Raw genomic sequence first — 259,302 nt, forward strand, 5'->3', positions numbered from 1 at the left:
ATCTATGCTACGCAGGGTAATGTTATGTCTCCCAGCGCAAATCTTGTGGAAGACAATAAGAAGGTAATTTGTGAAAGAAATATCATTTTTCAAAAATTATATTGAGTGGTTTGTCTAAACTTGACTCATATGGTAATGTGTATCCAAAGGGCGAAAAGTTCAAGGGGTGTTGATTGGAGGGTTAAAAAGGTTCAAAGGGTGAGAGATGGGAGTGGGAAGGAGTGACATGTAAAAGTAATTTGAAAGGACCTAGCCCTAAATTAGTGTCCAAACCATAGTTTTCGGGGTGGCTGAGATCATGGGTGTCATTTCAAACTTTGATTGAGGGGGCAAGAGCACCACCAACGTAAGACTATCACGTTTCGTACTAGTATATTATTAGACAATTGATTAAAATGTATGTATTTCTCGAACCGTTGGGGGCAATTGCCCCTCCTGCACACCCTAAATGACGCTTCTGGCTGAGGTTGATACTCCTGATAATACTAAAGCCTATCTCACACGGTTCTTAACTAAGGCCTCAACCCAGGTTACAACTTGACAGTGTTGCTTAACTCAAACTTCCATGCAATTTCTTTTATCCTGACGTGATGTAGGGGTCTCAGACTATCTTTAAAACGAGGAAGATTTTACCAGCAGAGCCTTTCGTGGTCGCTGTATTAAACAGACGAAAAACACTTGAGGAATGTGTTACGCACAGGGCAGTCAACTGTCGTAATTGTAAATATTATTGTTTTTCTATTTTACAATACGAGTTCATCCAAAGAGGATGAAATAGCCGTATCAGCGATATCTGCTCTGTTGTCGACACAAAAATCCGCCCTCCCTTCGCCCCCAAAAGAAAACGAGAGAATAAGTAAAGAGGAGCTGCTGGACCAGGGAGTGAATTCTTCGCCGCAATAATGCACAGGAAAGCACCGTCTTTTCAGCGGTGAATAATTAACTACTTGCAGAAGTTCCTCGTTCGTACAAAAAAAGAAATTCTTCAGAATGGACTATTCATAATTCCATATGCTATTGAAATTAGTAACTCCGAAAATTCGACAGCGAGATACGAACATGAGGGAGTCTGTATCAGGTGAAAAAATGTCTGTAGATCCTTGGATCCACCAGATTCTAGAACTGAAAATCAAATGACTTGTCCAAATATGTAAATGAGGGCAGTTATCAAATGCGGAAAGCTAAAATAAAGAAGAAAGCAATTTTCTAGTATAGGCACTGAGTGTATTCGCTCAGCCCACTACCCACAACAAATGCCCACATATCCCATTAAAAAATTTATACCGCACCGGGAGCTCCTCTTATGCACTACATCCGGTCTTTCGGTATTGTGCCAGCATTGTAAAACTGTTCCCTAAAATTGTACGAAGGCTACACAATACTGATGACAATTAACTCTCATTGTTTCTGTTTCTGTGCTGGTTTACTCCAGTGGCGTATTTAAGGGGGTGGCTTCCGGGCTTAAGCCCCCCGAAATGTTACTTAGTATAGTAAAGTAAATGAAATATCTTGCAGAATTTTCACATTTCCAGGCAAAGACCCCCCGAAAGTTAGCAAAGCCCCTCCCGAAACAAAATCGTAAAAACGCCACTGGGCGCACCACATCTGAATTTTATCCTTATAAGTGTAGGATTACTAGTGTAAAATTATTACAAGTGCTTTACGTCGGATAAAATAAGTAAATTCATATGAAAGATGCCTGTATAGAAATTATTTTTACCGGTGGTGAATTTCTGCACAAGTGTACAGAAGTTGTATTTTGTTTACAAGTGGAACGCTACTAGTATGAAACCACAACAAATGCTATTGAAACTCATATCATTGCTAAAACCCATTCGTTTTCACTACCCTCGCTTATGCGGATACCCACCTTCACTGACGCACCCCCACTCAGGCCCTCCAGCTTCGTTTAGATACCGATAGCATTCATGCTTTTTAGTAGCGACCTAGCGCAGGATATTTTGTGTTTTTTGGGCTGTAGTTTTTATGCATGCATCCGGACGCTGTATTTATACGCAAATAGTAAAACAATTATAATTTTTCAACTATTGCTTATGATACCCCCTTGAATTTTAATTATGCCATGTGAATATTTTCATGTCGCTCAGCACAAATCCTTTAGAAAACAATAAGGATGAAATTAGTAAAGGAATTCTAATTTTTGAACAATTATTTCGATTCTTGGGCCAAAAGTAAACCTGTACACTTTTTTAAAAACGTGTTACATTTTTTTTGTATACAAATTGCACAATACACTTAATTCATCTATTTTTATTCTTTTAAAAGATATAATAACATTTGTTCACACCTGTAATGTTCGGGCGGACACTACGTACTTCACTGCATACCTTCTCTAAGGTTTTTATTCTTGCAGTTTTATTTTTTAATAATATAAATCGAGCTTCACGTTATAAAAAAAATCATAGGGCATAAGCAGAGTTATTTTGATGTTTCATTAACGTCGGACTAAAAGTTTGACTAGTGCAGGAAACATATGTTAGTCGAACCCTTTAGTATATCTCTAATCACGCGTCAGAACGTCTATGCATAAGGCCACATATTTTTCATATGACTCTTAATATAAGTAATGCTTCTCTTATCCATGCAGCATTGTTTTGAAATTACGGCGAGAAGTAAAGTTGAATGTCGTCAGGCGCTACTCTTTTCTGATTGGTAGTCGTATGGAAGTCCAGAAGAAAATAGAAACTGCTTCTATTTTTCCAACTAAGGATCCAAATAAAGACAGCAGAAAATATCAACCTGAACAAAGGGCAAGTTACTTCTCACACGATCGTTAAATAAGGTCGTGAGTTTTACATCGTGAATCGCAGCCTTACTTCAGTCCCGTCTGAGACAGGCTTTAAGCTAACTTCATTCTCCATGTAATTGGGTTATCATTACAGCTACATTTTATTGTGACTCCTAAGATGGGAAATGATTTCAATCACTTTCCGTAAAATTATTCTCTCCATTTGAGATATTTAATTAATAAGAGCGAATTAAGTATTTAATAACAAATTAAATATTTAAAGGCCCTTATGCAGAGTCGTTTAGACGTATTATTAGCATCATACTAAAGGTTTCACTACTGCAGGAAACATATGTTAGTCGAACTCTTTAGTATGGCTCTAATAACGCGTCAAAACGACTCTGCATAAGGCCCTTAATTACTTGTTGGTGTAATTTAGCTTTCTATCGCTTGAGATTCTGGTGGAAAATTAACGGTGAACAATTTTAGTGATGTTCTGGCAACACAGAGCGAAATCGAAAAAACCGTTATGGCGGTATGTTTGTTGTGATTGTGATAGTGTACTTTTCTTATCGTCATTATCTGTAAGTAACGTGACACATTAATTCCAGGAAAAAAAGCTAATACAATTAGTTCTTTTACTTTTCAGGAGTCTTATGTTCTATTAGAAACATGTGCTAGTTTGTGCAAATGAAAATAATGTATTTTGCCATTTGCAGTCCTGAGGTAGAACGCAACTTCACTCAGCAACGGTCCATTGTAGGCATTTTTGGCTTTCACGTCTATCGTAGTTTTCATTGTCATTTGCAATAATGTTTTAGTAAATATGTGATTGCTTGCAATTGAAATACGTGATTAAGTGCCGGAGAGTAAAGGTGCAAACATACCTAAAATTGACAGTAAAGAGATGATGGATCGTTTTTCTTTTGTGTGTATGTATGAAACTCGTACAAACATGTTTAATGTGTTATTTTGGTACCTTAAAAACTGCGTCCTGGTAGTATTCTTAGTAGTTGGAGCATGCTGATGTCAGACATTATAGTGAAACAATTAGGTACTCTTTTCAATACATGAGAGTTTCATGTGACATTTCGATTTTTAGTTTTATAACGTGTGCTTTTCAACGAACAGGAGTTCGTATGTTTTGTTTAGAGAGACGGATTACTGAAATTGAGCACGAAGTGTGGGAAGTGTAGGAAGACAATAAAAATTTAAAATATGGAGGAACAGTTACACATTTTCAAATTTGAACATCGTTTAGATGGGGTACAAAAAAAAAAAAATAAAAGTGGAAGATTACTTATCATAGGTCCTCAGCAACAAACAGGTCAGTTGTCTATATTTTCTTGAAGGCAGGGTCGGAATTGTACAAACCATAAAGGTAAGGAATCGCAATGAATGTGTTAAGAAAGGAATTAACTTAACGGAATGTAATATTTTTAGCGACATCCTCGTTCACGCGCACACGCATCATCGGTAACGCGCCTGGTTCCTGCGGACGGACCGCCTCGCTCCCGTTTTGGACCCCTGTTGAATTCCTGCCCTGACTTAAATAATATTTGTGCTTTTTAGTGGCTGCCTAACTCATGTTTTTATAAATATATTCCCGGACTCAGTGTTTACACGTTATATGGTGAACTCGTCCTAAAGTGGATGCATCCGTGGATTCTTGGGAAACACTTTCTAAGGCTGTCGCAGTAAATTTCCTGATGGATAACTGTACGAACCAAGCAAAGGTATTTTGCCATGCACATATATTAAAATTAGAAGGTTCTATAACTGAATATATATTATTTATTAATAACTGGATCAAACAATTAATTAACTGTAGGAACACATTAAATTCAAACTATGGAAGCAGTATTGTCCACTAAAACACTGTAGGCACGACGACGACCACACGTTCACATCATAGGGACGCACACACACAAAAGCAACTGGTCTAACGGCTCTTTTTAAAAACACACTTGTCCGCCCAAAAGAAAGAAATTCCGAGGGTTGTCAAAAGTGAACCCCGGAGCCCTCTGCAGGAGGGAAAAATTACTACTTAAGGACCAGATCTTTAAGGAAGGGCGATCGGCCCAAACATAGCCCCCATCTTGAAATGCTCGCGTTTCAAGAACATGAATATTATAATGAGAAATGTAATGCAGCAAAATAGAAAACAACACCAATATGTACCGTATATACAAAATAAACAAGTAAAGAAAATCGAGACACTAAATATGAGAGAAATAATATAAGCACAACATGAAAAAAAAAGAAAATGAAAATCAAAACACACAATCAAAATGAAATATGAATAAGAGTATCATGAACACAATATGAAAAGTTGATGTTTGAATGCACGAGTTTATCTATCTATTTGCATCAAACTGTAAACGAGAGAGCTTCACAATGGGGCGCCTCAAATCCCCTACAGCTGTTCTTACGGTGACAGTTCGCACAAGTCCATCACTACCACTATGGATGTCCTTGATACGACCTAGCCTCCACTGTAGAGGGGGGAGGTGAGGTTCCTTTAATAGCACCAAGTCTCCTTCTTTGAGGTTATCACGGCGGGTCCACCACTTTGGCTTCTGCTGTAGACGGGATAAATACTCTTGAGACCAGCGCTGCCAAAAGTGTTGTACCATTTGCTGCACTAATTGCCATCTCTTCAGGTGGGACATTTTTGACAACGTGAAATCTTGTGTCGGAACAGCAAGCATCGGTTCTCCTATAAGGAAATGTGCCCGTGTTAGCGCAGATAGGTCATTAGGTTCTTCAGATAAGGGGATAAGCGGACGTGAATTCAAAATTGCTTCAATCTGGGTCAAGATGGTGTTCATCTCCTCATAACTCAGAGTTTCATTACCCACAATTCTTTTAAGATGGTGTTTCACACTACGCACACCAGCCTCCCACAAACCACCAAAATGAGGGGAAGAGGGGGGATTGAAATGCCATCTTATGCCCTGTTCGCTCAAGTAGGACGAAGTCAGCTGGTTTCCCTTCGTATGCACACTGTGTTGGATCAGGTCTCTGAGTTCCTTGTTGGCTCCTACGAAATTCTTGCCGCAATCACTATACATATCACTAGGGAGCCCTCTCCGAGATACAAAGCGCTTTAACGCCGCTAAAAATGACGCACCGCTTGCGTCAGACACCAGCTCGAGATGTATTGCTTTAGTAGCAAAACATACGAAAAGAGCGATGTATGCTTTGTATTTTATTCGGCTTCGCCCATGACTGTTTTTCAATAGCAACGGTCCCGCATAGTCTACACCTGTGTGAGAAAAGCATCTACTCGGGTTTACACGAGCCGGGGGCAACGGTCCCATGATTTGAGTTTCTGTTCTGGTCTCCAACCGATGACACCTTACACATTTTCGGATAATGTTTCTTACTAAATTTCTCGCACCAACAACCCAGAATCTTTCGCGAAGAAGTGACAAAACTAGTTGAGGACCCCCGTGGAGCGTATTGAGGTGCTCCCTCTGAATCAAAAGCTCTGTGAGTTTGTGCTGTTTTGGTAATAAAACCGGATGTCTTTTGTCTATAGTGATTTTTGCATTTTGCAGTCTTCCTCCAACACGCAAAAGCCCATCACTATCAATGAAAGGAGTTAGACACAAAACACGACTTTTAGGTGGGAGGGGTTGGCCATTTTTCAAACATTCCAGTTCCTCAGGAAATGCTTGCTTTTGAACTTCTTTCACTAAACACCATAAAGAACCTTCCAGCTCTTCTGCTGTTAATGGGCCTTGAAGCTTTTGAAGGGGGTTTCTGCAGTTCTAGACAAAGCGACGACACCAGGCTACAACGCGTTTCACTTTCAGCAGAGATGAATAACGGCTAGTGATATCATCCACTGTAGTTACATACATAGCACTGACACACTTTTTTCTTTCTTCCGTCACCTTGTCAGATATGAGGGGTGGTCCTGCAGCCATTGGCAACACTGCATCATACAACCAGTTGGGACCGTTCCACCACAATGAATGACACAATAATTCACTAGGGTTCACACCCCTGGAGGCACAATCAGCAGGGTTTTGCAAGCCGTCTACAAAACACCATTCCGCTGCACGAGCTGTTTCTTGGATTTCCGCGACACGATTCGCCACAAATGTTTTCCATTTGTCAGGGGAAGAAGTAATCCATGCTAACACAACCTGTGAATCGGTAAATGCTTTTACCTCTTGCACCTCAAACACAAGAGCGTTTGAGATTGCGTTGAGCAACTTCGCCAGCAATAATGCAGCGCACAAATCCATTCGAGGAAGAGAAACAGTTTTAATTGGAGCCACTTTAGTTTTTGCAGCAATTAGCTCCACACTGACCGTTCCGTTTGAAAGCTCGGCCCGCAAATACGCCACTGTAGCATAAGCCCGCTCGCTCGCATCTGAAAAGCCAATTACTTGACATTTTTTAGCGTTGGGAGGTATGATGCACCGCTCAACCTTTGCTTCCTCTAATAGGGACAGTTCCTTGCAATATTCTTTCCACTCCGCGCACATTGAACTAGGGAGGTTTTCATCCCATCCCAAGTTTTCCTTCCACAACGACTGCAGAAGCACCTTTGCCTTGATGGTTACCGGTGAAAGGAAACCAAGTGGATCGAAGATTTTGGCGATCTCAGATAGTATCATGCGCTTGGTCCACACGTGGCGCTGCAAGGGGGGAGAAACACTGAATCCAAACTCGTCACTGACTGGTGACCACTGCACTCCGAGAGTCTTGATAGTGTTGTCATTGTTGAAGTTGAAAGGCACAGACACTTCGCGCATATGAGACGGTACGGCTTCTAGCGCTTCCGGTTCACTGGATGCCCATTTTCGCAACTCGAAGCCTGCTTTTCTCAGCAACTGAATTAGCTGTTGTTGGAGTTCGATCGCTTCGCGCACAGTTTCACAGCCACCCAGAAAATCATCCATAAAGAAGTCCCTCACTAGTACACTTGCTGCCAAGGGATAGTTTTCACCTTCGTCTGCTACTATCTGTTGGAGGCACCTAGTAGCTATAAAACTAGCAGAGGCAGTTCCGTATGTCACCGTTAATAATCGGTAGTCTTCTACAGCAGAGTTCGCGGAATTGCGCCACACAATTCTTTGAAAGTCAACATCTTTTCTGTTTACTATCACTGCCCGATACATTTTGACAATGTCAGCGCATAAGGCCACTTGATGTCCACGAAATCGCACCAAAAGTGGGAAAATGTCGTCTTGTAGCTTCGGGCCCACCATTAGCCGTTCATTTAGAGAAACCCCGGATGTTTGTCTTCGCACTGCCGTCAAAGACCACTCGTAATTTTGTTGTTGAACTCGTGGGTTTTAGAACTGCGTGGTGGGGGATGTAACAGCTTTTCTCAGGTGCCACGTTCTTCTCTTCTGGGGGAACAAGCTCCATGTGCCCCAACATCAGATATTCTTCCATGAACGCACGATATTGTTCCTGAAGTTGAGGTTGTTTTGCTAACTTGCGTTCACAATGTAACAATCTTCTGACTGCAATGTCACGTGATTTTCCCAAGGGCGATGCATTCTCCTTGAATGGTAATCTCACTACATAACGGCCATATTTGTCACGGTAGTGAGTATCTGCAAAATGCTTTTCACAGTTCTTCTCTTCTTCAGACAAGTATTTTTTGGGAGTAACTTCTTCTAGCTCCCAAAACTTACGAAGGGTTGTGTCCACTTCACATGATGCACGATATGCCGCCACTGTTACGGCTCCACTTGTGGTACCTACGCTACCAGAAAGCACCCAATCAAGAACAGTCTCTAGAGCTACGGGTGTACCCGGTGGTCCAACACGCTTTCCACTGAGCATTAATAATGGAAACACATCCGCTCCAAGAAGCACGTCAATGGGGCCCACTATATTGTAAGTGGGGTCCGCTAGCTTTAACCCTTTCAAATGTGGCCAATGTGAAGCACTGGCACAGGGTCGGGACAGGACGTTTGGGCGCCGGATGTTTGGGCGCAAAGCCGTTTAGGCGCCAGACGTTTGGGCGCGAGGTACATAGTAAAAATCACAATTTACGACATATAAAGTATGCTAGGCACTGAAAACTAAGCGCTAATCAATGTATATACATTTCCTACATTTCTATCTTTATCTCACCTCATTTATCTTAAATATTTTATTTATTCATCTAAATTAAATAGTTTAATGCGTTTGTGGCATTTGTTGCCTAACCTCTTCATGGATTGATTTTTCGCTTGTTCACGATTCTTGTACTTCTGATATAATGTTGATCTAATTTTTGTATTATATAAGAAAGCTAGGAAATGAAAAAATCAGACGAAGTGTTAATAATTTTCTTAATGTTAATTAAAACATATTGATTTAATTTTTGTATTTTTTAAAAAAGTTGATAATTACATACTTATGAATATTAAAATTTGTTTTCTTTCGTATTACGTTTGCCAAACTCTTCTTTTCGTTAAGTTCAATAAAGAACTACCAATAAAAGATTTCCGCGCACTCGAATTAAGGGAAGTGGCTCCGCGTAGCGTAGTTGCTAACGCTCTCGCCTTCGGTGCGAGCGGTCCCGGATTCGATTCCCGGTGGGGGCACTCGGTCGAAAAAGTGTAACACGCTCTTTCAGGCTAGCCACCCTGAATGAGGTTTTCCTGGGTTTTCCTCATTCACACCAGGCAAATGTCGGGGTGGTACCTAATTTATAGGTCCAGGCCGCTTCCTTCCTTCCCTTTCCCCGGATAATGTGCTCCCTCAAACGTAACGGGTTAAATGGCCTTAGATGCCGAGAGCCCACAAATCTAAAAATCCTAAATCCTAATCGAGCTGAGGGAAAGATATTTCGCATACAGGGTGTCTAAGACATTGAGTTTAGGAACTGCAGTATGTCGTACTTCTGGTATCACTTTTTTTTTTTTTTTTTATTAACATTCTAATATAAAAATCAAAACTTAACACTTTTTTTCACTCCATTGTAAGCATTTAATCTCCATTAAAGAAAGTGACGAAAGGAAAAAAAAGAACGATTTCAAAGTGAAAAATAATAGTTAAGTATACATATATTGGTCATTTAGCCACTAGAAATGTGTTTGATATTCATACTTATTGCATAACTACAGTAGAAGGCCTGCTTTAAGTTTTTTAATGGAATAGACTCACTATGTAATGCAGTCAATCATATCTAGTCTGGTCTACTTACCTTTGGCTTGAAAAGTTATCAAATAAAAAGCACATTTAACTTTGGTTGAAATTTAAATTTACAAAATTTAATTGTTAATTCAGTTTTTAGAATTTTGAAATTACAGTATTTCTAGTATGTAAAACAAAATCCAGTATAATTCAAGGACTTCCACTACAGTAGACACCTTGTGATATCTTGATTCGAACTTAGTACTAAGCGCCTAACATAATGACTTTTTAATTTAACTCGCGCCAAAACGTCTGGCGCCCAAACGGCTTCGCGCCCAAACGGCGGGGCCCAAAGGTCCGCGCCCAAACGGCGGCGCCCAAACGTCACGTACCGCACAGGGTTGCTTTGGGAGATCAGATGTTACCTTCGTCACTACAATCGCTCTTGTTTCGAACGTTTCGTTCATCTGACCTAACGGCTGAAACTGCAAGTTCACCATCGCTTTTGCAGATCCTACCCCTGCTCCCGTTATGCCCGAGATCACCACGCTGGATTTTATTTTTTGTAGTCCGAGCTTTTGCACGCACTTTTCGGTTACAAAACTAGTCTCTGACGCACAGTCTAGGAGAGCTCTGAAGGGATATGACACACTGTTTTTTCCCTTTATTTTTACAATCGCTGTACACAACAGAACATGCGGCACACTTGCTTCGGAAGCAAAATGTGACATGACACTAGAATCATGCTCTGGTAACGCATCATCTCGTTCGAAATGTAACATTGTATTGTGCTTTTTGTCACACTTGCGGCAATTTCCGGATGAACAACTGTCCTTCCGACAAGACTTGCGCATACAATTAAAACACAAGTTCTTTTCTTTCACGAGCGCGATACGCTCCGCCACTGAACGTTTGACGAACTCGGAACACCTGTATAGTGGATGGTTTGAATTACATAGTTCACACAAACTTTGAGTCCGTTGTGCAGTTGTCACATGAGAAGATGCAAGCCTCTTTTCTCGGTTTTTCACTGTATCACTGCTTGCGGAGTGTCGAGTCTTCCCATTGGTCGAAACAGCCAGAGCGCGAGCTCTGTTGTCCAGAAATGCCGCCAGCTTGTCGAAAGATGGCTGTTCACTGGAATTTAACGAAAGTTCCCACTGTCTTCGAGTCTCACTGTCTAGTGTGATAAACTAAAACCGCGTCCCAATGCTCCACTGGTTGCTCAAGCACTTTCAGCGATCGAGTACACTCCATCGTTGTGTCAATTAATTTACGCAACGCCGTTGCCGATTCTTGTTGGATGGATGGTTGCGTAATTAAGCGTTTGAGAATTGAGTTCACAATTTCACGTTTATTGTGATACCGCGCGTTCAGAATGTCCCATGCTTCTTTGTAATTACTGTTCGTAATTTGCATCGCCTGAAGGAGTTGGGCTGGCTCGCCCTTCAGGGATGTTTTTAGATATTGCAGTTTTTGAGCACCAGATAATTTATCGTTGCTGTGTACTGAGGCTACGAACAAATCGTGGAAGGAAAGCCACTCGAACAAATTACCTGTAAATGTGGGTAACTGTATTTTGGGCAATTTCACCTCACTACTTTGCTTTGTTTCTGAAGAAGAAACCGAACTGTTTTCCACAACTTGTAAATCCCTTAGCACCACACACATCTTCAGTAATCGATTGTCCATTTCCGCTAGCTCTTCTTCTTCTTTTTGAAACTGCTCATCATTTGAAATGGTTGCAATCTTATCCAGAAGCTTCGAACAATCCTGTTGAAGGTCACTGACTCTTCCCTGGTGAACCACTATGAAGCTGGTTTCTGTTGCCGATAAAGCAGCGATCGCTTTCTCCTCCCGCGTAATTTTCGCTTTCAGAGTCCGTTTTTTGATTGCTAGAGCTTCCATAGTTATTTGTTCACACGACACAAAATGTTTTAATTGAAATCACTCACACTCTGTCTGTAATGACTGTGTCCTACACTGGTCCACGCCCGGAGGACCATTAAATATGTACGAACCAAGCAAAGGTATTTTGCTATGCACATATATTAAAATTAGAAGGTTCTATAACTGAATATATATTATTTATTAATAACTGGATCAAACAATTAATTAACTGTAGGAACACATTAAATTCAAACTATGGAAGCGGTATTGTCCACTAAAACACTGTAGGCACGACGACGACCACACGTTCACATCATAGGGACGCACACACACAAAAGCAACTGGTCTAACGGCTCTTTTTAAAAACACACTTGTCCGCCCAAAAGAAAGAAATTCCGAGGGTTGTCAAAAGTGAACCCCGGAGCCCTCTGCAGGAGGGAAAAATTACTATTTAAGGACCAGATCTTCAAGGAGGGGCGATCGGCCCAAACAATAACAATATATTAACGCTTTTAAGCCTGAAAATACTGGACCTACTCTCCGGTACAAAGGCCAAAGATGGTTCTGTTCTGTTCAATACACTTTATATACACACAATAATATATGTACACAATTTTCCATTTGCATCACGAGTTAATTTCTGTTTGCAGAGAAAATGGATATAATGTTAGCTGCTTTTCAGAAATTATATGTGGTTGTCATGACTTAGCACATCTATGTGCACTGCTATTATGCTTATCTTTGAAGTGCAATGTAGTATTCGAAATATGTACTTATATGTAGGATTCCGATTTACTTTTTGGATACGTATATTTTTAAAATTACAGAATATACAGTTATTTTAATAGAGCATTATGTAAGTAATACAAACAAGTGGGTGTCTTGCCTGAAAGTTGCGTATGTATGTAAAAATAAATTACTGAAAGGGGAAGATAAGTGTGGATTCCTTCATAAGAGAACCATTAAGCTCTTTGCGAAGTGAGGACAGGGTGTTAACTAATGATGGGCAACGATGAAAATTTTAGGGATGTAAATAAGCGTACACTGCTTATATTGTATAGATGTTGCACTAGTCAGGAATTGTTGTATTTACAGAAATCATAGAGAAGTATCAGAACAAAACTAAACACAAGTTAGATCCACCAGAAATATGGAAAGGAAAAACTTTAGAATTTGATGAGATAGCAACACTTTAATTTATCTTATTTTTAGGTTATAACAGAAAATATATTAAGTGCGCGTTACTTACATACGATGTGAAGTGTAAAGATTGTGACGAAAAACCTAACCTGTCTCCTATTTCCTTTCGTTTACGTGTATTGTGTACAAGTGAATATATAAAGTATGATCAAGGACTCCTTGGGCGTTTGCCCCGCTACCAATTTGCTTCGCATGCTCTATCAGAATAACTTTATCATACATGTCTTTCATACGCCGGAACACTTCAACTGGTTGACAACCTTCGGCACTCAGAAACTGGGTGACGGCACGCTGGTCCTGTTTGGACGGATTGGGGATCTTAAACGCCATCTTCACTCGTTATACCTGCAAAACGGAAACTCGTATCAACAACATTCGTACACCCAACACACAGGAACATTAGCCATTACACACTATTAAATAAACAATATCCTCCTACACACTATACCAATAATGCATGGAACGAACGGGTTTCAGTTGATCCCCCTTCTATATATATATATATATATATATATATATATATATATATATATATATATATAGTCACAAAGTTTCCTTTCTATGAGCAAATATTATCTGGTCTGAAGTCATTCTGACTGTAATTCCTTGTTTGGGAATTGCTGAAACTCAAGTGTTTCCAGTAATAGTGAAAAATTGGTAAAAGTGGAATTTGTGGTGTGATTTTACTTGCGAGTGACGAATGGAGAGAATAAATTAAAGTATAGTGATCGTGGAAAAATTAAATTAAAGATTTCAACAGATTTACACGTTTCCCATGCATACCGAAAAAATCGATTTTTCGATCTGTCCATCTGGTTTGTCCTGAAGTACATTCGCCTAGGGGCTGTAAATACCGTTCAACATACTTTCAATATCGAGACCCAATTTTAAACTTAAAGCTTTTATGCAATTCTCTAGGAGAGATTTTCGAATTTTCTTCCTACCCCTAAAAGTAACGTTGGGGTGAGTGGACAGAACATCGAGGGGACTGTGGGAAAAAAAAAGAACAAAACTCACATTCTTTTATTTAGTATCAAACCAAGTTATAACTGTCCTTGGACGTTAGTCTTATTAAGTAAATTTTCAAAAATCTTGCCCCCGTACTATTTAACTTCCCCTGGAAGTTTTCTAATTGGGAAGAGCATACATTTGAGTGATATTTTCCTTACACGACAAAGGAAGTCGTCTGTCTTATCTGTGACGTATTTTTAACATTAACCCTATTTGTAAAGTGATTTTGATTTTGTGTTGTTTATTTTTGAATTTTTGTTTTTTCATGAATTATCTGTAAATATCAATATTGTGAGACAATACATTAGACGTATTCGAGTCACAATTAAGGTTCTCTGGTTTTGACATTTATCCACTGTTAGCATCAGGGTGGGTTGATTTAAATCAGTCTGATTTAAATCACGATATAAATCAAGATTTAAATCACTTGGTTTTTTTAATAAAAATCGTTGATTTAAATCTAATTCTGAAATAAATTAATTTAAAGTGAAAATAAGTAAAATCCCGTTTATGTTCTGTTATTTCGATTATGGAAGTCAATAATCATAATACAATGAGACTGAAATGTACAGTATAGATGAAAACAAGTGTCATGCAGGGGATCATTAGGGAAAATCCCGTTTTGAACAGGTAACGGAGCAATCCTACTTTATTCTTTTCGTAACATTGGGTTTGGGTTTTAAAATCGTTAACTATTTCAATGGGGAAATCACCATCGACATTTAAGATAAAAATTCCTTTTTGTGCGTGTCTGTTTGTTCCTAGATAATAGGGCGTTTTTAGAAGGGTCCTATCCCCTACATTTTTTTGTTAATTTTGTAGCTTTAGGCGAAATTTGTGTATTTCATGCGGCAAGCTAGTTCTGAGTTTTTAAAAATAGGCCCTTGCCAAATATCAGTAACTTTTGTGATAAAAGGTGTCATTTTGATAAACGTTGTTGTACTTTTTCCTTAATGCTTAATCTTTTAAATTATATCACCTATTCTTAGATGATAGGGTAGAATCTTCATTATTCGATTAAAAAAGTACCAATAAGGCTTTTTGCTAAGTTTTCTTCAAGACTGGAGGCATTTTAGGACACGTTACATATGTTTTCACGCCTTTCTGCGTTGAGGCATAGTATGTGAAGATGTCATAAATTTAAAAAGATATTTTTTGTTATGCGTATTATAGCTTTTTGGCGGCTTACATTTTGCATTCAGAAGACTGAAATTTTGCATACGCGTTCAGCGCACCCCTTAATAATTTGCAGATGTTTTCACATCTCTGTGTGGAAACAGCGGGTTTCAGAGGGGCAAAAATGTTTTTTAAAAAAGGATTTTTTTTTTAAAAAAATAGCTTTTTTCGTGATTTTCCCGTCTCAGATGGAGACATATGAATGGTACCGTTTGAAAGGCTGTTCTATTCTGAAGAAAATTATATATGTACTATGCTTCTAGAATAAATAGGGATATCTCAGGAAACTGTTACCTGAGATCCTGTTTTATACGGGAATCTGGGGTATTTGGGGAATACTATTTTTCGCGGGCTTACTTTTGCACCTACAAGATTGAAATTTTGCACATTTACTCAGTGCACTCCTCAGTATTTTTCAGATTTGTTTCAGATCTCTGCCTTAAAACAGGGGGAGGGGTCCACAGAGGTAAGAATTTTTCTAAAAAAATATTTTTAACAGAAAATTCCTTTTTTCGTGATTTACCCGCCCCAGATACACGATGGAGACATTCGAAGGGTACCGTTTGAAAATTTGTTTCATTCTGAAGAGAACAATGTACAAATCATCATCCTAGGATAAATAGGGATGTCTGAGGAAATTTTTATATTACATCCGGGTCATCTGGGGCATTGTTGGGATGTTCTTAGCTCATTGTTAAATAGTTTCTTTACCCTTACTACTCAAGATAGAAGCATGAAATTTTGTACACACATTTAGTACACCCCTTAGTATTTCCCAGTTGATTTTGAGATCTGTGCGTTAACACAGGGAAATCCAGAGGGGATCAAAAATTTAAAAAAAAAAAAAGTTTAAAAAAATGCCGATTACTCTCAAAATTTTCCGCTTCAGGGACATGATAGGGAAATGTGAATGTTACCGTTTCAAAAGCTGTTCTATTTTAAGGAGAGTAATGTAAGTACCATGATCCTAGGATGAATAGGGATGATGCTATAGCTGCTTGACTGAAAGTCTATAATTTACCTTTGAAAAGAGCTATAATTTAAAAGGGTTAAGAAACATTCTTTGGGATTGATATAGGTTAACCATTGGGGATAATTCAAAATTCAACCCCAATACTTTCACTTAAATGGCATAATTAGCATTTAATACTAACTCCTAATGCTTTTTCTTCAGTTCGCGACTTGTATTATACGAGAAGAAAGATTTGATTTAAATCAAAAAAATCGATTTAAATCAAAAAAATCAACGAAAATGATTTTTTTTAAAAAAATCATGATTTTTTTCCACCCTGGTTAGCATTAAGAGTTAGGGTTCGCAACTAAAGCAGCCAGTTTCTGTATTACTCCAAGTTCCGCTGTATAATTGATAGTGTGAGCGCCACTCCAGGATAAACTTGTGTGTGCAGCAATTTTAAGCTTTGATGTATTGATAAGTTGATAACTTGTGGTACTTTACCTATTTTCGTATACTACTGCGGAAATTGTGTCACTATATTATCATCTCCAATTGTTTTCGAACTTTGGGACAAATGATAGTGATAGGGAGCTGAGAAGGTTTAGCTATATTTTGTTAATAGTCAATTAGATTTGAACTTTCTGACACTCAGTATGTGGTCTCAGATCAGTGAGAACGGGGGCGCGGTGACAGTGGTAGAGCGTTCACCTTCGGTGATTGGGGTCCCTGGTTCGATCCCAGCTCGCGCCGTGTGGACTTTGTGGTGGACAAACACCGTGCTCGTGGATTTTCTCGGGGTTCTCCCGTTTCCTCCCACTTTCTTCATTCCACCATTTCACTCATCTCTCATCACCGTCTCCTTTAGCCTAACCGGCATAACCATGGGACGTAAAACTCAAAGATTTCATTTCATTTCAGATCAATGAGTTCATTGAGTATTTTGCGTGATGCATATTTCTCGTAAAAGTGTATGTAAAAGCATATCGTATCTAAATCAATATTGTGAAACATGCTATTTAGATAGAATTTGCAGGAGGTCCCATAATTTTCTATAACTCTGAAAGAAGGTGTTTTCCAACCTGTGTTTTAATAGAACTTTTTCTCCTTTTCACTTGATGTAAAAACTCCCCACGATATACATAAAGGAGTAAATCCACTAATTCATTTATGACAGGATCTCCGAAACCGTTAGACGTAGCCAATCATAGTTACTGCATCTTAGAAAATATCATTTAAAGAGTAAATTACTTTCGTGTTTATTTCAGGAATTTGTCTTGGCAGCAATAATCATGGCGTCACCGTCGCCAAGTAGTATTCTAGAGCAGCTTTTGGCTACGGATGCTCCTTCAGTTACATCTGTGACGGACTGTTTACGACAGTCACCGTCGCCAGTACCTGCACCGCCGACGCAGCCTATGGGAATGGATGTACACCATCAAGTTTATCTTGAACATATGATTAGGTCATTCGCTCAACAACAGGGAGCGAGCGTTCAAGCACAGGAAGTTGTGAACCAGTATCAGGTAATGTTTCGAATTTTTTCTACATTGATTAAATGGAGTGAAATTTTAAAACTAAGTTTATTGATTCTATTACTAATTTCGAAGCAAATGAATCTAAATATGGGCACATAAGAATAAGGTACTTCATGATTTATATAATGTACTGATTGTTCTAATACGAGGGTTAAGTCATAAGTCATTTCAACTTTTTTTTTCTTTCTTTCGAATGGGGCATAACATGACAGATTGAAGATACACGTTGGAGAGCTAACGGCATTGGGCCGTCGAATGGCCTTATCAGAGGAAGGCCGGATGAAAGAAACCTTCTAGGGGAACAAGCTAATCACAGTCAACCGGACAACGTTGGTTTATAATCGTATGAGTAACGGTTACACAAAACTACTTACAGAGACCTTAGAATCATGAATGCTATGTAGTATAGATCTCGCAAGTTATCCTGCACGTTTAGCAATCTTCAGAGTAGCCTCCAAGTTTATCGACGGCCCATTACCAACTATGAGGAAGGCGTTGAATACCATCTGTTTATGTGAAGCGCTAACGTGAGCCACTTCTCGTCGTAATGGAGTCACAATCTCTGGTTCGTTAGCAAAACTTTTCCCACGCAATGGCTGTTTCACTTTGGGGATCAGATCAGAATCACATGAACTAAGATCAAGAGAATATGGCGAGTGTGAAAGAACCTCTGTAAAAGAGACTTGATACTACGATTATCTGCTGTGTGCGCTGTTGGCGTTATCGTGTAGGATAATGGTATTGTTCAAAAGTTACTGCCGTTTATTACGTACTGCACGACGCAACTGTGATACTAAAAAATACCTGTAGTAATGCGCATTTACAGTGTTCCCGTCACGCACTGGGTGACACAAGAACACCTTGACAATTATACGCCAGAATGACTGTGACTTTTGTTCGTGAAGGATTTTGTCGAACCTTATGTTTTCGCGGTGACCCAAGAGAATGCCATTCATTGGACTGTCGCTTCAGTTCTGGTTCATACATACGAGCCCATGATTCATTAACTGAAATTATGCATTTCAACATGGCATTCCCTTCTTCCTGAAATCTTTCCAGATTTATGCGATATATTTCGTAGCGACGGCATGTTCAGGTCGTCTTGTAAAATGCGTCGCACTGTCTTTGCCAGAATCCTTGTTTGCGCTTTTAATTCCGCAAGTGTCCAGCGCCTATAATCGTGTAAGAACTCTTCTAACACCATTACCCAGACATAGCGGCAGATTGGCAGTAAACACTTTACTCCATTTGAATGCTGCTGTCCACCTCGTCACTGTTGGCTAGGGTGGAGCACGCGCACTTAGTGGTTCCCGCAACTCTGTGTAGCATTCCTGCCACGGAGAACTGCTACTTTTAGACGCATATTTTTACTTCCGTTACAGATGGCGCTAGTTATCAGTAAGGTGTAAGATGGAAAATATAGTTCGTATCGTGATCGTCTGTGCTTTTGAAGAATTACAATGCCTGGCAAATTCACAATTTAATGAATCTTATGTATGGCGGTGATTGCTTATCCTGTAACACTGTCGTGAGTTGGAATAGGAGTTTCCAAACAGGTCACATATCCCTAATGAATGAGCCAAGACTTGGTTGTCGCCACAGTGACTAAAATCAGAGCTGATACTACAGAATGATTTTTTTTTTTTTTTTTTCAACCGACAACTATGGACGAATGTTGTTGAATCTATCTGTATGATCCTGAGACAAAAGAAATGAGCAAAAAGTGGAAGAAGAATTCCCCCAATAAAGGCAAAGGTGCAGAAGTCTGACGGTAGGATCATGCTCTCGGTTTTATGGGATCATTTATAGGCTACCTAAAGAAGAGTGGTGCTATCATTATCTCATAATACTGCTCACTTCTAAGTAAGTTACAAGATGCTGTTAAACAAAATGTCGCATTATGCTCATTTCCCTGCAGATAATGTGCTTTCTCATATATCCGTTTCCCTGCAGATAATGTACTTTCTCACGTATCCCAAGCAACATTAGTGGAAGCTGCTAGATGTAGCTTTGAAATATTGCCTTACCCTCCAATACCTTACGGATGAGCAATATTGGAGTTCGGTTCGCCTGTTTGACAATACAAATGACGTCAGTATATAGTTGGAACAGTGGTTTTTCATGCAGTCTGCAGAGTTCTGCAATAACGGCCTTCGACAGGTCAATAAACGGTGGGAAAAATGCATAACTATGTAGAGAATTCGTAAGAAAAGACATAAAACTCTATTTGTTCATGGTGGTGGTAACCAAACTTTCCGATACCTCCTCGTATGTGTAATTTATGCTGAATGAGATCATTTTCTGTATATACGCGTAAGTATTTAATTTGTAGTTGCAGGAATTTTTAGTTGTTTTAACCACGTTCCAAAAGAATTACCCACTCATTATATTTCTGTAGCGAGTGAAGTCCTAACTCTGCTTTAAATAGTTATTACCAAGGTTGGTTGGTTTAAACCAAGGTAGTTTTATAAAATAATAATAATAATAATAAATAAAAATAAAAAGAATGAAAAATGCGAATCATGTGAACTTCATGGTGACGTTTCCACATATCGAACCATCTGCATTACTTTTATTTCCTTTCCACCTTATAATCAAGGTGTCCTATGTTCAATTCTCGATCGAACCACAACCCTTCTTTCAAGTGGAAATGAAGTAGCGATTCATTATACATATCACTTTAAGCGAAAGTCTTTTCCTTGATAACCTCAGTATTACATAAGGATGTTAAGCCTAAACATACGAAACGAAACCAAATAGTATATTTCTGCTAGCTTGAATGCCTGTTGTTTTACAAAGAAGCCAAGGTTGCTTAAATATATTGATAGAAATTGGCAAAATTTATCGACTGCATATGTATCTTCCAATATTAGCTTGGACTGGACAATTTTAATTTTATTGAATGATATCTACATACTAAATTTGTACTTTAATACCTCAGTTTTAGCGTACTGATTATACGTTAACCTGAAAATTTTACATGCAAAGTAATAACAGGATTTTCCCGATGGCTAAAGCGGAAGTTTCCCGATTTAAGAAAATTACTGACCAGACTTCTTTAAGCTTATGTGACCCTTCCAGCATAACCTCGTTGTTGCTTAATAACACGAAAGCGAAACAAACTTATTTCTGTCCATATGGGATATAAATACATTGAGCAAATTATTTAAACCAAATAATTACTGGTTTAAACCCAAAAAATCTGGTTTAAACAAAAAAAAAAAGTTTTTTTTCCCAAAACCCATGTTTTTTGACAATCCTGGTTCTTATTCTGAGAAAGGACAAGTACATTGCATTTGTTCTTCCATATTTCCTAACATATTGGATGAGAGGAAGGATAAACAGAAAACCATCTCCCTTCCTTTCTTTCTAACCTCAACTAGACAGATAATTCTTCCTTTCTGTAATATTTTTGTTTTCATTTCAGAAAAAGGGTGTGTTGATACTAAAGGATAAAATAATTTTTCTTTTTTATGTAGAGGAACTGATCCATAAATGCCAATCTTAATTTGTTATTTGTCCGTGTTCTCAACATTTACTTGTCAAGCTCCAATGAGTTCAGGGTTTGCAAAAACCACGTTTTTTTTTTTTTTTTTTAAATAAAATTCTGGTTTTTTTTTTTTTTTTTTTTGCTTTAAACTTTTTTTGTTTAAACCTCTTGTTTGTTTAGACCAGGTTTTTTGGTTTAAATCATTTGCTCTATGTATTTATATTACATATGGACAGAAATAAGTTTGTTTCGCTTTGGTGTTATTATGCAACAACGGGATTATGCTGGGCGGGGTCACATAAGCTTAAAGCGGAATCCAAACCACTTCTCGGCTTACATCCTCCATTTGGATTTGGAACAGAGAATAGAAGTTCCACCCACTTCACTTCAACACTAATAGTATATTCGCTTATTCGGAAATCGGGAGTATCCCGTTTCATTATAAAGTTGGGTCCGGTCAGTAAATTTATTAAAATCTGGAAACTCCTACCTTAGCCGCCGGGAAAATCCTGATATTGCTTTACATGTAATATTTTATGGCCAACGTATCATAATGAGTACGCTAAAACTGAGGTATTAAATTACAAATTTAGTATGTAGATATCATTCAATAAAATTAAAACTGAAAGTCCAATCCAAGCTAATGTTGGAAGCTACGTAGGCATTCGATAAATTTTGCCAATTTCTATCAATATATTTAAGCAACCTTGGCTTCTTTATAAAATAAGAGGCATTCAGGCAAGCAGAAATATACAATTTGATTTCGTTTTGTATTTTTTAAGGCTTTGATTTCGTTTTGTATTTTTTTTAGGCTTAACATTCTTATGTAATATCGAGGTTATCATGGAGTACACTTTCGCTTAAAATGACATCCGAACCTTTACTTGGTTTACACTTAAAAGAAGGGTTGTATTCGACCGATACTTGAACATGGGACGCCTTGATGAAAAGGTGAAAAAGAGATAGAAGTAATGCAGATGATTTGATATGTGGAAACGTCACCATGAAGTTCACACGATTTGAGACATTTTTTATTATTATTATTGTTATTATTATTTTATTTTATTTATTTATTTATTTTTATTTATTTATTTATTATTATTATTTTATTTTATTTTATTTTTTTTTTTTTTTTGTGGTTTAAACCATTTTTTTAAGCCAACCAACCCTGAATGAGTTATTCAAATTTGCGCATCTGAATGGAGTAGAATGTTTATAACTGTAGTCCCTTCCTGTATTATTGAATTTTTGTAAATAATGAGATCGAAGCATATGGTAAACATTATTTCTGCCGTCCTAAGCGAAAAGACCTTAACTCCACATTTTTCGAAAATCGAGATAATGATATGGGAATGTTCGTACAATTCTGCATATATCTAAAGTGAAATTGACGTGGTTTGACCAATAGGTAGGGGGGTAATGACGTTATGAGTGTTTATCTTATGTTCAAAACTGTAACTAAAACTAAGCAAAAAGACGTTAAGTGGCAATTCATAAGCAAAAATTTTTAACTGTATTACCACATAAATTCTAGATCGTGAAAATATATTTAATAAAGTTTTACTGAAATACAACAAATTTGAACATACAGCCTAAGCCAAAACGCATTTTGCTTATTTTCTCGAAAGTATGTGAAATGGAGATAAGGCCTTTTCGCTTAGCAGGGCAGATTTAACTGTGAAAGTATTTCATGTTATCTTCTTGGGATGCCATTCCTTCCAGGAAACCGAGCAGAAGTGCAACTAGATTAATGATGTTTATTAATTCGTTATTGTAGTTTACTGTCTCGGGGTATAATATTTATTGGGATTTGTGAAATATTTTGTACACTGACCAAGGGAAAAAGAGTGTAGATTTTAGAGACTTTTCGCTCTTAACCTATTGTGTGGCTTCCGTACGAAGGTGCATGCGTAATGTAAATTATCTCAAAGTATTATCTGACCATAAGCTTTATCAATAGGAGCTTTTACTCTGCCCTAAAAATTGCATTCAGTCGAAATTATGTGATATTTTTTTGCCGTGCGAAAGTCAACCAAAGCTAATTTAGGCTCGAGTGTAACGTCAAAATCGTTAGCAAGTCTCTCTCCTTATGGGAATTCAGTTACTAGACTACGGCCGACGCGTTTCATATACGCTTCTACAGCCTCAATCTGACTTGCCAAACAAGTTGAGAACCTGGATCCACCTGCCAAATACCATTCAGACTCGTTTGATGGTTCCAGCCTTTCGTTTAATAATTCGTGCATCAAGAAAGTATTACGAACTGTCATTCTCTAGAGAACTTGGTTGGATTCTCATTCGTACCTGCACTGGACTTAGCTCCTGCTATTGCTCAAACTAGCTAATTTGTGTTCTCAGTTGTGTAAGTCAAAAAATACAGATACAGAAGTAGCTTCTGCCAGTTAGCTATGTTATAAGTGCACAATACTAAAATTTGTCAGGATCGTGCACAGGGCTCTTTCGCAGATAATCCTTCTTCAGTATTGAAGTAGGATACAGTACCCTGCCTTATTTCGAAATTGTCAGTCGACTACTCTACGTGCCTTTCTTTTACATGTGGTACTTCAGCGCCTACTATAATGAAGTTTGTATTTCATATTACAGAATCTCACGTTTTAATGTGTGTTTAAACACCTAACCATTTATTTCTTACCTACCATGCATTCTCAAGTCTACCTGTAAAATCTGTTGGTGTCGTTTGTAATCCTTTGCTCACTTCAAGCTTCCGCTAGTCTGAATAACTCAATTTAAATATTTTAATCGTGACTTGTTTATTGGGCTTGGTCGTCCAGCTGGTTTTCATTCTCGCCTATTTTATAATTTTAAAATTCGTAGAAGAATTTGGCATCATTTAAATCTCTCTTAGGCTGTGGTTGCTGATTGCTCTAACCGAGGAAACAGTTTTTTTTTTTTTTTTTTTTTTTTTGGGTCCACCATCTCAACGATTGTCCAGATGACTACGCTCTATCAGAGGAAAAGAAAAATCATACTATCAAAATGAAGATTTGATCCTCGCTCCAAGGACAGAGGAAGCCTTCCGGCAGCTGAGTCTGTCTTCGGCTCCTTCCTGGAGACCATAGGAGGTGAATCTCATTTCTTTTGCTATCAACAGTGACTTAAATCGTCCGTTAGACAACCACGAGGCTTCTGCTTAGGACTTCAGAGGAACTACTACCGACGCTACAGTGGAAATATTATCGTAACATTATTTTCTCCAAGAGCAGCGAAGTTACTAAAGCTCTTATTGTGGACTCCATTTTGCCAGGTTTGTTTTCTCCATTTCTACTTATTGTGGATAAAACTGTCACATAGACAAGTATATTATTAGCTTTACCAGTGATTTGTATGATAGACAGTACTTCCCGGTATATTTTTGATAATATGAGTTGAGATTCCCATTGCGTACTCGACTCATAAATCGGTAGCAGTTGGTAAAATACAAACTAGCCACTGCTCACAGGTAAGTTGATGGTACGTGATGCAAATAACTCACTGCCATACACAAAACGCTGCCAAGTTAGTATATATGGTACGCTAACACTAGATAATTGGTGCCAAAGCGTGGAATTGAAACTGTACTGCAGCACATAATCTGGTGACATCAGTTAAGACAATTACTAACAGTAATGTGAAGAGGTGACAATCTTTCAGATTAACCTCTTTCGATTCTTAAAAGTTATGCTGTACAAAAGGTAGAATAAGACATCCTGACACGCACAATCTGACAGCTGTTGAGATTTCAGCTCACCGTCAGTGACTAGTATTTTTATTAGTAGTAGTTAGAGTAAGGTTACGTGCTAATGCCTCTCATTTAGATTGATAACGCCTGAGAACGAATTAATATCATAAAATTAGAATATTTGGTGAATACTGCAAAGGAAGGTCACTATAGCCTTACAGTAGTGTCATGTTCTAGCCCTGACATCCGTACACCTAGCACATTACAGATATTTCTCTTGTTTCATCAGTACGATGTTTTCACGAGAAGGCAGCTACAACTGTTGAGGATGCAAATGAAGGCTTCCAGGATGCTTGCAAGGAATCAGCCACTCCCTCGATGCTTGTTACAAGTTTTGCAACGGAAAGAGATGGATCCAATGCAGTACGTAGGTTGGTGGTGTATCTTAATTTTTCGTTTTTTGTTTCTTTATTTATTTGTTTTTGTGTGTGTGTGTGTTTTGCTCCGATTAAACTTAAATCCTAAATTGATTTTAACCGTCTGAAAGGAGTGAAGCAGAGGAAAACCAATAATAAATAGATATTAATTAAATTCTTACCTGTACTGCTTAATTTTATTTATGTTGACGTGCACTTATAAAATTGAAAGTGCTATGTTTGTGACTCCTAATCTCTTGAACCACCCGACCGATCTCGATCAAATTTTTACCATAGATGAGGTTCGGACCTGATTTTTTTTTCTCACCATGTCACTTTTGTGGTGCAACTTTCGGGAGGGGAAGAAGGAGATATATAAAAATGATCGAAAATGATCAATATCTGTCGAATCCATGGTTTTCGGGGTCGCTGAGGTGAACAGTGACACTTTCGATGCCGTGTCCTGCAGTATGGGGAGAGGAAGATATATATATATATAAAATAAATGACCTATATTACTGTCGAATCCATAGTTGAGGGCGCGGTGGCTCAGTGGTACAGCGTTCGCCTCCGGTGCTTGTGGTCCCTGGTTCGATCCCAGATCGCGCCGCGTGGACTTTTTGGTGGACAAGCACCATGTTTGTGGGTATTCTCGGGGTTCTCCCGTTTCCTCCTACTTTCTTCATTCCACCATTTCATTCATTGCTCATCTTCATCGTCTCCTTTAGCCTAATCGGCATAACCGTGGGACGTAAAACTCAAAGTTTTCATTTCATTTCAAAGAATCCATAGTTTTCGGGGTTGCTGAGGTGAACAGTGACACTTCTGATGCCGTTTAAATCCTAATTCAGCCTCGGAACTTGGGGGAAGGGGAGAGAGATAGAAATAATCGAAATTACCAATATCAGTGTCGGATACATAGTTTTCGGGGTCGCTGAGATGAACAGTGATGCTTGCAATGGCGTGCCTCACAACATGGGAGAGGGGATGGAGGAGATATGTAAAAATTATCGAAAATGACCGATATTAGTGGGAATCCATAGTTTTCGGGATCGCTGTGAAGAACAGTGACACTTCCGATGCCGTTTACATCTAAATTCAGCCACGCCGCATGGGAAGGAGAGGAGAAAAATCTAAATATCACCGATATCAGAAAAATCACTGAAAATGACCGGTATCAGAGAGCACTTTAGTAATCCGTAGTAAAAAGTTACTGACTAAGGGAACATTACTATTTTTTTCTTAATTTAACCCAGCGAAGCGGGTAATTGTTGCTAATATATATACGAGGGGGCAGGCACGTAGCCAAGGGGGGAACCAAAAGAAATCGGATTGAAAGAGCGTCGCCGTTCCTAAGCGTAGTAGACAATTCTCTAAGTGGGTCTAGGAGAGATTTTCCCAAATCAGTTGGTCAAGCGGCATCTGTGTTGGAGGTTAACATTTGATCGTATTATTCTTTTTCTCAACTGTTCTCCTTTGTCTCCTGCGAAACCATTATGGCAGATTCAAAGGAATAAAGACTGTGTTTGAAATTTTGCATCCTACTTGGAAAACCGGAAACGAAAGCTTACCAAATGCTTCAACAGGCTTTCAAGAAAGATACTATGAACTGCACACGATTTCTTGAGTGGTTTGGACGCTGTAAGTGTGGTGAGTTGAGTGTTGAAGATCATGCTCGTTCTAGGTGCTCTTCGTCATTTCGAAACGACGAAAATATATTTTAAAAAATGTGCCAAAAAATCAACGAGGATCGTCGTTTCATGATCGATGATATTTCAAAACAGGCAAGAGTGAGTTGGAGCTCGTGCCAGCGTGAGGTTTTGCAAATGAGACATGTTGCCGCTAAGTTTGTTTTGTCGCCTGGTCACACAGGATCGAATCATTCGTCTGAATTTGAGCCAGGACTTGAAAAATCAGATTGAAAGTGATCCAAACTTTTTGACCAACGTGATGACAGTTTCCGAGAATTAAACAAAATTTAAAAGGAAGGTGTTTTAATGATATAGAGGCTGTAAAAAGAACTTTGCAGGGCACACTGGACGATATATAAGTTGAAGAGTTCCAGAGGTGCTTCAAACAGTAGGATAGAAGACTGAAGAAATGAATCGCATTTAATGGAGAGGAAACTGAAAGAATTTTGTAAAAACTTAATAATTTTTTTTAGAACAAAAGTCCAGTTTCTTTTGGGTCCCCCCCGTATATATATTTTTTTTTAAATTTAACTGATGGAATATTGGAGCATACTGAACAATTCACTAATATTGAGAGCACCTGAAAGTAATATATTTTCATGAAAAAATGAGCTTTAAAAGTCCATAGCTCCAGAACTATCGAACCTACCCTGGCCGAATCAAGACTTTATTTAGGAACTAATATGTGCGCTACCCAATAATACATGTTTCAGAATCTTGTGGTACGCACGCAACAATTTTTGGAGGGAGTTTAGCTACAGGCGTATAATTTGAAGTATTCACCAACTACCTCTATAAAAATTGTTCCGGAAGTACCGCAGGATTCTGAAACATCCCATTTTGGATAGAGCACATATTACTTCCTAAGTAAAGATTTGCTCCGACTACGGTAAGTTTTGGAGCTATGGACCTTTAAAGTTCATTTTTTTTCCTGTTTTCGGCAGCCTATAGCTCTGAAAGGAATCATTTGTGCACCCAGGTTGGTCTAGACTTTTTGTCTTAGTTTGGTGTCAGGAATCACCTCCCAAACGTTGTCGGTGTTGTCTTGAAACATCCTGTGTATATATATGAAGGGTTTCAAGCTTTCAATTGCAGCTTGTTTTCAACTTCACCACAAAGGAAACAAACTATACTAATACATTTGCCTCATTAAGTATGCATTTTGGGTGCATAATTTTGATATTTAAGGATTTTGCTTTACCCTGCCCGTGCGTCTCCGTTCGTCTGGGAGGAAAAAGATCTCAAGAACTACTTGTTGATTAACCACCAAATATCGTGAGGATGTAGAGGAACTAGAACTAGGAATAAAGTTCCTTGATCAAGTCTATATTCAAAGCGGAAGTGGTAGAAATGAACCATTTCCGGTTTTCATGTTTATCATCATGGAGCGAAACGATTTTCTGCAATGAATGAAATAACTATTCCAAGAATAATTAATGTCGATCTTTAATTCTTTACTAAAACCAGATGTGATAAAGATCCATAACTTTGGGTTTCAATGTTGATTCATAATGCAAAACTAAAAGACAGCGATCAGTGTTTTCCTTTGGAATAGATTTAGCCTTCTAAGAAGAGATATCGTCTTAACGCCGTATTAAAATCGGAAGTGGCACAAATCAACCACTTTAACGTTGCTCGTTATAGAATAAAAACGGTAATAGATAGCGAGAGAGAACGTCCGAAGAATATATATGTATATACATAGACATATAGATACAGATAGATAGATAGATATTACCTAGGTATAAAATTGAAAGTGACTATGTTTGTGACACTTAATCTCATGAACCGCCTGATCGGTCTTGATCAAATTTTCAATACGGATGAAGTTCGGACCTGTATTTTTTTTTTTTTTTCCATTTAATTTTGACAGTAGATCTTAGGGCAGGGGAGGAGGGGGAATATATGAAAATGAATAAAACTTAATAACTCTTGAACCACCCTACCGATCTCGATCAAACTTTCAACATAGATAAGGTTCGGGCCTGGGATGTTTTCTCTTCATTTCACTTTTACAGTGCAATGAAGGGGAGCAGGAGGGAGGAGATATATGTTAAAAAAATAAAAATAAAACATTGTCTTTGTGACTTCATCACGCTTTACCCATAAGACCGATCTTAATCAAACTTTTAATATGGATGAAGTTCGGATCTGGAGTGGATTTTATCATATCACTTTGACGATAGATCTTATAGGAGGAGGTAGGAGGGGGATATATATACAGTGAAACCTGTCAACTTGGCCACCTCTCTAAGTTGGCCATCTGCTTATCTTGGCCTGGTTAGTCTTGAATCTGCATTTTCCCATAAGACATTCGTTACTTACTACTCTATAAGTTGGCCACACTGAAGCAATGTTCACCCTATGATGATAATGATAAATTTACCTGCGTATCTTGGCCACGAAAAATATAGTTTTGTTATTTTTCTTAACTCTTTCGAATTCCCATATGAGAAGCAGATGTTCTGTATTTGTGACTGGACATAAAGAAGCATAGATTCGCAAGATTTGTTCTTGGAGGTCAATAGCCAGAACACTACCCTCATAAAAGGGTGGTGAAGGAAGGTGTGAATAAGAAAAAGCATGTACAGGAATTCAGGAAATGGTTGTACGTATTTGTTTATCCTTTCTGTTTTGGTAAAACCATTAGCTATATCGGCTCCTTTCATCAGTGGGAAGCTTTAGTAATTCCGGAAAATCAAGGTTGAAGCTCAATGGTCATTTATTGGCACCTGACTGCATGTCAAAAGGTAGCGGAGGTTTTGAGACATGAATTTCCTCAAGATTTTCTCAAAACATTTTTTGCTCCGAGGGAAACACTTCTAGCTCATTAACAGGAGGTAGTTAACTACAATATTAGAATGTGCATATCTGCCAAAAAGAATAAAGCAAATACGTCTAGAATGAACCACCATTCAGTAACAACTGGAGAGAAGTCATGTAAATTGCATATGAATTCCTCAATTTATAAGTTAGCTTTTCTTGTTTTCAATCTGAATAACTCAGTGTGCTATAATATCAATTTCAATAAACTGCGTACATACACTTCTATTTCATGGTTGTTTGTGTTATTGTGTTTTCAATCCGAATAATCCAATGTACCAAACTAGTTTTCAGGAAGAGGAAAGTATGCATATATATTAAACATACTATCAAGAGCGCCGATCCTGGGGGGGACCGAGGGGGCCTGGGCCCCCAAAGCTCATGTGGCCCCTATTTTATTTATGAGAATACAATATTTGGTATAATTTGAGTGCAATTTGTCTTAAAATCTTCATATATATACCTTTTGCATCTGAATGCTCCCCCCCCCCCAAATTTACAGAGAAATCGGCGCTCTTGCATACTATAGCAATATTTTCTAGTACTGTATATTTTTATGATTACTCTATATACATTATTTATAAGTAGCTGTCGTGCCACTGCTTATTAAAATTTTTCAATCGAGTAATACTAGAAATCCTATTCTAAAAATACACAAATCACACTTATCTTCTGTAAGTTGGTCACTTTTCGATGGAACCGATGGTGGCCAACATAGACAGGTTTCACTGTATATATATATAACTTAATAACTCTTGAACCACCGGACCGATCTCGCTCAAATTTCCAACCTAGATTAAGTTCGAACATGAGATAATTTTTGTCATATCACTTTGACGATGTAACTTAAAGGAGAGGAAAGCCATTTACAAATGATCGAAAATGACCGATATTAGTGTCGAATCTATGGTTTTTGAGTTCGCTGAGATGAACAGTGACACTTCTGATGCCATTTAAATCCAAATTCAGCCCCACAAAAATTGTGGAAGGCGAGGGATATATAATGTTTATATATATAATCAAAATGACCAATATCAAGGGGAGCGCTTTAGTAATAGTATTAATAAAAAGTAACTGACTAACGAAACATGTTACTATTTTTTCTTAATTTAACCCAGCGAAGCGGGTAATTGATGTTAGTATATATATATATATATATATATATATATATATATATATATATATATATATATATATATATACAGATGGTGATCAGAAAAATGGAAACACCTGTAGTTGGCAACACGTCAGATGTATGGGTCGGCAGTAGTGTCGTGGCGCCCGCAGCGCCGGACCGCTGGTGGTGGTGTGTTAGGTCGGTCTACATACTACGTCAGCCGCAGTGGAACAGCAGTGTCCAGTGGCTGCAGCAGACGGAGGTAGTGTAAAATGGGAGACCTCTCAGATTTTCAAAGAGGGCAAATTGTTGGTGCGCGGTTATGTGGAGTGAGTGTGACGGCAGTGGCTACTGTGTTAGGTGTGTCGCGTGGGACAGTGTCGAAGGTGATGACGGCCTACACAACACCCGGGAAAACCACATCGGGGAAGCAGAACAGTGGGCGGAAGAAAATCATAAGTGACAGGTCACGCCGGGTATTAAAGCGCATTGTCACGCAGAACCGTCGTGCCACTGGGGAGCAAGTGACGGAGGAACTCAATCAGCACCTCCCCCACCCTGTTTCGACAATCACAGTCCGCCGTGAATTACAGGACATGAACTTACGGGGTCGTGTTGCACGGGCCAAACCGCTCATCAGGGACCATAACGCCTTCGCACGCCACAAATGGTGTCGCGACCATGCAACTTGGACTGTTGAGGACTGGAAACGTGTGATATGGTCGGATGAGTCATCCTTCACCCTATTCCCAACCACGGGCCGTGTTTATGTGTGGAGAACGCGCAAAGAAGCTTATGATCTGCAGTGTCTCCGCCCAACTGTGAAACATGGCGGCGGCTCGGTAATGCTGTGGGCCGCCATATCATGGTTTCCATTGGGTTCTGTGGTCACACTTAGCGGACTAATCACTGTCAATGATTATGTCGCAATTTTAGGAGACCACTTGCATCCTATGGTTCGGATGTTGTTCCCGGACAATGACGCCATCTTCCAGGATGATAATGCACCCATTCACACAGCTGGCGTTGTTGCAGCGTGGTTTGAGGAACATCGGTATGAAGTTCAACACCTCCTCTGGCCCACCCAATCCCCAGATCTCAACATAATTGAACATCTGTGGTCCGTCTTGGAAACACGACTCCGGCGACGATTTCCACCTCTATCCTCTCTCACAGAAGTGGCCGATGATCTGCACGAGGAATGGTGTAAAATTCCATTTGCTACTATTCACGACCTCTATGCCTCCATCCCACGTCGCATCAAGGCTGTTCTGAAGGCGAAAGGTGGCCCGACACCATATTAATCTGGTAAGTTGCAATTTCGTTCAGGTGTTTCCATTTTTCTGATCACCATCTATATATATATATATATATATATATATATAGGATGAAAAATCAATAGTGTGCTCAGAGTTTTGACAATCACACCATCAGAATTTTACAAATGAAAGACATCTTGTCCATACAAAACCACGTTTATTGGACTCGTTTTTGAAAATAAACGTTCATTTAAGGACACGAAAATTCATGGTCTTTTGATATCAAGACAAATTTATTGAAGAAGGCTGCTTGGCAATAAACAGACAACTGACGTCACGCATCGTTTCAATGACACCTAATGGTGTGTGTATGAACCCTTGTCAGTAGCTGTCTCTTCACTTTAACAAACAGTTGTGTATGCGCTATTCAATCGTGTCATAATGTGTGGAAAATTGGGTGCAAATCTGTGACATTCGAATTTACTGTTTAAATTCGCAGTAGAATACTGGGGGAAAAAGAATCCAAATACTATAAAATGTGTAAACGGAACTGTTAACTAAGAGTTGAAGCACGTGTTCAAGTTTTTATTTTGAGAGAAGAGAGTCATTCTTCGCGACAAATCGCTCTGCCATCGGGCGAAACAATACGTTGGACTCCTGAAATATAATCACAAAGCAGTGTATATATTACACAAACGCACTGATCGTCCAAAAATGATAACTCTTTTAAAGACAAGATCACTCGAAAAACAAGCAAACGGAATAGACGTTTACTGCTTCGGAAGAACTAATAGAGCTAGAGAAGAGCCATTTCTATTTGGTATCAAATAGGATAGTGGCTCAGCGCCTTCAAATCTAGGGTCCTGGGAAAGGATTTCTGTAAAGAAACCATTGTTTCTAGCAGGAAACATTACGGAAACATACTGCTGGGCCAAATAAATAAATAAATAGAATAAAATAAAATAACGATTGGAACGATGAACAATAGAAGAGGGTATTCTGGACTGATGAATCTAAATTTCAACTTTTCGCCTTAGAATGCTTGAAGCTGGTGCATCGTTGTCCTAAAAAGCGCTTTCATCCCGACTGTTTAATACCTACAGCAAGGCACGGAGAGGGTAACGTCACTGTTTGGGGATGTTTTACAGACTGCCAATTTGATAATTTAGTTCGAATTAATGAACAAACATGTTTCACAACGTTTAAGTGAGGCACGGAATTCTATCAGGAACCCGGATTTGGGGTAGTAACTTTCTCCCAAGCTATGCAGCAATTATCTAGAGTGCAAAGAAGACATTACATCACCAGTATTTCGGAGTCATCACAGTCATAGGATTTGTTACCTATCGAGCTCTTGTGAGATGAACTTGGCAGGACTGATATTGTTTTGTATAAGGCTTTTCAGAGCTACTGGAGTCACGTAGCTTCGCAAAAGTTGGATAAATTAATCAAACAAATGCCTGGAATTTCTCAAGCTCTTATCAAAGCTAAGGGTCGGTATTTCATTGAATTCCTTTAAGATCACTGGACTGATTGTGATAATTTTTGGACCATGAGCTCCTTCGTGGCTAAGCGGTTATCGTACGTGTCTTTGGCGTGGGAGACCCGACTTTGATTCGCGGCGGGAGCTCATTTAATTCGGATTTAATTTTTAATCAGTAGGTCCCGTCTCATATAGCCTTGCTGCTAAAAGAAACGTTAAAATCAAATCAAATCAATTCAACGATTGGACCATAGCCTAGGTTGGGCTACGTTTGTTAAAATGCGTATCCTAAAGAAGGAGCGGGGGTTTAACATTAGTGTGAGAAATTAAGTATCTCAGAATTGTCTCAACTTGAATAAAACTTGATACATAAAGTCTTTATTTTAAATAATAGGATCCGTGACCCAACGTTTTTGAAAATTCTCGTTTTAGGGGGGTGCATCTTCTATGTAGGGTATTTAAAATCAATGTAACTATGTTTGTCCGCGATCTCGTCCTAGCTACACAGATTTTGATTATTTTTGGTATATGAGTGTACCTTGGTCTACCTTATGTTTTTAAGACATTTTCGGCAAGGGGAGGAGGAGGGGTGAAAGTGTAACATGTAGAAATAATCGAAAGTGGCGGATTAAAATAATAGAATACGTTCGACATTATTATCCATTCCATGAGATAAATAGTGACACTGCCGATCCCGTTTAAGCCTAAATTCATCGTCCATGCGTATCCTGAGGGGAGGACGGGGTTCAAATATTTGATATAAACCCATCCTCATCGTACGAAGAGTGGGCATTTTATATCCTCGTCATATTTTCTTGGTCTTGTTTTTCCATGAACATGGAAAGGTCTGTGTGGCTAGTTAAATATCAGGGGAAAATTTCAAAAATGTTCTCAAACCAGTTTTTTCGTGACTTCTGTAGCCTTCCTACAATGCATGTCTTTGTCAAGAGTAACCGTTTTGTTGTGCTGAGGATTTCGAATGTTGGTTAATATGGACCTTTCCTCATAATTGCTTTTAATAGTCTGTTGACAATCGTCAAATCCATTCTATTAAAATCACGTTTAACTACTTGGCTAAGTTGTAGTTCAGTTGTAGATCTTGGATTTGTTTTTACGAAAGGGGTGTTCCAGAGGGCATGGATAAAAAGTATTTTTAAATATTCGTTAAAAATAGGGGTATTTTTAGATAACACTTATTATGTCAAGAACAAATATGTCAGCTTAATAATAAGAATACGTCCTTCCAAAAAGGAAAATCAATTATGGTTAGCTTGTCAAAAAGTTATACACACCTGTGTTAAGATTCTTTGTTTTAGCTGGTAAGGTTTATTCAATAAGAACTTCGCCAATGACCTGAAAACATTTCATATATATTAAAGCTGGTCGAGGATGCGTTTTAATGGAGATTCTTTTTTTACTCAGTTTTGCATTAAAAGTTATCGAAAATTCCTCTCTCAGTTTAATGATAATAAGAATTTATTTATTTATTTTTTTTTCTACCCGATACGTTAGCATGTCACTACTTGATGTAAGATTTATATCCTAACAGGAGTTCCCTTGTGATTAAGCGGTTAGCGTACGCGCTTTTGGCATGCGAGACGCAGGTATAATTCCTGGTGGAAGCTCATGTGGATTGGGATCCCACGTTAAGCTGTAGGTCTACGTCTGATATAACCTGCTGAAAGGAACTCTAAAATCAGTTCTGACAATCAAGTGCATAGAATTTCATCAGTTAAAAGTGTAGACCACAATTCTAATTCAAGAGAATTGAAATAATATTTTGTTTCAAATTTAATCTTGTCATATATAGCCAGTTGCTTTCATCAATATATATATTTGAGAATATTGTAGACAAATTGATTATTGTACTTTTACACATTGTAGAACAACATCAAGAGTGTAAGGGACAATTATACATTTTTGTACTAATATAAATTATAATATTTTGGTTATACAAAATTACTGCTATAGTCAACAAATACAATGATATAAAGTCAGGAAGATGAAAAAGTGTTTTGTAAATTTTGTGTCCTTTTAGGTAAACGACTATAACATAAGATTTAATACCTTTAGCTGATTAAAAAAAAAAAAAAAAAAAAAAAAAAAAAAAAAATTATTATACTTTAGCAAGACATATGTTGAAAGTTTCTAACATAAAATGCTTCATGTAAGAGAAAGTGTGTTTTATTTCCGAAGGTGCGTCGTCAGGATTGATGCAGCGTCCGATGAGACCTCCAGGTTCTCCATGGGGACAGCCATTTACTCAGTCTCCCACGATGGCACAGTTCACGTCTCTCATGGGACCCCCTCCCAACTCTGAACAGCAGGCTCCACCAGGACGTATACCTCAGCAGACTCCTCCAATGCCAGCAGTGACGTCGGTTGTTTCCAGCTTTCCGCAGCATCAGCCACCTGCATCAACATCTGCACCAATTCCTCAGAGTGTCCCTCTCCAGGCTCCGACACCAGCTACACAGCCACAGCAAGGTTCTCAACGAGCTCTGCCACTTGTGGTAACTCAGTTTGATCCAGAAAGTTTTCCGTCTCAACAGCAGACACAGAACGAGGTAACGCATTGTGCAAAGCCTACAGGTGTGGATCCACTGATCATACTTCAAGAACGAGAAAACAGGTAGAATATTCATTGTAAAATAACTTGTTTATGCTCTTGGTTAAAATTATTTCTACGTTGAATTGTTACTGTGCCTTTGTCAGTCGCATGGCACGAATAGGGTATAGTACTTTGTAACTAAACTTTGATATAGTTTACCTTTTGTTCCACTTTTCGGATTAGACTGTACAATGTCTGACATGGTTAGAGTTCAAATGAAATAAGTAGATAATGAATAATAGTAACTATTTTGGCTGTTATTGAATTCAATAGCAGCCTTCAGTCCCATTTTGGCGATGTTCCGTAGGACTCGTCGTCGTTGTTAGAGTTGTTGCACTGTCCGCCCATTCACCGCAGTCCTATAGTTTTCTTCCGGTTTCACTCGTAAAGCATGGGCGACCCTGTTGGACAGTAAATGTTTTAAATATATGACCCAGCCTAAAGATAAAAATATGCTAGAAAAGAAGAAAGTTATATCGTTGCAAGATTGTACAGAGTGACCCAAAAGTAGGTATATACCCGTGCATTTAACAAGTATAACGTTCTCGCATATGGGTTTATTTGTTTCGTCTGTTCCGGTTTTAAGGTATAAGTAAAGAGACATTGGGTGATATCAATAAAACGGAGAAGTTACTCATTACGCCCAATTTTGAGGTAGTTACTCGCATTGGTATCAATAAAAAGAGAACTGAGCACTAGTCGTCTCGGCTGACCTCGAAGAAGCCCCGCCCTTTTGAAGTAACCACACCTCTATTCTCGAGCCGAGTAACTACTGCGCGTTTGATATCAATAAAAATCAAAGACTCTTCTGTGATGCTAGTAACTTCTCCAAATTTGTGGAGCAAGCTAAATAGGTGACTCCGTGCGAAATATGGCAGAGTATATGATTGTTTTACTACGTAGAAAAACTTATAAACTGCATAGAAATGTTGGAAATGGAGATTACAAAAAGCATTATAAGTTTATGAAAGAAAATGTAGAGTGGTTAGCACAACATTGTTTAAGGAGAATCAACCGAAATTCCGGGTGGTGGACTACGTAATGATGAAAAGATGCGGGTTTTCTTCAAGGGCGCCGATCCTGTGGGGGCCCGGGCCCCCCAAAGCTCATATGGGCCCCCTATTGTATTTATGAATATACAATATTTGGCATAATTAGAGTGCAATTTGTCTTAAAATCCTGATATATATACCTTCTGCATCTGAATGCCCCCCCCCCCAATTTACAGAGAAATCGGTGCCCTTGGTTTTCTTGCGTTACGTGAGTGATCCGGGATTCCAGGTCGGAATGTCAGGGGATTCTGGTGTGGCTCAAAGTACTGTCTATGACTACCTGAAAATGGATTGTTTCCGGAAGTGTGCGTAATATGCAAACAGCAAAGGCAGAGTGGCAAGAACAATATATATTTCCGGGTGCTATCGGAGCACTTGACTACACACAAGTGGCATTAAAGAAACCTAGTATGAGTAATACGTTAATAGGAAGAGCTATTTCGTGGCTAAGCGGTTAGCGTACATGCCTTTGGCATAGGAGACCCGCGTTCGATTCCCGGCAGGAGCTCATGTGGTTCGGATTCCACGTTAATCAGTGGGTTCTGTCTCATATAGGCACACTACTGAAAAGGACGTTAAACTAATAATCAACTCAACTGAACGTTGATAGAAAGGGTGTATATATGAGAATGTATTTTGTTTATGTCAAGGCGAAAGGGGACACGTATGGTGTGGCAAATGCAATCAGATGGACGTGATTTATGACGTGGGTGGCTGGACTTTTTTAAAAAGAAAACAAAGGAGCCAAGTGTCTGATTTCGTTCTTAAAGCCAAACAATCTACAAAGACCTTGGACAACACGTGATATGCGCTTGTCGCGTTAATCTTGATATTGCTGGATTCCAATCAACATCCATCAGCTCAAATAGGTTCATTCCCATCTTTTCAGTATTACTTTCTTCTTTCCCGTTTTTTTTTTATTTTTTCTCCTTTTTATTTTTGTTTTATTCTCGTTCAAATATTAAAGATTCTCTTTTGAATTTGTGTCTCAGTCGTAGATGTATTTGATATTTCGTTGCATTTCACTGTAATTACTTTCAAAGTTTCGGCTTTCCTTCGTTTACTTTCTGGTAGCTGTGACTTTGAAAGTACCACTGGAAACTCTTTTACAATATCCATAAATGCACTTTGATTGAAGCTGTCGTTGCTACTTGCCAGTTTCATGGCTTTTAAGATACTACGCCATAGGTTAAAAACAACGAAATGACTGCGCGATGAATGGGATAAAAGAGTAATCACTTCTTTTATTGATACGACTCAGTGCTACGTGCAGAGGAAGCGCGAGTAAGCGTTCATAAATCTGGAGCAGACTAGACCTGAGTAGTGGCTTGTTTTATTGATACGAAATTGAGGGAGGAGATTACTCCAGCTGTAGTTACTCCGATTCTCGAGCAGGACTTCTCAGAAGTAGTTACTTAGTTTTATTGATATCACCCATTAAGAACAAATGATAAAGAAGCTAGGTCTACCTGTTTGATAACGATAAGAAATGATATGAAATACAGTGAGCAGATCAGTACTGGACTGTATACCTAGTTTTGGGCCATCCTGTATAGCAGTTCTCGTGTAAAATGTTAGTGTTTATTAAATTAAAATAGACTTGAATGCATGAGATTTGTAATATTTTTTTGACCAATTCACAACTTGGTAATTTATACATGAGAAGAAATAGCGCTTGTGGTGTCTATGAATGAAATGATTGCCCCATGTGCAGCCCCCACGCTATTTCGGGATCTATGTTTGACCTTAACTATAGGCTGATGACCTTTCTTCTTTTCTTTTCTCCTTGAAACTAAAGATAGGCCACAACATGAATATCTAACTTAGCTTTTTTGGAACCTCTTATTGCTAAGATCATCTTATTTACTTAATCAAAAAGTTAGTCAATTCTGACATCTATTGTACCATTTTTCATGACTTTGAAAAGCAAAGTTGAAGATTTTGAATCTTACTTTTCTTACTCTCGTTGACTTGATCGAGTGAAATACTCTAATTGAAATTTCTGTATGACCTCCGTTCATATGCTGTTTTGTTTTCAATTCATTTATCAATATCGCAGACTTCTGAATATCTTTAAAAATTATACAGTGCATGCAATTTAAAACCGGACCCAAGGTCTTTTACATTTCCTCCACCTTTTCCGTTCCCTCTTCCCTCATACTCGTTCGTTACATACAACACTGGCACAACATTAAAAGCACTGTCTTATAGAAGATAAGTTTGAGAGTTTACAAGGGTTTTCTTGTTTCAGGATCTCCTCCAGGATAGCAGATAGGATCGGAAAACTAAATAACTTGGCAAAGGTTACACCTAAAGAAAAAATGCAAGCACGGATAGAACTAAAAGCTCTCCGACTGCTTCACTTACAAAGAAAGTTGCGAACACAGGTAAGGGAAAGAACTGTCTCTTTGACTTAATTCTGTACTCAAAGAACGTACAGAGTGATACTCTACCGAAACTCTTGATTGTATAGATTTACTGTATTCAAGCTGTTGTAATTAAGCTTTTTAAATGTTAATGGAAGCCACTTTTTAACAGTTGTTTTCTAAATAAACCAAAAAGGTATTTCATTTGCCCGTCTTTATTTTACTACTTAAAAACTGCCGAAAACGTCGAGAGAGGTTTGAAACGTAACTATACACAAATGAAGGGTAAGGGGGAAAAACCAGCAATGTCCATGTGTGTGCTTTATCGGGAGCTTTGTCCTATCTGTTGGTGACTCTTGGTACTATTTGACTGTATATGCCGTGCATACGTAGATGAAAAATGTCCGTGTAAAAAGAGGCAAAATATGCAACCCTATTCTTCTTACGCGGTTTTCAATATTAAATCGCAGTTTTGTGACATTCCTTCTTTTTTTCCCTTGCCCTTCAAATGAAATACGCATACTCGTATAAATCGTCCATGACATGGTTTTTAATTTTTTCTGCAAGATTGACATTTAATTCCTATTTAAACGGTATTTATTCTGTTTTTATTATGTCCAATGAATTGGTTTATAAATTCTATTGTGCGTAACTCGGAAACCTGAAGTCTTCATAACATATTTCACATGCTATAAAGGTAACCAGGAAAGTTCTATCGCTTTTTCACCCACCACTTTCGAACATCGATATGTAACCTAAGACGTACCTGGAAGATTAAAAATAGTCCCCGTCAGCATCGACGGTCTTCTGCCAGCGTTCTGGAATGCCATGAATTCCATCGCGGTACAACTTGGTGGGCCGTGAAGCGAAGAAGGTATCAAGTGCATTTTGCACCTCGATTAGGGTTTTGAACTGGCGTCCTGTAAGATAGTGGTTCACAACTTAATTCCTATCACGGCCCCCATTTTATCACATCCTCTTGCCAGCGACTCCATTATAATTTCTGGTTTGTAATAAGCTTGTGTGGGAATTTTAATGTACACTCATGTCCACAATGATTGTTGCATATCTATAACTGTATTCTTGTAAGAATATAATATGATAATGATTTCGGAGGTTACTTTTAATGTTGACACTGTGTGTATAATCGTGAAATGTATATTTGTGGTAGATTTCACAGGAAAAGAATTATAAATACGAAAATTAGAATGAGTTAAACAAAATGTTGCTAAATGGACAAGAAAGTTTTATTTTCGTTTTATTGTTCTTATTTACTGCTGTTTTGACACGAAATTTGGCACATACATGTCTTTGCCGATTATACACATACTGACATTACCCGGCGAATTCGTTATTAAATTATATTCATACAACAACATATTTATAGACATGCGACAATAATTTTGGACATGAGTATACCTATTTCGGAGATCTCACGACATTCATCTATTTCTATAATAGAATCCATTTCTTGTATATATCTATATCTATCTATCTATCTATCTCTTATCATTTGAAAATGATTTGACAATGTGCGTCACTAAGATGAACCGGGCATTGCCGCGCACTACTGAAATCACACCGTGCTCTAGTACCTCATTAGCTTTCAATTTTAGTTGTATTTCAATATGATAAAACAGACCTAGGTGGCATCTTCTATCCCGATGAGTTCGGCAGAACTCGTACGACATACAGTGTGTCTGATTTTTCAGGGTGAAATCAAACGAAGGATGAAAAGAATAGGAAAATGTTATGAATAGCGGATAAGAAAAGAACAATATTATTGGAGATTAAGACATTGAGGAACGTGATAGAAGTAAAGTTAGGGAGGGCCGAAAAATTACGGTTGCTAGATCAAGACGAGGAGGCTAGAACTGAAGGGCTGGTAAATTTCTCTGTTTGTTCAGCTATGGCAGAATACGATTTATTTATTACTGAATATGACATACTGTATAACGGCGTAATCATAAACCTTCTGCTATACTTTCATATCTTTATCGCAGTCAGAAAGCTCAGAAATATTTAATGAGTAATACTGCGCTTCACTGATATTTTGCGGAATCATTTTGTCATGACTATAATCATATCAGTATCGTCAGGAGAACCAGTAATATCAAAACTTTGAAGACAACTTTTTACTTACCATTGTTTGAGAAAATGTATTCACAACGACGATTCATTCATTCTCAGTGCGTCGCAAACGATTAATTTTTTCTAATTCGTGTGATCACGATTTTGAAAATATTTATTATTATTATTATTATTATTATTATTATTATTGATGATGAATAATCTGTAAAATGGGTAAATAATCTCATGAAGTAATCCTTTGAGAATTAACCGATTATAAAAGTTCTATGGATGGACACGGTGGTAGAGCGCTTACCTCTGGCTCAGTTCCCGGCCAAGTTAGTTCGTGGTGAACATCATCGTGTCCGTGGATTTTCTCGGGGTATTCTTGTTTCCTCCCACACTCTCATTCTATCGATTCTTCCATTATTAGTCTTCCTTAGCATAAAGCTCATAATCGTGGAGACGTTAAACTGAAAGATTTCAAAGATTTATTTTCCTTTCTTCGGTTGATGTTATAAATCCCTGCAGAAATAATTTCTTATGTCCTGAAAATTTTGCGTTAAAAAAAAAAAGAGCTCATTACGTTTAGCATAAGCAGATTCACCGAGATATTTACCAAAAGCCTAATAGCACGCCCAACATAAAATACGCTAAACCTTCCGAGGGTGTAATAATGTAATATAGTTGTAACAGACACACCAATACAGGGGACTTGGTCATAAAATTGCATGGTACAACATTGTTTAGGATGACTCGCTTGCAAGATGTTCCCGTAACTTAGTTATCTCGAAAGGATATCCTCTATGAAGAATCAGGCCCTATGACACCATAGAAAGATTTGTTTATGCAAAGTGTATTGCCATATGCAGTGACTACCTGTGTTACGAAGATAATAATTACACAGTTATTGCAGATGTGATATCTAATCCTACTGCTTATCCCTCTACTCCAGCTGTTGATTTTCAGTTTGTCGTATCTATTTCTGACCCGCAGGGGAAAGCAACTGGCTGTCTACCCCTGCTGTGCTGGGTTAGTGTCCCACTTTATATTCTAGATAGAACAACTATTATTTCTTTCCGGCAGAACACTCATAGACATGACAAGGAATCACTGTATAAAGTTTGACGATGCAATTACTTTACATGCCGTATAGTAACGCTGGTTTATGTTACTGTCTCTTCAGAATTTAGGTTTCCTTTATGTAACTAATTCGTGCTGTCTTCATGTGTGTCAGACATAAATGTTTCATCTTTCTTGCGGAATGAGATGTAAATAACAACATCGATGCTTTTATCGCACAAGTATAATTGCTTTTAAATCAATTTTTGTGCATATAAACTGATGAATATTGATATTTGTAGGTTATAGCTTGTAGCAGATCTGATTCCGCCTTAAAAACAGCATGCGATCTACGAGCCTATAGAAGGACAAAGCGCCAAGGCCTCCAAGAAATACGTACAATCGATGAATTAGAAAAAAAACAACGAAAGTTAGAGGCAGAGCTGAAAGAAAGACAGAAACATCAAGTGAGTCGCAACATTTTTACCTGTTAACAAGAATGTGTTTTACTCCCTATGCTCTTCTATTTTGGGTCGTATTTTACTATAAATTGTTAACCCTTTCTGTAAATTTTGCATGCATGCTTATATCTCACTGTAAAACAATATTCCAGCACATATAACCCAGACTTCGAATGTTTCAAAAATTAGTTTTAAGAACTGAGCCCGTATGTTTTAAGTGCATAATCTTTTTACTTAGAGCTGCCTATTTTTAAATAAGAAATCGGGACATTTCTGTATACGTGAGGAAAAGAAAATAACAAAACCCTTAGCACACACAAATGCGATTACAGTATAAAATGCTTTTTTGTACATTACTATCCTTTAGATTTATGAATCTTTCACTTTTCGTTTGTAGTGGTTGTTTGTGGTTTCACAAAAATCTTAGAAATTTTTCACAGGTCATTTAAAAGTTCATTTTTATAATCAGTTCATGTTTCACTGAAGTCACGCTGGCTGCTGTGATAATTTCTTCATTTTTTTATGATCTCAATCTTAACATTACTCACTGGAATCAACCGTACAAATGCCATAATTTTAAGCATTGAGTGCTTCACGAGATTTAAAAAAAAAAAAAAAAAAAAAAAAAAGTCGACACAACTTTTCGTGTGTGTGTGTATGTGTGTGTTTTTCTCCTTTTGATGACATTGGAAATCATATTGTTTGGTGTCATCTATTCATTACATAGATTGACTCAGTTAATATTCACCCGAATTCAATGTGTAACTATACCGCATATGCGTAGTTTATCATCATGAAATTACCAGGCGGCAGGCAACACTATCTCGTTAGTCAATCAGTCGTAACCTGTATTTTCCATTAGAACCGGATTTTTTTAGTTTTCCTTTGCTTCATTTCCGACAACTTACTTTTCATTTATTTTCCTATTTTTAAATTTCGATCGACGATAGAGAAAAAAATGTAATCTAGATGAATTCATGGTATCAGTGAATTAATATGTTTTATATATACATGAGGAGTACTGTGGCTCAGTAGTAGAGCGCTTGCCTGTGGTGCTGGGGGTTCTTAGTTCGATCCCAGGCCATGCGAGTTGGTGGTGGGCAGCATCGTGTCCGCGAATTTTCTTGGGGTTCTACAGTGTCATTCCACATTTCCATTCTACCAATTTTTTCATAATCATTCATTTACAATTATCATTCGTCTCTTTCAGTCTAAAGGCCACAGTTGTTTCTTGCATATTGTAAAACTATTAGATGACTTTGAATGTGAAGTTTCAGGTGATGTGTACACTTAACATTGTATATTTGGTAATTATAATTCTGTTTTGAAATAAAACAATTTTATATACACAATTAATGAGTATTTAATTTTCCTCCTTATTTCAGGGCTTTGGAAATCAACAAGATGGCCAGCAGATTTTTACACCAACTCAGCTGGAACATTTAAGAATACAAATCATGGCTTACAGGTTGCTTGCAAGGAACGAGCCGCTCCCTGAACACTTGTTGCTAGCCATCCAAGGGAAACAAATGAATTCAACACAGACTCCAGCATTCGAAAGAACTAAAGTGCAAGAAGACACAGGTTAGTGACATTCCTTAATTTTTCAGTAGTATTGTTTCTTGTGGGTGTTATACATTTTTCTGTACAGGAAGACAACTCACCGAAGTACATCCTCAAAAAACTGTTATATAGTAAACGTTTTGAGCTTATCAATGGAACTCCTTTTCAATCTTTCTAAATAAGGAAACGCTACACCAATACATGCGTATGACATTAATCGGTAACCCCAAACACATGAAAATTATGGCAACTTAACCAAATTGATTGAATACAGTATAATTCGTGACTTCCTTCGTGGCTAAGCGGTTAGCGTACGCGCCTTTGAAGTGGGAGACACGGGTTCAATTCTCGGCGGAAGCTGATGTGGTTCAGATTCCACGTTAATCAGTAGGTCCCGTTTCATATAGCCTCGCTGCTGAAAGCGATGTTAACTCAAAATCAATTCGTACTGAATATATTAGGTTGGTATGAATGAAATGTTCATTTCCAAATGCCAAACACATGAAAAGTATGATCCCTGCTTAATGAAAGTACTCTCGTCTGCAACTACATACTTTGCCATCGTGGATTACGTGGCGAAACAATCTGGAGTCTGTGATGCAGAGACATTGTGAACCGTATGTTACACCGCTCGATCACCGGGGAAGATCTTTCCTTCCAAGAAATGATCGAGATGACGGAAGAGGTAGTAGTTAGTGGGAGGTATATTGGGGGAATACGGTGGGTAAGGAAGGGTTTCATCTGCAACTTTGGAGAACCTGCACCTTCCTTTGACCAATGTTTGGAAGGGCAACATAAGTAAATAATCTTTTTTTTTTTTTACCATTATTGCTTGCTTGTTCTCCATTCATGATTTCACCTCGTCGTATATGCAACATCCACAAAGTGTTGCGCCGATTTCAACGAAATTTTGCAGGTAGATTCTAGACATAAAATAAAGTAACCTGTATTTTTTCGTTTCTGCGGAAAAACGATTTGAAGGGGTGTAAGCTTCTTCGAAAGTATTTTCAAAAAAGCTCGAAATCTCCCAAAGGACACAAACAATTGCAGAAAAGGCGTATACACATACTAGATATACAAGTAAGACGTACGCATTTCTTATTTGCTACGGAGAAACGGTTGCAGGGGAGTCACATTCCCACTAAATGACTCGAAATAGTTTAGAAACGCCACAATCGACAAAAGGTCACAAACAGTTCGGATGAAAGGATGAATGCACATGTTAGACTGACATAAAGAAATACATATTGCAAGTATTATTCATGACTTTATAACAAAGACTGACAGTTTCATAAACATAGTATCTTACGCAACAAATGTTTCACAAAGAAATGTTTAAACAAGGTAATCTCTTACCAACCACAACGAATTACAGCAACCTGTCCACATATGTCACATGTCAGGATGCGATTCGTGGCAAAGGAGAACTCCGTTGGAGTCTGAAATTATGCCAGCTTGCCTGTTGTATAGCCAATGTGATACTACGCGTATTTGATGGCATCTTTATATCTTGGAGAGGAGAACTGATTATGTGTCAAGGATTATAGTTTATTTTGTCCCATAGATGCAAATGAATATCAGACTGTCGTAAGATAACAGTGTCCGAAAAGCGGCGCACAAATGTCTTCCAGAAGCGAAAAAAAGTACACATGTAGTGGTTGCAGCTTCCAAGTTAAACCTTGAAGTATTGTAAGTAGCACAGTATGTTTCTCTTCTGGTTCAATGGCGCGTAGGGTATTTTCACAATGTCTACTCAAAGCGTCCAACAGAACTTTTAACGCTGTGTTGTAGGAAAATACACGTGATCTAGCTAACACCTGAAACGTCCCTTTGTGAGTTTGCCTGATTTTGAGGCGGCAAGATGTACGTTACGGAGGAGAAAGAGTGTCGTGCACGCGTGGGCCAGCAAGGAACCATCAGCGGAGATGATCGGTTGTATTGTATAACTGTGTGTTGTCGCCCACACTACGAACCAGTATAATTACCTTATCAATTATCGGTCATATGTTTTGCACACATAGACAAAGTTACTATCGCTCGAATTTATCATATGCAGCGATAAGCAAGACCTGTCGTGGAATTGCTATTGCAAGATAACATTATACACATTTCATAATATAGTTTGATATTTTCTGCTGCCGGCCACGCGGCAATTTACAATTATATACACTCAACCTTTGGTACGTTTCTTCAGAGCACACATCTCTTGCATTGTTTGTTCAGTAAATGACACTTTAACAGCTTCCTCTCTGTCAGGCGGGAGATACAGAGAAACCTCTACTAACGGACACCTCTATAAAGCGGACACCTTCCATAACGGACATATTTTGTAATCCCCAAACACTGTAATAGGAAAAAAACATATTGACAAACCTCTCTAAAACGGACACTCTCTAATACGGACACGGACAGTCTTTCTTGTCTTTTATAGGTGTTATTTACCTCCGTATTACGGACACTTTCTCTAGAAACAAGTTGGAAACTGCAGTAAAAATACACTTTTAGTAATTCGTACGTATGTCACCAAGGAAGAACATGTGGGTGTGACATTTTGCCTCCTCAACTGTCTGTTCAGCAACCCAGAGGAAGGGTCTCTGTTTCACAACATCCTTATATCCTTTGCTTGCATTCCACTCTCACTCAACCTGCTTCAGAAACAAAAGTGATTGACAGTTGCCCACTGTTTGGAATAACATATCATTCTACTGTTTCGCTGGAATCTCTAACCAAACAGAAGACAAGTTTGGTATTTTTGACCCCGGGTACGCATATTGTCTTTTTAAAAAAGTCATTGCTGGACTGCAATTAACTCACAGATTAAATCAACACACCGAAAACGTAGTAAGTAACAATAAGTATAAAGTGCAGAGACTTATAACATCTTATTCCCATGTTGTGCCTCGAATTGGATGGCGCAAGATAATGCAGGTACAGTAACATTTTGGTAATATTCATAAATACGTGATTCATGCAAAAATATTTTTTTTTTCTAATTGCATATTACCTTGTTTCTTAATTTACGTAAGAAAATATTGAACCTCTCTAAGGCGGACACCTCTCTATAGCGGACAATTTTTGATTCTCCACGACTGTCCGCTTTAGAGAGGTTTCACTGTACTAGTATGTCGTTTCAAAGGTTACCTTTTTTACCTGTAGTTTCTTTATGAGTGGGACATATACATTGCCCCGTAATCCGCCGATAAACTCGTCCCCAAAAATTTATGTCGGGTACTCCAAGCCCATTTGGGGTGCATATTATCATGGGATTAAGGTAATAAATACCTATAACGCAGTGCTATCCAACCGGGTGGTAAGCGTACCCCTGTGGGTACGCGAAGATGTTTCTGGGAGTACCTAATCCTAAAATAAGCATATTTGCAATATTTATTGAATTATCATAGTTCGAGATTTTTTTTTAATTATTATTTTCAATGGTTTCTCTACGTTAACATCAATAAAAATGAAGCACACAAATTGCTTGAATCCAGAATCAGCTGTGATTCTCGCACGTTTGAAGATTCGACCAAGAATCGAGGAGTTCGCGTCCCGGAAACAAGCTCACTCATTTCATTAACAGGCTACCTCTAAAGTTACTGTTTTATTTATTTATTTATTTATTTATAATTTTTAACATTGTTCTCAGTGTGCGATTTATCAAAGAGGATAAGGGGAAAATCCCCCTCAGTATGAATGGATGTTTTCCATATGTTTTAAAATTTCACATGTTAATTTTTTTCGGGTGTGCATTTTATCCCCCTGTAAATAGTCTTTTGACTGGCACACTGATTGTCCTTTTGTTGGGTCACTGTTTGTCCTTTTTAATCAGAACATGTGTATTAAGTTTAATAAATTCATTTTGATTTATTTATTTAAAAAAAAAAAAAAAACAGCTTCAGGGGTACACACTTGGCGGCGCACTGTGTCTAGGGGTACGTGAGAAAAAAGGTTGAATAGCACTGCAACGTACATATATATATATATGCATATATACCCTTACATTTATTTGGAAAAGACATTGGAAGTTTGCAAGTGTTCAGAACTATAGGGACGTTCTTCCATGCATACTCCCTCTTTGCTAAAATTCTCAAATATTTCACACATTTTTGTTAGGGCTGTAGGCCCTTTCCACATGCTTTTCCGCAAACAAGAAGGCATACGTCCTTCACAAGTTTACGACTAGTACGTGCATACACAGTTTCATCTGCACCGCATGTGTTCCTCTGTGGATTGGAGAACTTTATGGAATATATATCGAACATTTCTATTGGGAGCCATTGTCCCCCCTGTGACTATTTTCCCAAAGGAAAGGTGCAAAAATTTCTTTTCGTCTATCTCTAGGTACGTCTTTTTCTGCAAATTGTTTGCGTCATTTTGGAGATTTTGAGCTTTTCTGAAAATACCTCGAAAAGGGCTTAGACCCCTTTAAACCATTTTTTCCGCAGAAAGAAAAACAATTCGTATTTCTTACTTTTACGTCTAGTATGTGAGAATAATAATCCAATAATAATCTCACTCTTAATAATCCAATTTGGGGCCACCATGGACCATAGCGAATGAATCAGGGATGCTTTGGCCCGGAATTGCGTCACCTATTGAAATCTTGCTTATGCTTATTCAGGGGCCATGCACGCTGGTGTGAATGAATCAGAGGTACCTTGGCCCTGCTATGACGTCATTGAATTGGGAGTTTTGGATTAGAGGTCGATGATGATTCTTTAAAATTACTAAAAATATGGTCTTGATTCATTACGTTATGAAATAGTACAGGTTTACGAATGCTTTTTATTTTTTTCGTTCCCTTTTATGGCATAAAATTTGGAGAATGTTATATCTTTGAGATGGACTAACACGGGTGCAAATGAAATCTTTAGTTTTACGTCCCACGATTATGCCGGTTAGGCTAAAGGAGACGGTGACGATGAGAATTAAATAAATTGGTGGGAGAAAATTGGAGTATCCTGAGCATAGTGTTGCCCACCACAAAACTACTTTCGCGGGGTTTAAACCAGGGACCACATACAGCAGAGGTGAACGCTCTACCACTGAGCCACCGCACCCCTACTGGTATAAATGAATTAGAGGTATTTGGTTCGAGCTAATATGTTCGATTGACGTCACTGAACTGGGATTTTTAGCTTGGACCTTATGATGGCTTGTTTCGTTCCCTTTTATGGGTATAAAATTACCAAAACAAGGTTTGATCTCTTTCTTGATGACCTATTACATTATGAATTAGTAGACCCCAGTAATAGTATAAATTAGTATTAGTATTAATATGAAACTCGAAAACTTTGGAGTTCCTTTGTGGCTAACCGGTTAGCGTATGCGCCTTTAACGTGGGAGACCAGAGTTCAATTCCCGGAAAGACCTCATGCGGTTCGGATTTCACGTTAATTAGTAGGTTCTATTTTCGCTGCTGAACTTTGGGAGGAATACTTGATTTTTGGTTGTTATCCCTTTGATGAGATGGACTAACACTGGTGCAAATGAAATCTTTTGTTTTACGTCCCACGATTATGCCGGTTAGGCTAAAGGAGACGGTGACGATGAGAATTGAATAAATTGGTGGGAAAAAATTGGAGTATCCCGAGCATTAATGTTGCCCACCACAAAACTACTTTCGCGGGATTTGAACGAGGGACCCCCATACAGCAAAGGTGAACACTTTACCACTGAGCTACCGCGTCCCATACTGGTATGAATGAATTAGAGGTATTTGGTTCGAGCTAATGTGTTCGTTTGACGTCACTGAACTGGGATTTTTAGCTTGGAAGTTATGATGGCTTTTTTCGTTCCCTTTTATGGGTATAAAATTACTAAAACAAGGTTTGATCTCTTTCTTGATGACCTATTACATTATGAATTAGTAGACCCCAGTAACAGTATAAATTAGTATTAGTATTAATATGAAACTCGAAAACTTTGGAGTTCTTCCGTGGCTAACCGGTTAGCGTATGCCCCTTTTAATGCCGGAGACCAGGGTTCGATTCCTGGAGGGAGCTCATGCGGTTTGGATTTCACGTTAATTAGTAGGTTTTATCCTCGCTGCTGAACGGGACATTAAACTCAAAATCAACTTAACTCGAAAACTTTGGGAGGAATACTTGATTTTTGGTTAAGGTATAGTTTTCATTCACGGGACTTATGGGACTCGAACCACGATATTCAATTGTCAAAAAGTGTGTCCAGGAAAGCATACATTTATTTGAGACGCATAAAAGAGGGGGGAGGAACGATTCCAAACCTGGTTAACAACAATAATTTATATCGTATTCGTTTGTGGGTTAAATAAAACTGTTGGAAAGATTTTAAAAGTTTCTTCGTGTATTGACTTATAATCATATGTTGAAAAGGAAACGTCAGCTATATCGTGTTACCTATGCTTACGTATTCGTTGTCACAGTATTGTTGGCATTGTTTGTTCGAACAAATACGGTGTTTAATTGTCAAATAGTGTGTAATGGTTTACTTTGAAAGGATATATTTATTCTTTGAGAAGGATAAAAAGGGATGGGATGATGTGATTTTGGACCTCGTTAGTACCTCTAGTTTAACTAACTAACTAACTCTATGGCCTATGGAACACGGAGCTTCAGTGCCGCGTTCACAAAAGCTCTCCACTGACTTCTATCCTTAGCTAATTGCATCCAGTTTCTACTTTGTATTCCTATCTCTGCGAGATCCATCTTAATATTGTCCTCCCATCTTAATATTGTCCTTCCATCTGCGCCTAGGTCTTCCTAATGGTCGTTTTCCTATGGGTCTACCAGTCAAGACTTTAAAAGCGTTTCTACTTTCTTCCATTCTAGCTACATGACCTGCCCACCTAAGCCTCCTAGACTTGACGACCCTAACAATGTTGGGTAAACCGTATAAACTATGTAGTTCCTCGTTATGAAGCTTCCGCCATTCCCCATTCTCGTTCCTCTTGGGTCCGAATATTCTTCTCAGGATCCTGTTCTCAAATACTTTCAGTCTATGTTCTTCCCTCAGAGTAAGCGACCATGTTTCACAACCATACAGAACAACAGGCATGTTTATCGTTTTATATATTTTAAGCTTCAAATTCCTCGACAGAATTCGCGACGACAAGAGATTTTGAACCGAATAGTAACACGAATTCCCTGCTTTTAGTCGACATTTAATTTCTTCGTGAATATGATTTTCGTCTGTTAATATTGATCCTAAATATTTGAAAGTATCTACTTTATCAAAAGCATTATTTAATATTTTAACGCCTCCACAATTTGCCGTATTACGGTCCCGACGCACTTCCATGTATTTAGTTTTCTCTGCATTTACTTCTAAACCCATGTCCCTGCAAGCGTTTAATAAGATCTCTGCATTTATTTCTACTGTTCTCCTATCATCCCCTATTAAATTTACATCATCAGCATATGCCATAACCTGGTGAATGCCGTTCAACTCTAGGCCCTGGTTGCTATCTTTGATTTTCCTTATGGCGTATTCCAGCACAAAGTTAAATAATAATGGCGACAACGCATCTCCTTGTTTCAGACCATTTTCGACGTGGAAGCTCGTGGACAAAAATTTTCCTACCCGGACTTTACTTTGGGATTCACTTAAACATATCTTAATTAATCTAATTAGCTTTCCCGGTATTCCAAGTTCTGTAAGAACGTTGTATAATGTTTCTCTCCTAACCGAGTCGTAAGCCTTTCTAAAATCAATAAATAGTTGATGTACCGGGGTATTGTATTCCCATTTCTTTTCGAGTATTTGGCGAATGGTAAATATTTGGTCGATAGTTGATCGATTTCGTCTAAATCCGCACTGATAATCTCCAATAATTTCATCTGCGTATGGGGTCAATCTTGCTAACAGAATATTTGAAAGAATTTTATAGGATGTTGACAGAAGAGAAATGCCTCGATAATTATTACAGTCAGTTTTGTCGCCTTTCTTGTGAATTGGAACAATGATTGATTCTTTCCACTCTTGTGGCAATTCTTCCTTGTTCCAGATAAGGAGAATGAGTTTGTGTATCTTGTTCCACAATTTTTCGCCTCCAGCTAAAATTAACTCAGCCGGAATTTCATCTACACCCGGAGATTTGTGTTTCTTCAATTTCTTTATAGCGGCTTCCACTTCTATTCGATTGGGTTCTGGAATATACGGTTCTGCGGTGTGTATCTCCTTTTCTCCACGCACATTAGTTTTTGGCTGCGTGTTCAGCAAATCGTCAAAGAAATCTTTCCATCTATTTAAGAGGCTATCCGTATCGGTGAGAACTGTTCCGTCAGATTTCTTTAATATATAAGCCCGAGGTTGATAGCCTTTCTTAAATTCGCTGATCCCCTTATATATGTCCCGAATATTTTTATTTTTACTATTATCTTCAAGTTCCTTAATTTTAGCTTTCAAAAAATCCCGTTTCTTTGTTCTAAAAGTTATGGAAGTTTCCCGCCTGATATCTGCGAAATTTTGTGTAGTTGTTTCATTCGGATTTTGTAGCCACCGTAATTTTGCCTGTTTTCTCTTCTCTGCTAGTTTAATGCATTCTTGGTCGAACCATGGTTTGTTCCTACGTATTTCCGCGTGTCCCAATTTTTCTATTGCTGAACTTTTAATACTATCTCTAATTTCAATCCAAGTATCCTCAACACTAGTGCACTCCGAGTCTTCTAAAACCGCGAACCTATTCGAAACTTCAATCTGGTATTCCTCTCTTACCTGGCTCTCTTCTAATTTCTTTAAATTAAATCTCTCCGTTTTCGGACATTGAATATTACCTTTATTCAACGATAATCTCTCCCGTATTATCGCTACTACCAGGTAGTGATCAGTGTCACAATCAGCCCCTCTAAACGACCGGACGTCAATTATGCTAGACTGTCTTCTTCTATGTACTAAAACGTGATCAATTTGATTATGTGTTTTTCCGTCTGGTGATGTCCAAGTGTATTTATGAACGTCGCGATGTGGGAATTTTGTACTCTTCACGATTAGGTTTTTGGATGTTGCAAAGTTCACGAGTCTAACACCGTTGTCATTACTTTCCTTATGCAAACTTTCGTTCCCTATAATCGGTTTGAAAATATCCTCTCGTCCTACCTTCGCATTGAAATCCCCTAATAGAATCTTCATATGGTATCGCGGGAGTTGGTCAAATATCCGTTCCACTTCTTCGTAAAAACTATCTTTTATATCGTCACCCTTATCTTCAGTTGGAGCATGTACATTTAAAACAATAATATCACACCACCGTCTCTTAAGAGTAATAAAAGAAAGTCTGTCAGTAACAAATTCAATCCGTTTAATTGCTGGTAATATTCGTTTGTGAACGAAAAACACTGTTCCTAACTGGTGATTTTTTTTTCCTTCCCACCTAACTTCCTGAACTCCTACTAAGTCCATCCTGTATTTCTCTAACTCACTCGTTACAGATTTTAACGCGCCTGCCCTATAAAGACTTCTAATATGTACCTCTAGTTTTCGTTTGTGAATTAAAATAAATGACGTCACATTTACTTGTCGCTTAAATCTGATTGGTTCATTGTAATAACGATTAATCTACTTATGTAACGAGATAACATTGAGGAGTTATTTCTTATGACAAAACAAGAACATATATGTGTAATGGTTTACTTTGAAAGAATATATTCATTCTAGAGAAGGTAAAAGAAGGAAGTGATGAGCTGACTTCGAACCTAGTTACTACCTTTCGTTTTCGTTCGTGGATAAATAATAATGACGTTACATTTACTCTTTGTTTAAATCTGATTAGTTCATTGTAATAACTCTTACAAAACATTGTTATTGGTTTGAACGATTTAAACGTTCAGCGTTTGTGTTTAGTTTAATTAGTAAGGGCTTAGCTGATGGAAAACTGTTCCGACAGTACTTGTTATATGCTTGTTATATGTTGTTTAGGTTCATGATTAAAATGTTCTCAATATTGTGTAATATTTCTAAGCTTGATTGGTTCTTTATTACAGTGTATGGATGCGTATAGGCTTTTATAGAACAAGGGTACATGGACGAACGTGATTGGTACCAAATTTTTGTGGGTTAATTTGGCAGAACCAAAGTCATGGTCCCCAGAACTAATGTTAGTGTTTGAACACCTAAAATTGCTAAAGATATAATTTGGGAAGGTTTCTAGCCTCATGTATTCTCTTTATTACATTATAGCCATGCACGGTCTATATTTAGTCTCCGAAGGTCATGAGTTTGATTCTCGATGAGAGTTTATATGACTTTGATATTAACTTAAATTCTTGTGTTGTTTAGGATTTATTCTCTACATAGACGTTGTCTGAGCTCTTCAAAGTAGAGTTTGCTGTTACTTTATTTACATATAATGAGGATATGCGTACCGAAATGCACTCCTCTTAAGCTTTTTGATGAGAAAACCACGATACTTTAAGGTCACCTTCTTGGTCCTGGTGTTTGTTCGTGTAATTTATATCTTAAATAAAATTGACTGTTTAGTTTAAATAATCATTTCAAAAAATATTTTAGTATGTGCGAAAAATTTTCAGTAAATGCAAAGAGGGAATCGTTTCACGGTTAACCCCAAACGTTATCCGGTTTTTAACTATTCGACTAAAATTATCGGTTTTTAACTATTCGATTAACAAATAAACGGTTTTTAACTATTCGATTAAATTTTGAGTCCACTAATTTCCAGTTATTACAAAAGTTCAAGTGAAAATTTTAAACTAAATTTTTTCGAACTCAAATTTTCAAATCAAAAATATTCAAACTGAAATTTTCGAATTAAAAACATCAAACTAAACTTTTCGAACAAAAAAGTTGAAATAAATATTTTCGAATTCAAATTTTTCAAACAAAAGAAATCAAACTGAAATTTTCGAATTATAAACATCGAACCAAAACTTTCGAACAAAAGAAATTGAAATAAAACTTTTCGAATTCAACTTTTCAAACCAATTTTTAGAACTAGAAAGTTGAAACTAAAATTTTCGAACAAAATGAAATAAAACTTTTCGAATTCAATTTTTTTTCAAACCACACAATTTCACACTGAAATTTTTGAACTAGAAATTTTAAATTAAAATTTTCGAAAAATGAAATCAAAATTTTCGAACCAAAACATTTCAGTCCAAATTTTTGAACTAGAAAGTTGAAACTAAAATTTTCGAATTCAAATTTTTGAAACCAAACAGTTTCTCACTGAAAAATTTTTGAACCAGAAATTTTAAGCTAAACTTTTTCGAAAATGGAATCAAAATTTTCGAACCAAAACATTTCAATCCAAATTTTAGAACTAGAAAGTGGAAACTAAAATTTTCGAATTAAAAATTTTTATAACGAAATTTTCAAATCAATTTTTTTGGACCTAAAATTTCAAACCAAAATTGTCGAACTGAAAGTTAAAGTTTCGAACATAAGAAATAATTCGAAATTTTCAAACAAACTTCTTGAAAATAATATTTAACCATAGCCGTTTACTGATTTTAAAATTTAAATTATCGTGAAGAAATATTTGGGACTAAGGTTTTAAGACGATGAACCGTTTGGTAAGCCATAGCCGGACCGAGACATTGATATTGCTTGAAATGAAGTTTAATCAAGCTTTATTTCATCAGACAGTCCTAACTTACGATCCGTTTTTAGTGAACTATAATCTTTATTTGTTTAAGATCATCGTCGACGTGATGGCCAGCCATAACCGGACATTTTTTTTTTCGTATCATCATGAAAGCACGCAAAGTTTCTTCTGGTCATAGCCGCTACGCTACGACAAACCCGAATCCCTACCACAGAACAAACATAAACGCATATTTTCAAGGCCTTGAGTCGAACCTGGGACCATTTTAAGAGGAGGTTACTTACCACGACGATTCCCATCTGATGAGATCAAGAAACCTTAAAATGAATCACGCTTGGTACCCCACCGCTCGCTCTCTCCCTCTCTCCCTCTCCTGTAATAACAAAGTACAACTCAAAATAGGTTGAATGCTTTGATTTCGTAATGAAAACAAATGCGATTTCCTGTGGCAAGGTCGGTTAAAATGATTTCTGCAAGAGTCAGCATCAGCTGTACTTCCTTGAGAACGACAACGTTTCATGGAAAGACTGACGAATGAAGTTTATGCACTGTTGTGAAACAGCGATCCTTAATAGTAGACAATTATCGCGAACGGCACAACACTGGTATCGTATCTGAGGGAAGAAATCAAACTAACATCACAAACTCGTTTTCAAGAAATCCTATTGCAGAACACGAAGCAAACTACCAAGATGACTGAGCTAACAAAAATGCAGATGCTGCATTCTTTACCTATGACGAAACAGTGATTTCAAGTGCAAAATCAAGATTTCTTTGAATTGAAAGTCGATCAGTTTACAGTATAATATTGTTTCAAGAGAATGGCTGGGTCGATTGATCTCATCAGATGGGAATCGTCGTGGTAAGTAACCTTCTCTTAAAATGGTCCCAGGTTTGACTCAAGGCCTTGAAAATATGCGTTTATGTTTGTTCTGTGGTAGGGATTCGGGTTTGTCGTAGCGTAGCGGCTATGACCAGAAGAAACTTTGCGTGCTTTCATGATGATACGAAAAAAAAAAATGTCCGGTTATGGCTGGCCATCACGTCGACGATGATCTTAAACAAATAAAGATTATAGTTCACTAAAAACGGATCGTAAGTTAGGACTGTCTGATGAAATAAAGCTTGATTAAACTTCATTTCAAGCAATATCAATGTCTCGGTCTGGCCATGGCTTACCAAACGGTTCATCGTCTTAAAACCTTAGTCCCAAATATTTCTTCACGATAATTTAAATTTTAAAATCAGTAAACGGCTATGGTTAAATATTTTCAAGAAGTTTGTTTGAAAATTTCGAATTATTTCTTTTGTTCGAAACTTTAACTTTCAGTTCGACAATTTTGGTTTGAAATTTTAGGTCCAAAAAATTTGATTTGAAAATTTCGTTATAAAAATTTTCAATTCGAAAATTTTAGTTTCCACTTTCTAGTTCTAAAATTTGGATTGAAATATTTTGGTTCGAAAATTTTGATTCCATTTTCGAAAAAGTTTAGCTTAAAATTTCTGGTTCAAAAATTTTTCAGTGTGAAACGTTTCAAAAATTTGAATTCGAAAATTTTAGTTTCAACATTCTAGTTCAAAAATTTGGACTGAAATGCTTTGGTTCGAAACAGCATTCGTAAACCTGTACTATTTCATAACGTAATGAATCAATACCATATTTTTAGTAATTTTAAAGAATCATCATGACCTCTAATCCAAAACTCCCAATTCAATGACGTTATACCAGGGCCAAGGTTCATTCACACCAGCGTGCATGGCCCCTGAATAAACATAAGCAAAATTTCAATAGGTGACGCAATCCCATGCCAAAGCATCCCTGATTCATTCGCTATGGTCCATGGTAGCCCCAAATTGGATTATTAAGAGTGCGGTCAGGTCACGCAATTACTACTTTGGGCTTTGTCATATTATTTGGAGATATGTGAATGGGGGTCATTGGCTTCCCCTGCAACCGCTTTCTTACACAAAAGAGAAAAAAAAAACGTATCCTTTAATTTTCTATCTAGTATGTGTATACGCCTTTTTCTGCAAATTATTTGTGTCCTTTTGGACATTTCGAGCTTTTTTGAAAATACTTCGGAATTGGCCTAGGCCCCTTTAAACCGTTTTTCCGCAGAAATTAAAAAATACGGGTCACTTTGTCTAGTATTTACCTACAAAATTTCGTTGAAATCGGCGTGCAACACTTTGCGGATGTTCCATGTTAGAAAGACATGATGGATCACTGCTGCCGTAGAACACCATACCAGCAAAATATCTTGTGAGGGTGGGGAGGTAGTTTAGGAAACCCTCCTGGACGTTAATCACAATCCAAATTGTCATACCAGATCCAGTTGTCATTTCCAGTAAAAATCCGATACAAGAGACTTTCCCGGTTATCCCTTACCCTCAGAGAACTGCACCTCCAGATAGCAGTTCGTGTTGGCAAAGTGAGTTCATGTTTCACCCATGAGTCCAATCCTGTTACCTTACTGATAGAACTGAGTGACTGAATACTTGTGATATAATGTATGCCTAACTCGTCTCCAGTGCCACGAACACTTTTCCAAGGGTTTGATCCCTCGGTGTACTGAAAAGCTCGTGTGTACATAATGTTGGTCTGTGCCCAGCGGCCTCATTTTGCAGTGCTGTGTCACCGGAAAAAATTTGAAAAACTAACTTCGAATGGTGAGCTCATTTGCTCAGTTGCACTGTGTATTTTTCTGCAGCTTGCTGTGCAGAATGTCCCAGTTTGGAATTGTAAAGAAAATTCAGTCAGAGTTGTTTGTTCTTCATGGTACACTTTCACATATGCGATCCCGTTCAACCTTGCACTTAATCTTGACTGACTGGGTACCCCAACTTGTTTGTGGGATGTGTGTTGAGATTTTGACTTTAGTCCATTCCTGTGTTGTGTTGCTGAGGTAAGTTTCCACTAGACCCCGCACGGACTTTCATTTACACCAACTTAATAGGCCGCTAATTTGTACCAATCTGATAACCCGTCTCAAGTTGCATAGGAGGTCTTTAAACAAATGCAACACAATGAAGATATTCCAACTTCCAAAATGGACCAGAAATAGTCATTCTAGACCGGAAGTCGAAATGAAAAGTCGTAACTTTTGAATCCAAATCCAGAATACAGCAAGGAAAGTAAGTGACTCTTGTCTCCTATTTCTTTCTAAATAATTTCTTTGCACTCAAAATGACATTGAAGATGGATTACAGAAGTCGGCTTAATAGAACGTTACTCTTTTTAGCTATTCTTAGTCGAGAAATGTTATTCTTAATAACAAGTAACGCACAGCAATTTATGTAGAAGGTTCAATTAATTAGATTAGAATTTAATATCCTTCCAGCACCAAGGCTACGAGGAGTTTCTGAGAAGTCTTAACTTTCCAAGGAGAAACAAGTCAGTCAAAGTTTTATGATGGATTTATTCAACATACTTGCCCTTCAATTCGATACATTTTTTGATTCGGTTTTGCATTTCGTTTAATCCCTTAAAAAAAAATCGGTTGAATGTCAAACCATGCATTTGCAGCTGCAGTCACTTCAAAAATGTTGCTCAATTTTATCCCTTCAGGTTTATTATTTTAATTTATTTATTTAAATTTGGGAATAGATGATAGTCAGATGGGGTATATCAGGTGAATAGGGTGGGTAATTCGAAGTTTCAAACCCGAGTGTACCCAATTTGTCCATTGTAACATTGCTCTTGTGAGGGGATGCATTGTCATGAAGGTAGACAACTAGATCCATCAGTGGCTACTCTAGACAGCGAAGTTCCCGAAGTCACATTGGCAAAGGCGGTCAAACTGGCTTTATACCCTCCCTTTTCCCCCTCGCAAAATTATCTCCCAGCTTTGGATTTTCCAGTGATGGTTTATTTTGGAGACATTTTTTAAAAACTCTTAATTTGATACAAATATTAGAGGAAAAATTTGCAGTTGTCCTATATCCAGTGTCTTATATACATAATTATTTAACACCTCATACTTTACGCAGCACAAAGAATTCAAGCTTTTCAAAGAGTGAAGAAGGATCGATGTTGCTAACCCTTCTCAATCTTCTTTCAATGGAATTTTCTCAACTAATTAAGTAAATGAAATGATATTTCTAGTTTAAAGTCTGATGATAATGCCCTTTAAGCTAAATTAGACAGATGAATTAATGAAAGTGAATTATGAAATAATTAGTGAAAACGGGAGAACCTTGAGATATACATATAAATTAACTGTTGACGTTATAATTCAAGATAAAAATTGTGAACCATCTCTCTTTAAACCAGGGTTGGCAAAAACCATGGTTTTATTTTAAAAAAAACAAAAAAACGTTTTTTTTTTGTTTAAACCAGGTTTTTTTGGTTTAAATCAGGTTTTATGGTTTAAATAATTTGCTCTATATATTCATATCATATATGGACAGAAATAAGTTTGTTTCGCTTTGATGTTATTATGCAACAACCGGGTTATGCTGGAAGGTGTCACATAAGCTTAAAGCGGAATAAAAACCGTTTCTCGAGTTACATCCGAGAGAAACTGTCCTCCATTTGAACTCGGAACCAGGACTAATTGGCCACAAATGCGATACGTCTGCCGACTCACTCACTGATCTTTACATGCTTCTTAATATAACTGTCAAGAGTCAATTCAGAAGGACAAAAAGATAAACAGTTGCACAAGTTTACCATTACACGGAATTACATATGAACAATTTCAAAGTACTACGGAGTACAGAAGAACTAATTCAGTTCAAGTTAGTTAACAACGACTTTTATTGGTCCAAATTAAAGAAATACACCGACTTAACCTGCATATCAATAAGAAAAGTGAATAAAGATACGAATTATTTGAGTCCACTTTGGCTCAGACTCATTTATACATAAATAGATACCAAAGATACTTATTTCACTAAATGCCTCTCGTGGGGTCTGTATGACCCCCCCCCCCCACACACACACACACAAAGTACGGCAGTTACTATTGATGTATTTTATCAATAGTAAACATTGAAACGAAACAATATTTAGAATTTTTCTTCGATTGCAATCACATAACAATAATAACAACTACTAAAAAATCACAAAATAAACATTTATAAACTTATAAAAAAAGTTACTTTTGTGGTATAATCTTTTTGAGTAATGAACGGGGAATTTAGGTCTAAATATAATACGAATAATATAGGGAGTGAAACGTGATAACCCACAAATGTGTGTTCATCAAGATTTTACAAACACTTACACTTTTACGAACATTTTTTTGTTTTTTGGTTTAAACCAGCCAACCCTGCTTTAAACTCATACACGTGACACTAAAATAATAATTAATATTGACTACCGAAATTTTTAGTATCGTGGACTAAAACAAACTGTCAAAATTTAATGACCGACGTTAAAAAAGAGCTCACTGCGGTACAGAAATTAGATATATATTGAGATACATAAGGAAACATTTGTCAAATTTAGATATAGAATCTGTAACAATAATTTTAGGAATGATCCAAAAAATACATCAAAATATTGCGATCTTGGCCAATAATTAGTTTTTGAATCAGGGGAATCACAAAATTTTCGAACGGCCCTTAAATCGAGTTTTCATATTTTGTACGGAATATGCACATGATACTGAGTTAAGTGATAGTTTGGGTTTGGCTATACTGTATGTAGTTCTCTAGATATAAGGCGTACAAGAAATTTTTTGATTGAAATATCTTGGATCAGGGGCCATAAAACGTTTGAACGACCACTAAATCGCGTTTTCGTATTTTTTATGGAATAAGCACATCATAGTGAGTTAACTGTTAGTTTGGATTCAGCTACACTATGTGTAGTTCTCCAGATATAAGCCATACAGAAAATTTTGGATTCAATGAAATATATTGGATCTTTTAGATTAGGGCCCACAAAATTTTTGAATGCCCTCTAGATCGAGTGTTCGTATTTTTTACGGAATATGCACATCATACTGAGTTAAGTGTATAATCGCCTAGGTATCGGGTCGATGTTCGGGCTGCCATTTATTTGTAACCGTCAAGTGTATCGAGTCACTGTTCTGGTACCATTTATTTGTAATCGCCTGATCGTAGTCTGTCCTTCGTTGTCCTCCGTGGTGCTGCCAATAAGTATTCTCCTGAGACCCGGATTTACCTGGGTAGGACGTTGAAGGACCTCTCCAAGAAGGGATTACAAAATTTTTCCCGAATTGCTCGTCGGTCTCAATGATAAGATGAGCATTAAGCACCGAGAGGTTCGAATGGCTCGTCTCGAAAACCTCACGGAAGATCAGACGATCATCCAAACCATAACGCACACAAACATCACTCACACACACAACGAAAACACACTGGGTTAAATTACACTATACTTATTTATTAGAATACTATTAAAAAGAAAAATAACGAAGAGAAACGATCACAACACTTAACACTGAATATAAATAATTATTTCTTTTATAAAAATCACACTTTACTTTTCACTACACTGTAGCCCTTTATTACTTTGATTTATATATAGAAGATTATAATTGAGATTTTACTATAAATGCTTTTCTCTCACCATTGATGCACTTGGGGGATTAGCACTGGGGGGAAATGTCGCCGCTTTAATCCCTCGTAGTACTCTAGTTGCTACTCCAAGCAGTCCTGAAGAGTCTACACGAGTCTTCAGCAAAATTAGATAGTCGTCAAAGTGGAATGCTAATGTTGGAGGGCGCGTTTATAATTTTACGCACTAGGTATATGAACCTGGGACTTACTGATTGGGGCTAGCCGTAAGAAAACGCCCTTCACCGGCTAATAGGTTATGCCCCTTAGCACAATATTATAATGCTCGACGCGACGTGCGTGGTTGCTGCCTCGCAACATAGAGTAACACTCCCCGAACCAAGAGGTTCGATATACGAACTGCGTTGGTGCATTCGTCAATATTGGCAGTTCATTCTTAAAAGCACTCAGGTTAAACCACCTGTATGTACATGCAAATAGAACGTAAAAAAGAGTTGACGTTAATATTAGTCCACTGGCCACGACGCACGAGACATTGCGATAACTCCGGCGTATGAAAGAACAGATAGCGAACTGGAAAAGCGATGTTGCTGGCGTCGTTCTGGTGTACGAACATCTGGTCTAACCTGATCTGCTTTACTCTACTGTAGTATTTTCATAAACGATTAAAGAAAGCACTTAATTCAGTTCCAAATGACTGTAGAATATTTATGGTGCATATTAATAAGTCAGGGAGAAACACTGAGAAGCTTCGTCGCTTACTGAAATGTTCTCACCACAAAGCAATGTTTTAATTATATATATGAAAAAACGATGAAAGACTTCTTTGTTCGATTGTGTGGGAAGAAAAACAGTTCCCATCAAAGAAAGAGCTTGATTGCGTCGCAGAATAATGTATAAATCGAAAAAATAATCACTGTCTTTACGAAATATACAGAGCGTCCACAAAAAATACTTCTATAACCTGGTGGTGGTTATAAGTGATAATTTGGGTTTGGCTACAATGTATGTAGGTTCTTTAGATATCAGGCATACAAGAAAATTTTTGCCTGAAATATATTGAATTTTTTGATTCAAAAGGAAACAAAACTTCTGGGGCATATGTACCCTGTTAAAATTTGAGAGGAGTGCTGCGGAAATTACAGTAAAGAAACTAAAATTTGAACATATTCAGTATTATAGAAAGAAAGTGTTAGAATTCCAGAGAAGTACAACCGAAGTTGGAGGTAACTAAATTTTAACAAATATTTACAGACAAAGAAAACAAATACTGCTAAAATGGGCCATATGTGATGTGCAAACGAAATCAGAATGAGACAAGCAAAATTTGAACATATAAAACAATATAGACAACATAATTTCCAAAATTAAATAATACCTCTGTTAGACCGCCTATAGAGTTGATCCCTATCAAATTTCAATACAAAATATTTCTACATGTATTCCTGCCAAGTTTTAAGATGGTATGTGGGCCAATTGCCAAATTTAGGGTTACTTGAGGTCATTTTATCTGAGATGACCCAGCTATTAGCGTCAAAACCCCCAGCAGTGTGTAGGTAGAGGTTAAATGTCTGCGCGAACATAAAATGTTGCATCCGCATCCGCAGTATCATTCTTCGCATTACAGTACTTTGTTTCAAATTTAGTCTTGTCGTATATTGAATTGAATTGCTTTCGCCAAAACATATTTGAAAATAACGTAGAGAAATTGATCTTTTTTATTTTTACGCATTATAGTACAACATATTATCAAGAGTGTAAGAGACAGTTATACATTTTTGCACTATCCGTATAAATTCAAAAATTTGGTTATACAAAATTACTGCTATAGTCAACAAATACAATGATATAAAGTCAGGAAGATGAAAAAGTGTTTTGTAAGTTTTGTGTCCTTTTAGGTAAACGACTATAGCAAGATTTAATACCCTTAGCTGATTTAAAAAAAAAAAAAAAAAAAAAAAGTTATTTTGTTATACTTTAGCAAGACATATGTTGAAAGTTTCTAACATAAAATGCTTCATGTAAGAGATAGTGTGTTTTATTTCTGAAGGTGCGTCGCCAGGATTGATGCAGCATCCGATGAGACCTCCAGGTCCTCCATGGGGACAGCCATCTACTCAGTCTTCCGTGATGGCACAGTTGACGGGACCCCCTCCCAACTCTCAACAGCAGGGTCCACCAACACCCGTACCTGAGCAGACTCCTCCAAAGCCAGCAGTGACGTTGGTACTTCCCAGCTTTTCACAACAGGCACCAGCTGCGCAGCCACAGCAAGGTTCTCAGCCTGTGATGACGCAGCTTGATGCACTACCTTTTCCGTCTCAGCAGCAGAAGCAGAACAGGGTAACGCCTGGTGCAGGGCCTTCAGGCCTGGATCCATTGATTATGCTTCAAGAGCGAGAAAACAGGTAGAATATTCATTGTAAAATAGCGTGTTTATGCTCTTGGTTAAAATTACTTCTTCGCTGAATTGTTACTGTGCCTTTGTCAGTCACATGCTATGGATAGAATTTGGTTCTTTTTAGCTAAAGTTTAATGTAGTTAAATTTCCTGTGCTGCTTATCGGAGTGTATATTTGTGAAGTTTCTCAATAGGTGAGTTAAATCAGTAGATAACGAACAAAATACCTATCTAATTCACCTATGTAACTTAAGCACACAAAAGGCAATTAGAGACAAGAAGTAAACGAGTTTTCTTTCACCTCTGATATTTTATAATCCCAAATATGCACTTCGTCCATATTTTTCGAGGACACACCCGTACTCATTATGAAGACCAGGTAAAGATATAAAAATCCTAAACGTTAGAACACTAAAGGATTCGACTGGGACACACACAAACTAAAGTTAAATAGATTGATAAATGTAATGAAATTTCTGTAAGTGGAGTTACATATGTTCTGTCACATTTATGAGTAGCGCCGCGGTGACTCAGTGGTAGAGCGTTCACCTCTGGTACATGGGGTTCTGGTTCGATCCCAGCTCGCGCCAAGTGAACTTTGTGGTGGACAAACACCGTGTGCGTGGGTTTTCTCGGGGTCTCCCGTTTCTTCCCACTTTCTTCATTCCACCATTTCACTCATCTCTCATCATCACCGTCTCCGTCGTCTAGCCGGCATAACTGTGGGACATAAAACTTAAAGATTTCATTTCACACGTATCAGTGGATTTTATAGTAATGCATTCCTGTTAAGTTCCTTTCAACTCTTTACTATGTCGTGATGAGAACTACAAGTGTGCAGTGTGAATGAAAAGCGTCATATTTTCGTTTTCATATTCCGTTCTTTTCTTCATAAGTTGATTTGATTTTTATTTCTTATATGTATTAAAAGCAGGTTTTACTTCGTGTACAAACACCTTTTTATACTATTACTATAATTGATTGTTGGAAATTTCGAACAAGCCTTTAATCTTATCTATCTGAACTATTTTATTGTTATCGAGTGAAGTAGTATTTGAAGATGAACTTAACAATTGATAAAGGCTTTTTTGTTTTAGGCTCTCCGCTAGGATAGCTCATAGGATCCAAGAACTAAGTAATTTGCCAACTGTAATGGCAGAAGATTTAAGAATGAAAGCACAGATAGAATTAAGAGGTCTTCGACTTCTTAACTTCCAAAGGCAGCTGCGGACAGAGGTAAGATAAGGAGCTCTTTCTGTAACTAAGCTTTGTTACGAAATGAATTTATCGAGTGATCATCTAATTATAGAGCTCCATCACTTACTAATCCAAACCAAGCAACTAAGAATCGCCTGCCACACTGCTTGTATCTGAGTTCACCTAACATCGACACTGTCTGCTGGAGGCCTGTGACGAACAAGGTATCGACCAGCCATATCTTTCAAAATGGTGCTCCACACTTTTAGACAATGAAACATCTTCGCACTGGTCATGCAACCATCAGTGTAGGACAGACAAAATGAAGTGGGACTCGTCCAAAAGCACGCCAGCAATGGCATTCGCGCGCGAATTTTGACAGGAAGCGTTTGTGGTCAATGTAAGGCGACGGCTAGGCATGTGTATCGCTAGTCTGGGATTCACCAAAGGCTGTCGTACACTCCACATCAGTTACCGTGCTCTGGCGTCGAGCTAACATGGTGCATGGCGCTGTACGGTCGTCACGACAATACGCGAAAAGTGTCTGTCATCCCGTGGTGTGATCGCATTTTCCGCGGTTCACTACTCTGTCGTCACACCTTACGGATCTCTTCCGTCCGTTGGTTCCACACACGCATTATTTTCGTGGTTGTCTGTCCTATATCCGCAGGCCATTCCATCGCAATTGTCTTGTTTGTGACGTCGACACAATGTAGTGACGCTCACACTCCACTACCTGCATACTGCGGGCACTTATCAGGCCGAGGATGATGATAAGCCTGCGCACACGCTATTCCGCTGAAATTGTAATAGTTTCTATATCATACCCTGTTACTGGAAGTAGTAGTGTTATTCCTTCTTGGTGTTGCACTTTTAGCAAAGTTCAGAAGACTTGCCTTACTGTAAATAGAAAAAATACCAGTTCATTCAAAATATGTTCAGAATCCTCAAAATATTGGTAAGAAAAAGGAGTATAGTGGGGATAGGTAATTAGTGTAATTAGTTCCATCCATCCTATTCTTGGTAAATCCTTTCTTTTTTCTATCTTCTCAATGCTGACAGTGAGCGAAAACTCGGCAATTGGATTATTTGAATGAATGCGTAAGAAAATACTGAAAAACAAAGTAAGTACTGTTTGCGTGTTACATCAAAACACAGTAAAATCTTGAATTAATAGTCGTAAAAGCTAGAGGGTACTTTTTTTTTTCTTTCTACGAAAATTTAGAAGGTAGGCAACTTTGGTGTAAACGAATAATCCAATAGGTGATAAATGGCATAAAACTATTGCATCTGTGGAATTTGTTGTCAAAATGTTTAGGCAAATTGATTGTTTACTATAAGCTTCCAAATTCCGTCTATCTTTTATATAAAAATGAAATAACTTTCAAATTTAGAGTGACAACTGTAACGCAGAAATCGAACTAGCCTCCGGATTACTTTGCAGGTTCCTAAACCATTACGGTACCCAGTCCCTCCGTAGACTAACTACACACTTTCACTCGTATAGATGATGATCAGTAATTTTCATTACTTAAAACTCTCTACATTTGACATCCTTTGTGCTAAGACATTAAGTATCTATAGAGTGAACATCTGAATTAGAGTAATGATGAGGATTTGATGAGCACTTGATAAGGATTCAGAGGAACTCACCTTCTGCTTGTCCAAATTTTTATAGATGGTTCAAATAATAGTATTTAGGGATCCCTACTTAAATACACTTTCTTACTTTGTTCTTGAAAATGCAGTTGTCAGCGAAAATTTTCCACTCATTATTATTGCTCCAATGATCTGTCAGAATTTAGAGAAGCGAAAGTAAGTACCTTTGAGTTTATTAAAAATCTTAATTATTTCACTAATTGAATTAGGTATTATTTTAGATATTTTACTGTTTTTAAACACGTATTGAGTGAAATTACCTTCAAATTCAGAGAGTAATGATGTGTAGGGAGATCGACTTTATCCGAGTCCATCGTCTCCAGTCGTAGAATAACTGTCCGTTCTTAATTGCTTGTATAGCATGCATTCATACTAAGTTCTTTCCTAAGAAACTCTATGGATATTGTCCCATAGTAGCTTATTTTTTAGCAGTTTTTGTTACAAAATTCATCCTGTTGAATGGGTGGTTTCTTCCGCCAGTACTTTCGGGATCGCTGTTTCTAGGTGGATGTTTGTTATATATAGAACTTAATTTTGTTAAGCTTTGTATTTACTGATCTGTCAAAATTATGAGAGTGTGAGTTAAATTTTTGCCCAAATTTCGAAAACAAAAAGATTGTAAGAATTGATCAAAGGTATGAAAATGTGAATCATATACCATCCAATGCTTTCTTTACTAAGCAACCATACTGTTGCTTATGCATTGTTATCACCAGAAGTGACGAAATCACTTAATTCATCCATTGTCCATTATCCAATAAAAGTGAATTTTGTGAGTATTGAAATTAAGGGTTAAGAGTCATAAATACCTCGCATCGAGTATTGTATTATATGTGCAAGCGATCCAAATTTATTAGATTCGAAACCTGAGTGTAGAGAAGAATGAAGAATCGTAGTTGGACCAAACAGAAAAGCGGTAGGGAAGTGTTAGGAATAATGGGTGAGAAAAGAATTATATTAGAAATAATTATAAAAAGAGAAAACTAAATTGATTAGAACATTGAGAAACAACTGTATCCTGAGGAATGTAATACAGGGTACCATGAAAGGGAAAAAGAGGCTGCAATTATTATTAGATTGGGAGATTAGAGCTGAGAAGTGTAGTATATTGGAAGCTTTTCACTTTCAGATCGTAATCTCAAATGATGGCAGGATATTACACTTTTGTATTTATTATTGAATATTATATGCTATGTATTATCTTAATTATAAAGTTTAAAGTATCTTCAGCGTCGCTCGCATTGTCTTTTTTGCAGTCATATAGTTTAGAAATATTTGATGACCAATATTGCGGTTTGTGACGATTGATCTAAACCGGCGTTTGAGTAATATCATAATCAGGTCCTCATTTATTATTTGATACTTGTTTCAAAAGCAACCATAAACCAATCACTCACTCACTACATCACAAACAAGTAGTAAAGAAAAAAAAATAGATGAAATAGTATTAAATCCATACAGAAATCAAAGGATCACTTCCTACAATATGAAACGTTTCAGTTATTCACGAAAAAGTATCGTTATCTCTAGCACAAACAGGCAAATTCACCGAAGTATACGTGAAAGCGTAATAGTACGTCGAACTTAAAAAATTTTACTAAAAATCCTAAGGGCGTAATATGTCAACGCACTGACATAATGGATTCAGTCATAAAATTACACAATGAAGGAGTTACCCAACGTTTATATGACATTGTTTAGGAATAGTCTTTCTGGCAAAACGTTTCCCACATCTTAGCTACCTTCTGTGAAGGATCAGTCCTCGGCACCATAGAAAAATTACTTTATGCAAAGGAGTATTGCCATATGTGAGTGACTGTCTGTGTATTGAAGCAATAATTACACAGTTATTGCACATGTCATTTAATCCTAATTCCTATTCCTCTAGTCCAGCTCTTAATTTCTAGTTTGTCGTGTTTTTTTCTGACTCGCACGGGAAAGCAACTGACTATATACCCCTGCTCTGCTGAGTTAGTGTCCCATTTAGATAGGCTAGTACGTTGTTTGTGGCCGAACACTGATAGACATGATAAAAGAAATTACTGTAAAGTTTGTCAATGCAATTTCTTCACATCCTACATAATAACGCTGGGGTAGGTTTCTGTCTTTTAAGAATTAAGTTTTTTTTCTGTAACTTATTAATGTTTTTCTTTGTGTTAGATGTTGAATCTTCCTTTACTCGATGGATCAGGACTCAAAATAATACTCTTGGCCCTGATATAGAAGTGTAATTGTTCTTATGGAAATCTAGTTTTGTCCATATGAACTGATGAATATTGATATTTATAGGTTGTTGCTTGTATGAGGCCTGATACCAGCTTAGAAACAGCCTCTGGTCCAAATGCCAACATAAGAAGTAACTGTCATATTTTAAACGGAGAAACTAGTGAAAGTGAAAAAGAAGAAGGAGTCAAGTGAGTCGTAACTAGTTAGGATTTTTAGGTGATCACCTTATGCCAGAAAGGGTTCTATAAAGCATTTTTTGTACCAAATGTTCTCAGGATGGGAATAGAGATAATATTCCAGAATTTTTTTCTCGTTTTTGAATTCTCTATCCCTTTTTGACTCTTTTTTTCCCCTAATGTGCCGCTAACACCTTTTCAGAGCTACATTCTAAAATGTTAAGAAAGAAAGAAAGAAAAAATTCGCCTACGTCTGTTATGAAAGATGAAATTTACAAGAATGTAATACTGATTTGTGTATCTACTCAATAATCTACCTGCACTATTGCTTACTTCTCTGACGCTAATATATGTTGCTAGGTGCGCTGATTAATGATCAATAATCAAAATCAACAGAATGTTTTGTGTAACGAACTCCTTGAATAATTGATTAAGGCAGGTGAATAATGATGGAAGAAAATAAAAATGAAATGAAATCTGATAGTTTTACGTCCCACGATTATGCCGGCTAGGCTGAATGAGACAGTGATGAAGAGAAATAAGTAAAATGGAATGAAGATAGTGGGAAGAACCCCGAGAAAACCCACGCACACTTTTTTTTGTTTGTTTGTTTTGTTTTTTTCCCACCACAAAGGATGTGGTATGGATTATAATTATATGGGCGCATGAGAGGATGATTCAAATTAACAAAAGTTGGCTACTTACCAATGAATCCTCCCTTGGAAAGCCTAAATATTTCTCTGACGTTTCGGAAGTCACAGCTGGTTCCGACCGGTTGCTACTGAGGAAGGAATCAGCTGAGAGTTCTGAAACGACGGAGAAATATTTAGGCTTTCCAAGGGAGGATTCATTGGTAATTAGCCAATTTTTTGATAATTTTATATGGTACTAGCAGCGTTCACCCCGCTTCGCTGGGGTCACCCCGGAACGCAATAAACCTTGTTAATTAGATAATTTTTACTTTTTCGCTTTCAAGTGATATGATAAAAACCATAGTAGATTGCAGTAAATGTTAACATTATATCGCCTGTCATTTATGTTAACCCGCCGAGTGACACGCTCATGCGGGTTGCATATAAATATGTTTATTTTTACCTATGATGAACTAACAAAGGATTTGTACGTTATGGACACTTGAATGGTCAATTATCTCAAGACACTGGTAATTAAAAATTAAAGTGATATGATAAAAACCATCTAGGGTCCAAATCCTAATAACCCCCCAAAAATGAAAGAAATTGGTTCAGCCGTATTAGCGTGATGAGGGAACAAAGGATTTGTGCGTTCTCTTTTATATATAAGATGGAGTTTAGGGTCGTTGGTGGGCATATTAAAAGTAATAAATAAGTAAATAAATAAAGCACGATTTTAACTTCTAATTTATAGATAGCCGAAGGCTTGGAGGGAACAATTAGTTAGCTTTAAGAACCGAATCCAATCGTAGAATAATGTGTCAAGGCAGTGTTTTGCTTATTGCATGTAATAAGAAAAGGAGGGATAGGAAGAAGAACACAACTGATCGTTGATTTGGATATTAAAAGAGGCAGCTGAAGCTCGAGAAACGTGAAAGAAACATTCCCAGGCCCAAATCTAAAATTGAAAAAATAAATAAATAAAAATTAGTCCCAGGAGCTGGCAACAAACAAACATCGAAACAGTACAGTTAATAGTACATCAAATATTACGAGCATTAAATAAAGAGTACGTTCATAAATTACTATAAACATGCGTCAATTCATATACTTAAATAATTATATTAAGGACATAGTTCTTTCACGTAAAGCTATCAACATTTCATGTGAAAACTTGTTACCTTTCTACGTATGTAAGAAGAAAGAAAAATAATGACTGTTAAGGAAATCTCTTAAATCCACGACCGCTCTGAGTGTCTCCCTATCTAAAATCATACAAAATTTGATCATGAATATTTCAAGAATTATTACACCTGGGATGTTGCAATTTTAGTGTTGGATGTTGCAATATATCACAGCAGCCTCGCGATAATGATAGTTCAGTTTCGTAGATATCTCATTTTGTTTTCTTGTAACCACTGTCCGGATCTGCTCCCCTGCAGTCCCACCAACGAGTACTTTCAGAAGATCTCAACAATGAAAGGAGCATCAAGCACCGAGAGGTTCGGATGTCTCGTCTCGAAATCCTTACGGACATCCAGATGATCGCTCAGACCACAACACACAAAAACATCATTCAAACATGCAACGAAAACACATTAAATAGAATAATACTATGTTTATGTATTAAATGAACTATATGTAACAAAATATATATACAGGGTGTCTCAAAAGTCCCTTACCACCCCTATTAAAATTCAAATGGATGTACTTTCAGCGAATTTGATGTCGTAGGTGAACTTGAGGTTTAGGGGGACACTTTCTGGCGTAGGTTACGCGGACGGCCGCCATCTTGAATTTAACTTTTTTTATTACAAACGCTACGGGGGTCGTGTGATACATGACCATAGGCTAGAATTTCACCAGAAAACCGAATCTGATGTCAAAATGCATTTATCTTTATGTGGTAAACAGATATCCACAATTGAAGTTGTGAATTTGACTGCGTTTCTTTTGTGTTGCAGGTTGTGAATCATGCCGTTAACGAGGGACGAACGCATCCAGATCATCAAAATATGAAGCGGGAGGAGTGCCCACGCAGTGGCTGCCGATTTCAATGCGCGTCATCCATAACGAGTACCTCTATCGCATGTTGCAGTGGCACGGTTATTGACCAAATTCGAGGAAACTGGAACAGTTGTGGATAGACCCCGTAGTGGACGGGCAAGGACAGCTACGGACGAAGAAACAGCTACTGCCGTGCTGGCCTCCTCCTCAAAGTCGCCGCAGCGAAGCACACGTCGTTTAGCAATGCAGTGTGCCGTGAGTCACAGTTCAGTGCACAGGGTGCTCCAAAGGTATAAGTGGCATCCATATAAGATGCAATTGCAGCAACATTTGTCGGAGGACGATCCCGATCGTCGCGTCCAGTTTTGCGAGTGGGCTATTGAGCGATTGAGGGTAAATCCGCAGTTCGCTATGCAGATACTTTTTTCGGATGAAGCCCATTTCTACGTAAATGGTGAGGTCAATAGCAAAACATGAGCTATTGGTCCCGTGACAACCCTGCTTCGACAGATCCCTCGAAAATGACCGGTGCAGGGAAAATTATGGTATGGGCAGGCATACGGGGAACAAAGATCGTCGGTCCGTTTTTCACTCCAGGAACGTTAAATTCAGACCGATACCTCGCGTTGTTGCAGGAAAATATAATGCCGGCTCTGATGTCCGAGGATGGTACCTTCCCCAGGTTCTTCCAGCAAGATGGTGCACCTCCCCATTATGACATCCAGATGCGTCAGTTCCTGGATGAACAATTCCCTGGGACGTGGATTGGTCGACATGAACCAGTGGAATGGCCTGCCAGATCACCAGACTTAAGCCCCGTTGAATTCTACCTGTGGGGACATGTGAAGGCTATGGTGTATGCTGTGAAAATTCGTGATGTTCGCCGTCTGGAACAATGTATCATGGCTGCTTGTGAACAAATATCCCCAGAAACCTTAATACGTGTCTATAGCAATTGGGAGAAGCGTCTGAACACGTGCACGGACAACATGTTAAGCACATTATGTAATACGAAAGTCACACCTGCAATTGTGGATAACTGTTTACCACATAAAGATAAATGCATTTTGACTTTAGATTCGGCGTTTTGGTGAAATTCTAGCCTATGGCCATGTATCACACGACCCACGTAGCGTTTGTAATAAAAAAAGTTAAATTCAAGATGGCGGCCCTCCGCGTACCCTCCGCCAGAAAGTGTCCCCCTAATCCTCAAGTTCACCTAGCACATCAAATTCGCTGAAAGTACATTCATTTGGATTTTAATAGGGGTGGTAAGGGACTTTTGAGACACCCTTTATATTTATAGAAAAAAAACAATCACACCACTAAACACTGCTATGGGTATAGACACTTGACTATTTCCAGAACCAAAATTACAGATGGTGATCAGAAAAATGGAAGCACCTGTAGTTGGCAACACGTCAGATGTATGGGTTGGCAGTGGTGTCTTAGCGCCGGACCGCTGGTGGTGGTGTGTTAGGTCGGTCTACATACTACGTCAGCCGCAGTGGAACAGCAGTGTCCAGTGGCTGCAGCAGACGGAGGCAGTGTAAAATGGGAGACCTCTCAGATTTACAAAGAGGGCAAATTGTTGGTGCGTGGTTATGTGGAGTGAGTGTGACGGCAGTGGCTACTGTGTTAGGTGTGTCGCGTGGGACAGTGTCGAATGTGATGACGGCCTACACAACACACGGGAAAACCACATCGGGGAAGCGGAACAGTGGGCGGAAGAAAATTATGAGTGACAAGTCACGCCGGGTATTAAAGCGCATTGTCATGCAGAACCGTCGTGCCACTGCGGAGCAAGTGACGGAGGAACTCAACCAGCACCTCCCCCACCCTGTTTCGACAATCACAGCCCGCCGCGAATTGCATGACATGAATTTACAGGGTCGTGTTGGACGGGCCAAACCGCTCATCAGGGACCATAACCCTTTCGCACGCCGCAAATGGTGCCGCGACCATGCAACTTGCACCGTTGAGGACTGGAAACGTGTGATATGGTCAGATGAGTTATCCTTCACCTTATTCCCAACCACGGGCCATGTTTATGTTTGGAGAACGCCCAAAGAAGCTTATGATCTGCAGTGTCCCCGCCCAACTGTGAAACATGGCGGCGGCTCAGTGATGCTGTGGGCCGCCATATCATAGTTTTCATTGGGTCCTGTGGTCACACTTAGCGGACGAATCACTGCCAACGATTATGTAGCAATTTTAGGAGACCACTTTCATCTTATGGTCCGGATGTTGTTCCCGGACAATGACGCCATCTTCCAGGATGATAATGCACCCAGCTGGCGTTGTTGCAGCGTGGTTTGAGGAACATCGGGATGAAGTTCAACACATCCCCTTGCCCGCCCAATCCCCAGATCTCAACATAATTGAACATCTGTGGTCCGTTTTCAAAACACGACTCCGGCGACGATTTCCACCACCATCCTCTCTCACAGAACTGGCCGATGCCCTGCACGAGGAATGGTGTAAAATTCCACTTGCTACCATTCACGACCTCTATGCCTCCATCCCACGTCGCATCAAGGCTGTTCTGAAGGCGAAAGGTGGCCCGACACCATATTAATCTGGTAAGTTACAATTTCATTCAGGTGTTTCCATTTTTCTGATCATCATCTGTACACCTCACTTTATATTTTATAATGTGAAACAGATATACACAAAAACTATTCATAAGAATATCAACTTCAAAAATAAAACATTTCAATAGAAGTTAGTAAAAATTCTGTTTTCAGAATATACTTTTATATGTGTTTAGAACATTAAAACATAAATGAATATGCAGATAGAAACAAAAAATGTAAATCGTATTAAGATATAAAAATTATCGTCATAGTTTCAATATTACTGCTATATATTGGAAAAATTTTAAAAATATTGAAAAAGTAAAATGAATGAAAATAGAATCACATTTTCGATTGGCAAATACAAACAAAAATAAGGTTTCAACGTGTATGTCCCTTTTCTCTTTCTCGAATGAAGTTAGAGCTTTGTGTTGTTTAGAGAAAAAGAACGAAAAATCGTTGTTTCCATAAAAAAAAAAAAAATCAATAAAATAAACTTAAGTTTCAAAGCTGATATCCATGGTGATTCCAACAAACTAGCATGAATCTACATATCAAGAAATTGTGATCTCGCTAACATGTGTCAAGGAAATCGAATATGCCATAAGATGAAAGCAATGTCCGTCTGCCATGCGAAAGATCGAGACTTCATTGAATAATACTCGGGACAAACGTAATTTTATTCTGAAACACAGTTATTGTTGCTAACGTGAGGGTAGCAAATAATATATTTGTTATTTGCTTTTTGAAAACGTAAATATTGTAGGGTTACCAGAATGTGTGGATATTATTTGCAAAAAACTTATCAATGAAACTTCGAAAACTATACAACATGGATCCAAGTTTTCTAAGGTCAAAATCATGGAAGTGGACACATTTAGTGCAAATGTTCCTGAAAATTAGTGGTCGTTACGTCATGTGCTGACGAAAACCATAGGCAGAAAAATAAATGCACTACACATAAAATGCAATCGACTCCTGCGATGCAAAACGTAGAAACGTGAAAGTATGCCGTCAGCCATAGGTGCTTAGAAAATGATTCTATACATAAGTGAAATCTAATCATTTGAATATTGAGTAATATGCACATATGTGGCCTGGAACGTCAACAACATACCTACATTCGGTCTCCCACCTAGGAAAAAGATATGTAAACGCACAAGACACAAATGCTGTAGTAGCATCATGAAAATGTGTCTCTACCGGACAAAATACGTAAGACTTAGTAAAAAAAAAAAAAAAAAAAAAAAAAAAAAAGCATAGGATATAAACACTAAAGTATAGTCAACGACATTACAACCTTCTGGTTGTGCCTGAAATATCAAAACTAGATTTCCTACTAAACAGTTATGATAAACTTTCTTAGGCATCTTCGCTACAAAAGGCCTTCGAAATATTCTTACTAACTAACTAACTAACTCTATGGCCTATGGAACCCGGAGGTTCAATGCCGCGTTCACAAACACTCTCCATTGACTTCTATCCTTAGCTAATTGGATCCAGTTTCTACTTTGTATTCCTATCTCTGCGAGATCCATCTTAATATTATCCTCCCATCTGCGCCTAGGTCTTCCTAATGGTCGTTTTCCTATGGGTCTACCATTCAAGACTTTGAAAGCGTTTCTACTTTCTTCCATTCTAGCTACATGACCTGCCCACCTAAGCCTCCTAGACTTGACGACCCTAACAATGTTGGGTAAACCGTATAAACTATGTAGTTCCTCGTTATGAAGCTTCCGCCATTCCCCATTCTCGTTCCTCTTGGGTCCGAATATTCTTCTCAGGATCCTGTTCTCAAATACTTTCAGTCTATGTTCTTCCCTCAGAGTAAGCGACCATGTTTCGCAACCATACAAAACAACAGGCATGATTATCGTTTTATATATTTTAAGCTTCAAATTCCTCGACAGAATTCGCGACGACAAGAGATTTTGAACCGAATAGTAACACGAATTCCCTGCTTTTAGTCGACATTTAATTTCTTCGTGAATATGATTTTCGTCTGTTAATATTGATCCTAAATATTTGAAAGTATCCACTTTATCAAAAGTATTATTTAATATTTTAACGCCTCCACAATTTGCCGTATTACGGTCCCGACGCACTTCCATGTATTTAGTTTTCTCTGCATTTACTTCTAAACCCATGTCCCTGCAAGCGTTTAATAATATCTCTGCATTTATTTCTACTGTTCTCCTATCATCCCCTATTAAATTTACATCATCAGCATATGCCATAACCTGGTGAATGCCGTTCAACTCTAGGCCCTGGTTGCTATCTTTGATTTTCCTTATGGCGTATTCCAGCACAAAGTTAAATAATAATGGCGACAACGCATCTCCTTGTTTCAGGCCATTTTCGACGTGGAAGCTCGTGGACAAAAATTTTCCTACCCGCACTTTACTTTGGGATTCACTTAAACATATCTTAATTAATCTAATTAGCTTTCTCGGTATTCCAAGCTCTGTAAGAACGTTGTATAATGTTTCTCTCCTAACCGAGTCGTAAGCCTTTCTAAAATCAATAAATAGTTGATGTACCGGGGTATTGTATTCCCACTTCTTTTCGAGTATTTGGCGAATGGTAAATATTTGGTCGATAGTTGATCGATTTCGTCTAAATCCGCACTGATAATCTCCAATAATTTCATCTGCGTATGGGGTCAATCTTGCTAACAGAATATTTGAAAGGATTTTATAGGATTTTGACAGAAGAGAAATGCCTCGATAATTATTACAGTCAGTTCTAAAACATTCTTACTAAAACATTAAAATCCAAAGTCATGGAGCATGTGAGATAATTGAGAGAAAGGAATTTTCATAAAATGTTATGGCTTCATGCTGCTGGAAAGAAACAGAATAAGTTAATTTGTGCGGAATGTATCTCAGAATTCAAATAATTTTTGGAACACTCTACCGAAAAATATGACTTTCACTAATTAGTATGAAAATACATTAGTACATATTATAATAGAAATATACATGACATAATTACGAATTATAAACAGTAAAATATTAACTGGAATATTACTAGACAACAAAATATACTGGAAATATTTAACATAAAAATACACGTGCTTAGTTACCGATTACTGTGAAGGAAGAGAAAAAAAAAACTAATTTACGATTGATGGTAAAATATAGTTAGCTATGGAATATCCAATGGATCAGCCGAATCCATTTTGCAATAGAACAGCAATTTCATGAAATGTGGGCTCCCAGTAAAAATTATATGTTAATATTCCTGTAAATATTCTAGCCGGATAAGTTTCCCTACCGTCGCCAAGATGTCTGAAGAAGACGAAAAGAACGTTAATCGGAAATAATAAGAAAATATAGAAACTAAACATGTTTCCACATAGATATAAATATTGTAGAAAGACGACCGTTCACTATCATAATACCTGTTCATATAGTTCCTTCTAAGATAAAAGATTACTAGTTTAGTTCGAGCAATATGCTTTGCAAACGACAATCATTCACATACTCACATCCAACAAGGAAATACCTGTTATCACTCGTTAAACCTAAGTGTAAACTTTTTCCAAGCTTTTCCTCTTCGAAAAATATATGGTGTCATATCTTGTGTATTCAAGTTAAACATTAAATCAAAATCGGGTAACGACAAATGAGATTCAACAAATTTACAGTAAACACTTGAAAATGAAATCCAAAATCTAAGATTAACACTAAAATGAAGATTGAGATTAATTAGAATTTTAAAATTTCCTATTCTGCACATTGGGGTTAAATGTTAAATTTCAATCAGAAATATGCAAATGTATATATGATTAACAATATCTAAAATTTTTCTTATCCTGAACTTGCCGACATATCTGTGGAAAAGGTTCTGGAAAGAAAATTGAACACTAACAGCAAGTCATATATAATAAAATATTTAAGGATTTGGAAAGTGGGAGTGTGTTTGAAAAGAATTTTAAAATTTAAAACATTTTATGACAAGATATATTATAAAACCAAAATGTTCTCGCACCAGCTGGGGTGCGGATCCACGCCACGGGCTTCAAATCGCTTTTAGACAACACCATTTCCTTACGCATTTAGTGCATATTGTTATTTACTGAAAATCTTAAAATCTAACATCTGAAATAAAAAAAAATTAACGACATTGAGTTAAATAAAATATTATTAAGGTTTGCAACACTGGTACTCAGGTGGGTAAGTGATTAACGAAACTGAAAGAGGAAAAAGAATCAGTTATATTGTTTGCTCTTCGTACACGTAAACACAAATGGTCGGAAATCCAGTGTTGTCTTATCAAAACAAAAGAGAAACGTAGTACGTATTTATCAGCTAACAGTTAAAACCTGGAAGCAAAATGAAACACTAACAGAAATGCGTAGTTCTTTTTTATTGGTCTTCGTCATCAACAGCTGAAAATAAAATAAAATACATTTATCATCTATTTTATTACTGTTTGAACTTAATTTTGAAGTGAAATAATGTACGTTGCTTTCCTGAAACAACAATCTATACCAAGATCTCTTTGAGACGGCTGATACCTCACGAATAATTAGTGGGCCATGTCGAGTATAGAAGAAAATCCTCCGTCGCTTGTGGTACGGCTGAAACCTGAAGAATTATAGTCAAAATGTTCGTCCATGTCTATTTCTGAAGGAGATCCTCCATACCTTTTGTTATGGCTGAAACCTGAAAACACGTGCTAAGAGATCGTCGGCAATGTTGACTTCTAAAATTCCTCCATTCTCGTAGCAGTTTTGTTAATATTTTTCAATTAGTTATGTTTACATGTAAGTCTCAGTTACATTTTCTTCTATGGTTACTTTTCCTGTTTTGATAGTTACAGTTGTTTGTCTGAAATGATTATTACTACATACAGATCTGTTCTTAAGATTGTCCGCAACTTACGATTCCAGTATTGTTTCGTATAGCTCTGATTACGTGATCCTGATTTACGATTCCTTTTGTTTCTGCTATTGTCTTTTCGTGTACTGTCTTTGTTGTCATTTTTTAAGTTTCGTGTTGTTTACACCAGAGCCCTGCACGGGCCGGGCGCGCCCGGTTTGGCCCGGTGCCCGGCCCGGCCCGACCCGACCCGGCCCGACCCGTTTCAGGTAATATCAAACTGGACCGGGCCCTAACCGGGCCGAACCGGGCCGGGCACATTTCGGGCCAAATCGGGCCGAACCGGGCCGGGCACATTTCGGGCCGAACCGGGCCGGGCACATATCGGGCCGAGCCGGGCCGGCCCGGATACTCTGAATTACAGTTCGGAAACTAATGATGTGAGCCTATTTGTTTTTTTAATGTCCTTCACTACCTCTATTTTTGCCGTGTTTGTACGGTCTTACTGTCAGAATATGTTAATCGTAATGTGTTTGGGAAACTGACTCTTTATTCAAGACTGCAATGTACTGGTAATACTATTACTATTACTACTTCTACTACTACTATTACTACTTCTACTATTACTACTACGACCACTGCTAATACTACTACAAGTGCTACGACTTCGCGTCAGAGTTGACATGTGTGGTGGTACCGAATTTACCTTCTAAGTACAGAATAAAATGAAGAAATGCTAGTTATTATGGCCGGTCTGCGTAGAATGTGAACCGATGCTTGATCTACGAGGGACAACAGTGGCTCAGTAGAAAAAACACTCACATCTGGTGCTAGAGGTCGTTAGATCAATCCCTGCTCATGCTATGTGAGCTTTGTGGTGGACATACACCGTGTGCATGGGAGTTTCTGGGGTGGTCCCGCTTCCTCCCACTATTTTCTTTCCACCAATTCATCCCATCATTATCCGTACAGCCTGAGTCGTAGTTACCTAAAGAACGTATGATAAAGTCAAGTACTTGACCTAGTAAGTAGAATTTGGTACGCTACCATTAGACCACGGATGCCAAAACCATGAACTGGCGTGGTCATAAGATCAGTGCAATTTGTAGTAATGTTCAATTAGGAAGGCAAATATCGAATGGTGTTACATGTTCATGTATTGTTTACATATAATATGATGCTACAAATATAACAAAATATCATGATCAAATAAATCACCAAGTCACCAGAGTCGATTAGGTGTTCCTGGGACGGTGGCACAGTGGTTGAGCGTTCACCTCTGGTGTATGGGGTCCCTGGTTCGATCCGAGTTCTCGCCAAGTGACTTTGTGGTGTACAATCACCGTGTGGGGGGTTCGCGGCGTTCTCCTGTTTCCTTCCACTTTATTCATTCCACTATTTCATTTATTTCTCATCATCACCGTCTCCTTTAGGCTAGTCGGCATAACTATGAGACGTAAAGCTCAAAGATTTCATTTTCATTGTTTTGTTTTCGTATTACTAGTAATAGCAGTAGTGGTATTCGCTGTCGTATTAGTATAGTAACGAAAACAATAAAATCTTACAGTTTTACGTCCCATGCTTATGCCGGTTAGGCTAAAGGAGACGCTGATGATGAGAAATGAATGAAATGGTGGAATGAAAAAGTGGAAGGAAACGGTAGAACCCGAAGAAACCCACGGGCACGGTGTTTGTCCACCACAAAGTCCACACGGCGCGAGCTGGGATCGAACCAGGGACACCAGGCACCGAAGGTGAACGCTCTATCACTGAGCCACCGCGCCCCCAAAGTAGTGTAGTAATGAGGAGTAGCAGTAGTGGTAGTAGTAATTGTAGTAGCTTTGGCAACAATAGTGGAATTAGCACTAGCATTCGTACTCATAATAGTAATAGTAGTATTAGCAGTAATAGTTGTAGTATTAGTATCACATACGGTGTAGCAGTTTTACCTATACGATGCAGAGCCCTGCAAACCCAGGCCCGAAGACGGCCCGGCCCGGCCCGGCTGGATCTATATTCTGAGCCCGGCCCACCCGACCCGGTTCTCGAGCCGGGCGGAGTACGGGCCGGACCGGGCCGGGCACAAACGGGCCAAGCGTAACCCGGCCTGAGAACAACCAATTGTGATAAGTCAATCGTTCACTATTCAATGGAAAATGAGAAATGTGTCGTCATAACGTTGCACTGTATATTTGCCCTTCTCAAATGGAAAAATTGTGTAAAAGGTTACCCAAGGTTTGCTTTCTATATCCCTGTTCCGTCTGTCTATTTGTTATCTATGCTTGCTCTGTAAAGCCATGTTTATTATATAATACAGCTCATGGACGTAAAAGTCTTATACTACGCTCACTAATGCGTTACGAGTAACAGAGAAGATAGGTGAAACTGCTACACCGTATGTAGTACTAATATTACAACGACTACTGCTAATACTACTATTACTATTACTACTCATATTACTATAGATATACGATAGCAAATACTACTACTGCTTTACTAGTAATACGATAAGAGAACGACAACTAATAATAACACCACTACGTCTCCTATTAATATTACTACTACTACTATTACTGCTACGACTACTATCGCTACTCCTATTAACATTACTACTAATGACAGCAAAGCAATGGAGCACAGTGTTCTTGAGCATTGGGAGGCGGACAGATTTGAGGCTTATTCTGGGGGGCATCAATTTCATCTCACTTCCCATTGTGGCAATCGGACACATATCATCACATTTCTCCCCAAGAAACACATTGCAAATCGAATTATTGGGGAGGACAGTCCCCCCAGTTCAAAGAAGGGGATTTGTCCCCCTCATCCACCCAGGATTTGCGCCAGTGACCACTGGTATAACACTACTACTACTAATACTACCGCTGATACTATTTCTAGTATTACTCTAGTATTACTGCTACTAATTGTAAGGCGGATACTACTACTACTACTGCTGCTGCTAATACTACCACTACAACTACTGTTTCTGCTTACACTATTACTACTATTACTAATTTCGTATTTGAATTTAACAAATCTTCTACGTCGTGTTTTCAGTGTGTAACGTAAAGGAACTCTCTAATATGAGCGGAGTGGGCCGAAGCAGCGTATCGTGGTTGGCAGAACAAGGCCACTTCGAGTCTAGTTCCAGACGTCCAGTATCTGTCTTTCACATTGTGTTGTCTGTTGGCAATCAAGTCAACATGGACCGTCTGAAGGAAGTAAAAGAAAAGCTTGCAAATAAACAATTCAAGTTAACTGAAAAGCTACAAGGACGAAGTAAAGCATTTTGCTGGACAAAGTTTTTAGTTGTAGTTGACTCGGAAAGTGATAGTGAACAAGGGTTCGTGTCCTGTAAAGAGTGTGAAAAGATTTTAGTGTACAACAGTACAAAGTCAGGAACAACTCACCTAAATCGACATGCAAGAACGTACTGTTCATCATTAAGTGCATCATTGACTGAAAACGAAGATAATGAGAGGAAATCATCTGCGAATTCTTGTGCATCCAATACCAAATATTCAGGTTATAAGAAACTGAGCTGTGAAACTGTGAAAAGTGACTTGATAGATAAGTGTGTTGACTTTTATGCACGCGATTTGCGACCTTTCGAAACTGTAGCGGGGAAAGGTTTTACTTCCCTAGCACAAACACTGATAAACCTAGGTGCGACATACGGTAATGTCGATGCGACCGACGTGTTGCCGCATCCAACGACGATATCGCGAAAAACACAGGAACGAGCACGTGCATTTCGCGAAGCGTATATGCCAGAAGTACGTGATGCTCTGCAACGCGGTGAATTATCATTCCAAACGGACTTGTGGACCGATAATTATCGCAAACACTCATATATCGGACTGACAGTACAATATTTAAGAGTGGAACTTAAAAAGTCATGTGTTTTTCACTAGTGCATTTCCAACCACACGAAAGACTGCAGAGAATATTAAAAAAGAATTAGTTAAACAACTATCTAAGATTGGAATCTCACAACAAGATTGGAGAAATGCTCCGTTCGTTACTGACCAAGGAAGTAATATTGTGAAGGCTTTAGAAGATAATAAACGCTACAACTGTTCAAATCATCTACTAAATACAGTTTTGCGTAACGCTTTTCAATACAACTTCCTCCAAGATGAGCTGCCATCAGTAAAAAACCTTTTCGATTGCGTTAGTAAATTAGTTACATATCTCAAAAGGTCTGGGTTGGTAACCCGGCTTCCACACACTGTTAACCAAGACACTGAGGTAAGACGGAACACTAAACTCATCATGTTAAGATCTGTGGAATCGCAGGTCGTCGACATCCGGCGACTACTAGAAGAGCACAAAGAAGATCAGCGTTTAGATGGCCTAGATGAATCCTTAATGAAAGAAATTACTACATTTTTAGAAGATTTCTACGATGCCACCAAAGCATTGGAGGCAGAGAAAACAGTAACAATGCATTTGATACTGCCTTGGTTTGACAGACTAAAAATAACTTTGCAGAGTTAACAGTGAAGTGGATTCGAAAGATATGTCACAGATTAAGGTTCGAGTGGAAAAGTTTCTCAATGAGAAGGTCGACATTAGTATGGATCATAAAGTGGCGACCTTCTTGAGCCCCAATTACCGTCATCTGCGAGCAATGTCTGTAGATGAGAGATTATCTGTCTACACGGAAGTACGTCGCCTTATTTCGTCAGAGTCATCTACTGCAGTTGGCTTCTTTGATTCCCGTGCTATGGATAATAACGTAAGCAGACAAGATTTGGAACCACCTACCAAGAAGAATAAACTAATGGATTGGGAAGATAGACACCCAGTCCCTGGTGAATTTGATGATGAAGTAGGCATCTACCTCAACATGTCATCATGTGTAAGAGAACTAGATATACTGCAATGGTGGAAGCAACAAGAGCAAACATTACCAAAATTGTGTAAATTAGCGCGTCATTATCTCGTCATCCCTGCTTCTAGTGCGTCTACTGAAAGAGCTTTTAGTACTACAGGCTATATAGTTCAGGAACGGAGAAATGCTCTAAAGCCTGAGACTGTTGACTCTGTTTCCGTGCTATTCGATGCGTACAAGGACATAGAGTAAAGCGATGTTCATTTTGCACTATTGGTTTCTTAGGAAAACTTATATTTTCATTTTCTTAATATCAACTATCCCTTCTATTATATGTGATGTTAAGAGGGATTTTTGATAGCTGATATCAATACATTTTTCATTCAGGGGACTTTTGAGGTATTTTTCGTTCAACATTGATATGTGTGGATTTTGTTTTGATTTACTACCTCGCATTCCGTCATATAGCTCTGTTATTTTCTTGTTACGAACCGTTCCAGGAACACTTAATCGACCCTGGGGTCTGGGTAATTTATTTGATCATTGTTTTTTGTTATTATTATTGTAGCATCGAATTATAAAGAATACAGGAACAATTTGTAATTGTTGTGTTTTGTTTGTTTGGTGTATGTATGTATGTTATACTATGTTATACTTATGTACTAAATTTTTCTTATCTTACAGCAATAAAGATGCTCCAAGTAGAAGCAGAGACCCGAGATTAAATTTAGGACTCGGGTTAATAAGAAAGCCCCATTCCCAGTCATGGGTAATGAAAAAAACAAAAGAGAGAGAGAGAAAAAAGAAATAATAAGTAGAGAGATTAGAAAGAATTAGGGGCAGTTGCGACTGCCAATAAGTCCAAAGTAATTGGCAATGGCAGGGATAGTGGTGGATATGATAAAAAAAATACAGGAACACGTAACATGATTTGGAAACTGCCTTGCTAATTGAACATTACTACAAATTGCGCTAATCTTATAAACACACCAGTTCGTGGTTTCGGCCTCCGTGGTCTAATGGTAGCGGACCAAATTCTAATTAGTAGGTCAAGGACTTGACTTTCTCATATGTTCTTTAGGCAATTACGGCTCAAGACGTATGGATGATGATGGATGAATTGGTAGAATGAAGACAGTGGACGAAAACGGGCTAATCCGAAAACTCCCACGCTCACGTTTGTTTGTCCACCACAAAGCTCACATAACACGAGGAGGGATCGATCCGATGACCTCTAGCACCAGATGTGAGTGCTTTACCTACTGAGCCACCGTTGTCCCTCGTCAAGCATCGGTTCGCATTCTACGCAGACCGGCCATAATAACTAGTATTTATTCGATTTTTTCTGTACTTAGATTGTAAAGTATGTACCACTAGACATCAGGGGCGATCGTCCCCCAGAAGAGGATACTTTCTTATTTTATATATATAAATAAAACTCATCCCAAAGTTTGGAGCCCTTAAAAGTAGCAGTATGACAACCCACCGCCCCCTCCCCAGAAGTCGGTCCTGGATCCGCCCCGGCGGGTCAACTCTGACGCGAAGTCGTAGCAGTTGTAGTAGTAGAAGTAATAGTAGTAGTAACAATAGTAATAGCAGTAATAGTATTAGTAATAATAATAATAATAATAGCAGTAGCAGTAGTAGTAATAATAAGAGTAGTAGAAGTACAGTACTTTACAGTCTTGAATAAAGAGTTAATTTCCCAAACACATTACAATTAACACAGGCTGCCAATATTAGTTTGCGATCCATCTTTCACAGTGTTCGGGCCGAGCCGGGCCGGCTCGCCCCGAAATGTGCCCGGCCCGGCTCGGCCCGAAATGTGCCCAGCCCGGCTCGGCCCGGAATGTGTCCGGCCCGGTTAGAGCCCGGCCCGTCTGGCCGGGCCGGGTCCAGCCGGGCGCAGAATTCAGATCCATCCGGGTCGGGCCGGGCCGTCTTCGGGCCTGGGTTTGCAGGGCTCTGGTTTACACGTTGATCTTGCTATTTTTGCTTATTGATGTAACTATTGCCTCGTTTGTGTCTTTTCTATCTACAACTTGTGTTAGTAACTGTTCTATTGCGCTTTCGACTTCTGACGTATACAACCTTCAGTTCGAGATTTTTACTACTACTACTAGTAGTAGTAGTAGTGGTGTCAGTGGATTCTGAATAAGCAGAATCATTATCGCGTCTAAAACGAGGTTCGTTCAGAGTGCCTCTCTCTCTGATTGGGGTTCAGATACCTGTATTTCATTTTCAGTAGAATTGTCTGTCTCTAATTTGGTTCAAGTTCCTGTATTTCATTTACAGTAGGAATATGTGTCTGTAATAGGGGTTCAGATTCTGGTGTTTTGTTTTCAGCACTTTCTATTTGCTGGTTATCTTCACGAAACTCGTCCCGTATAGCGTCTAACTTCTGACCTAATTCCCTATCAAACTCAACAAGATTATCTTTATTTTCTTTTTCTAATGTACCAAATGCTCGTTAGTATAAGCACGATTCTCTAGAAAAAGTAAATCTATCTTGCTAACTAGATCTACTTCCTCATGTTCCATCTTGAACAAAATAGAATAAGTTATCATTGTAACATGTGAATAAATTAATCTGAAAGACAAAAACTTTTTTTCAAATTCTTGGTTCTAAGCTAAAAAAGAAATGATATATTAAGGAATTATTCCTATAAATATTCGAGCACCAACAGTCTTCATTTGAGTCGCTAGTTCTGGTATCATTAATTTCTGACAGCATATTACATATCTGTTCCAGCACCAATTGTCTCGATTTTAGTGGGCGCCATTTATTCTGTAACCGCTTTCCGGATCTGCCAACGAATACTTTCAGGAAATCTGGACTTACCTTGTTAAGACATCAAAGAACATTTTCTAAAAGGGATTAGAGAACTTTTCCTGGATAGCCTTCAGCTGTCAACAATGAGATGAGTATCAAGCACCGAGAGATTCGAATGTCTCGTCTCGAAATCCTCACGAATATACAGATGATCGCTCAGACCAGGGCACACAAAAATATCATATAACGAAAACATTAAATAGAATAATACTGTGCTTATTTATTAAATTCACTATATACATATATATATATATATATATATATATATATATATATATATAGATATAGATAGATAGATATATATATATATATATATATATATATATATATATATATATATATATATATATATATATATATATATAGATAGATATAGATATAGATAGATAAAAGAAAAAATCACAACATGAAATACTGATACGGGTATAGACGCTTGACTATTTCCATGAACAAAATTACACTTCACATTTCGCAAGATACTAGCCCTTTGCATCACGCATGTAGATGAATGTAAGATTATATTTGGGGTTCACAACATACACTTTTCTCTCACCACTAAGTAATGTACGTTGGGGTTAACATGTGGTAACACTAAAGAATGCCACGATGTAAATTTCTCGCTGCTGCAAGAAGAATCCGTTAAGTTGATATTAGTATCCATCAGAATGAACGCAGACAGTGGCATTGCATAATTAGGACATAGTAGGACCGTTAACTAATTATATGCTGATAGTCTGCGGACCCGGGACTTCACTTAAGGGGCGCTAGCCGCTATACCAGTCCTTGAGAGGTCACTAGACGTGCGCTCCTTTACTTAATTTTATCACGAATTCAACGAACGTGTTCGCTATGCTGACGCGTGGAGAAAACTCCTAGAGAGGAGGTGCACTAGATGTGAGCTGGGTTGACCGACTGGGCAATTTTGGCAGTTCATTTTAAAATGTAATCAGATTAAGCCACCTGTATGGATATCCAATTAAATGTTAAAACAATTTGCGTTAATTCACAGTTTATTGGCCACAATGTAGGAGGAGGTGTGAGTAGTTCGAACGTGAGAACGTGGAGATAAAAAGTGGCTGAACGATATGCAATGCGCCGGTGAGTTTTTCAAACACATTGTCTGCTCTGGTCTGCCATATATTTTTTTCATAAACAATTGAAGAAAGCTTTTAATTCAGTTCCAAATAACTATAGAACGTAGTTTTGGATATTAATTAGTAAAGAAGAAACATTGAGGATCCAAGTAGTAGAAATACGATTTTCATGTATATAATTCAGAAAATGAGTGTGGTCTTTGTTACTCACTAAAATCTTCTCACGGCAAAAGTTTCACATATATGTATGGGTTAACGATGGAAGACTCTTTTGTTCTAAATCGGGGGTTAAGAAATCAGTCAATTGCAGCTCCCATCGAATGATTTCGGTAGAGTCAATAATGGATCGAGTTTTATCCCCTTCAATTTATTATAAAAATTTGTTAAATACAAAACGTTTTTATTACAGAGAGTAAAATAGTGTATATGTTGTTATATTCAGATGAGAGGAAATAGGTGTTTGCACTGTGCCCCTTATCTCCGGGCAGTCTCCAAGGCACCTGCCGGTTCTGGTGAGTCTTCAAGAATAGCTTCCTCAGCTCAAGGCAGCTTCGCGAGGCTTGGTTGTAGTAAGAACCCCTAGTCCAGTGCGACCTCGGGTAAGGATAGGTGTCCCTGTAGTCCAGTGCGACCTCAGGCGGTGTAGGTGATTTGATCACTTGGACGACTGATGCTGGGTCCCTCGGTGGTCCGCCTTTTATCTGTCCTATTCGGGTCCTTCCGTGAGGTCCGTCTTCTTTCGGCGATTCTCGTTATCTTTCGTGCCGGGTTTTCTTTTGCTCTGCTGTTTACAATCGATAGCACGTGTTGTGTTGACATGTGCTCTTGTCCTGCTGTGGGGATCCTTACACCCCCACACTGGAAACAATCTGGAAGATTATTTTGAGAAAAAAAGCATAATTGTTATTAGTGAAAGAGAACTGCACCACAACACTGATACACTTGTAGATACTGTTTTAGACACTAAAAGACACTTACGAACACTATAAAATACTGAAAAATCACTATAAGAACACTTGTTGCAAAATATACATATAATGGTAACACCACTTTCAGTTCCGTCCCAGCTAAGCAAGATCAAACCAGTTTATCATTTCCCTCAAAATGGGCAGAAGTGTCATCACTGTGATGAAAAAAAATATATGCTAGTCGATGAATGGTCGGTGTCCGTCACATCCGGTATTGGTAGTCTATGTTGGTTAAGTCTCACTTTAGGAGTAGTAGACGCTGACAAGTTAAGTGTTGTTTTGTAACGGGACGTATGAAGGTGAGGCACGAATAGATTATTATTAGAACTAATGAAAGAGCAATAAGCGGTTTTGGAATTGGGAAACTTTTCTTTTAAAAAAGAAAAAATAGAGAATGTGAATTTTTGGTCACTGTATAATCTTATCAAAAGCCTGCTTTTATGAGCAACCTGTATAAGGAGAAAAATTGACGTAATAAACATTTATGTAGTTCGCATTGAAGAAGCGATGTTCTAAACAAGAAAGCATTGTATTTCAACCTTGCAAAGATTAATGACTTTTGAGACTAAAAAAGAAAGAGAAAAAAATGTTGATCTTGCATTTTGCGAGGAGAACGGAAATACTAATGTAGCGAAGTTAAATAACAGAATGAGATAGAGCTTATAATTGAAATAAAGAAGTGCAGATTTTTGTCAGTGCATCTTTTTTTTCGTTTCTTCTGTTGTTGGTTCCTCTTCTGTTCCCGGTGAGTACGTGGAATTTTGTTAAATTCTCGGATTTGTGCCTCTCTCTTAATTTTGTATTCCCTCTGTTTGGTCCGCATAGAATGACTTCAAACGGTCCACCGCAATTTCCTGAATTATGTGCTTGAATTTAGATAGTAATTCGACTTGATATAAATTTGAATTAAGTTTCTCCAAGATTCGTGCCGGGCCTTCATAGTAAACAGTAAAATGTTCAGGTAAACCAATCTTTCTTGTGAGATAATATACTAAAACAAGGTCCCGTGGATTATAAGTTGTCTGTCTATGGTGCTTATCGTAAAACTGCTTTTGTTTCTTATACGCCTGTTCCAGGTTACTTCGTACTTTCTTCCTGATGGTCGCTAGTTCATCTCTGTCAATTTGTATATGTTGCCTTGATTCGAGCGTAAATTCTGTCGGGATCCTAGGTTCGTAAGCAAATAAGAAGCTTGGTGAATATTTCGTCCCTCGTTGTACGTAAGTGTTGATGGCAAAAATAACATGCGGTAACCATCTTTCCCAGACCGTATGATGTTCTTGTACGAAACACTTAAGACAAATCTGTATGATTTTATTCGTGTGTTCTACTAGTCCTATGAAAGCATTACTATATGCGGGTGAGTACTTATATACGAAATCGTACTTCTGTGCTAAATTTTGTAAACGTGTCGCTCCATGTACTGGATGTAGGTTCCAATACAGTGTTGTAAATGCTCCAAATTTGAGGATATTATCATGTTCCAAAAATTTCTCTGTTTTCCGCGTTTATGGCGCCTACTGTGTTTGCGATCACATATAGTGTAGCTAGTTCCATGGCTACTAGTATGTGCTTATTTCTTCCTTCTCTACTTGGAAAGGGCCCTAGTTCGTCATATATCAATGTTGTTGCTATCTCTCCCACCGGGTGATGTAGTAGTTAGGTCTTTTTCTTTTGTGGTAGTTTCTTTAAACGTTGGCAATCCTCGCACGTGCGTATTTTGTGAGCAAGATAATTTTCGAGATACGGCATAAAAAATTTCTTGATGGCGGTTTTGTACGATTTTGAAAACCCAAAATGCGGGTTGTTCGCCTGGCGGTGGAAGGTTGTGAACCACAAATTGGCTAACGTCAGGGTGATTTTGTTTTCTATATAATATGCCGTTTTTGAGACAAAAAAAAATCTTGGTGATCTGACCGTGGAGATCTTGTCCGGTTCCTTCCCCTCTAAAACAGAAATGATGTCTTTGTAATTATCATCTTTACGCTGTTCTCATGCCATGTTTGGTAAAAGCTCGTTATCTCCTGCTACTACAAGATTAACTTGAAGACTATTTTATTTAAAAGCATGGTAGTCTTCGCCCTTTTCTTCGCCATTTTCTTCGTTTTCCTCGTCTTTCCTAATATCTTGGGTTTGTTCGAGGCTACTGATTATGTCTGCTGGATACTTGGACCCAGGTAGATACTGTATTTCAAAATCATAGCTAAGAATAGCTTATATCTTGTATATTTTCCGAGTTTGTCAGGCCATGTGTTCATCGTCGCTATACACTTTGCGTCTAGGTAGATTAAATTTTCTATTTATTAAAAAGTATCGAAATTTGCGCAATGTGTAAATGAGAGCGTACAACTCTTTTTGCCATATGTTACCTTTCTCTTCACTTTTCATTAGCCTCCTAGAACAATAGGCAACCACCTTCTCAGTATCAGTTTTTGGGTCATATTAATTAAGCGTGTACTCCTCCTACCTGAGTTTGACTACTATCGCTATAGACGCGGATTACAAGCGACTCGTCAAAATGAGCGAGTGATGGGGCGTTTAATATGTCTTAATTGTTCAAAGAGAGCATCATGCTTCTCTGTCAATTTAAATTTAGATTTAGATGTTACTAACTTCTGGAAAGGCTCAATTTTTATTGTAAAGTCTTTGATATGCGCCCTAAGGTATGAACATAGTCTGATAAAGCTTTTGAGAATCCGCTTAGTAGTCGTTCTCTTAAAATTTCGTATCTTCTTGGCTATCTTTGAAGATATTTTAATGGATTCCCCACTAACAAGGGGTCCTAATACGTTAAATTCCTGGTAGCCAATGTGTGTCTTCTTGGGTGATGCCCGAAAATTGTTTCCTAAGCTTCTGAAATGATAGTTTTAAATTGTGCAGGTGGTGTGGAAAATAATATGAACTGGTGACAGTCATCTGCAAAATTTGTAATTCTGTCTGGTAGTCCTTCCAAAATCGTCCTAGTGGCCACACTGAGACTTTTGAACTTGTTTTATGCCCCATTGTGCATCAAAAATTCGTATGATTTTCTGGTATGATTGAGCTCGAAAGTCATGTATTTGCGGCTCTTAGTATGCAACAAAATTGGAAGTGTGTATTCGAAAGATCGACAGTTGTTATGAAGGTTTTCTCCTCTATAGAGTTTAGAACGTCCTCTGTTGATTGAAATGGCACCGATAAGTACTTGGTATAACTGTTACATTTCTGTAGATTGAGAACTATCCGAAATTCTTGTGTGTTAGGCTTTTTGAGCACCAGAAGTGGAAAATAAAATTCGCTATTGTCTGTAGGCCTGATTATTTTTGCCTTGGTAACGTCTTGAATCTGTTTATTTACCTGGTTTCTGATGTGTAATGGAATGGGTGGGGAACGGTCCTGGAATACGGCAGACTTAGAAATCCTAATTTTATGAGCGTATTCCCTAAAATGTCCGATGTCGTCAGGAGCATACGTAAAAACGTCTCTATATTTAAATAATAAGTCATAAACTGCTTGTTTTTGCTTTTTGTCTAGGTCGGGGTTAACGTTAGAAAGCTCTTTATCAAATTGTATTTTAAGCGTTCTTTCGTTTCCTCTTTTGTCTTAAACTGATATGCTTTTTCTAAAAAAAAAAATCGGTTCTTCTAAGGCGTTGAAAGAGATTTCGTGCCCCTCCTCAAGAACCGCCACTGGTGTATTCCTTTTTAAAGTGACGCTATTGTTATTGGGATTTGAAATTAAAATTCTCATTTTGTTTGCTTCTATCTTCTGATCGAGGGCATTTAACCTGTTTCTCGTGTATTCCAGGAAGCAATGATACATGCAGGAATTCTTTGTCAGCTATTTTTATTTTTTCTTTCCTGCCACTTGTATGAATGTATGAGAACGTGGAGGTAAAGTTATTTGCTTAGTCACGTATAAACAGTTGTGGTCTGTCTGCGATACTGAGTCGTAAAAGCTGACAGCGTATTTTCTTTGCTCTCAAGTGGTAGCTGTAGTTTCCTTGGACATTTAGAGGAGATTGTATTCTTGTTTAAATCGATGGTGGAATGCGAACGTTCAAGAGAGTCAATTCCTATAATTATTGGCATTGTCTTTCCAATTACTCTAAAGTAATAAGTAAATGTTGTTTGGCCTATTTTAAATTTTATTAGTGCTATTTGGTTCAAACGAATATTATTTCCTGAAATTCCTTTTACTATTGTCTGAAATGGAATTAGACTTGTGCCAGGGGGTACGGCGTCGGCTGGCCAGAACGACACCGTACTCCCTGTATCAATTATCGCATTCTGAGGGCCTGATTGTTTTAATTGTTAAATGCGACCTGTTATTTTCGTCCTCTAATGCAATGTTTTCCCGTCTTTCTGCCAATTGTCCTGATTGTTCTTTTATTACAGGAATTTCGTAATTTTTGCCAGTTTCTCTTTGGTCTCCCTGTTCCGAGTGATGATGACTGTCGGCCCTCTTGTCAAGGGGCTGCCTTATACGTTTTTTTTTACGTTTGTAGCAAACAGATGCACCATCCTCCCGCTTCCGGCATATCGCGCACACCAAAATTTGATCTGTCGGTGTAGCCTGCTGTTTGTTCTGGGCTGGTTCCCGCTTTTTTCTTCCCGTTATTATTGTTATTCTTCTGTTTCTCTGATTTCTATGCTTCGGTTGGTTTTTGTAACTCGTCTGGGCTATCACCAGTGACAATTATGCCATTTTATTGGCAAAGGTAGAGAAGTCATTTTGTGGAGGATTTTGGTCGTGGCGGGGAACGGTCTTAGGTTCTTGACTTGAGGTTTGAAATTCTTGAGGGTTGGGTTGAAAGATCGCTATAGAAGGATTAATTTGTTGGTTATATGTAGGTAGATAGCTGTTCAACGGTTGTGTAACACGTTGCGTTTGTACTGGGTAGGTATAGTGATATAGCTGTTGTACAGGATACATTGTCTTTGGTTCGGTTGGTAAGCCATAGGATGTATTCTGTGGATTAGGTATATAATTTTGGCCGTATAACATATGTAATTTTTGTGATAGCTCTGCATGCTCTCTTTTTCTTAAAAGGTCATTGGCGGCTTCCAAAGTGTTTAATTTAGTCTGTAGAGCTTCTACCGTTGCAAACCTTTCTAATGCTATCTTATTAATTAAATCCCTCTGCAATCCCAAGGATAATTGATGGATCTTTTGTTCTTCAGTCGCGTCCCGTATTAACTGCCTTATTGCTTTATTGCTCAAAGCTTACGTAAAAAGTATGAGTCTATGGACTCATCCATTCCCTGTTGAACCTCGAACAATTCCTGTTCTGCTTTATACGATGGGACCTTTGGCCTACATAATGCTACTGACTTAGATTTTAAATCGTCATAGGACATCGTATCAAATTAATTTTGGCTTTTAAGCTGTAATACGAGATCTAGTGCTGTGTCTTGTAAATATGTTCGTAGAATTTACAAATTATAAACAGTAAAATATTAACTGGATTATTACTAGACAGCAAAATATACTGGAAATATTTAACATAAAGATACAGGTGTTAGATACGAATAATGGTGAAGTAAGTTATCTAAGGAATATCCAATGGATTAGTCAATTCCTCTTTGCAATAGAACAGCAATTTCAGGAAATGTTGCCTCCCATTAATATATATATATATATATATATATATATATATATATATATATATATATATATATATATATATATATATACAGGGTGGGCCATTTTAATTAATCCACTGAAATATCTGAAAAATGATAAACCATAGAAGAAATTTTTGAAGTACACGTTATATATTGCTAAAGGGGAAACCCAATTCCGCCAAAAGTACCCCTCCCCGCCCCCCCTAAATGGGGGTAACGGGGGGTAACTTTGAAATGTCAAATGGGAACATGGGTCGAGTAATACCTCGTTCGAAAGGTCTTGGAAAACTAAGTAACGCTGTACCAAAAGATGTTTCATATTGTGCACCAGTTTCAAAATGGCCGCCATGATATGGTTCGGAAACTCCAGTACCCGTAGTATGAAAACCATGGAAGGTAAATGAATGGAACGAAATTGAAATACGTAAATATCATAGGGCATATCGAATGATGTAATCCCTGTGATCCCAGTGGCCTCCCTGAAGGGGTCTTGGGGGCTAACTTCAAAATTTCAATGTCCGACCGGACAACGGTTCGGGCGTACGCTTCACCTACCCAATGCTGTTTGGAAGGCAGACTTCATGCATAGAGAATTGGTGCACTAAGTTAACGCGGGTGGCCACAGTTACATTTTGATTAACTATTAGCATTCATGTCATACCGGTATTGTGAGCTTGAGGGACGAAACGGTGTGTACGTATATCCCCGAAATGCTTTCTGAATAACCAGCACGCATTGCATAAAAGTTTCTCATTTTTAGTCACTACAGCGTCATCCTTAAAAACAAATGTTTCAACCACACCATACCTATTTGTAAGGTTAGCCTTAATTTACGAATTAAAGTAGAGTTCTAGTTTGAACTTTCACTTTACTTTCCACCCCACTCACATACAGAGCGCAGGGAGAGATTATTTTGCAGGACTTGGATTTCTCTCTATACATTATGGCAATTTTACTCTAATATTTTTATCTCTGTTGTATTATTCTCGAGCCTTGGAACGCCTCCGTAATTTTCCTATTTAATTTTCGTTAATTTCATTTATGTCTAACCGTATGGGCACTAGACGTTTTCTTAGACACAGTCATCATCTCTTTGCGATCATTTTGAAAACGGTGTCTCATGTCGAAAATTTTCTTACAGAAGCTGTTTGATATTAATTTGTCTATGTAACGTGATATTACTTGCTTCAAGTTGCTATTTGAAATTTTCAACTTGGCCCCGGATACCTTTCAGTTGGCCCTTGGAGTCACCCCGACAACACCTCTCGATGTGCCTTACATCAGTTAGCTAGTCCAGTTTTTCTTTTGTTGATTTATCTCCAATCGCTTTCATACTACGAGCACTAAACCTTTTCTCTGACACGGATACTATGTTTCGGCGGCCTTTTGAGAACACTGCCATTTCAAATCAATCGTTTTCTCCTGCAATATTTTAGATTTTGAAGATTTATCGAACGAGGTACAACTCGACTCATGTTACTATTTGAAATTTTGAAGTTAGCCCCCAAGACCCCTTTAGGGGGGCCACTGGGATCACAGGGACCACACCGTTCAATATGCCCTATGATATTTACGTATTTCAATTTTGTTTCATTCATTTACCTTCTATGGTTTTCACACTACGGGTACTGGAGTTTCCGAACCATATTATGGCGGCCATTTTGAAACCGGTGCACAATATGGAACATCTTTTGGTACAGCGTTACTTAGTTTTCCAAGACCTTTCGAACGAGGTATTACTCGACCCATGTTCCCATTTGACATTTCAAAGTTACCCCCGTTACCCCCATTTAGGGGGGGCGGGGAGGGATACTTTTGACGGAATTGGGTTTCCCCCTTAGCAATATATAACGTGTACTTGAAACATTTCTTCTATGTTTTATCATTTTTCAGATATTTCCGTGGATTAATTAAAATGGCCCACCCTGTATATATATATATATATATATATATTACTAGGGATGATTCCATACCGGGACCAAGTACCTGGGAAAAACCTATATATCATCTGAAAGCTCTTGCCATGAGAAGTACGAAACCGTTTTCAAACCACGGGCAAACCCACAATCTGACCCTATGTATGGCATATTCGTTACGCAAAATCATCTAAGCCCATCGTGTTTCTTTTTGGCTCATTGCTAGAACGTGATTCGGAAAAGAGTTTGATAATATTACTTTGCACCGCAATGTATCCATTTGATCAGTGTTGCCCACGAATTGTAAATACAATGTATCAGATGGTTTCTGTACCACTAGATGTATATCCATGAAACGTGGCATAAACATCTTTCGTCGCTAGAGAAAATATATATGGACGTATTCCTCTCTCAAGGACCCCGGTTCGTCAGTGTTGCCAACCAAGTGTAAAAATGAGTAGTGGTAAAAAAAAAAGGTTCCGTACGATGAAACGTTTGTTTACCATGCTTGGCAGAAACATCACACGACACTATAGCAAAAAGCCATTGAGCGTGACCGTCTCCCAACCATTCTAGATTGTCAGTGTTGCCAATAAGTGTCAACATCACAAAATGTAGTATGTTTAAAATGGCGTGTGTGCCATTGAACGAATATATAACAAATGTTACAGAGCAGCATTGGACAATGGAAAACAGTGTGAATGTCCCAGTCTCCCAAGCACCCCAGTATGGGAGTGTTGCCAACCAAATTGAACATCAAGATTTTCGCATGAAGTCTACTGCATTGGCTGACATAACTCACAACATGTGCTTGTGCGTTCACACTAACATACTACAAACCTAGTATGGACCACTGTTTGATTATGTCCGCCAATGCTGTAGACTTCATGCGAAAATCTTGAATATTTGCATTGGTTGGCAATACTGCCACATTGGGGTGATTGGGAGACGGGGACACTCACACTGTTTTCCTCTGTCCAATGCTGTATCTGTCACATTTGTTATATATTCGTTCAATGGCACGCACGTTATTTTCAGCATTGTGACGTTTACGCTTATTGGCAACACTGACAATCTAGAATGGTTGGGAGACGGTCACGCTCAACAACTTTCTGCTATAGTGTCGTGTGATGTTTCTGCCAAGCATGGTAAACAAACGTTTCATCGTACGGAACCTGTTTTACCACTACTCATTTTTACACTTGGTTGGCAACACTGACAAACCGGGGTCCTTGGGAGAGGAATATGTCCATAATATATTTTCTCTAGTGACGAATGATGTTTATGAAACGTTTCATGGATATACATCTAGTGGTACAGAAACCATCTGCCACATTTTATTTAAAATTCGTTGGCAACACTGACCAAATGGGTAGGTCGGGGTGAAAAGTAATATTATCAAACTGTTTCCCGAATCATGTTCTAGCAATGAGCCAAAAAGGAACACGATGGGCTTAGATGATTTCGCGTAATTGTAACACTCATTTTTACTTTTATCGAATATGCCATACATAGGGTCACAAATACTAACAAACAGACCCCTTATAGGGTCAGATTGTGGGTTTGCCCATGATTTGGAAATGGTTTCGTACTTCTCATGGCAAGAGCTTTCAGACGATATATAGGTTTTTCCCAGGTCCTTGGTCGCGGTATGGAATCATCCCTAATTAGTATTCCTGTAAATACATAAAAGTTCATAGTATCCATCAGAATGAACGCATTCAGTCGCACTATATAATTGGGACATTGGTAAGCCCGTTAACTAATTATATGCACTGGGTCTGCGGACCCGGGATTTCATTAAAGGGGGCTAGCCGCCATGCCACTCCTTGAGCGGTCGCTAGACATGTACTTCTTCACTTAATTCTATCGCGAATTAAACGAACATGTTCGCTATGTTGACGCGTGGAGAAAACTCCTAGAGTAGAGTTGCTCTAGATGTGAGCTAGGTTGACCAAATTGTCAATGTTGCCAGTTCATTTTAAAATGTTAAAAGAATTTGCGTTAATTCACAGTTCACTGGCCACAATATACTAGGAGGGGTGAGTAGTTCCAACATGAGACCGTGGAGATAAAGAATGGCTGAACGATATCTTAGGTGCCAATAAGTCGTTCAGTCACCAGGTCTTTCTGTCCTTCAGAAGTATTTCCATAAGTAATTGAACAAAACACTTAATTCAGATACAAATAACTATAGAACGTAATCTTTGCATATTATTGAGTAGGGAAGAAACACTGAGGATCCAAGTAGTAGAAATACGATTTTCATATACAGAGTTCAGAAAATAAATGTGGTCTTTGTTACTCAATAAAATCTTCTCAAGGTGAAAACAACGTTTCACATATATGTATGGGTGAAAGATGAATGACTTTTGTTCTAATACGTGAGGAATAACTCAGTTACTTGCAGCTCTCATCGAAGAAAGAAATTTGCGTCGCAGAATTAAAATATAAATTGACAAATGATTTCTGTCTTTCCAAAATATACAGAGCGTCCACAAAAATCGCTTATATAACCTGGTGACAGTTATATAATTTAACTTGCGACGAGGGCCAACCTTTCAAGTGCACACGACGCACAGATTTAGAACTAGCCGTTTAAAGAAATTGGAATAAAATTAGGATTCTCACAGAAAATTATAATCAGTTTTTTGCCAACACTTTGATATGGGGTTAGAATAGATTACGTTCATGAAATTTTAGTGTTTTTTTCACCTAAGAACTAGTTAAAATTAGTTAAATAACTTGTTACTCACTCACTACAGCAAAACATGTTGAAGTTCCTGTGTGAACAATATCCAATGCAGTTGTTCCATAAAATGATAAGATCCTGTAAAATGACTGCTGCACTTGCATTCCGTTATCTCCTGTCTCTTCTTATGAAGAAATCCTTATTGTCTTGCCGTGTTGAATATCCCACATTTTTTTTTCAACGTTTGAGTTGCTTAGGAGGGAAGGCGGAAGTTTTACACTATACATGGGTGTAAGAAAAATGAGATATGGTGTAAATACCTTGTGATAATTTTGTGTTCTTTTTTTTCGAAACTACGCACAAAGCGTTCAAAACGTCTATTTAAATTCTTATTTTTTAAAAATCCCTTTCGTGAAATGTTTTTAGGTGTTCCGATTCGATCAATTTATATTGTATAATGTGAGACAGATATACACAAAAACTATTCATAGGAATATCAACTTCAAAAATTATCATGAAACATTTCAATAGAAGTTAGTAAAAATTCTCGTTTTAGAATATACTTCTATATGTACTTAGAACATTAAAACATAAATGAATATGCAGATAGAAACAAAAAATGTAAATCGTATTAAGATATAAAAATTATCGTCATAGTTTCAATATTACTGCTATATATTGGAAAAATTTTTTAAATATTGAAAAAGTAAAATGAATGAAAATATAATCACATTTTCGATTGGCAAATACAAACAAAAATAAGGTTTCAACGTGTATGTCCCTTTTCTCTTTCTGGAATAAAGTTAATGGTTTGTGTTGTTTAGAGAAAAAGAATGATTTTTTTTTTTCAAAAATATCCATAAAGAAAACTTAAGTTTCAAAGCTGATATCCATGGGATTCCAACAAACAAGCATGAATCTGTATTTGAAGAAATTGCTATCTCGCTAACATCTATCAAGGAAATCTGATATGCCATAAGATCAAGGCAATGTCAGTCTGCCATGTGAAAGATCGAGACTTCATTGAATAATGCCCGGGACAAACGTAATTTTATTCTGAAACACAGTTATTGTTGCTAACGTGAGGGTAGCAAATAATAATAATATTTGTTATTTGCTTTTTGAAAACGTAAATATTGTAGGGCTATCAGAATGTGTGGATATTATTTGCAAAAAATTCATTAATGAAACGTCGAAAGCTATACAACATGGATCCAAGTTTTCGAAGGTCAATATCATGGAAGTTTTAGTCCAAACGTTTTTGAAAATAAGCAGTTATTACGTTATGTCCTAATGAAAACCATAGTCAGGGAAATGTACGATGCACTACACATAAAATGCAATCGACTCCGGCGGTGGAAAACGCAGGAACGTGAAAATACGCCTGCAGCCATTTGTACTTAGAATATGTTTCTAAACATATCTGGAATATAAAAATTTTAATATTCAGTAATGTGCACATACGTTGCCTGGAACATTATCAACACACCGACATTCGTTCTTCCAGCTAGGAAAAAGATGTGTAAACACACAAGACACAAACGCTGTCGTAGCATGATGAAAATATGTGTCTACCGGACAAAATACGTAAGACTTAGTAAAAAAAAAAAGCATAGGATATAAACACTAAAGTATAGTCAAAGACATTACAACCTTCTGGTTGTGCCTGAAATATCAAAACTAGATTTCCTACTAAACAGTTATGATAAACTTTCTTAGGCATCTTCGCTACAAAAGGCCTTCGAAATATTCTTACTAAAACATTAAAATTCAATGTCATCGAGCACGTGAGATAATTGAGAGAAAGGAATTTTCATAAAATGTTATGGCTTCATGCTGCTGGAAAGAAACAGAATAAGTTGATTTTTGCGGAATGTATCTCAGTATTCAAATAATTTTTGGAACACATTCTATTTTAAAATATGACTTTCAGAAATTAGTATTCAGTAACATTACAATATATTACAGTACAAATACACATGACATAATTACGAATTATAAACAGTAACATATTAACTGGAATATTACTAGACAAAATATACTGGAAATATCTAACAAGAATACACGTGCGTACGTTAGTTACGGATTACTGTGAAGGAAGAAAAAAAACTATTTTCTCGAATTTTGGTAAAATACGGTTAGCTACGGAATATCCAGTGGATTAGCCAAGTCCATTTTGCAATAGAACTGCAATTACAGGAAATGTTGACTCCCTGTAAAAGATATATAAACTTATATCTTTAAAACATCCTAGCCGAAGAAGTTTCCCCTACCGTCGCCAAGATGTCGGAAGAAGACGAAAATATCGTTAATCGGAAATAATAAGAAAATATAGAAACCAAAAGTATTTCCACATACATATAAATATGGTAGAAAGACGACCCTTCACAATCACATAGTTCGTTCTAAAATAAAAGATTGCTACTTCGAGGAATGTGGTTTCCACGACATTCCTACACATACTCATATCCAACAAGGGAATGCCTGTTATCACTGGTTAAAACTAAATCTAACCCCTTTCCAAGCTTTTTTTCTTCGAACAAAAATGTATCCTGTTATGTCCTGGGAATTCAAGTTAAAGACCTAGGTATGAAGTCAAAATCGGATAACGACAGATGAAATTGAACCAAATTACAGTAAACTCGTGAAAATGAAAACCAAAATTTAACACTACAAAAAAGTTGAGATTAATTAGAATTATGAAATTTCCTGTTCAACGTGTTAGGGTTGTGTTAAATCTCAATCAAAAATGTATATATAATTAACTACATTTTTTCTTATCCTGAAAATCTTGACATATCTGTGGAAATGGTTCTAGAAAAAATCGAACATTAATTGTATGTCACATGTAATAAAATATTTAAGGATTTGGAAAGTGGGAGAGTGTTCGAAAATAATTTTTAAATTTAAAACACTTAATAACAAGATATATTAAAAAACCAAAATATCCTCCCGATAGCTGAGGTGCGGAACCATGACACGAGCTTCAAATCGTTTTAGACAGCACGATTCGCTTATGCATGTAATGTGTGTTATTATTTACTAAAAATCTTAAAATCTAACATCTAAAATTAAAAAAATAACGACTTTGAGTTTTAAAAAAAGTATTAGTAAGGTTTGCAACACTGGTACTCAGGTGGATGAGTGAAGGCGAAACGGAAAGAAAAAGAATTAATCAGTTATATTGTCTGCTCTTCGTACACGTAAACACAGATGGTCGGAAATCCAGATGTTGACTTATCAAAACAAATGAAAAACGTAGTACATATTTATCAACTAACAGTTAAAAGTCTGGAAGCAAAAAGAAAGATTAAAAGAAATGCGTAGTTTTTTTTTTCATTGGTCTTGGTCATCAATGACTGAAAATAAATTATCATCTATTTTATTACTGTTTGAACTTAATTTTGAAGAGAAATGAAGTACGTGACTTCTGAAAGAACAATCTATATCAAGATCTCTTTGCGACTGCTGAAACTTCACGAATAATTAGTGGGCCATGTCGAGTTTTGAGGAAAGTCCTCAGTCACTTATGGTACGGCTGAAACCTGAAGATTTATACTCAAAATCTTCGGTCATATCTATTTCTGAAGGAGACCCTCCATACCTTTTGCTATGGCTGAAACCTGAAGACTCGTGCTAAGAGATCTTCGGCAATGTTGAATTCTAAAACTCCTCCATTCTCGTAGTCGTTTTGTTAATATTTTTCAATTAGTTACGTTTACATGTAAGTCTCAGTTACATTTTCTTCTATGGTTACTTTTCCTGTTTTGATAGTTACAGTTGTTTGTCTGAAATGATTATTACTACATACAGATCTATTCTTAAGATTGTCACGCAACTTACGATTCCAGTATTGTTTCTGTTACTGTCGTTTCGTTCACGGTCGATTCGAGTCCCTGTTCGGGCGCCATTTATTCTGTAAGCGCTTTCCGGTACTGTCCCCCTGCTGTCCCACCAACAAGTACTTCAAGGAGATTTGAACTTACCTGGTTAAGACATCAAAGAACATTTTCTAAATTGGATTAGAGAACCTTTCCCGGATTGCACTTAGGTCTCAACAATGAGATGAGCATCAATCACCGAGAGATTCGGATGTCTCGTCTAGAAACCCTCGTGGGCACCCAGATGATCTCTCAGACCACGACACACAAAAATATCATTCACACGTGCAACGGATACACATTAAATAGAATAATACTGTGCTTATTTATTAAGTGAACTATGTGCAAAAAATATAGAAGAAAAACAGTCACAGCACTAAACACTGATATGGGTATAGACACTTGACTATTTCCACAAACAAAATTACACTTCGCATGATAATAGCCCTTTGTATAGATTAGTGGAAGATCATATTTGGGGTTTCACATACACTTTTCTCACACCACTAACTTATGAACGTTCAGGTTAACACTATAGGGTGATTAAAGTAATCCCACGACGTAGGTTCCTGGCTGCTGCAAGAAGATTCCGTTAAACGTTGATAGTATAATCCGCATCTCAGGGGGTTGCAAAGCTACTGAATTCGGTTTTAGCGACCCTTCCAGCTGTTTCTCCACCCACTCCCGGCTGTGAAGAATTTTTATAGGGTGGCTAGTCTTAATATCTAAATTTCCTTCTAGAAATCACAATTCAAAGAAACAAAAAGATGCAAGTGATGGAATAAGTCTTAAGTGGTTAGAATGAATGACGTAATTACATAATTTAATAAAGGTAAAAAGTAGGCGTACTTTCAATTAATCCAATAAACTGAACCCATTATATGAACTAGCTAATCCTTAATAGCCTGTGGTTTTCGTTATTCAGTTTCTATTTACATTTTTAACCTCGCTAAGCTAATTTCGTTAAAATAGAGGAAAGCCATATGTAAAGTCCTTTTTCTCTAAAGCTGGAGGTAACCCTTTTCGAAGTTATCTTTGTCGTTAGCTGAATTAACTTTCTTAAGCAAAGTTCGTTGACGTAATTAATCATTATTACATATGGAAGGGTCTTGGAGAAAACGAAGCAACGGATGTGGTGTTAGTTGTGTGCATTGTCCATTCTCAGCATGGCACTTGACACAATCTGTTTCACATTTATCACATGGCTACTGGTTCACATTTGTGAAGACTACTCTCATTTCACGATAATTTAGAACTTGTTTTAAGTCCTTCCAGTGAACTTTTTTTTTAAGTGTGTATCCATTCGTGCTTCAAGATAAAGGATTATCTTTAGTCACTTATTGACAAGTCACCCATAAAAGGTATCCTACGATAGAGGAAAACTAAGTGTACTAACTGAAACTTCTTCGTTATATAACAAAAGATAAATTTATCAATCACTAGTTGTAAATTAGTAAAAATTGACCGACTTAAAATGACTTTGTTAAACCTTTTATTATCTTTTGAAGCTTCGTAAAATATTAACTCACATTCAACATAACAGCAAAACTATGACATTACCTAACATTATATCTTGTTTGTTTGTTACTATGACAACCATCAGTTCGTCGTTCTGGTTACATATCAACATTCCAATTATATCTCCTAAAAACATATATTTAATCTTATATTATTTTCTTATTTTTCTTCCTCTAAAAAATAAACTGGCTTGTACCTATTTATAAACCAACTATTGATCGAAGAGAATACAAGTATACAACCTACCGTTGTAGTTACATTTGACCGAGTTCTCGCTTTTATATTGGATGCCAAATACCCAAACTCTTTCTGTTCTACTTTTTCATAAACAAATGCTGGGATCGGCACTTAGAAAAGCGCGAGCCACTTTCTTCCTCTTTTTATGTCATAAAATGTAAGCAGGTATTTGGACTTGATAAAAGTATACGTGCAAGATGCCAACAAAACAAAGAATGTGAAGTCTACATGTCCAACAATCGCAAGTTTTCTCACCTTTCTGCATATGCATTTATACATAAGAATATTAATTAATATTAATGTCCTCAGCTAAATCGATTATCCATAAAGCATTATAACGCAATTGAAATAGATAGATGCAAAACATTTTCGAAAAAACCTACAAAAAATAAGTATTTCTTGATCCCGGTCGTGTGGTAATAAAGTTCTTTAGAGAACTCTTCCATTGCACTTATTACACATAGCTGTCCGTCAGATCGTTGCACGGATTTTGCTCTACCTTAAGTTCCTCTGTTATTTTATACTCATGGCATTTTCCAGGCCCGTATCTTAGCGGGGTCTAGGGGGATCGCCCCTCTAAAATTTTACTGACCCCCTAAAAGTTTCACGGTAGGCTTGCAAATGAACTATAATATGGTTGGATCGGGGCCCCCCTAACTTCTACCGCCCTTCCCCTACATTTTTGGGCTGGCTACCGGCCTGACCTTTCCCTTTAGTTGTGAGTTAGTCTATAGTTGAAGAACTTTCGTTTTGTGAGAGCCGCAAATTGAAACAACATAACCTTAAAAAAAAAAAAAAAAAAAAAAAAAAAAATGAACTCGAAAAAGTTTCCTAATTGCTTTTCGTTAATCATCAACAAAGCACAACTCCATAATCAAAAAAAAAAAAAAAATGTATGTTATATTTAAGATGTAGTGACTGAAATTAAAGAAAGAATATTTTTATTGCTGTGGGTGATTATAATATAGGGTAGTTGGGGTAAATAAGGACAGTTATTGCAACGTTCAACTTTCAACTACTGTACCAGTAATATTTTTCGGATTATGAAACTGAAAGTATGGTCATATTAACTTTGGTTTCTACAGTTGATAAGCATAGGGTCCATTTTGAAGCAATGTAAATACTTGTTCCGCAATAAAATGTTTATTAAATATCAGTTACTGTCCTCACTTACCCCGCTTTGTGGGGTAAGTGGGAATAACCCTATTTCCTCCCATATGTTAACAAAGACAATAAAGAATGGAAAGTGGGGACAGAGTACCTGTTGTCTACTGCTGATAGGTCCAACTTTCATATTTCTACTGTAGTTACGGATGCACACGAGACGAGTCGAGACAGGATTTCCCTGACAAAATTCGAGTCGAGACACGGCTCTTCTAATAGAGAAATATACATTTTTCGAGTCGAGACATCACTTTTACAGCACATTTTCGAGACGAGACAGCCACAAATCTTGTCTCGTGCGCATCCCTAGCTGTAGTTCTAGCCAGAGATACACTAACTAACTAACTCGATGGTCTATGGAACCCGGAGGTTCAATGCCGCGTTCACAAAAGCTCTCCACTGACTTCTATCCTTAGCTAACTGCATCCAGTTTCTACTTTGTATTCCAATCTCTGCGAGATCCATCTTAATATTGTCCTCCCATCTGCGCCTAGGTCTTCCTAATGATCGTTTTCCGATTGGTCTTCCAGTTAAGACTTTGAAAGCGTTTCTACTTTCTTCCATTCTAGCTACATGACCCGCCCACCTAAGCCTCCTAGACTTCACGACCCTAACAATGTTGGGTAAACCATATAAATTATGTAGTTCCTCGTTATGAAGTTTCCGCCATTCTCCATTCCCGTTCCTCTTGGGTCCGAATATTCGTCTTAGGATCTTGTTCTCAAATACTTTCAGTCTATGTTCTTCCCTCAGAGAAATGACCATGTTTCGCAGCCAAACAGAACAACAGGCGTGATTATTGTTTTGTATATTTTAAGCTTCAAATTTCTCGACAGAATTCGCGACGACACGAGATTTTGAACCGAATAGTAACACGAATTCCCTGCTTTTAGTCGACATTTAATTTCTCCGTGAATATGATTTTCGTCTGATAATATCGATCCTAGATATTTGAAAGTATCCACTTTATCAAAAGTATTATTTAATATTTTAACGCATCCATAGTTTGCTGTATTCCGGTCCCGACGCACTTCCATGCATTTAGTTTTATCTGCATTTACTTCTAAACCCATGTCCCTGCAAGCGTTTAATAATATCTCTGCATTTCTTTCTATTGTTCTCCTATCATCACCTATTAAATTTACGTCATCAGCATATGCCATAACCTGGTGAATACCGTTCAATTCTAGGCCCTGGTTGCTATCTTTGATTTTCCTTATAGCGTATTCCAGAACGAAGTTAAATAATAATGGCGACAACGCATCTCCTTGTTTCAGACCATTTTCGACGTGGAAGCTCGTGGACAAAAATTTTCCTACCCGGACTTTACTTTGGGATTGATTTAAGCATATCTTAATTAATGTAATTAGCTTTCTCGGTATTCCAAGCTCTGTAAGGACGTTGTATAATGTTTCTCTCCTAACCGAGTCGTACGCCTTTCTAAAATCAATAAATAGTTGATGTACCGGAGTATTCCCACTTTTTTTCGAGTATTTGGCGAATGGTAAATATTTGGTCGATAGTTGATCGATTCCGTCTAAATCCGCATTGATAATCTCCAATAATTTCATCTGCGTATGGGGTCAGTCTTGCTAATAGAATATTTGAAAGAATTTTATAGGATGTTGACAGAAGAGGGATGCCTCGATAATTATTACAGTCAGTTTTGTCGCCTATCTTGTGAATTGGAACAATGATTGATTCTTTCCACTCTTGTGGCAATTCTTCCTTGTTCCAGATAAGGAGAATGAGTTTGTGTATCTTGTTCCACAATTTTTCGCCTCCAGCTAAAATTAACTCGGCCGGAATTTCATCTACACCCGGAGATTTGTGTTTCTTTAATTTCTTTATAGCAGTTTCTACTTCTATTCGATTGGGTTCTGGAATATACGGTTCTGCGGTGTGTATCTCCTTTTCTCCACGCACACTAGTTTTCGGTTGCGTGTTAAGCAAATCGTCAAAGAAATATTTCCATCTATTTAAGATGCTATCCGTGTCAGTGAGAACTGTACCGTCAGATTTCTTTAATATATAAGCACGAGGTTGATATCCTTTGTTAAATTCGTTGATTTCCTTATACATGTCCCGGATGTTTTTATTTTTACTATTATGTTCAATTTCCTTAATTTTAGCTTTCAGAAAATCGCGTTTCTTTCTTCTAAAAGTTTTGAAAGTTTCCCGCCTGATATCTGCGAAATTTTGTGTAGTTATTTCATTCGGATTTTGTAGCCAGCGTAATTTTGCCTGTTTTCTCTTCTCTGCTAGGTTTATGCATTCCTGGTCGAACCACCGACCAGTTTCAAAATAGTACTGTTGCAAATGTAGAAAAAACAATATCAATATTTCAAAAATATGTTTTATTTTATTCAGAAAACTCTGATATTATCAATATTTGCTGGATATCATTTACTTATCCCAGAAACATTGAAATAATGAAAAATATGTTATTACAGTTTGCTCTGAGGCTTGATATTCGGTAGTGGGAAAGTGAAGACAAACAAGATAAGCTTTAAGGTTTAGTGTTGTACATAAAAAAGAGCTCCTGATGAGGCACGTCTGTGGATTATAACAACCAAATACTGAATACTAACAAATACTACTGTACTGCTGAATAACAGTTCTAAAAATGGACAAATAAGAATAAATGTAGGCTACACCCTGAAGCATATGTAGATTCATAGGGCGTTGCCTTAAAAAGTGATGACTATTACTGAGCATTGTAAGACATCTAATACAAATCTATTTATAGTTTATAGGATACAAATAGAGTCTACACAAAACATTGACTGTATGGACTAGATTTGAAATATACAGTTTTGCTATAAAGAAACGACAGTGTTCATCAGTATCAGCTACAATATTGAACACTTAATTACGAAAGGTATCACACTGTCAAACTTAATAGGGCCATAGAAAATAGCCCTTTTGTGTACAGTATCCACATCTTCTCGAAATGGAAAACGAAATTGCATGCCAGTTTGCTCAAGGAACTTCATTTCATACACATTTTTGCTAACTTTTTTATGACTCTGCCAATATACTTTTCTTTTTTTTTTTTTTTTTTTACTTATTCAGCTGCTCATTTTCTTCCACGTGCTCTAAATGAGGCATTGCCATTGCACTGTCTTCATCATCTCCGATGTATTATCAGAAATACCTGCATCTGTGTCCGTGTCCTCACTTACCCCCAGGTATAAAATTTGTGTCCCCACTTACCCCACTGTAGAAAAATGTGGGGTGAGTGAGGACACTTCAGTTGTGCATGTACTGACAATCATAACACAGTACATTCAATTTTTATAAGTACCTAAGCATCTCTTCTTAACCGTACAATGTTTTCCCCAAGTGTTTCTGTGAAAATTTTCTCAGGATAGCCAAGCGCTGAAAGCTCTACGAAAGTTGATTGCATGGTAAAAAATGGACTCATTTTTGGCTTATGGTTATACTTTTATACTCTTCATATTAGTTCAAACCACTCTATCAGACGAATGCCACTATGTACACAGTCTTCAAATTTGGAGAAACTGTTTTCATACTTTTTTTTTTTTTTTACCAGATTTTAGAAAACGCGCTTGTTTTCACTTACCCCAACTACCCCTATGTGATTGCTTGGATTGTATTCAATTCTTAACCCTTCTCTGTTCATCCTTTAAAAGGTGAGCATTATTAAAAAGTACTCTTAATTTGTAATTCATTTCCTATATCCGAATGTTAATAAATAAACAGGGTGCGGAAAAAGTCCCGGAACGGTTCAATATCTCGAGAAATATACAGATCAGCAAAACAAAAATAGCATGGGTTAAATAGTTTTGGAAAAGCTATCCAATGATACCAAACGCAACCCCCTATCCCCACCCTCTTCGGGGGTACGGGGGTAACTTTAAAATTTTAAATGGAAACCCCACTTTTTATTGCACTTTTGGATTCTCCAGAAAAAGTGACAGTGATTTGACCCAAAATTGAAAACAGTACCTTCACGGATGGCACTTGAATCGATTTAAAAAAAAAAAAAAAAAAAAAACGGGACGGCAACACTGCATCACCTATAGCAACACTGCTTACGGTTTTTGATAGGGCATTTTGTTCACATTATATTGTGTAACTTTTGTTTTGATTGCTTTAACGGTTTTCTAGATATTTACTTTAAACATACATAATTCCATGATATAATTCTTTGGATACTCAGATTTTGAATCCCCGTAGCTCCTATTCTTCTGGTCCATAGCATCTTAAATTTTGCTCATGTTCATTTCTCATGATGCTCTATCAGATGTGCGAGCTCCTTCGTGGCTAAGCGGTTAGCGTACGCGCCTATGGCGTGGGAGACCCAGGTTCAATTCCCGGCGGGAGCTCATGTGGTTCGGATTCCACGTTAATCAGTAGGTCCACGTCTCATATAGCCTCGCTCCTGAACGGGACGTTAAACTCAAAGAATCCAAATCTATCAGATGTGCTATGTGGCAATCAGATTTTAGCGACAACTTGTGGGACCCTCCCGTGTGCGGTGTTACTGAAGCAATCGCATTCCTAATACGGTTCTTCAGTTCATCAAGGTTACTCACCTTTTCACCAGAATACACAAGGTCTTTCAGATACCCCCACAGGAAGAAGTCCAGGGGCACACTTTTTGTCTCTGCAAACCACCACATGCATTGCGCCTTTTCGACTGCAGCCGCCATTTCTGTTTATCGGCGACACTAGCGCCGTCACAGGTAATTGTTCAAGTACGAAAATTTGCTAAACAATATGAATGTCTTTTTCTCTTCTGTATCTTTGACCATATTAAAACTATACACTTTTAAAAACCGTCAGTCCCATTCCGGACACCATAGATTCACAGTCGCACGACCTACACGAAAATTACGCATTTGACACATCAGACTACGCTGCTCTACTGCTTGACTAACGAGAAACTGTTGTCTGCCGCGTGGTAATCTCACGACAATGCGTTGCGCATATGCGGCATAGTTACACATTGACTTGTGCTCAATGTAACTGAATCAGCCTCTGTATATATTTTAATTCATTTTCCGCGAATAGAATTACAATTACTTAAACTACCTCTACATTATGCAATAAAAGAGAAATTCACATCGGCAGTATCTTTACTTTTATATGCACAATAACTAATAATAGTTTTGCTGGCTAAAGTCTGTCTTTTCTTTTTAAGATATCAAATTGCATAAAACATCGAAACACTCTCCGTTTGGTTTTCACATCAAAATGAGAAAAAAAAAAAAAAAAAAAAGCGCCTTATTCCTGTAAGTTCAAGTAGAGTGCAATATCATTGCTTACTACGTCATTCAGTGTGGTCAGTAATACCGGCTACTGAATGCGTACACGCTTACCGTGTACGTAGCCATGCCAGCTTTTAAGTAAAAATAATAAAATGTGTGTTTCAGACTTTTTAAAAATTCCACTCTTAAGGGGAAAAATGATCATTTCTATAATATCCAAACTTCCCTTTCTTTATTAACGAGGATTCGCTTAAGTATAGGTAAGAAATTTGGTATATAAACTCACTATTAACGAATACGTTTCGTTTTTTTTTCAAATATATATACAGGGTGGGCCATTTTAATCAATCCACGGAAATATCTGAAAAATGATAAAACGTAGAAGAAATGTTTAAAGTACACATTATATATTGCTAAGGGGGAAAACCAATTCCGCCAAAAGTACCCCTACCCGCCTCCCGTAAATGGGGAAACGGGGTGTAACTTTGAAGTGTCAAATGGGAACATGGGTCGAGTAATACCTCGTTCGAAAGGTCTTGGAAAACTAAGTAACGATGTACCAAAATGTGTTTCATATGGAGCACCAGTTTCAAAATGGCCGCCATGATATGGTTCGGAAACTCCAGTACCCGTAGTATGAAAACCATGGAAGGTAAATGAATGGAACAAAATTGAAATATGTAAATATCATAGGGCATATCAAATGGTGTGGTCCCTGTAATCCCAGTGGCCTCCCTGAAGGGGTCTTGGGGCTAACTTCAAAATTTCAAATTGTAACATGAGTCGAGTGGTACCTCGTTCGATAAATCTTGCAAAATCAAACATCTTGCAGAAGAAGACGATTGAGGTGAAATGGCAATGTTCTCAAAAGGCCGCCGAAACATAGTATCCGTGTCAGAGAAAAGGTTTAGTACCCATAGTATGAAAGCGATTGGAGATAAATCAACAAAAGAAAAACTGGAGTAGGTAACTGACGTAAGGCACATCGAGAGGTGTTGTCGGGGTCACTTCAGGGGCCAACTGAAAGGTATCCGGGGCCAACTTGAAAATTTCAAATAGCAACTTGAAGCGAGTAACATCACGTTACATAGACAAATGAATATCAAACAGTTTCTGTAAGAATATTTTCGACATGAGACACCGTTTTCAAAATGATCGCCAAGACATGGTGACTGTGTCTAAGAAAACGTCTAGTGCCCATAGTATGAATACGGTTAGAGATAAATGAAAATAACGAAAATTAAATAGGAAAGCCACGGAAGCGTTCAAAGGCTCGAGAATGATAGAACAGAGATAAAAATGTTAGATGAAAATTGCCATAATGTATAGAGATAAATCCAAGTCCTGCAAAATAATCTCTCCTTGCGCTCTGTATGTGAGTGGGGTGGAAAGTAACTGTGAAAGTTCAAATGAGAACTCTACTTTAATTCGCTAATTAAGGCTACGCTACAAATAGGTATGGTGTGGTTGAAACATTTTTTTGTAAGAATGACGCTGTAGTGACTAAAAAAAGGTGAAATTTTATTTGAATGGTAAAGCATATCTGTATGGCTGAGTATGATTTGATGCGAAAACAGAAGGAACGTTATACGAAAGAAGTTGTCGAATAATACAGTTGCTGGAACTTACAAACGTGTGAATTTGCTAATCTCCATCGCCACAGAGACTTTTATGCAATGCATGCTGGTTATTCGGAAAGCATTTCGGAGATATACGTACACAACGTGTCGTCCCTCAAGCTCACAATATGACATGAATGCTAATAGTTAATCAAAATGTAAATGTGGCCATCCGCATTACTCAGTGCACCAATTCTCTATCCATGAAGTCTGTCTTCCAAACAGCATTGGGTAGGTGAAGCGTACGCCCGAACTGTTGTCCGGTCGGACATTGAAATTTTGAAGTTAGCCCACAAGACCCCTTCAGGGAGGCCGCTGGGATCACAGGGATCACACCATTCGATATGCCCTATGATATTTACGTATTTCAATTTTGTTCCATTCATTTGCCTTCCATGGTTTTCATACTACGGGTACTGGAGTTTCCGAACCATGTCATGGCGGCCATGTTGAAACTGGTGCTCCATATGAAACATCTTTTGGTACAGCGTTACTTAGTTTTCCAAGACCTTTCGAACGAGGTATTACTCGACCCATGTTCCCATTTGACATTTCAAAGTTACCCCCCGTTAACCCCATTTACGGGGGGCGGGGAGGAGTACTTTTGGCGGAATTGGTTTTCCCCCTTAGCAATATAAAACGTGTACTTCAAACATTTCTTCTATGTTTTATCATTTCTCTGATATTTCCGTGGATTGATTAAAATAGCCCACCCTGTATATATACACCCTTTCTATGATATTGAAATTTCCCTTTGTCAGGTTTTTTTTTTTTTTTTTTTTCTTCATGAGAGGACTACATGAAACTCGGCATATAAACTTCTCATTAAAAATACGCCGATACGTGCGCCAGTGTTTTTGAAAATTCCCATTTTAAGGGGCATTTTCTATCTTTTTTTTTTTCTCCGCATTGAAAGTGATGATGTCTATTATGATCTCATCAGGGGAAGACAACTGAAAACTTTGAAATTAATTTAGGAGCTACTTAGCACGTATCTGGAAATAGGTTTTGATCATCAGCTTCATTATAGAGTGTATTCTAAATTCTGAGGGAGATATGAGCATGGTTGCTGATCCTGGGGCCCGATGGGTCACAACCCACTCACAGTTTGGTTGGACCCGCAGAATCTGGATATTTTTGCTTGGATAAATGACAACGAAACACACAACTTAACGCCCTTCCCCTCGCCTCTAAAGTTCTACAGAAGTCGACGGCGTTGAATATGGGGTTTCAGAATTATGCGAAAAATGGAATATCTCATGAGCCCGTTAAGTTAGGAAGATTAAACTCTGTATACATCCCTATTACAAATAAGCGGGTGTGTTAACCACCTTTTTCGGCACTAAAGCTGTAGGTGGGATCTGAATCATATGTATTCCGCGGGTCATCTGCACTAAGAACGATAATATTTTGCAACCGTAAGTGATCAAAAAGATGCAATTCTGTTCACAACTATAACGAAGAAATTGGGCTACACACATAGGAGAAAAATGGTGTCGGCAAATTGTAGTCATACGAAAGAAAATAAGCTAACTCACTGTAGATAAGCTGTTAGCATTATTAATCCGTATTCGGAAAGTCTCAGGTTCAAGTATTGAGATGAACCTGAGGGACGTTTTACTTCAATCGCACTAGACAAATGCTGGAATAGTACATTTAAAATTAAACCCTGGGCATTTTTTTTTCAGGTTTTGTTGTGAAATAACATCAGTGTGTTCCGCTGAAGTATACTAATAAACTGAAATTAAAGCTGAGGATATTAATGGATTTGCGCCTAAAGAGGTCTCAAGTAATGCATATATGTATTTCAGGAACTATAAAGATTGTAACAGTCCATTATTTACTTACTTATTGTTATTTAAATACGAATAAGCCTTCTGCAACATACTCCTTAGTTTACATATGTTCCCTTGTTCCTTTTACGAACACTGTGTTTCTAATTCAGAATTTGAGTCAGTTTGGTAAGAACAGAAGTCGCTTGCAAACTACTACTATTCAAAGATTGTGAAATAAAGCGTTTAATAATTGTTTCACTTTTAATTACAGGAAGCTTGGTATAACACTTTAGGTACAACGGAAGTAACCGCTGGCTTTCTCCAATGGAAAAAACAACATAGTGATGCTGGGAATAGTGAAATGTATATTGGACCGTATTTTCACTTGATGTATTGTCTTCTGATACTATAACGTTTTTTTCAATTGGATTTTCTGTAATGACAGTTTGAAAAAATAAATATTCTATTAGCCTTCTATTATATTTCTTGAAAAAACAGGGGTTTCTAATATTCACTGTATAATGCATGTAATAGAGAAAGCTTTGTCTCATTTATGGAAACATTTCAAAATAAAATTCGAAGTACTCAATGATTAGTACTTCTTACTTTTGTATAGTAATACATACGAAAAAGAAAATGGGACTGTGATAGTATAAACGGGTCCTTCAATGGATAATGTAACGTGTTCTGTGATATTTTAACTTATTTTGTATATTGATTATTGGAGAAAAATAATAAATATTGTATTATCCTTAAATTATATTTCTTGAAAATCATGTTTCTAATATTCATTGTATAATGCATCTAACACGGAATTTACTTGAACCTGAACCCACAAACTGGGAGTTATGTATATATTTCCTGAAAGCTTGGGTCAAGGGAAGATCAAAACCAGTTACCAAAATTGGGAAGGTCTCATACATTCCGCATGGGAGCAGCACTTTACTCATTTTTATTAAAATCTTTAAGCGTGTCCAAAAAGTCCGTTCCAACCCCGAAAAATCTAATATCGTATAAAAGTTGGTATTAAATGCAAGAAGATAAATCAAGTCTAGACTCTCTACGATAAGCCTGTGCAAAATAGTGGTGGGTCAAAATATCAACACAATCTTCATTGCAAAGTCTATGGCCACGCGTATGAATCTGAAACAGTGGAATTGGTGTAAAAACAAAAACACGAATATGTCATTATTGCAAAAGTATAATGATTCAAAGTAAAAAAAAAGAAAAAGTTGCAGGGTCCAACTCAAAATGTTGAAATAAAAGGGATTCAAATTGATTGTCGTATGAAAACTGATGTTAAGTGAAATAAGATGAAACAAGTCTCGACTTCTCGACTCTTGATGATAAGCCTGTGCAAAATGGCGGTGGGTCAAAATGTCAACATAAGCGTCACTGAAAAGGCTATGGCCGCTCCTATTAATCTGAAACGGTGAGAGAGACGTGAAAACAGGAAAACGCGTGCATTATTTCATAAGTAGAACACACTGAAGAATTTTGTTTTGTCAAATACCCAGATGAAGTCCATTTCAAAATGTATAAGTAGGGAGTGGGTTTATCTGGCATATTGTGTAAAAAGCGTTGTCAAACAAGAGATGAAATTATCGACTTTCTGCGAAAGTCTTTGGAAGTGTGAAGCGCCTTAAACTCCACGGGAAGCCACTTCGTTTAGTTTGATACGTTGTAGTTTAGCAATGATGAATGATACGTTTTGTGGCCTTTGGTTTTGGTGATGTGAGGACCATGTAAGGCACCAAGGATCTCCGCTCATTCGATTTCATGATAGTGAGGCCTTAGAGTTTCATGCAACGGGTCTTCCATGTCGTTGTTCAAGAAGAAGTGATAGAAACATAAGGTCTATAAACACCAACTACACTGGATGAAACTCTTCCTCAATCAATGCTGATCACCGGATTTCGAGCACAATGATAACGCAGGATCATGTTTTGCGAAGCTAAAGGACAAGTCTTTGACTGACTGGTAGGTGAAGCCATCTGGCAAATCTATGTATCCGCATTTCCCAAATGCATATTTTATTATGTCGCGGAATCTTTCAGACTGTAACTGGTTCCGAGTGACTCCGATGAGATGCGCACTTGAAAAGCGGTTGGTCATGTCGAGGGTGTCATTAAGTCCTTCATTTCTCACGTGTTTATGTGCTTTCTTAACCATCATCTTTCTGTAAAGGATGTACCACGTCGAATGGCTGTCCAAAAGACGTACATTCAGGAGTGATGGTTCGCTGGTGTAAATCCGGAAAATGCTCATATATGTTATTATCCCGCATGATAGCAGCATCATCTTTCAGCTGCAGAAATGGCGTTCCAATATCAGTGACTAGATGCGGCAAGTATTCTTTGAATAATTCTTTGGTCATCATACCAGATTTGTTGGCTTTCAAAATGACACCAGGTATCACAGGAAGCTTCAACTGGACTCTTGGGCCGAAGCCGCCAGACGGTTCACTGAATACGATGACTGTTGGCCCGACAAGTTTCCCTGACGCTGATATAGCTTCCTGGACTGTGTATGAGTGAGTTATTTTGGATTCAGACCTCACTTGTACCACAACGTCTTTCATACCACGTTCCGTTAAGGTTCGACGAGTCAGAAGTTCATAGTTGAAGCCACTCTGGTCGAGGTTCATAATCTGGTCATGGTTGTACTTGCCGTCACTGATTTCTCGTCCGATGTTGAGGACAATGGTATCGAATTCTTTGGAACGTTCCTAAGCTCTGGTACGGGCTGCCATTGTCACGACTTCTGTGACTTTTCGTGATCCCCAGTGCATTTCGGCCAGGAGTGTGCGGATCCAAGATCTAGAAGCTCTGAAATCATGGATTTTCTACTTACGGGCTTGTGCCAAGGCCTCCAACTCAATATCACTCTCGGTCACTTGATAACATCTAGGTGGACTACGTTGTTCCTTACACCACATCTTGATACTTTGCGGAGCTGAATAAGCTTCACTCGTCTAGTATTCCGCTCCAAAAACGATCTAATTCGATTTATGTCACTGGTACTAACATCAACTTTGGCCACGTATTTTGCAGCTTTCTGCTATTTTCCTGCTTCAGCAGTGTCCCAGGCTTGGAGTGTTTTTGTCATTTTTTGCTCGCTCCAGCTTCTCCAGATGGCCGATTCTTGAGATGACGTAGGATTGTAATCTTCATCGTCAAGAAGTCGTTTCGTTCCTGGACTTGGTTCTCGTAGATATTCAAATGTCAAATGATCCTCAACTGTCATCGTGACATTTTCAAGACACGAGGTGGTCACCACCATTTTCATGAAAGTTAGTACCCTGCGAGCGATAGAGTTTTCTTCCTCGTAGGGTACCACGTCCTTATTAAATGCATTCAAGCTGCACAAGGCAGCAAACACGCCATCTCTTGTAGTCATTATTTAATCATACTATTTATTTACTTAACAAGTGTAAATAAAGATACATCGCTCAGTTTCCTCTTCTGAACGTGAAAAGTTTCTGCCGCAAACCTATAAGGTACCTGTTGATGTCGCTGCGATCGCCCTTCTTGAAACTCGGTCGCAGTGACCTCAACAGGTACCGTATTAGTTACGGTAGAACATGGAACTTTCCATGTTTACCAGAGAAGAGTTTGTGCAATTTGTTCCCAATTTCTCACTATCATGCATTTCCAATTAGCACAGTTACGACTTTTTCAATAAGTTTTGTCTTTCCAATTTTTAGACAAACAACATCCAGTCGGGGCCTTTTCTTTCTCATAACCCAAGCCTTGTCGTAGCGACAGGACATAAACCTTTCTCGGGATTACTGATCAGTACATACTCATGCAATGACAATATGGTTGACATGTTAACAAAACAACTAAATAAGACAAGTTCAGTCCCTTGGCATTTGAAACTTTTCAGTTGGACCCCGTTCGGGATCCTTCGGGTAACCATGGGACATTTATTTTTTACTTTGATTTTTTTTTATTTTATTTATTAATTAATTAATTTTTTTTTTTTTTACAGTTGTCTTACTGTTTCAGATTATTAGGAGTGGCCATGGATTTTTCAATGAAGCTTATGTTGACATTTTGACCCACCGCCATTTTGCACAGGCTTATCATCAAGAGTCGAGAAGTCGAGACTTGTTTCATCTTATTTCACTTAACATCAGTTTTCGTACGATAATCAACTTGAATCCCTTTCCCATTTCAACATTTTAAGTTGGACCCTGCATTTTTTTTTTTTTTTTTTTTTTTTTTTTTAATACTTTGAATCATTATACTTTTGCAATAATGACATATTCGTGTTTTTGTTTTTACACCAATCCCACCGTTTCAGATTCATACTAGTGGCCATAGACTTTGCAATGAAGATTGTGTTGATATTTTGACCCACCACTATTTTGCACAGGCTTATCGTAGAGAGTCGAGACTTGATTTATCTTTTTGCATTTAATACCAACTTTTATACGATATACAAGTTGACCCCCCTTTCCATTTAAAAATTTTGAGTTGCACCCTGCAGGGGACCCTGGGACAATTTATTTTACTTCGATACGTTGTACTTTTAAAATGATGAAATACATGTTTTTCTGTTTTCATATCTGTCTCATCGTTCCCGAGTTTTCGGGGTTGGAACGGACTTTTTTGGACACGCGTAAGGATTTTAATAAAAATGACTAAAGTACTGCCCCCACACGGAATGTATGAGACCTCCCCAGTTTTGGTAACAGGTTTTGATATTCCCTTGACCCAAGCTTTCAGGAAATATATACATAACTTCTACTTTGTGGGTTCAGGTTTAAGTACATTCCGTGTAAGAGAGAAAGCTTTGTCTCATTTATGGAAATATTTCAAGATAAAATTCGAAGTACCAACTGATTAGTATTTCCTAGTTTTGTATAGTAATACATACGAAAAAGAAAATGGGACTGTGATAGTATAAACGGGTCCTTCAATGGATTATAACGTGTTTTGTATATTGATTATTTGAGGAAAATAATAAATATTGTATTATCCTTAAATTACATTTTTTGAAAAACATGTTTCTAATATTCATTGTATAATGCATCTAAATGAGAAAGCTTTGTCTCATTTATGGAAATATTTCAAGATAAAATTCGAAGTACTCACTGATTAGTATTTCCTAGTTTTGTATAGTAATACATACGAAAAAGAAAATGGGACTGTGATAGTATAAACGGGTCCTTCAATGGATTATAACGTGTTCTGTCATATTTTAACGTGTTTTGTATATTGATTATTTGAGGAAAATAATAAATATTGTATTATCCTTAAATTACATTTCTTGAAAAACATGTTTCTAATATTCATTGTATAATGCATCTAAATGAGAAAGCTTTGTCTCATTTATGGAAATATTTCAAGATAAAATTCGAAGTACTCACTGATTAGTATTTCCTAGTTTTGTATAGTAATACATACGAAAAAGAAAATGGGACTGTGATAGTATAAACGGGTCCTTCAATGGATAATATAACGTGTTCTGTGATATTTTAGCGCACTTTGTATATTGATTATTTTTTTAAAAAAATAAATATTGTATTATCCTTACCTTAAAAAATAAATATTGTATTGTTCGGTGGTTCAAGAGTTATTAAATTTTATGTATCTCCCCCTCCCATCCCCTTCCCCTAAGTTATACCGTTTAAGTGAAATGATTTAAAGAAAACAAATTTGACCGAGATTGATCGTTTCGTTCAAGAATTATTAAGTTTTATTTATTTTTTAACTTCTCCCTCTTTTTCCCTCTTCCCTAGGTTCTGTCGTCAAAGTGAATAGATAAATACCATCGTAGGCTCGAATCTCATCTTTGTTGAAAATTTGATTAAGATCGTTCGGGTGGTTTAAATATGATGAAGTCACTTTTATTTTTGTATTTTTTACATATATCTGTCCCCTCCTGCTTTCTTATATTGGACTGTAAAAGTGAAATGGCAAAAACATCCCAAACCCGAACCTTTTCTATGTTGAAAGCTTGATCGAGATCGGCCGGCTGGTTCAAGAGTTTTTAAGTTTTATTCATTTCCCCTTCTTCCCTCTCTTTCTCCTAAGATCTATTGTCAAGGAGAAATGTTAAAAACCTTCCCAGTTCTAAACTTCATCTATGTTGAAATTTTGAAATCGGTTGGGTGGTTCAAGAGCTCTTAAGTGACAAACCTAGTCACTTATATATATTGATTTTAGTATATCTCCCCCTCGCCTACGTTGCTCCATCAAATTGAAATGATAACATCCATCCCAATCCCGAACCTCATCTACGTTGGAAATTTGATCGAGGTCGGTCTGGTGTTCAAGAGTTATTAAGTTTTATTTATTTTTCTGTCTCTCCCTCCCCTAAGTTCTACCGTCAAAGTGAATAGCTGAAAACAATTCCAGGTCACAACCGCATCTACGCCAAAAATTTGATCGAGATCGGTCGGGTGGTTCCAGAGATTAAGAGTCACAAACAATCACTTTCAATTTTATAATATAGACTAGCAGCACCTGCGCTCTCTACACAAAGCATCATTAACATATGAGCATGAATCTCCTTGTCATACCTCACAACATCTGTACATGTTCCTTTGAAGACACAAGTGAAGGACATCTTGATAAAAATCGGCTAGGGGTACCATAAAGGAGAGATTTTTTTCGGTTATTTTTGCAAGATCGAGCCTATTTCCGTTTGCAGTTTATATTTCATACATGATCAGTGTTATCTTTCTTTCTTGCATGCAGTATGTAATAAGCAAATACATTACACACACAATTAATTATGACAGTATATATATGGTGTTCATTAGGCAAAACAATCCAAACAATTCATCTTAGCTTGGAGAAATGATTATCCTTCGTTTTTCATTATCATATAAATGTAACAAAAAAATTCTGTCGCTTTTTGTGGAGGTTTGTGTTCCACACTGTGAGCTAAACCCTTCACCTTATAGACGTGGCAATGATCATGGAGCTAGAAAGATGGAACCAGCACTTTTAAGCTTTTCCACAACAACACAAACAAAAGCGTGCCTAAATGCTGCACCATGCGTAGTTTTCGAGATCTAGCGTGAAATATATTCAAACATTTAAATTTTTCGACCATCGTCACGCACGTGCTTTCTTCACGTTTTTACCATATTCTTACTTTTCTCTTCATGTAATATCAGTCATGATTTTTTTTTTGCAATAGTTTATTCACATGCAGATTACTTTGTGGCCTAAGCAGCAATTTTTTTTATTTTTGTTTTTAGAACTTTGCCCTTCTAAGATATTACGCACCAAAAATGGCATCAAAATCATAAACTTCAATTTTCGGACTTCCATAAAACTACAGTGCTAATCGTATCATACCTGTTGATATTTGTGCAGACTTTACATGTATTCAGCACAAAACTTATGAACCCCCACTTTATAAGTGTAATTTTCTGAACCTTTTTTGGTGATTTAATGTATTAGTTTGCAGCCCTGCATATTTATTTAGAAGCAAGAGTATATAAAATATGCGTACCTCAGTCTCTCCTGTAAACATTCATTTTTGTTTGGTGTTCGTCTAATTCGTATGTCCTGAGCAACTGCAGTTTTCGTAAACGCTTGAAAATGCCAAAATTGGCACTCCACCGACAACAAGGAGTTGGCAACGGTGGCATGGGTATGTGAACAGTGAAAGAGTGTTCTTATATTTTTTATGAAAACTAGTGATTTTGTCGACTTCCATCCCTGTGGCATGTGCCATGTCTTGTAGTTCGAGGCGGTGTGATATGAGAAGTAGCAAGACCATCAGTGAGCCTGCCGTAAGACAGTGAAATGCTGGAAGGAGTCAATCGTACTTTGGAGCCTGACAGTAATATAATATAAAATTTACCATTTTTCTTTTACTTGGTTTCCATAAGTGAAAGGACATAATGAAATGCAACTTACCAGAATCAGATAATGCTATTCCACAACAGAAAACCTGAAGAAACTACTTTTTAAATAACATTATTATTTAATTTTAATAACACTGTGTTAAAATTTATTTTGTTTATTACAAACTAAATATAATTCATATTGTCTGTTGTATAATAAATTATCTAATGATTGTGGTAAGTTGCATTCCATTATCTCGTTTCACTTATAAATAAACAAGCCAAAGAAAAATGGTAAATTTTGTATTTTTTTAGTACTTTAGGCTCTTTAGGGGGAGCAGGTGGAATGATGACAACGGTTACTAGGAAAAACATCTCGGAAGGAGGCAGGGACATGATCTCACAATGGGAACATTATTAGATAACCATCTGAACGATGACTGTCATGTTTCGTGCACGATGTGCTTCTTGTCATCTAGTGAGCATATTCTGCAATATCCTGGATATTTTCAGAGCCGTGCAGTGTGTTTTTGTTGCTAACGTTTGGACATACCTTAACAATCCATCCTGTAAAAAATTTTTCTCTGGTAATAAGGGGAATATACATTAAGTAATAGATGAACTGTAATATGTCTTTCCGATTAGGCTTTAAGACGAAGGAATATAACGAGAGATCCAGGTGAATGGAAGGAAGAGAGAGAGAAAAAAACTTCAGCCATGTATCAAGTATTTTGGAAACAAATGAACACTTAGGATTTAGATTTCTGGGCTTTCAGCATCTGTGGCCATGCTAGCCCATCAGAATTTGAGGGATGACGTCCCTCGGCGAGCACACCATCCGGGGAAAGGGAACGAAGCGGCCTGGGACCTATAAGTTAGGTATACCTGTTTGCCTGGTGTGAATAAAGAAAACCCAGGAAAATCTTTTCAGGATGACTGGCCTGAAAAAGCTTTCTATAAATTTTCGACCGAGCGACCCTACCAGGAATCGAACCCGGGACCGCTCGCACCGAGCGCAAGAGCCAAATAGACGGAGAGTATAAAAGCTAAAATAACATTTAGTACTGACGTCTCACGCTAATACTAATGTTCACCCTTTTAAACATCAGATGTTAATTTTTTTTATTATTATTATTATTTGGCAGGATTCATCCCGAAGGTTTTAGTAATGAAACTTACTTCACACAGATTAGCCCGAGAATTCAAGAAATGTACCAGAGCTATATTATTTAAAAGACAAAAAGAAAGAAAAAGCTTATACAGAAAATATTGGTAAAGAAAAATAAATCGACATTAATTGCAAGAAAAAAAACTTTTAATTTCTATTTAACAAAAAAATTTTCATTTTTTTAACACTTTTTTCCTTTTAAATATTTTACACGCGTGCGAAGAATTGAGTACACTTATATAGTAACAGAAAATTAAATTTTGCATTACATTAGTAAACCAATCTTAGAAATTAGTAGGCATAAAAGAGCACAATTGCTTCAATTACATTTTATGCTTTATCACAAAAGACACGAAGAGAGGAAAACCAGAATCTTCAACAGTCGACAATCACGCAAATACATTTCAACAATTTTTCTTATTAATCAACAGGTAACCTTCAGTGAAGAACTTAAAAAAAAATAAAATAAAATAAAAATGTACTTCTTTTAACCAGTTACATATCTACAGAAAATAACTATAACAACATATACAACTACACGTAGTAATTCTTAAACACTAAAAGAACAAATAATTAAAAATTCGTAATTATTTGCATTTAAGTGCCATCACATTATTTATTATCAACAATACCAATTAATTTAGCCATAAACATTTGGTGTCTAAAACACAACAAAATACAGGATGCCTCACGAGATGTCATACCATTTGTTTTGTTCATTACACACATAATATTATAGAGGGAATATTGAAAACTCGTATTCGTATACTTTGGTTTATGGAAAATCCGGTAGATGTCACGAGAAGTTAGTATCGAATACAGAGTCCACCAAAAAAATGTACACATTCTTTGTCATCCTATATTAGGATACTGGCATTGACAAATGTTCTGAAATTTAAGTATGTTGTAGTATGTATTTTCGTCCAATAGATGTCTACACTGTCAATTGTTTTCAATTGAAATTATGTTATAGTACGGTTTTTAGCTCAACAGATGTCGGTAGTCTCAGAACGGTTAGTGAGATAACAAAATTGCAAGAGCACGCTTGACGTTCGAGCAGCGCAAGTACGTTTTGAAGTGTTTTATCAGGTTTGAGAATGCCATCGAAGTGCAATCTCAGTTGAGAGGGTGTTTAGTATTGAACCACTAACCCGCCTAACAATCAAACGCATTGTTGAAAAGTTTGAGGTGCATGGAACGACTAGCGGTCGCTGCAGCTACAGCATATCAATCAAGACCGAAGCACATGCCTCTGTAATCTTCTGGTGAAGGTTCTCGAACGTCCCAACTGAAAACAACTGACAATGCCGAAAAACCATACTACAACATACAGTTTCAGAACAATTGTCAAAGTCAGTATCCTGATAAGAATAACAAAGAATGTATACATTTTTTTTTTTTTTTTTTTGGTGGACTCTGTATTTACTTGGTGACAAACAGCAGTTTTCAAGATGGCGCATAAGAGCAGATTGAGTGTTGAACAGAAGGTGAAAGTTCTACTGTTTTTTAAAGAAACGAGGAGTTTTGTAGCGACAAAAAGACTTTTTCGTGCACACTTTCGTACAAAATGCACTCCATGTAAACAGACTATTTAGAGATTGAACGCACATTGCAAATGTTGTTCTTTATTACCTATATGACATGTTGATGGGCGAGTAATATCATGGGTTTCCTGAGCGTCACCAAGGTGTGAGCCAGCAGCCCTCGCATAGCCCTGACATCGATCCATCTGATTTTCTTCTTGTGGGGCTACTTAAAAGATAATGTCTTCACAAGGAAGTCTGCAAGTGCAGCTCAATTCAGAGCTCTCATGATGCAGTTGTGCCGTCTAATTTCAGAAGACTTTTGCAGGAAGGTTGTAAAAAATGTAAAGGTTCGCTTTCAAGAGGTTGTGAAACAAAATGGTGATCACATTGAAGTAAATTTCCATGTTCATACAATTAATTTTGTAATATGTTGATGATAAATGCATGTGTAATGAACAAAGCAAATGGTGTGATATTTCATGCGCCATCCGGTATGTTTCATATATTAGCCACCATTGGTTCGCAATATTAAATAGGTGGTTAGAAGGTTTGATTAGAATTACTTAAAGTAATTTAGTAAGATCCACTGACATTCGAACCGTGTTGTTTACATAAAAAGACAAACATGATGTACTTGAAAAACTGTAAATGATATGTTTGTTTATAACATTCTTTTACAATACGAAACTCAATATAATAATACTATACATGTCAATATATACATTCCATTTCACTATCTACAGTCAAATTTCATTCACTGTACAATCTTGTAAACATGATTACATTTACTGTTGTTAATTGCGCCATGGTAGAGTCTTACTTAATAAAAAAAAAATAAAATAAAATAAAATAAAAACTGGCCACCGACTTCTTCTTTGAAGGCCATATTTTCGTAACCGTAGTACGAAATTGTAATACTTTGCCTTAAGAAAAGAACCCAATTGTTCAAATGCACCAAAGGTGCAGGTCTTTTCCAAAAGATGTGGGTGGCTGATTTTTTGGGGGGGAATAGTGTATACACACACACACACTTAATAAACAATGAACTTGAAAGTCTAACTGTTTCAATATTGTAGCAGTATTTTAATCACACACAATCGAACCAGAGAAAATGGTTTTGCGTCTGTAGATACTGTTATTACGCTTCCAAGTTGATTGTTGATTAAGATATGTGATTGTACCTTGCAATTAGGAACAGGAAATATCTATTTTAATTTTATAGCAAACAGAATCAAGAAAAGGCCAGAAAGGCATATACAATATATATAAACTGTACAATACAAATTTGTAATAATACTACTGTTTTTACAAACTGATACCAAACGAAAAATAAAATTGTGTTACTGCATTGAGTAGGTTGACTCCAAACTACAAGAACCATAAAACACACCGATTATGTGGTATCGAAATTTTTCAACACCAGATTGACAATGCTGGAAATGAAGAACACTCAGTTGTATTTATGAACAAAAGCATTTTAGACAGATAAACACTATCTACTTTGTCCTAGAAAAACAGTATATATTATGTTACACATCAGTATTATACAACATGTCTTAAAATATTTGAGGTCAGGATGAACGAATACTTGCTCTTATCACAAAGTTTCTATGAAAATAATAACGGTAGCTGTACAACTTGAACACAAAATAAAATAAATATTTTTACCATTACAGTAGCGAACAAAAGCAAGTAGGTAAATATTTTTAATTAGTTTCCTGAATTTTAGATAGAGTATGGGTAAAGTATTTTATAGTATAGGTAAAGTAATTATATGTTTTTCGTTACGAAATGAAATTTTGTCATAGAACTATTGTTATAACGTTTTCTTGTTTATTCTTTTCGCTATCACTAAATATGAAGCAAAAGTAATTAATGCAATGAGACAGATAAATGTCTAGTTCTTCACAAATTTATTATAGTTTAAATTATCTTGTCTGGATGACCGAAGGCGGCAACATCGAGTTAAATCTTGTCTCTTTCACGAAAATACTTCAAACACCGTTGGATTTTTTTATAATCATAAAGCACATATGGTGTTACCCCATTGACAGGGGCACAAGTTTTCTCGCGCTAAGAATTTAAAAATTTCGCGTTTTGTCGCATTTTTCAAATAAAGTTTCGCATTTTGTGGCGGTGCATTCTGTTTGGCGCCAGCGCCGATGATAAGACAGGCAACATGTTTTATGCGGTTGAGCTTGAGTAGCAGAAGACAGAAGGTGATAGCTAACGCGCAACATGTTCACTACAGCCGTGCCGGAATCACCCAAAATGTACCGTTTATGCCACATTCTACCATTCCGTCAGCGGAAAACTGGCGTTTTTAAATTAATGTAAACGTATTTGTAAAATTTCGCGTATTATTCGAAATTTTGCGTTTTGTCGCGCAACAGAAACCAATAAAAATACACACAGAATATCATAAACCGTCAAGACACTGAAAACTACTTAATTCTGATGCATTTCGTTTTATCGCGCATTGCAAAAAACTCATGCCTCTACCCATTGGCTTAGATGTGACCAGGAGAATTTAGTTTCCAAAAGTATCTGCAGATGTCAGGAATTTTGCAGATCAAATGAAGTCATAAATGCATACAGAAAGCAATTTTCACATTGACAAAATATTGGTAAAGTAAGGGTTAAACGTTAGTATGCTAGTTTGTTCAAATTGAATGATATTGTCACATCTTAAGCGCCTGTATCTATACCTTTCTGCAGAATGATAATTATAAAATATAAAAGTCATCCTTATTTCTCTCTCAGATTCTTCTTATGAATTTTTGTTTAATAAATTGCATTCTTTCACCAACAGATTTCAATCCAAAACTAGAACTTTTCTTTTCATAACCAATCTAGAAGGAAAACATACGAGGAATACACCACACACTGAATACATCTGTCTCGACCTTTCTAACAGTGTCAATCTACCTGAAAGTAGTATGCAAATTCACGAGATGGAACTAACAGAGTTAAATTATATACAGTAGACTTCCGAGTATCCGGCCAAGTTTTGCGTCGCGGAAGAGAGCAACAATGCAGAAGCAGTCATCTATTAAAGACTTTTTCAAAAACTAACAACTAAGTTTTGACTCTTACCTTAGGGCTACCTTTTCATATCTGTGTACTGTAAAATCGGCTTGAATCAATTTTCTTAAGAATTAGGCCTACGACTTAAGTTAATGTTTTGTTTATGTTCCCTGCATTTAAGTTAGGCATTGCAGAATTTGTGTTAAAATGTGAACAGTTTATATACACTGTACGCTTTCTTTAACTTACATTTGCTCTAATAAATACGTACGTACTGTATAAGTGAAATGAAATGAAATGAAATTTTTGAGTTTTACGTCGCACGGTTATGCCGGTTAGGCTAAAGGAGACGGTGATGATGAGAGATGAATGAAATGGTGGAATGAAAAAAGTGGGAGGAAACGGGAGAACCCCGAGAAAACCCACGCACACGGTGTTTGTCCACCACAAAGTTCACTTGGTGGGAGCAGGGTTTGAACCCGGGACCCGAAGCACCAGAGGTGAACGCTCTACCACTTAGCCACCGCGGCCCTTCGTACTGTATGTATTATAACAATGAGTTTTGGTGTAAAAACTTTTGTCTTCTGGTATTTGGGGCAAAGAAATCAGTTCATAGAACTCCGGCCTGCCCTTCCGCAACATTAGGCCGGATAATCGGGAGTCTACTGTACTTAAAAAGAGTTCAGGATTTCGACATATTCATTATTTAGATTTCAAGAGAGTGAAAACTTTAAAATGTAAATAATTTTAAGATTTTCTCGATTAGAACGAAAATATGAAAATGTTCGAGAAAGGAAAATATGAAGTCCTCATTTTTTATCCTTCTTAAATTTGCTTAATCATAAACAACGCTGAGCGAAAAATTAGTAAACATAAAAAATAAATAAAAAAAGGAAAATATCTAAGCAGAAAATTCAAAACTTCTTTCATGTTAAAGATGCTTTTGCAAACCGTAATACGACCTCATACTGTTAATTCTTGATCGTAAAACATGTGATGTGTACCAATAAAATGCCACGAACACTGAAACCAGTTCGACATACTAATAATGTTGACGTGAATATTAACCCTTAAGCGGGGAATTTTCAATCGTACGTTTATCACGTGTTTGGTAATTTTCCCTCTGGTAAACAAGTAGGAATGTTGTCAATAGGTGGCACGTTTTCACCCAACTTGATGCAGATAAGCTGTATACACAAGGAGGGAAAGGAAAACAAGCTTCAAAATCGTTTAAAATCGGTTTACCCAATAAACGTTATATGGGCCGTGACGCTTACAAGCGGTCCACGCGCTTAAGGGGTTAAAGATTAGTCTGTTACAGCAGAAACTCACAAATACATCTGGATATAAAAGGAATGGAATGTAAATAATTTTGCCTAAAATAACTCACTTTCCTTATGGTTACAAATAGGAAAGGAAGATATACAGTTATTCATTGGTTCACAATACCATTCATTTATTTGATACAATCAATTAAACTGCCTTCTTCACAATCACAAATTTCTGATACAAAAGCAAAAGCAGGTCTTTGATTTATATACCGGATGTTCTAAAAATGGCACCCACGAACTACGGAGCACAATTCTACAAGTCAAAATAAAGCAAAAACTATATATAATTGTATACCTTCCGGGTCCTCGTCTCGAGACGAGAACTGCACTATGTGGCAATGTTGCTGATAAAAAACCACAGAGAAGATCTATAAAATGGTTACATCGATTATTTCCAGATGGAAGTTAAAATCGATATACGTTTATACTAGCACACTTATTAAATCGATGTTAACTCCTTGATGAATTCGTAGAGCAATGCTAATGGTTCCAAGCTAATCTGCGACGTTGTCACATTGTGAAATCTTGATTTCCTATAGCGACTGAAAGAGGCCCTGGAGGGTATGCCTTTATATATGAAAAATAAAATGAAATCTTTGAGTTTTACGTCCCATGGTTATGCCGGTTAGGCTAAAGGAGACGGTGATGATGAGTGATGAATGAAATGGTGGAATGAAGAAAGTGGGAGGAAACGGGAGAACCCCGAGAAAACCCACGCACACGGTGTTTGCCCACCACAAAGTTCACTTGCCGGGGGCTGGGATCGAACCCGGGACCCCAAGCACCAGAGGTGAACGCTTTACCACTGAGCCACCGCGGCCCCGCCTTTATATATGATTTTTGCTTTACTTTAACCTGGAGAATAATGCTGTGGGTTTCGTGGGCGCCATTTTTAGAAGACCCATAAATATGTATATAACTTACAACTTATATCTGCATTCTGAACAAATTGAAAGCTTTGTTACCTGATCATCACGAAACTCAACGAATGTACAATCTTTATATATATATATATATATATATATATATATATATATATATATATATAACTTCCATATTCTCGCTATCATATGTACAAAATTTTAAGCCTCTACCTTCAAATATGATTCCCATTTCTTTGTGACAAAAGTTATATATCTATATAAAGATAACTGGCCTTTTCTTTTTTTAAACAGTAGTACGAAAATTTTAATTTGCATAGCTCCAGACTAATAACGCGAAACCAGGTGAAAATTACCAAAAGAATTACAAAGATTTAGGTACTTTGCTAATATTTTATCACAATTCTCAATTACAGTTTTGTTTACTGAAAAGACGAGAGGAAATCGTACAAAACTTCTATAAATCATACCACATAATGGAACAGAACATAACACGATTGGTAGTTCGGACTGAGAGTTTAAAATTACAAAGGAAAGATTAATAAGAAACAAACAGAAACAACAAATTACAACAGAAGTAACAAAATATAAGTCTGTAATTTTTTAACTTCCATTTGACAGCTCCTCAAAACATGGCTCTTTCTACTCCACACCTATGGAAATGAAAATAAAATAATCTATTTTATCCCAACCAATGCTTATCGAAAATTCATTGACGTAATTGCAAGCACAATTTTGAACAGTAAAAATATTCGTATGCCACAACGGTAGTTTATTTTTGTCCGCTACTGTACAAACAATAACTATGAAATTAAGTTACTTTGGTATTTTAAACAAACGTATAAAGTACATATTATCACTACACACATTCTTATTTCTATGTTTGGTGGCAAAAGGTGCATATATATATATGAGCAATATCAATTTGCAAATGTACATGTATTACCTCACGGAGGTTACAAATTTATGCTTGATATAACACAAGAGGAAAATCCACATGTAGCCTAGGAAACGGAAGGTTCACTTCTCCCTGCAAATCAAAGAAAAACATTGTTACAGAATATTAAGTTATGGAGAACAATGAACAACACCTACTGATTTCTAACACAAGCAAAGAGTTTGCAATCCAAAAAGTACACACGATAAAAGTCCATTATCTTGATAACCATGTGCAGCTACCAAATATCAACAACTACCGCTCTGTGAAGGGATTTTGTTTTACCCTTTAGAAGAGATTGTGTACTTTATTAATCCTATCCATGCCAAAATATACAGGGTTTTCCAAAATAACACCGACAACGTTTGGAAGGTGATTCCTGACACCAAGATAAAACAAAAAGTCTAGACCAACCAGGGTGCAAAAATGCTTCCTTTCGGAGTTATAGGCTGCCGAAATAATGAAAAAAAAAAAATGAACTTTAAAGGCCTATAGCTCCAAAACTATGGGACTTACCGTAGTCCGCTCAAGATTTTATGTAGGAACTAGTATGTACCGTATCTAAACATCCAAGTTTCAGCCTTCCGCTACAATTTTTATAGAGGTAGTTGGTGAGTACTTCAAATTATATGGCCGTAGCCAAACTTCCTCTACAGAAATTGTTGCTGAGTACCTTAGGATTCTAAAATATCGATTTTTGGTTAGGGCACATACTAGCTCTTAAGTGAAGTCCTGACCAGACTATGCTAAGTCCCATAGTATTGGAGTTATGGACCTATTTTTTCATGTTTACGGCAGCCTATAACTCCGACAGGAAGCATTTGTGCACCCAGGTTGGTCTATACTTTTTGTCTTATCTTGGTATCAGGAATCACCTCCCAAACGGTGTCAGTGTTATTTTGAAGCACCCAGTACATCCGGTCAATTAAACTAACCACCGCTCATTCCACATAAAATGGCCAATTTATACAAGCGACTAATTTCCAGAGTAATGATAGCCTGCACCTATATGCGAAGTGCATGTGGCTAACTTAATACACTTCAGCATAGAATTGCATTATTACTTGACTAATGTGAAACGCTGGGAAGAGTTATAAACATTTACTCTTGTAATGAGATTGTATAGTTTCGTTCTGGCACGCATTATTTAACTGAACAAAAATTTTAGGAATGATCCAAAAGATGGGTCAAAAGATTGCGATCTTGTTCAATTATTAGTTCTTGGATTAGGAGCCACAAAATTTTTAGACAGTCCCTAAATCGAGTTTTCGTATTTTCTACGGATTATGCACATCATACTGAGTTAACTGATAGTTTTGGATTCTTGCAGGATTCTTGCAGGATGGTAGCCTAGATTAAGTTACTAGGTATTAAAATTCTAGTCAGATTAAGGAAGAAGTATGATTAACAACTATACATATCGTTGAAAGAAAGATTTTGTTGATAAATTCTTACTTCTGGTGTCAAATTATGGAATATTCTTTTCATCGTTGCCTTCACTCCTTTCCTTGGGGGAGGAACCTCCTCATAGAATTCGTGGGCTAGGTCACCATCTTCGTCAAAGAATTTCGATCTAGAATAAAAAATAAATAAAACGAATCATCTTCAGTGTCAAACAGAAATATGCTTCGTTACAACTACATGATCAGCCCAGATTTTCGCAATCTACGAAAAAAAATTACTATTTTAGGATGAGAGAATTTTCTTGTATTTTAAAATTAAAGCTGGCAGGTATAGCAAACAATATATGTTGCTGGCTCTTAAAAAATTCTTTTCTCTTCTCGCTGATAGTCTTCTGTCGTGAACTGTAGTCAATTAAAAAAGAAAAAAAAACTATGTGATTTATTGCAATTATATTATATTACAAGAAGAAGATTATGAAATATGAACTGAAACACGAAATCTTTCCCTTATTTACCACAAATTATTCAAAAAAACTGTCTGCACAAATATTTTTCACTATATTGAAGCACAACCACTTATGAAATTACTACAAGATGATGAATCTGATACAAGTACACATAGTATTACAATGCTTCAAGTTTTTCTTTTATTATTGACTACCTGAAATACCCATTCTTCGCATGGGGGCTGTATTTGGAGGTCAACGCCTGTGGGAGTATCACTAATCATCTCAGCGACCGCAAAAACTATGGATTTGATACTAATATAGCTCATTTTGGATTATTTTTACATGCCTCGATATCCCCTCCCCGATGACACCCAGCCCGCAGCCGAATGGGTGAATTTGGAAGTTAATGCGATTGAAGTTTCACCATTGATCTCAGCGACCTCGAAAACTACGAATTCGACACTAATATCGGTCATTTTCTACTACTTTTACATGTCCCAGTAAACACCTCCCCTGAGACCTTCCTGGATCGAAATCTGAGAAAAAAAAAAAGAAAAAACACTTCTTCTTGGTCTGGAGCCTGGACCAAGGTACCCGTGACGAAAATTTGGTAACTCTCGGTCCACTCGTCTAGTCCCCACGCCACACAAAGTCAGCCAGATACACAGACAAACAAACTCGTTATTTTATTTATTAGAATTTACGTCTCACGTTTTAACTCATTTGCGCGATGATGTTTCAATGAATGGTGAACGAATGACAATAGGGTCTCTAAGCTAAATTAAAATCCATTGCCATAGTTTATTTTCGTAACTTATGTTTTATAGGTCATTTAATGATGGCAGAAAGTTGTTTAGACGATTGCGTTGTGATTTTATTTATTATACTACTTACTGAATTATCTTTACCTTAAGAGGCCCCATCGCGGCGAAATTAAAATACCGCTAATTTTATAGTAACTATGTGATATCTTCAAATAGATAAAAGATAATCGAAAAGTGGAACAAGAGCTCGCTAGACAATATTATTTTACATGAAATACCGTTATCACGACTCACTTATCTACTTCCGATTTCCAGCCATTTAGAAAATCGGCATTTATTTTCGCGTTTATAAATGGCCACAAACAGAAAGCTACTAGGTGACTCGTGGTAACGGTATCTCATGCAAAATAATATTGCCTAGCGCGCTCTTGTTCCATATTTCCATATTTCTTTTATCTATTTGAAGATATCACATAATTACTGTAAAATCAGCGGTATTTTAATTTCGCCGTAATGGGGTCTCTTAAACTTTGATGATACAAGCTTTGCTATCATACAGTAGCTTAACTAAGATGCATGAACCTCTCCGCAAAAATAACAAAAGGATTTCCTCTTTCCACGTTCATGAAGGCACGTAAAATTTATAGTCAGTCACTACTTGTTTATATTATAATATATATATATATATATATATATATATATATATATATATATATATATATATATATATTAAGCAATTGCGTGGAACTAAGCGAAGTTTCTTAGGAGAAATAGGTTCCAAATTAACACACAAAATATTCAGAACTATGAAAACTCATCAAAATTTTTAGATCCTACTCACAACTTGTAATGGTTTCGGTTCAATCCTATACGTCTCTATTCGCTTGGAGGATCAAATATGAGGGTATGTTAAGGTGCCAATAAAGTTTGGTCCCGTATGTCCCTGGTCGGGCATGCAAATATGAGGGAACCGGGGTTCGAATCCAGGCTTCGGTTCTGAAACGCACAGTTTATGTTTAGAACGTGGTTGGCATTGAGGGATTCAATTGGTACTACCAATAGCCTCACATGTGGATATTTAAGCTTTGTCTCAATAACCTTACTTCTACAATTACTTAGACCTGGAAAGGTCTGGGTTCGTTCCTCAGCTGTATCTCCTTTGGCGCAGGTCATATTTACAAATATATCAAAAACATAAGACCTCGAATTCCAGTGGCCAAATTTTGGGTGTTTACTTGCCCAGCAGAATCACTGAAGACCAATGGTATAAACACTCCAATAGGTAGAGACACGATTTTTTGGTGACACGCGAAAACGCGAAATGTAACACTTGTGCGAAAACGTTGTGTACCTAAAATATATAATTTTTCACCATTTGTTAGGCCATAAAACGCTCGCGATTAAACGCGAAATTCTGTCGAATTAGCGAAATTTGCAACAAGTCCCGATATTCCGCGAAATTTACTCAAAAGTGACAATTTTTCAACGCAATGTGATGAAAATTCTCATTTTTGAGAAAACAGACCACCATGAATTTTTGAAATTTTACATGCGAGCTCCAAACGGTATCTACGGGTGAAGTGGATAGTGTGAAAAGAGTGTTGCGCGGTATGTTAAATGAGCATTCAGAAATCGCTGGAAAGTGTCTCCAACTAATGTACATTCCTATCCAAAATTATTGTCGCAGGTCTATATGTTGTTGTAGGAATATAATTTGATAACGAATTTGCCCCGTATTTCTTACATTTTTAGTATGTGTATAATCGGCAAAGACATATATGTGACACATTTCATGTCAAAAGAGCAGTAAATAAGAACAATAAAACGAAAATAGAACTTTCTTGTTCATTTAGCAACATTTTGTTTTACTCATACCAATTTTCGTATTTATAATTCTTTCCTTATGAAATTTACCACAAATATTCATTTCCCGATTATACACATAGTATCAATATTAAAAGTATCCTACAAAAGCATTATCAAATTATGTCTTACAAGAAGATAGTTATAGATATGCGACGATCATTTTGGACATGAGTGTACATATCAGTTTCGAATGTTGATGTGGAGAGGGCTCTCTCTTCTTACAATGCCATACTTACCGACAAAAGAACAAATTTAACACCAGAAAACATTGAAACAATGCTTAAGTGTTATTTGCATAAGTAAACTGTGAACACTAAAGTTATTTTTTTCTATTAATGTTCTCTCTGTGTGTTTTTCCTTTAAATGATACTTTTATTCAGTGAGGATGCTTAGTGTTATTTTTTAAAAACTCAAATATTGTGGCTCAGTGGTAGAACGTTCACCTCCGGTGCTTGGGGTCCCTGGTTCGATCCCAGCTCGCGCCGTGTGGACTTTGTGGTGGACAAATACCGTGCTCGTGGGTTTTCTCGGGGTTCTCCCGTTTCCTCCCACTTTCTTCATTCCACCATTTCACTCATCTCTCATTATCACCGTCTCCTTTAGCCTAACCGGCATATCCATGGGACGTTAAACTTAAAGATTTCATTTCATTTTCAAATATTGTTTGATATAGTCATGAATAAGCTTATATCATGGTGATTGATGAATTAAGGTGAAATAAAAGGTAACTAATTGTAATTCCCAAGGAAAATAGTGTTCTTACATTGAATTTTTACTCACGATTTTATCCCGTTTTACGCGTATTTTTATAACGAAATTGCGATTTTTTTTTTTACCACAAACTTGTGTCTCTACCAATAGGACATCGAACTGAACACACATATATAAATCACTTCTTACCTTGGATGCCCATAATCTAACCACTTTCTGGGCCTGAGCCGCTCCAACGCCATCTGTTAGCGATCGGCTGAAGTACGTGTTTACTATCGTCGCTCTATCTGTAATAGGCTTATTACGTGACTCCCCAGTTTGCCTCACGACGCTGGGTAGATGCCGAAAATTGGGATGCACCAACGAGGAATCGAACCCGAGACCATGTGGACATGAGTCCAACGTTCTAACCATTAGACTACAGAGACCCCCATTTGGATGACCATAGCGTCTCGTAAGATATTATACTAACATTCATATTTTATACATAATATTTCCATGCAAAAATAGTAGTAAGACGAAAATGTGTTAAACAAATCAAATATTACTTACATTTTGCTGTAAAATCTCTTCCGAAACTTTTTTTTTATTGTAATTACTGAATCTAGAACATTATATATTTTCTATTGCACGAAAATTGTACAGTTATTAATATTATGAATTTCACATATTATTTGTGATCTACATTTGCTATGTTTTCTCGTAATGAATAAGCTCCTGTATTGAACACATCAGAGCGACGGCTATACAACAAATTTTTGAGACTATTACAAAAATACTTTAAGATGCGTAGAAGCAGTTAACATCAGATATTATAGTTGGCTCTATCTTCTTATGATGAAATATGCAGGGTCTTTTTCCTTTTTACACTGCACCACTTGTCACGAAAACTTCACTCACTTCCATTACTGGGATATAAAATTATTGTACTAGATCATTCTTGTTCCGTTTAGTGCATGGTGCCCACTGCTCTCTCTCCACCCACAAGGCGCAATTTTAAGTTCGTGTGTTAGTATGCGTCACCAGGGAGTAATCTACACCCCCCTAACACCCCTCCAAATTTCTTTACACACACCCCTGGATGGAAAAGGAATACTCCCCCAAACCCAATCATATAGGTTGTTTATTACATCAAGTTAAAAAAGGTTTAGCGCTTAGGAAAGAAGGCAATATTCTTATTTATTTATTTCACTTCAAAATACGAAGTGACCTCGTTCTCATGTACGGCTTCGAGAACCACATGACCTCATTGTTTCGGGCGGTGTTTCGATCGAAACAATTGACAAAACAGACCGCTGATACCTACCCTCCTGGGCTCCGCGGTCGTTTCCGAGAAAAGAGATTGATGGACAGATGCAGATTACTGAAATTGGCAACGTCTTGAGCGGTCATTCACCTACCTCCTCCTCAATAAGGAAAAATGTGACAATATAGTAATAAGGCTACACCAGATTCAGTTGGTAAGTGCTACTCTGGAACAGGCTCGCAACCAGAAGGGGGCTAAGGAGGACCTGGCACTCCCTAAATGTTTCATGCCCAGTCCAGAGCTCAATACAAAGCACAATTTAGATATTTATAAGAGAATTTTTAATGAGTTGACCCCTACTAACATATTCAAGGACCCCAAAGCTTTGTGGCTGGTTACGAGCCTGCTCTGCAACTGGTGTATCAACGAACGGACGTTACAAGGGTGTAGTCAAGACGTTTTTAGAAATGAAGTCATCGATCGAAGTAAGAATTATATATTTTTTATACTGAGTCTCGTGTCATGCAGGAACACATTTGGCGCTAGCTTAATTTTTGTAAAGTATATTTTTATTCACGTAGATTCATTGAGCGGAACAGGGCTCATAGCGAGTCACTTTTTTAAATTAAAATTTACATTTTTTTCAAGTTGGTCACTAAAAGTTACTTTTTTTTTTCCAAATTTGTCATTAAAAGTTACTTTTTTGAGAGGTAAAGTAACTTTTTCGTGTGATTTATGTTTTGCATTGGCAGTTTTCTAAGAAAAATATAAAAACAAATGGAAACAGGCAGAAATTTGTTACTCATTACTCTTCTGAAAGCTTCAGTACTTGCTGCCACATGTGAAACAGTCAGCTTTATTCTCACTTCAGCTTTTATTCTTTCTAAAGCACAGTGGACGGTTGGTGGATGCTTAAGCTCTCAAGGTGGTGTTGAGAACTCTTCTGTGTCTATTCTTTCCTCTATCATAATAATCTTTTAGTTTTCTCTCGTAATAGTTAACGCTCCGTTCAACGTTGTGTGAGTGTGTTTGTATGGTTCATCATGTTCGTCTTGTGTTATGCTTCTTGTATGTTCTTCTTAAGAGTAGGTGATGAATTAGAATATTTCACGTTTTTGAGTACTCTTAATGCGAAGTTAAATATAATGTATGGGATGAAGAAATTCGGAAGTAGGCCAGAACTGGTTCCACTTACTCAGAAGCTTTTTACATCTGCTAAGTCTGCTTACCGTAACTACAAAGCATACTTTGAAAACCTAAGAAAGGAGGAAGCTCAAAAAGAAATAAAAAACAAAAGAACAAACAGAGAGGTGATGGAGAAATTGAAAAGGGAAAAAGGGGCATGATGAGATTTTGGTCACTTTTTTGTGTGCCTTTGGCCATTTCTGGTCACTTTTCCACTATTTACACGAGAGCAGACCACTACGAGCCCTGGGATTATTAAAATTAGAGTATATTAAAGAAGACAAAACAGAAAGATACAACATATTTGTAAATTGAAAAACTGGATTTCTGGAAAACAACTAAATCAATGAATAATTTTGTTATGAAAGATATTCAGAGCCAATAGTTTAGCCAGGAAGGGGCAGGAACGGAGATTAAGAGATCAAATAATATTACAACAATTAACGTTAACAACAGGGTTAGAATATTAAAATAATGAAATTGGAACTATGTACAGTATTAATTACTAAACGAATGTGATTTCAGCGTGGGACGAGGAATTTTCTTCCCAATTAATATTAAAAAAAAAAAAAAAAAATCAGCCACTAAAATTTGCTGGGGTGAATAAATTGAAATAATAGCAGAATTTTGCAAAATAATTAGACTACAATAATTCGTATGTAATCAATTCACATGTAATTACTAGGTAAAATAGTGGAGGTTAATTCCTAATACAGTGAAACCTCTCTTAACGGGCATCTCTCAATAGTGGATATCTTCGTAAGAGAACAAACTTTCTTATTTTTCCATGCCATAAATATGTGTAATGTGGTGTTACGAGAGAGAATCTTTCCTTTTAGGGACACCTCTCATGTACGGACAAATAATCGGTTCCACCGATATCCGTTTTGAAAGGTTTCACTGTATTACTTAATTTAATAATAATACTAAATGCTCAAATGTGTGAACTTACTTTATTAAACCTACCACTGCAAAGAGTTGATATTATTATTAGTAATAATAATAATAATAATAATAATAATAATAATAATAATAATAATAATAATAATAATAATAATAATGCAATAGTTGCGTAACAAAATATACTGTTTTCTTGTTTGAGTTTGTTTAAAAATTATATCACTATTCTGAGAGCACACACCCCCCCCTTTTATTTTGAACACCCCCCTAAGTAAAAATTTCTGCCGTACTTACTGTGCGTCACCTGTATGTTCATCTGAACGTGGGCGGGAGAGAAAAACACTTTTAGTATACACTAGAGAAATGTAATCAGTACGACATGTTTCGAAACTCACGAAACTCACTAAAGTGCAAAGCCGTCATGTCGTCTTTATTCCTAATAGTTAGCAAACAGAATTATTGTCTTCCCATATTTTGTTCAGCAGTATTAAAGGACACTATACATGCAATAAACTGACAGACTGACGTTGGCACTGTTGGCAAAAACCATGGTTTTTATTAAAAAAAAAGTTTTTTTTTGGGGGGGGGGGGTTAAACGAGGTTTTTTGGTTTAAATAATTTGCTCTTTGTATTTATATCACATATGGACAGAAACAAGTTTGTTTTGCCTGGGCGTTACTATGCAACAACCGGGTTATGAAGGAAGAAGTCACATAATCTTAAAGCGGAATCCAAACCGCTTCTCGGCTTACATCCGAGAGAAAATGTCCTCCATTTGTACTCGGAGCCGGGACTAATTGGCCACAAATGCGATACGTCTGCCGACTCAGTCACGAAGGACTCCTGATAAAAATACGTTGTACTGATCTTTATATATTTGTTAATATAATTGTCAAGAGTCATTTCACAAGGTCAAAAAGATAACAATTTCAAAGTACTGCAGAGTACAGAAGAACTAATTTAGTCCAAGTTAGTTCACTACGACTTTTATTAGTCCAAGTTAAAGAAATACGACGACTTAATTTGCATATCACTAACAAAAGTGAATAAAGATACGAATTATTTGAATCCCCTTTTGATCAGACCCATTTATACATAAATAGATACCAAAGATACTTCTGATTTCAATAAATGCCTCTCGTGGGGTTTGTGTAACCCCTCCCCCCAAAAAGTACGTCATTTCGATGTATTTGATCAACAGTAAACATTATTAAAACACAACAATATTTAGAACTTTTCGTTGATTGCAATTGCACAACAATAATAACAAACTATAAAAAAAATCACACAAGAAACATTCGTAAACTTATAAAAAAAAGAAGTTGCTTAATCACTTTGAGTAATGAATGGGAATCTAGGCCTGAATATAATACGAATAATATACGGGAGTGAAACGTAATAACCCACAAATGTGTGTTCGTCAAGATTTTACGAACTTTTTTTTGGTTTAAACCAGCCAACCATGTTTGTTTACAATATAATGTTCTCGGTCACCTCCGTGTAACTGACATTGCATCATATATTCGTTGCACTAATTGTACATACAGCATCTTGCTGCAGTATTTATCATTTTCGAAGGTCTATAGTGCGTCGCAATGGGCATCCCTGTATCTCGAAAACGACGCCGAAGTCACGCAAATTGTATTGGCAATACTTAATCGGTTTGGTCCAACGAATTTGCAAACAACCTATGCAACATGTTGTATGGAACACCCTATATATATAATTATATTACACAGCAGCTCTGCAAATGTTAATATCCTGCATTCTACTGTTATAATATGAACATTATAAGACTTGAAAACTAGTATATATTACCCAGAAAATAATCATTTAATATATAGATTATTTACATGCCTTTAACTTCATTAGGTTCTTCTTTCTTTTTGTTTAATGCACCACAGTAATGCTCCGAAGGTAAGGGAGACAGTGATCATAATGAACGGAATGCTGGAGAAAGGAAAGTAGGAGGAAACGGGAGATCAAAGAGAAAACCCAAGCACATGCTGTTTCGTGTTTATCAACCAAAAGGCACACCTCAGCCGTCCTGAGTCAATCTGCAAATAGTAGTGGAGCTGCTCATTTAGTGCATGCTCTGCTACAAGAAATACAAAGCTCTAACCTAACTTGAAAATGTAAGAAATGTGTCAAAATTTGGTAGAACCGTCTGCTCGAGTAATGCCGTAACAAAGTCAATTGTGGCTATATGGTTGTCTTTTCACATTGTTGGAACAGTCGCAGGATTGACTCCCAGTGGATCTTACGTTTTCGAATCCTACGTTAAACTGCCTCTTGCTACTCCTCTGCCTTCCCTTGCTAACACTCGCTCAGTTCCCTCTCTGGCTATTGGGTTACAAAACAAATCTTGTTCAAGCATACCAAGTGAGAAGAAAAAGTTACCTACACAACAAGAGAGTTTAAGGAGAATAGGAATCAATTTTATTCAAAACTCACTCTAGAGCTCCTTCTGGCTATGTGGATAGTCTACGCGTCTTTGAAGAGGGAGAGCCGGGTTTTATTCCCAGAGGCAGTTCATGTGTTTCCGATCCCACGTTTAGCACTAGGTCCACGTTTCATACAGCCTCGCTGCTGAAACGGATGCTAAACTCAAATCAAATGATAAGTCACTGTATTTATATTCATTATACATGGGTCTCCGGATTGTTCGACCGAAAAGGAAATATCGAATACAACTCAACAATGAAATAAAAAGAAATAAGATGGACACAAGATTTCTTTCTGCATAAATAATACAATATGGGGTGCAGGTATACTATACGGATCCATAGATTTGTAAAATTTACAGAATACATTTCTAACAATATTTTAATAAAGTAGTGTGTAAATAATGGAAATATGGTGTGCACCTACCTGTGAGAGGCATATTTACGTGAAAATAGGTCTATAGAAATGAAAGTTGAAGGTGGTATCCACGTATTCTATCATAAGGTAATTACAGATAAATGTGTAATTTGCGAAATGTTTAGGATAAGTTAGAACTAATATTGTATTAAAGTAGTTTTTAAGCAATCGAAGTAATTTGTGGTTTTAAGGCGACGCGGATTGCTACTTAAAAAAAAAGTAAAAATGAAGTGTAACATTTTACACAAGCGTTCACGTTCAGACAGCCATTATGCACTGATTGAAGGTGAATCAGGATATACGAAAGTGAAGAATTAAGAAACGGAACCACTGAAATCTTGGTGATATAGTACGTATAGTGTAGAAGATTATTGTGTCCACTCCCGGCATTGTGAGTAATGCCAGTGATGAGTGCATGAGCGCAAATTGAGGAGAAAATTGGAACTTCGTGATTTTGGGAGAGACAAAACCTTGCCTAAATTGAGATAAAGGTAGGAAACAACCAACCCTTGCGGGTCTTCTAATCACCCTCGCTCGCTCTGCTATGTTTTTTTAAGATAGCATTTGTTCTTCTTCGTGGCAATCTAGCACAGGTTGGTTAGTGTTTTGCAGAAGACCTCTTAAAGTGAATCTGCAGTGGAGAATGCAAGTGCACACCTCAAAAGTGATTCCTGAAGGTACAGTAAGGAAATGCAGAGAGAAAGCATGTCTTTCATGGATGTATGTACCGGCCCCAATAGTAAATTTGTACGCAGTATGCTTCCAAAGCGGGGCGCACAGTGACTTAGTGGTAAGCGCCTACGTCTGGTGTGTGGAACCCCTGGTTGAATTCCCGGCCAATTAAGTTCGTGGTGGACAATATCACATCCATCGGGACATTGAACTGAAAGATATATATACTGCCTATAACAACAGTACCTAGTACAGGTCATAGCTTTGGAACAATATTACTTTGCATATTTGTTGTCGATCAAGTCATATGTGACGCGCTATACCTTCCCTCATGTCCTCGGTGTAGCATGATGGAATTCAGGGAAGGTTCTAGAACACAGGTCCCCCCATATAGGTCAGTAGCTATGTTGGTTCCTTTCTGTACCAAAGTTTAATATTTAATTTACATAGTATTGCCGAGCGAGCGTCAGCGAGTGAAGGCGGGTTAGAGCCCCGCAGGGCACGTTTTCTGTCTTTATTTCAGCTAAATTGGAAGGGGGACCTGTGTTCTAGAACCTTGCCTGGAATTCACATAGGTAATTCTTAATTTATTTACCTAAAGTTCATAATTCAGATTAATAGCCGGTTTCATTTAGTTTAACGTCCCATGGTTATGCCTGCTATGCTACAGAAGATGTGGACCTACTGATAATAGTGGAATGCGAACCACTTTGGCTGTTCAACTGTACTCTCACCGGAATCGAACCCGTATATTAATAGGATATAATGTTTGTTTAGCAAAATCTATCTAGAATTGAAATATAAAAAACTGAAGGACAATTGGAAAAACACCAATGCATAAATAACAAATCGATCTGCAAACATTAAATGAGCAAATAAACAACACAAAACCCATGTATTATTACAAACCATATCGTTAGAGGATAAGTCATTGCTTGTCTTTAATTCTAAATTATTCTATAGCACAAAATATAAAACACCAACCCTTGTCTAGTCAATACAAAAGGGCTTGCTAACTTAGCGACAGGTCCTGACTGTTCACTAGGGCTTTTTTCAGTGCTGGCACCAAACGATGATAATTTTTTAACGAACTTTGAACTATTACTTCCCATAACGATGACATTCGATTTGTTCTTACGCTAGGCTTTTGTAAACGCGAGATTTATATAAAATGTCGACATTAAATGAAGAACTTAATCACATTACATCACTGATTAAACAAATTCCTAAAAGCAAATATTTTCTGCTCTGTTTCCTTTTTAACACCTGCTCCAGGCACAGAATACAAGAAGGATAAACATTAGCCAGATTATAATGTTATGGTAGAAGAAGACACTTTCTGGGATCGTTCCGTATTATGGGTGTAAATTCCGAACGATTATCCATCTGCACAACGCAAATTATGCGATTTAGATTGCAATAAAGACACTAATGTTGTATTGGATTTTTTTTTTCTTCTGTTACGTTCCCCCAATATTGCGAAGATTTTTATGAGTACTAGGTCTTCGCAAAATTTGTTGGTCGGAATTCAACGCAAAAATACTCAGAAACAATTACAACTGTTGTGAGGATTATCGCTAGGTAAAATGCAAATTTTGCATTTCATCAATGCAGATCTGTATCTAATGGGGCCCTCGGTATATAAAATATTTTATGAATCACAGTTTACGACCATGGGCCACATTCCGTGACGACTAGCGGGTACAGAACGCAAAATCTTCGATTTTTTTCCCTTGTTGAGTTCCCGTTCACATATTTTACCTCCAAGGATAGTAGGGAGAAAAACCCGATATCCCATACATGAATTCATGACTGATAGTTCTTTCGTCATTAAATGGAGTCCTAACGTCACATTCCGTACGAGCTTTAGCAAAATGTACGGAGAACAATCTAACACAAACATGCAAAAGGTTTTATAACTGTAACGTAGAGTAACGCAAACTTATGGACATTTTGCTTTGTGTTCACGCAGCATGTTACAGAATGACACCTCTAGTATCTTATACATTGTTTCTTAGCAAAGAAGGTGCACTCCTGGTTGCAAATATATTTTAGGAACTCTTAACCCCTACAGATATAAATAAAGCATGAGGAGATATGCCATAAAAACATAAGTGTAAAATGCACCAACCAACCTGTTCTATAATACACAGACCATTAAACGAAAAAAAAATGTATATAACCTGAATACGAGCAGGGATAAGCTGACAGCTCGCGTCAAGTGGACTTTGTGGTCGACAAATACCGTGTGTGTGATTTTCTCGAGATTCTTCCATCTCCTCACATTTCCTTTGTTTCACCGTGTCACTAATTCTCATAATAGTCGTCTCCATTACCCTACTTGGTATGATTGTGGGACGTAAATCTTTAATATTTCATTTGTTGCATTTTTTGTGTCGGTCTTTTGCCTGAAAAGCCTTGAAAATCCCCTTCAGTCATATCTGTTGAAAATGTAATATAATGCATATTACTGAGCTGTATTTATAGCAAAATACTAGGCCGTAAAATCGAGTCGGAATTTTTCATATATATATATATATATATATATATGAGCTCCTCCGTGGCTAAGCAGTTAACGTACGCGCCTTTGGCGTGGGAGGCCCGGGTTCGATTCCCTTCGGGAGCTCATGTGGTTCGAATTCCACGTTAATCAGTAGGTCCACGTCTCATATAGCCTCGCTGCTGAACGGGACGTTAAACTCAAAATCAACATATATATATATATATATATATATATATATATATATATATATATATATATATATATATATATATATATATATATATATATATATAAGAAGCAAACTGAGAAAGTTCTGGTAAGATTTTTTAAAATCTTTGACACAATGCAAAATTTAATACAGATGTTGATTGGATTTATGTTTCCAGGAATATGGGCAGGGAGCGAATGTACCGTGTATCAATTTATTTATATATTGATCTGCTATACAGGTTTTATGATAATTTTATTGATCATAGCGCAATAGAGGAAATTATTTCGGCTATTTTCCAGAAAATATTTCATGAGAAACGGATAAAATATATTGACACAGTTATTAATAATATTAGAAATTTAATAACTGGTGGCGAAAAATTGTGGAACAAGATACACAAACTCATTCTCCTTATCTGGAACAAGGAAGAATTGCCACAAGAGTGGAAATAATCAATCATTGTTTCAATTCACAAGAAAGGCGACAAAACGGACTGTAATAATTATCGAGGCATTTTTCTTCTGTCTTCAAATATTCTATTAGCAAGATTGACCTCCTACGCAGATGAAATTATTGGAGATTATCAGTGCGAATTTAGACGAAATCGATCAACTATCGACCAAATATTTACCATTCGCCAAATACTCGAAAAAAAGTGGGAATACAATACCCCGGTACATCAACTATTTATTGATTTTAGAAAGGCGTACGACTCGGTTAGGAGAGAAACATTATACATCGTTCTTACAGAACTTGGAATACCGAGAAACCTAATTCGATTAATTAAGACCCGCCTTATGCAGTGTCGTTTTGACTTATGATAAGGGTCATACTAAAAGCTTGACAACTGCAGGAAACATATGTTAGTCGAACTCTTTAGTTTTGAACTAATCACTTGTCAGAACGACTCTGCATAAGGCCCGATATGTTTAAATGAATCCCAAAGTAAAGTGTGGGTAGGAAAATTTTTGTCCACGAGCTTTCACGTCGAAAATGGCCTGAAACAAGGAGATGCGTTGCCGCCATTATTATTTAAGTGTTTTAAAGTTTAAAATTCTTTTTCCAACCCTCCCCCACTTTCTAAATCCTTAACTATGTTATTATATGTAATTTAAATTTAAGGTTTAATATGGTTGAGAACCAGATGGGGCATGAGTGTTTCTTTATGTCGGGAGAAGAACTAGAAGAAAGAGCAGTGAGAATTTTAATGGGTGCTGAAATTGATTAAATATGCATATGCTAAATCCCACGTAATTGGAATATGTACTCAAGAAATTTTTATGACACTTATTTAGACCTACTTCAAGAAAGGGACGAAAAATTTATGAGTGAACTGATTGACATTTTTGAAAATAAAGACAGAAAGAAATCATATGTGAAGTGACTGTGTAAATAGTGTTTTATTACTGTAGGGACAAGAATCATTAAAAGACATGAAAAAATATATGTGAAGTGATTGTCTAAATATTTTAAAAATGTTTTGCATATTAGTGGACTTATTGGTGATGGTGAATATATTTATTATTTAATGAACAACATATTAGTGCAGTTTGTGTTTTACACTTTAATCCAATCGTAGTGAATCCTGAGAACATTGGTGATTCTCAGTGCAGTATGTTTCTAATGAAATAACTCGTATTGATTTGTTTGAAGATAGACATAGTGAGATCTCAAGTATAAACTTTATATGAAAAACGCGTGACTGTTTAAAGAACACTGTATTTGTTGGACAAATCATTAAATTTTTCTTGGAACGTAAACATGAAATTTCACCATCTGTTAATGAATACATTATTGACATACAAGATTTTAAGATTTCAAATTATGAATTTATTATTTGTGAATTTTGTTTAACTGCATGCAATGATACAGTAAATTTGCTTTGCTTAATAAAAACACCAGTAGAATATAATTTACTACTGTTAGGATGCCAAAAACAAATTGTTTGTTTAACATTAATCTTATACGGACTAGGTTGGAATAATTTTTAATATTTTCATTTAACTGTTAAATTTGTGTAATATACTGTATCACATACACGACCCTTGTATACCAACTTTGTAAACAATATGCAACCTTTTATTGCAAAGATGCAGAAAAATTAGTTTGGATTAAAAAGATCATAGCATTAAAAATTATTATTGATTTAGAAAGTAAACAATGTCCATCATTAAACACATCGCATGTGGTCGTATTTAATGATTTGTGTTCGTTTCATGAACAAAATATCAAACTTGGGAAAAAAATCAGGATGTGCATTTTGCAATGCACAATAATTACGTTTTGGTCAAAACATGTAAGATTAGTAGGATAAGTAATATAATATAATAACACAGTAAGATAATTGTGTTGTTTTTAAAAATTATTTCTTATCATTTATATAAATCAAACATTTTTAGAAAAAAATTATAGGGAAAATGATGAAAAGTAATACATGTTTTCACATTTTAAGAAATTATTTAACCATGAACAAAAGACTTATGTGCTAAATATTTTTGAAGAGAAGAAAGGCAGATTGTATAAGAAGCACAGTATTTGAACTTGAAATACATGTTTTTAAAATTTGCTGGTAGAGTGAGACACTGTTTTAGAACGCAAAATATATGTTTGTTTACTAGATGGCAACATTTGTAACGAAAAGAAACCGTCTTTATACTGCGTGCTACTTGTTGAAAATATTTTGTTTGAAGACGTGCATTAGTAACTGTATGAATTGTTCAAGTGAGATATCAAGTATTAACCCTCAACAGGTGTAGTGAATTTTTAGTTAATGACGTGAGGCAAACCTTATTAATTATTAAATATAAAAGGGAGCACAATGACTTTTGAAAGACAAGCTTGTTTTAATTATACATTGTAGCTATAGGACATAACGCACTATAGATATAATAAAGAAATATAGCAATATGCATGGATATAACATGCTCAAAACAGTCTGGTATCAGTTTTCTAATGTAAATAAAGATATCTTTATATAGAGTGACACTGACACTGATACAGAAATTATAATAAACGAACTCCTCAAAACTACTGCCAATGTAAGGGAAGGCATTTACAAATTTTTGTGAAATTTTTAAAGTATATATTAGTTTCGCCAATTTTGCAAAGGTTTTTTCTACCTTACTACTCACTGCATCATTCTCACTTTCTGACATAAAACACGTAACATGTAATTAATTTTTTTCTGTAAATTCAGAATTATATACATTCACACTGGATGGGCCAGGTTTGTCAACCATATTGTACGAGAAAAAAATATTTTTATTTTTTTCAAAATGTGTAAAATGTGAACACTGCCGAGCTCCTTCGTGGCTAAGCGGTTAGTGTACGCGCCTTTGGCGTCGGAGTCCTTTGTTCGATTGCCGACAGGAGCTCATATGGTTTGGATTCCACGTTGATCAGTAGATCCCGTCTCATATAGCCTCGCTGCTCAAAGGGACGTTAAAACTCAAAATCAACTCAACTCATGAACACTGCCCTCAAACAAAATAGTAACACAGTTACTGACGTTTGGTCCTTGGGACTCCACTAACTGCAAACCGGACAGTGACGCTTAGACATCCGGGGCACTATGCAGAGTCGTTTTGACGTCTGATTAACGCCATACTACGGGTTTGACTAACGGATTGTTATCAAAATTGTACTCAAAGTCTCTGATTAGGACGTAGTATTTGACGAAGTTAATCACATGTGATTAATTAAACTACAGCAGAGGCCATTTAGCCCTTAGGCCATCTAAGGCCATTTAGCCCTTAACGTATATGAGGGATGACGTCCCTCGGCGATCACACTATCCGGGGAAAGGGAAGGAAGAAAGGATTGGGGAAGGAAGGAAGGTGCCTGGTACCGATAAGTTAGGTACCACCCCGGCATTTGCCTGGTGTGAATGAAGAAAACCCAGGAAAACCTCAACGAGTACTTGTAGCTAAACGAGATTTAGAAAAGGTAAATTAAGTAAACAAAAAAAAATAAAATAAAAAAATAGTAACACCGTAAGATGAATCGAAAAATACCATGCTTGACAGCGCATGCTCGAGATGTACAGTCAGTGACAAAAGTTCTTTCCCTTTTAAAAATCCTCTTGCGAATAACTTTGAAATTTACTTGAGTACAGCTTTCACTAAATTAGAGAGGGCGTGATTTTCTGTAAATTAAAAAAAACTGTACTCAAATTAGTCAATTCGTTCGAAACTTATAAACAAAAGAAATTTCACCGAAGGGAAAGAACTTTTGTCGCTGAGTGTACATCTGGACGCTAGTGTCACTGATAAGAGAAAAACGTAATAAAAATACGTATATTTCAACCAGATGAAATAAAAGTTATTTACAATATTTTGAAATCATTTATGCCAATTTAAATCTAGACTATATACTGTATTAAGTTCCATTTAGTTACATTGTTATAAAAATAGCAAAAGTAACATCTTTGTTATCATATTCTCGGCATTTTTTTTAAAAAAATATTTACTTACTAAAGCTTATAACCTCGGCCTCAGCCCGTCAAGTCTGATACATTATGTCCTTCGGCGATTACTCTTTCCGGAATAGGGATGAGAAAGCCAGCAGTCCGAGCCTTTGTGAGATAATCACACTGGTGCAAATCCCGGGTGATGTCCTTCGGCGTGTGGTACATGCCCCCCAATCTTGGAACTGTCGGGCTGTCCCCCAATAATCCGATTTGAAAAGGTTTTTTTTGGGGGGGGGGGGGAGAAATGTGATTTGTACCCAACTGCCACAAAGGACAGTGAGATAAATTAATGCATCTTGCTTGTTTCATTTTCAGAAAAGAATCATATTCTTTAATATTTCAATCTGAACTTCGTGTCCTGGCGCATTTAGGTCGCATCAATCTGTATTAATTCCGCTCCCGCTACTTGGACACAAATTGCAATATGTGGCAATGGAGGATATGCCTCATGGTGGAAAATTGTCTCAGCTGTAGATACGGGCTCAAATCCCGCGGAAATGGGGGACGTTCCTCCAATATTGGAACTGGGGGACTTCCCAAATAACATCTCTGTTTCCGTTATCCTCCATAGCATTGTTTTCCAACTTCATAAATATTTTGAACAGCTTTGAATAATAACTTTCTTTTGAATATAAATATCGCTTAAAAAAAGATTATGGGAACGGTCTTATGAGGAGAGTAAGAGAAAGATAGAAAGAGGGGTCCCAAGAATTAGAAAAACATTTCTAGGGGACCCAAATGCGCGTATTAATGCTCGCTCTCCAGAAAAAATCTAAGTTACGGCGCTGGCTAAATATGTAATGAATTTGTATAAAATACAAACAGCGTACGAGTCGGTAAAATTACTGTACAAGAGGAAGGGCAAGGAGCAATGTATATGTGTGTAACATTTTGTTTATCGCATTATTCTGCATGGAGTACGGCCTGGACCAAGGTTCGGCCTGGACTAGTGTATTCGCTGTATTCGATTCAAGAAGCGAATTCTTCACCCGAATTCGCACTCTTGCGCAGGCGCAACAGGAACAATATTGCCAACGATAGCTGCACGAAAAGGAAAGAAAGAAAGAAAAGACTAAAGCGAAAGTCAAAAGTTATTTGTAATTGTATGTTAGCGATTGTTTCTTTCGTTTTTGTATTTTAAACTAATAAGGTCTAGAAACCCTGTAAAAGAATAAAAGTCATCATTTCTTGTAGCTGAATTAATATGTGGGGTAAAATAGATAACCTAAAATATGACTGAATTGGTAACACTGCAGATGAATTCGAATACTAAAGCTGCCATGTCGTGACAAAACGCTGTAACTTTGGCGGAGTAGTTTTGCGAAAAAGAGCCGTAAAGTTTTCATCAGAAAATGTGATCTGTATCGTGTAGAACCAGTGTATCTCGACTTTGGAAACACGTGGTTACATGTTATGTTACGTAAATGCATGTTGAGTGATTAAATTTGGTGAAAATTGATTGATTGACCATTATTGCCTAGTTACACTGGTTCTACACGATACAGATCACATTTTCTGATGAAAACTTTACGGCTCATTTTCGCAAAATTTCTCCGCCAAAGTTACAGCGTTTTGTCACGACACGGCAGAAAGTATCCGAGTCTTCTCTGTCTACTTTGCAGCTTGCTTGCATTACAGTCAACTTTAGCAGCGAAAGTCTGTTGCTTTTTCGGGCTGGAGCCAAGGAAATGAGATAACTGTGTAATTCTTTGTTATTTGTGATATTCTCATTATGGAGATTTAGCGTGGTACGGAATACTAAACAGGGCTTGCTAACTTAACATAATGTGCGTTATTTTTAATTCGTTATTTGTTACCATACCTATATGATAACAAAAACTAAGACTAAATGAATAACGTTACTGCGTTAAATACCGTTTTAGCTGTTACCGACACAATTACGGTACTTATTAAAAATAACGTTATTGAAAGGCGAAGAGAGCATTTCGTTATTAAGATTGGGTTAGTACTGTAATAAAGTTAATATATGGTACCGTAATAGGTCTCATAAAAATGATAACGTTAAAGACATAACTGTTTAACTTAATATCATTGCATTTAATTGCAGTAAATGTATTCGTTATTTGTTACCGTTCCTATATCCTAACAAATAACGAAACCAATTCAGTAACGTTATTGCCGCGAGTATTATTTCAAATGTTACTCTCACAATTACGGTACTTATTAAAAATAACGTTATTGGCAGGAGGAGAGAGCATTTCGTTATTAAGGTTGGGTTACTGCTGCAATCAAATTAATGTATGGTAACGTAATAGGTTTCATTAAAATGATAACGTTAAAGACATAACTGTTTAACTTAATATCATTGCATTTAATTGCAGTAAATGTATTCGTTATTTGTTACCGTTCCTATATCCTAACAAATAACGAAACCAATTCAGTAACGTTATTGCCGCGAGTATTATTTCAAATGTTACTCTCACAATTACGGTACTTATTAAAAATAACGTTATTGGCAGGAGGAGAGAGCATTTCGTTATTAAGGTTGGGTTACTGCTGCAATCAAATTAATGTATGGTAACGTAATAGGTTTCATTAAAATGATAACGTTAAAGACATAACTGTTTAACTTAATATCATTGCATTTAATTGCAGTAAATATATTCGTTATTTGTTACACTTCCTGTATCGTAACGAAAAACGAAACCAATTTAGTAACGTTATTGTCATAGGTATAATTTCAAGCGTTACTCTCACATTTACGGTACTTATTAAAAATAACGTTATTAGCAGGCGAAGAAAGCATTTCGTTGTTGAGGTTATCATACCAACGGTGCCGACTTTCCAAAACTTATGTGGGTGCATATCAATGGCAGGACTTGTTATGCGTTTTCAGGGGAGTCTCGATATTTTTTCATTGATTTCCTTTTAGTTAAAAGATTTTCTGAACACTGTCATAAAGGGCTGTGGTGTGATAAAATAAAACATATCGGTACTATAAGGACAAGTTGGGGCTGCCTTAACACGTCTGATTTAAACGCAAGAGAAACGGGTTCAAACCCGGGTCCAAGGTTAAGGATAAGTTACTGTAATGAATATCCTCAACATATGTAATCGTACCATTAAGTGTATACTTTAAAATAACTTATATGATGCACAATGATCGCAAGAGGCAATGATATTATCACCACGTTACTAAAAGAAAACACCACATTCATACATATTAAAGTGAAAAAATCTTCATAAAAACAAATAATTTTAATGGTATTGCAGAAAGAACTGTATAAGGGTTTTGTTGTGAACATAAACTACAAAATAACTGACTTACAGTAAATGCATGCCGAAGATACCTTGCGATCGAAATCGAGATTTAAGTCGCGGTCGCTACCTCGATGTTTAGGTCGCGATGATGAAGGCCGCACATAGCGAGGAGGTCGCACCCTTGCTGTTAAGTTCTCAGTTTAAGGGAAAATATTGCTGTGACGCATGTGAAATTATTCCGTCAGTGCACAAAAATCACTGCAAAACCAGAGTTTGAAATTGAAAACACCAAACAGTTTATAAATAGGGATGGACGCGAGACGGGATATGAGAAATACCAAAGTCTCGTCTCTTGTTTCGCAAAAATATTTGAGTCTCACCTCTTGTTCATCTCTATCAATATTCTAAATCAAAGACTTTTACATTTTATTCAATTTTCTGTGAAGAAAATGTCCTCTTTCAGCACTCAGGCGAGAAGTCGTTTCCCAGTAAAATTTAATAAATAAATAAATCAGGTATGTCTTCAGATTTTGGGGTGGAGGTGGTATTAACTGCAGCAAATGAAATTTCAGCACTGCAATTCCATTATTCGACATTTCCTCCCAATGGATACGTGCCCGTCTTTACAGGTATTTCTTTGCCTTACGTCAATAACGAATTTAGAAGAAACCCTTTTTATTCATCTCGGAATTGGGGGAGGGCGTGGAGTTTTTAAGCATAGATATTATTTACAATAGCTTCTTAGCAACTGAAATGGGAATGTCAGATAAGTTATTTATTTGAGAATTATACTGTAGGTTATTATTATATAAGGCACTATATACGTTTAATCCCTTCGGGATCCTATGGTACAATTTGTACCATATGCACTTTTCATGGTACATTGCGTTATTTCTCTTCTATTTGAGCTTTTTCGTCCGGGTTCTTTTTTTCCAAGTTCAGAGGTCTTGCAGAAGACATTACGTATGGTTTCAGACCGTCCTGCTTCCAGACATAGGAGGTGATGACGTCATAAGTCAAAAATTTATTTTCTCATTTTCTAAGCGTATGTTCAATATTTTTTGGCGGGCTTATTTTTCTACGTAGAAGATTGAAATTTTGCACAAACATTCAGTCCACGGAGTAGTATGTACCAGATTTTTTGTTCCGATGTCAGTGCTAAAACAGGGGGGAACCAGAGGGGCGAAGGGGTAAAAATAGGGATTTTTACCCCAAAAATCCCGTTTTTCGTCATTTTCCCGCCTTACATACATGATAGGACCACGTGAGTCATACCGTCTGAAAGGCAGTTCCATTCTGAAAAGAACGACGGTTGAATTATTATCCTAGGGTAATTAGGGATGTCTCAGGGAATTTTTAAAAAATATACTTCTATATAGGGCAGCCCTGGCCACGGCGAGCAGATAGTGGAAACTCTCCTCGTGAACGCTCACGAGCATTCTACGAGCAAATACCGTTGTTCGTGCTTCGTGAATCTTCGGGTTTTGTCCTTAGAGGAGCGGAAGTGTTGTCAACCTTGGCGGTAATCACTAGCTTACCAAATAAAAAACAAAAAAAAAGTATGTATAGTAACTGATTGCCATTTAGTGTATAGTGTTTTTTACAATGTGGTAACCGTTAACTATAGACAACACAAACTGGTAACAGCAATCAAATGATAAACTATGTACGTTCCTTTTCTTCTTTTTTCTTTCCTTTTGTTAAAGAAGGATGTGGTGGAACCAAACCATCGCTTACATTTATAAAAATTTGCCAGTTTGCCCAATGGAAAACCAGTTTTCAATATATATATATATATATATATATATATATATATATATATATATATATATATATATATATATATATATATATATATATATATATATATATCAAGTTCTTAATCCGAGTGTGGGTATGTTGTTTCGCTTTTTAGGAAAACAGATAATCTGTTGATACGAAAAAAAAATACTGTAGCACTTGTTTGTAATTATCTAAGTATTATCTCCAGAAAATTAGCTTATGCATGTATGTGTGTACGAATAGGCTTAGTAAGGGGTTGGTTGTGGAGATTAGAAGCCACTATCAATAGGAAGAATAGTATTTCTTACTCCACTTTTAAAGTGGGGCCGCGGTGGCTCAGTGGTAGAACGTTCACATCTGGTGCTTGGGGTCCCGGGTTCGATCCCAGCCCCCGCCAAGTGAACTTTGCGGTGGACAAACACCGTGTGCGTGGGTTTTCTCGGGGTTCTCCCATTTCCTCCCACTTTCTTCATTCTATCATTTCATTCATTACTCATCATCACCGTCTCCTTTAGCCTAACCGGTATAACCGTGGACGTAAAACCCAAAGATTTCATTTCATTTTTTCCACTTTTAATGTTACTTTGATCGCAAAGAATTAGTGGGTACCATTAGTTTTTTTTTTTTAACAAAAAGTGTCTTTTTAATAAGGAAAAATATATTGTCCCTGGCTGGTTGCTTGCCGGTAGCTTGTTAAAAGTGAAAAAGAATGTTAAATCATATCAACGACTGAAGCTACACGCTTGTCTTTCTTCGATAGTTACTGACTGGTTTTGAAAGTCACGATGTTGTAGGCCTACTGTAACAGCGTAAACTTGGAAGGGAACGTTCCAACTGAATGATACGAACAATTATTCCCAATGTCTTGAACATGAAACGTGGGTTGCACGGATAACGCTTAAAGTGGGCTGGACTGCACTGGAATTTCCTTCCGGCAAATTAGTGTTTGGTCGGAACTCAGTTCTTCTGTGTAATTGTCTCTTAACAACATTTGAACATTTCTTTTAGATAATAATATTTAACTAACTCTATGGCCTATGGAACCCGAAGGTTCAATGCGGCGTTTACAACATATTTCCACTAACTTCTGTCCTTAGCCAACTGGATCCAGTTTCTACTCTGTACTCTTATTTCTGCAAGATCCATCTTAATATTGTCTTCCCATCTACGTCTAGGTCTTCCTAGTGGTCTTCTTCCAATTGGGTTTTCAGTTAAAATTATGAAAGCGTTTCTAATTTCTTCCATTCTGGCTACACGGAATGGCCACCTGAGCCTTCTACACTTAATGACCCTAACAATGTTAAGTGAGCGGTATAAACTATGCAATTCCTCGTTATGAATTTCCTCCAATCCCCATTTTCATCCGTCTTTGGTCCGAATACTACTACTACTACTACTACTACTACTACTACTAATAATAATAATAATAATAATAATACGCATTATTATTATTATTATTATTATTATTATTATTATTATTATTATTATTATTATTATTATTATTATTATTATTATTATTATTATTATTTTCAACCTCCCGTCGTTCTGCTATCAATCTAGCAACGAAAGGCGTTCACAACTTAGCAAACGTGAAGCGAGTGACAAGTTACAGACTGAGTGCTAATGTAATACAATGTCACGAATTGTGTAAGCAAGCTAAAAAAAGGCCTGAAACAATTCGTTTTCGATTTTTGCAGTCGTTTTTACGTCTGTAAGCTGACATGTTTAATATTAGTTTCTTTCTTTCTTTCTTTCTTTCTTTCTTTTTCATTTGTTAGTTACTTCAACGCTAACTGTAACCTCTATCATGCGTCTTCCTGAATCAAAAAACGCACCAATTTTATTTCCTGCAGTGTTTTCGCGTCACTGCTTTCGAAATGGGGAGGGGGAGAGCACACCTGCACATTTCACGCTTGCGTCTGCTCAATGCTTCAACATCGTGCGAATTTGTGACCAGGCTTGGCCGTAGGTTTTTTACCATCATGTGTGGTTGGCAACACTTATCGGATGCAGTGGAAGGGGCGGAGCTACCAACACCTGTGCTCACCTGTTCTTATCTCCGCTCGTTGTCGCTCACGCTTCGGCTCCGGGAGCCAATTCATGGGCAGGCCTGATATAGGGTAATATGGGGCATTGTCGGTGTATATATTTTTTGGCGGACTTATTTTTGAACGTAGAAGACTGAAATTTTGCACAAGCATTCAGTCCACGGAGTAGTATTTGCCAGATTTTTTGTTCCGATGTCAGTGCTAAAACAAGGGGAAACCAGAAGGGCAAAAAGGTAAAAATAGGGATTTTTACCCAAAAAATCCCGTTTTTCGTCATTTTCCCGCCTTACATATATGATAGGACCACGTGAGTCATACCGTCTGAAAGGCAGTTCCATTCTGAAGAGAACGACGGTCGAATTATTATTCTAGGGTAATTAGGGCCGTCTCAGTGAATTTTTATCCAAATATACGAGGGTCGTTCAGAAAGTAAGGAACGATTGCGTATTGGGCGCGGCTCCGACCCCCTACCACTGCGATCGCGTGCGTGGCAGTAGCTCCTTCCTTTATCTCAGTGTGAGCCGAGTCTCAATGCTGTGCGGTCACGCTACTTGTTTTTACAGCGATTCAAAATGGCGGCGCCAATCGAAAATCCCGCCAAATGTGAAGTACGGAGTGTCATTCGTTTTCTGAAGGCGCAAAAAAGTTAAGCCTTTTGAAATTTATAGGCAAATAAAGAATGTTTATGGCGATAGTGCAATGAACGAGTCATCACTGAGGAAATGGTGCATTATGTTTAATCAAGAAAGAATCAGCGTGCATGATGAAAATTGGAGTGGGAGGCCATCACTTGTTACGGAAGAACTGAAGGGAAAATCTTTTGTCATCCTTCTTATAGTCCTGACTTGGTACCAAGTGATTCTCACTTATTCCCGACAATTTTGGGTAGAAAACAGTTCGCAAACGATGAAGAACTCAAGCAAGCACTGACAGCCTGGTTGAAATCTTTGGCGGCAGATGAGTATAATATCGGCATTAAAAAACTGGTCCCACATTATAACAAGTATCTCTACAACTATGGCGATTATATAGAAAAGCAAAGTAGAGTCCTGTGGCTTTGTAAATGAAGTTTTGTGTTGATATCTTTTGTTTTTATTTAATAATGCTAAAACGTTCTTTACTTTCTGAACGACCCTCGTACTTCTCTATAGGGTAAAAGTGGGGCATGGTAGGGATTTTTTTTCTGGCGGGCCTATTTTTTCACATAGAAGATTGAAATTTTGCACAAACATTCAGTCCACCGAGTAGTATTTACCAGAAGTTTTTTTTCGATTTCTGCGTAAAAACAGGGGGGTCCAGAGGGGCAAAAGTTGAAAAAAGGGAAAATTTGCCCCCAAAAATCCCTTTTTTCAGGAATTTCCCGCCTTAGATACATGATGGAGACATATGAATGGTACCGCCTGAAAGACAGTTCTATTCTGAAGAGAATGATTGGCGGATTATAGTCCTAGGGTAATTAGGGATGTCTCAGGAATTTTTTCCCTGAGATCATAGTGTTTTATGGTACTTAGGGGCATTGTGGGAATTTTTGATAAAAATTCTCCCGCCCTTACTATTCAAGATAGAAACTTGAAATTTGGCACACACATTCAGTATACCAAGTACTATTTATCAGATTTTTTGATGGCTACGATCACACAGGGGGGTCCAGGGGGGGCCAAAGTTCGAGAAACAATTTTTCCCTCCGAAATTTTCACTTTGACATTTTTCCCCGTTTCTGGTATATGGTATGAGCATGCAAGTGGTACCATTCGAAAGCCAGCTCTATTCTGAAGAGAATGAGGTATGAACCATGATCCTAGGATAAATAGTGAGGATACAGTAGCTGCTTGACTGAAAGTCTAAAAAATAGCCCAAAAAGCCAGGATCCGGAAAGGGTTAATACTCGAAATGGGGGCGGCGTGGAGTTTTTAAGCATAGATATGATTAACAGTAGCTTCTTTTTTTCTTTAAAAATTCTACAATTTATGGACTTCAGTCCGAAAACCCCCTTCCTGTGACCGCCACTGCCTTATATAATAATAAGCTACAATATAATTCTCAAATAAATAACTTATCTGACATTCCCATTTCAGTTGCTATTTTCTTCCATTCTGTATTTAAAACGTGCCTATTATGAAGTTGTTTGTATTTCTTATTCCATATTGCTGGAACATTATCTATATATATAAAAGAGAACGCACAAAATCCTTTGTCCGCTCATCACGCTAATACGGCTGAACCGATTTCTTTCATTTTTGGGGGGTTGTTAGGATTTGGACCCTAGATGGTTTTTATCATATCACTTTAATTTTCAATTACCAGTGTCTTGAGATAATTGACGAATCAGGTGTCAATACGTAAAAAAAATCCTTTGTCCGCTCATCACGCTAATACGGCTGAACCGATTTCTTTCATTTTTGGGGGGTTGTTAGGATGTGGACCCTAGATGGTTTTTATCATATCACTTTAATTTTCAATTACCAGTGTCTTGAGATAATTGACCATTCAGGTGTCCATACGTACAAATCCTTTGTTATTAGTTCATCATAGGTATAAAAATAAACGTATTTATATGCAACCCGCATGACCCTGTGACTCGGCGGGTTAACATAACTGACAGGCGCTATAAATCACTTGAAAGCGAAAAAGTAAAAATTATCTAAGTAACAAAGTTTATTGCGTTCCGGGGTGACCGCAGCGAAGCGGGGTGAACGCTGCTAGTTAGTTCTATTAATATATCTTTCATAGGGCCAATCCTACCATCTTCTGATATCTGTCTGATATAAATATCCTCCTGACATTTTTCCGATAAGTGTTCTACAATGTCCTGATAACAATCAGGTGGTTGATAAACCCTTTCGGCTGGTTGGTACTTTGACAGGAAGTTCAATTGCCTGTTAACAGCTATCAGCTACTTGTTAGTTGTCGTGTAGTGAATCATAGACGAAATCGAAGAATTGTTGATGTTGTCCGAGGACGATGAGGAGATTGTTCGATATATAGCGAGGCCTAGAAGACCATTTTAGCTCGAATATATGCCAATTTATAACGATAAGTAGTACCCGTTGGCTACAAGTGCCCGCACATAAGCGCCATGTAATTTGTATAGTTAGAAGATGAAGAAATATATTCTATATAAAATATAGAATTTAATTATTGAAATTGAATGATCTATAAAATAATATCTAAATTATTAATCTAATTTACATATTTTTAGAGGTGGAATATCAAATAAATGAATTAATTAAAAGCTCAGATTATGTTATTACGTGTAGTCAGTGGCGGCGATTGGATGTTAAAAGTGGGGGGGGGGGCAAGACATGATCTGAATATTTATATATCAATGTTAGTTTCCCTGGTTGATGCTAACCTTTTTTGACGAAAGGTTGCATAACTAATAGGATACTATCTTTTTCAGTTAAAATACCGTATATCGTACTTCACATTTTATTAAGGAAATTGACAAAAGCAACGCAAGTAGATACTAGTCTTTGTACAGTCACGAAAGACAGTATTCTTCAGGTGACTAAATTTCTTTTCCTAATAACTCAGAATAAATTAACCTATTAGAGTACTGACTTTGGCAAGCTGTCAAGTTATAACTATTCTAAGGATAACAACAAAAAGATCCAAATTAATTAATTTGTTCCCGAGTTATTGGCAAAAGAAAATTTGTTAACTGTCAAATATTTTCTTTTCCGTGTGTACTCTTAAACAACGAAGGTGTAAGAAGAGATTTGATTTCTTGCTTATGAACACCTTAAAATTCTGTCTGGAAAATTGTGTGATCGGATTATTTAGTAACAAATTTGCAAAACAAATAAATAGAAAGGATAATATTAATCATAGTAATGAATAACGAGGTTTGTTTTGCAAAAGTTATATTGAACTTGGGATTAATGAACAGTTTATAATTTTAATTAAACACATGCTATTAAATGTATGTTATTACTCTTTGAAAGACAGTAAATATTACAAGCATATGACACGACATTTAAAGAAGTACTTTTGCAGCTTCCCGAAACATGTTAAAATGAAAATGAAATCTTTCAGTTTTACGTCCCATAGTTATACCGGCCAGGCTAAAGGAGACGGTGATGAAAAGAAATGAATGAAATGGTCGATTGAAGAAAGTGGGAGGAAACGGAAGAGAAAACTCACGCAGGCGGTGTTTGTCCATCACAAAGTTCACTTGGCTTGAACGGAGATCGAAATAAGGATCCCACACACCGAAGATGAACGCTCTACTACTGAGCCACCGCGGCCCTTCCGAAACATATTCGTTGCTATTAGGTGCAGTTTTCACTTTCTTGGGATACATCAAAACTCAACAATACTTAAAATCACTCCATACTGCAGTTATACAAAATAATCCTAAAACCTAGAATTATGTTAAATTCACTGAATTTAATTGTATATGCACTCGTACACCCCTAAACACACCACTTCACTCGTATTTACACTGCAAAACAATGGGAAAGGTAGAAGTTGCTTCTTATGACTCTGTTTTTAATCCTTAGTATTAGAAAGAAGAAAAGACATTTTAGGTATTGTCAATTTTTGTTCATTTAAAGAATAAATTTATAAGAGATGTTTTTCTGTGTGTGCGCGTGTGTGTGTGAAATGTTATCTCAATTAGTTTCAAAGCGGCTGACTAACATATCGAGCCCTTGTAAGAAGAAACTAAAGTACACTGGAATTGCGCTCCGATACATTAATTTTTGTGCCATTATCCGTGGCAATCAAAATGCAGTTCTTGTAGCTTCCTTAATTCCACGGGGAGACAATCAATACGTACTCACACAACAGCAGATATTATATGGCATCATTTTTTCCTATGAACCAGTAATACATACAATAACTTTACATTTCCAAATGAAACTAGATATATACATTAATGGGTCACTTCAAAAAAGTGGGGAGGCAACTGCCCCCCTTTGCCCCCCTAATCGCCGCCCATGCGTGTAGTATTATAAAATGGAGTGTAATATATAACGAAAATGGAGTGTAATATATAACGAGTGTAATATATAACGTTATATATTTTAGTAATACTTCTTAGGTTGTAAGGACGAACAGCAATATTTCTATGTATATAGTACCAATGCATATGTAAGTGTAGCCTAAAAAGTGTTTATTACTTAAGTTTGTGTTTGCCTTTACGATAGTGTACCCCTGGACAATAACGTGCATAAGAAAAAATACCGGTACTCATTTCTGTTTCCCATGTTTTCAATAGGATAATTTAAACAAGCATACTGAAAACGCACTTGACGTTTCAATTGTTTTCTGTATGATCAACAGAAAACCAACCAATCAAATGGTCCGTTAAAACCTTGATTCGGGTTAACTATCTGACAGAGTATATATCAGGCACAGTATATTGTAGAACGAACCACGGGTTAAAGTAACTGACAACTTCCTGATATCTAATTCTGACTGATAGTAATCAGAAAGAATATCAGGATATTGTAGGACTGGCCCTAATCAAATATAACAGTGCAGCAAAACCTTGAGCATAGACACACTCAATCCGCTACAGACGAACTTCTAAACAAATGAAGACTTTATTCCGTGCAGCGCTTCAGGGAGAACCAATGAAAATACGAGCCACAGTAATGCTTCCGCTGAACATCGATGTCAAAACAAACCACTGTTGCCACACTTGGTACAATTGTACCAAATTCAGCCCTTTTTGTCATTCATCGGCCCGTTGGTACCACGCTGGCATTTTCAGCCCCTTTTGTGAAAAAGTTGGTACAATTCTACCCAATTCAGCACCATTTAACAAATACTTGTTCACATTTTCAAAAGTGTCAGTAAGACTTTTCCCACATCTCACATTACTCATACTGTGTAATGTCATGAGGAGTGAACTCGAAGATGATTGATTTGTTTCTCGTTATATACGTATGTATTTTTTTCATATATGGCCATAATACCGTTTTGATTTGTGGTCACTTTAAAATAGAGACGCGTTTGGTTTCCTTGCAATGCATAATACCGAAGATAATAACTGTTTTCTCTTAATTTTCACGGTTGTTTAGGATCCTCCCAGCGGCGTAGCAATAGGGTAAGCAGCGTAGGCATTGCCTACGGGCGTAGGACGTTTCGGTATATTAGGGGGAGCCCCAGGTTTTTAATAAAAAAAGAAACAAATTATATAAATGGAGCCCTAAGTTTTCGTGGTCTTCATTTCCAAACATGGCAAGAATAAGAATTTCTTCGCCCCTCTCTCGCAGTTCATTACATTTGCGTATCAAATGATTGGCATTACTGTAAACTCGTCGAGGTTACAGCACTCAGGCACGTAGCCAAGGGGGGGTCCGGGAGGTCCGGACACCCCCTTCGAGACCAGAAATGAAAAAAATTAAAGGATAAAACGAAATGAAATGAGAAAGAGAAGAATCGGCGTTAAAATTTTAAAAAAACTACAGAAAGCTTTTGGTTACTCTTTCTTATTAGGAGATTTGTATTACTTGCAATATATGGTGGCGAGGTGAGTGGGATATCCTGGAAGAGTCAGGGAATTTGAAATTTCCGGAAGTTACGCAATTCTTAGAATTTCTGCTACTAGTCAGGGAATTTCAAGCTTCTGAAAGCATAATGCCGGTTGTGTAACGGCGTGGACATTTTTGATCATAATTTTTCGTCATCGCATCCTTGCAGTATCAAACATGTTATTTCAAAAACAATTTTCTACTATTCCTTTAACCTGTCGTTTGGAACAGACAGTAGTTGAAGGAATAAAAAAAAAAATGTGAAAAGAAAGTTCTGTTAACATTTGATTCAACAGAGAAAGGAACGCAGATATTGTAAAATATTTTACAAGACATTATTGAGTTTGTACACTCATGTCCAAAATTATTGTCGCATGTCTATAAATATGTTGTTGTAAGAGTATAATTTGATAACGAATTCTCCCAGTATTTCTTATAATGTTTATATATGTATAATCGGCAATGATATGTAAGTAGCAAATTTTGTCAAAAGAGCAGTAAATAATAACAATAAAACAAAAATAAAACTTTCTTGTCCATTTAGCTACATTTCGTTGTACTCACTCTAATTTTCGTATTTATAATTCTTTTCCTATGAAATTTACCACAAATAGTCTATACATTTCCCGATTATACACATGGTATCAATATTAAAAGTACCCTGCAAAATCATTATCAAATTATATTCTTACAAGAAGACAGTCATAGATATGCGAGAATCATTTTGGACATGAGTGTACTTTTTATAATAGTGAATATGTACATTTTATAATAGTTGAGGTCGTAATGAAAGGAAAACCGTTTTATTTGAATGAACAGAGGAAGAACGTAAATATAGTAAAATCATTTTCAATACTTTTTTATTATTATTATTATTATTATTATTATATTTTACTCGAGATTTCTTCGTAGTTTGTTATTAAAATACTTACCAACATATCCTCATTTTATTGTCCTAACAAACCAATATATGTTGTTTGTAAAGCAGTTTAGATTGATTAGGCCTTCAGTGTTTCATGTCACGCCCCCCCCCCCCCCCCGTTACGAAATCCTGGCTAAACGAACCAATATATGTTCCAGTAAAATAGTTTAGAATGATCGAGACCCTGGTGTGATGACTACAGTATTTCATGTCACGGACCCCCCCCCCTTCACAAAATCCTGGCTACGTGCCTGCAGCACTGTATGACTAAGAAATTAATCCTCCAGGTAATTAATTATTACCGTATTAATACGATACCAGTCATATATTACATGTACTGAGCTTACTAAACTACAAATAAAATTCCCCTGCGCAACAGGCTTTCAACAATAACGACAAATTCTCCAAGCACCAAAGGTTGGACAAACCGGGCAACTGCCCGGGACGGCAACGTCAGGAACGCCCAAACGAGCACCCCAAAATAAATTTCCTAACATCACTGTAATAAAGTGTAAAATATAGGCTAGGACTAGGTGCGGGGGGGGAACTCATTGGCAGGGTGAAAATTTTGCCTCCGTCCACTCCTGATGTTGACTGAGATGACGTAGTGTTAAATGGATGAGGACGATACTAACCTATTTAGGCTCTAATCCCAACATTATTGGAGAGTAATAATTAGCCGATCTTCTTAAATGCCGATTGCAATATTACTTACAGTATTTTTGTAGATGTGATAACTTTTTTTTTTTTTTTAGTTAGCGAATTGTTAGCCCTGTTTTAGCTGAAAGAGAAATCTCATGTTGGCAAGTCAAATGTGGGATGTGGCGCATACGCGTAAGTTACAGATGCTTATACATTGGTCTATTAAATGGGTGAGGGGGCACCACTAAGTATTTTGCTTAGGGGCACCAAAGGCCATTGTTACGCCACTGAGTCGTCCTATTTGGATTTTTTTTTTAAAATAATTTTTAAAAAGAGCACTTTCTTGATTTGAACTCTTGGAAGAGGGCGGGAGTGTTCTAGAACTTTACCTCTTTTAGTTTCGTGTTATAGAGCTATGTATTACATTGATATAAAATAATGAATTCAGCCCTTTTTGATTCTATTTGGTACTATTTTTCAGCCCACTCCAGAGCGAGGATTGTGGCAACACTGAAACAAACTCAGTTGTTCATCATCGCGACCACTAATTCACCCTCGCGGTCGACCTCTAGGTCGTCATGTAGCGTACGTCATCGGCATGCGCTTACCCATTTGAATCCATGTTTATGTGCTAGTATCGAGGGTGCGACCGCGACTTAAACCTCGACGTCGATCGCAAGGTTTCTTCGGCATGTCCTGCCCTTAAGTGTGCTGTTTGGTTGCCTTTGCACAAACACATTTGAAACAAACAATTATGTTTTAGAGGTTAGAAATTTTAACTTCCATCTCAATGTTTTAATTGCTTATTATTTTTTGGTAATGGCAATCAAGTGAGAAATGTTTATTTTATTTTATTTCTATCAAATTAAAAATCTCGTGGCTGCGGCTCGCCCATAAGATTATTTGTGTGGGTGCTAGAGCCTCGGAGCACCCACGTAGTCGGCGCACATGTATCGTACAGTTGCAATAACTTATTGAATGCTAACTTAATAGATTGGATTATAATTTAAAAGACAGAACTTTTAAACGTAATATAATTTCATTAAAATATACGTTATTACAATTTCCATTTGTATAAAAACATAATGTTATTGACAGAAAAAAAAACAGCATTTCGTTACTACGATTAAGAATCAGTTGCGTACAGTTGTATTAATGTTATTGAATATTAGTGTGGTAAGTCGTAAAGAAGAAGACTTGCTAAAAAGAAAATGAAAATAAAACATTTGAATTTTACGTCCCATACTTATGCCGGATAGGATAAAGTGCATGATGATGGTAAGAATAAATGAAGTGATTGAAGAAAGTGGGAAGAGACGTGATAACCCTAAGAAAAACCACACACATTGTGTTTGTCCTCCATAAAGCCACTTGGCGCAAGCTGGCATCGAACCGGAAACCCCACGTTGCATTGGTGAACGCTCTACGACTGAACTACCGCGGCCTCATTCCTTTTTCATGCACGACTAATATCCTTTATGTAATTAAAGAAAAGTATATTAAAACTTAACCAATATCCAATATTTGTTAAATTTACGAATACGTTCTCCCAAAGGGACAGAGTATTGGAATTCCATCCATAGACGCTTCAGAAAATGTTAAGCACGGAAATTGAAGAAATTTTGATGAATTATTATCCTAACTCGTAAATGTTACAGGAAAGTGAACTATTTCAATTTTGAATCCAAACGATTAAATTATAAACAGCGTTTTACTTCTTCTGGGCACTTGTCTTTTGTGCGGGACGCCTGGGGTTGATTTCCGCCATGAGCTCATGTGATTTGGATCCTACGTAGGACACATCACACAAAGTTTTGACAGTAAAAATTACATTAAACTCCAGACATGTAAGCTTGTTTTAATCACTCTTCAATGTCATATTTTCCATTGTTTATGATTGATTAATTGATTGGTCTGGAGTTTACCCGTATTAAGCACTGAAGCTATGTGAGACGTGGTTCTATAGTTACGTAGAATTATGAGGACTTGATTTTCTCCCAGGAATCAAATCCTGCTCTCCCACACCAAAGGTTTGTACAGTAATCATATAGCCACGAAAATATGAAGTGTAGTACTTTAAAATTTGTGCCTGCTTACGATGGAGGGCGTTTATTTTTAAACAATAGCATAAAAAATAATAGAAAAAAAACAAAGCACTCGGACTTCAGATCCATCAATTGCAACAGCACTATGAAACCTTTCAAGTAAAGTTATCTTCCAGTGTAGTTTACCAACAACAGTTCATCCAATGAATTTACGTTTATGTGAAAAAATATGAAACATTTTGGTTCACTGCTATTTCAATTCTATAAATATAGATGTGAAGGTCTTTCAGGCAGGTGAAGTTTACGTAAGGATTACTCCAGTAACGCCTCATTTTCTTCTTCATAACTAACTGACTTGACGAATTCTGTGGCCTATGGAACCCGGAGATTCGAAGCCGTATTCAAAAAAGCTCTTCATTGAGTTCTGTCTTTAGCCAATTGTCCTTTGTACTCCTATTTCTGTGAGATCCATCTTAATTTTGTCCTTCCACATACGCCTAGGTCTTCCTAATGGTCTTTTCCTGATTTGCTTTCCAATTAATATCTTTAAAGTGGTTCTACTTTCTTCCATTCTCGCTACATGACCTGCCCACCTGAACTTCCTAGCCTTAATGACTCTAACAATGTTAGGTAAATGGTATAAATTATGTTAATCGTTATGAAGTTTCCGCCATTCACCATTTTCATCCCTCTTGGTCCGAATATTCGCCACAGGATTTTATTTTCGAATACTTTCAGTCTGCGTTCTTTCCTCACAGTAATTGAGCAAGTTTTGCAACCATACAGTCCAAGAGGCATAATAACTGTTTTATATATTTTAAGCTTCAACTTGTTTTTCTTTTTAGAGAATTCACGAAGACAAAAGAGTTTGGACTGAATTCAATGCTTTCAATCGACATTTAACTTCTTCACGGATATGATTCTGGTCTGATAATGTGGATCCTAGATATTTGAAAAGGTCTACTATGTCGAAAGTATTGTTTGATATTTTAACGTATCCATTACTTGAGTATTGTGATCACGGTGCATTTTCATGTATTTAGTTTTATTCTGTATTTACTTCTAAGTCCATATCCCTGCAGGCATTTAATAAAACCTCTGCATGTCTTTCAATTGTCCTCACATCATCTCCTATCAGTTTGACATGATCAGCATAAGCCATAACCTGCTGAATGCCATTAAGCTCTAAGGCCTTGTTGCTATATTTAATTTTCCTTATAGCATATTCCAGAACAAATTATAATAATAATTGTTTTAGTCCCTCTCTCATTATTTCCTCCCTCTCTCAGTGCATCTCATTGTTTTAGTCCCTTCTGTGTGTGAAAGATCATGGCAAAATATTTTCCTACCCGGACTTTTCTTTGAGTTTTATTTAAACATATCTTTACTAATCTAATTAGCTATTTTGGTATATGCCGAGTTCGGTAAGAATATTGTACAATATTTCCCAAGTCATAGGCCTATCTAAAATCAATAAGCTGATGTACCCGAGTGTTGTATTCCCATTGCTTTTCGAACATAAAGAAATGGGAATTAATTCCTTTTCTTCTTTACAAAGTTATAAACAAACTATACGAAAGCAACTAGTTTCCTGTGAAATTCGATCTTGAATGCGTATCCATTAGGGATGGCCAGATCCGGATCCGAGATTTCGGATCTTGGATCCGGATCCGAAAATCCGAATCTTGGATCCGGATCCGAAAATCAGGATCTTGGATCCGGATCCGAAAAAACGGATCTTGGATCCGGATCCGAAAATCAGGATCTTAGATCCGGATTCGAAAATCGGGATCTTGGATCCGGATCCGAAATTTCGGATCTTGGATCCGGATTCGGGAAACCGAATCTTGGTTCCGGATCCGAAAATCCGGATCCGAAAATCCGGATCCGAAATTTTGGATCTTGGATCCGGACCTGAAAAACCGGATCTTGGATTCGGATTCGAAACTCCGTGTCAGAAAATTCGGGTGTTCCGAATCAGCAAAATTTTCGAAATTATTGACAAAGTGATTTTCATTCCTATGCTTAAAATAAGATTTTAAGACACTTTTGGTATCTGATCGTGTGACAGCCTTGCGTTCTCTTCATTCTGTTGATATTTGGTTTTCGTGCCTTTATATGTCACAATTACTCCAAATTTGATTGAGTAAAACTGTCGAGTTAGGTGAGAGCAATCTCACTGTCAGATTCGATTCTAGTGGAAATACTTGACCGAAAAGGTAGTAAATCTTTTTTAAAGCGGTCGTCCTCATGGAAATTTGTCCTTTGTTTTCTGTAACACTAGTCAATTGCTGGGATGAAACCTTAGTCTCAAGCGCAAGCTTCTTCATTAGACTCAGGCTGCTTACTTTTCTAATTCTTTCTGAGTTATTGTGGTCACTGAATGAGGCCATGATGATGAGGATTCATTCTCTCATCATCACCGTCTCCTTTAGCCTAACCGGCATAAGCGTAGGATATAGAACTCAAGGCTTTCATTTCATAACGAATTTTTGTTCAAATAAGAAGTTTCATTTCTCTAACATTCCAGGATTCCGAGATATAAAAGTCTTTTCTCCCCGCCCCTTTTCTTCCCCTCTAAGACATACATAAAAAAACGCTTAAGTACATACCTAATTATTTCAAATGTAAAGTCCAAATACCAAATTCTATGCTCCTAACCTTCAGAGGTTCCCAGATATCGACATGTTATTATAAAAATTACAATCCCCACCCTCTTTCCTTTCCATCTCTTTTCTTTTCCTTTTTACTAAAACGTCAAAAAACACTGAAGCATATGTCAAATTATTTTCAATGAGAAATGCAAATACCAAATTTCAAGTCTCTAACCTTAAAAGATTGAACATATTAATACAATAATTGTAATCCATACTTAATTTTCTTCTTGCCCTTTTTCTTCCCTTCTGGGCCACATATATAAAAAAAACGTTGAAACACGTATCTAATTATTTTAAGTGAGAAGTCCAAATACCAAATTCCATGTTTCTAATCCTTTAAGTTTCCGAGATATAGGCATATTATTATACTAATTGCAATAATTGCAATTACCACCCCTTCTTTTACTTTCTACATCTTCCCTGCCCCTTCTAATTTAAATATCAAAAAACACTTAAACAAGTATCAAATTATTTTCACAGAGAAACCCAAATACCAAATTTGAAGTATCTAACGTCAAGAATCATCAATATTTTCCACCCCATTTCCCCCCTTCCTCGTCGAATTTCCCAAAGTCTTTCCTTAGTGGTATCCTACGTCACAAAGCCTATAAACTGTCCAAATTTCAAGTTTGTAGCTTAAGCGATTTGGCCTGTACGGTGATCTATCACTCACTCACTCAGTCACTCAGGACTTTGCCCTTTATATAGAGAGAGATTTAAGATTTTATGGGAAAGCCATGGATTTTGTCCTAAGGCCGCCAGTGTCTTAGAAATGTAATAGCTTTGCTATAAACTTTAAGCAATCAACTGACTGATCCGCGTCTATATGTATTATGTAAAATACCGCTTATGATATTTATTTTGCTCGTAATAAAAAAAAAATAGAAATGATGGCGAATATTCAGACATCCATGATTTTAGCGTAATGCTGCAGGAGTTCAGATCATTGAATTAATCATAAGAGCCGACTGTATAAGATAGACTACATTAAATTCCAATGTGGCACAAAGAAAATATGCAACATTACTATGCAGTTTTTCAACGTTATAACTCAGTCTGAAAATATTATCATAGGTCTCACAAACAATCGAATTTTAATCCTAACTCGATTAATATAAGGCAGATCTATACAACTACTGACTTGAGATGAAAGTGGCATACTTGTAGTACGTTTAAAGATATAGGCCTACTAAAGGCTAAATGATGGGGTGTGCGCAACAGTGGTCTAATCCCGAAAAATGTGAAAATGAGATTTTGATGTAATCTTTTGTCATTTAAATTGAATTGTCTTCCCACAGAGTTAGATAAAATTCACCTAGTAAATTTTATACATATGGATATTTTAGTTCTGGTTCTCAATCTAAGGCCTAAAATATTCAAAACAGGAGTCGAAATCTGAACTTCGAAATTTCGGGTGTGGATCCAGGAACCGGATATCCGGATCCAAGATCCAAAACTTGGGATCCGGATCCAAGATCCAAAACTTCGGATCCGGATCCAAGATCCGAAATTCCTAATCCGGATCCAAGATCCGGATATCCGGATCCGGATCCAAGATCCGAAATTCTGAATCCTTATCCAAGATCCGGATATCCTGATCCAGATCCAAGATCCGAAATTCCGGATCCGGATCCAAGATCCGAAATTTCGGATCCGTATCCGAGATCCGGATCTTATAGAATCCGGATATTCGAGATCCGGATTCGTCTGGCCATCACTAGCTATCCATAGATTTGTTTCTGCTGCCAATAATGCCAACTGTGACTGCAATGCCTACACGACCTCGCATCAACAACACAGGACATAGTCGCGGATTGATCGTGCGACACTTATTGCCCGTGTTCATCGGGGCTACAGGTACACGGTCAGTTCCGCATTTAGAACCTCGGCGACCCCTTCCCCCAACAAATATGCTGGCACCCACCCCCTTCCTTTGATTCCAAATTAATTGAAGGGGCGTGGAGACCATTCCTGGTATAGGAAAAGAAGCGTGTTGTATCGTTACTGAGGAGATGCGGGGTGCTTCTTTGTTAATGTAGATGACTGTTTTTGTATTTATTACAACATAGATTTGAAGGGCACTGGCTTCTATCTAACGTAAAAGATCCTTAATTTGCTCTTTTTAAGTTTGTAACTCAAAGTGTTTTGGAAAAGGTTATAACTACTAAATTTCACGCCCTTAAAAGAGTTTGCGCTCTAGGCACGAACTTATTTGGCCTAATGGGAATTGCGGCCCTGTATATAATGCTATATTTATTGATAAATTTTATTGCAGAACAATATCACGAAGTAAAACAAGGGAAAACGAAATACTGTAGACCTTAAAGTCATGAAGAATGCTATTCAAACAGTTTCATATCACCTGATACAAAACATACATATCTAAAAGATAGTCATGCAAAAAGTAATGCAAAATTTGCAATAAGGTGTGTAATGTAAAATGTTTACAAAAAGCCGAATTTATTGTTTCTTTTCTTATAATTCCGCCTACATGAAGTGAGTGATCCAAGGTACATTATGTTGTGATCACTGGTACAGCCACTTCCTTAAGACCCTGGACCTAAGAAAGAAACATTTCTCCATTCTAACGGTAAGATGAATCTCTATTATTTTGAGCGTGTTGTTTAATATCATATATTAATGGCATTGGAACTCTTTGCGTCTTTAATGTATTATCTAAACACTTACTGGATGTGAGATTGGTTGGTTGGACTAGTGTCTTGCGTCCATTTCGTATCAGAAGCTACACTATGTGATCAAAAGTATCCGGACACCCCGAAAAACATACGTTTTTATATTAGGTGCATTGTGCTGCTACCTACTGCCATGTAGTCATTATCAGCGACCTCAGTAGTCATTAGACATCGTGAGAAAGCAGAATGGGCGCTCCGCGGAACTCACGGACTTCGAACGTGGTCAGGTGATTGGGTGTCACTTGTGTCAGAAGTCTGCATGCGAGATTTCCACACTCCTAAACATCCCTAGGTCCACTGTGTCTGATGTGATAGTGAAGCGGAAACGTGAAGGGACACGTACAGCACAAAAGCGTACAGGCGGACCTCGTCTGTTGACTGACACAGACCGCCGACAGTTGAAGAGGGTCGTAAAGTGTAATAGGCAGACATCTATCCAGACCATCACACAGGAATTCCAAACTGCATCAGGATCCACTCCAAGTACTATGACAGTTAGGCGTGAGGTGAAAAAACTTGTATTTCATGGTCGAGGGCTGCTCATAAGCCACACACATCACGCAGGTAAATGTCAAACGACGCCTCGTTTGGTGTAAGGGGCGTAAACATTGGACAATTGAACAGTGGAAAAACGTTGTGTGGAGTGACGAATCACGGTACACAATGTGGCGATCTGATGGCAGTATGTGGGAATGGTGAATGCCCGGTGAACGTCATCTGTCAGCGTGTGTAGTGCCAACAGTAAAATTCTGAGGTGGTGGTGTTATGGTGTGGTCGTGTTTTTCTTGGAGGAGGCTTGCACTCCTCGTTGTTTTGCGTGGCACTTTCACAGTGCAAGCCTACATTGATGTTTTAAGCACCTTCTTGCTTCCCACTGTTGAAGAGAAATTCTGGGATGGCGATTGCATCTTTCAACACTATCGAGCACCTGTTCATACTGCACGGCCTGTGGTGGAGTGGTTACACGGCCGTAACATTCCTGTAATGGACTGGCCTGCACAGAGTCCTGTCTTAAATCCTATAGAACACCTTTGGAATGTTTTGGAAGCCGACTTCGTGCCAGGCCTCACCAACCTACATCGATACCTCTCCTCAGTTCAGCACTCCGTAAAGAATGGGCTGCCATTCCCCAAGAAACCTTCCAGCACCTGATTGAAAGTATGCCTGCAAGAGTGGAAGCCGTAATCAAGGCTAAGGGTGGGGCAACACCATATTGAATTCCAGCAGTACCGATGCAGAGCGCCACGAACTTTAAATCATTTTCAGACAGGTGTCCGAGTACTTTTGATCACGGTGTATATTAAACGTGAATTCAACCTTGTAAGATATTATGACTAAAACGGAGCATTTGATTTCTTCGAAAAATATATTCAAACATTGCAAGAGATTTAGCTTCCAATCATTCGCCGTGACCTGAGTTGAATCTCGTTTGTGAAGCAAAGAATTAACACAAAAGTGAAAAAAAGAGTGAGCATGATGTTTGTGGAAAAAAAAAATTATAATAAATGATTCAAGTTACTTATTATATGTAACGCTGAAATCCGTCAGACTGTGAGCTATAGCTATTCGTGTCTCTATCACAAAATTTTCGACAAACTTTAAAAAATAAAATAGAATATAATAAATTATATTCAGACTCGTATCTTAAAACAAAATAAGCAATTTCTAGGGTAATTAACTTAATAAACAGGTTTATAACTCAGGATCTTATCTACATATGAAATCATAACACATGAGTTACCTCTATTAAAAGTTTATTTAGAAAAAGTTGATAATTCTATGAAATATCTATCTTTGAAAGCGCATGAGAAATACCTGTTGGGTATCCTCTTCTCTAATTCCTCTAGTTTTAGTACACTTTATAAAGCTAAGGTTTCTCTAATTATGTGCATGTGGCAGACAGAAGGGTTAGCCCTCACTAAAAGCGTCCTCTGTCAACCTTAACTTATAAAGGGCATTGACTCACTACATCAAAAGCCCTGGCCTACGACCCTATTTCGTGTACTCCCTTAACTAGGAGATGCACTAGAAGGATATCTATCTAAAAATTTATTATAGGGATAGGTAGGTAAGGAGAATGAGTTCGCCTTATAGTAACAAAAGATCCTTAAATAGATCTGGGATGTAAAGGTTAGGTAAGAACCATACTCCCTGAATTAGGAGATGTGATTTAAAAAAATCTAAAAGCTCTATCAGTAGCCTCTTACGAGTCCACTTCGAGGGATCGAACCCAGGAATCTGTGTTCAGAGTATTCATTAAAAAAACTATTGTGTCCTGCAAGAGGAACAAATTACCTTATAACCGACCAAAACCGTATACAGCTTCAGTTTTGAACACGTACTCAAAAATTCTAGTATCAGGGAATTGTTAATCTAAATGCCATATCCACCTAAATATGGAATGTAGCATTTCAAGGATCAAATCCTGTCCCTATTCTACAGGGCCTAATTCCCTAGCAAAAATCTGTTTCTTGAATTAGTATAAGAATTATTTTTCTATATCCCTTCTTCTCACAGAATCTCATTTTAGTCCAAGAAAGAAGTCCCTTAAAAATGAAAACCTACTAGAAGTTAGAACCTAATATAGCTCATGCGTTCTGCCCTATTTAAGACTCGGAGAACCTAACGAGTCTAAGCAAGACCTCCGTAATACTCCCCCTTCATTTACTTGAAGTATGATATTCTCTTACGGGTAGAAAAAAGCTCCCACTCGGCTCACCGAACCGAGTCCTTCCTATAGACTACATTTTTGAAAACTGTTCGAAGTCTCCCCCAAGACTGACGGTCAACTGAAACCCTTCCCTGTAAAAATCTTCCGTTTATATAGGAATGCTATCATATCATAAGCTATGTAGAAAAAACGAGTGGTAGGGAGGAGGGTGTTCTACCAAAAAGAAGCTTTCTCTGAACACTTTAAATATGTTATTCTCTGAAACAGAGTTGCTATCTAACTATTCTTTTTACTAGAGGTATTTTTTGTAATAGCAGAAAATAGAAATAACATAAATATACATAGTAAATACAACAATTACATTTACATACAATTAATAATAACAATAATTAATCACCAATGACCAGATCTGGATTTCTTAACCTAATAATAATAATAACTTAAAATATATAAATCAATACCAATATACTGATATAAAACAATATAAAAATTAAAAGCATTATTTAAACATAAAAACCAGCAAGTGACCCAAAAGTGTCACTTGCAATGAGGAAAAGTCAAGTGGTTTCGAGTAATACGCTAACACTAATTTATTTCTGAGCTGTGATTTGTGTCATGTTCTTTTAACTTCACCCCGAGACTGAGAACACTTTAATGTAACTATTTTTCATCTCATTTCCTTTCAAATTGTGTTAGGAAGAAATGTTTTACAAGTTGCAAATATAAAATACACTAGCTGAAAACAGATATAACTATTAGTTCAAAAGCTACAAGGAAAGCAAGGTTTTGGGCGAAATAACTTGTGAGCGTTTGCCAAAAGATGAAATAAAGGTAACAGAATGAAATGAAATATTTGAGTTTTAAATTCTATGGTTATGCCGGGTAGGCTAAAAGAAACGGTGATGATGAGAGAATGAATAAAATAGTGGAATGAAATTGTGGTATTATCCTTTGTTCAGTTCTCAAAACAGAAATTACTGGAAGTCCGAGTGGGTTTTTCGGAGCTCTTATGGTCAATGTCCTATTACTATCTATTTACAACACTGTCTCAAGTAAAATCAGATTCTTTGGAAAACCTGCCATGTTGTTCACATCACTTCAAAACAAATAAATTCACAACTTTACTACACGCACAAATTACTCAAATGAGTAATAGTTCAATTTAATATTTAGTAGACACTGAGTTCAATGCAATGGCGAAGCCAGCGGGAGGGTCATGGAGTCTGTTTACCACCTCCCGGAAATTGTAAAAAGCTGTTAAAATAAAGCCTTAAATTCCGTTTCCAGTCTAAATATTGCTAAAAGTTTCTAGGGGAGAACCCCCGGACCCCCGAAAGATTTAAGTCATTACAATAAAGCCGAAAATTGCGTTTCGAATCCACACACTGCCAAAAAAAAATTCCTGGAGGACTCCCGAACCCCCTCCGAAACCTGGCAACGCTGCTGGGTTCAATGACAATTTATGCATTAGGTTTCACGTCAGTTAAACTGTTGTCCTAGGATTTGAGTTATTCCTTTCACTGGGCATGAGTACAATCAAATGTGTTTACAACACGAAAACGCACACGAGTGACACTTTTTTTTTTTTTAATTTTGTGACACAAACAAATGTAAATCTGTCGACGCGACGGGTGTACTTCAGTATCGTTCTGCACATAACTTACATTAGCTCCCTCTTTCAATTATTTTTGTTGATTAGTAAGGTTAGCGAGGAAGCAAGAAATGTAGGGCGAAACCTAAATTTAAAACTCTCTATAACGTAAGTAATAGCAGCCCCGGATTCAATTTATTTATTTATATATTTATTTACTTATATATTTTTACATATAGTTTCAGTAATAAGCTTTAAAGCACTGACAACACATAGACTACAGTATCTACAAATTTCAAGTTTCAAAAATATGCAGAGATAAAACAACACAATCGTTACTAACTCACATATCCTGAAAACGAAAATGCAATCCGTTTTTTCGCACCGATATCACCCTCAGATTTTCTGCTATGATAATTATGATGATTAACTGCTGACAGCAAGGGCGCCCATGTTGTAGTTTCCAAGGGGGGGCACGTATATGGACATTTCAGATATAGTTTCAAATTTTGTTGTAACTATTTTAAAAATTCAATTAAGTTTTCGATATTCTGAAGTACGATTTCTTCTAGCGGGCGAGCGCCCCACGTTGCCCCCCTAATGTGCGCCCTTGGCTGACAGGAGTAAATGTAATTTGAGATTTAAAGTAAAAAGTTGTTAATAAGATAAATTCTAAGTTTTAATTAAAGAAATACATGTGTGTGATACTAAACATTCAAACACATAATTTACAAATGTATGTGTAAACGTATTCATATATGCAATAACGTATTCATATACAGGATGTTCCAGGAAAACCTCAAAACTTCGCTTATGTTGAGTGAGTTGATTTTGAGTTTAACGTCCTGTTAAGCAGCGAGGCTATATGAGACATGGACCTACTGAGTAACGTGGAATCCGAACCACGTGAGCTCCCAACGGGAATGGAATCCGGGTCTCCCACGCCAAAGGTGCATACGCTAACCGCTTAGCCACGAAGGAGCTCTAACTTCGCATGTGTGTTAAGAACTTCAATGCTAGAAAAAATCAGCAACTTTGATCGAAAACGCTTAATTACGGAGATAGGGATAATAAAAGGGCAAGGAGGATGACTGATTCCAGTAGTTACTTTTTAATTAGCTCTCTCCGTAATTAAGGGTTTACAACCAAAGTGGCAGAGAAACATTTTTTCTTGTAGAAACACTGCAGAATACTCCCTGGACGTAATATCTATTTTTACAACAAAAGTTGTAAGCGTAAAAAAATAAAGAAACTACTATAGCATTTAATTCAGAAAATTTTTGCTTATGCCCGGTAACTTAATACAAACTATTCATTTACTTGTTAGGGAGAGGCCATACCCTCCCTTGTGGAGTCCACGGATGTACATGTATTGCAATACGTATGTTGTGTACTTGAAAACCGAGAGTAGCAGTGCCGTCTTAACGGTACCATGACCACTTGGCCGGGGCCCCGCGAGCAAAATGCCATGTATTAAGTACATGTACTAGGAACAAAATTTAGTCATAGGGACCACAACACACTTGTTTACTCTGCGGCCCAATACGTTGTTAAAACGTTACTAGAGAGTAGGTTAGACTGGAGGGTAGAGTAGACGGCAATAGCACGGGGCACCCTTAGGCGCAGGGCCCGGTTAGGAGCAATCGGTCCAATCGGCTTAAAGCCGGCCCTGACTATTGTTAATAATATATTTTTCTATTTTGCTTCGATTCACAGAAAGTACTGTCTAGAAGTGAAACGTAAAATATTATTGTGCTATCATATGATTTTATACCCCGGTAATTGCACCGGAATAATTGCACCTGTCTCGCTACTGTTACTCAACTTTGCATGTTGCTGATAAGACGTAGCTTGAAACTTGGCAGCACCCAATCGTTCTAAGAGAGGTAGCCCTTGCTTGCTTGCTGCTCTGTGTTGTCTTGCCTTCAGGCGATCGAGCAGAATGTTTCGAGTGTTGTGTTTACCACTACCGAGAAAAAGGAAACGTTACACGAAGGGAACAAAAAAAAACTATCTATCCTTTGGAGTTAGTATTGGACAGGGAGCTAGCACATGAAAAAATCACGTCATGAGGTACAAATTGTTTCACCCCTATATCTGGTGCAGGTCGGCGGGAACGTAAGAAAAAGTCTTGCGCGTCAAACCGGGTGCTTTTGGTTACAGTAAGACCCCGAAGGTTTGAAAAAGGGCCAAACTTTATGTCATGTAAGGTACTACCATGAGCAAAATAAATGACGCGTCTCTTTATTTTGAAGTTTTTTGAAAATATCTCCGTTTTCTTTATATGTTCGAAATTTCGGAAGATTTCCCCAGCAGGACAGGTTAATAACAAACCCGTTTTTAATATTTGTGTTAGATATTAGCTTAAAATAAAGAAATTAGAAGCAAAAAACATTAAATCGACAGAAATCTCGAGAATTACCAACTCTGCTAAAGTGGAAAATTTTCAAGAACACGAGGGAATTCTGCATTTCAACACGAAGCAGCGACATCTATGTCATTGAGAGAAATATGGATTAAATCTACAAACTAAACTTTTAACGAATATTTCTAGTATGTCTTATTATATGCATTATCTGCAAACTCCAAATATATGAATATATGCTAAGTATTAACATAAAGATAGAGCAAATAGTGGAAATTATCTATGGAAAAGGACGAATTGGTAGGACGATCGTAATGAAATATCGTCTTTACCGGAACAGGCTCAGTTCACGTAAAAAAACAAATAGCTCAGTTAGTTAAAGCAATGAGTCTGTATGCTGAAGGTAGCGGGTTCGGTCCCATGGAAGTGCTGTTGTCATTTTTATCTCTACACTACGGTTATTTTATTTATTTTTTTATGTGGGAAAGAATTAAATTGTAACGTATGTGTAAAACTCATGACGATACCAAAAAAAGAAAAAAATGCCGTTGTCGCACTTGCATTAGCGTCCCTAATTTTGTTTGCAAACAGTTTCGTAATTATTTCCCCTGTGCTCACTGCTCACCATATGCTCGCTGGCGCATAACGAATGTTTCCCAGTAAATGTTAATTCTAATTTGGAGAATTTTATAAAGTTTCACAATATTTCTCACTAGATACTCTTCTATCTACGTGTTTGGATATTTTGATAACAGATGTCCCTATTAAATGTTTAATTTTCCCTAGATGTTTAATTACGGAAAAGTTTTACAATGTATTTGTATTGAATTGAAATTGTTTTGAATTTACTACATAAGGTAAGTAGACCGAAGGAGGAGAACTCAAGTAATTGATATTCTACGTAAAAGCAACCTATTGTAGAATGATGATGCTTCTTACCTTCAGCACATAATCTTTACGTTAGAGAGTCAGACAGAGAAAAATCCTGGTTTTTCCTCCTCTATGACCACCCATCTTAAACCTCTACATATCATTGTTCGTCTCACAAAATTTCGGTGCTCCAAAAACATTCAAATAATAATAATAATAATAATAATAATAATAATAATAATAATAATAATAATAATAATAATAATAATAATAATAATAATAATCCTGAATATGCCATTCTTACATAATGTAAGGATATCTTAGTTTCCTAGTTTAAATCTTAAATATCTTAGTTTAAAATGCTTTCTTTAGTACTTATTTGAGCAACCATGTAGGAGGGGGTACGACTTTTTATTTTGCCCCTCTCATTTCAGTACCCTTCCAACAGAAAGTAATTTTTGATAAGCAGGACAGACAAAATGAATAAGAAATATATTTACAGCATCCTCTCCCCTTTCATGATTGGAATATCACGTAATATTTTTTATTCTACGAAAGATGGCCCTGTGCGGTTAGGGGTAGGTAACTAAAAAAATACCTAATATATAGCGCCCCTTGATTGTAATATTACCGCTTCTTTATTTGTACGAGGGAGCCCCTACACAATCAAGGGTGACAAAAAGAATAGGAAGAGTGTCTATTGATTCCAGTGGTGGATCCAGCACGAACTCCTGGGGGAGGGGAGTTGAAGTGAAACATTCTTTTGATGATGTGAAGCTGTCACAAATTACCACTTAACTAAACTAAACAATAGTGGGGGGAACCGGAACCCAGTCAGTTTAAATTGATGTAAAAGTTTAATTTTTGGGTTCATATTAAAAGTTGTGGTTTCAAATGAGAATTTCAGTCCAAGTGGTCAATCATCAAATCTCGTGGGGCTCTTCAGTGTAGGCTAATACGGCCCCCTTATGAGAAAAGGCAAAATTATTAACATGTTTATAACTTTCGAATTTTTCGTCTATTTTAAAGAAATATTTTGCTTCGTATTAAAGTGTTGGTTCCAAATGACAAATTCAGTCCGAGTGGACAATGATCAAATCTCCGAGGGGGGGGGGGCTCTTCAGTATAGGGGGCTACGGCTCCCTTATAAGAAAAGGCAAAAATATGAAAATGCTTATAACTTCCGAATTTTCCGTCTATTTAAAGAAATTATTGGCTTCATATTAAAGCCTTGGCTTCAAATGACAATTTCCGTCCGTGTGGACAATGATCAAATCTCGGAGGGCTCTTCGGTGTAGGGGTTTCGGCTTCTTTATGGGACAAGATTCACGTAGTTGATATTGCAAAATTGTTTTGTATATATAAGTGGAAACTTGCACCATTTGGTTAATTTTACCTCGTATGTTTTGCAGATTCATATTCCAAGCAATAGTTACTTCGCAGAGCTAAAAGAAGGCACTTACTAGTTTCATTAAAATGAAATGTCTTTTATGAGAAGTTCTCATGGAGCCGACGAACGAATAGGCACCCAAACGTTGGTTAAGTCGAACGGTTGAAACCCGTTGAGCTCGCTACAATTATTATTATTATTATTATTATTAATAATAATAATAATAATAATAATAATAATAATAATAATAATAATAATAATAATAATAATAATAATAGAGCATTCACCTTTGGTGCATGGGGTCCGTGGCTCGATTCCACTTCGCGCCAAGTGAAATTTGAGGTGGACAAATACCGTGTGCATGGGTATGTGTTTTCTTGAGATTTTCCATTTTCCTCCCACTTTCTTCATTTCACCATTTCATTCATCATCATTCTCCCTTAGCGTAGGTGCATAATCGACCAACGTTAAACTAGATATTGCAATTTCAATAATAATAATAATAAAAATTAATTCAACTGAAAGGACTCTAATTTATGTGGACAGCAATTATCATAAATATGCAACCATTATAAAAACAATGCTTTGAGTAGAAAGATAATCCTTTCCAAGTGTTAACGAATGCGCACGAGATAAGACATGTCTCGAGAAAGAGACAAGACGCGCTTTGTGACATCCAAGATAATACGAGGCAAATGTTTTGGACACGAGATAGCTTGTAAAATGTCTCGTCTTGTCTGGAATGTCTCGAAAACAAAAGTCTAAGTTTTAATATTATCTTGCAAGATCTATTCTCTCAGAAGTAGTTCTCTGCCTTAAAATTAATAACGACATTTGTGATTTAAAAAAAGATAAACAATGCCTAAAGTTAATAGTTAACTTTTCGAAAAGAAGCTTCATTAAGGGTGAACCTGAAAGATGTCCACAAACTTCGGGAGGTGATTCGTGACATCAAAAGGAGACAAATGGTCCTCTTGCAGTTTTCGAATTCAGCTTCGTTGTCGAGATACAGGGTTGCCAACTGGTCGTGTTTGAGAAACTCACTGAGAATAAATTCAAGTCCAAGAATAAACTACTACTCATATATTTTTCAGGTCAATTGACTTATACCATGTTGTAAGGTCAAATATTTATTTATGAAGTGTGTACAAAATTCGCCAGGGGCTTTTCTGAGAAAATCGTCGAGAAAAAGTCACCTCCAAGAATAAACTACCCCTTGTAAATTTTTTTAAGAGAAATATCTGATACTGCAATATAGGGTTGTTAATTAAATATTGATTAATGAAAAATAAACAAAATTGTTAAAACCATTTTTGAGAAAATAGCGTTTTTCGATTTTCGGCTGTTTGTAAACCACACTTATTTTAGGTGGTAGGAAAAAATGGAAAAGCTCCTGTAAGAATACTAAGTAAACCCTAAGTTTAAAATTTGGTGTAGATAAGTTGAACGGTATGGCCTCTAGGCGAGTGCATATAAAAGTGTGCTGAACGGCGGGACCGGAAGGACGGGTGTCGAAAAGTCACATTTTCGGTATGTAGACGCCATGAAACATGTAAATCCGTTGAAATCTGAATTTGATATTATTTTCACAATCACTATATTTTCTTCTCTCTTTTGTCGCTCGAAAAAGAAAAGCCTGAGTTTACCACAAAAAGCTAGGGAGTTTCTCAAAAAATATTCAATTACAGGGCCACCGCACTAAACTTTTTCAATTCAATTTCTTAACTGTGTTAGGCCGCAGTTGTTACTGAAGTGTGTATTTGGATAATACGAATAAAATTATCGTATTATTCAAATACATCGAATGTCAGATTATCGAATAAAAAACTTCGATTGAAGAAAATCCATACTACAAAACTAACTCACACTTTGAGCACATTTTCATTAGACATATAATAGACCAATTAATGCAATCATTGTTTATGAAATATGAAAAAAATCAAATGAGTCACTTTGGGAAAGTCGTTCAAAAAGAACACGTCAAGAGTAACATACCTCTTTTGAATTGTTTCGAACAATGAGTTAAGATATACTTTTGGTTATTAATGAAATATTTATTTGCGAAATTTGAACAAAATCGCCTGTCGTTCGAGAAAATTGTCGGGGAAATAACCTTGACCCCAAAAATAAACTATCCGTTGTAATTGTTTTTCATAGAAATGACTTATACTAAAATATAGGGTTATTAATGAAATACTTATTTATGAATCATCAATAAAATTGTCCGAGTAATTTTTGAGAAAATCGTGAGGGAAAAATAACTCCCCGAATAAACTATCTCTTGAGGATTCTTTCAGGGTAAGCGAGTTATTGCATATTACTAGGTTTTTAATGAAATATTTATTTCTGAGTACGAACAAAATTGCTTGACTCATTTTTGAGAAAACCGTGGAGGAAAAACACCCCCAAGAGTAAACTACCCCTCGCATATTTTTTCAGGACAAACGAGTTTTGCCATATTGTTCGGTTATTAACGAAATATTTATTTTTGAAATATGAATAAACTCTTTTGAGTCGTTTTTGAGAAAATCGCCCAGACAACACTCCACCAAGAATAAACTACCCCTCGCATTTTTTTAGGACAAACGAGTTATGCCATATTGATAAGTTATTAATGAAATCTTTATTTATGAAATATGAACGAAAACATTTGAGTCCATTTTGAGAAAATCACTGAGAAAAAACTCACCCCCTTAGTATAAACTACCCCTTGTAGATTTTTCTCAGATAAATGCCTTATACTACAAAATAGGGTTGCTAATTAAATATTGATTTATAAAAAAAGAAAGAAAACAAGATCGTTAGAGCCAGTTATGAGAAAATATCTTTTTTCTATTTTCATCGTACAGGAAACTACCCTTGTTTTGGGAGTAGGAGGGAAATAAAAAAACTATAGGAAATACTATGAAAATCTTAAACTAAAATTTGGTGCAGATAAGTTGAACGGTATGGCCTCTAGGCGAGTGCACAGAAAAGTGTAGCGAACGGACGGACGAACAGATAGACATGTATCAAAAAATAACTTTTTCGGTGTTAGGGGCTATAATACGTATAAATTCGTTGAAATCTCAAATTTGATTTTTTTTTCGAACACCATACTTTCTTCTCTCATTTGTCACTTCAAAGTAAAAGGAACTCAGAACTACAGATAAAAGACACCTACTTTTACACATAGACATTATTTATTGATTTAAAACTGTTTTAGTTTGTGTCATTTCACTTCCAATTGAAAGGTTTTACAATGATTAACGGCATACCAATGACGAGACGGAAGTTTTCAAGAAGTAAATGCATTCAGAAGTCTAGATTGCATTACAGCTATCAGCCTGTTTTTATTTCTGCAATTGTTAACAGCTGTAATTTCGTCCAAACGCTACATGAAATAATTTTTGGTTGACGTCATTGTGTTACTATTTTAGTATTGTTCTCTTCAGACTTGGTTGAAGTTTTGTCTTAACGGTTATACATTTTTTTCTTATTTCATCGTTACACATAAGAATAAAATGTTGTGGTGACTGGATAGATTCGAACCTACGAACATTGAGTTTTTATTCTTCACACAATTTACCAATGGACCAAGCTTTGTCCTCACGTTAACGTACGGTTACAGGGTTTATTACGATTTAAATAAAATGGCTGGCTGTTAGAGTTTCCTGCCCAAATATTTCGATAAAAAATTTTCATTGCTTCGTACATTGTTTAGATACACATTTTAGGAGAGTGAATTTTGGTGTATATAATAATTTCATGCCAGATAAAAGCTGGATAAGTTTTAATAACATGTTTCATATGTAGTTCTCAATAATAGACTTGTTGTTCGGGATGACGTTCCAAGGTTTAGTATTGACTAGCAGTTTTTGCTATTAATATCCCTTCTAGCAATATTGGCAGTAGACAAAAGTTAGCCCGTGTTAAAGCTTTTTGCTCCTAATTTAGTTATTTTACTTTATTATTTAACGAATATATTGAAAATTGTCAGAGACACGTATGCAGTAATTTATTTCGGGAGGGGTCCGACTTCAATATTAGGATAAATTATAATAAAATTTTAAAAGATAATCCCCAAAATTAGGCTAAATTTACAGAAAAGTTGGGGTTTCAGAGGGGGTCCGGACCCCCTAGACCCACCCCTAAATGCGTTCTTGTTTGTCAGTAGCATTTCCTCATTTTGAAACCCTCAAAAACTTCGGATATACTATATAAAGGAAAACGAGTTATTTTCGATGAAATATCACTTCAAGGAGACGCGTCAGTTTTATTGCACAGTGTGGTATCCCACGTTCACAATGGCAAGAGTTTCTTTCCTCTGATTCTCTGTCATTGTGCTCTATCGAAAGGTTAGGTTTGTAACATATTACTCCTACGAACAAGCATGACTGGCAGATAGGAATACTGAACACAACTCCAGAGAAATGCATGCTGGAACTTACGTTTATAGCCACGCTTTGGTGATTTGCCCTCAAGGTCAATCGAGTGGTAATTCAGTTCCGTCTCTGTTCTTAAGCCATGTTCGTATTACTTCGAACAGTTTTGATAATGAAAAGCATGCCTCTTAATATAACAGACTTCTTTCGCGTAAGAAATCGAAACTCAGTTGGTCAGAGCAACTAGTCTGTAAGAATTAGGTTGTTAGTTAGTTAGGAGCCCAGTACGAGTAAGGGTTTTTATTACTATTGTTTTTATCTTTTTTATGTGAGGAAAAATCAAATTGTGACATCGCGATATCAAATGTATTTGATTAGGTAGCTTTGTCTTACCTAAACTTTAAACATCAGTAACCGTCGAAATTATTTCACTAACCGATCACTTACTGAACATTTCAAACACGTGAAACCAGTGGCATAAAATGAAGGTTAACCTCTCCTCCGCAGTCCTTAGTTATGCGTCCGTACTTTCAAGGGCGGACTAAGGGCCGGGCGACTGCCCGGGGTGCCAGAGAAAGAGGGGCACCAAAACGAGCCTCAAAAAGTAAATTTTACAATGTGCTTTCTACTGACGTTTTTGGTTTATATTCTTGTAAAGTAGTGGCAATTATATGATCTTTTTACATTTCACTATGGAAGAAGAGAGTTTCATAGTACTAAGGGGGCTGTATCGAAAAATTGAGAGATGGCATGTAGAATAAAGAGTGCCGGGAATTAAGTATTGTTTGTTTGGTTGCTTGAGTTTAGCGTTCCACGGTTATGCCTTAATGGGCAAGGGAGATGTGGATACTAATTATAGTGGAATCCGAACCACTTTTATCGTTCAACAGTAATCCACCGGGAATTGGACCCGGTACCACAGAGGGCAGGCGTGCTAGCCACTAGACCAGAGGGGGTGGAGTTGGTATTGTTTATAGCGAGCCATATTCTTTGTGAAGTTTTCCTAGGTAATGGATTTCTTTTTGAAAATGGGTTTAAAACAGGGGCGTCATTTAGGGAGGGCAGGGACGGGCATTTGCCCCCCCTGAGTTTGAGATGTATATAGATTTTATCATTAGAATAGTAGTAAATCAGTGAAAAACGCGAAATTTTACTTATATCAAGAGGTCTTGCCCCCCCCCCAAAGCAAAATCTGAAATGCCGCTCCTGGTTTAAACTATTAAAAACACTATGATAAAATGTAAAATATAGGCTACTACTAGGGGAAGGGCGCCAAAAAGTCACTTTGCCCGTGTGAAAATTTGGCCTGCTCCGCCCCGGCGTACTTACTGTATATTTTTTGGCCTTGCAGCTTGTGCGGTCCCCACGCCTCATTGTTGCGGGGGCGCTATTTACGCCTACCTTTCGAACGTAATTCAATAACTGTTTAAGAAATTCTACCATCAGCGTGGAAACGGGAATATATTTTTCTAATAGTCCCATAGAACTTTCACTCAGAACGCCAGATGCAATTTTTCAGAGTGGGCTCTGGCTCATATTCAGGAATAATAATAATAATAATAATAATAATAATAATAATAATAATAATAATAATAATAATAATAATAATAATAATAATAATAATAAATATGAATGTCATTGGAGAGCCGAAATTATGTGACACGAATCATTATAGATAGAGCTTTAAGGTGAGTGGTCATAGGGGAGGAAAAACAGGATTTTTCTCTCTCTGACTCTCTAACGTTAAGATTATGTGCTGAAGGTAAGAAGCATCATCATTCTACAATAGGTTGCTTTTACGTAGAATATCTATTACTTGAGCTCTCCTCCTTCGGGCAACTTTGCTTATGTAGTAAATTCAAAACAATTTCAATTTAAGACAAATATTTATAGAGAAAATTAAACATTTAATAGGGAAATCTCTTATCAAAATATCCAAACTTTTTTTTTTGGTATCGTCATGAGTTTTACACATATGTTACATTTTGATTCTTTCCCAAATAAAAAATAAATAAAATAACCTTAGTGATAAAAATGGCAACAGTACTTCCACGGGATTCGAACCGTCTACCTTCGGTATACAAACTCGTTGCTTTATCTAACTGAGCTATTTGCTTTCTTACGTAAGCTGAGCCTGTTCTACAGTAAAGACGATTTTTCATTACGATTGGGCTAACAATTCGTCTTTTTCCATAGGTAATTTCCACTATTTGCACTATCTATACGTTAATACTTAGCATAGATTCATATATTTGGAGTTCGCTGATAATGCATATAATAAGACATACTAGAAATATTTCGTTAAAATTTTCGTTTGTAGATCTAATCCACGCTTCTCTCAATGACATAGATGTCGCTGCTTCGTGTTGAACTGCAGAATTCCCTCGCGTTCTTGAAAATTTCCCACTTTAGCAGAGTTGGTAATTCTCGAGATTTCTGTCGATTTAATGTTTTTTGCTTCTAATTTCTTTATTTTAAGCTAATATCTAACACAAATATTAAAAACGGGTTTGTTATTAACCTGTCCTGCTGGGGAAACCTTCCGAAATTTCGAACATATAAAGAAAACGGAGATATTTTCAAAAAACTTCAAAATAAAGAGACGCGTCATTTATTTTGCTCATAGTAGTACAAGAAAATTTCTCTCGCCGTCTTGTTCCTTTCCATGTGTCAATCACCAAAAGACTTCGTAAGACGAAAAAATTATAGGTCAAATCCCCTTCAGACAAGAGTTTTGAGAAAAGGGCTAAAAATTACGTCATAAGATAAAAGAAAAAAACTTAACGGGGTTTGGTGTGGAAGGATATCGTAATGTAAATAAAAACTGATGACAAGTTGCGAAGTCATATTCATCATTTCTATTCGCGCCTTCCGTATTTCGCGTCATGTCTCATGGGCATGTATGCTTTCGCCCTATGTTAAAAAATGTCAGTTTACTCTTGCCCTTATCAACAATGTCCTTATAATAGTGCCACCATATCAGTAAGTCACCCTTGATATCTTACAAAGAGAGTGTGTAGACAGAAGTTTGCGATGATTATATTTACTGAATGTTTGTAAGGACAAAACATATTATACTTTAAAATGATATGACTACTTAAAAATATTACATGTAAAAAACATGTACCAAATTTCACAAAATTAAATCCCCACGTTAAGCGGGTTTGCATATCCAGGCTCCTAACTATGAAAACATTTACGCTCAGTCCAACCTCAATCATTTCACGAATTCAACCTGTTTTACGTATGTTATTAGGACATAATATCGATTGTGATTTATTCTAAAAACACTTTTATACATTGCAAGAGCTGTAACGTCCAAATATTTACTGAGAACTCATAGTCGTATCGGAATAAACAAAAGCGAGTATGGAACAGTAAACTGCTTTCACAAAAGGAAAAAGAATAGGTGCAAAAGGCCTGCAAAACGGTCGAGTGGTTTGCATCGATACACTATCAATCACATGTTTGTGAGTTCAAACCCTGTAGCAAGTTGTTTCTTTTTTAAGTGTCTTCCTATTTTCATCCGGAGGCTGAAAATATTTCTTTGAGTAACTCATTGAAAACTTCTTTTGTTTCAAATTCGATTAGAACGGAACGTTATATGAATTGCGAATCTTAAATCCATAGCTAAAAAAATGAAGTATACTCACTACTCCATTATCCTGTGATTTGTAACGAAAAACTATTTATAAACAGTGGTGACTTCAGAAAATTATTCTCGGGGGGAATTTCAATATGCGGGTGGAGGGCAAACATTGGTAGTCCACATTGAGCACGATCGAATATATGGTCCTGAAGGCGGAAATTTCTTAGCTCGAGAGGGGTCTCAAATTCTCCCTCAGATCACGTCCTGAAAGCATCATTGCTTAAAAGCTTTTCGTAACAAATATAATATTACACTTGTTTCTCGTTCTACATTTAGAATTGGTAAAATCATAACTTATAGAGGATTATAATAAAAGCATAAAAATTACAATACCGATCATGTATAAATTATCCTGTAAGTTACCAACTTTGGGTCAGATTAAAACTCAAATATTTGTTTTCGGATTGCACTTAGAAGTAAGTCCTCTCTATATAATCCTGATTGGAAAGCCATGTTTAACACTAATTAATTAATCAATATTTATACGAATATTTTTTTATTTTACTATTTTTACTATTCAATATTATATACACTTCATTTCCAAAATCAAAATCTCGAAAATGTATATTGTACGAGTGCAGACTCGCAAATAAATGATTATTTATCATATATATTGGTCTCTATTTGAATTCTATTTAATCGAATCCGACAAGAATACAGACAGAAACATCGAGAACAGGTGAAAAAAAAGAGAGAAAAAGACATTGTACTCGGCGGGGACTGGAACTAAGTTCGAATGGTTCTTTACAAGCCGAACGCCTTAGACCACTCGGCTATGGTAACAGCTAGTGATTGTAGCAAAGGCTTCGAGTAGTAGTTCTTATTACAGAATAACATTTTTTCTATTGCCTAAAATTTAAACCTAATTTACTTTGATATAATATATCTATTAATTTGTTTCATGAACGTTTTCGTTACTTAGATGAATGATGTATGTTGTTGATATAGATTCTATTACACATTCTTTCGTAAATATTATAGAAAGTATCAGGGTTATTTATGATCTTTCATGGAAATTGACTGGCGCATGCGCAGTACACAGACAGTTCAATTGGAAGGCGAGGAAGGAAACGCTAACAGACTTTTAGAATGTTTCATCGCTATGAAGTATAAAGAATAGCTAAAATGTATTTTACGCTTGTCATTGCGTAAAGAATCACCAGGTTAATGTTTGTCCAAGTTCTCACTAATCAACTGGACTCATGAAAAATAATTAATATTGTCATTACTGCACAATATGAAGAATAAAGAACGTATATTACACCAAATTGTTCTCGAATTCGAACTTAGCTAAGGAAGGGACAATAAACAAAATGTGATTTATTCATTAGAATTGAGATAATTCAATGAAACTAGAAATTACACAATCAAAAGGAAAAATATCGTTAAAAAGACAATAATACTTTTATCCGAGATGTGAAATAAAGTTATTAATTAACTGAAATGAAAGTAATATTGGGCATGATATAGAGTAAGGAAAAAAAATAAATGTATCCTTAGAAACGTTCAAAGTAAATTCACAAATACTTTTTGAAGATATACTACTCTTCCTTTACGTTTTAACGAACTAATAAGTAAACAAGCAAAGGAAAAGAATGAAGAACGAAAGTATTGCTCTTGAAAAGAATATAATAAATAAATGAAACTTAAATAAATGTTTACACAGAAAATAAAACACTAGTACTTCGTATAGTCACCTCCAGAGTCAGTAACTTCGTGTAGTCACCTCCAGAGTCAGTAACTTCTTGAAGTCTGTAGGGGATACTAGATACAAGTCTCGAGCAATACGACGGTGTGTCACGAAAATGTTGCCACAGTTCCATAACATGATTTTGAAGAAACGTTTGGTCTCTGTCTTCACGTCTCTCTTCCCATTCTTGCACCATGTAGGCCCACAGATGTTCATTTGGGTTCAAATCTGGGGATAGAGGGGGCCACTCAATACAAATTAACTCTGGATGTTCATTTAGCCACTCTCGTGTTTGCCGGGAAGTGTGAACAGCACTGTTGTCATGCATAAATATATATTCTTCCTGTTCGGGGAAGTTTCTTTCTAAGGACGGTAACAACGTATTTTCGAGGATATTAATGTAAACACTGCTGTTCATTCTCTCAGGCACCGCAACTAAATCTCCAGGACCAGCAGCCGTGATGTATCCCCAAAAATGTGCTGATATTCGTCCTGAACAAGAAGTTCTGATAATATTTTGTTCAGCATACCTGGTTCCGCGCGGTCTATACAATATAACTCTGAATCATGGGCGGCGATTAGGGGGGGCAAAGGGGGGCAGTTGCCCCCCCACTTTTCTGAAATGGCCTATTAATGTATATAGTTTCAACCAGGGAAATTTGAATATTAACATTGATATACAAATATTCAAATCATGTCTTGCCCCCCCACTTTTAACGTGCAATCGCCGCCACTGCTCTGAATTGTTGGTTAGACTTGAAAACCTTCTCGTCGGTCCAGATGACTAAGTCCCAATATGACTGAGATTGGGTTATGTTATTCTGTGCCCATTCCATTCGTCTGGCCTTGTGAGTTTCCGTCAGGAGAGTCTTCCTAGCGGGTCTTGAACAGTGTAGACCAGCCCCCAATAATCTTCTTCTTATTGTTTCGTGAGAACAATTATATTCTCTGGCTTTGTCCAAGAGGATTGACGTGTGGCATAGAGGTCTGTTGATTACTTCTGTAACTAAAGCTTGATCTTGAGCTGAAGTTGTCACTTTTGGCCTTCCACTTCTTGACCGAGACCTGAACCATTCAGACCTTCTTCATGTCGCTGAACCCATTTCTTGACCGTTTTCTTGTCACATCCCAGATCTCTAGCAATCTGAGGCACAGTTTGTCCCATTTTTGCTCGGCCTATGATTTCTCCTCTCAGAGCAACAGACAGTTCTCCACAGCCTTTAGAGCGAGGCATTTTGAGAACCTATTAGAAATTTGCGTTCTGGCGTGTATGACAAATGTCGGTAAAGTGCATCTTTCTGTTTCTACTGCGCATGCACCAGTCAATTTTCATGAAAGATCATAAATAATCCTGACAATTGCTGTAATATTTATGAACGAATACGTAATAGAACCTATATTAACAACATCATTCGTCAAAGTAAAGAATACCGTAAACATAAAACAATTTCAACAGACTATTAATCAGGCCAAAATAGGCTTAAACTTCAGAGAATACAAAATAAATTTCATACGGTAACAAAAGATTGAATATGAAACATGCTTACTATATTTTCAACTTGTCACATTAGCCGAGTGGACTAAGGCATTCGGTTAGAGATTCTGAGGCACCGTTCAAGAGTAGTTCGAATCCCACCACAGTACAATTTGATTTTACCTCTTCTTGACGTTTCTGTTTGTGATCCTACCGGATTCTATTAAATATAATTTCGTAATACGCTAAAATATATGTAATATTTGAAGTTCTTAACCTCCCATTTTTACATTTTTCAAGCTCACTTGAGAAGAAAGAGAGAAAATAAAAGTACAAAGATTTACAATAATTACTTAGCATTTACTGTCATTGTAATTGTGGATATTTTATTTATGAAAATGTATAATTAGCTAAAAATATATTTAGTAGGTCACATGTCTCCATTTTTCGATTCTAACTTGAAAGTTACAGTTTAGGCGGTGACATATCGAAGACCCAGGGGGTTGAGGGGGTTGTAACCCCTACCATTGAAACTTTTATATTATATTCAAATAAAAAGTGTTTCAGTTTATAATCTTGGAAAAGCAACAATCACCGTATGTGGAGGACGGTTTATTTATACTACGATTTGTCACTTCCAAATGTGTAGAAGATGTGACTGGATATTGTGTATAATCATTCAAGAAATATAAGACAACGAAGGGACTTCGTAAATCCTTCACGCCACCCCAGGAGGAGGAAGTGCGTCCCGCCGTCCCTCGGTTGGGAACTAATGCTTGCGAGGGAAACATTGTAACAGTGTGTAAGCGTTTCATTCCTCGCCTTCCAATTGAACTGTCTGTGTACTGCGCATGCGCCAGTCAATTTCCATAAAAGATCATAAATAACCCTGATACTTTCTATAATATTTACGAAAGAATGTGTAATAAAATCTATATCAACAACATACCTCATTCATCTAAGTAACGAAAACGTTCATGAAACAAATTAATAGATATATTATATCAAAGTAAATTAGGTTTAAATTTTAGGCAATAGAAAAAAATGTTATTCTGTAATAAGAACTACTACTCAAAGCCTTTGCTTCAATCACTAGCTGTTACCATAGCCGAGTGGTCTAAGGCGTTCGCTTATAAAGAACCATTCGAACTTATCTTCGAGTCCCCGCCGGGTACAACGTTTTTCTCTTTCTTTTTTGTCACCTGTTCTCGATATTTCTGTCTGTGTTCTTGTCGGATTCGATTAAATAGAATTCAAATAGAGACCAATATATATGATAAATAATCATTTATTTGCGAGTCTGCACTCGTACAATATACATTTTCGAGATTTTGATTTTGGAAATGAAGTGTATATAATATTGAATAGTAAAAATAGTAAAATAAAAAAATATTCGTATAAATATTGATTAATTAATTAGTGTTAAACATGGCTTTCCAATCAGGATTATATAGAGAGGACTTACTTCTAAGTGCAATCCGAAAACAAATATTTGAGTTTTAATCTGACCCAAAGTTGGTAACTTACAGGATAATTTATACATGATCGGTATTGTAATTTTTATGCTTTTATTATAATCCTCTATAAGTTATGATTTTACCAATTCTAAATGTAGAACGAGAAACAAGTGTAATATTATATTTGTTACGAAAAGCTTTTAAGCAATGATGCTTTCAGGACGTGATCTGAGGGAGAATTTGAGACCCCTCTCGAGCTAAGAAATTTCCGCCTTCAGGACCATATATTCGATCGTGCTCAATGTGGACTACCAATGTTTGCCCTCCACCCGCATATTGAAATTCCCCCCGAGAATAATTTTCTGAAGTCACCACTGTTTATAAATAGTTTTTCGTTACAAATCACAGGATAATGGAGTAGTGAATATACTTCATTTTTTTAGCTATGGATTTAAGATTCGCAATTCATATAACGTTCCGTTCTAATCGAATTTGAAACAAAAGAAGTTTTCAATGAGTTACTCAAAGAAATATTTTCAGCCTCCGGATGAAAATAGGAAGACACTTAAAAAAGAAACAACTTGCTACAGGGTTTGAACTCACAAACATGTGATTGATAGTGTATCGATGCAAACCACTCGACCGTTTTGCAGGCCTTTTGCACCTATTCTTTTTCTTTTGTGAAAGCAGTTTACTGTTCCATACTCGCTTTTGTTTATTCCGATACGACTATGAGTTCTCAGTAAATATTTGGACGTTACAGCTCTTGCAATGTATAAAAGTGTTTTTAGAATAAATCACAATCGATATTATGTCCTAATAACATACGTAAAACAGGTTGAATTCGTGAAATGATTGAGGTTGGACTGAGCGTAAATGTTTTCATAGTTAGGAGCCTGGATATGCAAACCCGCTTAACGTGGGGATTTAATTTTGTGAAATTTGGTACAGTGAAAGTCATAAGTATTCGTACACCGACTGCAAGCTATGATTAAATGCCCGTAGCTCCGACTTTGTTGGAGATAGAGCATTGAAACAAACGGAATTGCATTATCCATTAAGTTAATTATTATTTACAAAATAAACGTTCTGTGAATGCGAAAACAAAAACAAATAATGGCAAAAGAAACAAAAATAAACATGATTTTGATGTGTCAAAAGTATTCGTACACTTACAAAACATCCAGAAAGAAAATTATTGCGCATGATTCAATACTTGGTTGGGTTCCATTTGGCCCTAATTACAGCTAGAAGGCGCTTCGGTATCGAGTGCACCAAACATCGCGTATCTTCGACTGTTATAGAAGCCCATTCCTCTTCGAGTGCAGTTTGCAAAGAACGTTTACTCGTAATGCTGCGCTTGCGGAGTTTCTTTTCGAGTAAATGCCATAAATGCTCAATCGGATTGAGGTCAGGCGATTGAGGAGGAGTGGCCAGATGCTTTGGCACATTGTACAGTAACCAGAGCTTTGTATTGTGTGCCGTATGTTTGGGATCATTGTCCTGTTTAAACATAAAGTTATCTTGCAGGCCCATTTGATCAGCACTAGGACGTAGATTTTTCTTCAAGGTGTCAATGTACATATGCTGATCCATAGTACCGTCGATAATTGTCAGCTTTTCCACTCCCGAAGCACTTATGCACCCCCAAACTAGCACTCCCCCACCTCCATGCTTGACGGTTGGTCGCAGATTTTTCGGGTCCATCTCTTTATTTGGCTTCCGCCACACCATTTGTCTACCGTTGAAACCAAAAACATTAAATTTACTCTCGTCTGAGAATATCACTTTGTCCCAGAATGCCACATCTTTGTTCACATAAGCTTTTGTAAACTGGAGCCGCTTCTTTCTAGTCACTTCGGAAACAAAAAATTCTTTCGAGCAACACGCCCATTATACCCTTGTTTGTTGAAAGCACGACGCACAGTGCTTTCTGAAACTGACATACCTGATTTGGCTGCTTCTGTCACCATTTGCGGAGCACTGATTCTTGGGTTCTTCTTAATTGCATTCAGTAGTATACGCTCACATCGTCCAGTGATCTTCCGTACGTCCTCTTCGCGGCATGTTTTGACTGTATTTGTTTCGCAGTATCGATCTATGATTGACTGCACGGTCGAACGTGGTCTTCCGATAATACCTGATATCTCCCGTAAGGATTTGCAGTCGTTATGAAGCCTTATAATTGTTTTTCTTTCTGCTTCTATTGTCTCTGCCCCTTTTCGACCCATTATGTCTTTCGTATTGAATCAATCTTTGATCTCGAATGATGTTTCGCTGGCCTGTGGTTGTGTTTAGCTTTGCAAACCACCAGAGGCCGATCTAACCGCCAGAGAGCGTTAACAACAGCTCGAACAGCTGGACGCTTCGGTGTACGAATACTTTAGACACATCAAAACCATGTTCATTTTGGTTTCTTTTGCCATTATGTGTTTATGTTTTCGCATTCACGGAACGTTTGTTTTGTACATAATAAAGAAATTAATGGAAAATGCAATGCCTTTTGTTTCAATGATCTATCTCCAACAAAGTCGGAGCTACAAGCATTTAATCATAGCTTGCAGTAGGTGTACGAATACTTATGACTTTCACTGTATGTGTTCAGAAACACTCACAGAAGCCTTGGACCGAAACTGATAACTTTGCACGTCCCTAGCAAAAGAAAATGGACATGAGATTTCGAACATGGAATATTAGAAGTCTTTATAGGGCAGGCGCATTAAAATACGTAACGAATGAGCTAGAGGAATACAGGATGGACCTAGTAGGAGTTCATTAAGTTAGGTTGGAAGGAAATGGATCTGTGAATTCCGGAAATTTTATGTTCTTTTACGGGGAAGGAAATAAAATTCACCAATTAGGAACAGGGTTTTTCGTTCACAAACGAAGAGTATCAGCAACTAAGCGCGTTGAATTTATTACTAATAGACTTTCTTTTATTACTCTTAAGGGTCGCTGGTGTGATATTATTCTTTTAAATGTACAGTCACCAGCAAAAGTATCTCCCTCCTAAGTGTTCTAATTCCATTCCTTGGGGTCCAGATAATTTGCACTTTGTAAAACGCCTGGACAGATGCAACCCAACTTACACGAAACTTTTCTGTACACTAACAGCAGTTACTAGCGCTGATCCAGGTGTCTATGCAGGTATCCCCTGAAATGGACAACTAGGCCGTACCTTGGGTCTGGGAGAGAAGGCTGCGTGGTACCCTAACACGCTAAAAAAGAGTGGGTAGCTGATGTGTCCAAGAGTGTCGGCGGATCCAGCGCCCTACCGGGAGGATGATGTAGGTACTGCCCTCAAGGAGAGTGTAATGCGTTCTCTTGGGTCCGAGATGGGATACTTAGTATCCTAACTCATACTCGTACCTCAGGAGCGCTGAGGAAGTGAGCAATACACGGCCCTACTAGAGGAGCTGCCGCTCTTAAATGGCCATTGTCTTTAAAGGTAGACAGTCTACATCAGCCATTGGGTCTGGTAATATACGGTGTACCTCTACCGTAATTAGAGGTGGTTCCGTATTGTTCGAACGGCCCTAAGGAAGGAAGGGTGTGGGTGTCCCTTCTAATGGTGGGTTACACGTACCATTGGGATTCGGACAAGTAGCTTAGCTAAAACGTGTACGTGGTATCTAAACACGTAAAAGATAGGTAGCCCCGTATTGTTTGAGCGGGCCTACCAGGGGAGACACGGCTCCCAAATGACAATGTCTGCCTTTCAGCAAACGGTCTACATCAGTCATTGGTTCTGGTAATGTACGGTGTACCTCTACCGTAATTAGAGGAAGTCCAGTATTGCTTGCACGACCCTACCGGGGGGGTTGTCGGATTCTTGCCTGCGGGGAGACCAAACGGAGGTGGGGAGGGCCCAATCCCAGGAATCTGGGTAACGGTTTTGATCCTGCTAAAGGGAGGAAATTCTGTGGGTATTGGCTGGCACCAAACTCAAATGGTGACTTAACACGTACCATTTGGTCCGGGATAAGATACGGGAGTATCTCGACGTGTGCGTGGTACCTCTACACGACAAGGCGGTTGCCAGTTGAACGAGGCAGGCAGGGCCGGCATTGAACAAGCCCCCTCGGGCATTGCCTGGGGCCCCGGATTTGGTTGGACTCTGTCGGGCTGTGGTCATACCGTGGGATTCGGTAGCTTGTGGGATCCAATCCCAGGAATCTGGGTAACGGTGAACACGGGCGGGAGGTGAGCTTGCCTTATAACGCTCGGGCGCCATGCCTGCAGAGCATAGTAGGACTGATTCGCTAGCAGTCTGCCTCAACCAGTAGGTCAACTGGTAGGCACTCAGGACTTCGGTCCGGCCGCGCAGTGGGCGTATCCCACTCCCTCAGAGAATGGGGGTTACATCGTTTAGGCGAGTCAGAATTAGGGGACAAATTCTGACGGTGCAGCATGTGCACGAGCATTCAATAGCGTATTGAGGAACTACGGGCGGGGTGCGATACATTTGAGCGGTACCCGTCCATCAAATAGACCGAACGGTCGCGGGTATGCTCTCCATGCATGCAACTAAGCGTAGACCAGTAGACCGCTAGCATCAAAGTGTACTTTTCACCTTACATTTCATTGTAATCTTTCTCTTTCATAGTGATTCGGATCCCAGTTTACACTCCTATATAGATTCGAAGCTGACATAGAACATAAAAATGGTATCACTCAATTTAGTTTTTCAAATGCATCAATATTTTGTGACACTGCTGACATTTTGTTATGTTATACTATCTGTCTTATGCATTTAAACTAAATTCATACTACTTTATTACCATCTGTTGCCACATATCAAACTTCTCCATTGTACATTTTCAGCAGACGTAGGTGCAATAACGTGCAACACTGCACCACTACACTTCACTGTTATGTTTAGTGTTAAAAGTGCATTTTAAATCTGTGCACATTTGTATATGGTGCTTTTTCAAATAAAATATTTTATGCTGAGTTGGCAACACTGCTTCACCTATGGCAACATTGCTTATGGTTTTCAATAGGGCATTTTGTTCTCATTATATTGTGCAATTTTTGTTTTGAATGCTTTAACGGTTTTCAAGATATTTACTTTAAACGTACGAAATTCTATAATACAATATTTTGGATATTCAAATTTTGAAGCCTCCTAGCGCCTATCCTTCTGGTCCATAGCACCTTAAATTTTGCTAATGTTCATTTCTGATGATTCTCTATCAGATGTACTATGGGGCAATCAGATTTTAGTGACAACTTGTGGGACCCTCCCGTCTGAGTATGTATTGAAATTGAAATTGAAACATTTGAAAAAAAAAATGGACCTATCGGGGACTTGAGCGAGGGTTCACAGAATAGAAGTTCAATATGCTAACCACATACCTACCGCTTCACTTTCGCCATCCATCCACACTATTAGCCGGTTATAATCGTTGCATGTAAGACTATACACACGATCCTAATGCTCGTATAAAGAGACGTTCTTTATGTGAACGTCACAATCACTTACTCGAGATTTTCTTTAACTCAAAAAAAGTTATATAGATCTCCGTCAATGAGAAAAATATCACAAAACGTTCTTCAAGTTGACGCTACGTCATCGTTTTCAACGATGGTCTCGATTTATATTACATTTCATCACCTTAACTTCTGATTTCCAAAGAAGGAAACACGGCAGACATTAGTTTAGCACTCTTTTAATTGTATCAACTCGTGTGGAAATAGAAAGTTATATTTTTGTCTTCCGTAACTACTAGTTTATTTTATATTCGTATGATGAATTTGGTGAAGTGTAGCCGCTGGCAATAGCCGAGTAGCCCACAAAAATAATAAAAATTTAAAAAAAGCCTCGGGATTTCGGCTTCGGATCATGAGCCGCAATCCACTAGGTGTTCGAATCCCTCTGAAAAGCAAGGTCGGAATTTTAACTGTCCTCGATATTTCTGTGTTCGTGTCCCTGTCGTGTTTGGAATACATCGAAAGGACATGAGGTGCCCCTGGCGAACAATCATATTTGATGTAGAAATCGCCCTTCTTTTACCAATAACAATCACCATCAATAACACTAATACATTGGAACGAATTTTAAAAAAAATAAAAGGTGTGAAAGCAGGGTACTATATGCAGCGATCTGGGTTCGAAATCCCGTCATGGCAACTATTTTTCTTTATTGGAAGGAATTGTTTTCGTAATTGGGATTGTATTTCTGTTATTCCTTTATTATTATTATTATTATTATTATTATTATTATTATTATTATTATTATTATTATTATTATTATTATTATTATTATTATTATTATTATTATTATGTAAATGAATGAATCCCAAAGTAAAGTCCGGATAGGATTTTTTTTCCATGAGCTTTTATGTGGAGAATGGCCTGAAACAAGGAGATGCATTGTCTCCATTATTATTCAACTTTGTCCTGAAATACGCTATAAGAAAAATCAAAGAGAGCAACCAGGGCCCAGAGTTGAATGATATTCACCAGGTTACCAGGGTGCGCGGTCGGTGACTCTGAAGATATTTCAACAGTCCAAAGGCGCAACAATCTATTGGGCTGGCATCTGAGCTTTCCACAGGAATGTATTCAAAAAGAATAACACAAATCCTCAATTCCTTTGCCATCACCTGATAAAACCGTAGCAATGTTCTGGTGGTATTAGTCGAAGTCTTGTCTATATGGAACATCACCTGATTCGCGCTCATTCCATGCAATTATGGGATCTATTTCCAATAGATAGGTGTTGAAATAGACCCTCGGAAGTATCTAGCATTCACATTCACGTTTTTGTCTATCTTGTGTATCATCAACTTATCCTCATATCTGAATCCCGCAACAACCATGATGCCACGAGAAAAACTGTCCCTACACTCACCAATAAAGTTGTTGTGTCTTTTACCGTCAATGTCACGGTATATGATTGCCGGAATGAGAGCACCAGCAGTGAGATGGACATATGGATAATCCACTGTGACAACTTTCTTCCATTTGGAATTTGCCAGGTACTTGGAACTTGCGTACGTACGAAAACTTAGCATGGAAAAGGACCATTACCTAATCTGCCCATACTGGTTGTTTTTCGACGACATTTGATAACACTCACGCACTTAGAAGGTCACACACAACACCGCTTCTGCCAACAGACCCATAGTTCCAGTATGATACACCAGGTAACAGCACCGAATCGAATATGGTCGGATATAAGCAAACGACCTAGTGTATAGTTTTTTCTTTTTTCATGGACGATGAGCTACTTTCCCAGCAAGTTTAGTACAGATCCGGCCAGTAGTTACCGAGAAATAAAACATCATACCTGGTAGTAACCTATACCCCATGCCGTAAACGTTGCCAACACCTAGTGGCCCACTTGCCAGTAAATGTCGATCATCGATATAGCGACGCGTCGAAGGATTGCCGCTAGTGTGCCACTGGCGGCAGGGTTTCGTCGGGTCGAAAGAGATATCTATAGTCGGGGTATTGAAATTATCACCCGGTGAGGCTGAAGGAGACGGTAATAATGAGAGATGGGTGATATGGTGGAATGAAGAAAGTGGGAGGAAACGGGAGAACCCCGAGAAAACCCACGAACACAGTGCTTGTCCACCACAAAGACCACACGGCGTGAGCAATCTTGAGATGAGTGCGTATAATTATATGAATTTAAATGGCAACTGTCACCGATCATTTGAAAGTGAATATGGGAGAATCATGAGATAAAGTAAATAGACGCGCGTTATTTTGTTATAAAATTGGATGGCGAGCGAATTTTATCTGATCGCAAACGGTTATCGTCGAATATGCACGGTTACAGTAGCACACTGATTAGCAAAATTAAAAAGATATCAAGTATTTATCCCTTTACATGCAACGTTTTCTTCATCGCCTCAGTGGCCAAGTCGGAAGCGCACGTGCCTAATAATAGAAAATTCGGTAGTTCGCGCCCATCTTGGGGTGATTTTTTAAAACTTTTAAAATTTATTTTTAGACTCACCTTAATGTAAATAAATTACGCATATAGACGATTTAACATATTTTTTTGGGGGGTGGGGTTGTTTTGTTGTTCATTGGCGTTTCGTCGCGTCTCTGGCACTAGTGGGTCGCTGGTGGTATAATTTTCAAAATGGAAGTGGAGTCACCGCGCATTGAAGCTGCGGGGCCGCCAATCTTTGGCGAGATGTCGCTAGTTGCCCATCGGTGGTCCACCGACGCTTACGACATGTAGCAAGCTCATGCATACTTACACCTGCATTTGATAATACACACAAACGTACAATCATTATTGTATACATTTTATGCCCTTGCAGGGGTAAAAGTGTGGGGGAACGCGGGAGGACGACGTCCCTCCGCTTCCAGGAATTATCCGTGGCGTCCCCCCATTTTCTAATAATATTACAATGGGCAAAGATAAGCACAGGAGACGGCGTGACGTCATGTGTCCCCCTACCTTTCCAGATCCGCTTTTACCCCTGTGGCCTTGTATATACATGAAAAGCTACTTTTCACTCTTTAGTTTATTGTTCTTGTTCGCAATATTTTACCATATGCCATAATATCGATCTTTTTTTTTTTTTACAGAAACAATATTCTAGGGGGGCATACTTAGTATTCCGGGGGGGCACTGTTGGTAGTATTCTATTTATTATTGTATTATAGATGTATTATTTTGGTCTCCTCCAGGGGGAGCGGTGCTCCCCAAAAACATGTCTGGAAGAAACACTGATAACGATATTACAAAATATTTAGCCAGTATTTTAATGATGCCTTTTTAGTAGTAACAACAATTTTATACAGTCGTCTCGTTTTTTTTTGGGGGGGGGGTAATTTTAAGTTCTAGAGGAGAACTAATTAAAAATGTGGAAAGTATCCATGTACCTTATGCAACCCATACCTTCATATACTGTGTGTAAAGAAACCGTCAGTATATTTTAAGAGAATTGTATCTTTCTTCTTTACTGCTATACATTAATTTTGAAGTATTGAAATATAAAGCTTCTCCATATACAAGAATTATTATTAATAATATTTTGATTAGATAAATATTCATATTTATTCAATTATTAAAATATTAGGATTAATCTAGAGGTTCTTACCTTTCCATGAACTAAATATTTAAAGACACATTTTTATTAAGCCAACGTAGTTTACATTTGAAGTTTTAGAAAAGGCAGTGCAATTCTTTGTGGGGATGGATTATATCAAATTTTGATACAATTTCTTACATGGAAAAGTTCCAGTTTACGAGGATTTTTCATGAATATTAACACAAGTGAACTTAATGAGCTGATTTTGAGTTTAACGTCCTGTTCAGCAGCGATGCTATATGAGACGTGGACCTACTGATTAACGTGGAATCCAACCCACGTGAGCTCCCGCTGGAATCGAACCCGGGTCTCCCACGCCAAAAGCGCATACGTACAAGTGAACTTAAGCGACATGGTCTAAGCTGTCTTAATTTTGTACAAATTCGTTCTATACTTGAGAATTATCTTTCAACTTTGCAAGTACCTATAGGACACACACTTACTATGGCAGCTAGATGTCGTAGTGTAGGAAAACCGTCACCAATATCATCCGCTTGAAGTTTGCGTAACATTTCACTCAATTTCATATTCTTCTCTGCACACTTCTTTAAAATTTAATGAAAACACTTATATTCAGGTACACACTCCTCAAAATTCAAAGAAAGAAAATCACACAAAGATTTGAGTTCTTGTATTGCGTTATCCATAGGCATAATAGAAATGGATTTTAGGATTTAGATTTCTGTGCTTTCGGCATCAATGCATTTAGCTCGTCACGTTTGAGGGATTTCGTCCCTCGTCGAGCACACTATCCAACTAAAGGGAAGGAAGGAAGTGGCCTGAGTCATATAAGTTAGGTACCACCCTGGCATTTGCCTCATGTGAATGAGGAAAACCTCATTTTCGACCGAGTGTCCCCACCAGGAATCGAACCCGAGACCGCTCGCACCGAAGGCGAGAGTTAGCGACTACGCTACACGGGGCCACTCCATAAGCATAATGTCACCACAGTTGAACACTTGGGACGATAAAGAAACTTTTCGAACGGTATCCCCAAATCTATCAAAATTTTCTAACAATGTTATCACATATGGTCGCACAACTTCATTATGGAGCTTATCATAGTCTTCAAAATCTGCCTTCAGGAATGCTTACAGACTTTCTTTCATCACTTTCTTGTGATACCTATGAAATGCTTCCAAATAACTCGATTAGTCACTCATAATTATCCTTCAAACGAGAGGTTGCTACTGACACTTTCATCAGTAAACCACTAACAGTAAGTTTTTCGGATTATAATATTGAACACATAAAAATGGTACCATGAAAACATATGTGACTTTTTGGGTAATATGGAAAAGGACATTGACTGAAACCTCGCAAATTGGAAAAACATAAACTGAACGTTAAATTTGAAACTAGCTATATATACAAGGTGTTTCTAAAAAACACTGACAACTTTTGGGAGGAGATTCCTGACACCAAGATAAGACAAAAAAGTATAGACCAACCTGAGTTCACAAATACATACTTTCGGAGCTAGAGGCTGTCAAAGGCATGAAAAATGAACTTTAAAGGTCCATAGCTCCAAAACTAGGGGCTTACCCTAGTCGGGTCAAGACTTCACTTAGGAAATGAAAAATGAAATCTTTGAGTTTTACGTCCCACGGTTATGCCGGTTAGGCTAAAGGAGACGGTGATGATGAGTAATGAGTGAAGTGGTGGAATGAAGAAAGTGGGAGGAAACGAGAGAACCCCGAGATAACCCACGCACACGGTGTTTCTCCACCACAAAGTTCACTTGGCGGGGGCTGGGATCGAACCCGGGACCCCTAGCACCAGAGGTGAACGCTCTACCACTGAGCTACCGCGGCCCCAGACTTCACTTAGGAACTAATATGTGTCATATCCAAACATCAATGTTTCAAAATCCTAAAATACTCATGCAACATTTTTTATAGAGGGTGTTTGGCTATGGGCATATAATTTGAAGTACTTACCAACTATCTCTCTAAAAATTGTTGAGGTAGTACCGCAAATTATGAAACATCGATATTTGGATAGGGCAGATACTAGTTCATAAGTAAAGTCCTGACCCGACTAGGGTACTTCCCATTGTTTTGGAGGATTATTTTTTCATGTTTTCGGCAGCCTATAACTTCGAAAGGAATCATTTTTGGACACATTTTCGTCTATATTTTTTGTCTTATCTTGGTGTTAGGAATTACCTCCCAAACCTTAAAATGTTGTTTTAAAATAAGCGGGGGGGGGGGACGGGAATTCTACAACTTTGGAGAGGACATTTTCCCCTTCTCATATGCCTGGATAAAACACTCATAACAAAAAACATTTTGTTCCGGTAATTATTAGTTATGATACCGTTAAGTTAGAAAGTCCTGGGAATAAGCTATACAATAATAACGTTATTGAAATGTACTATATTTCAGTTGATCTTTTCTTAACGTTATTTAGTGATAGCAAAAAGTATTTCATTTTTTCTAATTCGTCGCTATATAGTTATCTGAAAAGTATAGTAACATTATTGTTTCATAACAAATATAAAAGTTATAAATGGTACATAACGAAAAATTTAATAAATATATTGTTATATTTGGCTGGATTTCCATCTTTTTCGTCATTTTAACGTTAAGTTAAATGAGCAAGCCTTGTGAATAACCTATAAAATAATAACGTTATTACAATATACTATATTCCTATCAAGCTTTTCATAAGGTTATTTAGTGGTAACAGAAAGCACAATGATCCTGCAATTCGTTACTCTATAGTTATCTGATAAGTATAGTAACACAATTGTTCCGAAGCAAATATATAAAGTTACAATTGGTACATAACAAAACATTTAACAAATATATTGCTATACTTGGCTGGATTTCCATCTTTTTCGTTATTTTAACGTTAAGTTAAATCAGCAAGCCTTGGGAATAACGTATAAAGTAATAACGTTATTACAATATACTATATTCCTATCAATCTTTTCATAAAGTTATTTAGTGGTAACAGAAAGTAGATTGATCATGTAATTCGTTACTCTATAGTTATCTGATAAGTATAGTAACACAATTGTTCCGAAGCAAATATATAAAGTTACAATTGGTACATAACAAAACATTTAACAAATATATTGCTATACTTGGCTGGATTTCCATCTTTTTCGTTATTTTAACGTTAAGTTAAATCAGCAAGCCTTGGGAATAACGTATAAAGTAATAACGTTATTACAATATACTATATACCTATCAATCTCTTCATAAAGTTATTTAGTGATAAACAGAAAGTAGTTTGCTCCTTTAAGACGGTACCATTATAGTTATTTGATAAGTATAGTAACATTAGTGTTTCGTAACAAATATATGAATTTACAATTGGTACATAACATAATGTGTTAACAAATATATTACGTTACTTCCGTCTATTTCGTTATGTTATAGTTATGTTAAGTTAGCAAGCCCTGTTTTTATTACTATTGTTTTTATCTTTTTTATGTGAGGAAAAATCAAATTGTGACATCGCGATATCAAATGTATTTGATTAGGTAGCTTTGTCTTACCTAAACTTTAAACATCAGTAACCGTCGAAATTATTTCACTAACCGATCACTTACTGAACATTTCAAACACGTGAAACCAGTGGCATAAAATGAAGGTTAACCTCTCCTCCGCAGTCCTTAGTTATGCGTCCGTACTTTCAAGGGCGGACTAAGGGCCGGGCGACTGCCCGGGGTGCCAGAGAAAGAGGGGCACCAAAACGAGCCTCAAAAAGTAAATTTTACAATGTGCTTTCTACTGACGTTTTTGGTTTATATTCTTGTAAAGTAGTGGCAATTATATGATCTTTTTACATTTCACTATGGAAGAAGAGAGTTTCATAGTACTAAGGGGGCTGTATCGAAAAATTGAGAGATGGCATGTAGAATAAAGAGTGCCGGGAATTAAGTATTGTTTGTTTGGTTGCTTGAGTTTAGCGTTCCACGGTTATGCCTTAATGGGCAAGGGAGATGTGGATACTAATTATAGTGGAATCCGAACCACTTTTATCGTTCAACAGTAATCCACCGGGAATTGGACCCGGTACCACAGAGGGCAGGCGTGCTAGCCACTAGACCAGAGGGGGTGGAGTTGGTATTGTTTATAGCGAGCCATATTCTTTGTGAAGTTTTCCTAGGTAATGGATTTCTTTTTGAAAATGGGTTTAAAACAGGGGCGTCATTTAGGGAGGGCAGGGACGGGCATTTGCCCCCCCTGAGTTTGAGATGTATATAGATTTTATCATTAGAATAGTAGTAAATCAGTGAAAAACGCGAAATTTTACTTATATCAAGAGGTCTTGCCCCCCCCCCAAAGCAAAATCTGAAATGCCGCTCCTGGTTTAAACTATTAAAAACACTATGATAAAATGTAAAATATAGGCTACTACTAGGGGAAGGGCGCCAAAAAGTCACTTTGCCCGTGTGAAAATTTGGCCTGCTCCGCCCCGGCGTACTTACTGTATATTTTTTGGCCTTGCAGCTTGTGCGGTCCCCACGCCTCATTGTTGCGGGGGCGCTATTTACGCCTACCTTTCGAACGTAATTCAATAACTGTTTAAGAAATTCTACCATCAGCGTGGAAACGGGAATATATTTTTCTAATAGTCCCATAGAACTTTCACTCAGAACGCCAGATGCAATTTTTCAGAGTGGGCTCTGGCTCATATTCAGGAATAATAATAATAATAATAATAATAATAATAATAATAATAATAATAATAATAATAATAATAATAATAATAATAATAATAATAATAATAAATATGAATGTCATTGGAGAGCCGAAATTATGTGACACGAATCATTATAGATAGAGCTTTAAGGTGAGTGGTCATAGGGGAGGAAAAACAGGATTTTTCTCTCTCTGACTCTCTAACGTTAAGATTATGTGCTGAAGGTAAGAAGCATCATCATTCTACAATAGGTTGCTTTTACGTAGAATATCTATTACTTGAGCTCTCCTCCTTCGGGCAACTTTGCTTATGTAGTAAATTCAAAACAATTTCAATTTAAGACAAATATTTATAGAGAAAATTAAACATTTAATAGGGAAATCTCTTATCAAAATATCCAAACTTTTTTTTTTTTGGTATCGTCATGAGTTTTACACATATGTTACATTTTGATTCTTTCCCAAATAAAAAATAAATAAAATAACCTTAGTGATAAAAATGGCAACAGTACTTCCACGGGATTCGAACCGTCTACCTTCGGTATACAAACTCGTTGCTTTATCTAACTGAGCTATTTGCTTTCTTACGTAAGCTGAGCCTGTTCTACAGTAAAGACGATTTTTCATTACGATTGGGCTAACAATTCGTCTTTTTCCATAGGTAATTTCCACTATTTGCACTATCTATACGTTAATACTTAGCATAGATTCATATATTTGGAGTTCGCTGATAATGCATATAATAAGACATACTAGAAATATTTCGTTAAAATTTTCGTTTGTAGATCTAATCCACGCTTCTCTCAATGACATAGATGTCGCTGCTTCGTGTTGAACTGCAGAATTCCCTCGCGTTCTTGAAAATTTCCCACTTTAGCAGAGTTGGTAATTCTCGAGATTTCTGTCGATTTAATGTTTTTTGCTTCTAATTTCTTTATTTTAAGCTAATATCTAACACAAATATTAAAAACGGGTTTGTTATTAACCTGTCCTGCTGGGGAAACCTTCCGAAATTTCGAACATATAAAGAAAACGGAGATATTTTCAAAAAACTTCAAAATAAAGAGACGCGTCATTTATTTTGCTCATAGTAGTACAAGAAAATTTCTCTCGCCGTCTTGTTCCTTTCCATGTGTCAATCACCAAAAGACTTCGTAAGACGAAAAAATTATAGGTCAAATCCCCTTCAGACAAGAGTTTTGAGAAAAGGGCTAAAAATTACGTCATAAGATAAAAGAAAAAAACTTAACGGGGTTTGGTGTGGAAGGATATCGTAATGTAAATAAAAACTGATGACAAGTTGCGAAGTCATATTCATCATTTCTATTCGCGCCTTCCGTATTTCGCGTCATGTCTCATGGGCATGTATGCTTTCGCCCTATGTTAAAAAATGTCAGTTTACTCTTGCCCTTATCAACAATGTCCTTATAATAGTGCCACCATATCAGTAAGTCACCCTTGATATCTTACAAAGAGAGTGTGTAGACAGAAGTTTGCGATGATTATATTTACTGAATGTTTGTAAGGACAAAACATATTATACTTTAAAATGATATGACTACTTAAAAATATTACATGTAAAAAACATGTACCAAATTTCACAAAATTAAATCCCCACGTTAAGCGGGTTTGCATATCCAGGCTCCTAACTATGAAAACATTTACGCTCAGTCCAACCTCAATCATTTCACGAATTCAACCTGTTTTACGTATGTTATTAGGACATAATATCGATTGTGATTTATTCTAAAAACACTTTTATACATTGCAAGAGCTGTAACGTCCAAATATTTACTGAGAACTCATAGTCGTATCGGAATAAACAAAAGCGAGTATGGAACAGTAAACTGCTTTCACAAAAGGAAAAAGAATAGGTGCAAAAGGCCTGCAAAACGGTCGAGTGGTTTGCATCGATACACTATCAATCACATGTTTGTGAGTTCAAACCCTGTAGCAAGTTGTTTCTTTTTTAAGTGTCTTCCTATTTTCATCCGGAGGCTGAAAATATTTCTTTGAGTAACTCATTGAAAACTTCTTTTGTTTCAAATTCGATTAGAACGGAACGTTATATGAATTGCGAATCTTAAATCCATAGCTAAAAAAATGAAGTATACTCACTACTCCATTATCCTGTGATTTGTAACGAAAAACTATTTATAAACAGTGGTGACTTCAGAAAATTATTCTCGGGGGGAATTTCAATATGCGGGTGGAGGGCAAACATTGGTAGTCCACATTGAGCACGATCGAATATATGGTCCTGAAGGCGGAAATTTCTTAGCTCGAGAGGGGTCTCAAATTCTCCCTCAGATCACGTCCTGAAAGCATCATTGCTTAAAAGCTTTTCGTAACAAATATAATATTACACTTGTTTCTCGTTCTACATTTAGAATTGGTAAAATCATAACTTATAGAGGATTATAATAAAAGCATAAAAATTACAATACCGATCATGTATAAATTATCCTGTAAGTTACCAACTTTGGGTCAGATTAAAACTCAAATATTTGTTTTCGGATTGCACTTAGAAGTAAGTCCTCTCTATATAATCCTGATTGGAAAGCCATGTTTAACACTAATTAATTAATCAATATTTATACGAATATTTTTTTATTTTACTATTTTTACTATTCAATATTATATACACTTCATTTCCAAAATCAAAATCTCGAAAATGTATATTGTACGAGTGCAGACTCGCAAATAAATGATTATTTATCATATATATTGGTCTCTATTTGAATTCTATTTAATCGAATCCGACAAGAATACAGACAGAAACATCGAGAACAGGTGAAAAAAAAGAGAGAAAAAGACATTGTACTCGGCGGGGACTGGAACTAAGTTCGAATGGTTCTTTACAAGCCGAACGCCTTAGACCACTCGGCTATGGTAACAGCTAGTGATTGTAGCAAAGGCTTCGAGTAGTAGTTCTTATTACAGAATAACATTTTTTCTATTGCCTAAAATTTAAACCTAATTTACTTTGATATAATATATCTATTAATTTGTTTCATGAACGTTTTCGTTACTTAGATGAATGATGTATGTTGTTGATATAGATTCTATTACACATTCTTTCGTAAATATTATAGAAAGTATCAGGGTTATTTATGATCTTTCATGGAAATTGACTGGCGCATGCGCAGTACACAGACAGTTCAATTGGAAGGCGAGGAAGGAAACGCTAACAGACTTTTAGAATGTTTCATCGCTATGAAGTATAAAGAATAGCTAAAATGTATTTTACGCTTGTCATTGCGTAAAGAATCACCAGGTTAATGTTTGTCCAAGTTCTCACTAATCAACTGGACTCATGAAAAATAATTAATATTGTCATTACTGCACAATATGAAGAATAAAGAACGTATATTACACCAAATTGTTCTCGAATTCGAACTTAGCTAAGGAAGGGACAATAAACAAAATGTGATTTATTCATTAGAATTGAGATAATTCAATGAAACTAGAAATTACACAATCAAAAGGAAAAATATCGTTAAAAAGACAATAATACTTTTATCCGAGATGTGAAATAAAGTTATTAATTAACTGAAATGAAAGTAATATTGGGCATGATATAGAGTAAGGAAAAAAAATAAATGTATCCTTAGAAACGTTCAAAGTAAATTCACAAATACTTTTTGAAGATATACTACTCTTCCTTTACGTTTTAACGAACTAATAAGTAAACAAGCAAAGGAAAAGAATGAAGAACGAAAGTATTGCTCTTGAAAAGAATATAATAAATAAATGAAACTTAAATAAATGTTTACACAGAAAATAAAACACTAGTACTTCGTATAGTCACCTCCAGAGTCAGTAACTTCGTGTAGTCACCTCCAGAGTCAGTAACTTCTTGAAGTCTGTAGGGGATACTAGATACAAGTCTCGAGCAATACGACGGTGTGTCACGAAAATGTTGCCACAGTTCCATAACATGATTTTGAAGAAACGTTTGGTCTCTGTCTTCACGTCTCTCTTCCCATTCTTGCACCATGTAGGCCCACAGATGTTCATTTGGGTTCAAATCTGGGGATAGAGGGGGCCACTCAATACAAATTAACTCTGGATGTTCATTTAGCCACTCTCGTGTTTGCCGGGAAGTGTGAACAGCACTGTTGTCATGCATAAATATATATTCTTCCTGTTCGGGGAAGTTTCTTTCTAAGGACGGTAACAACGTATTTTCGAGGATATTAATGTAAACACTGCTGTTCATTCTCTCAGGCACCGCAACTAAATCTCCAGGACCAGCAGCCGTGATGTATCCCCAAAAATGTGCTGATATTCGTCCTGAACAAGAAGTTCTGATAATATTTTGTTCAGCATACCTGGTTCCGCGCGGTCTATACAATATAACTCTGAATCATGGGCGGCGATTAGGGGGGGCAAAGGGGGGCAGTTGCCCCCCCACTTTTCTGAAATGGCCTATTAATGTATATAGTTTCAACCAGGGAAATTTGAATATTAACATTGATATACAAATATTCAAATCATGTCTTGCCCCCCCACTTTTAACGTGCAATCGCCGCCACTGCTCTGAATTGTTGGTTAGACTTGAAAACCTTCTCGTCGGTCCAGATGACTAAGTCCCAATATGACTGAGATTGGGTTATGTTATTCTGTGCCCATTCCATTCGTCTGGCCTTGTGAGTTTCCGTCAGGAGAGTCTTCCTAGCGGGTCTTGAACAGTGTAGACCAGCCCCCAATAATCTTCTTCTTATTGTTTCGTGAGAACAATTATATTCTCTGGCTTTGTCCAAGAGGATTGACGTGTGGCATAGAGGTCTGTTGATTACTTCTGTAACTAAAGCTTGATCTTGAGCTGAAGTTGTCACTTTTGGCCTTCCACTTCTTGACCGAGACCTGAACCATTCAGACCTTCTTCATGTCGCTGAACCCATTTCTTGACCGTTTTCTTGTCACATCCCAGATCTCTAGCAATCTGAGGCACAGTTTGTCCCATTTTTGCTCGGCCTATGATTTCTCCTCTCAGAGCAACAGACAGTTCTCCACAGCCTTTAGAGCGAGGCATTTTGAGAACCTATTAGAAATTTGCGTTCTGGCGTGTATGACAAATGTCGGTAAAGTGCATCTTTCTGTTTCTACTGCGCATGCACCAGTCAATTTTCATGAAAGATCATAAATAATCCTGACAATTGCTGTAATATTTATGAACGAATACGTAATAGAACCTATATTAACAACATCATTCGTCAAAGTAAAGAATACCGTAAACATAAAACAATTTCAACAGACTATTAATCAGGCCAAAATAGGCTTAAACTTCAGAGAATACAAAATAAATTTCATACGGTAACAAAAGATTGAATATGAAACATGCTTACTATATTTTCAACTTGTCACATTAGCCGAGTGGACTAAGGCATTCGGTTAGAGATTCTGAGGCACCGTTCAAGAGTAGTTCGAATCCCACCACAGTACAATTTGATTTTACCTCTTCTTGACGTTTCTGTTTGTGATCCTACCGGATTCTATTAAATATAATTTCGTAATACGCTAAAATATATGTAATATTTGAAGTTCTTAACCTCCCATTTTTACATTTTTCAAGCTCACTTGAGAAGAAAGAGAGAAAATAAAAGTACAAAGATTTACAATAATTACTTAGCATTTACTGTCATTGTAATTGTGGATATTTTATTTATGAAAATGTATAATTAGCTAAAAATATATTTAGTAGGTCACATGTCTCCATTTTTCGATTCTAACTTGAAAGTTACAGTTTAGGCGGTGACATATCGAAGACCCAGGGGGTTGAGGGGGTTGTAACCCCTACCATTGAAACTTTTATATTATATTCAAATAAAAAGTGTTTCAGTTTATAATCTTGGAAAAGCAACAATCACCGTATGTGGAGGACGGTTTATTTATACTACGATTTGTCACTTCCAAATGTGTAGAAGATGTGACTGGATATTGTGTATAATCATTCAAGAAATATAAGACAACGAAGGGACTTCGTAAATCCTTCACGCCACCCCAGGAGGAGGAAGTGCGTCCCGCCGTCCCTCGGTTGGGAACTAATGCTTGCGAGGGAAACATTGTAACAGTGTGTAAGCGTTTCATTCCTCGCCTTCCAATTGAACTGTCTGTGTACTGCGCATGCGCCAGTCAATTTCCATAAAAGATCATAAATAACCCTGATACTTTCTATAATATTTACGAAAGAATGTGTAATAAAATCTATATCAACAACATACCTCATTCATCTAAGTAACGAAAACGTTCATGAAACAAATTAATAGATATATTATATCAAAGTAAATTAGGTTTAAATTTTAGGCAATAGAAAAAAATGTTATTCTGTAATAAGAACTACTACTCAAAGCCTTTGCTTCAATCACTAGCTGTTACCATAGCCGAGTGGTCTAAGGCGTTCGCTTATAAAGAACCATTCGAACTTATCTTCGAGTCCCCGCCGGGTACAACGTTTTTCTCTTTCTTTTTTGTCACCTGTTCTCGATATTTCTGTCTGTGTTCTTGTCGGATTCGATTAAATAGAATTCAAATAGAGACCAATATATATGATAAATAATCATTTATTTGCGAGTCTGCACTCGTACAATATACATTTTCGAGATTTTGATTTTGGAAATGAAGTGTATATAATATTGAATAGTAAAAATAGTAAAATAAAAAAATATTCGTATAAATATTGATTAATTAATTAGTGTTAAACATGGCTTTCCAATCAGGATTATATAGAGAGGACTTACTTCTAAGTGCAATCCGAAAACAAATATTTGAGTTTTAATCTGACCCAAAGTTGGTAACTTACAGGATAATTTATACATGATCGGTATTGTAATTTTTATGCTTTTATTATAATCCTCTATAAGTTATGATTTTACCAATTCTAAATGTAGAACGAGAAACAAGTGTAATATTATATTTGTTACGAAAAGCTTTTAAGCAATGATGCTTTCAGGACGTGATCTGAGGGAGAATTTGAGACCCCTCTCGAGCTAAGAAATTTCCGCCTTCAGGACCATATATTCGATCGTGCTCAATGTGGACTACCAATGTTTGCCCTCCACCCGCATATTGAAATTCCCCCCGAGAATAATTTTCTGAAGTCACCACTGTTTATAAATAGTTTTTCGTTACAAATCACAGGATAATGGAGTAGTGAATATACTTCATTTTTTTAGCTATGGATTTAAGATTCGCAATTCATATAACGTTCCGTTCTAATCGAATTTGAAACAAAAGAAGTTTTCAATGAGTTACTCAAAGAAATATTTTCAGCCTCCGGATGAAAATAGGAAGACACTTAAAAAAGAAACAACTTGCTACAGGGTTTGAACTCACAAACATGTGATTGATAGTGTATCGATGCAAACCACTCGACCGTTTTGCAGGCCTTTTGCACCTATTCTTTTTCTTTTGTGAAAGCAGTTTACTGTTCCATACTCGCTTTTGTTTATTCCGATACGACTATGAGTTCTCAGTAAATATTTGGACGTTACAGCTCTTGCAATGTATAAAAGTGTTTTTAGAATAAATCACAATCGATATTATGTCCTAATAACATACGTAAAACAGGTTGAATTCGTGAAATGATTGAGGTTGGACTGAGCGTAAATGTTTTCATAGTTAGGAGCCTGGATATGCAAACCCGCTTAACGTGGGGATTTAATTTTGTGAAATTTGGTACAGTGAAAGTCATAAGTATTCGTACACCGACTGCAAGCTATGATTAAATGCCCGTAGCTCCGACTTTGTTGGAGATAGAGCATTGAAACAAACGGAATTGCATTATCCATTAAGTTAATTATTATTTACAAAATAAACGTTCTGTGAATGCGAAAACAAAAACAAATAATGGCAAAAGAAACAAAAATAAACATGATTTTGATGTGTCAAAAGTATTCGTACACTTACAAAACATCCAGAAAGAAAATTATTGCGCATGATTCAATACTTGGTTGGGTTCCATTTGGCCCTAATTACAGCTAGAAGGCGCTTCGGTATCGAGTGCACCAAACATCGCGTATCTTCGACTGTTATAGAAGCCCATTCCTCTTCGAGTGCAGTTTGCAAAGAACGTTTACTCGTAATGCTGCGCTTGCGGAGTTTCTTTTCGAGTAAATGCCATAAATGCTCAATCGGATTGAGGTCAGGCGATTGAGGAGGAGTGGCCAGATGCTTTGGCACATTGTACAGTAACCAGAGCTTTGTATTGTGTGCCGTATGTTTGGGATCATTGTCCTGTTTAAACATAAAGTTATCTTGCAGGCCCATTTGATCAGCACTAGGACGTAGATTTTTCTTCAAGGTGTCAATGTACATATGCTGATCCATAGTACCGTCGATAATTGTCAGCTTTTCCACTCCCGAAGCACTTATGCACCCCCAAACTAGCACTCCCCCACCTCCATGCTTGACGGTTGGTCGCAGATTTTTCGGGTCCATCTCTTTATTTGGCTTCCGCCACACCATTTGTCTACCGTTGAAACCAAAAACATTAAATTTACTCTCGTCTGAGAATATCACTTTGTCCCAGAATGCCACATCTTTGTTCACATAAGCTTTTGTAAACTGGAGCCGCTTCTTTCTAGTCACTTCGGAAACAAAAAATTCTTTCGAGCAACACGCCCATTATACCCTTGTTTGTTGAAAGCACGACGCACAGTGCTTTCTGAAACTGACATACCTGATTTGGCTGCTTCTGTCACCATTTGCGGAGCACTGATTCTTGGGTTCTTCTTAATTGCATTCAGTAGTATACGCTCACATCGTCCAGTGATCTTCCGTACGTCCTCTTCGCGGCATGTTTTGACTGTATTTGTTTCGCAGTATCGATCTATGATTGACTGCACGGTCGAACGTGGTCTTCCGATAATACCTGATATCTCCCGTAAGGATTTGCAGTCGTTATGAAGCCTTATAATTGTTTTTCTTTCTGCTTCTATTGTCTCTGCCCCTTTTCGACCCATTATGTCTTTCGTATTGAATCAATCTTTGATCTCGAATGATGTTTCGCTGGCCTGTGGTTGTGTTTAGCTTTGCAAACCACCAGAGGCCGATCTAACCGCCAGAGAGCGTTAACAACAGCTCGAACAGCTGGACGCTTCGGTGTACGAATACTTTAGACACATCAAAACCATGTTCATTTTGGTTTCTTTTGCCATTATGTGTTTATGTTTTCGCATTCACGGAACGTTTGTTTTGTACATAATAAAGAAATTAATGGAAAATGCAATGCCTTTTGTTTCAATGATCTATCTCCAACAAAGTCGGAGCTACAAGCATTTAATCATAGCTTGCAGTAGGTGTACGAATACTTATGACTTTCACTGTATGTGTTCAGAAACACTCACAGAAGCCTTGGACCGAAACTGATAACTTTGCACGTCCCTAGCAAAAGAAAATGGACATGAGATTTCGAACATGGAATATTAGAAGTCTTTATAGGGCAGGCGCATTAAAATACGTAACGAATGAGCTAGAGGAATACAGGATGGACCTAGTAGGAGTTCATTAAGTTAGGTTGGAAGGAAATGGATCTGTGAATTCCGGAAATTTTATGTTCTTTTACGGGGAAGGAAATAAAATTCACCAATTAGGAACAGGGTTTTTCGTTCACAAACGAAGAGTATCAGCAACTAAGCGCGTTGAATTTATTACTAATAGACTTTCTTTTATTACTCTTAAGGGTCGCTGGTGTGATATTATTCTTTTAAATGTACAGTCACCAGCAAAAGTATCTCCCTCCTAAGTGTTCTAATTCCATTCCTTGGGGTCCAGATAATTTGCACTTTGTAAAACGCCTGGACAGATGCAACCCAACTTACACGAAACTTTTCTGTACACTAACAGCAGTTACTAGCGCTGATCCAGGTGTCTATGCAGGTATCCCCTGAAATGGACAACTAGGCCGTACCTTGGGTCTGGGAGAGAAGGCTGCGTGGTACCCTAACACGCTAAAAAAGAGTGGGTAGCTGATGTGTCCAAGAGTGTCGGCGGATCCAGCGCCCTACCGGGAGGATGATGTAGGTACTGCCCTCAAGGAGAGTGTAATGCGTTCTCTTGGGTCCGAGATGGGATACTTAGTATCCTAACTCATACTCGTACCTCAGGAGCGCTGAGGAAGTGAGCAATACACGGCCCTACTAGAGGAGCTGCCGCTCTTAAATGGCCATTGTCTTTAAAGGTAGACAGTCTACATCAGCCATTGGGTCTGGTAATATACGGTGTACCTCTACCGTAATTAGAGGTGGTTCCGTATTGTTCGAACGGCCCTAAGGAAGGAAGGGTGTGGGTGTCCCTTCTAATGGTGGGTTACACGTACCATTGGGATTCGGACAAGTAGCTTAGCTAAAACGTGTACGTGGTATCTAAACACGTAAAAGATAGGTAGCCCCGTATTGTTTGAGCGGGCCTACCAGGGGAGACACGGCTCCCAAATGACAATGTCTGCCTTTCAGCAAACGGTCTACATCAGTCATTGGTTCTGGTAATGTACGGTGTACCTCTACCGTAATTAGAGGAAGTCCAGTATTGCTTGCACGACCCTACCGGGGGGGTTGTCGGATTCTTGCCTGCGGGGAGACCAAACGGAGGTGGGGAGGGCCCAATCCCAGGAATCTGGGTAACGGTTTTGATCCTGCTAAAGGGAGGAAATTCTGTGGGTATTGGCTGGCACCAAACTCAAATGGTGACTTAACACGTACCATTTGGTCCGGGATAAGATACGGGAGTATCTCGACGTGTGCGTGGTACCTCTACACGACAAGGCGGTTGCCAGTTGAACGAGGCAGGCAGGGCCGGCATTGAACAAGCCCCCTCGGGCATTGCCTGGGGCCCCGGATTTGGTTGGACTCTGTCGGGCTGTGGTCATACCGTGGGATTCGGTAGCTTGTGGGATCCAATCCCAGGAATCTGGGTAACGGTGAACACGGGCGGGAGGTGAGCTTGCCTTATAACGCTCGGGCGCCATGCCTGCAGAGCATAGTAGGACTGATTCGCTAGCAGTCTGCCTCAACCAGTAGGTCAACTGGTAGGCACTCAGGACTTCGGTCCGGCCGCGCAGTGGGCGTATCCCACTCCCTCAGAGAATGGGGGTTACATCGTTTAGGCGAGTCAGAATTAGGGGACAAATTCTGACGGTGCAGCATGTGCACGAGCATTCAATAGCGTATTGAGGAACTACGGGCGGGGTGCGATACATTTGAGCGGTACCCGTCCATCAAATAGACCGAACGGTCGCGGGTATGCTCTCCATGCATGCAACTAAGCGTAGACCAGTAGACCGCTAGCATCAAAGTGTACTTTTCACCTTACATTTCATTGTAATCTTTCTCTTTCATAGTGATTCGGATCCCAGTTTACACTCCTATATAGATTCGAAGCTGACATAGAACATAAAAATGGTATCACTCAATTTAGTTTTTCAAATGCATCAATATTTTGTGACACTGCTGACATTTTGTTATGTTATACTATCTGTCTTATGCATTTAAACTAAATTCATACTACTTTATTACCATCTGTTGCCACATATCAAACTTCTCCATTGTACATTTTCAGCAGACGTAGGTGCAATAACGTGCAACACTGCACCACTACACTTCACTGTTATGTTTAGTGTTAAAAGTGCATTTTAAATCTGTGCACATTTGTATATGGTGCTTTTTCAAATAAAATATTTTATGCTGAGTTGGCAACACTGCTTCACCTATGGCAACATTGCTTATGGTTTTCAATAGGGCATTTTGTTCTCATTATATTGTGCAATTTTTGTTTTGAATGCTTTAACGGTTTTCAAGATATTTACTTTAAACGTACGAAATTCTATAATACAATATTTTGGATATTCAAATTTTGAAGCCTCCTAGCGCCTATCCTTCTGGTCCATAGCACCTTAAATTTTGCTAATGTTCATTTCTGATGATTCTCTATCAGATGTACTATGGGGCAATCAGATTTTAGTGACAACTTGTGGGACCCTCCCGTCTGAGTATGTATTGAAATTGAAATTGAAACATTTGAAAAAAAAAATGGACCTATCGGGGACTTGAGCGAGGGTTCACAGAATAGAAGTTCAATATGCTAACCACATACCTACCGCTTCACTTTCGCCATCCATCCACACTATTAGCCGGTTATAATCGTTGCATGTAAGACTATACACACGATCCTAATGCTCGTATAAAGAGACGTTCTTTATGTGAACGTCACAATCACTTACTCGAGATTTTCTTTAACTCAAAAAAAGTTATATAGATCTCCGTCAATGAGAAAAATATCACAAAACGTTCTTCAAGTTGACGCTACGTCATCGTTTTCAACGATGGTCTCGATTTATATTACATTTCATCACCTTAACTTCTGATTTCCAAAGAAGGAAACACGGCAGACATTAGTTTAGCACTCTTTTAATTGTATCAACTCGTGTGGAAATAGAAAGTTATATTTTTGTCTTCCGTAACTACTAGTTTATTTTATATTCGTATGATGAATTTGGTGAAGTGTAGCCGCTGGCAATAGCCGAGTAGCCCACAAAAATAATAAAAATTTAAAAAAAGCCTCGGGATTTCGGCTTCGGATCATGAGCCGCAATCCACTAGGTGTTCGAATCCCTCTGAAAAGCAAGGTCGGAATTTTAACTGTCCTCGATATTTCTGTGTTCGTGTCCCTGTCGTGTTTGGAATACATCGAAAGGACATGAGGTGCCCCTGGCGAACAATCATATTTGATGTAGAAATCGCCCTTCTTTTACCAATAACAATCACCATCAATAACACTAATACATTGGAACGAATTTTAAAAAAAATAAAAGGTGTGAAAGCAGGGTACTATATGCAGCGATCTGGGTTCGAAATCCCGTCATGGCAACTATTTTTCTTTATTGGAAGGAATTGTTTTCGTAATTGGGATTGTATTTCTGTTATTCCTTTATTATTATTATTATTATTATTATTATTATTATTATTATTATTATTATTATTATTATTATTATTATTATTATTATTATTATTATTATTATTATGTAAATGAATGAATCCCAAAGTAAAGTCCGGATAGGATTTTTTTTCCATGAGCTTTTATGTGGAGAATGGCCTGAAACAAGGAGATGCATTGTCTCCATTATTATTCAACTTTGTCCTGAAATACGCTATAAGAAAAATCAAAGAGAGCAACCAGGGCCCAGAGTTGAATGATATTCACCAGGTTACCAGGGTGCGCGGTCGGTGACTCTGAAGATATTTCAACAGTCCAAAGGCGCAACAATCTATTGGGCTGGCATCTGAGCTTTCCACAGGAATGTATTCAAAAAGAATAACACAAATCCTCAATTCCTTTGCCATCACCTGATAAAACCGTAGCAATGTTCTGGTGGTATTAGTCGAAGTCTTGTCTATATGGAACATCACCTGATTCGCGCTCATTCCATGCAATTATGGGATCTATTTCCAATAGATAGGTGTTGAAATAGACCCTCGGAAGTATCTAGCATTCACATTCACGTTTTTGTCTATCTTGTGTATCATCAACTTATCCTCATATCTGAATCCCGCAACAACCATGATGCCACGAGAAAAACTGTCCCTACACTCACCAATAAAGTTGTTGTGTCTTTTACCGTCAATGTCACGGTATATGATTGCCGGAATGAGAGCACCAGCAGTGAGATGGACATATGGATAATCCACTGTGACAACTTTCTTCCATTTGGAATTTGCCAGGTACTTGGAACTTGCGTACGTACGAAAACTTAGCATGGAAAAGGACCATTACCTAATCTGCCCATACTGGTTGTTTTTCGACGACATTTGATAACACTCACGCACTTAGAAGGTCACACACAACACCGCTTCTGCCAACAGACCCATAGTTCCAGTATGATACACCAGGTAACAGCACCGAATCGAATATGGTCGGATATAAGCAAACGACCTAGTGTATAGTTTTTTCTTTTTTCATGGACGATGAGCTACTTTCCCAGCAAGTTTAGTACAGATCCGGCCAGTAGTTACCGAGAAATAAAACATCATACCTGGTAGTAACCTATACCCCATGCCGTAAACGTTGCCAACACCTAGTGGCCCACTTGCCAGTAAATGTCGATCATCGATATAGCGACGCGTCGAAGGATTGCCGCTAGTGTGCCACTGGCGGCAGGGTTTCGTCGGGTCGAAAGAGATATCTATAGTCGGGGTATTGAAATTATCACCCGGTGAGGCTGAAGGAGACGGTAATAATGAGAGATGGGTGATATGGTGGAATGAAGAAAGTGGGAGGAAACGGGAGAACCCCGAGAAAACCCACGAACACAGTGCTTGTCCACCACAAAGACCACACGGCGTGAGCAATCTTGAGATGAGTGCGTATAATTATATGAATTTAAATGGCAACTGTCACCGATCATTTGAAAGTGAATATGGGAGAATCATGAGATAAAGTAAATAGACGCGCGTTATTTTGTTATAAAATTGGATGGCGAGCGAATTTTATCTGATCGCAAACGGTTATCGTCGAATATGCACGGTTACAGTAGCACACTGATTAGCAAAATTAAAAAGATATCAAGTATTTATCCCTTTACATGCAACGTTTTCTTCATCGCCTCAGTGGCCAAGTCGGAAGCGCACGTGCCTAATAATAGAAAATTCGGTAGTTCGCGCCCATCTTGGGGTGATTTTTTAAAACTTTTAAAATTTATTTTTAGACTCACCTTAATGTAAATAAATTACGCATATAGACGATTTAACATATTTTTTTGGGGGGTGGGGTTGTTTTGTTGTTCATTGGCGTTTCGTCGCGTCTCTGGCACTAGTGGGTCGCTGGTGGTATAATTTTCAAAATGGAAGTGGAGTCACCGCGCATTGAAGCTGCGGGGCCGCCAATCTTTGGCGAGATGTCGCTAGTTGCCCATCGGTGGTCCACCGACGCTTACGACATGTAGCAAGCTCATGCATACTTACACCTGCATTTGATAATACACACAAACGTACAATCATTATTGTATACATTTTATGCCCTTGCAGGGGTAAAAGTGTGGGGGAACGCGGGAGGACGACGTCCCTCCGCTTCCAGGAATTATCCGTGGCGTCCCCCCATTTTCTAATAATATTACAATGGGCAAAGATAAGCACAGGAGACGGCGTGACGTCATGTGTCCCCCTACCTTTCCAGATCCGCTTTTACCCCTGTGGCCTTGTATATACATGAAAAGCTACTTTTCACTCTTTAGTTTATTGTTCTTGTTCGCAATATTTTACCATATGCCATAATATCGATCTTTTTTTTTTTTTACAGAAACAATATTCTAGGGGGGCATACTTAGTATTCCGGGGGGGCACTGTTGGTAGTATTCTATTTATTATTGTATTATAGATGTATTATTTTGGTCTCCTCCAGGGGGAGCGGTGCTCCCCAAAAACATGTCTGGAAGAAACACTGATAACGATATTACAAAATATTTAGCCAGTATTTTAATGATGCCTTTTTAGTAGTAACAACAATTTTATACAGTCGTCTCGTTTTTTTTTGGGGGGGGGGTAATTTTAAGTTCTAGAGGAGAACTAATTAAAAATGTGGAAAGTATCCATGTACCTTATGCAACCCATACCTTCATATACTGTGTGTAAAGAAACCGTCAGTATATTTTAAGAGAATTGTATCTTTCTTCTTTACTGCTATACATTAATTTTGAAGTATTGAAATATAAAGCTTCTCCATATACAAGAATTATTATTAATAATATTTTGATTAGATAAATATTCATATTTATTCAATTATTAAAATATTAGGATTAATCTAGAGGTTCTTACCTTTCCATGAACTAAATATTTAAAGACACATTTTTATTAAGCCAACGTAGTTTACATTTGAAGTTTTAGAAAAGGCAGTGCAATTCTTTGTGGGGATGGATTATATCAAATTTTGATACAATTTCTTACATGGAAAAGTTCCAGTTTACGAGGATTTTTCATGAATATTAACACAAGTGAACTTAATGAGCTGATTTTGAGTTTAACGTCCTGTTCAGCAGCGATGCTATATGAGACGTGGACCTACTGATTAACGTGGAATCCAACCCACGTGAGCTCCCGCTGGAATCGAACCCGGGTCTCCCACGCCAAAAGCGCATACGTACAAGTGAACTTAAGCGACATGGTCTAAGCTGTCTTAATTTTGTACAAATTCGTTCTATACTTGAGAATTATCTTTCAACTTTGCAAGTACCTATAGGACACACACTTACTATGGCAGCTAGATGTCGTAGTGTAGGAAAACCGTCACCAATATCATCCGCTTGAAGTTTGCGTAACATTTCACTCAATTTCATATTCTTCTCTGCACACTTCTTTAAAATTTAATGAAAACACTTATATTCAGGTACACACTCCTCAAAATTCAAAGAAAGAAAATCACACAAAGATTTGAGTTCTTGTATTGCGTTATCCATAGGCATAATAGAAATGGATTTTAGGATTTAGATTTCTGTGCTTTCGGCATCAATGCATTTAGCTCGTCACGTTTGAGGGATTTCGTCCCTCGTCGAGCACACTATCCAACTAAAGGGAAGGAAGGAAGTGGCCTGAGTCATATAAGTTAGGTACCACCCTGGCATTTGCCTCATGTGAATGAGGAAAACCTCATTTTCGACCGAGTGTCCCCACCAGGAATCGAACCCGAGACCGCTCGCACCGAAGGCGAGAGTTAGCGACTACGCTACACGGGGCCACTCCATAAGCATAATGTCACCACAGTTGAACACTTGGGACGATAAAGAAACTTTTCGAACGGTATCCCCAAATCTATCAAAATTTTCTAACAATGTTATCACATATGGTCGCACAACTTCATTATGGAGCTTATCATAGTCTTCAAAATCTGCCTTCAGGAATGCTTACAGACTTTCTTTCATCACTTTCTTGTGATACCTATGAAATGCTTCCAAATAACTCGATTAGTCACTCATAATTATCCTTCAAACGAGAGGTTGCTACTGACACTTTCATCAGTAAACCACTAACAGTAAGTTTTTCGGATTATAATATTGAACACATAAAAATGGTACCATGAAAACATATGTGACTTTTTGGGTAATATGGAAAAGGACATTGACTGAAACCTCGCAAATTGGAAAAACATAAACTGAACGTTAAATTTGAAACTAGCTATATATACAAGGTGTTTCTAAAAAACACTGACAACTTTTGGGAGGAGATTCCTGACACCAAGATAAGACAAAAAAGTATAGACCAACCTGAGTTCACAAATACATACTTTCGGAGCTAGAGGCTGTCAAAGGCATGAAAAATGAACTTTAAAGGTCCATAGCTCCAAAACTAGGGGCTTACCCTAGTCGGGTCAAGACTTCACTTAGGAAATGAAAAATGAAATCTTTGAGTTTTACGTCCCACGGTTATGCCGGTTAGGCTAAAGGAGACGGTGATGATGAGTAATGAGTGAAGTGGTGGAATGAAGAAAGTGGGAGGAAACGAGAGAACCCCGAGATAACCCACGCACACGGTGTTTCTCCACCACAAAGTTCACTTGGCGGGGGCTGGGATCGAACCCGGGACCCCTAGCACCAGAGGTGAACGCTCTACCACTGAGCTACCGCGGCCCCAGACTTCACTTAGGAACTAATATGTGTCATATCCAAACATCAATGTTTCAAAATCCTAAAATACTCATGCAACATTTTTTATAGAGGGTGTTTGGCTATGGGCATATAATTTGAAGTACTTACCAACTATCTCTCTAAAAATTGTTGAGGTAGTACCGCAAATTATGAAACATCGATATTTGGATAGGGCAGATACTAGTTCATAAGTAAAGTCCTGACCCGACTAGGGTACTTCCCATTGTTTTGGAGGATTATTTTTTCATGTTTTCGGCAGCCTATAACTTCGAAAGGAATCATTTTTGGACACATTTTCGTCTATATTTTTTGTCTTATCTTGGTGTTAGGAATTACCTCCCAAACCTTAAAATGTTGTTTTAAAATAAGCGGGGGGGGGGGGGGGACGGGAATTCTACAACTTTGGAGAGGACATTTTCCCCTTCTCATATGCCTGGATAAAACACTCATAACAAAAAACATTTTGTTCCGGTAATTATTAGTTATGATACCGTTAAGTTAGAAAGTCCTGGGAATAAGCTATACAATAATAACGTTATTGAAATGTACTATATTTCAGTTGATCTTTTCTTAACGTTATTTAGTGATAGCAAAAAGTATTTCATTTTTTCTAATTCGTCGCTATATAGTTATCTGAAAAGTATAGTAACATTATTGTTTCATAACAAATATAAAAGTTATAAATGGTACATAACGAAAAATTTAATAAATATATTGTTATATTTGGCTGGATTTCCATCTTTTTCGTCATTTTAACGTTAAGTTAAATGAGCAAGCCTTGTGAATAACCTATAAAATAATAACGTTATTACAATATACTATATTCCTATCAAGCTTTTCATAAGGTTATTTAGTGGTAACAGAAAGCACAATGATCCTGCAATTCGTTACTCTATAGTTATCTGATAAGTATAGTAACACAATTGTTCCGAAGCAAATATATAAAGTTACAATTGGTACATAACAAAACATTTAACAAATATATTGCTATACTTGGCTGGATTTCCATCTTTTTCGTTATTTTAACGTTAAGTTAAATCAGCAAGCCTTGGGAATAACGTATAAAGTAATAACGTTATTACAATATACTATATTCCTATCAATCTTTTCATAAAGTTATTTAGTGGTAACAGAAAGTAGATTGATCATGTAATTCGTTACTCTATAGTTATCTGATAAGTATAGTAACACAATTGTTCCGAAGCAAATATATAAAGTTACAATTGGTACATAACAAAACATTTAACAAATATATTGCTATACTTGGCTGGATTTCCATCTTTTTCGTTATTTTAACGTTAAGTTAAATCAGCAAGCCTTGGGAATAACGTATAAAGTAATAACGTTATTACAATATACTATATACCTATCAATCTCTTCATAAAGTTATTTAGTGATAAACAGAAAGTAGTTTGCTCCTTTAAGACGGTACCATTATAGTTATTTGATAAGTATAGTAACATTAGTGTTTCGTAACAAATATATGAATTTACAATTGGTACATAACATAATGTGTTAACAAATATATTACGTTACTTCCGTCTATTTCGTTATGTTATAGTTATGTTAAGTTAGCAAGCCCTGATACTAAACAGCACTTTTTCTTCCGAAAATAAATTGTGAAAGAATTAGTACAGCACAAAGTAACAAAAGCGAATACAAAAAGAGTTCGAATTCTTTTTCGTAGTATTCGAGGTATCCGAATTCTTGGGAGAATCGAATGAATGGAAGTCGCTGTATTCGATTTGGCCCATCACTAGGTCAGTTGGCTTCGAGCTTTCGGAGTGGTAGCATCGGCCTTAACAGTAGCCTCTATACGTTGTTGCGTGGCACGACGATATGGAAAGTTCGTTAGAGCAATGCTACGCGATCAAATTTTGGTTCCGGTTTGGCAAGTCTCCTTCCGAACCGTTCGCCATGCTTCAACAGGCGTTTCGGACTGACTGTCTGTCCTATTCTTAAGTCAAAAAGTGGCACAAGCCTTTTCGCCTAACACCGGTATGGACGCCCGTCGTCGGTCCGTACTGACGTGAATATGCAGCGAGTTACGTGAGTTTTTTTTAACACGGATCGGCCTTTGAGTCTCTACCAAGTAGCAGAAGCCCTGAAATTATCGGAGACAACGGTGCAACGCATTGTTACCTAGGACTTGCACATGTGGAAAGTCTGCGCGACACTTGTGCCGAGAGTTATGACTGAAGAGCAGAAACGGAGCCGAATGCTCCGATGCGAAGAACTGATGCAATTGTGCGAAGGCGATCCGGCCTTTTACGAAAAAGTGATAACCGGCGACAAAACGTGGACTTTTCAGTACGATCCAGAAACAAAACGACAAAGCGCTGAGTGGCACACTTCAAACTCACCCCGTCCCAAGAAAGCGCGGATGAGCAAATCGAAGACGAAGACCATGCTCAACGCCTTTTTCGGAGTGACGGGTATCGTCCACTACGAGTTTGTCCCATCCGGACAGACCATGAACGCTGCTTACTATCAGGAAGTCTTGAAACGGCTGAAAAGAAGCGTCGAGCACTAGCGCAGAGACATCAAGGACAGCTGGAAGCTTTACCATCATAACGCCCTTAGCCACATCGTCTTCATCGTCACCGACTATCTGGTCCGAGTCAACGATCCTGTGGTACTCCAGCCTCCCTACAGTCTGGACTTGACGCGTCCTGACTTTTTGTTTCCGCGCTTAAAATCAGCGCAGAAAGGACAACGTTTCGACTACATCGAGGACAACAAAGCAAATGTCAAGGCAGCCCTTGCAGCCGTTCCGGAACAGGCCTTCGGAGAAGCCTTTGAGTCATGGAAAAGCCGCCTACAGAAGTGCATTGACGCAGGAGGTGCCTATTTTGAGGACCATTAGTCACTTGTACCGATCACCTCTATAAATCTGTCTTTACTTTTGACTGAAGACTCATTCAAAGGCTCATTACTTTTGAATCCTACCCTGTATGATGATGAAATTCATTTCGAAAACGTGTATCCTTATTCACATATTGAAATTCCTGATTTAGACAAAGTGAACTGCAGGTGCAATCGTTTTAAAGTAAGTGAACTGTGCATAAAAGAACTTTTTCGAAAATTATAAACTGAAAGAACCACTACTTTGTAATCCTTGTTCATTAAGGATTCCAGATGAAGAAATTCATTTATGCAGATTAGCATATGACAATAGATTGAAACGTACTGTTTGCGAATTTCTAATTAAGAAGAAAACTCGTGACATAATGTTTGAACTTTATTTAATGGAAGATTTACTGAATAAAAGTTATAAAGAGAACAGAACTCTATTAAATAGACTTAAGTTATCATACAAAGGTTTGTTTTTCTCTGATGAGATTCTTAATTACTTGGTTGAAGTGTTTTTAAACAAAGATAAAAATGTATACGCAAAATAATCACTCTGTGTATCATTATTCTTCATTTCATATAAATGAACAGTGTGTGTTGGATTGTATTTCAAGATGGACACCGTCGTTTGTTTTACTATGTTATGGGTGTTTTGAAAACCATAGTATTGCGAGTGCCGATGAGTGTATTACTTTAGAATATGAAATGTTATCAGTTAACGCGTGACGTGCTATCTTACGACTAGAAACATTTGATGAATTGTATGAAATATTTTCATCATGTCATGATACTGAAATAGACGAGTGGATATTTACTTACGGATTGTATATAATATATTATTAAAATTGACAACGTTGATTTTATTACCGAACTTTTCTTAGAAAAAGATTTCTTTTATAATATTTAATTTGTTTGTTTGTTTGCATTAGTGAAACGTATACAATTGAGCGAATAAACATTAAGTAAAATGATAAAGCATAAATACTTTTTATAATGTTTATTGCAAACAAAATGACGATGATATACTTTGAATTTTACATAAAGAAAAAAGATAAATATTTGATGTCTTTTTGTGATTGTACTCATTTAAATGTTTAACGGATAAATGTGTGTGAATTGTAATTAGCAAGTTAAAATATTTATTTTGATCGAGTATAACATTGTATATATTTTATAATCTATACTTTGGTTAAAGTTTAATACAGTTTTTTTCGATTTTTTGATAATCTGATGATTTAACTGCAGTCAATTTTAACTTGTGTATACAAGAATTTCATAGTTGTATATTCTCTGAAAAAAATTGTGTGAATAAAATATTATTGAATTTGAAAGTGTTTTTGTTGTTATTTTCTGAAACTTAGTTTACGTTTGAATGTTTAAAATATTTCAATTTTTATGAACACTAAAAAATTTTCGCTGTTTAAATTATTAGCAAAGATTCTTTTAAAATTTATTTCCTTTATCATCATATCTCCTTAATATTTTATTTTTCCTTGTGATTTTAATTTTGGGTGTTTTACTTATTTTAATTTTGCCGCCATTATTTTTGACGGATTGCTTCCATAGGATCTGCTGTGAACCTACAAATAAATCGTATTTTAACTCGATCGTTTGCATAGCAATCTCTTAGAGCAACATAGTTGCGAAGTTCTAAATGTTTGCTTGTCAAATTTTAATTGAGTCGCTTTCATAGGAAGCTCATAAGAGTAGCTACGCTCCGAATCTAGAAATAATTCGTGTTATTTATAATAACACTCGTTGTTAACTATTTGAAGGATTGCTTCCATACCAATTTTAGTTGGTTCGTTTGTCACACAAACTCAGAGCAGGTATGCTGCAAATCTAGAAATAATTCGTATCTTTTATTCATTCGTAATGATTACTCGTTGAACAATCTATGATTATGATTATTTTAATTGTTTCGGTTAAACATAGGAAGCGAAGCTTATTTCTCTTTACAGAACAATCTATGATTGTGAACAGATAAATACTTCCGAAAATACTAAAGTTGCGATATATTAAATAAATAAATTACTCAAATCGACCAACTTTGTTAGGATCCAATAAAATTATATATTATGAACATACAAATAATTAGCTTCTAATAGAAGACCGAAGAAGAGCTGTACAGTGAAAATTTTATTCGTTCGTTTCTCGTAGAAACTCAGAGCAACATAGTTGCGAGTATATTAAATTTCCATAGGAAACTCTGTTTATCTATTGGATCGTTTAAATAGTAATTTTAATGGTTCGTTTTTCTAAAAGAGCAGCTATGCTGCGAACTAGAAATAATTCGAGTTATTTATAATATTAGTTTTAAAATTTTCCGAAAATACAAAGTTTGTGAATATACAAATTATATATTTGCCATGCAATTTTTGTGGATCGTTTACTGCGAAAACTCTGTAGAATACTATGAGTGTAAAAATATTAAAATTATTTTGGAAATTCATAAGAGCAAATTTTATTTGCGAAAGAAGAAAATTGTAACACAAACTCAAATTATTTATTAGATCGTATCTTTTATTCTCTCGTAATGATTACTCGATGAACAATTCATGATTGTGATCGTACTAAAAACCTCGTTGTAAAAATTTACCGAAAATACTAAAAATTGAAAATCTTAAAATAATTCGTGTCTTTTAACCTCTCGTAATATTATTTTTTCTTACGAATTATTTACAATAATACTCATTTTTTATTTACTGGTTCGCTTATAAAGAAAGCTTTGAACAATCTATGATTGTGATATTTTATCCGTTCGTTTCTTGTAGAAAATCAGAGTAACATAGTTGCGAGTATATTAGAATTTCATAAAAAGCTCATAAAAACACTCTGAGTGTGAAAATACTAAAATAAGTAATCCTACTAAAAAGCTCATTGTTAACTAATTAGCCTATCGTAATAAATTACCCGAACACTTTGTGTGATCATATTAAAGTTCTTGCGGAAGCTCATAAGAACAGCTGTGCTGTGATTGTTTTATTCGTTCGTTTCTTGTAGGAACTCAGAGCAATATAGTTGCGAGTATATTAAAATTCCATAGGAAGCTCAGCTTATTTCTCTTAAAAAACTCTCAATGAGTGTGAGAAGATAAATAATTCCGGAAATACTATAATGTCTGATCCTACTAAAATAGTTAGTTGTTAATTTTTTAATTGTTACTCTTTGTGAAGAAGCTCGTTAATTATTTATATTTCTTCGTTTTCGAAGAAATCTCAGCTTATTTATTCTTTCGTGTTATTTAATCTCTCGTAAAAACTTACTCGCTGAACAATCTAAGATTGTGATTCTACTAAAAAAGGTGGTCGTTAAAATCCGAAAATACTAAAGAAGTGTGAATGTACAAATAATGTTTAGTACTATGTTCAAAGATTTTTAACTACTTATCAACTTTTAAGAATTGTTTTACACAAGCTTTTGAATAAAACTGACGTGCATTATACAAACTAAACAAAACAATGGTTTACGATGTTTTCCATTTTATTTTTTGTAGTAATGGAATACACATGCTTAGAGATTTTCTTTATAAGCAACATACTTCTTTGAACGAAATTTTTAAGAAATTTGAAAGAACTTTTTAGCTTTTGAAAAGAATTCTAATGTAAAAAAATTTTCAAGACAGTAAGAAAAATTTTACTGAGGGTAGGGTAAGAAAAACAAAGGAAAGAATTTTTAATTCACTGAGGGAAGTGATCAAAAGAATAGGGCTAAGAAACAACATTCCTATTGACGTCAAAGAAAAACGAAATGAAAGTAATACCACCTACAGTAAAAATGTAAGGTGAGGAAATACCGAACAAGAACAATATTTCTGTTGAGGGTCAAAGAAAAAAATGAAAAAACTAAAGGCAGTTGGGGGAAAGGAATGTCACCTACAGTAAGCCAAAAACTTTACTACCGGTAACGTACGATGGATAGCAAACGAATTATTGATCAGTTCGCAGGCTTGCTTCACTATAATATGTAAACAAATTTTTATAGGAGTGTTTTCATAAATGAAAAAACAAGAATTAAAGAAAAATGTTAAGATAGTGTGCACAACAAGATTTTTTAAATTCTGTTACATGGTAAAGTACTTTATCTTTACTTGCCGTTAACATTTTATTTCGAGTTTCCCTAAAACATATACACCAATGGAAAAAAGTCAAATTTCACTTTTCGTTATTCAATAGCGTTACATCATAAGGCAAATATTTAATTCGCATAATATAAAAAGTATACATATTATATGCATGGCGGAAAATTTTAACGTTTGCTAAGTGTTAGCCAGTACGCATGTGTACCAGTGTGCGTATGTCCTATACTTCATGATATATAGCAAATAAAAACGGATAAAATATGTTTGGCGGAAAATGAGTCGCTAAGGCTCGTACAAAGTTCTAGCCATTATATTAGCCTACCAGTCTACATATTTCTTATACTTAAATACAAACAATGTATAAAACGTGCTAATATATATATGTATGGTGGAAAAATATGAGCTGGTAAAGATCATACAAAATGCTAGCCGACCACTGCATATACTTGCTGTACATTATTACCATCAACGCGAAAAATTTTAACATTTATTAATTTATACGGTACGTATGCCTAGGTGCTGTGTTTTATTACATACAGCGTATCAATGCTGAAAAATTTTCACATTCACGTCAATACTAAGTGCAAGCTGGTAAATATGCCGCCCACTGCATCTATGTGCTATATACAACACGTAAAAACGAATTAAAATGTGTCAATACTAAGTGGTAGCCTTCATATATGTCATCCACCGCGCATATTTGCTATACAAAAAAGAACTATTGTACACTCTGCATAACATACCATCCCTTATCGCTCCTTTTTTGTTATCCTTTGCGTTTACTACTGGCTGTGCGTTCATACGCAGTATTGTATATTGTGTGCAATCTAACGTCCCTTGCAGCTGTCACCCATTGAGTTTACTATGCACTGTGCATCTATATGCACTAATGTATGCTGTGTATAACATAACATCCATTTACTGCCCGCTGTGCGTTTACTTTGCGCTTTTATATGTAACAATGTACGCTGTGTATAATATATCATAACTTGTCGCTGTCGCTCATTGCGTTTACTGCCCGCTTTGCATCTATATGCACTATTGTATGCCGTGTATTCTGTTAGCGTTGTCAATTATTGCCATTACTACGCACTATGCATTTTGCTTTTCATAAAACTTGGCAATGCCCGCCATTTTTGTTTCCAATATCGGGTGTTTGCACAAATATCTCCCACGCACGCACGCACGCACAGTTCTGCAGAAAACGCTATCTAGCACGGCTAATGCAATGTGCACAAGTACCGTCAAAAGCCAGTATATTTCTATCTTTTTAACGTACCACATTTTACGGCCATCCTTATTTCACAAATCGAAACTAAGCAATACTATATCCGGGCGTATGCTTCATCACGGAATTCCCGCGAGTCATAATAGTGCACGCTCGGTTCCGCGTTTGCCCCGCGGCAACAACGGCTTCGCAACCGCGCCAACAAATCACGGTCAAACGGTTTTCGAGTCGGAAGATGCTCAGAGCCCAGCACATGCAATCACTAAGTTATTGTAAACGTTAGTATACTTTCCGTTTACCTTATGATGACCATGCTTATCTTTTTCTGCACAAACAAAAAATCCCTGGGACCTATACGCAAACAGTGTCTTCACTTTCCGCTAAAAACAATAGGCAAATTCCCCTAAGTAAAAAACTTTTTTTTGTATGCTGTGAAGTATATGCAAACTCTTACACATTACTATATCTTTGTGATATACTTCATCGTTGTTTAAAATAAACAGTAAAGTATATTGGATTTCTAATTACATGGCGCTGAATTTTTATATTGCTGTACATTTGGCCTATTTTTAGCTTATAATTTTCGGACATTGTCTTGTAATACTATTCATATCTCTATTTTCTAATTTTGACCACATTTAGCTGAAATTGTTCTAATATGCCTAATTTATAATTTTGGTCAGATTTTCTCATAATACTACTAATATGTGATATTTTAGGTTGTACTACTAATATCAGTTTTGAATATACATTTCAACATGATATAAATTGTACATTCAAATATGTTTATTATAACCAGTTATATTGTTATAAAATATGCCCCGTATATTCAAATATTCAAACATGTACAATTTAGTTAATTCTGCTGTTATTCTGAACTGTTATACTAAGTCAAGTACTACATATTTAGTCAATTGGCAACAGTCTCCGCTATTATTTGACGTAGACGTTTAATTTCGAGGTCGCGCGGTACAAGGTCGCGCCAATTACATTTTTTCGTACACAAATGCCATATGCGTTTTCCATTTCTCCTCCTTTACCCTACAATAATAATAATAATAATATTCATGTATCGCTAACAAAGCTTAATAACTCATTGGTTAAAAGTTCATCTCTGCTGCATAAGTTAATTAGTTCAATCCCCGCCCAAACAAATTTTTACATAACACTAAAAAATGTCATTTTACACTCGGTAACGGTCTTTCACTTTGCTCTCACAGTTCAATTCCCGGTCGGTCTAAAAGCTAAATAAAATTAATAGTACCTAATATATATATTTCAGTCCCAGATAGCGCGACCGCAAAACATCGTTATTCATACAATATTTGCATTTCAAATGTCAAATTAACACCGTAATATTTATTCTCCTACAATTATCTTCATAAAACACATCAATATGTATAAAACATTACCATTTTAGAAAGCATACTTGTACACTGTTAAACTCCTATAATCACCCTAATATTACTTTTACATATAAATTTATCATGTCATATATACTTCTTTTGATTATTATTAATTAAAATTTACCTTTTTAATATAAAAATCGTATCCTTTATTTCCGTGTCTATAGCGCCAAATAGTCTTCAGTAAAAACTTCCTTTCCACTAGAAGGTTTATATAATCAAAACCAAGCTTTCTGTTTCTTACTATCTGCATAACAAATTTATCTCAAACTTGCCAAAACATTTTATTTCCGCAAGTGGCAACAGGATGTTTATCCATATCTTTTAAAACCTCCCAAACGCTTACAAATATGAATAACCACCTGTCATTTTCAAAATCCATTTACTTTAAGCGAAAGTGTTCAGCTGTTTAAGCAAGTTTTGTATGTTTTCTTCACAATTTTAATCATTGATCTAATTTTTCCTACGTACACTGCATTAACTCAAATAGTACACAATAAGGTAGACATAACGTACTTATTTTAGTTTTCGCCTTTCCAATACGGGTTTCATTAACATTAATTCACAAATACAATGCCATACTTACTACCAATCTTACCTTTCAAACATCAACTACCGAGTTCAGTCACATTTCCAGACAATTATGGTAAGTAAATAATTTTTTCTTTTTCACACTAGGCAAATTGATTAGTAATACTTATTATATATCACAGCCTTCCTTCCTTTAATTTCCTCGAAGATCGCGGAACCTCAATGGTAAAGCGTTTACCTCTAATACGTGAGGTCCACCGAACAAATAGGTTTGTAATGCACAACATCGTGCCCATGGGTTTTCTCACGTATTCCTGTTTTCTCCTTTCATTCTAATATAAACTACGTTAGCTAAATGGTAAAACATTCACCTTCGGTGCTTTAATTCCATACTTCAATCCGAGAGTGCGCCAAGTACAATATTTAGTGCACAATCGCCATATGCGTTTTCATTTTTAAAATTTTCCGTTTCCTCCATTCAATCATTCTAATATAAACTCCAGTAGCCTAATGGTTCCGGGTAAAAACAGCGGAAACAATAACAGCGATGGGCAAAAACCGCGTGTGTAAATACAGCGTGGTCAAAAACAGCGCATGGAGAAAAACTGCGCAAGGACCAAAACAGCGCATGCAAATACCGCGGGGACAATAACAGCGCATGAACAAAAACCGCGCAAGGACAAAAACAGCCCATGCAAATACCGCGTGGACAAAAACAGCGAATGGACAAAAACTGCGCAAGAACAAATACAGCGCATGCAAATACCGCGTGGACAAAAATACCGCATGAACCAAAGCCGCGCAAGGACAAAAACAGCTCATGCAAATACCGCCTGGACAAAAACAGCGCATGAAAAAAGAAACGCGCAAGGACAAAATCAGCTCGTACAAATACCACGTGGACAAAAACAGTGCAAGGACAAGAACAGCGCATGAAAATACCTCGTGGACAAAAACAGCGCATGGATAAAAACCGCGCAAGGACAAAAACAGCGCATGTAAATACTGGGTGAGCAAAAACACCTCATACACAAAAACCATAAGATGAACATATTGCACTAGGCTCGAACGCGCTCGAGCTCACTTCTTTCAACTGGGCTCTAGCTCACTCGGGCTTGCGATCACTTACCTCAATTGGGCTCGCGCTTCCGACCACTTCCCTCAACTGTGCTCACAATCAGTCGCGCTCGCGGTCACTTGTGTTCGCACTCACCTCTCTCGACTGGGCTCGTAGTCACTCGCGCTTGCACTCACACGGACGGGTCAAGATATGAATTAGGTTGAGAACCACTGCCACAAACTGGTTACCATTTTTATAGACATTTTTATGGATGAGTCAGGAACAATTACAGAAGTCGGTTAAGTTTGACAACCCAAATATCTTAACCGTGTTTTAGGTTGCATAATTGACAGGCACTCTTCATAGTTAAATAGATATAAGGACAAAAACAGCACATGGACAAAAACCACGCAAGGAAAAAACAGCGCATGGAAATACTGCGTGAGCGAAAACAGCCCATGGACATTTTGCCATGGATCATAGATGAACATTTTACACTAAGCTCGGTTGCGCTCGAGCTCTTTTCAACTGGGCTCGCACTCACTCTGGCTCGCGATCACTTACGTCAATATGGATGGTGCTTACTTCTCTCGACTGGGCTCGTACTCACTCGGGCTTGAATTCACACGAGCTTTCACTCGCTATTCTTAAATGGGCTCGCTCAATCGGACTCACGCTCACTCCCCTCAACTGAGCTCGCACTCACTCAAGTTCACGCTAACTTCCCTCAACTGGGCTCGCATTCGGGATCATTTCTCTCAGCTTAGCTCGCGCTCACTCGGGCTCCCGATCACTTCCAGAAACTGGTATCTCACTCAATTCTCTCGAATGGGCTCGCTCTCACTAATACTAAGTGGGAGGGACTACATGTTTCGTATTTTCCTTAAAAAAAAGGTTGGGTAAGCCACAGACCTTCTAAACCATTGATTACAAAATATGAAAAGTGCAAATAAGTATACGTCAAAAGTTTCTAAAGAGTATGGAGAATTGCAACGAAACTTTGTGTAGGGACAATTTGCAAAACAAACGATCGTGTTTTAATTTATGCGTAAAAACAGTGTTTGGGCGAAGGCCCCCTCCGAAAAACTAAATATTACCGTAATATTGCAGGAATAAGTGGACCGAAGCAAATGAAATTGTGTGTACATATTATATATATAAAATAAGGCCTTTCGTCTTTTCTCAAATGTCCCTATCCGATTGGATTCAAATTTGACAGATCAACAGCAGGAGGAAATAAATCGACACGTGTTTTGGTTTATGCGGAAAAACATTGTAAGGGGTAAAGGCGCCTCCTGAAATACTATAAAGTATGCTATACTGTTTGTGCTTACTGTTGATCTGCCAAATTTGAAAAAATCGGATGGAGACACTTGTGAAACACGAAAGTCCTTATTTTGCATATACAATTTTTACGCACAATTTCGAGTGAGCGCGAGTCCAGTTGAGAGATGTGATCACTAGCGAGAGCTAAGTCGAAGGAAGTGAAAGCGAGTTCCAGTGAACGCGAACCCACTTAAAAATAGTGAGCGCAAGCCCATTCGAGGGAATTGAGTGCCAGCCCGTGTGATCACATGCCCGGTTTGGGGAAATGATCGCGAGTCTAGTTGAGAGAAATGATTGCGACCTCGAGCTCGGTTGAGGGAAGTGAGCGCGAGTCCGAGTGAACGCGAGCTCAATAAGGATTAGTGAACACGAGCCTACTCTAGAGAATTGACTGCGATCTCGTATGAGAGCGAGTCCAGTTTTTGGAAGTGATCGCGAGCTCGAGTCCGGTCGAGGGAAGTGTGTGGAAGCTCGAGTGAGTGCGAACCCAACTGAGGTAAGTGATCGCGAGCCCCAAAGAGCGCGAGCCCAGTTGAAAGAAGTGTGCTCGAGCGCAAGCAAGCCTAGTGCAAAATGTCCATCTATGATTTTTGATCACGCTGTATTTGCATGCGCTATTTTTCTCCTTGTGCGATTTTTGTCCATGCGCTGTTTTTGTCCTTGCGCGATTTTTGTCCTTATATGTATTTAACTAGGAAAAGTGTCTGTCAATTATGCAACCTGAAGCACCGTAAAGACATTTGGGTTGTCAAACTTAAGCTGACTTCTGCTTAACTTTGTTGACTCTTGTTGTAATTGTTCCTGACTCATCTTTCCTAAGGATGTCTATAAAAAATGTAAACAGTCTGTGGAAGATGACTTGTAAGACAGAGTAAGACTTGTATAGATCATATTTTTTAACGCATCAATGTCTACTGAATGTCACAACAGCTGTGCTGCAAACAAGTATAACTTACCACTTTCTCACTAGTATAAATGTTCTCATTGCAATGGAAAAGAGGGAAAATATCATATGAAACAGCAGTTATAGATTATACTTTAATAAATGAAGAATTGAAAAAATGTAACTGGAATCAGGTAATACAGAGTAATTGTGTTAATAGTGCCACTTGGAATTTCATCAAATGATGAAAAATTGTATAAGTATTCACGTATTAAAAACAAAAATAAAAAAGTAAGTATTAATACTTCAAAATAAAACCATGGATAACAATAGAATTAGTCAACTCTATAAGAGAAATAGATAGATTAAGTCGTTAAGTAATAAAAAACTAAAATGATTTAGAATTTAAGGAATATTAAAGAAGGTATAGAAATACAATTAATAAAAGAAGTTAAAAATGACTACTATAGAAAACAAATTATATTATATAATAACAATAAGAGTAAATTATGGAAGGTAATAACAGATATTATAGATAAAATGATAAAAAGATGTAAAAATAAATGAACTAAACACTAAAAATGGTCTAGTAACGTTTGAACGTGATCCATTGTTAATAGTTGAAAGTTTTAATGAGTATTTTTCCAGTGTTGGCAAAAAATAGTTAACAAAGAGATTGATGATAAAATACATTTTAATTTGAATTCCCAAACTAAAGTAGTAAACTCTATATTTTTCACTCTAATCACCGAACAGGAAATTGAACGCTTCATGAATGAATTATCACCAAAAACAATATCTGGTATAGATGTATTATCAGCAAGTGTATTGACACATACGAAATCAAATATATTAGAACCTTTGCAGTATATCTTTAAGCTAAGTTTAGAAACAGGTGTATTTTCTGATGATTTTAAGACTGCTGTAATAAAACCTATATATAAGAAAGGCTCAAGGCAGATCCTAATAACTATAGACTTATATCAATCCTCAGAAACGGTGTTAAAATATTAGAAAAATGTATAAAGAGAAGATTAGTTAATTTTCTTGAACATAATAAATTATTTTCTTCAAATCAATATGGATTTCAAAGTACATCCGATGCGGTGTACAATTTAACAGAGATTGCTTGTAAAAATGTTGATAAAGCTGAAAAAGTAATTACACTTTTCTTAGACACAATGTCACACAAAATTCTCTTAAATAAACTAGAAAGATGTGGAATACGGTGTATATCGTATTCTTGGTTTAGCAGTTATTTGAAAGACAGAAAATAGGCCGTCCAAAAAGGTAATTATCAAAGCAATTATTCATATGTAAAACTAGGAATCCCACAAGGAACTGTATTAGGTCCAATATTTTTTTTTAATTTATATAAATGATTTGTGTAATTTAATAATGGACGGGCGTATACAATCATTTGCTGATGACACCTCTCATATATTTACTGATAAAACATGGACAGATGTATTCAACAGAAACTAAAGCAGAAATGAAGAAAGTGAAACAATGGCTTGATAATCATTAATTAGTATTACCTAGGTATATGCTGAAGAAAATACGTATATGACTGGTTTCCGCCAACTTCAACACGACGGCCTGAAAACATCACTAAAATTGCATTATTGTCAAAATACTGAAAAATGTAACTGTAGTCCTCTTATTAGTAAAAATAAAGTAAAATACTTAGGTATATTTATTGATAAGCATCTAAAATGGTCTTCTCATATCACACATATCGCCATAATACTAAGAAAATTATTATATAAATTTGTTCAATTACGAAAAATTGTAAGCATAAATATATCACGTACTGTATATTACGCTCTTGTAAATAGTATACTTACATATGGTATATTAATTTGTCGTGCTGCTCACCCTACTCATTTAAAACCTTTGTTCAGCAAAATAATATTGTAAGAATATGTTTAAACAAGAATTTTAGGAATCATCTAAAAAATGAATCAAAAGATTGCGATCATGGCCAAGATTTTTACAAATGATCAAAAAATGCATCAAAGGATTGCAAATTTGGCCAAGAGTTAGGGGCCACAAAAGTTTCTAATCGCTCCTAAATCGAGTTTTCGTATTTTTTTACGCAATACGCACATCATACTGAGTTAGCTGATAGTTTGGGTTTGGCTACGCTATATGTAGTTCTCCACGTATAAGGAGTACAAGAAAATGTTTAATTCAATGAAATATATTGAGTTTTTTATATCAGGCGCCACAAAGTTTTTGAACGGCCCTTAAATCTAATTTCATATTTTATTCGGAATAATCACATCATATTGAGTAAATTGTTAGTTTTGGTTTGGCTACACTATATGCAGTTCTCAAATTATGGGGCGTAGAAGAGAATGTTTGATTTAGCGAAATATATTTAATTTTTTGTATCAGGCGCCACAAAGTTTTTGAACGGCTCCTAAATCTAATTTTATTTTTTTACGGAATAAGCACATCATACTGAGTAAATTGTTTTGGTTTGCCTACCCTATATGCAGTTCTTAAAATATGGGGCGTACAAGAAAATGTTTGATTCAATGAAATATAATGAATTTTTTATCAAGTGCCACAAAATTTTTGAACGGCTCTTAAATCGATGTAATGTACCATTACAGTTTAAAGTAATGGCAACTTTTTTTCTCACCCTGTACCTAGTAATTTTTTTCTTCGATTTGGGTATAATTACACAATTTATTTATTCTCCTTACTTCAAATTAAATGTAATGAATCGAAAGGTTTCGTTAGTAATCATATTTTAACTGAATAATATATTTATTTATATTTTGATTAATTGTAAATGCCATTTTTGCATATACAAGTTGAATAGTTACAAGGTTTACCATTCTGACGTCATACCGAAACATAGTTCCGTCATTGGATATAAATTTTCTTAATTTCAGACCAATGTAGATTTTGGCCAGGTACCTAAACTTTCCCTCACCCCCTCTCACTAGTCCATAGTCACTTTCAGATCCGGTTATATCTGGATTTGCCAAATTTCTATTCGCTTTGTAATTTTCGCGGCTGGAAGACTCCGCCCAGATTGGTGGAATTTTCCAATCCTTGTCGTTTTCGGCGCAATATTATTATTCCTAGCCAGGACGCTTATGAGAGGCGCAGCTTGTGAAGTTGGTTGATACATTTTGATGGAAAGGAGCTGACATGTTAAGGTAACATTCACTTAATTGCATAGATAAACACTGAAAACTGCATAGGAGCATATAAACCCATACTTTTGTTGAAAGAACTGAAAAAACAAAGGAGAAATAGGAACCAGCTTTTCAGATGCCATATTGCTCGTCATCCAAGCTAAAATAGACAGAGTGAAATAGTGATTTTACTTTCTTTTTCTTTCAAATTCAGTTAGGGATTAGGGAAATACGACCTGTTTTGTGCATATTTTTCGTGTATTTGGTAGATGTGATTTTTTTAATTTTTATTTTTTAGTAAGTGCCTGTACGTAGTAGGTTTTGTAATACTAACCATCAAAATAACAGCTTAAGTTAACTAAAAGGGCTCCTATTTCTCTTTCCAAATTGAACCAGTTCTAGCGGGGGATGGGTTAGTTATTGTTTGTTTTAGGGCCTTTTTCCCTCTCAGGGAAAGGGTCCTTCAATAAACCTCGTTAAGGTGCCCCCAGGGCATCAATCTTAAGTAATCATTTTGTAAACAATTAGTCAGGTCAATTGGACCTAGGGTTAACTCTTCTCATTTTGCCCCCTAAAGTTTAATAGAGCCAACTCTATATACCAACAAGGGAGTACTTTTCCTCAATATGCATGTAATTAAATGGTGCTTGTTTAGTTAGTAGTTTTTATGTGTAGTATTTATAGTGGTGTGTGTAGTTAGTAGTTCTGTGTGAGTGCGTGATTTCTACTGTTAGGACAGTGTAGTTCACATGCGTTAGTTTAATACCATTTGTCTAACTCAAAACACACTAAACGAGAGTAAATATTAAATTTCTGATTAATAAGTACAAGTATCTATTTCAGTACACGGTAAATTATGTCTCCACTACAGCGCCATCGTGTCCGTTTTTGCTAATCAATTGTTTGTTGACATTACGTCATCGGCCAAGTTAGTGAACTAGATTGTTTGATTTTGGCCCCTTATTTCTAAATTACATCCCGTGGACATGGTTTTCGGTTCAAGTGAGTGTACGTTTTGATGAAATAGCATGAGATCTCGTAATTCTGAAAATTACTGCTTGCTAGGTCAATTAGTAATTGAAATATCCATTGAAATCAAGAATGCCTATTTTCTTAATAGAAGTAAAGCCCATATGCTGTTACTGTTTGTTTCAAAATGTAGTATTAAATTCTCTTTTTCCGTGGCTGTAGAAAAATTCCATTGTTGCTTTAGTTTTATCAGCAAATCAGAAATAAAATCATCGTTGACAACTTAACTTTCACAGAATACATGTATGATTTTTTTAAACTGCGAAGTAAATATAATTTGGGTGCTTTGAAACAAAGAGTCCGTGGTTCGATGAATATTATCGTGTAGTACTTTAAGCGCGACAGATTGTGATAATTATATATTTATTAGTGCGTAATATAAATATGTGTATGGCATGCGTGTAAAATATATGAAATAGGGTGTCTGTAAAATATTACTTCGTGTGGAAATGAGTAAATAATACTTAAATGTAATGATATAATAATAATACGATTATAATGTGAAATAAACGAGATAATATGACACCTATATTTAAATGGATAGGCCTAGTGTATATTATATAGTGAGAATATGAATATGTTTACTAAAAATCTCTCGCGTTTTGACTTCTACACCAGCACATTCATCCAACCGAGTTTGCTATTTGGATGGTAAAGTACAGTTGGGAATTGTGTGTTACTTCGTATTTAAGGACTTCATATTAACAGCCCCGGATCTTAAGCCTTTCAACAGATAGGGTAGCATCATGTGGGAATTACTTTTAAAGGTTGACAGAAATGATAATTAAGAAAAATAACTGCTATATCCGGTGATCAACGAAAAGTACAGGTTTGGTCATTCGTACCTTTAACATTCATTGACTTTCCGAGATTTTTTTTCGTTGCTTACCTTATTTACTGTGCAGTGTTCATATAGCAACTTAGATCGGACTATCTGGTTAAATCAACCGCTACTAAATTAATATTTATGTCCATCGCGTACCCGGACGTCGACCCCTAGTCCTCTTAAGTATTTTCGTTTCTTTTCTTAGTTTATTTAGATGATGGAAATTAACGACGTCCCAGACTTTGGCATGTCTGCAAAGGGTAGCCATCGGTGATGTTTGGTCACTGAAATCACCGAACCAAAAATTAAGTTTATTTTAATTTTTTTTATTTTGGCAAATCACTAATTAGGGATATCTTAGCTAGTTTTTTTACTCTAGTTTCATTACTATTCTGGACTTTCTTAGTTTCTAAGAGGTCGGATGATTTTTTTTCTTTTTGAAATTCTAAATTAGCGCCTTCTCTAACCTTCCGGCATGGCCGGGGTTTCCAAGGACTCAACCGGATACAGCGAGGAGGGGAATTTCCTTAAAGCTTTCGTCTTTCAGAAAATTCCCTTTCGGGCACATACTAGTTGTGTTTTTGGAGATAACTTTTGAGTTTACGTATTTAAGTAAACCACCCTCTTTCGGCATATGTGAACTTTTTGGCTGTGAGTTGTTATATACATAAATTCGACCATTTATCTTTCGTAGTTGTAGTGTTCTGTCTCCTCTCCTTTTACCTATCCTTCTTCTATTCCTTCTCTAAAGTTTTTTTTTTATTTTTCCAACCTTCCCCCCCGGTTCTGAAACTCATGACAACATACAATGTTCATATCAATTATTTTGATCGTATGTACTAACTGAGACATCGAGGGATACAATTCGTGGAGGTATTTCAGCACAACTCAGGACCATTTTCACGATACTCAATCCACCACGGGAGAAACTGACGAGAAGGTACACTATGATTTCAGATTCCCAGAAACTTACTTATTATTCATCGATCGTACAAATTATATCCATTGACTACTGATTTCTGGTTTTCTTTCTATTGATTGGTTATATGGTGTATGTATTAGTCGTTTGGGCCCATTAGTTTCGAATAACCTTGATTTTTTTCTTTCTCTGTATATACATACATATATATATATGTATATATATATATATATATATATATATATATATATATATATATATATATATGTATGTATGTATGTATGTGTGTGTGTGTGTGTGTGTGTACTTACATAGTTTGAAAAGTTACGTGCCTGCTCTATTTGTTGTATTTCCACCTCTTATGTCAACTTATTAAATAACACCAACTATTTCTTTATACACGGATCTTTAGTAAAATTGAATTATTATTGGTTATCGGGTTTACATATAAAGTTCAATGTTGCAACCTTATGAAAAGAAAAAGAGTTTTTGTTAGTCAGGGTTTTTTGTTTATTTTGAGCCAAGCAAGTGTGAATACTTGTTGAATATAAAAGATTATGTAGAATTTAAACGTCGACAAAATACTAAGATTGATATTAAAGTGAAATTTATTATATTGAGTATGTATGTAAAGGGCTCGGTATTTACCCTGGTTGTTTTAGGTTGCCATAGATTTTTGACACCCGACATTGACCAATTATTTGTGATGTAAAGTATTACCGCGTAACTCGTAGTAAATGACACCTTACTGAATTGTTAGTAATGTTTGTAACTATTCAAATTTTTAATACTATGTCAAATGTTGCATGTAAATGGAACAAGTAGCAGGTCGTAAGAAAACAAAACCCTAATCCTTATCCAAATTTATTTTACGAGATCATAGTGAAATCAGTAAACTACAAAACAGTGCGCCCCGCCGACAAATCCTTCTATCAGTAAACTATGAAGCAAATCTTCCCCTACGATCGGAAACATAACCATTTGTCGTTCGTCAGTTCAGTGACTAAAATCTATTGACCCCACGATCTATACTAGAAATAGAAATTCAGTGATCTTAATTTGAACTGATATTGATTAATAATTTAGTAATGTGAATACGGGACCTAGATAGGTCCAAAGAACTAATTCCATTGAAATATCATATAGTATTATGGAAATATGTTCCCAATGTCTGTGACTGGATTCGATAATTTTTCTTTAATCTGAATTAACTTTGAAATTTTATACCAAGTGCGTCAAGTGACGAAATGAAAATTTTATATATAATATGAAGAAACTAAATTTTTTGTCAAGACAAACGATTAAATACTCTCATGGACACCAATCGCAGTGAATAAAGAGAGTTGAAAAAGGAGCTACTATCGACGTGAGAACAAAGACTCATAAAATTGTCGAAATTTCTCCTCTTGGGACAGAGACTCAATAAAATGCTACCAATGCTACCAAAGTGTTTTTTTTTTTAGATTAATTAACCAATTATATTTTTTCTTTTCTTTTTCACCATGATATGTATTCATTGTACTGAATCTGAAATATGTTTAATGTTTAACTTTGATTTTTTCTTCTCTCTTTCGTTTTGTCGATTTTTTAAATGTAATCCAATTTTTAATATCTCTAAAAGAGAAATGTGTTATTTGATATTGTTGAAAGTAACAGATTTTTGTGCATGCCTATGTATTATTATTAATATAATTTTTTTATTCATATATCAAACTTTTTCTGTTATAGTGATGAGCGCAAGAGTCTTGGTCTTGCAGTTTTTGCAAGAGTCTTGCATGCAAGACCAAGACCAAGACCAAGACCAAGACCAGGAATCCCGATGCAAGACCAAGACCAAGACCAAGGGGTGCAAGACCAAGACCAAGACCAAGACTATACCTGCAAGACCAAGACCAAGACCAAGACTCTTCCGCAAGAGTCTTGCACAAGTACCAACACTACTTGAATTTTTTATAGAATGTAAAAAGGAAGGGGAAAAATCATTACATCTTTCACGTGTACTTCTTGGCTCCAGTAAAAATACCGCCGGAGTGAATGTGTTCCCAGTAGTTTATGCAATCCATGTGAGTCGATCTGCTCCTGTAACATATAGCTACAGTATGTCGTTTTTTGAATCGGTTGTTCACGAGACGACCGACAGCATAATTCTATGAATTGTTACAAGCTATAATAACTTCAGTGTCTGATTTACTTTGGTCATCATTTTATCATTCACGACGGCCCATGATTGGATTTTGGGAAATCATATGAAGAATAGTTGTGTCCATAAAAAGTGGATAAGCAAAAATAAACTAGAGCATGTTATAGACACGGTAGCTCAGTGGCAGAGCGTTCGCCTCTGGTACATGGGGCCCTGGTTCGATGGCAGCTTGCGCTATGTGAGCTTTTTTGGTGAACACACACCCTGTGCGTGGGTTTTCCCGTTTCCTCGTACTTTCTTCATTCCACCATTTCTCATCATCACTGTTTCCCTTAGCCTCAGTGTTATAATCGTGGGACGTTAAAGTAGATATTTAATTTCATTTCAAAAACATATTAATGGTGTTCTTCTTCCAAAACTAACGGGAAATGTAGCATTGAACATCGGCAATTCCGTACACCATAGATGCCGACTACATGGGTATGGCCTTGGCTCTGAGGTTCAAGCATCCGTTGGAAATTTTTAATGTGTACTTATAAAATTAATATTGAAAAAACATTTTCATGACATTGACAAAAACTTAGCGCATGTGACCGCAAGTTTGATTTCATAGGTGGATGCTTATACGTTGAATAATTGTTTATCAATATAACTTATAACCCCCTTAGGTATACGGCATATCTAGGATTCAACGATATAACATTATACAACAATAAATAATCTATATTCACAACTGAGAGTGATTTCGTACTTATTTCAAATAACTTGAAGTTTGATGCCGTTGTTATGTATTTCTAATGTAGGTCAAAAGTATTTATATAAATTGAGTTTATATAAAAAAAGACAGACAGTTGAGTCGTTTTCAGTTTTGAGCTCCTCCGTGGCTAAGCGGTTAGCGTACGCGCCTTTGGCGTGGGAGACCCGGGTTCGATTCCCGGCGGGAGCTCATGTGGTTCGGATTCCACGTTAATCAGTAGGTCCACGTCTCATATAGCCTCGCTGCTGAACGGGACGTAAAACTCAAAATCAACTCAACTCGTTTTCAGTTTTCACTCAAATTATTCTAAAATATTGGGGCCGCGGTGGCTCAGTGGTAGAGCGTTCAGCTCTGGTGTTTGCCGTCCCGCGTTCGATCCCAGCCCCCGCCAAGTGAACTTTGTGGTGGACAAACACCGTGTGCTTGGGTTTCCTCGGTGTTCTCCCGTTTCCTCCCACTTTCTTCTTTCCACCATTTTCATTCATTTTTCATGATCACCGTCTCCTTTAGCCTAGCCGGCATAATCGTAGGACGTAAAACTCACAAATTTAATTTCATTTCATATTCTAAAATATTAAGAGGTTTAATTATTATTATTTTAAGTTTTTCTCTCTTTTTTGGTCAATATTGCAAAACATATCATCATCGTCATAATGATAGCTATTCTGCCATTATTGGCAGGTCACTTGCTGCAGCTGAGAAGCTTCGATGACTGTGGTCCTCAGCTAGTCTCTTCGTCTTAACGTAGCAATTTTCTGTCTTAATATCTTTCTTCAACTACAATCTCCTTCGCCCCCTCCCTCTAGCACGTCCCTCATAATACAGTTCCTCCTCAGCCAATGTCCTCCTCTTCATTACGTCTAAAATTCTTCTTTTCTCCCCTACTGCTACTATTTCTAAAACCTTTGCAATCGTTTTCCGTTCAACCCAGCTGATTCTCTCCTTTTTTCTCCATGCCCACATTTCGAAAGTCTGTTTCATCGTTTTTGCGTATGTTCTTATTTCTGCCCCATACAGTACATATTAGAATCCGTAAAACAACATTTCAATATTTAATTGGGGGTTTGTTCAATACAAAGATGAGCTAATCGTGGTTGGAAAGAAAAAAATCTGACGCCTTTAGAGTGTAAAAATAATTTTGCAATTTATGGTATTTCAGTAATCTGTGCCGTCTTGGTTTTCTTTCATGCGTATCACTGTCAGGGATAGCCTCCCCAGTTTGGGAACCAGTGGAGTATTGGATCTGTTAAAACATAAAAATATTACGAAATGTTGTGATTTATCTTATAAGTAGTGAAGCGTGATCACCCATTGAAAAAAAAAAAGTAAAGGTCATCGCCTATGTTGTACAGTATCATCACACTTACACGAAGGTAAAATAGGCCCTATATTACATTTAGAAACATACATTCTATTTCCTTCACTATTGACGCAATGTAGGATTTATTATCCCTTATATCCAGAGTAAAATTTACTTATGAAAATCATAGATTTCTTAAAAGCAAAACTTGCAAGACTCTTGCAAGCAAGACCAAGATTGGGTGTGCAAGACCAAAACCAAGACCAAGACTAGGTGTGCAAGACCAAGACCAAGACCAAGACCGAGGGTTCCACTGCAAGACCAAGACCAAGACCGCATGTGCAAGACCAAGACCAAGACCAAGACCACCCGGGTCTTGGTCTTGGTCTTGCATTTGCTCATCACTATTCTGTTATGTCAAACTAAGTTTTCTTTTCTTGAAATGTAATAAATGTCTATAGAAATGTAGTTAGGTTAGTTTAATTCAACTAAATACAACCTGAAGTATACATTGTCCTGTATGAATGTGAGTGTGAGTGGAATGTAGGTTTAGTATTAAGCGCACCAATTATTTTGACATATATGTGTGACTTACTACAATTAATGGTAGTTGGCAATTAAAGCCTTTGAATGTCAATACTAACTTAATTTAAGTTGGCTCTATGAAGGAAGCGGAAAGGACCGAAGTAACCTGAACGAATGATCATCATAGGAGAACTTCGAGAGTCAAAATTTTCGACAAATAGATGTGTTACTCTGATTTTTTTTCTGTGGTCGATTCTAACGTGCCATCAACTTCGTCATTTATCTTTTAAATGTTGGATACTAGTCGAGAACTTTCGGAAATATTGAATAAACTGTTAAATCAAACTTTCTCCTCTCTCTCAGATCTAGATTGGGATAATTCGGTAGTTGGGCTTACATGGATCTAGGTCTGGGAAGTATGGGTTGACATGTGTCTACCTTTGATCACCTTAATACCAAATATTTACCCAATAGCTATTGGAAATGATCCCAATTCGATAATTATTCACTTTCCTTTACCATATTTCTCAAAAATATCCAGTAACAGTTTCCCTCTTTTCTCATCTTCTTACTTTCCCTCTTTTCCTCTTTTCCTTTTTATCCCAATTTTCTCTTCTCTTCTTTACTTCTTCTATTTTTTAATAAAACTGAAAAGGGGGTCGTGACTGGGAATTCTATATATAATAAACACGGTCATGTATTTATTTATTTTATTTTATTTTCTTCAGAAGTCCGATAAGAAGTTTTCTCATTTCGATCGGACCTAGTATGTTCGAAATTAAGAAATGGATAATATATTCCAATATAATTAGACATAAGCCTATAGCTTCATGAATATCCCCACCAGGGGTGAAGGGTTCCCACTCACGACTTATTCCATGCATCTCATTTGCACGATACAGGGTTTCCCAACCCTCATTTGTTACAGAGCGAGTTTAGTATTTTCTTCTTTTTTTGCCTTTTCATCGAGTTTTCATTTTTTACGGAATAAGCACATCATACTGACAAGTAAACCTTACGTTTGGGTGAATCGAGTTGCTGACTGAGACACATATGAGAAAGTAGTACTAATTGTGGTCAGTATGTCAGTGAAGTTATAGGTGCGAAGCTCCAGGGGTTTAGGAGATATAGCTACCAGAACATTACATGGAAGTACAGAATAGTCTTCATACAGTTGGAGGTAAAAGCTCTGTAAGACCTCTTGTAACGACAAAAGGTGAATAAAAAATATATGGGTACATATTAGGACTAGGGGGAAGTCATATAGTAAGGGTATACCTGACGGCGGCCATCTTGAAATCCGCCATTTTGAATTAAGGTTAAGTTTTTAAAATAGGAATAGGATCATATGATACATGATTTGAGGCGCAAATTTAATCAGAAGAACAATGGTGACGTTAATTTTGATTTATGCGCAATTGGTAAAAAGTTACAGGGAAATTAAATATTGTTGCAGCATATGTATTAGTCCTTTACCCCATCTTGTAAATTTTGTGTTAATGATAATAATTAATTAAAAAGCTGGTGGATAAATATTAGGTCTATGGTAAGAGTTGCCTTGATGGCGGCCATCTTCAAATCCGCCATTTTGAATCAGACAAATGTTTTAAACAAAACGCATAACATTGACACCTTATTAATAGCAACTTTTACCATAAATCCAACGGTATAACAATCATTAACCAGCATTTGTTATCGCATAAACAAGTTGGCTAATTTAAGGAAAAATGACCAAAGTAGAATTGAGTCATAATTGAATTTGGGTCTTTCTTCCAGAAAAATCCTCAATTAGTACAATCAATATGTAGTTCAGAAAGAGTGCATGACTTGCACAAATGCTCTGCTCACAGTGAGCACACCTTACAAAGGCAATCGAGTTACACTTGACACATTTGTCGTTAACATTTCCGTCAAGCCAGTAGTCGTAAGGAGCGATCCATTTAATTTTGTGCTGGTTAATGATAAAGCAAAAATGGTTATACCGTTGGAGTTATGGTAAAAATTGCTATTAATAAGATGTCACTCTTATGCGTTTTGTTTAAAACTTTTGTCTGATTCAAACTGGCGGATTTGAAGATGGCCGCCATTAAGGCAACTCTTACCATAGACCTAATATTTATCCACCAGCTTTTTATTTAATTATTATCATTAACACAAAATTTACTAGGTGGGGTAAAGGACTAATACATATACTGCAACAATATTTAATTTCCCTGTAACTTTTTACCAATTGCGCATAGATCAAAATTAACATCACCATTGTTCTTCTGATTAAATTTGCGCCTTAAATAATGTATCATATGACCCTATTCCTATTTTAAAAACTTAACCTTAATTCAAAATGGCGGATTTCAAGATGGCCGCCGTCAAGTATACCCTTACTATATGACTTCCTCCTAGTAATAATATGTACCCATATATTTTTTATTCACCTTTTGTCGTTACAAGAGGTCTTACAGAGCTTTTACCTCCAACTGTATGAATAATGTTCTGTATTTCCATGTGATGTTCTGGTAGCTGTATCTCCTAAACCCCTGGAGCTTCGCACCTATAACTTCACTGAAATACTGAACACATTTAGTACTACTTTCTCATATGTGTCTCAGTCAGCAACTCGATTCACCCAAACGTAAGGTTTACTTGTGAGTAAATTGTTAGTAGTTCTCAAAATATGGGGCGTAGAAGAAAATGTTTGATTCAATGAAATATTTTTAATTTTTTGTATCAGTGTCCACAAAATTTTCAACGGCTCCTAAATCTAGTTTTCTTATTTTTTACGGAATAAGCACATCATACTGAGTTAAATTATACTTTTGGCTTGGCTACATTATATATACTTATCGAGATCTAAGCCCTAAGAGAAAATTTTTGCCTAAAATATATTGGAACTTTTGATCCAAAAAGGGACTTGAAAGTAGACTAGATAGACTCTATGACCAATTTTCAATTTTAACACTTTCAAAATTATATTTGCAGCAGATACTAATATATGTTAAAAAGGATAGTAACAAATGGGACGTAATAAAACATATGTATGTAACCAGAAATGTGACAAAAATTTTGAAATTAAAGCAACGAGTAATTCTATAACTCCGTATCAAACATATTATAGAGCTCCGAAGATCTATAACGAACTCCCGCTCCAAATCAAAGAGGAAAGTAATTTCAAAGCATATAAAAGGTTAATTTTACAGTGGTTAAAAGAATCAAAAAGTATTTTAAAAAAAACTATTGTTAGCTAAAAGTAAGAATTACAAACCTCATATGCTGCGGTAAGAAAATAAATAAATAAAACATGAGAATCAGGCTCACACACAAGCATTTGCTTATGTGAGCCATTTTCTATTTTTTCTTTATTCTTTGCTTAAGAAACACAAAAATTTCGCAATATACAATTAAGTGGATTGAATTAATCTGTCAGACATTGGAAGTCAGACATGACTTCTGAAAGTCCAAAGTCCTGTCATCTATAAATACCGGGTACGTTAAACTGTTAATAAGGGGAATTAAAGAACTCCGACTTCCTTTGGAGAAGTAATAGCAATTACAAGTAGGGATTTTGACTTGATAATTTCATTAGCGGTTAATTTTTCCTTATACTTTTATTTTATTCCATTAATATTTTGTATATTGTCATTTTTTATAATTCAGTATGTTGATGTATTTTATGTATATTCTTTAATATATTGGATACATACATTTTCTTCTTTCTTTAGATAAATAAAATAAATAAATAAAATAAAAGTGGTTCTCAGCTTAATTCCTATCTTGACCCGCTCGTGTGAGTGCAAGCTCGAGTGACTACGAGCCCAGTTGAGAGAGGTGAGTGCGAGCCCAAGTGACAGCGAGTGCGAGTGATTGCGAGAAGAGTCGAGGGAAGTGGTCGGAACGTGCGAGCCCAATTGAGGTAAGTGAGCGCGAGTTCAGTTGAAAGAAGTGGGCTCGAGCGCGAGCGAGCCTAGTGCAAAATGTTCATCTATGGTTTTTGTCCATAGGCTGTTTTCGCTCAAACGATATTTGCATGCGCTGTATTTGTCCACACGGTATTTGCATTCGCTGATTTTGTCTTTGCGCAGTTTTTGTCAATATGCTATTTTTGTCCCTATATCTGTTTAACTGTAAAATGTACCTGCCAATTATGCAACCTGAAGCACAGTAAAGACATTTGGATTTCTAACTTAAGGGACTTCTGCTGTAATTATTTCTGACTCATCTTTCCTAAGAATGTCTATAAGAAATGTAAACAGTCTGTGGCAGTGGTTCTCAACCTAATTCATATCTTGACCCGTTCATGTGAGTGTAAGCCCAAGTGACCGCGAGCGCGAGTGATTGCGAGAACACTTGAGGGAAGCGGTCGGAAGCGCGAGCCCAATTAAGGTAAGTGATCGCGAGCTCAGTTGAAAGAAGTGAGCTCTAGCGCGAGCGAGAATTGCACAAAATGGTCATGGTTTTTGTTATGGTTTTTGACAAATATGTTTTTTGTCAATGGGCTGTTTTGTCCACGCGGTATTTGCATACGCTGTTTTTTCCTTGTGCCGTTTATGTCAATGCGCTGTTTTTGTCCTTGCGCGGTTTTGACCGGATACCAGCCTAATTCTCAAACGTACAACTCAAACACTTCATTTCATTTTTTCAAATTCTTGATCAAATCTCTGTTATCGTGCGCAGTAGTAATGGCGTGACCTGAGGACACTTTTTGGCCCCTGGGTCCCTGCCTCAGGACTCATGGTCCCCGGCCTGGGGTCAATGACCTAGGGGTACATAGGACCACCCCCTCTAAATTTTGGCAGGGGTACCATGGCCCACCCCCTAAATTTTGGCAGGGGTACATAGGACCACCCCCCTTAAATTTTGGAAATTGCCAAATCTAAAAATTTGGTATGGTAGCCTAGGACCATAGTATGTACCTCTATCAGTATTGGGTGTCTATGTCGTTCCCTTTCATGGGTAAAAAATTGCCAAAAAGTCAAATTTCGGGGGTTTTTGACCTAATTTATCCCCTTTGATGAGGTATTATTACCTTATATAATTATATGGGCGTATACAGGGGTCCATTACCTTTCATAAGACATGGGTACATTAATGCACCCCTTGAAAAATTTGGGAGGGGTACCTTGGCCCACCCCTTAAATTTTGGAAATTGCCCAATTTAAACATTGGGTATTATAGTATAGGACCCTAATATGTATTATGATAAATTTGGGTGGTCCACCTCGTTCCCTTTTAGGGGTACAAAATTGCCAATATATAAACGTAAGCAATACGTTATACCACGTGTTTGGTTTTTGGTCGATTTTATCCCCTTTGATGACGTGTTATTATCCTATATAGTTATATGGTCATGTATAGGGGTCCATTCCCTTTCATAAGATATGGGTATATTTGTGCACTCCTTTAAAAATTTGGGAGGGGTACTTTGGCCCACCCCTTAAATTTTAGAAATTGCCCAATTTAAATACTTGGTATTATAGTACTGGACCCTAACATGTATTATGATAAATTTGGGTGGTCCACCTCGTTCCCTTTTAGGGGTACAAAATTGTCAAAATATAAACGTAAGCAATACGTTGTACCACGTGTTTGGTCTTTTGGCCCAATTTATCCTCTTGGATGAGGTTCTATTACCTTATATGGTTATATGGTTATGTATAGGGGTCTATTCCCTATCATAAGACATAGGTACATTTGTGCACTCCTTTAAAAATTTGGGAGGGGTACTTTGGCCCACCCCTTAATTTTTAGAAATTGCTCATTTTATATATTTGGTATTATAGTACTGGACCCTAACATGTATTATGATAAATTTGGGTGGTTCACCTCGTTCCCTTTTAGGGGTACGAAATTGTCAAATTTTAGTACAACCACGTGTTTGTTTTGGCTCAATTTATCCCCTTGGATGAGGTCCTATTACCTTATATGATTATATGGTTATGTATATTGGTCCATTCCCTATTATAAGACATGGGTATATTGATGCACCCCGGGAGGGGTACCTTGGCCCACCTCTTTATTTTGGAAATTGCCCAATTTAAACATTTGGTATAATAGTATAAGACCCTAATATATGTATATTACTATAAATTTGGGTGGTCCATCTCGTTCCCTTTCATGGGTACGAAATTGCCAAATTTTAGTACAACCACGTGTTTCGTTTTTGACCTAATTTATTTACTTGGATGAGGTCCTATTACCTAATATGATTATATGGTCATGTATAGGGGTCCGTTTTCTATCATAAGACATAGGTACATTGATGCATCCCGAAATGGGTACCATAGCCAATCCCTTAAATTTTGGAAATTTTTCAATTTAAGCATTCGCTATCATAGTACATGACCTCAATATGTATCATGATAAATTTGGGTGGTCCACCTTGTTCCCTTTCATGAGTAAAAAAAATGCCAAAATATAAACATAAGCAATATGTTGTATCACGTGTTTGGTTTTTGGCCCAATTTATCCCGTTTGAAGCGATCTTATACCGTATATGGTCATATGGTCATGTATATAGGTTCATTTCCTATCATAAGACATGAGTACATTGATGCACCCTTTAAAAAATTTGGGAGGGGTATCTTGACTCATCCACTCAGTTTTAGAAATTGTTTAATATAAGCATTTGGTATCTTCGTACAGGTCTTCAATATGTACCACTATAAATTTGGATGGTCCACATCGTTCCCTTTCATGGGTAAAGAACTACCAAAAATCAAATTTCGTAGGTTATTGACCCTTTGATAAGTATTTAGCACGTTATATGGTTTATTACCTTTATATGTTTATGTTCTCTTTTACATTTGGGAATTATAAAATAACATAATTTGGTAAACGTTTTCTAGGACCCATTGTAGATGTTGGTGTTCCTCTTATGGCCAAATATTCAAAATTTAAAGGTTATTGACCGGCTTTATTATTGAATAACTACAGGATTTATTACTTTTTCATAAGACACAGGTGTATTTGTGTACCAATCTTAAATTTTGGGAGGGGTACATTTCTTATTGTCATATCAATAATTGGTAATTGTTCTTTGGGTAAATCATTATGATCACGTGATCAGTTATTGACCTATGATGGGATTAGGAGTCCAGGACATTGGTACATTTAAACTTTGTAGGATAATTTGAGAATTGTCAAATGAAATTGCGTCATTGGTATTGATTATTACAGCCAAATATAAACGTAAGCAATACGATGTACCACGTGATTGACCTTGATGAGGTAGTGTACAGGGATACATAGCTAACCTTATTGAATCTTATGACTCATAGTCTTAAGGGAATACATGCTACAACACTGGCAAAGTTATTGTTCATGCAATTTGATTGGTTGATCACTATCTTTCGTGCAATCTGATTGGCTGATCACTATCTTTCGTGCAATCTGATTGGTTGCTGATTTTCCTATTTTAATTCGTTACATAATATTTATCATCATCCATATATATGTAACAAACATAAAAAATACAATCAAAACAAATCTTTAATTTAATTTCATAAACTGTCCTCCATTTAAAAAATATTAAGTTCCCCTCGCTTCTTATCCACAGTCCAGGTTATCGTCTTTCCGTTTATACTACAATCATAACCATACTTCCGTGAGACAATAAGTGACACGAGTTTTGCGGGCAACTCTAGTTTATCACAGTTTTAGTTTTCAAACTTTGTTTTATTGCTACATGAATCATAGCATAAATATCATAAATTGATAAAATAATAATACGAACACCGTGAAGAACATTTATCATTTTTTAAGGATACACAAGTCGTTAAACCATATACTCCAATGATAAATATGGTTTGAATATGATATCATCCACTACATGAACCTCTCGTTACGCTGAAGGATTCTTTAACTTCTAGATGAAATTAAGACAAGTGAATTTTGTTTCACAGTGTGACGTTACGGAAGACTTCCAAACTATCCGAATACAATACTCAAACTTCGAAGTAGTCGGCTACATCTACAACTTCTGGTTGTAACAGAGGAGTAATATCAAAGAAAGAATCTGTTCCTTACCTTTTTTGTTCTATGGCGATAAATGTTGAAACAAAAACAGTTAATTTGAAGCACTTGAGGGTTAAGGGAGGGTATAGTACCCATTCTTGGGGCACTTGATCGATTGCAAAAAATATGCTT

The 259,302-nt window shown here is 37.0% G+C and overlaps 4 protein-coding genes across 12 annotated transcripts; 1 reads left to right on the forward strand and 3 right to left on the reverse strand.

The window, feature by feature from the left end:
- The first annotated feature begins 3,348 nt into the window (after window positions 1-3,348).
- LOC145687823 (uncharacterized) lies at window positions 3,349-121,432 on the forward strand. Of its 8 annotated transcripts, none has more exons than XM_081761259.1 (11): window positions 3,350-3,508; window positions 17,342-17,599; window positions 25,070-25,211; window positions 35,766-36,201; window positions 39,484-39,619; window positions 43,033-43,197; window positions 44,577-44,775; window positions 64,833-65,190; window positions 66,280-66,418; window positions 73,037-73,369; window positions 116,130-116,223. In XM_081761259.1, exons 1-10 carry the CDS (start codon window positions 3,440-3,442, stop codon window positions 73,217-73,219), a joined length of 2,085 nt encoding a protein of 694 aa, XP_081617385.1. In that variant the 5' UTR covers window positions 3,350-3,439; the 3' UTR covers window positions 73,220-73,369; window positions 116,130-116,223. The 8 variants fall into 8 exon arrangements, with proteins under 8 accessions (XP_081617387.1, XP_081617385.1, XP_081617386.1 ...); XM_081761263.1 differs by lacking the exon at window positions 3,350-3,508 and adding an exon at window positions 3,523-3,681 and having other exon boundaries at window positions 64,815-65,190; window positions 116,130-116,225; XM_081761262.1 differs by lacking the exon at window positions 3,350-3,508 and adding an exon at window positions 3,696-4,076 and having other exon boundaries at window positions 64,815-65,190; window positions 116,130-116,225.
- Window positions 121,433-124,968: 3,536 nt separating this feature from the next.
- On the reverse strand, window positions 124,969-145,913 carry LOC145687827 (tumor suppressor candidate 2-like). Of its 2 annotated transcripts, XM_081761279.1 has the most exons (4): window positions 145,584-145,913; window positions 133,997-134,114; window positions 132,551-132,634; window positions 124,969-132,257 (listed from the first exon to the last, which is right to left on the reverse strand). In XM_081761279.1, exons 1-3 carry the CDS (start codon window positions 145,709-145,711, stop codon window positions 132,569-132,571), a joined length of 312 nt encoding a protein of 103 aa, XP_081617405.1. In that variant the 5' UTR covers window positions 145,712-145,913; the 3' UTR covers window positions 124,969-132,257; window positions 132,551-132,568. The 2 variants fall into 2 exon arrangements, with proteins under 2 accessions (XP_081617405.1, XP_081617404.1); XM_081761278.1 differs by having other exon boundaries at window positions 124,969-132,634; window positions 145,584-145,911.
- A 51,735-nt stretch (window positions 145,914-197,648) lies between these two features.
- LOC145687105 (uncharacterized) lies at window positions 197,649-198,026 on the reverse strand. Its single transcript, XM_081760564.1, has one exon. The coding sequence runs from the start codon at window positions 198,024-198,026 to the stop codon at window positions 197,649-197,651; it is 378 nt and encodes a 125-aa protein (XP_081616690.1).
- Window positions 198,027-218,103: 20,077 nt separating this feature from the next.
- Window positions 218,104-218,481, reverse strand: LOC145687107 (uncharacterized). Its single transcript, XM_081760565.1, has one exon. The coding sequence runs from the start codon at window positions 218,479-218,481 to the stop codon at window positions 218,104-218,106; it is 378 nt and encodes a 125-aa protein (XP_081616691.1).
- Window positions 218,482-259,302: the final 40,821 nt, after the last annotated feature.

This window comes from Thermobia domestica, chromosome 6 (assembly GCF_964235325.1).
Source record: "Thermobia domestica chromosome 6, izTheDome1.hap1.1, whole genome shotgun sequence".
Lineage (NCBI taxonomy): Eukaryota > Metazoa > Arthropoda > Insecta > Zygentoma > Lepismatidae > Thermobia > Thermobia domestica.

Bases quoted from the DNA above. Each gene is read 5' to 3' on its own strand.
- LOC145687823 (XM_081761259.1), top strand. From the start codon at position 3,440: ATGAAAATAATGTATTTTGCCATTTGCAGTCCTGAGGTAGAACGCAAC. The intron at 43,198-44,576 runs GTGAGTCGCAAC...TCCTTATTTCAG, and splicing joins AAGAAAGACAGAAACATCAA to GGCTTTGGAAATCAACAAGA. The intron at 44,776-64,832 runs GTTAGTGACATT...TTATTTCTGAAG, and splicing joins TAAAGTGCAAGAAGACACAG to GTGCGTCGCCAGGATTGATG.
- LOC145687827 (XM_081761279.1), bottom strand. From the start codon at position 145,711: ATGGGAAGTAATAGTTCAAAGTTCGTTAAAAAATTATCATCGTTTGGT. The intron at 134,115-145,583 runs GTTGGTGTTTTA...TTTTTATTCTAG, and splicing joins TTTGTATTGACTAGACAAGG to ATCGAAATTCTTTGACGAAG. The intron at 132,635-133,996 runs GTAAGAATTTAT...TTTGATTTGCAG, and splicing joins TCCATAATTTGACACCAGAA to GGAGAAGTGAACCTTCCGTT.
- LOC145687105 (XM_081760564.1), bottom strand. From the start codon at position 198,026: ATGGGTCGAAAAGGGGCAGAGACAATAGAAGCAGAAAGAAAAACAATT.
- LOC145687107 (XM_081760565.1), bottom strand. From the start codon at position 218,481: ATGGGTCGAAAAGGGGCAGAGACAATAGAAGCAGAAAGAAAAACAATT.